Source organism: Diceros bicornis, unplaced genomic scaffold, assembly GCF_020826845.1.
Source record: "Diceros bicornis minor isolate mBicDic1 unplaced genomic scaffold, mDicBic1.mat.cur scaffold_265_ctg1, whole genome shotgun sequence".
Lineage (NCBI taxonomy): Eukaryota > Metazoa > Chordata > Mammalia > Perissodactyla > Rhinocerotidae > Diceros > Diceros bicornis.
The window spans coordinates 10,669-299,026 of NW_026691141.1; the positions used below are offsets into that span (position 1 = coordinate 10,669).

The following is a 288,358-nucleotide window of genomic DNA, read 5'->3' on the forward strand; positions in this document are numbered from 1 at the left end:
CCTTTTAATAGTGAGAAGCTTAGTGTTGGGTAAATTGCTGTACAATTACTGGAAATGCTGAGAGCCTTTTGGAAAAGTGTAGAACTCTAAATATAATGAAAAGTACATTTCTCCAATGTCAAGTCCTTTGAGTTTCTGTCTAGTTGTACTCTGAAGAGATGGAAGATTGGGTACCAGCACAGGACACAAGGGAATAGAACACCAACTTGAGGGCTTCCCACGGACCACAGAGTGCCTGGCAGATGCTTAGAGATTAAATCTGGGCTCTGTCCATGGGTGGGCACTGAGAGGAGGATTTTGCTTAAATGACCAGAGAATAGACAACCTTTTTGCTTGACAATAAGTAATATTTACCATGTAAATTTCTTTATAAATCTCTGAATAAAATAAAACAATATAACCCATATAGAAATCAACTCTTGCCGACAAACCCCACAGCCTTCTCTAGAGAGCTCAACAGAAAATGTCTCAGCTGACTGTCAATGGGTCTTCTCTGAAAGCCAGCCAGCCCTTCACTGATAGCCCTGGATAAGGAAGGTCAGATACAGTTCTTTGAAGATGTTTAGCTGAATTCAGAACCAAAAATCCTACCTCCAATTGGCTCCTCTGTGAGAATGGATGGCCGGCCTTATTTCACAGGCTGGGCAGTTGAGGTTTCAGATGAGCTTAATTGCTCTGTTCCCCAGGGATGGAAAAGGAGGTTTAGGGCTGAGATTTTGCAGATAAACATAAGGTCATAGAGGGGAATAAAGATTTCAGCAAATTGTTTTTTTGTTCTCTACAGTGGAAGTAGTTTAAGAAGCAGATAGTCTCTCACTCCAACTTCTCTTCCCTGTTCTCTATTTGTAATATAGCTGTAAAAATTCTCTTTATAAAAATTTCAGTCTTTTTTCTTTGCAATCTGTTTATTATCATCTTTATGAATTCTTTGACTTCAGCACCTTCTTGACACCACAACGCTAGCCATTGAGATATTATTATAGATTAAGTTTTGTAATTTCATCCTCTTATCTCTATTTCCTCTGCTATTTCTTAGTTTTAGTTCTTATTGTATCTTATGCTTGAAAACATTTGAATCTTACAGAGTATATCAGTTCCTTATTTTCTCATCTTTTTGTTATCTAAGTGCCCTCAACTATCACTTTTTTAAAAAAGAAGTGAAATACATAACCGAGCCATACACTGTAATAAACTGACCACTTATAAAATTAAGTTCAACCTGAAATCCCTCCCCACTTAACAGAGACCATCTTTTATAATTCACCATGATTTAGTTTGGGCAGGATCAGTTTATCAATGATTTTTGGATGTTTTAAACCACATGAGATAAGTACAGTGTAAGGTAAAATTGTTAATCTTGCAAAAGTTGTAGAATTTCCTGATGGCTAAGGAAGTTGATGGTGGAGAACCTGAATCATATGCAAAGTAGTTGATTAATTAGCACCTGACAGAGTTTGTTAATTTGGTAAAGACGTATATGTTGAAAAGATAACTTTGCATATCAGAGTATTGTCAGATGTCACTGGGAAAATTCATAATGTTCTCAAATACTACAAAAAATGACCATTTTTTGATAAAAGATGTCATACATGATGGCATCATATACTTCTGTCAGAAAATTTGCAATGAAGAAAATTAACACGAGTCATTTTAATTCTAACAATTTGTTTATGCGTACTATTAGGTTAAGAAAACTTTTTAGAAATAAAGTGATGTGATGTACTTGCTTAATTTTTAATTTTTTTTAGGAAAAAACTTTTTCACATTTTAGAAAAATATTTATTTGTATTTATTTTATGCTGAATTTATTCCTGGGCCCAAAGACTTTTTTTTTTAAATAACTAACACCAATTCTTTTCAAACTTTTTCAAAAAGTTGAAGAGGCGAGAATACTTCTAAAGTCATCCTATGGTGTTAGCATTACCCTGATATGAAAGCCAAAGACATTAAAAGAAAAGAAAACTACAGGTCAATATCTTTGGTGAATAGTGATACAAAAATGCTCAATGAAATAGTAACAAACCAAATTCAGCAACATATTGAAAGGATTATACATCATTTAAAAAAAATAATTTTGTTTATTTACTTATTTTTTCCCCCAAAGCCCCAGTAGATATTTGTATGTCATAGCTGCACATCCTTCGAGTTGCTCTATGTGGGATGCAGCCTCAGCATGGCCGGAGAAGCGGTGTGTCGGTGTGCGCCCGGGATCCAAACCCGGGCCGCCAGCAGCAGAGTGTGCGCACTTAACCACTAAGCCATGGGCCCGGCCCATTTTTAAGTGGGATTTATTCCTGGAATGCAAGGATGTTTCAATATATGAAAATGAATCAATGTAATAAACCACATTAACAGAATGAAGGAAAAAGACACATGATCATCTCAATGGATGCAGAAAAAGTGTTTGACAAAAGTAAACATGCTTTCATGTTAAAAACACTAAAAAACCCTCATAGTAAAAGGAAACTACTTCAACATAATAAAAGCCATATATAGAAATCCACAGAGAACATTGTATTCAAGTGTGAAAGAGTGAAAGCATTTCCTCTAAGATCAGGAACAAGGCAAGAAGGTCTACTTTCACCACTTCTATTCAACAGAGTATTAGAAGTTATAGACAAAGCAATTAGACAAGACAAAGAAAGAAATAGCATCTAAATTGGAAAGGAAGAAATAATATTGTATTTGTTCACACATAATATCTTATATGTTGAAACACTTAAAAATTCCACAAAAAAATTTTTAGAAGTAATAAATTCTGCAGACTAGTAGGACACAAAATCAACATGCAAAAATTAGTTGTTCTTCTATACATTAATAATAAGTAATCTGAAAAAGAAATTTAAAAACTTTACATTTTTATTTACAATAGCATCAAAAAGAGTAAAATACTTAAGAACCAACTTACTCAAGGAGGTAAAAATTCCAATGATGTTTTTTGCAAAAATAGAAAAATCTATCCTAAAATTCATATGAACTCTCAAGGGACCCTGAATAGCCAAAACAATCTAGAAAAAGAAGAACTAAGTTGGAGAATTCACACTTTCTCATTTCAAAACTTACTACAAAGTAAACAAAACAGTGCGGTACTGGCATAAATACACACAATATACTAATGAAATAGTATAGAGAGCCCAGAAATGAACCTTTGCATATATGGTCAAATGATTTTTGACAAGGGTGCAAAGACCATTCATTGGAGAAAGAATAAGTTTTTCAAAAAATGGTGCTGGTAAAACTGGATACCCACATGCAAAAGAATGAGGTTGGACTCTTACCCTATACCATATACAAAAATTAACTCAAAATGGATCAAAGATCTAAATGTTAGAGTTGAAGCTATAAAATCCTTAGCAGAAAACACAGTGTAAAAGCTGCATGTCATTGGGTCCAAATGTCATTGCCAACAATGATTTCTTTCATCTGACACCAAAGACGTAAGCAACGACAACAACAAAATAACAAATTGGACTTCATCAAAATGCAAAGGTTTTCTGTATCACAAGATACTATCAACAGAGTAAAAAGGCCACCCACAGAACAGTTGAACATATTTGCAAATCACATATCTGATAAGGGATTAATAGCTAGAATATACAAAGAACACTTACAACCCAACAATAAAAAAAAAACACAATTTAAAAATGCAAAAAGGACTTGAATAGACATTTCTCCAAAGAAGATATAAAATGGCCAGTAAACACCTGAAAAGATGCTCAACATCACTAAGTATCAGGAAAATGCAAAGTAAAACCACAATGAGATACCTCTTCACACCCATTAGGATAGTTACTATCAAAAATCAGAAAATAATAAGGATTGGCAAGGATGTTGAGAAATTGGAACCCTTGTGCTCTGATGGTGAAAATATAAAACTGTGGAAAACAGTATGACAGTTCCTTCAAAAATTAAAAATAGAATTACAATATGATCTAGCAATTCCAATTATGGGTTCTGAAATAATAGAAAATATATTTATTGGTCTCTGCCTCCAATTCCTGGCACAGAACTACTAAAACCCTTGTACTTTCCTAAACAATAATAACACTAGGAACATCTCTTGTTCTAATATTTGTCTTTGACCCCATCCCTGACAGAGCTCCTAAAACCCTTGTAATTTCCTAAGTGATAAGAATGCTAGGAGAATCATTTGTTCTATTGAGGCAACTCTGGGTGGGCTCCTGGATGGCTCCTGGATGGGTGCTGGTCACCAGCAGACCAAGCCCTGATTAAAAGGTTGAAATTTTTAGTCTTACCCCTTATCCACCAGAGAGGGGAGAGGGGCTGGAAACTGAGTTAATAATTGATCATGCCTATGTGAAGCAGCCTTCATAAAAATCCCAATAGAAGGAGGTTCAGAGAGCTTCCAGGTTGGCCGTGACAAGGAGTGACTGGAGAGTGGTGCACCTGGAGATGGCATGAAAGCTCTCTGCCCCTTCTCACATACCTTTCCCTATGCGCCACTTCCATCAGGCTGTTTTTGAGTTATATCCTTTTATAATAAACTCGTGACCTAGTAAATGTTTCTCTAAGTTTTGTGGGCCACTCTAGCAGACTAATCAAACCCAAGGAGGAGGTTGTGGGAACCTCTGGTTTATAGACAGTTAGTCAGAAGTACAGGTAACAGCCTGGGCTTGTAACTGGCACCTGAAGTGAGGTTGGGTGGGTGTGCAGTCTTATAGGACTGAGCCCTCAACCTGTGGAATCGGATGTATCTCTGGGTTGACAGCATCAAATTGAGCTGAATTATATGATGACCAGCTGGCATTCCAAGAATTGCTTGTTGGAGGTGTGCAGAACCCTCCCACATGTGAAAAAAATGAATCTCAGAACACCATTTTTGGGTATACACCCAAAAGAATTTAACAGAGAGGTAGAAAGACATACATGTACACCCGTGTTCTTGACAGCATTATTCAAAACAACCAAAAGCTGGAAGCAAGCCAGGTGTCCAGCAATGGATGAATTGACAAAAAAAAATGTGGTGTAAAACACAGTGGAGTACCATTCACCCTTAAAAAGGAAGGAATTCTGACACATGCTATGACATGGATGAACCTTGAGGACTTTATGCTAAGTGAAATAAATCCAGCCACAAAAGGAAAAATATTGTGATTCCACTCATATAAGGTACTTAGAGTAGTCAAATTTATAGGAATAGAATGGAGACTGGTGGTTCCCAGGAGCAAGAGGGAGGGACAACAAGAAGTTGTTGCTTAATGGGCACAGAGTTTCAGTGCAAGGTGAAAATAGTTCTGTGGATGGTTGGAGGTTATGGCTACACAATAATGTGAATGTACTGAATGTCACTGAACTGTACACTTAAAAATGGTTAAAATGGTCAATTTTATGTTATGCATAATTTATGACCATTAAAAATATTAATTATTTCCAGAAATGAACAAACACTAGCTACATGCAATAGCATGGATGAATATCACAGCCATAATGCTGCATAAAAGAAATTATATTCAAAAGGATATATTTTATAATTCCATTTATATAAAATCCAAAAAAGAAACAAAATTGAGGTCTAGCTTCCAGTAGTGGTGGAGTAGCTTGTTGAACTAACACTCTCACAGATAACAATGATAAAATCTGCATAAAATATTATATGTATTTATATAGAATCATGTATCTGTATGTAATACAGATACAATAAATGTGTATATGTGTGTATGTATAAATCTCTTCCAAAAGCAAGCAGAACTGAGATGGAGTCTTCCCTTGAATGATGAGAATTGCACCAGGAGATATTTGAAAGCTTGAGTCTTTTTCCTCAAAGCATTCCAAAATCTGTACGTGGCCCAGACAGGGGAAAAACTACAGTCTTACTTATAATGTTAGAGGATGTATTTTGGGGCTGGCAGAGTAGCTGGAAAGTTAGGGGAGAAATTCTGGAAGGGAGCGAGCCACAAAGAGGAAAATCTCAAAATATGTGTGTAAGTCTCACACACACACACATCAAATTGGCAGATCTTTGAACAACACACATGCAGAGTAGGCCCCAGATGGCCTAGTGTAAAAACAGCAGATGGAAGATGAAAGAATTGAATGAGAATTTCAGCTATGCCCATTGTAAAGGAGATAGGAATGGAGTTTCAGTCCAGCCGGCTTAACTCCCTGCTAGAAAAATAACAACATTCTTCAAAGGGATACAATAGAATCCAGAGTCTCTATAACTATCATTCATGGTTTCCAGTACACAATTTAAAAAATCATGAGATTTGAAGTAATAGGAAAATGTAATCCATATATGACCAAAAACAGGCAGTAGAAACTATCCCAAAGGTGTTGCAATTAGCAGACAAGGATAAGAAAGCAGCTATTATAAAGATGATCATGGTGGTAAAGAAAAATATTCTCATAATGAATGAACAGATGTGGAAACTCAGCAGAGAAATGGAAATTATAAAAACGAACCAAACAGGAAGAAGAAATAAAAAAATACTTTTGAGTTTACTGGTAGATTAGAAACAGTAGAAGAAACATGAAGATAGACCAATAGAAATTATCTAGCCTGAAGAAAAGAATGTAAAAATTTTGAAGAAAAATAAAGAAAGCCTTACGACCTGTGAGATGATTGCCTCTCCAGCAGAGGGGGGAGAGACAGAAAAATTAAATGAGGCAGAAAGACAAATCAACAAGTAATAGCATAAAACTTACAAAATTTGGTGGAAAATCTAAAATTTTAAATCGAAGAAAGTCAGCAAACCCACAAAATAAAATACAAAATAAAACCATACATAAGCTCATGATAGTCCAGCTGCTAAAATCCAAAGATAAAAAGAAAAACTTGAAAGCAGTCAGGGAAATACAGGGGAAGACATTACATACAGGGAGAAATAATGTGAATGATGAATGATATATTATCAAAAACAAAAGATACAAATCAAGAACAAAATGACATCTTTCAAGTGCAGAAAGAAAACCCAAAAGTCAACACAGGATTCTATATTTAGCAGAACTCACTTTCAAAAAGGAAGCAGAAGCCACAATAATATACTGCACAACTATTAGGTAGCTAAAATAAAAAATAAAATTGCAAATACCAATGAAATTGCAAATAGCAAGTGCTGGTGAGGACTACGAGCAACTAGAACTGGGAATGCAACATAGTTGCATTCGGAAAACAGTTTAGTAGGTTCTTATAATTAAACAAACACTTATTATGTGACTCAGATATCTCACTCCTAGGGATTTATTGAAGCAAATTGAAAACTAATGTTTAAACAAAAATCTTTGTGTGAGGGCCGGCCCGGTGGCGCAAGCGGTTAAGTGCGCGCGCTCCGCTGCGGCGGCCCGGGGTTCGCTGGTTCGGATCCCGGGCGCGCACCGAAGTACTGCTTGGTAAGCCATGCTGTGGCGGCGTCCCATATAAAGTGGAGGAAGATAGGCACCGATGTTAGCCCAGGGCCGTCTTCCTCAGCAAAAAAAGAGGAGGATTGGCGGATGTTAGCTCAGGGCTGATCTCCTCACAAAAAAAAAAAAAAAAATCTTTGTGTGAATCTTCATAGCCATTTTATTCATAATTGCCGAAAGCTGGAAATAAACTAAATGTCCTTCATCAGGTGAATGGAGAAAGAAACTGTGGTGCATCCGGACATTAGAATACAAATTGGCAATAAAAAGGATAGACTCTTGATTCACACAACAAGATGGATGAATCTTGGATGCATTTCTCTAAGTGAAGGAAGCCAGATTCAAAAGGCTATATACTATTATTCCATTTATATGACTTTCTAGAAAAGGTAGAATTACAGGGATGGAAAATGATCAATGGTTGTCAAGGGATGGAGTAGGGGAAGGGGTTGACTATGAAGAGACAGTATGAGAGAATTTTGGGGGTGAATAAAACAGCTCTGTATGGTACTGTGAAGGTGGATATATGACCATAAAGTTGTCCAAACCTGTAGAACTGTACACCACAAAGAGTGAATTTTACTCTGCAAATTTTACAAATCGATCAGGATGCTGGGGAACTCAGATGGAATGCAGTGACAAATGAATCTCACTGTATTACAAGCACGTGACATAACCACACAGAAGGGGTGGGGATGAAATGTCCTGACCTAAGTAACTTTGTTGATGGGATACTGTAAAACTAAAGTACTGGACACAAACACTGTACTCTAGGTGGTAAATTTGTTTTTCATAAGGGTATGGATTAGCAATTCTGAAACTAGTTGACACATTAGTAAATATATTGTAGAATACTGAAGTTAAGTTTCTCACTGTTGGTGAAAGAAGTGACAAATAAACAAAAGGACAATGCTAGAATAAAATCTGTGGTGCTGGATTGGAGTTGGAAGTATCAGTATGAATCCACATCTCTTTTAATCTATCTATCCAGATAGATAGATAGATTGAAAGATCTATAGATAGATGTGTATACCTGAGTTTATATTCATACATACATTTCCAAGCTCTGCTGAGAGGGTCTAGAAGCAGTGACACTCTAGTATCAATGAGCATACCTAGCTCCCTGATCTTGGTTTCTAAATATCGTTCTCCAATAAAAAGAACCAGGTTTTCTTGGAGGAATGGCTGATTCTAGGGCTGGAGATGGAAAATACAAGGTGAGCCTGCAGCATCTTGTAGTGCCAGAGAGTAGGCAAGTGCTTTAAAAAAACACAGAAAATGATGAGATGTGTCAAAAGGAATCAATCTGAAAGACATCCCAGTGGCTCAAGCTGGAAAACTGTGAGCAACAAAAGAAATAACGATAGCATTGGATTATTACCCAGAGAATAAAATAAATATCCATGAGTCTATACTGATATAAAAAAGATTAAATGAGAAAGGAAGGAAAGGAAGAAAGAAAGAAAAAAAGGGGAAAAAAAGAATGAGAGAAAGAGAGAAAGAAAGGAAGAAGGAAGGGAGAGGGAGGGGGGGAATCTTCCTCACAGAATTCCAAATAATAAATGTGGCTGGATAGCAGGAAATAGAAAATCGCCACTAGAACACCACAGTAATAATTACTGTGGGCAAGACTGACTGATGAATGCAAAAACTGTGGGTGAAACTTAAGAAGAAACAGTACCTTTGCAGAGCCTCAAAGCATCTCCCTCCAAATACTTAACTTTTTTCTCTTAATTTCTTTAAAAGACTTATGACTATTTAAAGCAAAAATTATAACACTGTACTGTGGGATTTATAACATGGGTAGATGTAAAATTTATGACACCAATAGCACAAAGGACAGACAGAGGTAAATGGAACTGTTCTGTAGCAAGGCTTCCATATTTTACATTGATTAAACTGGTGCACAATTAATTCTAGGTAGGCTGTGATATGTTAAGGATGCATATTATAATCTTGATCAACGACTAAAAACTGCAAAGGTGTGTCACTTAAATGCTAATAAAGGAATCAAACAGCATACAAAAAGTGTTTATACAAGAACGTTCACAGGAGATGACCCGCACATCCCCAGGAGGAAGATGAGAGCACTGCGGGGCATCCATAGAGCAGAAACGCCCTCAGCCGTGCCGAGGAGCAAACGCTGACACACACATGCTGGGTGAGTCTCATCAACCTCGTGCAGAGGGAGGCAAGCTGGACAGAAAACAATACACGTGGGAGGATTTCAGCCAAGATGAACCTATGGTGAAAAAACCAGAACAGTGGTTGCCTCGAGGGAAGGAAAAAATTGCCTGGGAAGGAACAGGAAGGAGTTTTCTGGGGGTTATGGAAATATTCTATTGTTAAAGGGGTGAAGGTTACATGAGCATGTTAATTTGCCAAAACTGTACGGTTAATATTTCTGCCTTTCAGTGTGCATACATCTTACCCTACACACACACAGACAAAGGGCTAAAAGAATAACAAAGTGAGGTGGGAATGGGATGGAGCATGGAGAAACAAAAATGGCAGATGATTAGCAGTTGTTGAAGCTGGGTGACGGGCCTACTATGCTATTTTGTTTATTTTTGTATATTGTTTAAATTGTTCTGTAATAAAACCCTTGTGTAAGAAGACAAACTTGACTTACAGTGTTGACTGGTAAGATACTGGTTATCTTTGGGGAGGAAGGAGGGAGAAAGGGATTGTCAGGGTGTGATGAAGCTGGTGCTAGTTCTTAGGAGCTGCAGGACTACAACTCCCAGGATGCTCTGGGCATGGGGCGGTGCCAAGCCCTGGGTGGGAGGAACAGTGTGGTGTGCGCTTGGCCAAGGGCCAAACCGCCATTGGCTGCGAACACTTGTCCTGCACCCGCTGCACGTGGACTGAGTCCCGGAGGGATGTGACAGAACGAGCGGGACCAGGGAGTTAGGAGGGTGTGGCTGCTGCATGGGCAGCTGAGGGCCTGCAGCGTGCAACTGCTTTTGTCCAAAACTGAAGCTGGACTCGCCCCTCTTCCATACCGCCTCCCTCCGTGGCTTGATTCCTCCTCCCACCTGCATGCCTGTGGGTCTTTCCACAGCCTCCTACCTAGTCCAGGGCCAGGTTCTTCTCTAAAATGCTTATGAGAACTTGTTTGACATCCCAGAAGCTTTCCTCTTTGCCTGCTGCCCTCTGCCTTCTCCAGCCAAAGTGCCATCATTTCATCAGCTTTTGGGAGAAATTCCCCCTTGTGGCGGCTCTTGCAAGCACAATTTAAGAGCTTTGCAGGGTGGTAACAGTGGCTGTTGCTTGCCTTTTTTGCAGATGTGGAAGTTGAGGCATCCTTGAGGTTAATCATTGGTTTCCCCAGGATCTGCTAAGAGTGGAGGAGAGCAACCCAATTCCCAGGCAGTATCTAGTAGGCCGCTTTCACCAACACATTCCAGTGCAGAGGCCTCTGAAACAGCATCCTTAAGATGAGACTAGCTTAAGCATTTTGCCTCTTAGATTGATCGCCTAATCTCAGCTCAGGCCTGAGTGGCCAGTCTCTCAGGGACACAGGTGACCACTCTGATCCCTCAGGAAGAGACTGGTGGTCCACCTTTGGGAGAGGGATGTGTAAGGTAGACAGCACTTGAGCAGCATTTGAAATCCGTCAGCCTTAACATCTCTGCTTTGGATTCCGGCAAAGGTCCCGGATAAAACATGCCCAGGGATAGTCAGGTGTACCGTATTCTTTAAAAATTGATTAGAATAGTGAAAGGAACAGAGCATAAAATATCCTGCTTCTTTGCAAAAGATGAAATGCAAGCAAGATCTTCTTGTTAATTTTGTTCTGCTCATTCTCTTGGCTGTACTATACGCTTGAATGCAGAAACAAAAAATTTGAATTGCCAAATTCTCTTTTACTGAGATTGGTAAATTAACTTAAAAGTTTTATTGAAACCTGTGGGGGAAGGGTTAGCAACTTTCATGACTTATGTCCTCCCTAAAAATCTAGGCATTGATCTACATGAAAAAAAGTCCTTGTTTATATTACACATCCCAATAGGTTATATTTCCGATTCCTGAATGTGGGGTACTATCAAAACAATTGAAAAACCTAGTCATGGAAATGGACCCTGACACTTTGTCAAGAATTTGCCTCTTTATGAATTAATGACACATGAATTCTTTAACATTTTTGTAAAGAATGGACAAGAATCTCTGTGGTGACTCTGAATGTGGCAAGACAGGGAATTCTCATTAGATCACATCCTTGGGTTCTTCTCTCGTGTTGAATAGGCCTGGGTGCTAGTCCGTGTGGTCAGGTGCAGCGCTGCTCCCCCATCCCCCGGTGTTCCATCCTACTGTGTCCTGTGCCCTCTTCAGGGGATTTTGATGACACTCGTCCACAAGGGTTGGAAGGAAACATTGTAACATGAGGATATTCATCATCTTAAAACAAGAATTAATGGAGAGGAAAGTTTCGGGGTCTGTGTGTTCTGACGCACTGCTGTTGTGGTGTGGCTGCAGTGACCACTGTGCTCCCAGCAGTCCCCACAATGGCTTTCTCAGATGTTTGATCTCCTGGCGCAACCACAGCAGCTGTTGACAGAGCTGGCCTCTTGTCGTGGTTCAATGTCTTCCATCAGATTTTGTGGCTCTGACCCTCCTCTGCTCGCCCCTTTCCCATTCCTATCTGCTGTGTTGATTGCTTTGTAGTTGTTTCCTGGGAGCCACTGTGTGTAACTGTATTTCACAGTGTCTTTAGGGACACACCCTTACTACACGAGTCACTGTACAACAGCGACTTATCCTGGGGTATCCCCTGTTCGTCCTCTCGAGTGGAGCTGTGAAGAACCCTGCTTAGTCAGAGCTCCTCTCATTCTCATGCTGATGCGGCTGCTTACGAAGGTGGGCATCTCGTCGTTGGTCTCATCAACATTATTCTTTTCATCGATTATTTTGAAGTCAGATACGACTTTGTTAATAAAGTGCCTGGCTGTCACAGGCACTTTTATGTATCTTCCCCAACAGCTCTGTGAAGTAGGCCTGTGATCCCCATTTTCAGGGGGGAACCACTGAGGCTCAGATAGGTTGAGTACCTTCCTTCACTTCACAAAATTTCTTGGTACATTTTGAGTCTCCACCTGGAACTCCGCCTCTCAGGTGTGTGCACTTAGCTGGTGTTCCACTTGTGCCGCTCTGCCAGCCTCACCAAAGGCACACGCCCCATTCTGAGTCCATTATCTGCTTGATGGCAGTCACTCTGCACAAACAGACCTCTGGCAGGGAGTGGACTAGTGGGGCTTGGTCCTCTTGCTTACCCTGGGATCGTTCTAGGTTTATTGCGAGAGCTGGAGCAGTAGATACTGACCATCACTCACCTGGAAAGTTTGTAATGTAGAAATACTGCACTGACTTTTTGCAGGTGTCGTGTCTTCTTTGTCTTCATTGCTCCTCTGGGCTTTCTCCTACAGTCCATGCTGTGCAGTAACATACAGTACAGAGACTGGTGAACATAATACTGTTGGCCTGCACCAAATGGTCACATCACTCATTTTTCTAATTATGAAAGAAATACATACTGTTAAAAATGTGAAATTACACAGATCTGTATAAAGTGAAACCCTCCCCTTGCATCCCCTTCCCTGAAAACTCACTCCCCTACTCAGAGGCGACTGTTGTTAACAGGGTGGGGTTTATTCTTCTGGACATTTCCTATGAATTTATAAATACACATAAAGTTTTTTAACATAAATTACATAACTACATCGTTTTGCAATTTGCTGTTTCCCAAACCATATATCATAGACCTCTCCCCTTATCAGTGCACATCATTCTAACTTACCATTTTAGATGTTTTAGAGGTATTCCAAAGAACAGGAATACCATAATCTGTTTACTTCTTCTTTGATAGAAATGGGATTACATCCAGTTTCACTATTATACATAACGCTGCAGTAAGATCCTTGTATGGAATTTATTACACTGCTATTCAACTGCTCAATTTGCTTTGTGTCCTTTTAGTGAGAGACTATGATATATTTTTATGGGAATTATTTTATAGGGAAATTAATTTTATCACTGAATAAAGACATTTATGGGGAAACTGGCCTTCGAGGTCATCCATCTCAGTATTCTGGAGAAAAATCTTGAAACTTAGAAGGTATTATGCTTGCTCCATCACATTCTAACGAGTCATGTTAACAATTTAAAGTTGAATGTTTGAATACCCTCAACTCTCTCTGTTCAGAAGGATGACTTTTTCTTGTCTTTAAAACGTCTGACTCCAGGGGCTCTCCGTTGGACTTCAGAGAGGATAAGATATATTGGTGTCGTATCTGTTTCTCTTCAGCTGTAGGCTGAATGGTCCAAAGATCATAGAAATGAACATGGTCCAATCGATATATATGATTTGGGTCAAAAATTCAAAGTAATGAACCCAAGATAGGAATCTATAACTTTGGTTCTTAATAAAGAATTTCCTTTGAGTGCCTGCCCGGTGGTGCAAGCGGTTAAGTGCGCGCACTCCACTGTGGCGGCACAGGGTTTGCCGGTTCGTGTCCCAGGCACACACCGATGCACTGCTTGTTAAGCCATGCTGTGGCAGCGTCCCATATAAAGTAGAGGAGGATGGGCACGGATGTTAGCCCAGAGCCGGTCTTCCTCAGTAAAAAAGGTGGGGATTGACATTGGATGTTAGCTCAGGGCGGGTCCCCCTCACAAAAAACAAACAAACAAACAGAATTTCCTTTGATATTCTTAAGTCTCTGTGATTACTAGTAAAAACTCACCTATGGGTAAAGAGATGTGTTTCTGCTGGCAATGTTTGGCTTGAACATCCATTGTTAAGCCTGCCATATCCGTAGGTAGATTAGACTTGACCTCTTGATGACCTCTGCCCTTGGTCTTTGACCTGGGAAAAATAAGAATTTTAAAAAGCTGCTGTTATTAACACTCAATGCTAGAAATGCCCATTAAAGAGTGAGTTTGATTTGGTAACCCAAAGGGAATATAAGCAAAACAAAGTCTTTAATATCTATAAAATTTCAAAAAATTTTAATTTTTTAAAATGAACTCTGTTTTTGCCACAGTGGAAACTGTGTATATAGGAATGAAATATCCCTCTGTCCATTTCTTAAGTTGTTTCCATTGACTTGATGGATTTATCCTCTAATCCGGATTCCAAGTGTGAAAGAAAATCTTGGTCATTCAAAGAAAAGCAGCCATTTAAATTTGATTTTCTTTTAGCTCGGCATCCTACAAGTTTGAGGAATAAATGATCATGTAATGATACAATGATTTTGAAACCTAATTGTTAATTAGAGGGGTGTAAGGGATGATTGAATGGTGGTTCATCCGCATGGTCAGGGGTATTATACACATAGACATGTAAACACGATTCAGGAAGCTGCTTCAGCCCCGTGACATCCCTGAGAACCACAGTTCAGGGAGGATCTAGGCACACAGTTGTCTGCCTCGATCTCCTGGGTAACATGTAGATCCAGCTGTCTTGAGAGTGGCTTCAGAGCAGCTATCTATTTCTCCCCTTCCTTCTCTCCAGCTTATCTCAAACAGTCTTGACTATCATATTTTAAAGTAAGACCAATTATAGTTATTTACATGAGTTTCTTGTTCATTATTGCAGAGTAATAATCAGGCATACCATTAATTATCATTTAATTGACCTAATTAAATTTGTTGTACCTTATAATTGTTTAGAACACTGTTTAGTTTAGAGTTTGATATTCACCAAACGTGTTAATCTGCTTACAACTGCCATGTGCCTCACTCCTCTTAGAAGTGTATCTTTGGCCCATCACAAGATTTTAATGAATCAAATCATCATAAATTAAGATAATGTACTGTCTTTTGGATGATCGGTAGGCATATGAGTCCATTTTGGAAATATGCCCATCTGTCTTTTCTCTCCATGGGAAGTTTCTGGTCACTAGGTCTCCAGGTGGCTTGCACAAGCCCTAGGTCTGTAATAGCTTGGTGCCTCTCCTTATACTTGGAGTAGAAATAAAAGAGGTCAGAGAGAATTATTAAAGTTTTGTTTACATGAAGTTTTCTATGAAGACCATCCATGCATATTCTTCTGGTTAGCTTTCTGTTCCTAAGACTACTAGTTACTTAAAGGGCTTGTGAGGAACTATGAAAGGTCTGATATTTTACCTTACCTGCAAGCTAATAAGTCAGCCTACCATAGTCTTATAGATGTTGTCAAAAGACATGAGACCCATGGGTCAGAGACAAAGGACTTAATAACACAGCAATGGCGGTGGCCAGAGTATCAGCATTTGCACCATTTCACTAAATCCCACTTCCTACAAGGTGATACACAGTGGGCCAGGTGACATGCAGAGGGTTGCAAGAACTCAGAGCTTAAGGAACTCAAATCTTTGATAATGGGCGGGAAGTCTGCTGACATTTGCCCCAGGGAGGGGTGTTATTTTTATTTTACTGGGCAGTAAGCAAGCCTGCCCTTTGCACCAGAGGAGGTCACTATTTCTGTCTTCCAAGGCTGACAGCTCTACACACATCCTTGAAAAGATAACCTGGTTTTACTGGCTTTCAAAGATAAGCTTGAATGAGAATCGATCATCATACAGTTCTTCTCTTTCCTTTATTGAGATTGTGCAAATATGCTCTTTTCTCTGTAAAGTTCACTAACTTTATTCATACATAGGGATGCTTTTGGTTTTATTTATTAAGTTGAAATTGTCTTATTAGAGCAAATGATGAGACTATTATGGGTTGGATCTGAAAGTATGCTTTTCCAGGAAAAATGTGAAAGATCAGTGCTCACAAAACTTTGCCACAAGGAGCTGATAGCAACTTAAATGATTTTAATTTGATTACTGTTTTGTACAACTTTCTTCCATCTTACTTCATCCTCTCTGCTTCCTGTAACTCTCATATGGGAATGGGGCAGTTTCAGGGATTCACTTAACCCATTTAAAATATTCAAATGGTTTTCTCTGTTATATTTTTTTTATTGAGGTAAAGTTGACATACAACATTATATTAGTTTCAGCGGTACACCATAATGATTCAATGTTTGTATATATGTTGAAATGATCACCACGATAAGTCCAGTTAACATCCGTCCCCATACATAGTTACAAATTTTTTATCTTGTGATGAGGACAAGGTGTATTTCAAGATGCAGAAGAATCAACGATTATATCATACTTTTCCATATACAGCTTGATGAATTTGGACATAAGCATATACCCTTGAGACTGTCACCACCATCAAGGCCAAAAACATATACATCACCTCCCAAAGTTTTCTCTCACTTCCTTTATTACTATTATTCTGTGGTAAGAACTCTTAATGTCTACTCTATTAGCAAATGTGACGTATGCAATACAGTCTTGTTAGCTGTAGGCACTATGCTTGTCCTACATCTCCAGGACTTATTTATCTTGATAACTGAAATTTTGTATCATTTGACCATCAGCTATTCATTTCTCCATCCCCCCAGCCCCTGGTAAGCACCATTCTAATCTCTGCTTCTATGAGTTTGACTATTTTAGATTCCACATATAAGTGAGTATTTGTCTTTTTCTGTCTGCCTTATTTCACTTAACATCATGTCTTCTAGGTCCATCCATGTTGTCAAAAATGGCAGGAATTCCTTCTTTTTTCAAGGTTGACTAATATTCCATTTCTTTATGCTTCATCCATCAGTGATATTTAGGTTAGTTCTGTATCTTGGTTATTGTGAATTAGCTTCAATGAACATTAGAGTGCAGGTATGTCTTTGAGACCCTGATTTCAATTCCTGTTGGTATATACCAGAAATGGCATTGCTGGATCACATGCAAGTTTTAACTTTTGGAGGAAGCTCCATACTGTTTTCCATAATGGCTATACTAGTTTACATTCCCACAAGGGTTCCTTTTCTCCACATCCTCAGCAACATTTGCCATCTTCAGTTTTTTGATAATCGCCATCTTAACAGGTGTGAAGTGATAGCTCATTGTGGTTTTGATTTGCATTCCCTGATTTGTGATGCCAAACACCTTTTCATACACCTCTTGGCCACTAGTATGTCCTCATTGGAAAAAATCTATTCTGGTCCCTTGCCCATTTTTTAAATTGATTTGTCTTTTTGTTATTGAGCAAACACAAAAAAAGAGAACAAAATTTTCAGGCATTATGGGTGCTTCCCAGTTGATGCAGATGGTTTTGTATTTACAGTGGTACCAAAAGATCATGTTTCGTGCTTTTTCTTGAGCTTGTTATAAGACCAGCAGTAGCTACGGCGTGGCAGATAATTAGGATCATCTTGGTTTGGAGTTTTACAACATAAATGAGTGGTAGAGAATTTTTTATTATTCCAAGGAAATTATTGAGATCATAGTCCATGGAATCCAGGATTGATAGGTGTAGGAGGAAATTAAGGTGAGGATCGGTGATCTGGCATTACTTCTGAACTTGAAAGACAGGTATCTACTGTATAAGTGTTTGAATAAAAATATTAGAGATCAGGAATTTGTGTGGGTGAATGTTTCCTGAATTATTTACTTTTGAATATCACCATTTGGATTATGTGAACATCTGAGATATGGGAGTAAGTCACTAACAGGGGCTGGTTGATAATGTCACTATTGATTTAACTTCTAAAGGAGCTATGAACACCAAGTGGTCAATGGATTAAGCAAATGAGTAGTCAGAAAACATAGAAATGGTAGGATTTGGGATTTAGTAAAAGACTGGGGACCGACAGTCCTGAGAGGGATTGCCAGGACTTGTGCGGTTGAGAGTGACAAGGACAAGAAGAGAATAGAATCACACTCAAAAAAGGAGGGGGTGTTATCAGGATGGAGGGGGAGAAATGATCTGGAGTAGCCTTGAGTTTTGACCTTGAGCTTTCTGTTCTTGATGCAAATCTGCCTGATGATGTCCCAGGACACAGGTCAGATCTATCCCCAGAGGATAGAGGGAGGGTGGAAGTACAAAACAGCCAGGATAATTGTCCTAAAAAGGCAGGCTTCCTTTATCATTTGACTCAATTTCATGATTTATTTTTATAGGGCAAGAGGAAAAGGATAATAGTCACGTCTTCACAGAGGAAGCAGTGTGACTGTGGGAACCAGTCCAAACCAAAGCCTGGTTTAAGCATCTTCATCCCTTTGAGGATGTCCAGTGACATATTCAAGAGGCAGGTTACTAGAATCCCATCCCATCTTGGCAATGGCAGGTCTCTGGGAGGACATCTTGGACCAGCCCCACCAGGTCTGCTGGCCTGAGAGACCACAAGGACTCCAGGCCTGCAGCAGTGCAGGACAACTAGTAAGTCCTTTCAATCTTGCCAAAGCGTTGCAAAAACTTGCACCTAGTCACACAGGTGAATCCCTGCCAGGTGTGCTCGCAGGTGGTCTGCACTCCAGGTCCCATGCCCACTCCTGCCAGTCTTCAGATTTGGCAAGGATGACTCCAGGAGCTGATCTGGGCATTCCACAGCTCCACTGCCAACAATTTCTGGTGACTGAGGAAGGTATCAGGAAGGAGGAAATGGTAGTGAAGAGCACAGGAGAGAGACTGGTGATAGCACTGATGGTGGACAGACTTGCTAGCGAGGCAGAGAAAGTGAGGGGTCAAGAAGGACGTCCTGACAGCAGATGAAATGGAGCAGACACCTCAGTGAAGTCTCTTGACAGCGTCCCTAATGTTTCCTTGCTTTAAGCTCTTGAAACTTTAAAACATACCAATACGTTTCTTTTGTTAAACTCTGCTGCGTGACATAGAAAATATAGACAGTGGTTTCTTTCTGAGGTGAGAGGTTGAGTTTCAGGTGAGGAGAGAAAGATCTTCCTTTTTCATGCTGTTCTCTCATTTTCTTTTACTACATACATTATTTATTTCTACTTTCAAGTCAGCAGCGAGTTATAAACGTCACGGGATGATTCAGTTTTTCCCCTCACAGTCACAGTAAAATCTACTTAAAGTGGATTATTCTTTTTGTGTAATATTCCAATAGATTCCAAAATATTATTTCAAAAGCACTTTGATGTCTATGTTCTCAAATTAGATATTTACTTCTAAGTCTCCACTTTTATGTTATTTGTTGCATGCTAATTCAGAGTTGCATCTAAGGAAATACCAGATTTCCCTCAGGTTTTAGATCCATATGTGTTGGAAATTTGATTCATGTAGATGAACATGGCAGTTGGGGGATCATGCTATTATCAAAAGAGGCCTTTTCAGCATCAGTAATCTGACAAGAACCCACTGCCTGTTGGGATTTAATTGTCTATTTGAGGGATCAAGCTTTTGCTGTTGGCACTTCTCTTTCTCTTTGGAGGGAAAGTACGGCCTTCCCATTCTTTCCATTGCCAAATCACTTTCCTGGGTGGCTCTGCCATGTCAGGAAGGGCCTGGGATGCTGGGAACCAGGATTCATCCTCAGCTTCTGACTGTCCTGAGAAGGCTTCCTTGGCAGAGTTCAGCTTCTGTGTCTGGGTGACACTTGCAGCCATCAGAAAGGAGGGGATAACTCACAAGTGCCAAGCAATTCCTCTGGCGCTTGTCTTACAGGGTGTTTTGGAGGGATGAGGTTCAAAATGCGACTTAGTAACCCTTTGAAAGCTTCTAGTCATGGGGAGGTTTCTTGGTGTGGGCTCAGAGCAGTTTCTGTTCACAACCAGATGGGAAGCATTTCAGCATTTTAATTGGTAAGGCTGTGTTCATGCACGTCCATGGATCATCATTTCCGTGGCATTCCCTGCTGGACACCCCCACACCCCTGTCATGCCTCATCTTTCAAAGCTCCAAACAGGGTTCACACCCCAGCAGGTGGTTGTAATGTAACCACAGCACAAGACTGGGGAAAAAAACACAACCATTCAGGGGCGACACACTTTAAAGTTTTGGGCCAAATTGCCCAATTTGGACGAGTTGGTAACACCAACACTGAGTGTGTAAACTGGAGGATGGTCCAAGACCATGGACCTCAGAATGACACGGCCTCAGAAGTCACCCTGGACAGCAAGGGACAGTGTGGGGTCACTGACTGGCCAGGATTATGGTCCCTTATCCTGGCAAAGCAGAGCTCACTCGGGATCCATCAGGCCAAGCCAGGGAGGAGGCTGGGGGCCTTCTAGGGGATTTCTGCCCTAAAGGGAATTGCATAAGGAAGGCAGGGGTGCTGAGAATCCTAGTTCACAGGGAGCAGTCATGTTTATGGAACGAGGCCCAGCTGTAGCCTTAAAAGCTGCGTCAAAAACTCTCCCCTTGGATACAAAACAAGCAGGAAAAGGAATTCAGAGTCCTGGACAAGGTTCCCAGCAGGATTCAAATCTAGGTCAGAGGTGAACACGGAGCCCCTAGAGGGGCCTCAGGAGGGAAAATCTTGCCTGCCTTTAGTTCATTTGTAAATGAACTTCCTCGAGCCTTGTCCTTTCCACATACATGTTTTGATCTTTTTACATTGTTTTCCTCACTTACAGCTGATGCAATTCCAGAGATTGAACTAGAAAACTACAAGTTCCTAAAATTTGGTCAGAATAAACCTCAACAAGAGAAGTAGGATACAGTCCCTGTTCCTCCAGAACGTAGAATGGCAGCCCCTGCCTGTGGCACGACATGGTCCTGGCTAGTGCTGTTTTAAACACACCCACATTTCAGTGGTTGTTGCTCTGCCTGTGAAAGTACCTTCAACCTTTAAATCCCAAGAGAATGGGCAGGGAGTCGTGTCTGCTCCTGGAGGAAATGAATGATACTGAAATGAACTTGTCCTCTGAGTTAGGGGGACTTGGGTGTGTCCCAACTAGTCAGGGAAGGGGCTGGCCCTTCTCCCTTCTCCACATACAATAAGCTGATGACCCAGAAGAGTTCTTGATTCAAGGAGAAATGTGAGATTCTGTGTCTCTCTCACATGCCTACAGAAAGCGACAGAACCACACCACAACTCCCAGGCTGTAAAGGGAACAGGACTTGAATATAATATTCAAATATGGCATTTATTATTTACAACAAATAACTACTGTCCCTCCCCAATGGGTGAATAGGTGCTGGGGTAGAGATGTCAGGGAGCTGGGGTGGGGTCATCCCCTCTCTCTTGGACTCCAGGGGGCCCCAGGAATCAGCTTACAATACTCCCCTTCCTGTCGTGTGTGAGGAGCTGGCCCTGTGCATCGCAAGCCTCCCAGCTGTGTCCCCGCTGCTGAGGATGGGGCTGTGATCGGCCACTGGTATGGGGCTCGGTGTTGGGGCCTGGGGTCTGAGTAGAAGAGTCAGGTTATCTTGGGGGGCCTCCTTCAGAATCATGGCCCCCCACCTTGTCCCCACTGCACTGGGTGCTCCAGACCCTGTGCTCAGTGCTGTCAGCCACCAGTACCCCATTCGTCCCTGCCACGAGAGTGATCATTTAGTATCACCTATTTCACAGAGGAGGAAACGGAGTCTCAGGAAGCTGAAGAGAGTCACCCCAGTCACAGGACTGCTCAGTAGTGGAGCTGAGATCCCAGTGCCAGCTGTCCGACTCCCCAAGGCCACGTTTAGCCTGAAAGCCTTACTGAACCCCTAGGAGTCAGTCACCCCGGCCCAGACACTCACTCACCCCTGACCTTGATGACAGCCGGTTCTTCTTGGCCTTGAGTATTCTGCTGGCCAACTAGGCCTGGGGCCTTAGCTGGCAGGACAGGCTGTAGCTACAGGACAGAGAGGCATCTGTGAGCCTACCAGGATCCACACCTCTGGTGTCCCCCCACTGACTGCCCAGCAGCTGGATTCTGGATGTCCCACAAGTCGCCACGCAATAAGGCCTAGGGCTGACTGGGGGGCCACTGAAACAGGCTCTCTAGACTGGCCAACAGGGAGAATCCACCCCTGCCCTCACACAACTCCTGCCCACCCTCACCTATCATTCTCATTGAGCAGCTCCATGTCCTGGAACCAGGCCCCAAATCGGTCCTCGGGCTCTGGTTGTAATTCTTTGCAGCCACCTGGAGCAGCAGGATCTCCCTCATGACTCGGTGTTCCTGGGACCAGAGGGAAGGAGAGGATGGAGACAGGGACTGTGTGGGGGATGCTGCAGGGGCCTTGTGGGGGGTGAGGAGTGGGGCAGGGGACCAGTCCTGGAAACCCTCCTTCCCTCCAGTTCCACCCAGGCTCTACTTGTTCTCAGAATGGGAATAATCAGCCCCTCCTCCAGGAAGTTTTCCTTGAGGCCGTCCTCCCCTCAACCCACCCGCCAATTGGATGGGTCTCCCACTTCTCTGTTATCAAAATCTTCCACTCAATGTAAGATACAGGGGGTGGAGCCAGGGACTGTTCTGCCCAGAAGGTCTCTGATTTCCACCTCCTTCCCCTCCCCTGCAGGGAGAGCCACAGCCGCTCACCTCAGTACTTTTCTCAAGGTTGATCTCATTCCCCTGGAAGGCAGAGAGCCAGAGTCCATCAGACAGAGCCCCCTAAGCCTGACTAGGCCCCTATGCCCACCCCTTCTCATGTTGCACTACTGCCAGGTCCCCAGAGGGGGTGGGGCATGCAGAGAAAAGAGGACTTGGACCTAGGCCAGGCTCTGGGCTCCAGAGAAGGAGGACATGGGGGTGAGGCTGAGGGACCTGGCAGCACAACCCTCTCTGATGACAGACTTTGAGGCTGAGGCCTCAGGCAGAGGGGACTGCTCAGCCACTTATGTGCTGTCTGACTTGGAGGGGCCCAACTTCTCTCACCTTCCATGGGCAGCATGGGAGGGAGAGGATGAGTCCAGCTCAGATAAAACCTCATGCAGCTGTGCCATCAGGCAGCTCTGAGCTTCCCCAGCCTGAGTAACCAGAATGGGTGTCTCAGGCGGAGCCTCTGTTCACTCATCCCTAAGATGGGCCTGATGCCCCAGCTCCCAGGGGCAGCTGCGAGGCTCTCATGAGAGGAGATGTGCCAAGTGCTGAGAGCTCAGAGCTCAGTGCGGGGTATCCCGCATCCCAAGACTCAGGAACCTAGTCCCCTGCCTGGTCCTCAGGTTCACCCACCTGGAGATAATCACCCATCGCCAGACACAGCATCAACAGGTCACCAAGGAATGTGCCAAGATAGGGGACGTCACCCTGTGACACCGGGGTACACGTGGGATGAGCCCTTGCTCTCAAGTCAGCTCCCTGCAGACCCTCCCCTGAAAAATCCTCACCCTCAGCCTCCTGGCCCACACCAGGGATCCCACGAGGAGCAGCCTAGGACCCTTAACAGCCTCCCCTCAATTCTTCCTCCCTTCACACCCCAAGAACACCACACTCCTCCTCCTCACCTCCCAGGGCCGGCTTCTGGCAAATCACAGGGTATGTGGTCCCTGGCCCTCCCCACAACAAACCCATCCTGCACCAGCTCTTCCAGGCCCTCCTTCTGGTCACTTCTACTGGGGGATTCAGGCACTGTGGCACCAAGAGGAAGGGTCCCTCTCTCTTGATTTGAGGCCTCCAGCTGGGAGCGCAGAGCCCCTCCCCCACAGGCACACTCACCTGCTGCTGCTGCTGCTGCTTCTCCTGCACTCTCTGGGGGTTGCTCTCCTGGAGGCAAACGTGGAGGGCCCCTCCTGCCAGAGTCGAGGACAGTGTCACCGGGCCATACTCCCCTTGCCCCATTTCTCTCCAGCACCACTGGCCTCTGACTCTGGACATCTGATTCGAGTCAACTGGTACCAATGCCACTCCACCCTCCAAAGTCTTGTGATTCCAGAACAAGCCCAGCTCCAACTCTTACTCTGGGTGTGAGCTTGGGCTTTTGGTCTGGCCTCCCCGAGCCTGTCTCCTCATCTGGAATGTGTGAGAACTCCAGCTACCTCACAGTTCTCCTGAGGACTCAATGTCACATGACTGTCACCATTTTTCTCACCCTCACCCCTCCAGGTGGAGCAGGCAGAAAGCTCCCACATTCCTTTCCTCCCTCTTGCCTCATTACCACCCTGTGAGGCCTGCACCACATGATGACCCTCCATTTCCCTGATGAGGAGACAGAGGCCCAAACAGGGGCAGTGAGTTGCTCAGGGGCCCACAGAGGAGAGGCCACTTGCCCCTACCAGCCACAGGCCTTGCTCCAACATCCTCACCTAACCCCCATCCTCACCACTGACAAGTGTCCTTTCCCCTGAGCTCTCAAATATGGGTCCTGGTCCGAGCCATGGATGGAGAGGATGGGGCGTTTTTGGAGTCTGGTTGAGTGGCTCCTGTCTAGTCCCGTGGAGTGTCTGGCCCCCAGGCTGGGACAGAGGCCATGCCAAAGGCTTCTCCTCGCCAAAGTACCACTCAGGATATTCCCCTGCACTGAACTCTTTCTTTATCCACTCGGGAACTGGACCCGCAAGGTGTCACCTCTGATCCACAAGTAAGGAGGTGACAGGACGCTTTGCTCCCTCGTTTACATGAAGCTCTTAACGTCCTTTCAGCAGGATCCATTAAGAATCCATCAGTTGCCTAGACGCTTCTCATAAGCCACCTGGGGCCTATGTCATTGCCAACCAGGCACTCAGGTGAGACTCCTGTGGTTGACTTGAGTGACTGCTCTAGGCGTCCAGTGGGGAGTCCCACAATGCACACACATCTGTCTCTGGTGCAGCCACTCAGACCCAAGGCTGAGCAGCCTGTTTGTCCACTTGGGCCAGGGGAATCCCCTGCTGTGCCCGTCCCTGGGGCAGGCAGTGTACCCACCCCTGGAGACATGGTGAAGACAGAAGGAGCTGCTGGTGCCTGGCTTCCTGTCCTCAGGAAGGCTGAGGGCTAACCCCCCCAACCACCCAACAGCCTGGAAGAAGCTACATCCATCAAGATGAACGTGCATGGAAGCCAGAGACCTGCTGATGGCAACAGCTCGGCAACATATTCTGGAACAACCCAGCTAACACCACTGTGTCCCGTGACCAGGGCCTCCTGCGCAAAAACAGCACCCCACCGGCCCATGGGCCAAACAGATCCCTCTGCTTGTTAACCTGGACAAGATAGACGGGAATGTCTCAGAGAAAGTTCAAGTCAGAAACTATCAAAACCACAGCCTGCTCAGTCCCTCTCCCCCTACTCCTCCTCTCTTTCCAGTCCCCTAGCCTCCACTTTACCTTGGTCATCAGTTCTCTGCTCAAGGACTTGTCTTGGCTATAGCGCTCCTTAAGTTTTTCAGGGATCTCCCTGAGGGGAGGGGAAAGAGGGAAAGATAAATGTAGGGATAATGTGAGGGGTCTGAATGCAAATCCCTTTTCTTTGACAACCCGAGAGATTCAACCTCCCTGGAAGAGTGTTCTCACTGGGATCCACTGAGCGCTAAGGTCTCGTGGGACTGGGAGGGGACTCTCCTGTTGGTCATTGGGGTCTCCACTCCCCAGCTCTACAGAGCAGCTCTCTTTTGACCACTTTGAGTTTCAACTGGGAGTCGAGTTCTGTAGCTATGAACACTTGAAAATCTCTAATGTGGCTCAACCCAGTACCTGACATTTAGAGAAACCAAGTCCTGAAACAGAACTGGTGCACTAAGGACACCAGGAGGCTTAGAGACTGCCTGCCGAGGCCCAGGCCTTGTCCCCAGCATTTGCTGCCTCCCAGGAGTTCCTAGCTGACTGAGGGGCCAATGGCAGACATACAGGAGATCCCCCATCCACCCTGATCCTCCTATGGAGAGGGGCACTACCCACCAGGAAACTTCCGCTGTGTGTTCTTCAGGTGGTTTGTGGAGGTTTTCTGCAGAGCAGAGATGACAGTGCAGGGCGAGGAGAAGTTCTTCAGGATCTTGCACTCCTGGGGAAGGGAAGAGAGTGAGCTGTGAGGTGGGGCGCTGCAGTTCCGCTTGCTCTAGCTTCGGTCCCCTTCTATTTAAATCTCCTCTCCTGGATGAGACAGATGCTCAGGGAGCCCCAGAAGGGCACATTTAGGACCCAAAGAGTAACACTCACAGGGAGGAGGACTTTAGCTGAACCCAGGGAAGGAGTCAGGTAGGAAGTGAGCATCCTCCCACTGGGACCTGGAGTCAAGATCAGTGGGCCCCTGGCAGGAAGGGCCTAGAGACTGTGCAGGGGCTTAGACCACACTTCAATCCTGGGAGCTGATAAAGGTGGAGAGTCAGTTCCCAAGGCTCCAGAGAGGGGCTCCACTAGGCCACCCACAGCATACCTGGGCCACCTGGATCCAGTGCTCCACCACCCTAGCCCTGTCTGGCACACTCATGCTCGGGTCCCCGAGGCAGGGGGTGATGACGAGACTGGCCACCCTTCTGATGTGGTCGAGGGTGGCCTGGAGAGTGGGTGCCAGGTGCTCATTGCTGGGATTGTTCCTCTTGCCCCAGGTGGAACCCAGGCACTGAGAGGGCAACACCTTCCGGAAAAGCTCCTGGGGAACAAGGGGAGTGTCACCCAGCCCTACCACATGCCAGTTCTGTGCCCACAGCCCCCAAAGTCCCACACTGGGTCACAGTTTAGAGCTGGAGCTCAGGAAGCTCAGGATGTGGCCTGAGCCTTACGAGAATCCCTAGGTTTTCTTCCCTGTCCACCGAGGACACCCAGCACAGGATGACCCAGGACTCAATACTGGCAGGGAAGGGAGAGGGTCATTTGCACCCACCCTGTCCTGGATAACTCCAAGCTCCAGACGGTGGCTCAACTCGGCTCATCCCAAGGGGGCATCTTCCACCACCGGGATACCCCCTCTGGTCCCACTCCCCATTCTGATGCACATTCCCCCATGGCAGCTACAACCACTATCCTTGTCTGTCTCCCTTGTAGTGAAGTACGCATCAGGTCCTGAGTCTCTTGAGCCTCCTGAGCAGACAGTTGGGCCACCAGGGATCTGGCTGCACACAGTGAGTTCCCCTCCTTACTGATAGACCAGGCCCTGCCCAGCTTTCCATCTCTTCTACCTCATGGAGTTGGCACAGCCACTCCTTGTGGCTGGAGCTCTGTAGCTGGCGCTGGAGCTGGATAAAGAGAAAGGTTCACCCATATAGCTAACTTTCCATGTGTCCTTCTAAACACAGAAATGATCCCACTTCCCTTCCAGGGGCACCCAGGCTGCGGTCCCCTTTACACTCTGACTCTGTCTCAGTGGCCTCCAGAAGCTCACACTGAGCAAGGGTAAGAGGGTCATGGCAGCTCAGCTCCGAATCAGGCAAGGTGACCTGCATGTACATCCCCTTTAGCTTGAAAAAGGGACAGCCCCAGTCTGGTCCTCCCCAAGTTCTGGTCCAACCCCATCATCCCAAGGTCCTGAGTGCGGAGACCCTCTGCTCCTGCTCTCACCTCAGAGCAGCACTAGATGGTGTTTGTGGCCTCATGCACCTGCCCCTTGTCTAGTGAGTTGGAGTTGAAACCATTGGGCATCTCCTCGATGACCTCCTGAGTGGAGTTTTGCAAAGACTGCCCGGGAGCTGGGCCAGAAGGAATCAGGGGCTGGCTGCACACTGCCACTGGGGCCGACACCCAAGAGAAAGTCTGCTCCTCTGTTCAGTCACAGAGGGACATCCCTGCAAAGAACTGTGGTCAGGAAGGGAAGGAGATCAAACCTCCATGGCTCGGTAACATATGAGTGGAGGAGCTCACATTCTCATGCTGCCAGCCACGACCTGGGGTATGAACATGACAGACCCACCAGTCTTCCGACACCTAACCACCAGCTCCTGCCCAGGAATGACCTACCCCTCATGCCCTGCCTTCCCCCCTCTTCAAAGACACACAGACACACACACACGATGAGGGGCAAGGGGTGTGGTGATGCTCAGGTGGGATCACAATTGTGTCCTGGCCGGCACTGCCTCCTGCCAGATGCCCAGAGGCATCGGGGATGACGGCTGTGCCAACGTCGGAAATGTCAAAAAGATTCTCTTTCTGGCCTATTTTGAGTCCAGATTCTCCAAAAGTTGGGATACAACAACAAAATATTTTTGCCCGTTGACTGTCTCCAATCAAGTGAGCTGGATGGGGGCCTGTGGGTGCCTGGTTACCAGAGTTCTAAGATCTGTCGGGGTCTATGACCAAGGAAGTAGATCATTTTTCAAGATTCCTTTACCTGGGCCCCGTCCCTCAATCAAACTTGTCCAGAGCTGCCCCTGGGCCCGGGCCGCTCAGCCTCCTCCCCCATATCATCTCCTGAACTGTACACAAGGAGCATACACAGCCATAGCCACAGCTCTCTGGAAACCTAAGTCGGGTTGTAGCTTTGAGGAGACAGGGATGAATGCAGACCTTCTTTTTCTTACCAGTTCTGCATCCTGGGAAAGTCCTTGTGCCACTCAGGTCCTCCCCAGTCTCCAAACCTGCACCATGAGGATCAAGCTAGAGTCTACTTCCTAGGGACGTTACCCGGTGTATATAACATAATATCTATTACCCCTGTGGGCTAGTGTCACATGTACCTAAACTTAGAGATGGAATAATAATAAGAAGGGGTGATATGTAGCACAGAACACCACTCAAAACAGGCCTGGGTTCTAGCAATATGATATTGGAACAGTCGCTTCCAACCTGGCCTCATATTCAGGTTAGCATGATGAGGGGGTTGAAGCTAATGGAAATTTAGATACTGCCATCCTGCGGCATAAAACCATTCAATTGTTTACTGTTTTGTGGAGAATGAGACCCAAGTGCCTCATCTTGGCCTATGAAGTGGGCAACCTCTACAGTGGTACCCAGTAAGCCCCACTCATGGTATAGCCATCCCCGTGGAACCACTAAGTAGTTAGTAACTGGCTTCTGAACATAATAACAGCCAAAGTGATGAGATGTCTAGTCTAAATTTTAACTAACAAAGTCTCTCACTTCCTCTTACTCCTTCTTTCATGTTCCATCTCTCTCTCTCACACACACTCTATCGATTCCCTGTAACTGAGGAATCAAATACCAGTGTTTGGGGCTGCACAATGTGGAGGCCTATACAGGAGAGAAGCACGGGGGTGCCCAGGCCAACAGACAGAAAGAAACTCAGGCTCTCAGTCCAAACTGAACCCTGAAGGCTGAGAGTGAACTTGGGGGCGAGTCCTCCCCCAGTTGAGCCTCAGTTGAGGCCACAGCACCAACCTGTTAAACTCACTGAAGCAGAGGCACCCAGCTAAAATATGCCGGATTGCTGATCCACACAAATTGTGAGATAGTCAACATTTGTAGTTTTGAAATGCAAGGTTAGGGGCAATGAAGTCAGAGAGGGAAAGGTAACTGACACAGCCTACCAGGCCTTGGCTCTACCTTCCACCCCAGCTCCTGTTCTCTCCTCCCAGCCTCCCTCCAGCCACACTGGCCACCTTTCTAACCTCCTCTGGCCAAACTCACTTCTGCCTGTGAGACTCAGGACCAGTGGTGCCATCTCCCTGACACACTGCTGTCAGAGTCGTGCAGGTCTGGTTCCCTCTTGTCATTCTGGTCCCAGCAAATGCCACCCCAGTGAGGCCTTTCAGACCCTCCTACCCAGTGACGCCCAGCCCTCCCTCACAGCCTCCTGCTGTGTTTCTCTACAGCACTTGCTCTTTTCTTTCTCATGTCTTTGCTTTTGTCCATTTCCCCTCTAGGCTGTGAGCTCCTGGCAGGCAGGGACCACTTGGTCATTTTCATCCTGCACTTTGGCCCACCAGGGCACCTAGCACAGGGTGAGTGCTCAGTGCACAGCTGCTGAATGAGTACATGGGAAGATCTTGCACCCCTCCCCCTGCTTCTGACCAACTTTGATTGTGGAGATGAACACTAGTAATAGGAGGTACAAGTTGTTTCTGAGGCAAGGGGACAGCCAGAAAGACCTCTGCTTGACTCTTCACTGCTCCAGGAGTCAAGTAAAGTTCAGTGGGCACCATGTAAATTCCAGGTTTACAGCAGCAGGACTCGATGTATATATATATTATGTAATTTGTATGTAATATGTAATATATGTTATGTAATAACCATGTAATTGTTACCAAAATAAGTTCATTTAACGTCAATCACCAAACAAAAATAAAAGGTTTTTTCCTGGTAATGAGAAGTTTTAGAATCTACTCTCTTAGCAACTTTCAAATATACCACAAAGCAATGTTAACTTGCAGAGTGCTGTATATCAAGTATATCTCAATACAACTGAAAAAAAATAAAAACAAAAACTCACTGGCCACCACTAACACAAGTGGCTGCTCGTCCCCTGGTGGCAAGCACTAGCACTGCAGCCCTTGCCAAAATGCCATCAAACAGAAAAGAACCTTTATTCAGGTGTCTTCAAGACAGAGGATGCCCAGACTCCTAGGGGTAAAAGAGCAGGACCTGTCACCTTCGAGGGAGTTGGAGGAATCTCGGGAGCCTACCTTTTCCCCCATCTTGCTTTCCCCCACCAGGTGTCTTCTTCATTCCTGAGACATCCAACCTCAACCAGGACAATGACCCTGCTGCCAGATGAGGACCTCTGGACCTGCAGATGAGAACAAGGACTGGTCTTCTCTCTCGTCTCTAGACTTGGTGTCTAGTGCTCTGTCATCTTCTTCCTTATCCCAACTTCTCATCCGCCCAAGCCCCCAAGCCTAAATGATCTCAAGTGTGTGGAAAGCATTTTCTCAGCGTTTCAGAGCATAGTAGGTCATCAACAGAGAACCTAGTCCAACAGACACGTTGCGAGTGAATGGAACCCTTGGAATCACCGGCTGGATGCACTCCACTTTATACAGGAGGACCCTCACTGAGATCTTCTCTTCTGTTACCAATGCCTACACAAGAGGAGGATGTGCTCATCACAGTTCTGGGTACCCACAGAGGTGGACTGCAGGACTCCAGTCTTGTGCTCGCCAAGTTGGGCCAGAGATGGGTCTGGAACAGGTAGAAACTTAGGAACCATAGGGATTCCTCTGCCCATCTATGGGGCCCTGGGCATATATCTAGGAGAACGGATGCTATGGCCCCGTGAGAGAGCTGCCTCCAACCTCTCTCCCTCCTGCCTCTTATCATTTCCCCGGTGTCGGCTCTTACTTGACTGCACCTCCATGGCCCCCACATGAGAAATCAGTGTGAGTGGCTGTGCCTGTGCACATGCGATGATGAGGAGAGGAATATGACCCCATATGGACAGGAGTGGGCAGCAACCCCCTAGGATCTTAATACCTCTCATTACCAAAGGAAACTTGAGGGAAGGGGCAGAGCCTTGGCCAAGGAAGCTGGAGCTCTGTCTAGTCTTCGGGACTCTGACTACCTCCTGTGGTCTGGGCCAGTTTCCCAACTGTACAGTGAGGGGTAAGATGTGCAATAGCACAAGCACGTGCTCAGCCAGGACAAGTTATCAGGCCCCATCGATACATTAAGTATGCTTTAAGTGTATTGAAGACATTAATATTGCTGTGCAATTATCACCATGATCCATCTTCAGAACTCTTCTCATCTTGCAAAACTGAAACTCTATACCCATTCATGAATACCCCCCATTCCTTCTCCTCCCAGATCTTGGCAAACACCGTTCTACTTTCTGTCTCTATGCATCTGGCGATTTCAGGAAACTCATAGAAGGGAAATCACACAAGGTTGTATTTTTGTGACTGGCTTATTTCATTTAGAGCAATATCCTGAAGGTTCACCCATGGTGTGCCATATCTTAGAATTTCCTTCCTTTGTTAAGGATGAATAATATGATATTGTATGTATATTCCACATTTTGCATATCCATACATCCCTGCACAGATACCATAGCCAGGGCCAAAACCAAGTCCAAAATCAAATGGGGCCCCAACCAGATTTTTATCAATGGTCCCTTGGAGACTACTTTCTTAAGCCACATTCCATATGATATTTACTAAGGATCTAGTCTTGGGCCATGAGTTGTTTTTCAGAAACTCCGTTTTTTCTCCTTGAGCAAGTTTCAACTGGTTTGAGCCAGTAAACCACAAGACGGCTGGCAAGACTCAAACTGTGGCTGCACAAGTGACTGGAGGATGACCTGGGAGACCAAGAACTCCTCTGCCGATCATGTTAAGGACACTGCCTTTTGAATGTGGGGTGTATTACAGAATATGAAAATCTTCTTGTGCAAAATGCCTAGGACTGCCCCCAACATTCCCGCACCCACTCTTTTGCCCTTAAAAAGCCCTTTTCAACAGCCCATTGGGGAGAAGGATTTAACCTTTGTCTCCTGTCACCCTGCTGTTTTCTTCTAAGGGTATTATAGTTTTAGCTCTTACATTTAGGTCTTTGATTTACTGGGAATTAAGCTTTGTATGTGGTGTTAGGTAAGGGTCCAAGTTGATTTTTTGCAAGTAGATATCCACTTTTTCCAAGACAACTTGTCGAGAAGACTTTTCCTCATTGAATAATCTTGGCACCCTTGTCAAACATCATTTGATCACGCGGGTGAGGGTTAATTTCTGGGCTCTCAATTCTGTTTCCATTGGTCAATATGGCTGTCTTTACACCATTTCAATGCTGTTTTGGTACTGTAGATTTGCAGTAAGTTTTCAACAAGGAAGAATCAGTCCTCCAACTTAGTATCTCCTTTCAAGATTATTTTTGGTATCTGGGCTTACTTGAGATACCATAAGAATTTTAGGATTTTTTTTTTCTATTTCAGCACAAAACGTCCTTGGGATTTTGATAAGGACTGCACTGGATTTGTTGATCTCTTGGGATAATGCTGACATCGTCACAATAAGGAGTCTTCCAATCCATGGTGATGGGATGTCTTTCATTTCTAGTAGTGCTGGGTGGCTGTTCAGGTTGAGGGGGCGGCACTCCTCAAGATAGTCATGCAGATATCCACAATTCCTCTTCACTGTGCTTCACCATTTCCTTAGAACCTATCTACAGTCAACAGAGGGCAAAATGTATGTAAAATGTACGTGGGAAGTTTTCAAAGACTGGGTGTGCATGGAGAACACATTTCTTCCACTCCTCTCCATTACCAAAAACTACAGACTGAACCAGCAGACCCTAACACATGGAGACTGCAGACTCAACCAGCAGACCCCAACAAATAGGGACTGTTGACTAAGCAAGGGCCAGGGAATCAGGATCCTGGTAGAATCATCTGCCAACTCAAGCTGACCTGCTAAGCCTTTGTCTGGCACAGCGGACTAGCTAAGGGCTAATACTGATGCTCTGATAGAGCATCTTGTCAATTGAGACTGACCCATTGACCTTAGACTGGAAAGCCAGTTAGATCGGGAGCTCAACGCAAAGACAGTGGATCTCAGATCCGAGAGGAACTTACCCACGGCCCTCAGAAACAGCAAAAAGGATGGAGAACTCAAAGGTTTTGCAGGTACCAATGCCTGTGTTTCTCATCCCCTAAGCCATCAGATGTCTCCTTTGGATCCCACTGCTGCCACCAAACTGGTACAAAACAAAATAAAAGTGAGCAAATTTTAAACATCTTGTTGGCTTTATACAACAGTTCATGATTCAGGCAGCATCCAGTCTAGCAGAGAGAAAGGAGCTCCAAGAAGCTGTACAAAATGAAAGACTTTTATAGGCAGAAGGGATCAGGAACAAGGAAGTTACACTAGACAAAAAAGATGGTTAGTTACTGCAAGGTTACCTTCCTTTAGGGGATGGCAGGGCTCTATCAGGAAGATGAGCTACCTGCTGCGCATCAGGCGATTCCCCATTGACTGGTTTAAGATTCCATTCCTGGGAGGGCCAAAAGTCTAATTAAGTCTCAGCTTGTTGACGTGGGGCTTAGCCTAAGCGGCTCCATTTGGGCCTGGTGTCTTGTTTAAACACGTGACTTCTGCTGGTCTCTGATTTCCCCAGTTCACCCTGACTGTCCCTTCACTGACCATTGTTGGTCACACACCCACTGCACCTGCCTCCAGTCCTTCCCTTTCAACACCGTAATCTCACACACAGCTCCTCCCGACACTATCATGACATCTCCCACCACATGTCCCATATAGCTTCCACACTGCCAGCAAGATGCTTCAGAAACACCACCACCATTTATGTCCAATGGGCTGAGAGGGCTGCGCATATACTGGGAATCAGGAGTCACAGGGTCTGTCACTTGGCCTCCAATCACCTATTATACCCCAGCTGAAGGGCTCACCCTGCGGAGAGACTCAGTTGTAGCCAACTCCATCGAACAACACCATCTTTGCCCCAGGCTTCCTTCAAAATGCTCTCCCCACTTTCTGCCCCAACTGCTCCTTGAGGGGTCATTTTGGGGTAGCCTTCGAGGCCACCTTGGGGATTTTGTGCCCAGGCCCAAACAGCTCTTGGCCCACAAACACTTTAACCATACCCCCTGAAATCATATAGCACAAGTAACCAGTCAATGGGTGCAAATTACTGATTTTACCTCCAAGACTCCTAATGAATATTTTACACCAGGAGCATCCACTTTTAGGTTGCACTGTGGGCTGATATCACAAGGCTCTCACCCAGTGAGCGTCTCTCTTCCCCAGCCCTCTGAGCAGCTTTCTCCAGACTATATTCTGCAATGCATCGTTGTCTCTCTTTCAACCTGCTTCTTTCAGGTCGCAGGTCCTCTGAGTTTCCTGCCCTGACTGGCTACCACCAACCCATAGAGACATTGTCAGTCCTATAGCACTGAGTGTTCAGTTCTACTAGGATTGACTAACTGGACTGGGCACAGGTGCGGTGGCCCTACCCACACATAATCAGCAAACTGAGGCAACCAAGAAGTATCGACAACCTTAACACAACATGGACAACAACTCCATAGGAACCTATCCTAGCCCTTGTACAACAGTCTCATGAGTCTCTTGCCTAAATGGTTTTATAAAATGGCCTCGCCCTAGACTGTCTATACTGGCCAAGGAAAGAAGGCATCGTGCCTTTCCTAGAACCACTTGCTTAATGTACGTCAACACACAAGTTCAAACCTACCTCCACCAGATGGCCCAAGAGGTTAAAATAGTGCATAATATTACCCAAATCTTTGAACAGATACCCAAGGCCCCCGAGATCACTGACCTATTTTCATGGCTGGTCTCTCCAAGCTGGGAACAATGGCAATGGACTGGATTTTAGACTGTTGCTTGTATAATCATAGGATTTGTTACTGCAGCCCTCATCAGATGTTTACTCTCTTGGCTACAACCTGCCCTACCCCTAATAACTCTATTAATTACCCTTATTAAATACCCCAACCAACTTAAAATTAACCAATGCTCTAATTAATTTAAAAAATTCAAAATTTTTATGGGAGAAAATCTGCTTAGCGTAGAAGACTCCGTTGTAAGCATTTTAAAGTATACAGTTCAGTGGCTTTTAGTACAATGATTAAGTCATGTGGCTATCACCACTAACTAATTCCAGAACATTTTCAACACCCCCAAACAAACCCATACTCATTCACACTTTATTTTCTCCTAACCCAAGCCCATGGAAACAACTCATCTGTTTTCTCCCCCTATGGATTTGCCTATTCTGGACAGTTCATTCAAATGGTTTCATGCTATCTGTGGCCTTTGTGGATGGCTTCAATGAGCACACATGTTTCTAGGTTCATCCATGGCCTAGCATGTAGCAGTAGCTTATTCCTTTTCATGGCTCTATAATATCCTATAGTATGAATAGGCCACATTTTGTTTATGCAGCCATAACTGGATAGAAATTTGGGTTTGTTCCACTTTTCGATCATTGTGAACAATGCCGCTTTGAATGTCCATGGGCAAGTTTGCTCTTTTAGACATATACCATGGGCCTGTCCAGGTCAATGGTTATTCTAGCTTTAAGATTTTTAAAAATGCCAAGCTGTTTTCTCCAGTGGCTGCATCATTTTAATTTCCTACCGGTAATGTATGTAGGTTTCCCTTTCTCCACATCTTTACCAACACTTGTCATTTTCCATTATGTTGAATATAGCCTTCATTTTGAGCATGAAATAGTATCACACTGTGCTTTGAATTTGCATTTTCCTAATTATTAATGATACTGAGCATCTATCTTGTACTTATTGGCCATCTATGTATTTTCTGGACACACGTCTATCCCAGTTGGTTACCCCTTTTCATTGACTTGTCTTTTGTAATTGAATTCTAAGAGATCTTTATAATATTCTCAATATTAGAGTCTTCTCAGTTATATAAGTTGCAAATAGTAGGAGACTTCAATACCTCACTTTTAACAATGGATGGAGTATCCAGACAGAAAATCAGGAAATAGCAGACATGAAAACATTAAATACTAAATGGACCTATGAGACATACACAGAATATTTTACTGGACAGCAACAAAATGCACACCCTTCTCAAGAGCACATGGGCTATTTTAAAGAACAGATCACGTGTTAGGTCACAAAACAACTCTTAACAAGAAAGATTAAGAAAACTGAAATAATACCAAGTATCTTTTCCAAACACAATGGCATGAAACCAGAAGTCAATAACAGAAGGAAAACGGGAACATTCATAATACGTGGAAGTTCAACAACAAAACTCTTAAACTTAAAAGTATATCAAAGAATAAATCAAAAAGGAAATTAGAAAATATCTCAAGACATACAAAAAGAAACAATAAACACACCAAAACTTATAGGATGCACCAAAGTAGTACTAAGAGAAAAGTTTATAGTGATAAACTTGTACATTATAAGAGAAGATGTCAAAGAAACAACCTGACTTACAACACACAGCATTAGAAAAGGAAAAAATGAAACCCAAAGTGAGCAGAAGGATGGAAGGCACCAAGAGGAGAGTGGAAAAAAATGAGAGTATGAAAGATCAATAAAAGTAAAAGTTGATTTTTTGAAACAATATAATTGATAAAACCTTAGATAAAATATTTAGAAAAAAAGAGAGATGACTCAAATAAACTAAATCAGAAATGAAAGAAGAGGCAGTACAACTGAGGCTTCAGAAAGAAAAAGATCAGAAGAGACTATTCTGAACTAGTGTACACTCATAAATTGGATAACCTAGACAAAATAGATATATTCCTAGAAACAACTTATGAAAGCTAAATCATGAAGAAATAGAATTCTTGAACAGACCCGTAACAAATAATCAGACTGAATCATTAATCAAATACCTCCCAACAAGAAGAGACTTCTCCACTCTGCCTGACTTCACCACAGACCCCTGAGCCAGCCTGCCCCAGCCCCAGGCTGACTCCCGTGGACCTAGCTGGCTCCCTGCAGGCTTCTGCAAATCCAGGCCCCTGGCTCACCCTGGAGCATGCCAGCTCTGGTGGCCTCAAGCAGCATCCTTGACACTAGGCTCACACCAGCTTCTGGGAACCCAGGCCCCCATCTCAGCCTACAGGCTGCTATCTTCAGCAGCCCAAGGTGGTTCCTGTGACCCCAAGTGGTGTTCTTGGCACCAGGCTCCTGGTGGGCTCTGGTGAATCCAGACTCTGGCTCACCCAAGTTCCTGCCTACTCCAGGCAGCCACAGGCAGCACCCACAGCCACAGGCAGCTTCTGTACCAGGGCACCCAGTGGGCTCCCACAAACCCAGGACCCAAGGTCACTCCAGCACTTGCTGGCTCCAGCAACTCCAGGTAGATTCCGTGGCACCAGGCTCCTCGGGGGCTGCTGGGAACTCAGGCCCCTGGCTCACTACACCACCTGCCAGTTCTAGCAGCCATAGACAGCTCTCACAGAACCATGCTCCTGGCAGGATCCCACAAAACCAGACCCTCAGCTCACCCAGGTGCTTGATGACTCAGGTGGCCACAGACATCTCCCATTGAACCAGGCACCAGCAGGTTCCCATGAACCAAGGCTTCCATCTTGACCCAATGCCTGCTGGTTCCTGCAGCCTCAGGCAGCTCTTGTCACCCCAGGACCCCAGCAGGCTCCCAGGAATCCAGACTTCTGGCCTACCCCAGCACAAGCTGTCTCTCATGACATCAGGCTCCTGGCAGGCTCCCGTGAACCAAGGATCTCAGATCATCCCAGCACTGGCCAACTCCCATGGCCTTGGATGACTCCTGTGGCTGGAGGCTCTCAATGAGGACCTGCCAAACCAGGCTCCAGTGGGACTACTCATGAACTCAGGGTCCCAGCTGTGCCCAGGGCCAGACACAATACCATAGACCCAATCTTTCCACTCACTCCTGTACCAGGCTGCCCAAGGACTCCAGCAGCAAGCCTGCCCCTGGACACCACCAGATGGCCTACCCAGGACCCCTAGATGGGCTGACTGTGAAGGCTTTGGTTTGCTAAAGCCAGTCTGTAAAGAGTGGAAGAGGTACCTACTTCCTCAAATTTGCAGACACCAATGGAGGCCACAAGGATCATGAATACTCAAAGACCCATGACACCACCAAAGAAAAAGAATAAAACTCCAATGACCGACGAAGAAATGGAGATATAGGAACTATGTGACAAAGGCTTCAGAACAACCCTCTTTGAGAAATTCATAAAACTATAAGGAAACACAGATAGACTACTAAATGAAATAAGGAAAGAGTGCATGAACAAGTGAGAAGTTCATCATAGAAACAGAAATCATTAAGGAAAAACAAACGGAAATCCTAGAGTTGAAGAACACAATGACTGAACTGAAGAATTCAATAGAGAGCTTCGAAATCAGATTCAACCATGTACAGGAAATAATTAGTGAACTAGAAGATGTGTCATTTGAAATCATCCAGTCAAAGAAGCAAAAAGAAAAAAAGGAATGGATTGGAACAGGGAAAGGCAGTGTGAGTTATGGAATACCATGAAAAGAAATAGATAAGCATTATTAAAGTATCAGAGGAGAAAACAGGGAGAAAGGAAAAGAAATTTGACTTAAAAAAAAACAGCAGCTGACACCTTCTTAAATCTGGGGAGAGATTTAGACATCCAAGGTCCTGAAGCCGATCTGTCAACCTAAAATTTCAAACTAAAACTTTCTTCTCCAGGACACATTATAAAACTACCTAAACTCAAAAAAAGGATCAAACAACATGATCAAGTTCAACATGATGCAAATCAATGAATGTGAAACACTGCATTGATAGAATGAAAGATAAAAATCATAAAATAATCTCAATCAATGCAGAACAAGCAGTTTGACAAAATTCAACACCCCTTCATGATAAAAACCCTCAATAAAGTGTTATATAATGAACATACCTGAATATAGTAAAATGTTTACATGACAAAACGCACAGCTAACATCATATTGAACAGTGAAAGGTTGAAAGCTTTCTTGCTAAGACAAAGAACAAGACAAGGGTGCCCAGTCTCAACACCACTCTTCAACATACTGCTGCAAGTCTTAACCAGAGACATTTGGCAAGAAAAAGAAATAAAATTCATCCAAATTGGAAATGAAGAAACAAAGTGGTCTCTGTTTGCAGACGATATGATTTTATATAGAGAAATACTTAAAGACTGCCCCCGAAACTGTTAGGACTAATAAACAAATTCACTTAAGCTGCAGGAGACAAAATCAACATATAGAAATCTATTGCCTTTCTGTACACTAACAATGAACTATCTAAAAAAGATATAAAGAAAATAATCAGATTTACAATAGCATCAAGAACAGTAAAATACTCATAAATAAATTTAACCAAGAAGGTGAAAGATCTGGACACTGACAACTATAAGACATTGAGGAAAGAAATCAAAGACACAAAGAAATGAAAAGATATCTTATGTTCATGGATCAGAAGAATTAATATTGTTAAAATGTCCATGCTACCCAATGCCATCTCAAGATTCAATGCAATTTCTAGTAAAATTCCCATGACATTTTTCACAGAAATAGGACAAACAATCCTAATATTCATATGGATCCACAAAAGACCTCAAATAACCAAAGCAACCCTGAGAAAGAAAAAGTTGAAGGCATCACAATTCCTGATTTCAAACTTTATTACAAATCTATAGTAATAAAAACGGTATGATACAGGTATAAAAAGAGACACATAGACCAATAGAACAGAATCAAGGGCCCAGAAATAGAACCACACACATACACTTTGCTAACATTTGATGAGTCAGCCAAGAAAACTCCATGGGGAACGACTAGTTTCTACAATAAATGTTGTTGGGAAAACTGGATAACCACATGCAGAAAACTGAAATTGGACCCCTATTTTACACCACTCTAAAAAAGATCCCAAATTGAATTAAAGACTTAAATGTAAGACACCAAATATAAAACAACTAGAAGAAAATATAGAGAAAACAGCCCCATGAAACTGGTCTTGACAACGATTTTTTTGGATATAACATCAAAAGTGCAAGCAACAAATGTAAAACTTAACAAGTGGGGTGACATCAATCTAAAAAGCTGGTGCACAGCAGATGAACAATCGACAAACTAAAGGGGTTCACATCCACAATATATAAGAAACTCTTACAACTCAACAGCAAAGAAACCAACAAAACAATATGAAAATGGTCAAAGGACCTGAATAGATACTTTTCCAAAGAAGACATAAAAATGGTCAACATGTACATGAGAAGATGCTCGTAATCACTCATCATCAGGGAAATGAAATCAAAACTACAATGAGATATCACCTCACACCTGCTAGAATGGTTATTCTTAAAGAGACAACACACAACAAATTATGGCGAAGCTGGGTAGAAAAGAGAATCCTGTACACTTTTGGTATGAATGTAAATTACTATAGTCACTATGGAAAAAATATGGAATTTTCTCAAAAACATAAAAATAGAAATACTATACAAATGAGCAATTCCACTTCTGGTTGTATACCCAAAGGAATTGAAGTCACTATTCTGAAGAGATATCTGCACCCCCATGTTCATTTCAGCATTATTCACAAACTGAGGACATGGACACAATCCATGTGTCCATCAATGGATAAATAGATAAAGAAAATGTCAGACATATGTACATATACATGAAATATATAATGGAACATTATTTAGCCATGCAAGAGAATGAAATCCTGCATTTTGTAACAACACAGAGGGAACTTGAGGCATTACGCTAAGTGATATAAGTCAGACAGACAAAGACAAATACTATATATTCTCACCCATATGTGAAATCTAAAAAAGCCCAACTCAAAGGAATAGAGACTAGAATGGGGTTTGCCAGGACTTTGGGGGTGGGGGAAAGGGAGAGATGTGAGTCAAAGTGCACACATTTCTAGCTGTAAAATGAATAATTTCTGGGAATCTAATGTACAGCATGGTGACCATAATTAACAATAATATATTATAGACTTGAAATTTGTTAAGAGAGTATATCTTAAAAGTGATCATTAGAAAAAACAAGTTAATTATGTGAGGGAATGGAGGTGTTAACTCAACATTTTGTGGTAATCCTTTCACAAATCATCATCTTGAACACCTAAAACTTACATACATTATATGTCACTAATATTTCAAGAAATGTAAAAAAAAAAATCTCTCAACAAAGTAAAACCCAGGACCATATGACTGCACTGGTGCATTCTATCAAACATATAAAGAAGTTTTAAAAACAAGCCTTCTTACACTCTGTCAAATATTGAAAAAGAGGGAACACTTTCAAACACATTTTACGATGCCAGCGTTACCCTGATACCAACACTAGACAAGGACACTAAAAGAAAATAAAATTACAGGCCATTACCCCTGATGAACATAGATGCAAAAATCCTCAACAAAATACTAGCAAACTAAGTTCAACAGCGTATTAAAAGAATTATACACTATCACCAAATAAAATTTATTCCTGATATACAAGTGTAGTTCAACATAAAAAAATCTATCAATGTAATATGCAACATCAAGAAAATGAAGGGGAAAAAACAGAATCATCTCAGTTGATGCAGAAAAACCATTTGACAAAATTCAACACCCTTTCATGATAAAACACTCAATAAACAAAGAATAGGAGGAAAAACACACAGCAAACATAAGACTCAGTGATGGAAGACTGAAAGCTTTTCCTGAAAACATTAAGATCAGGAACAAGGCAAGGATGCCCACTTTCACCACTTCTATTCAACACAGCTGAAAGTTCAAGCCAGAACCATGAGGCAATAAAAATAAATAAATAAAAGAAATCCAAATTAGACAGAAAGAAGTAAAATGGTCTCTGTTTGAAGATGATATCATCTCATATGTAGAAAATCCGAAAGACTCCATAAAAAATGCCGTTTGATCTAACAGATGAATTCAGGAAAGTAGCAGGATACAATGTCTATACACAAAAATCAGTTGAATTTCTATACACAAACCAGGAGCTCTCTGAAAAGGAAATTACAGAAACAATTCATTTATATCAGAAAGAATAACATGCTTAGGAATTAACTTAACCAAGGAGGTGAAAGGCTTGTACCATAAAAACTACAAAACATTTCAGAAAGAAATTAAAGAAGACATACATAAATGGACACACATCCCATATTCATGGATTGGAAGGTTTACTATTGTTAAAGTGTCGATATTACCCAAAGCAGTCTACAGATTCAATGTAATCCCTAACCAAATCCTAATGATGTTTTTTGCAGAAATAGAAAAACCCGTCCTAAAATTCACATGGAATCTCAAGGGACTCAGAATAGCCAAAACAATCCTGGAAAAGAAGAACAAAACTTGAGGAAAAACTTAATACAAAGCCACAGTAATCAACAGTATGGTACTGCCATAAAAATAGACATAGAGACCAATGGCATAGAATAGCGAGCCCAGAAATAAACCCTCACATATATGGTCAAGTGATTTTTGACAAGAGTGCCAAGACAATGCAATGGAGAAAGGTTTCTTTTCCACAAATGGTGCTGGGAAAACTGGATATCTGCATGCAAAAGAATGAACTTGGACCATCATCCAATACCACATGCAAAAATTAACTCAAGGACATAAATGTAAGACCTAAAATAAGAAAACTCTTAGAAGAAAACATAGGACGAAATCTTGATGACATCAGACTTGGCGGTGATTTCTTGGATATGACACCAAAGACACAGGTAACGAAAGAAAAACAATGGACAAATTGGACTCCATGAAAATTTTGTAAGTTAGTACATCAAGAGGCCCTGTCCATAGACTAAAAATGCAACCCACAGAGTGGGACAAAATATTTGCAAATCATATTTCTGACAAGAGACTGATATCCAGAATATACAGAGAAGTCCTAAAACTAAACAACTAAAAAACAAGCTGATTCAAATATGGGCAAAGTACTTGAAGAGACAGTTCTCCAAAGACTTATGAATGACATATAAACACATGAAAAGATGCTCAACACCACTAATCATTAGGGAAATGTAAATCAAAACCACAATGAGACACCACCTCACACCCACTACGAAGAGTGCTACGGGAAAGACAGAAAACAAGTGTTGGCCAGGATGCGGTGGAATGGGAACCTGTGTACACTGTTGATAGGAATGTAAAATGGTGCAGCCGCTATGGAAAACAGTATGAATGTTCCTCAAAAAATTGAACATAGAATTATCACATGATCCAGCAATTCCACTTCTGGATATACACCCAAAAGATCTGAAAGCAGAGCCTTGAAGAGATATTTGTACACCCATGTTCATAGCAGTATTATTCACAATAGCTAAAACGTGGATGCAACCCCAGTGTCCATTGACGCATGAATGGATACACAAAATGCAGTATATCCATGCAACAGAATATTATTCAGCATTACAAAGGAAGCAAATTCTGCAATATGCTACACATGGATTAACCTTGGGGACATTATGCTAACAGAAATAAGCCAATCACAAAAAGATAAATACTGTATGATTCCACTAACATGAGGAACTGAGAGTAGTCAAAATCATAGAGATGGAAAGCCAAGGACTGGGGGAGGGGAGAAGGGAGAGTTATTGTTTAATAGGTATAGAGTTTCAGATTTACAAGAGTTATGGGGATGAATGGTGGTGATGACTGTACAACAGCATAAATGTATTTAACGCCACTGAAGTATACACTTAAAAATGATTAAGACGTCACACTTTTTGTTATGTATATTTTAACTCAATATACAAAAAGGAAAAAAACACAGAAATTAGTTATCAAGCCACAAAAAGACATAGTGAACTCTGAAATACATATTGCTAAGTGAAAGAACCCAACAGGAAAAGGCTATATACTCTGTTCTATAGTTTTCATATATTCCAATTACACGTCATTGTAGACAAGGCAAAATCATAGAAACAGTATAAAGATCAGTGTTGCCAGGAGTTGGAAGGCAAGGGATGATGAGGCAGAGCACAGGGAATTTAGGGCAATCCAACTCTTAGGATACCATCATGGTGGATACATGAGATTATGCATTTGTCAAAATCCAAGTACATGACAACAAGAGAGTGAACCTTAATGTAAACTACGGACTTGGTTACGAACACTATAGCAGCATCAGCTCCTCACTTGTAAGGAATGAACCGCACTAACACAGGTTGGTCATGCAAGATGTTAACAGTAGGGGAAACTGTGGGGGAGGAGGGAGAAACGCTCTGCACTATCTGCTGAATTTCTCTGTCCATCTAAAACTTTCCTAAAAAACAATCTATTAATTAAAAAGTAATCAATGGAAGGTAGGGAGTGGGTAGAAATATGGAGGAAACAAGAATATCACAATATTGATAAACGTTGATGCTGAGTAATAGAGACATGGGGGGCTATCACACATTTCTGTTTAATTTGTGTATGTTCAAGGTTTTCCACAATAAAACATTTTTAAAGGTCCAGATTAAATCTAGATTATATGTACAAGGAATCAAAGAATGTGAAGAAAACAGATATTTTTGAAGCAAGTACTCAAGGGGCACACTGAGGGAACGTGTAATCACACTGGATAGAAAGTGAACGTCCTGGTTCCACCAGGAAGGTTCAGAGCTCAGTGAGCAAGGCAGGCGACAGCACAGTTAGGGAAGTGACAGATAATGATCACAGAAAAGTGTTCACCCTCACTGGTCACAGAGATGTCAACGATGGGCCCGGAGAGGACTGCCCCAGGATTTACAATGTCTTGACACCCACAGTTAGAGCAGGCTCAGGGACAGAGCACCACGTCCTGTGAGAATGCCAATCAGCACCGGCTTTCTGGAGGGCAAACCTCCCGAACCCTGGAAGCTGCAGGCCACTGGCATGGCTCCTCTGTTGTACGGAATCTGTCCAAAAGCAAAGGGACTGGATAAAGATGATGGACTGAATCAACACAGGTAGAGCCCCTTTGACATAAATCCCTAAAAAATGACCCAAAGATTCCTTCATTGACGAATAAATTCATAATATCCCTGGGAACCATCAAGAGAGCCAAAATTTGAGGAAGACATCAAAGAGAGACAGCAGCTGGTGCCCGGGGATCCCAATGGGGAGCTCCGTGTTGGCCATGGAGACCAAGCCAGGGTGACCTCTCTCCCTCCCCCTCCTCCCCCTGCTTCTCACCTAACACCTTCTGCATCGCCCCTCCTTTCCCAGCCACTGCCCACCTCACGCTCCAGGATTACAGGAGCAGAGGCACAGGGCGCCCTTTCCACCAGCACATCTGTCCTCTTGCTCTCTGTGCCTCCCCAGGGTGCAGAGCCCAGCTCTGCACCTCCTCAGGGCCCAGCACGCTCCTCCTGGGCCCCCAGGCTCCTCTTCTCCATCTGGTCCTACCTGCAGCACCTGCTAGCTCATCTCCACCTTATATACAAAACTCTCCCTTGGACCCATGTTCCCTTTGGGCTACTGTCCACTTTCCCAACTCCCTTTCATGGCTAAACCTCTTTAAGTAAGGTGCCTCATCCTTATTTCCCTCCCATGGCCCCCTTCCGCCACTCTAGACCCAGCTTCATTCTCATCCTCTCAAGGAGACTGAGGTCACCAGTGATCCCACGTGGCCGAGTCCAACCATCTTTTCTCCTTTCTGATCAGAGCTGTACCCGAACCAGTTGAGCACCCCTCCTTTCTACAAAGCCCTTTTCCCCTCATGACTCCTGCGACTCCATGCTCCACCGTTTCAGTCCCCTTTCCTGGACCCTCTTCAGCTGCACCTCTGCAAACACTGCCTGTTCCTAGGCTGGGCCCTGGTCCCTTCTACAGCTACAGTGACTCCAGGAAACCTCATTCAATTGCATGGTTTTAAACATGTCTGACCTCATCCTGACTCTGCAGACACACAGATGCAACTTAAGAGGTTAGGTGCTAACTCCCCAGTGTCAGCATCTAAGGAGTATCTCAGATTTGATTCCTCTCCAAATTTTACTGTCATATGAGTTCCAAAATAGCATCAAATATTTCCAAAAAGGAGGAAAAATTTGGATACAATGAATAGTGGTGAACAAAGTAACCAATAAAATGTATACATATATCCAATCATGGCTGCTTGATGGGGAAAATAAGAACACAGAACAAATATCAGACAGTCTCGAGCCAGGGAGTGGAAGGTGATGAGTTGGGAGTGTAGAACACAGGCACTGATCAACTCTAAGCATTTACAGAAAGAGAGGCAGAAATGATTGTTCCTAAAAGCTGAAAGACACCCACTAGAAGAATAGAAAAATCATGAGAAAGCATAACAAATTAAAAATTAAATTGAATGGTAGACTCAAATTCCAATTTATTAATAATCACAATTGTAAATGGATCAAATTGCTCTACAAAAAGATGAAGGCTCTCAAGTTGAGTTAAAATATGGTTATAAAATAAAGGGATATAATGTGGTTGAAAATAAGGAGACAAAGAAATAAGACTTTAAATGGGACAAAAAGGGGTTTTCTGAGTTGATAACTGTCACGAACACTTATGCACCTCACAATATGGTCTTGAAACATAAAGCAAAACTGGACAAACAAGAAGACACAGGCAGCTCCAGAATCACAGGGAATCCTACCTTACCTCTCTTAGAAATCCACAGGTCAAGTGATACAGTAAGTTAGGAAACAGATCTGTTGACAAACACAAAAAAGCTAGATCTAGCCACAGCCTGAGGGACAACAACATAAGCAACTAGTGGAGAGGATACATTCTCCTCAAACCACAATGAAACAGTCACCACAATGGACTGTGTGCTAAGCCACAATGAAATCTCTAAAGAGTCCAAAAAGCAGAAATCTATGTGACCATATTACGGGAACTTAAAGCAATAAAAGTAAAAAATAATCACAAAATATTGGCTCCCCTACCCCAACTTATCCACTTGAAAATCTGTCCACACCCTTCTAAATCTCTCAGGTTAAAGAGTGGATCTAGACAGACAGGACAAACTCTTTAGAAATGAACAGCAGTGAGAGCAGCATGAGGCAAATCCATGGTGTGGGGACTAAGGGACAGAAGAAGGGACATAGCCTCCACTGCAGGTATCAGGGAATATCAACTGTACACGAAGAAGCTGAGCACTTCCCTCCAGGAGCCAGAACAACACCACAATAAAACCAACAACAGCAGAATGAAGTGAGGATTCACGAGGCGGGAACAACAACGTAGACCTGAGCAATAGAGTCAAAGGCTGGCTCTCCCGAAAGACCTGTAACAGTGAGAAACCTTGTACAGTCTGACCAAAAGGAACAGACAAAGGCACCAAACTGTACCATCAAGTACAACAAACTATGGAAACAGCTTTAACGTGATAGGAGAACATAGTGGATATCTCTGACCAAGACATCAATAGTCCTCAGCTGGAGCTGTCCTTCCCCCAGGATGCATCTGGAAACACGCAGGATAGGTTTTGTTTCTTGTTTTGTGTTGTCCTAATGGTTGTTGCCCTAGGGGTCCCGCAGGTCCTGAACAGCCTGTCACATAAAGCCGTTTCCCACCTGAAGTGTTACTGACATCTGAGAAGACAAGCACTGATCCAGATTAAATGAACAACGTGGTAGGGAAATGTCTTCCATGGCTGTATAACAGGGAAAAGATGGTACCCTCAGCATGTAAGGAATATCGAGAAACCAATGTTTACAAGTACTAAATTGTAAAAGAGCTGGAAAATCATAAACATAGCCAATGAACACACCAAAAATATATCCAACCTATTGGTACAGGTGGAGAAATATGCATGTAAAGCACAGGGAACAGTGGAGGAGATTACACACCAAATTTTACTACTGACAAGGAATAAAAGTTGGGAGGTAGGTGAGAAATAGGAGTTTTTACCACTTCTTAGCTTATATATTTCTGTAGTGTTTTAATTTTTACAAAAGAGAATGTATTCTACTCAAAAAGATGTTTAAAATTTTAAAGAAATTGTTAAAATATTAAAAATGACTTCAGTTCAAAGATATTCATTAAAACATGAATGGAAAGAACGTCCTCATGACTTTAAGAGTCTCCTATAACTTTTCTAATAGTTTACTATGTCCACTTTATTTAACATTTAGATCCTAACTCACTGGAATTTACATCTGTGTGAGGGATGCAACAGAAGCTGATTTTCTACTGTTCAAGTGGAAAACCAACGATCCAGACACCGTTCATTGCGTAGGTCTGGCTTTCCCAGCTGACCTGCAATGCCTCCTTCCCCACCTGCTAAACCCTGACAACTACCGCTGCCTGTCGAGCGCCCTAAAGAGAGCGAGGTGAGCTCTGCAGCCTGGGCTCCCCGTCTGCAAGGGGCAGCTACCAGCAGAGCCTTCTCCCAAGACAGCAGCAGGTAGGCTGCACACACAAGTGCTCAGGGGCCGTCTGCTGTGGAACAGGAAACCCCTCATGATGAGCAGGCAGTGGGAGAGCCCCAAGCACCGGGACTGACCTCGGCTGGGGGCAGCAGGCTGCTCAGTCAGGAAGCACCCTTCCTTCAGCTCGTCCAGCTCCTCCTGCAGCGTGTGCACCAGGCTGTTGGCGGCTGCCCCTCTTCAGCTCGCCGTTCTTCTCCACCTGCTCCCGCAGGTGGCACCCGTGCTCCTGTTCCCCCGGGAGCAGAAGCAGTAAGAGTGCAGTGAGTCGAGGAGTTCTTGGGTCGCTTTCTGAGGGACGTGGGGCCAGTGTTGCTGTGCTCGCCCTGCACAGCTTCTGTGGCTGGCTTCAAGGTGACATCTGTTGGAGGGTGGAGGGGCTCTGGGAGGCTTTGTGAGGCATCATTGTGAATGATGAACTTGGGGGTTCTGGGCCAAGCTCTCATCAGGCCCCAGGCTGGTCCCGCTGCAGCTGGGCTCCACATCTCTCTTCAGCCTCTTTCAGTCAACAGCCTCTCAAGGGACAGATGGCCTCTCTCATGTGTGCTCTGAGAAGAAACTGCAAGAAGGAAGCCAGCCAATAAATCTGCATATCCCAGATTCTGAGGGATAAGAAATGCCACTCTTAGCTAGCAGGCCCTGGCAGGGAAGAGGGAGTCTCATCACCAGCATCTACAGCAGAAGTGTTTGCATCTCCCTGGCTGCCTGACGCTGTGGAGACCACACTGTCTCCTGGAGTTCCTTCCAGAGACTCTGCACTCAATCCTGACTGGCGGCTTCCTGGGCAGCACTGGGTGTGGGTTGACCCTGCAGAGCAGCTCGTTTCAACTTGCGCAACCCCGGCTGGGCCCTCAGGTTTTCCCTCAAGGACGACGATGAACCTGCAGCTCCTTTCCCATTTGCTTCACTCGCATGTTCCTCAGGTCCCCGGCGGCCTTCCTGGTGTCCTTTCTCCTGGGGTGGCCGTGGCCTTCAGCCCTCCCTTCTCAGTTGGGTGGAAGATTGAGGGCACGGCCATGGCTTGAGCACGTAGTACTGACCCTCCAGCCTTTCCAAGAGCTTTTTTTGGTGAAATGTTCACTACAGATGAAAGAATGCTTAGTGGGTTCCAGTCATCCCTGTGAACAGCTTTTAACCACTGAATCAGACGTTTTGAGCCCTTTATGTGGAGCCTGCAAGAATAAATGAAAAAGTAATTAGAAAGAATTAAATGTGTCCCCCTAAAATAATCAACTATAAAAGCAAAATAAGTGTTTTTGTGAACATCCACACCTGTAGCCACTTTGCCCATTTAAACCTTTAGTAAAGATTTAAGGAACACCTTCTGCTTGCAAGTTATTACTGGAATAGAAAGATGAAACACCCACTGTCTACCTTAAGGAGCTGACCATCTGTAGGGCAGAGAAGGAATGAAGGTGAGGACCTCTTCCCAGGCTGTGGTAAGTGCCCTGTAGGGACACAGACGCTTGAGCAGATAACACAGGATGGCATCAAGACAACAGGAAAGGCTTCAAGAAGTCTCAGAAATAGTTCTTAGAAGCTCATGGCTGCCCAAACCCTCTGCTGTCCCTGGGATGCAGGACTTGGGGTGCTAAAATGGGGAGGGTTGGTCCTCCTATTTCAAAGCCAGGCCAAGTGTCGGCCAGCAGAGCCTCCCAGGCACCCAGCAGTGCACCTGGCCCTAGCTCTGCTCAAGCAGCTGAGGATGCGAGACTGCTGCCAAGAGGTCAGCCCCAAGAGCTTCAGATCTATGTTCCTCCTGTCCTCCCACTACCAGGAGGAAAGCGGCTCCCTGTGCAGAGCAACCAGGCTCTGCAAGGTACTGACCAAGACACTTCATAATCTCTTCTCCTCATTAAGGTAAAATCTCTATTTAGACCAAACTGTGCACGTGGGGGGTTGGGGTCGTCTCTCCCGAGGGTTTTCTGCTCCACCTGAGGTCATCTAACCCCCTGAGGCTGCTGTGGACCAGACCAGGTGGATACTAGGTCCTCAGGGAGTTCCAAGCAACATGTCCTTCTAACCCTCCTCAATGCTTTGTGACTAGTTACCAAAGGACCTCCACCTCCTTTGCCCCCAGACCACGTTAGACCATGACACATGCCAAGAGCAACCTTCTCTGCAATGCTTGGCCTCATTTTCAAAAACAGTAACATAACTTTTGGGGCATAGGCTCTGAAAGTTCTGTCAAGAAAGCATGGCGGCTGACCTCTGAAACAAGCTCATGTTACTAGTTCTTTGGATAGATTGTAACGACTTCCGACTTAGAACAAACCACTGTAAACCTTCAATAAGACTACAGACAAGTGGCATTCAGGTCTTTCAAAATTCATCAAGAACCTGCAATGCAAAACAGAAGGATCTGCCAGGAGGTTTTCAAAGTAGAATGTGTTCAGTGCACTGTTCTGGGACCTCCAGTGCGGAGTCCGCAGGAAAGGACTGGCTGAACTGGCTGAATTCCAGAAGCCCTCATGAAGGGAGCCAGGCCAGGGGAAAGGCAAACGCCTCACCATGCTATGGGATCCCAAGGAAGAAGTGAAGAGAGGAGCCCCTTCCCCGAGTCCCTGGGGTAAGCCTCCCAATGAGGAGGGGCCGCACCCTCCTCCACCGAGGATGCTGTCAGATACAGAGTGCATAGTCCACTGTCAGATTCCTTTCCAGGACTCATCTTCAGTGCAGAGCCAACTTTCCCTCCACTGCCAGGACTCTTCTAGCAACTAGCATCTGGGAGGCACGTCCATCCTGGAGGTACAAGCTCCATTTGCTCAGCCACATTCCTGATCACAGAGATCAAGGCAGGCTCCCTGCCATCAAAAGAGCAGAAAAGTCACAGCAAGTGCAAGAGGATAGTAACCCTAAGGAAGAGAGTTTCCAGAATGCCCCGTTTCTCGACATTGTTGGCCTCAGCCCGAATCAGTGGAGGACAGGGTGGTCATGGGGTGGGAGTGAGAAGGTGGTGGAGGCCATAAGGTGGGCGCTGGTGGCCATGGGGGGGCCGCGGTGACCCGAGGCGCCCGGAGCAGAGATGGTGGCACAGACCAAGGCCACACAGTGCCTGGCGCTGACTCACTCACTGGACCGGCCCTGAGGCCCCGAGCACAGAGTGCCACCTGCCTCAGGCTGGACCGCGACAGGGGCTGACCAGGCGGCAATGGCCAATTACCTGTGGAAGGCGACAGCCGTTTCTCCTCATTGCCCGGCAGTGGGAGCAGTTCACGGCAGTGCAGCGATCACCATCTTGGGCCTCAGGTTGTTGAGCTGCCAGGCTTTTCCCCACTTCTCACTGCCCCGCAGCAGGACTGCCACAAGGATAAGGGCTTGCAGCAACACTATGAAGCACATGGGAGCTGCTCCCCACACCCCGCAGGACTGCAAGATGGTGGCATGCACCCGTCCGTCCTCCGTAAAACAAGATGACCATGACTGTGGGCCTAGGCAAAATGCCGACTGACGCGCCCACCCCAGGGTCGCGCTGCCCAAACTCGTCTGTTCTGCTGCCCCAATGGGTCGCTGCTGCAGTGTTCAGAGTGAAGGAAGCAAACCGTGGTGGAGCGAAAGTGTGGCTGGCCCTCCACAAGGGGACCCGCCATACACCCACATGGCAAATGATGCACTTCCGCCCACACTTCCAGCCCTGCCTGCATCGCTCAGCCGGATTGGCCACAGCGGCTGCTCATCGCGTTGCACTCATTCTCCAGGGCAGTGGGAAGAGGGACATGGGTGAGGGCATGCTCGCGCCAGGAGGCCTGGGAAGCTGCGCTCGCCTGGGCCATTGGCCGTTGGACTGGCAGGCGCAGTTTGGGGTGGGACTGCTGGGTGGAGCGGGTCTTCGTGCAGAGTGGGCGGTGGTGGCTCCTGTAGTGAGACTTGCATGTCTGACAGCCCGATCCCTGCAGCTCTGGACACTCTTTCCCTCCACCCTTGGCACTCGGGCACCGGCCTGACAGGCCTACGGCCGAGGGGCAGTGGGGGGTCGGGGAAGGAAAGGGTGGTGCTGGGTGGGGCTGGGGCGCCAGCCTGACAGACTCAAGGCTGCTGAGGTGGGAGGGGCAGTGGGGCATCAGGGAGGGTAGGTGGGGCCTTGGGTGGGGCTAGAGAGCTGGTTCTTGGGAGGCTTTTTTCTTCCCCTCCAAGAGTTAAGAAGTCGAAGCTCTCCAACTCCTTTGAAGTTATGTTGTAGGCTGGAGGGGAGGAAACTACTCCAATGCTCACAACACAAGAATGATTTTGTTGACTGATAGATCATTCCAACTTCTTTTTCTATGATGAGAAAGAGAAACAATGCATCTCATTGGGCCTTAACTTATTGGGGTCCGAATACAATGTGTTGGGGGGCAGGGGTGGGGTATTGGTGCTTTGGTCAATGCTAGTGTTGGGCAGGAGGGAGAATCCTCCGCTGCCCTTTCACTTAAAGTTCTTATGGCTGTCCAAGTAATTAAAAGACAGGCTAGCAGGAGAAAATAATACCAACTTTAATAACATGTATACATGGGAGAAACTCGTCATTCTGTCGAAGCTGCTTGCTTAAGTATTGTATTGTAGCTAAAGGTGTGGAAGGTGTTCGAGGGGTAGTGGTTTGGGATTTCAGAGGGGAAGAAGACAATTCACATGGAGATAGAAATGCAAATGTTTGTACAACTCTTTTCAGGGCAGGCTATAGAGAATGTGGCCAGGGAGAGACAGAAATTTTGATAAAATGGTCTTGTTGGTGCCTTTCCTAGTGTAACATCTATTTTATATTATATTACAGCCATCATATGATATTGGCTCCTTCCTGAAACAGGTCTTCTGTTAAATTCTTTAGGCAGTTTGGGAGGGGAAACTCCTTCTAGTTGCTATATATGGGATGCGACCTCAGCATGGCTGGAGAAGCGGTGCGTTGTTGTGTGCCCGGGATCTGAACCCAGGCCTCCAGTAGCAGAGTGCGTGCACTTAATTGCTAAGCCACAGGGTTGGCCCCCATGTTTAACTTTCTGAATGTGGCTTTCCTTCTGTCCTGTGGGAAGAAGGCTGCTTATCTGTGCTGATCCCAGTATTTGTGTTTCTTTCCTTTGGATTCCTGTATCGATTGAACACTGCAGTCCTGTGCTTCTGATTTCTCTTAGTTCTTTGTAATTTTATTTCCTGTATGAGAAATAACATTTTGAATTTCTTGGGCTTAAAAATGTGAATTGATTGAGAGATATAATGTCAGCAAGGTAAGAAAATTTTTGAACTAAATAGAAGTTTTATTCTTTTTAGGCAAGAGAATCTCAAGATGTGAAATGAATGTGTTAAAGTTTTCAGGTGCATGTTTCATTTTTACATCAGTGTTTGCATGTGCATGTCCCTAGAGAACATTGAGATTTAAAAAGCTAAAACAATGGAATTTCTATTTTAATTGATGTGAAGAAAATTAATCAAACTAATCCTACTATGTTTAAGGAGCTAAACCCAAACCCCATATTGCATTATAATGTGCCACTGATTCCTGAAAATCCTGCCTGTGTGAGATACAGTGGAAGGACAAACTAGGATGCAGCTTGTCCTTTTAGTTAGTGAGAGATATAAAAATTTGATTTCGTATGCTTACTCTTTTGTAACCGTTAGTGTGCTAAAGGAATTAAATCTTAGAATGGTTTCCTATGTACAGAAGTTAAAATTAAAGAAAAGCTATTAAATGGGAAAACATGGTATGTGTAAATTTCTGTTTATATTAGATAAATCTGTAAGATAGAAAAGTCTAACCTCAGAAGAGTCACTGCCAACATTTCTGGGTCCCCTCCAGCACTGTTACTCCAGCCACCCCCAGTACACAGTTCTGATCATTCTTGAGCTTCCTGTTGGTGTTTCTTTATATGAAAACAAGCCATTGTGAATGCATATTTTTCTACGCATGTTCGTCCTTGCAATGAGTGGTCAGACTCCGCATTTTTGATGTGTGCTGACAGCTTATGCCTCTCCTCTCCCTCTTCCCCTCGTGTCCACACCTGGACAAGCTGAGGAGGATGTCCAGAGGCTCCCTTCTCTGGCATTGGCTTCGGATCCAATGACACAAGTCCTTGTCTGTGTGCAGAAGTCTTGCCCTGGTCTCAGCCCTGGCAAAGATTTCTTGCTTTGACCAAACTTTAGTCAGGCCCCTGAACCTTGTTGTATGCCTGTCTGTGCAATTCCTTGTAAAATCTAGTTCTAGCAAGAACATTGCTAAGTCAGTTTAAGCAGAACCCACACCTGTGTGTCTGATCACACTTGAGATTTGTTCAGGCTCCTCCTCCTCCTCCACCATCCCTCAGGTGGTGTCTGATCATTCTGGCCTGTCTTTGGTAAGAATCCTGTTAGGTCAGGTTAGCAAGAAACCCCAACACTTGAGTTTTTCTTAGTAATTTTCCATCCCCTGACCCCCACCATGCTGCCTGGCCATGAATTCCCACTTGCCCATGCTGCATTCAGAGTCGAGCCAAACCTCATTTCTCCCCCACTGTGAATCCCATGACGGTGGTCTCTGCGTATCATAGTGTTGCTGAATAAAATATGCCTTACAATCTTGGACAAATGTCATTGAATATTTTTTGTTTAAAACTCCCAACCACAATAAAAACCCAGGCCAGGCTCCTTTCCTTGCTCCCTCAAACCATTTCAGAGCTGCTTGAGTTTCTGGGCCTGCTCTCCTCGGAGACTTCTATTATGTGAGTCATAAGACTTTTCCTAACTTCTGTGTGTGTGTGGAGGGGGGCACACATCAGTCCCTGCATGGGAATCACAGCACTTGCCAGTAAGGAGTCAGATTTTGAAAGGAATCTCTTTCTCTGAGTGGTAGGTCTCAACAGTGGACTCAAAATATTCAGTGAACCATGTTGTAAACAGATGTGCTGTCATCTAGGCTTTGTTGTTCCATTTGAGCATTGACTTTAACTTAAAGTCACTAGATGCATTCCCCTTAACAAGAGAGTGAGCCTGTACAAAGGCCCGGGGGGTGGATTGGAGGGGGAGGGGAGAGAACAGGATCGGTTAGAGGAACTAGAGGTCAGAGTGTGAGAGAGGAGTTGGAGAAGGGGCCAGAGCAGTCGGTAACAGCACAGCAGCCAGGTCAAGGCCCTGTGCACCATGTCTGGGAGTCAGGATCTTCTAATTGCAGTCAGTGGGGGAGCCCCACTTCTGCTTGGATCTCTGGGGGACAAGAAGACAGTGTCTTACCACGTCTGTCTGTCCACATCTACCAGACCCTGGCCAGGGAGTGTGAAGCACTGATGCAGAAGTACCTGCACTTGCTGCAGATTGTGGAGATGAGAAGACAGTGGCCAAGCAGCTACGGAAGCAGATCGAGGATGGGGAGATCCATATTGAGTGATTGAAGGCAGAGGTGACTGCTGGCTAAGGGTGCAGAGGAGGCTGGCCAGGGGGCCCAAGGCACAGGGCCAACACCTCACATTCCGGGCTCCTGCAGGGAGCACCAGGGGGCACATAATGGGCAGGGGGACCAGCTTCCAGCCACAGCGAGGCCAGCCTCCAAACTTAAATTTAGTGATGCTGGCAGAGTCGGAAGGGCCTTAGTCAGATCTGAGTTCAGATCCTATCTCTGCCACTTGACAGTTGCAACCTGGAGTACGACCCCCCATCCTCTGTGCCTCCATTCCTTCATCTATACAACAGCCTTTCTTTACTTGCCTGACAAGAGTGTGAGGATTGAGTGAGGTTATTTGTGAGTGAGTTTTTAGTTACTCTGCTGATGACCACGTTGACTAAGCATTCCCACATTATCAGCTGAAGAGTCCGGCGACACAGAGTCCCTGGTAGGTCATCACAGTGTGAGCTCCTGGGTCAGTTCCAAGCAGTCGTGCCCTCTGCCTGTCATAAAAGCTCCTACTGGGGCTCACTGCGCATCGGTCTGGAGGTCACGCTGTTGCTAGGTTAAGCCTTCTAGAACTTAACTACTCAAAATGTGGTCCATGAAGCAAGAGCATGTTAGAAATCCAGAATCTCAGGCCCTGCCCAGACCTCCGGAATCAGAATCTGCACTTTCAGAACATCCTAGTTGATTGCCATTTACATTAAAGCTTGGGAGGTGCTGGCTCTCTGTCCCTTAGATGCCCATCTAAGGGACAATGATCTGATCAAATGATCTGATTTCCTCTCCCCCCTCATCTCACCAGTGCTCACCAGATGCTCAGAGCCATTTGGCCACGTCACACGAGGACCGTGGACTCTGAGCTGAAGACGGGAAAATGGAAACATAGATTCTAACCAGGGTCAGCTACATGATTTGTAGGGCCTGATGCAAGGGAAAAATGCAAGGCCCTAGGTGGAGTTGGGAAAGTCGACCTCCCCTTCTCACAGCCCACCCATGGCAGACAGGCGACCCCTCCATTTCAACATCCGACCTCCTCTAACCTCTGTGCCAGGATACACTTGGTACCTAGATGAGGAGTGGGCAAGATGCCCCTGCTGAGTCACCCGTCTAGTGCCCAGGTATTGTCTCCTTGCCATGCCCTGAGACACCATCGGGAGTGCACTGCACCCACCCTTTCTGCACCTACACCGAGGTCCCTGCAGAGGGTGGAGGGTGACTCATGGTGGGATGTGAATCTTCCTGGCTGACTCAATCCATTTGCTCCCAGACAGAGCATAGACGAGGTCATGGGTTCTGGGGTGCTGGCGTGTTGGGAGCCAACAGCTGAGAAACCATCCCAGGGAGGCAGCAGGAGGCAGGAACACATGGGGGATGAGGCTCCACGCCCCTGGGGTGTGCTCCATTGTTCCATCAGATGTTATTCGTGAAACACAAATTCAAAGAGAAATGATTAAGAACTTCAGGGTGGCAACTGCAGAACTTTAAGCTCCAAGCATGGGGTCTTGGGAGCATAGGACCCCATCACATGTCCTTGAAGCCAGCTCTGCCTGGAACGTTCAAAGATCTGAAGTTGCCAATTCCACCTTACGGTGCCGTTGCCAAACTCTGAACTAACGGTCACATCAGCTTGGAACTTGAGGTTGAACAAAAATTTCAGATTCCACACACCTCCTCTATCCTGCACCAGGCACTGTCAGACATGCTTCATTAGTCAGTCCCCATAACCACCCTCATAGGATCGAATGAGGAAGCAGGCTCAGAGAACTCAAGTCACCTGCCCAAGCTCACACATCTGGGAGATGGCAGAACCAGGACTAGAACTCGGTCTGAGTGTCTACTTGCCAGGCTTGCCACTAGTAGCCTCTTCTCACGTGGCTCCTGGGATGGGGGCTTGTCCCGTGTCTAAACCATCTGGTTCATTCTGAGATCTATCCTAGCCCTACACATATCCCTGAAACCAAGCTGAGTCCTTGCTATGGGCCAGGGAATAGGTCTAGGGACCAGAACCAGATTAGTGGCTTCATGATCCAGGGTGTGATTCACTCACTTGTTCACTAACTGCCTAAGATCAGCTGAACACTGCCTCATCCTCTTCCCCAGGCTCCTCTTCCCCCTATCATATGGGGCTCCAGCCAGTGCTCCCTGGTCAAGATCTGTGCACCTCCTGGCCTTCTGTTTGGAGTACCCCTGCCACCCCCACGCTTCCCTGCCTGGTGGAATCCTACCAAACTCCAATGTCTCCTCCTGGGGACTCTCATCCAAGAATGTGCTCCATGCCCCCTGCTCCCACAGCTTTCTCACCCTCAGCATACCACATCAGAGCCGACTCCTCAAGTCTGTACCCACCTGACCTGGTGGGACCTCCTTGAAGGCAGTGGTATCCTTTATCACTCTGTCCTTTCTGCCTCACACATAGTAGTTACTCTGTAAGGGCTTGATGAATGAATGAACATCAGGCTCTCGGGTAGGCAGTAAAGAGATGGAAGTTTCTACCCTTAAGGTCTGATTGTGGTAGAGTGTGACTGGCACCATAATAGAGCTTGCGGTGTGAACTCAGGTAGAAAATGAGTCATTTTATTGCCAAGAGGGGGTGGGTTCATCTCGCATATGGCCTTCAAAGATTTTGGGGGTTGATAGGCCAGAGAAGGGGTGGGTGCAAATGGCAGGGCCCTCTCTGGTGCTGGAGTGCACCAAACTGGTCGGTTTGGAGTGAAAGTATTTGTGTGTGTCTGTGTGTGTGTGTGTGTGTCAGTGTGGCAGCATAGGCCATTTTGGTGGGAACTTGGAGCAACGTTTCCAACTGAGTGCATTACTCTCCAGGGCAAATGGTTTTTTTAAAGAAGATTTTGAAAGATCAGCTTGGTAAAGCTTTCTGGTTGTAGTTTCTAGCTTGCTCGCTCTCTCTCTTTCTCTCTCTCTCTCACTCAGTCTCTCTCACACACACACATCCTGCAGGGCAGAGGGCAGCTGTGTGCTCTGGAGGGGCTCCAGGAAAGTGAAACAGAGTCCATTTCCCAGGAAATAGGCCATCAGGTAGGCAGGAGGAGCTGAGGAGCCAAGTAAGTGATCAGTGACGCACTTGAAAAAGACAGAGGGTCTTAGAACATCAGAGCTGGGAGGGATCTGAGAACTCAAAGGTCCACAGAAGAGGAAGGGACTTAACTAAGGTCACTCCAAGGTCACTGCCAGCGCTGGAATTCAGGCTTAACCTTGGGTCTCCTGGCTGTAGATGCTTGGCATGTGCCTGCCCCACAACTTATTCCTTCCTTGCTGGAGAGACGAGCCAGATAAAAGGTGCATGTTTGGGAACCACTGTGTCACCTGGATGGCCTCAAGCTCTCATGGTCCACCTGATAGCCAGAAAAATTCCTCAAACCCCATCCCACATACTCCTGAGGATTTTCAGGGTCTTCCATTTTCCCGGCCACATCTGATTTCCAATTCTGCTCTCCTGACTTCTTGTATCACTTCTCACAGTGCCTGTCTTCACTCAGTCTTGACTGCTCCTTACCCCGTGTGGTCGCTCCATGTGTCCGTCATGTGGAGCTAGATTCTGCTGCAATTACAAACAGCCTCCGAATCTCAGTGGCTTAAAACAACAAAGATTGCTTTCTCTCTCACACTGTGTGTCCATTGTGGGTTCTGCTCCACAACATTCTCACTCAGAGACAGGGACACAGGCTGATGGGGCTCCACCATCAGGAAATTCACCAGTCCCATGGCAGGGGATGGATCATGGCAAATGGTGCCTGACAGATCTGCTCACGTTTCATTGGACAAAGTGAGTCACATGACCACACCGGCCTTCAGGGTCCTGGGCAGTACAGTCCTGCCCTGTCCCAGGAGGAGAACCAGAGTATCCAGGAAAGCCCTAATGACACCCAACTGGCTCCTCCTTCACTCCCCAAGCCCCCAACACCAGCCAAGTATGGACCAGGCTTTCTGAAATGCTTAGATACAGTCGAGGGGGTTTGCACTACTGCAGCAGAAAACAGCTTAAAGGTGAATAGAAGACATCCTTGCCCTCCTGTCACTCAGCCTTTCCTGCTATAGGGACTTCTTGCTCACCTCCTCTCCTCACACTGGCCTCTCTCCACATGCTCCCAACTGCCATTTTGTTGGTGGTGTGGGTGTTCATAATCCCTTTATCTGCCAAGACCCTCACCCTCGTCCAGTGATATGCTGGAGCTGGCTCATACCAACTTGCAAGTCAGTTATGAAATTTTCAAAAATCTTGAAAGATTGTTATTCACACTTTGGTAACTTAAAATGGGCCAAGGTAGGAATGTTTTCACCATGGAAATCAGCCAGTGCTACCAGTCAGAGTTTTTCTTTCAGAGAGCTGGTCGTTAATCCTTTACTAATATACACTTGTCTACACATTTTTTCAGGACCAGCTAAATACTTTGCTGGGCCCAGTGCAAAATAAAATTGCAGGGCTCTTAAGAATTTCAAGGCAGCAACAGCAGAGCCTTAAACCAGGCATTAGGCCCTTCTAAGTGGGCTGTGCACAGGTAACATTTCGAGGACACCGGCCCTGTCTCTACTCCCTGTATACTCTCTACTCCCGGAGGCTCCACCCACAGCCATGTCTCCCTAGAGGTAATGGGAGATGACATCTAAACAAAAGTCTACACAAAATTTATTAAGCAAAACTATCCAGCTCTGCTCACTCTCTTCTCTCCCATCTAAACAGCCCTCTTGGGCCTCATCTTTTGTAACCAAAAAGCTCCAAGGACCATCTAAAACAAAGGGAGCATCCTCCTCTGAGAAGAATCCTCCCCTCCTATAGAATCCTCAGTTTGGCACCATTTCATTGGTTTAATAGCTATTTTTCTCCCATTTATGATTGGAAGTAAGTTGGAACGGCTCAGGCAGCCCTAAAGGGCAGAGTAAGAATTTAGAGATGGTCGTGGTATTTTCCTGGCTTGGGAGCACTCAGAATCCTGGAAGGCTGACTCTGCAAGAAACTGCAGAGATATTTACTTCAGGGTTTAAGGTAAAACTGTAGCCATGGAATCAGGTTTGCAAACCAACTTTGACATTTAGAGGGCCGCCTTGACCCCTCCACAGTCAGCCCCTCTGTAGGGCCCACTCTGTGCCTTGAGTCCTGTTTCCCATGTTCCTCCTGCCATCCACACCCCTGCTGTCCTGCACTCAACACCCTGTCGAACTCTGCATCTTTGTTCACACCATCCCCTCTGCTCCAATTTCTTCCATCCTATAGCACAACTGTTGGGCTCCTTTTTATTTTTATTTCGTGAGGAAGATCAGCCCTGAGCTAACATCCATGCGAATCCTCCTCTTTTTGTTGAGGAAGACTGGCTGTGGGTTAATATCTGTGCCAATTTTCCTCCACTTTTATATGGGACGTCACCACAGCACTCCGGGTCAAGCGGTGCATCAGTGCGCACCCGGGATCCGAACCTGGGCCTCCAGAAGCAGAGCGCATGCGCTTAACTGCTACACCACGGGGCCAGCCCAATTGGGCTCCCCTTTTGTCCTGCAAAACCTCTGGGTAGAGCTTGTGGCTTGCACAGTGAGACCCTCCCACTGCAGTAGGGGCCCACCTCTGTTCTGGCCTCACTTTGTTGGAGTATAAGTTACCTCTGTGGGTATCTGACACCCTTCTTAGGCTGGAAGCTCCTCCAGGGAAGGGATCTGACTTATCCATCTCCAGCTGTGTCTCACCCGTGCCCAGCATGGTGCCCACCACAGAGACACCATCAGGACATGCTGACAGCATTGGCACAAAGGGAGACAGAGATAGGCATCTCTTAGGCTTGGAAGAGGCCAGAGGGAATGGAGAAGGAAGGAGAGAGAACTGAGTTGTGTGGCAGCTGTTGGAAAAGCAAGAAGTACAGAGATCTTTAGCAAAACCTTGACTGCTAACAAAAGAGAGAAAACCATGGACTAATTCCTCCATCAATGACTGCACTGACTAAATGCATTCTGGATTAAAGACACTGTCTCCAGACAGGGGAGTTGGTTGGGGCAGGAGCCAATGACCAGTGCCCCTAAGGGGTGCGGCAAGCGAGGGATTGCCTGTAATGGGCCAAGAAGGCCAGACTGTGGGGTGGCAAGTGGGCAGGGCTCAGCTGAGATGCCAGGCATTGAGCCAGGTTGGGCAGCCAGAGCTGGACTCTAGCCGGAGAGTTGGGGTATAAGCCAAAATCCCAACTCACCATTGCCATCGTTGACAAGGGTCAACTGAGCAGGCTTGGACGTTAGCCAAGCCAACCCAGATCCAAAGCAAATGCATCCCCAGAAGGGACCTGCAGGGTAAGGGAAAGGCAGCGTCTGCGAACTCAGTGGGGCTGGGGCTCCTGCCGCCATCCTGACACTGGTTTGTAGCAGGGTTGGGCCATGGCCCAAGGCTTCTGAAGGGTTCCCAGGCTCACAGCTTTCCAGAGCTTTGCCCACTCGGCCCAATCCTTAAATCAGGCTCCCAGACTGCCGGTGCTGCCTGTGCAGGGAGCAGAGCGCCTGACCTGACTGCATCTGGTTTTTGCTCTGGTCCCTGGGGAGTAGATGTCCTGTAGATGTCTCTGAGAAGAGCGCCATCAGTTTAACATACAGACTACTCTTACACACACACACACACACACACACACACCGCCATCCTAAAGAGAAAAGGATAACACGTGCAGATACCAGAACTGGCAAAGACAGCAGACTGGCATGGGGGTGATGACATCAGGGCAGTGAGGGTGCTGATTGGGCATCCACGTGTCTCTGAGCTCTCCACGAGCCTCTGTGTGAATCCCTTAGCTCTTTAGAGTTCAGATCCAAGAACAGCCATTTTTTCAAGTGCTAAGGTTCTCAGAGAATCGAAAAAATAGAAAAGCCTGCATTGGCAATGAATATTTCTCCAATAGATATTTTCAGCCGCTCTTCAAGCACAGGCCGGGGTAGTTTTAGCAACCCGGAAGTGGAGAGGGGATAACTGTCCCATTTTGCTTTCAAAGTGCTCCATTCCTTCAATTGTCAGAGCTCATTCTTCCTGTGGTTCAGCAAGTGGGCTTGAGGAGACAAAGCCACGTGCCCTGAAAAGGGAGCAGAGCTGGCTCTGTGGCATGTTTGTGATTTCCTGAGCTACTATCTTTGGACTTGTGCCACACAGTTCAGGGATGTCTCTGCGCCCACTCAGCACCTTCTATCCCCTGTTCTTATGTACTGAGAGAGTGAGACCCCAGGGTGGGGGTTTGCCCTCAGGGCACAAACTGCTGGGAGAGGGGACAGCCCCCTGTGACAGCTCCCCGAGAAGGACAACACCAGGGGCCTCCAACAGCCAAAGTACTGGGTCATCACAGATGGAGGGAGCAGAGAGTACACGTGGAGAATGGGACCAGGGAGGGGCATCTGATGTGGCAGAGAAAGACAGAGACAACTGCAGGGAGAGGGGGACAGGCTTTTAGGCTGGGGCTGCCCTGACTCCCGGTGGTTTCACACTTTCTCTCTGAGCTTGTTTTCCTGTCCACAAATGGGGTGCACGACAGAGTCCCTTTAGCTTGCCCTCTGTTGTTCAGCTCAAACCCCAGACACATTGGGGTGGTTCCCAGGTCTCCAGGGTTTTAGGAGCTGGGGGTGATGAGCAGGGGCAGAGGAGGAACAGTTGGGAGGGGAGGGGGCTGCAGGAAGTAGCAGAAGTCTCTCTGGTATCCTTACAGCTCATCCTGGGAGAGGAGACCCGAGCTGTGTTCTGGAGCTGGCTGGCTGGGGAACATGGGCGCGTAAGAGGGTGCTGGGAGGGGAGCCATGGAAAATGTGGCTGCGAGGGGTGCTCAGAGGCCCATTAAGCAGCCTGGTGCTAAGCTGCCAGTGAGAAGGCATGTTCCTCAGGGCTCTTTAGGTGGTGACAGGGCAGGTGCTTGGGAGAATCTGGGTGTTTTGCTTTTCTAAGTTTTCCCCCAAAAGGGGGTGGTGGAGAGCTAGCATTTACTGAGCACCTCCTCTGCACCAGGCCCTCAAATTGTCCTATTACTTGCAAGAGGTCATCATATTTTACGGGAAAGACCTGAGGTTCAGAGATGTTAGGCATCTTGTTGAAGGTCAAACAACTGAGAAGCAGCATAAGGCGGATTTGAGCCTGCTCTGTGTGGGTCTCAAGCCCTAGCTCTTTTCACATCATCAGTGGCATTTCTTCTGAATTCTCTAGAGCCCTGAGTTCCTCTAAGATCCCTTAGGGTCACCGCAGCAGGTGGGCACTGAAGGTGCCAGGAAGGCTGGCAGCGAGAGCAGCTCCCATCCTCTGACAGCTTCTGGGGTGTGTGATGCATTTACAAAAGTCTATGTTTGGTTTAGTGCTCTGCTGTCACCATCTTGAAATTTTATCATTTTTTAACAAGGGATCCTGCATATTTTCTCTGCACTGGGCCACAAGTTACATAGTCCATCCCGCTGATGGGGTTTTCACATAAGGTGTCACTTGAGAAAGGCATTTGCTGCTAGAGTCCCACCGGTGGTGGCAGCCCCTGCCCTCTCCCTGGGCCCCTCAGCTCTGCTGGACTGGGGGGCAGGGCTTTGGAGGGGCGGGAACTCCGTGGCCGGAGCTTACCCTGTGGCTCCTCTGTCAGTGAGGCCATCGTGTGTTTGCACCAGATCTTTGCCAAGGCCTGAAGGTCTGCATCTCCAGCTGGTCCGTTGGGGCCTGGGTGAGCAGGCAGTCCTGGCAGAGGCCCCCTGCCCCACCTTTCCCTGCCTCCACCTGAGAAGTCCCTCTCCAAGGCCCTCTCCTCCAGGCTGGCGGCACTTCTATCCTCCTGGGGTGTGACAGCAGCCCCTTAAAACCCGCAAAATCCCTCAGAGGGAGCAGAAGAGGAAAGACAAGTTTGCAGAAGCTGTTTTTCTAGGAGGAAGTGATATATTTTTAGTTTCTTATCTACATTTCCCTTTTAAAAATAATATATATGAACCCATTTGAGAAAATTTGACAATCTAGAGAAGCAGAAAAATTTAAAAGCTATATCAACCATAGTTCTACATCCCAAATATAACCACTGTAAGCATTTTGTTGTGTTTTCTTCAAATTTTTTTTCTATGCACAGATCTTGGGTTTTTCCCCCCTTTTTATTTACATAATGTCACACATATGAATATTGAATTTCAATCTTGATGTTTTTTGTTTTTTACTTAAGATTGTAGCACAACTGTTTTCTCATGCTGAAAGTATGATTTTGATGGCTGTATGATTCTCTAGTACCTGTGAGCATGCCATCATCCCTGCAGCCATCTCCCATCATTGGCTCTTAAATTTGTTGCAACTTTTTGTTACTAGAAACACTCATCTCTGCATCTGAAATGTTCATATGGGAGAGCGTCTCCTTAGGACAGGTTTCCAAAAGTAGAATGACAAACAAAAAGTAGAAGCAGGGTCAAGGCTCCCACTCTGTCCACCTTGCATCACTGCTCTCCGAGCTGGCTACACCACCCTGATGGCCCCGAGGGCTGCACAGCAGGACCCCTGCATCGTGCCTCTCCCACACTGAGTGTGACATTTTGTTGTTCACTTTCCTAAGTCAGAGAGCCCCACTTTTCCCCAAGGTCACAATGGGAAGCGGGCCTAGAAAGACGAGGTCTGCACTTCCTGTGGTTGCGTGGTTGAAGGTGCCGTCCCTTCGGTAGTGGAATGCCCTGTGTAAGCTCCCACTTGGAGTTTATCGCAAAGGAGGCACATTTTTCTTTTTTAATGGAGTTTATAAGCAGAGGTTTCAGAGGGCCTATCCCTGCCAATCAAGTATTGAAGGGCAGGTTTGGGGAGATTGGCTGGAATTTTGGGGGCTGGAAGGCAGGATATCGTATATCTAGGAGGTTGGGGCAGAGCGGGCCAGCAGCAGACACACCTTGCTGAACCTGGGAAGGTGTGGAAGGACAGGGACACATGGATAAAGGGACAGACAGCTGAAGGGATGTGACTCGGGAGGGCATGTCATATGGGGGAAGCCCTGGAATGGTGGACTCAGGAGACCTGGTTCCAGACCAGCTACTGACTCACCTTATGACCTCGGATGGGTCACTTCCGTCACTGGTGGGGCACTATGGGAGGGAGGCCTCTTGTGGGAGCCAGGGCTGAGGGGGATGTGGAGCTGCAATTCAGTTACCACAGAGGTCTCAGCCAACCCCCCCAAAGCTCCGGAGCACGTGGCCCTTCAGACCCTTCAGGCGGCGAGGCACACCACAGCACCCACAACAGCCCTCTCCGACATTCCGATACACAGATGTCAGACTAGACAGGGCCCCATCTCTATAAAGATCTGTGACTCTGTTGTCCTGAAGCCTGGGGCCACCTATCTGGCCCTGGATAGGGCAGTGGTGCCAGAGTCATCCCCAAAGGCAAGGGTGTCTTTGGGTGGGAGGTCTGAGCCTGGCCCTGACCTCTGTGGGTAGGGCTGGGTGACCGAGGGTTTGTGGGGTATCCCACCGAGCAGACCTGTTGGCCATCCTGCTGCCCATGGTCAATTTCTATCAGGAGTTGGTCTCCAGCCACAAGTACAGCCTGCAGATCCTGGCCCACTGCAAGCAGAACAGTGACTTTAACAAGCTGCTGAATCACTATGAGGCCAAACTGACTGCAAGGAGAGGGTGCTGGAGGCCTTCCTCACTGACCCCATGTTCCACCTGGCACCTAGCCCTGTCCTTGAGGGCGCATGCCTGGGAAGCCTGCTGGGGGGCCACGGCAGTGAGGGCCCCAGCAGGGAGGAAGCCACAGCTTGGGACAGAAGGGGGCAGCGGGGGGCCATGGCCGGGAGGGCCCAGGCCATAACAGACCCCAGCTCTGGGCTGCCTGGAGAATGGGGTTAGAGCCAGACCCTGACCCAGCTGACTGTAGGCCTGTCCAGCTCCACAGAGCAGGCAGTGTGGGAAGGTGAGTGGGAGCTCCTGGTCCTGAGCCCACCTCCAGGCCCTTCCTCCTGCCGGCTTAGAGCCTCAAGCTCTGGGCTCTTGGCCCAGACAAGACCCTGGAAGAGCCTCCACGTTAGAGTCTGAGATCAGAAGTGCTGTGAGTGTCCATCTTCAACCCTGCTGGTGGGAGTGCTGGGAGCTGCGAGAACCATTCTCCATCCACTTTGTCTCTCTCTCCCTCTCTACATTACTGCTTTCTCTCTGACTTGCTTCATCACTGTCTCTCCTTGCATCTGTCTCCCTGTCCTTCCCCATCCTTTCCTCTGTCCCTGTCCCCCTGCCTCTGCCTGCTGCAGATTCCCAGGCACACTCTGACACTGCACGAGCTCCTGGCCCACTTTTCACGAGCACATCAAGCCAACAGCCTGGACGACGCCAGGGCTAAACTGGGGGTGCTGTTTGTGTGAGCCCGGCACTTGGGTGCCCCCACCAGTGGAAAGACCAGGGCTGAGGATGCTCCCCAGAGAGAGTTTGTTGGGCCCCAGATGGTAAAATCTCATGTTCAGGTTAAGATCTCAAGGGGTGGGGGTTGGGGGACCCCAGCTTGCCTCACCTGGAAGCAGGTTCCTCAGAGGAATCTGAGTTCACAGCTCAAGCCCAGGGGGCAGTTGGTGGGATGGTGTGGGTGGTGTGCTGTCCCTGGCACAGTTGTGGTTCGAGGAAGGGTCCTGGGCACTCACATAAGGCCCATCTGCCAGGACAGGGATCTGCCAGGGGACTCGCAGGCACTCTGCCAACTTCCTCTGTTCTCCAGTGTCAGTGTCTCACAACCTGTGGTATAGGAGCCCCAGACGGTGTCCTGGGTGATGGGCCTTCATGTGTCTTAGGCTGCAGTCAACAGCAGGCATCGTCATGGGTGGAGAATCCCATGATTTGTCCAGTGTCAGAGGCCCCAGCCCTCTGGTCAAGGCCCCTCCATTGCCCCTCTTTCAGTCCTCAAAGTCAAGGGGGAACCTTCCTCTGCCGGGGCAGAAGCAGAGGGACCAGGGAGGAGGCGCCTACAACAGCCCAGGCAGCAGCTGACGGTGGCCAGCACCAGGTGGTGACAGTGGAGGTGAGGAGGAGGTTCAGATTCGGGGTGTGTTTTGAAGATGGAACCAACAGGAGTTTCTGATGCATTAGATGTGAGGAGAGAGAAGATAGGAGTCAAGGGTGATTCCAGAGTTTTTGGCTGAGCAAGCAGAAGGTTGGAGTTGCTGCTAACCGAGATAGAGAAAGGTACAGGAGGGGCAGGTGTGGAGGGGGAGTCTTTCTTGTTTCATTGGAGCTTGACTGGGGGCATGTTGAGCTTGAGATGGACAACAGTGGTGGAGAGGACAAGAAGGGAGGAGGACGTTTGAGTCTGGAGTGTAAGGGAGCGAGCCATTTAGGAGCCATCAGCTCGGAGATGGTATTTAAAGTCACAAGACTGGTGAGATCACCAAGGGAGTGAGTTTAGGCAGGAACGAGATGCACACCAAGAGCTGAGCCCTGGGGTCGGCACGTTATGGAGGCCAAGAGATGATGAGCAGCCTGGTACTCAGTGATAGGCTGCCAGAAGCTGCAAAGGTCAGTCTGCAGCATGTGGGGTCCAGTCTCCAGCCCTGCTCAGTGCCCTAAATGGCTTCCTGAGTCCACCAAAAGGCAGCCAGTAGGGACACGGTTCCCAGGTGGGCAGAGGGAGGACCAGGCTGGACCAGGGCAGGGCACAGGCCCCGGAGTGGAGGGTCATTCAGGGAGCAGATGTAATCAGAGCGTGATTGCAGACTAACAAAAACCATTGTGGGGTGGAGACCCCAGTCCTCTTGTGCCCCAAGGAGCCAAATCCTGCACACTTCCCCAAGGAGAAGACTTGGGACTCCAATGAGGCTCCTCGTCACTGCGGGATGGCTTGTCCCGGTGCAGGCAGGGGCGAGGAAGTCACATGGGTGCCAAGGCATTTTTCCCAAGACCCTGATCCCCTTTCCCAAAGCCTACTCATCCTTTGTCCTACCTGATCTCCTGCACCTGGCCTGAGCACAGCCCTAGTGGCACAGAAGACGGTTTTCCTATCGCCCTGACAGCAGCCCTTTCATCCTCCTCTCTCTCTCCCTTGGGGGACTGAGGAAAGCTCCCAGCCCGGCAGGAAGCCATCAGATAACCTATCCTCCCTGGCTGTGCTCAGAAACACTCCTCCCCTGGGGCTGGCTCTTTCCTACCTCTGGCCTTCGTCCCACTTTTTCTCCTGAACCACATCTCTTGGGCTCAATGTAACCCAGGTGGTCACTTCCAGTTCCCCCGGGAACCTGCGGCCCAGGGAACTCCTCCCCAGCTGCGTGGACGGTGTGGCTCTCAGCACAAACCCCAGCCGGGGCTGGCAGGAGTCCTGAGCAGCTGCAGCTGGCACTTGTCTAACAGTGAAACTAGTGTTGCTACTCTGGGATCGCCCCCTTGTTTGTAGCAAATACAGCCCTCCTCAGCAAAATCCCCACCCTCGTCAAAAGAAATGGTTCTGCTTACCTTTGCTAACTTCCAAAAATGAATCCCTATCCAGGGAACTAGCATATCCTTGAAAAGTGCCTCCCTGTGCCCGATCCCTTCCAAAAGAGGGCTAGGGACTGGGCTGCTGAGAAGAGCATTGCTGGGAAGGAGGGACTGAGGCTCCTAAGGAAGCGACCCCGTCTCCATGCCACAGTCTGATAGCCAGAAAACAACGGGTAATAATAGTTGGATAATAACACCCTTGCAACCAGTGATACTAGCAACAGTGGTCACAGCCCTTTACTCAAGCACCTGCCGTGTGCTGGGCCTGAGGTCAGCACATGAAATGCATTCTCTTCCATCCTCACTCCGACATTCTACAGGTGAGCAAACTGATGGTCAGAGGGGCCCAGTAATTTGCTCATCGCTGAGTTCGTTAATCACCGATCCAGCTCCACCAGTATCATCTCTCTTTGCTGGGAGGGTTAAATTGGACAGTGTCTACTAGAGAACTTTGGAAGCCATGCATATTAAGCAGCCCTCTTGGTGATCTGGTCATGGTTGTAGAATTTGAGGCATCAGCAGACAAATAAGAGGTTTGTGCTTTTCTTGGAGTAAGTGGGGTACTTTCTCCAGATGCTCCTCCCCACAAAATTACTATCTTCCTAAGACTCCTGAAAACCCACCAAGGCTCTTAGCAAAGTTGGCAACTCACAGATCTCTTTTCCCACCAATGCTATTTTTTTTGTGTGAGGAAGATCAGCCCTGAGCTAACATCCACGCTAATCCTTTTTTTTTTTTTTTTTGGCTGAGGAAGACAGGCTCTGAGATAACATTTATTGCCAATCCTCCTTTTTTTCCCCAAAACCCCAGTAGATAGTTGTATGTCATAGTTGCACATCCTTGTAGTTGCTGTAAGTGGGACGTGGCCTCAGCATGGCCGGAAAAGCGACGTGTCAGTGCGCGCCCGGGATCCAAACCCAGGCCGCCAGTAGCGGAGCGTGCGCATTTAACTGCTAAGCCACGGGGCCACCAATGCTATTTTTAAAAAGCAGTTAAATGGCGCCACCTCCTGGAGGAGGGGTGTTGCGGCAGTCATAACAGGACAAATAGGAGAGTTGTCCTTATTCTCAGATTAAGGGGCAAGGTGTGTCTTGCTCCCACCAGATGTGCTGGAGCCTACTGGAGTCAGACTTTCCCTGAGCCAGCTGGATTGCCAGGTGCTCCAAAACTAAGCCATTCCAGGACCTGAACATTAAGGAAGCAACTGTATAACGTGCATTGGGGGAGGGGTGGAGACAGTAAGTGCAAAGGCCCTGAGGCAGGATGGGTGGGTGGAGTTATATGGATGGAGATAAGGCCAGTAGTGGTGTGGGGGGCAGAGTAATGAAGAAAGGTTGTTTCCTGTCCTCCTGTCCTTCCAGTTTTGCCATCTCTGTTCCACGTGGTTCAGACTTTTAAATCAGACCTGCTTTCTACCTATTAATCTCCATTTCCATTTCCAACACCTGTCTCCTTGGGCTGTCAGAAGGATGATGTGAGATCATGCCCATAGAGTGCCCAGCAGAGTGGGCATTCAGTATGAATGTTCTCTCCCCATTTGTGACCACAGGCTCCACCTGAGAATGCTGGGTGCCAGGCCTTCTTCCTAGGTCTGGCCAGAGGCCTGGCATTCCCTTCTCCCTGAGAGATGGGGGCAGCCTGTCTCTGACATTTTCTGTCCTGATAGGATAATGCACAATGAAGTAAAGGAGACAGAGAGCATCCAGGAAAACATAGCCATGGAGGGCATGATTGTCAAAGGCTGTGAGACCCTCCTGGACACCAGCCAGACTTTGTGAAATGGGGCATGGCACCCTGCCTCCCCCCAATATCAAGGTAGGCCCCAGCAGTGGTGGCACTTGGGGACATCACCAGTTGGTTTGGCTACCATGTGCCAAAAGCTGCCAACATGATTGTGGAGTATTCCAGGGCTGCTGGAGGAATGTGACAGCTGTATGTAGATGTCGGTATCTGCACACATGGATGCAGATATTACTGGATTTCACAGTTCCCTTCTCTCCAGATGTACACATGACTCTTCCCAGATGCCCTTGATGTGTCTGTGGATGTCATAGTAAACACTGACATGACCTTTTGGGGAGACAGGAGTGGAGGAGGAGGACAGATACTGATTGGCCCCATGAATCACAAGCATGTTCAGCATCCGAGGGGAAGTCGTGTGGGTCAATCCCTCTGTCCCTTGCTCATCATTCTTAGCCCCTTGCAGGAGGCTGTGATCACAGCGGTTCTCATGGGTAGGAGTTTCCCTTCAGCCTCAGCCTCCACTCTCCTTGGGAGCGGTGTTTGAGAGGCACAGCCCTGTGAGGGGGCAGCTAGAGGCTGTGACTGAGGGGACTGACTTCCAACTCAGAGACGTTAGAACCGCAAGGAGTTTGAGGGTCACCTCTTCAGATTCCACTTGTTTGGGACCCTCAGCTTTTGCTTGCATGCCCCCGAGGTGACCTCCACCTCAGATGGGCCTCCTGAGTTCCTTCTATCCAGCCCTGGGACTCTCTGAGCAGATGAAAAGCTCGCCAGCACGTCCTGCGGCCTGTGCAGCTGCCTTTGGCCCCTGCTGCCCTTAGCAAGGGTATCGTCGACTTGGACTTTTGTCCCGAGTCTCTGTGTGTGGGCCCCTGTGCCTTTTCCCAGGCCCACCCTGTGATCTGCTGAGCCCAGAACCAGCCTCCCTGTGTCCTGGCTCCAGCGGAGATGCAATGGGCCAAAGCTGGAAGAGGCCCAAAGAATGACCTCTGCTGAGATGGGCAGTGTCACCACAGTCCAGGAGTCTGCTCCATTGCCCTGAGGCTAAAAATTTCCTTCCCACCTGATGGGCTGGGGTACACGTGAAGACCAGATAACCGGGCCCAGCAAGGTTCCATGCAGTGACAGACATGGACAGAAGGCAGAGTGGTGGCCCAGAGCAGGCCTGGGGAGATGGAGTGTCAGGGAGGGCTTCCTGAGGAGGCATCACTGGAATCGAGTCTTGAAGCGTAAGTAGGAGTGCACAGGGTGGATGGGGTAAAGGAAGGGCCCTTCCAGGCCAAGAAGCAGCACTCAGGAGCCACAGGTAACTTGCCCTTGAACTAGAGTGGGAGCAGAGAGGGGAGGCGGTGGTAAGGAAGGAGAAGTGCTGGAGCAGCCTGCTGGCGGGCCTTGAAGGCCTGAGTCCCGAGGACAGTGAGGAGCTGGTGGAGTAAGTGGGGAAAGGAGGCCTGGAGCAAGTCTTAGGGGAGCGGGGATGGCAAATGGGTTCATCACAGTCCCCTGCTCTGCCCAGGAGTGGCTTTGGAGTGCACATTGTTGAGGACTGGGGGCTCTCTGGGCTCTGCAGCCCAGCATGTCGTGACTGATGGGTGATGTCTGCTGCGGCTGTGTGTGGCAGGAGGTGCCCTGTGTCTCTTGCTCATCCCTCTGGGCCAGAGCCAGGTCCACACTTGTTCAGACTCCTGCCTTCCCCAGACCCAACTCTAAAGAGATACAGCCTTTTAGATACAGGATACAACCTTCCTTAGAGAAGGAGTACAAACAATACCCTAGTTGGCCTAAATTCAGCTACCAATTAAGAAAGCTTTTAGGTTCAACAATATACTTCTCTTAATTTCAATCACAGAAACTAACTCCTAATCTAATGCTGCATTAATCTATTAATTCATAAAAGTACTACAGTTACTATGAGGAACAAGAATTATTTCTCCTTGCACAATCTTAGAACAGATAATCACCGAAAGTTAACAATAAAATAAATTCAACCCAACGATTATTTATTACATTAATTGTTAACCCAACACAGGTAGGTATTCAAGGAAAGATTTAAAAAAGTAAAAGAAACTCGGCAAACACAGCCCCCACCTGTTTACCAAAAGCATCTCCTCTGGCATTTCTGGTGTTACAGGCACTGCTTGCCCAGTGACACAGTGTAAAGGCCACAGTGACTGGACCCTGCAAAGACAGCATCATCATTTGTTGTCTAAATGAGGACTTGTATGAACGGACTCGAGGGTTTTACTCTCTGTTACTTTTAATCAGTGAAATTGACCTTTCCCTGAAGAGGCAGGAATGACAAAATAAGATGAGAAGACCCTGTGAAGCTTCAATTAATTCAAAAAAAAAAGGTAAGCCAAATGAAGGGATAACAAAACTTAAATGGACTAACAATTTTGGTTGGGGTGACCTCAGAGAAGAAAATAACCTCTGAGTGATTAAAATCTAGACCAGCTAGTCAGAACATTTTGTCACATATTGATCCAAAATATTGATCAACAGAACAAGTTAGCCTCGGGATAACAGCACAGTCCTATTCTACAGTCCATATCCACAATAGGGTGCATGATTGTGATGTTGGATCAGGAGATCCCAGTAGTGTAGCCGCCATTAATCACTCATTTGTTGAATGATTCAAGCCCTACGCGATCTGAGTTCAGATCAGAGTAATCCGGTAAGTTTCTAGCTATTCCATATTTCTCCCAGTACGAAAGGGCAAGAGAAACAAGGCACACTTTACAAAAGAACATTCAAACTAATAGATGATATATTCTTAATCTAATATATATATATATATAGACCTGCCTATAAACGGGGTTTGTTAGGGTGACTGATTAATTGAATAAAAAGTAAACCTTTATACCTAGAGGTTCATTTTTTCTCCCTAATAGCATGTTCATAATCAATCGTCTTTTATTAATTGTCCCCAATCTACTTTCCATAGCATTCCTTACACTAATTGAATGAAAAGTATTAGGTTATATATGACTCCGTAAAGGACCACACATCATTGGCCCCATGATCTGTGGAGACACCAGTATTTATATCAGTGTCACAAGGCCATCAGCTGGAGTTCACATTGGAAAACGTACCCGGGAAGACACCTTACGAAGGACCCATTAGCACACAACTGAACAAGTAATGTGGACTTTTGTTGATGACCATGTGAAAACGTACCTGGGAAGACACCCTACAAAGCATCCACTTGCACACAACTGAACGAGTAATGTGGACTTTTGTCGATGGCTAGTATTTAATATGGTAGGATAGGGCCGGCCCCGTCGCTGAGTGGTTAAGTGGGCGCGTTCAGCTGCTGGCGGCCTGGGTTCGAATCCCAGGCACGCACCGACGCACTGCTTCTCCAGCCATGCTGAGGCCGTGTCCCACATACAGCAACTAGAAGGATGTGCAGCTATGACATACAACTATCTACTGGGGCTTTGGGGGAAAATAAATAAAAATTATAATAAAAAATTAAAATAAAAAAATAAAATGGTAGGATAAAGATGCAGGATTCTAAAGTGTTCATGGAAATGCTGAATGCACAATTCGGAAACAAGGAATAATCGACAAGGTAAACCAACTCCACTAGAATTATAATTGCTTACATGTACACAGTAAGAGTTTTTGCTGAACAATTAAGTATTCATGTATTTGTCTTGATGAAAACATGAAACTTTCTGTTGAATAAAAATGGGCCATTTTCCTGTATTAGTACATTACTACTCATCATTTAGTCAATTTCTATAGTTAATGGAGTTATAAACATAATTACAAAGGCATGCATCCATCAGAAAATAACTATGAGTGAATCTGGAAATTGTAGGGCCAAAAATAATGTTTTCAATATTATGTATTAGAACATGTATATACATAACAAGAATGAGAGAAAACTATGATTAAAGGAGATTAAAATGTAATCTAATCTTAAAAGAATAAAAAGAGTGTCAGTCCTGGGAGACTGGGGATAGGCAGTAAAATTTCACAGAATTCTGAGACTAGAAATGGGCCATTCCCTACTTTCATTCTTTTATTGTCATTGCCAAGGGAATTTTTCCACCAAGAACAGAGAGATGGTAGGGAAAGAGGACATGGAAGGATATTACAGACGTGAGAAGGGTTCCATTTTCAGGACACCTTAGAGCAGCCAGGTGTCCATATTCTAGGTCATGTAACCACAAAGAATTTCCCCTGGGAGACGCCTTCTGTAGCTCTTCCCTCCAAATTTCCACTCATTCCTCCTGGTGAGATCATCCTAAATGAGAACAGGCTGGGAGAAACACAGAGCTGCCTGGAGGAAAGCCCATCTTGTAAATTGACCCTGCCCTGGAGCTGACTGGGCAGAGGACAGGAGCTGCACGATAGATACCGACTCCTTTTCAGTCCAGGGACTTTCCTTTATTGCCCTTTGGGGAATACACTGACTGTAACACTGAGGTTCACTGAAGGCCAATGGGATCAGGTGTGAGACTAAGGTGTCAAAAAAGCACTTGATGCATGTTTTCATGTGTATCAATATGTGCATATCTAGGGAGAAGGGCCTTAACATCTTTATGATCCTTAAGGGAAATTTGACTCACACCAATTTAGGAATCATTGGCAATAACGTATCATGTAGAAGAAGGATCGTCAATCTAAATGAACTTATTCACACAGTCAGTGTCCTAGTCAGTATGGGATGCTGTAACAAAAATATCATAGACTGGGCACTTTATTTATTTATATTTTTGCTGAGGAAGATTCACCATGAGCTAACATCCGTGCCAGTCTTCCTCTATTTTGTGTGTGGGTCATGCCCACAGCATGGCTGCTGATGAGTGGTATAGGTCTGTGTCCAGGAACCGAACCCAGGCCACCAAAGAGGAGCTCACTGAACTTAAACACTAGGCCATGGGGCAGACCCCTAGACTGGGCATTTTTGGGTTTTGTGTGTGTGTGTGCGTGAGGAAGATCAGCCCTGAGCTAACATCTGATGCCAATCCTCCTCTTTTTTGCTGAGGAAGATTGGCCCTGGGCTAACGTCTGTGCCCACCTTCCTCTACTTTTTATATGGGATGCCGGCACAGCATGGTTTGAGAAGAAGTACATCGGTGCGTGACCGGGATCTGAACCTGTGAACCCTGGGGCCACCGAAGCGGAGCACCCACACTTAGCCACTGCACCACCGTGCCATCCATAGACTGGACATTCTTAACAACAGAAGTGCATTCCTCACAGTTCTGAAGACTGGGATGTTCAAGATCTAGGTTCAAGCTGACTTGCTTTTGGTGACAGCTCTCTTCCTGTTTTGCAGAAGGACAGCAGCTTGCTCTACCCTCATCTGGCAGAGAGAGCTCTAGCCCTCCATCTCCTTGTAAGGGCACTAATCCCATCATGGGGGCTTCACACTCATGGCCTCATCTAAGCTAATTAAATCCCAAAGGCCCCAATTCCAAATACCTTCACGTCGGGGATTAGGATTTGAACATATGAAATTGGATTACATAGACATTCAGTCCATAGCATTCATGAAAGCAACAATTAACAAATATTTATAGAATTCATACAGCCCAAACTGAAGAATGTTCTGGAGATCACGTGGCAGATGATACAATGTCTTTCCTTTCATAGAGTCTCCTAGTGGAGGCAGTAAAAATTAACAGCCAAACAAAACTTGTAATATTTGAAAGCTAACATAGATCAATTATGATAGACTGTACTTACAATTGTCTTCTGGTAAGACAGGTCGGATTATCAGAGTCCCGATTAAGCAAATTCCCCTGGGTGAGAACCTGTGTGGCAATCTCACCTAAAAAGACTCTTTCCTTTTTGAAATTTTATTTCATCTAGTCCTGTTTGCTTCCACATCCCTTTGGTATTATTTCAAACATACAGTATTTATTAAATCAATGTTTAATTGTTGCTCTGCCTTTACCACATCTGACTTGAAGCAGAAGTTACTGGAATTAGGGACAGCCCCGTGACTTTGCGGTTAAGTGTGCACACTCCACTGCTGGCGGCCTGGGTTCGGATCCGGGAGGGGAACCGACGCACTGCTTCTCCGTCCATGCTGAGGCCTCGACCCACATAGAGCAACTAGAAAGATGTACAGCTATGACATACAACTATCTACTGGGGCTTTGGGGGGAAAATAAATAAATAAATAAAATCTTAAAAAAAAAAAAGAAGTTACTGGACTTGGCTGGAACCAAATTTCAGTTCATTTTTCCTCCTCTTTCTGCTCAGACTCTCTTCTTTCACTGTTGAAATAGCAAATGCCTTAGGGAAGAAGCCACATGGAGTTGGTGCTCACAATCTTGTGCTTCCCTCGTCTCAGAGATTATAGACCCTCAAGTCCTGTCTGCACAGGATTTTCTACAACCCTTCAAACAGCCGTTCTGTGTGCTTTGTTCAGCTTTTATAGCTGTCCAGGAAAAGCTACTCAATAAAAGTGGAACCTGCAGTCATTTTATCCTGAAATGTTTTAAATATTTTAAACCAATGAATATTTGTCATTTTTCAAGGTGCATTTCTATAATTTTATAAGAAACATTTAAATAGGAATTTTAACAGCAATAATGGCTGTTCCTTGGCCAGAATTCCATGTCATTCATTGTTTAGAATTATATCTAAGCTTTGCTGCACTCTCTTCAGTGCCTCTTTTTTTTTTTTTTTTAAGATTTTATTTATTTTCCCCCCAAAGCCCCAGTAGATAGCTGTATGTCATAGCTGCACATCCTTCTAGTTGCTGTATGTGGGACGCAGCCTCCGCATGGCCAGAGAAGCAGTGCCTCGCGGGCCCAGGATCCGAACCCGGGCCGCCAGCAGCGGAGCGCGCGCACTCAACCGCCAAGCCACGGGGCCGGCCCCTCTTCAGTGTCTCTTAAAATATCACTGTTCTTTACATTTAAATATCTTGTGATGGGTTTGTATCAGTCACCTCCTTTGTACCATTTCAGATTCTCTTGGGTCCTCATACCCTTGAGTCGTATGTCATTTAGCAACCAGCTTTGCAGGTATCATATTTGCTTTATGCAAGTGCCTCCTGACTGCTCCCCACATTTTTTCCCTGTGCCCTCTGCCTCTCCCTCTTGCCCCGGGGTGTCCATGTTGATGCTGAGGTGTGAAAAAACTCCTGATCAAGCCCACTCGTGCACGACCACGTTCCTTGTGTGGATGTGTGTGTGTTCAGCAATTCTGTATGGTCACAGGGTGCATGGCTATTATGGCATCTATGTGAAAGTGTGTTTTGCTGATGTCTGTGTGTGTTTAGAGAGTTCAAGTCACTGTGGTCTCTGAGACAGTGAGTGGTCTGTATGTGTCTGTGTTTGTGTGTGTCTTCTGAGTATCAGTGTTCATTATCGTGTAGTTTACAGTCTGAATGCTGCTGGTCATTTGCAAATAGTGTGTATGTGGTGTGGGTGTGTGTTGTCAGCATTTCCACATGTTCAGAGGATGTCTGTCATTGTGGGAATGTGTGGAATAAGTACGTTGTTAGAGATCAGTGTGGGCACCAACATTGTTTGCCTGTTACTAGTTCAACACTCAACACCCCTGAAGAAACATTGAGTCCAGACGTTCACAGGCTCCATCAGGCCCGCAGAGATCCTACTCAGCTGTTTTCTTCCCATCACAAACATACGAACAGGTAGCCAAGGACCACTTGATATTTGAGGAATTTCTCTAGCATGAAAGATGGAGCAAAAAACACATACACTGAAGTGAGGGACTAAAGGAGCAGCAAGGAAATCCAGAGATCATAGTGAAACTTCAACTGCATATCTAGTAACATCTTCAAAACAATTAGAGATGGGCCAGTCCCATGGCCTAGTGGTTAAGTTCAGAGAACTCCACTTCAGAAGTTCTGTCTCTCTGGCCACATTCTCTAGATGACCCTGCCTCTGCGAGGAGTTGCCAGACAATCATTTACATTTATAAGGGAAATCTCCATTTGTAAAGATATCTCTTCCCCCGACATAAGATTTACTTGATTTTTTAACAAAGATAAAATGATGAATGGCTTTTTATATTTTTGCCTGTGTCGGGGGAAGAGGGAGAATCTCCCTCTGCTCTTTTCCTTAAGGTTCTTATGGCTCGCCAAATAATTAACAAGACAGGTTAGCAGGAGAAAATAATACCAAGTTTAATAACATGTATACATGGGAGAAAGCAGGGACACTGCGTTTCTCAACACAATAGCAGAAATTCTCGTCTTAAATATCATTTTCAGCCAATGACAAAGGAGGATTTTAGGGGTGGGGGGAGTCAGTTACAGGAGATTACCACTAAAGCACAGTAAACAAGAGTAAGGTTTATTATGTAGCTCAAGGCCTCACCTTCCACAGTGATAAGTCACTAGAAATGAGCTCATCCCCCAAACAGAGAGGGAGATACCTTCACAAATGGAGATTTCCTGTATAAATGTAAATGATTCTTCATCCAGAGAATGTGGCCAGAGAGACAGAACTTCTGATAAGAGGGGCTTGTTGGTGCCTTTCCTATTGTAACATTTACCCTACGTTATCTTTACAGCCATCATGATAGATCTGTTCCAGGAAGGAGCCACCACGTCAAATTCTTTAGGCAGTTAGTGGGGGAGGTCAAATGTCCCTAGAGAAAACAACCAAGGTAAAGAGATAGATTTCAGGGTGGCCAAATCTTGATCTCCCACAGTCCCGCCTTTGAAACTACAAGTTTCACAGTCCTTTTGAAACTTAAAGAAGTTTCATAGTACAGAAGCTGAGTTGGTAGATTGTTTCATCTCACTGAACACATTTCTTAGTCCTGATAATAGATCAGTTCAATTAAGTTCATTTTGGAAGGTGGTGATGCAGGTGGGCTCTCAAGGTTACGCCTATACTATGGAAGCAAGCAATCAAGTATTTAATAGAAGCATTTCCATGTAAGCAAAAGAAAAACAAGGTTAATGGTTGGAGCAAGTTGTAAAGCAGTTTTTGAGTTCAGAGGACAGCCAGTGAAGAAGAATTTTAGATGTCAGCGTCAAAGCATCTTTTGCAGTTTAAAATGTCTCTGATGATGTCATCAAGTAATCTCTTAAGTTTGTATCAAGTCCATCAGCTTCAGTTTGTAAGGCTTCAGGCAAAAGGGCAGGTTCAGTTTTCAGTGATTTCAAATGAAAATGATGGAAAAAATCAAAAAAGGTTGTTTGGACATCTGTAGCCAGATATTTCAGGAGACTAGAAGAAATCAGGATCTAGTCCCGTCAACAGATATAAAACAAAAACCTCAAAAGACAATTAACAAAACTAGGATCTAATATCCGCAAATTTATACTGAAATAGTTTTTACTGAAATATAATTTTTTTCTCTCTAAAATCACCCTCATTTTCATTAAGATAGCCAAATTAAAACTAACTAGTTTGCAAAATAAGTCTAGTTCTAATAGAGTTGGCCCAATTATTTACATAAGTACGGCAAGAATAGCAATTGATTACATAGGCTCTTTTAAATCTGCTTTGCTGGAACTTTTTATATAAGGAATCTCAGATTGAACTTCAAAAGCCTCTCGAGGCCAGGAAAGCCAAGCCAAGGATTTTGTCATCAGACTTTGTCTGCAATACCTACAGATTTGGGTGAATTCCTCTCTTCCGAGGTTCCCCCAAATATTTCGAGTTTCCTTGTACCTGCCAGATAAGTGACATTCTTTACTTATCCTAGTAAGTGCTGCTTGGAACATAAAGGTACTAGGCCAATATTTCCACGTGGCTTTATTCCATAAAGTCCAATCTTCATTCCTCAAAAGCTGTATGGTTATATTGCAAATATGATGTTCCAGTCACAACCTTGGTAATAGACCCAGTGTTTCCAATTGTGTCCTGTTATAAGGAGAATAGATTCTTATTGAACTTATGCAAATAACTATATTGCCATGAAAACAACAATACTCACTTACTAAGAGTTTTTAAATTCGAGGGATCAGGTAGAGAGAATAAGATAAATATTTCAATTTTACTTACAAAAGTATCATTTACCAAATTGCTATAAGTCATAGCTAGCTCAGGAGAAAAGAGAAAAAGTTTTCCTTAAATCTGAAAAAAACAAAACATTAAAAATTCAGCAATACTTCAAACGAAAAATCATAAAAATTATAATCATCCTTATCAGTTCATTCAGTCCTGTATAATCCATTTTTGATCCCAATCTTTTTGTTAGTAGCTTCATGAAGTCAGTTTCTCCATCAGATTTCTGTAATTTTTTTTTACCAAGTTCAGTTTTATGATCAGAAAGTTTGTCAGAAACCTGTATTCCAGTGTAAATATCAGAGTCCTTTGCATGAATTTTTCTGAAGTTGAAACATATTTTGCAAAAGCATTATAGCAAAGAAATAAGTCTGTAAACAACAAGACCTCAAAATGGCAATTGACAAGGAAATTTGGTTAATTTTGTGACATACAACACTTTAAAATAATAATAACCAGAATTATGACTGATAACCAGGACAGATCAGAATTTCAGTAATGTTATACAATTTTAAAACACCTATGTCAATAACATTTGCCCACATAATCGCACCTAAGCAGGCTTATCATCACTTGTCTGACAATGCTTTCCATGTAATTGAACATAGTGAATAAGCCTAATAAGTTTAGTATCTTTCCCCTTATAGGAAGAGAGCAAATTTCTTTGAGAAGTTCCAAGGCCCTTTGAAAATTCTCAAAGAAATAAAAGTTAAAAAAAAGACTTTAAGATATGAATTTTGGGGGAGCTTGTCAAAAATATAAACAGTCAAAGCAAACATAGCATTAACAGTCCAAAAAGCCTTAACAGAGAGACCTCAGTCTTTTGAACGTAGGAAATTATTTTAACAGGTTTTTTTTTTTTCTCTGTCTTTTAGGTAGACTTACTCAAAGGGAAAGAAAAATCTTTTATAACCTCTTTATCAAGTTTAAGCAAATTATCCTTTTACGAGAAATTTCAATTTTGCACCAGCTTACTTCTGCTATTAAAACTCATTTACTTAATTAAATTCATTTCAATTTAGCCAACTTGACCATGCAAAAACTCCTTTTCCAGAATTGCTCTTCCACAAACCTTCTATAACTTTCTTTTTACATTCAGAATTTGTCCCATGTCTTTCTTTTCCCTTCTAGTACTTGAGGACAAATTTATCTTTCTTAACCAAACAAAATATTTCCATTCTTTGTACCTTTATACATCTTACTTTCCTTGTACACAGACATATTTTTCTTAATTTTTTTAGTAGCTTCAATCACATATATTAATTAGAAATTTTAACCCTTAGAAACCTTAATTTGTAAGTAAAAACTAAGTAAACAATTATAAACTTTCTTTTACATTAGTATCTTGTGGCTTGGAAAATTTATAAATACTTCATAACTTCTAGAAACACATTACTTTATAGTACAATCTTTTAATAAAACACATGTTTACCAATAGACCCAAAACACCTTTTAGTTTTCCTGTAATGAAAAGCCAAAAGTAGACAAATGTACATTTAGCAATCAATGTCTAATATCTTATCTTATTTGGAAATGATGATACTCAGAGAATTTTTATCATAAAATTCAGCAAAACTCTAAAGTTTTAGGTCACCAAAAAGAGTTTGGAAGCTGTAACCACCATAACACATAATTATTGTTTAAAGTTCATCCAACATTTATCTTTTTCACAACTATTTACTTGTTCCCAATAATTATTTAGATTGCCTGTAAGACTTCATAAGACATTAGATAAAATTAGCCATCATTTAAATTACTATTTTTGTTAACCAGTTCTGTAATAGAAATAACATCAGTTTTTTTCTACAAAATTTTATGTAAATTTCATCACCTCTTATACCTTTAAACATAGTTATCATTAAAATTTTTATCAATAGGTCTTGGTCTTATAATTTTGGACAAGGGAAGCATTCCCAGTCAGACATTTTAAAACATACTCAGGCAAAGTTAATGTAACCTCTATATAAAATTAGCTCAAACATGCCAACCTTTATAATCTTATCAACACTTACGCTTTTACATGTTCTCAATTCAATTGTAACCTGAGTCAAGGTCTTAAGGCTAGTCAAATTTTTTCCTTCCTTTTTTTTGGCCTTTTTTCTTAGGTACCAATTAAACAATTATGTGAGAGCTCTCAAAAAAAATTTTTTCCCCCAATTTAGAAGTTTTTTCAATTCAAAGGATCCGTTGTCTGCCCATTGACGAGTAGGATCTTCATTTGTATATTTATTCCAATAGTGACTCGAACCAATAAGCCTTTTTAAGGAAAGACCCGGAGGTAACTTTCCACGCTTAGAATAAATCTACCATGGACGCAAGAGGCGTCCCTGGTGAGGGTGCAGATGATGTAGCCCCCATGATCCACAGAATTCACTCCCAAAGATATTCAGAGACAGTAAAGACCTTCGTTGCACAGGCGGTAAGGATGGTGTAGTGAAAACGGTGTCTCCGGTCTCCCACAATAGTGTGGGACGCCTCCAGTCACAGACCCGCTAATCTGTGACACTGGGCAGGCGATACTGGAATGGGATTTTTCCAGCACTAACAAGCAACGAAGGTTAAGACGACAAAAGCCCTTATGGACTGGGCCCTTTATGACAAACTCCCCTAAGAGCTTGGCACAGCCGGACAAAGAGACAGTTCGGAACCCCAGTCTACTCGACTGGCCACCAAGGTGCACCCCGGTAAATGCACCTTCCGTATGGTGGAGACCAAGGAGAATATTCTCACTGGTCACAAAGCCAAGTTTTCTCAGGACACAGAACAAGACAGAAGGAAAAACCTCATCCTGTTTTTTTTTTTTTTTCTGTGCACAATGACAGCTTTAGCGACGCCTTAGGTCTCTTGGAGCCAGAATAATACCTAGAGGGGGAGGTGCCGCGGGGTTGGAGACTGTGTGCTTTACAGAGTACCTCGTCATTGCACGGACATTTTCTTGCAGTTGGCAGGGGACCTGTGTCATCTACTCCATTCCGTGACCCAACTTATCCTGACACGGGAGTCTTTTGAAAGTGGCGAGCGCCCTAATGGCTCTTAACTGCTCGACCCGCGCCCACCAAATTTGCGGCCTTTTTGGCTTCCAAGATGCCCTTGGCAATGACCTTCACTTCATGTGCATAATAACCCACAGCAAAGTTTGTAGACGCCGGTCTGGTGAGACCCGCAAACTCACCAGTCTGTGGGGCCGGCCCGGACAGTAGGCTTATAGGGCCTATGCCTGCGTCCTACCCTATGGTATTTCCTTCTTATGACAAAAGACACAGACAAAAGAGAAAAACAGAGACTACCTCTGGGAGGAAAAGGGATCAAGATCAAAACCAAGAGTACTCTACCAAATTTAAACCAAGAGTCACTAAAAGCCCAAGAAACTAGTTTCTCAAATATTTTCTCCTGCCAATCTAAATTTAGAAAGAGAAAAAATTCTCACCATTTCCTTCCGCCGGACTCCGCAGATAGAGATTCCGGGAGGCTGACATGGTAAGAAGTCTTACTTTTTGCCGGCTTTCGTCAGGCGTTCCCGTATCTCATCATCTGCAGTAGTCTAGGGAGAAGGCAGGTCTTCCAGCCAGAGAAGGCAACTTGCCAGCCAGTGTGGCTCCTGGCGACTACGCCAAAACTGTCGGGGGAAGAGGGAGAATCACCCTCTGCCCTTTTCCTTAAGGTTCTTCTGGCTGGCCAAATAATCAACAAGACAGGTTAGCAGGAGAAAATAATACCAAGTTTAATAACATGTATACATGGGAGAAACTCAGAAATGAGCAACTGTTCCCTCTGTCTAAGCTGCTTGCTTAAGTATTGCAGCTAAAGGTGAAGGAACGTGTTAGGGGTGGGTAGTGGCCTGGGACTTCAGAGGGCAGAAGGACAATTCTTTTCAGGGTCATCTATTGATAATTTGGTCAGGGAGAGATAGAGTTTTTTGATAAAAGGGGCTTGGTGCCCCTCCCATTGCAACATCTATTTTACATTATCTTTATAGCCATCATGATAGAAGATCTGTTCCAGGAATGAGCCACCATGCCAGATTCTCTAGGCAGTTAGTGGGGGAGGTCAAATATCCTTATTGTCTTCAGCTCGCAATAATCCGCATACCAGAGTGGTGCTTCCTGGGGCAGCTTGCCCTGAGCACCATCATGACTCTTGTGGGAGATCAAGATTTGGCCACCCTGAAATCTATCTCTTTACCTTGGTTGCTTTCTCTAGGGACATTTGACCTCCCCCACTAACTGCCTAAAGAATTTGACATAGTAACTCCTTCCTGGAACAGATCTATCATGATGGCTGTAAAGATAATGTAGGATAGAGGTTACAATAGAAAAGGTACCAACAAGCCCCTCTTATCAGAAGTTCTGTCTCTCTGGCCACATTCTCTGGATGACCCTTCGAGGAGTTGGCAAACAATCATTTACATTTATAAGGGAAATCTCCATTTGTAAAGGTATCTCCCTCTCTGTTTTGAGAAGAGAGGGGGATGGCCTCATTTCTAGAGGCTTATCAATGTGGAAGGTGAGGCCTTAAAGCTGTATAATAACCTTACTCTTGTTTACTGTGCTTTAGTGGTAATCTCCTGTAACTGACTCCCCCCACACCCCACATCCTCCTTTGTCATTGGCTGAACATGGTATTTAAGATGAGAATTTCTGCTATTGTGTTGAGAAACGCAGTGTCCCTGCTTTCTCCCGTGTATACATGTTATTAAACTTGGTATTGTTTTCTCTTGCTAACCTGTCTTGTTAATTATTTGGCCAGCCATAAGAACCTTAAGGGAAAGGGCAGAGGGAGATTCTCCCTCTTCTCCCGACACTCTCCTAAGGGTTGCCCAATTCCTTTGTTTGCTTCCGTCGACCCCTACTGGCTAGGAAAGAACATTAAAAACAAAGCCAGCTTTGATTATTTAATCCTCAGTCAATTAAGACATTTTTGAGTAAGATTTTTTTGACAGAATAGCCAACTTTCTTTTATCTACACTATTGGAAATGAATTATTAGTGATAACAATGGTTATTTACTGAGGACTTAATATGTCTTAAGCCCTTTACAGACTTTTATTGCTCTGCTTCTCAGAACCCTATGGCATCCCGGGTGTGTTTATTGTTTCTCCACCACTCCTCAAATGAACCCCCAAGAGCACACTCACATTGGACCTCACCATGCCTTCTCTCATTTAATTTAGCATTAGATTAAAATTACAGAAGAAACTTGAAGGGGCCTTGAGCCCCAGCAGGAGAAGGTCTAAAGTCTATCCAGGACAAATGGCTTAATGTTTGTTTCTGAGAAGTATCCAGGGACAAAAACTCCACAACCTTCAGAAACCAGTTCTGTTGATTATGAATATCTCTAATCAATGATATACATTAATTAATTGGTTTTTTATTGATTGGTTGATTGTCTGCTATATTACTTTGCCATATAATAAAATTTTTCTTTGTGTTCAGTTAAATAATTTCGACTTTATATCCACTTTTTAAATTTAGCCTTCGGGCCGGCCCCGTGGCTTAGCGGTTAAGTGCACGCACTCCACTGCTGGGGGCCCAGGTTCGGATCCCGGGTGCGCACTGACGCACCACTTCTCGGGCCATGCTGAGGCTGCATCCCACATACAGCAACTAGAAAGATGTGCAACTATGACATACAACTATCTACTGGGGCTTTGGGGGAAAATAAATAGATTAAATTATTAAATAAATAAATAAATAAATTTAGCCTTCTATGGACTTCTTCATACATTAAAGATGGTAATTGTCACCTATTAGTATTTTCCTCTTCAGTTTAGATAACCTCAGTTTCTTTACTGCATTAAAAATATTTAATAAGTGTTGTGCTTTTTTCCTCCAGTTCTTCTCTAGGTTCAATTTATTTGGTAGTATAGTGGAAAGATGACTTCAGAGGTCTTGTGTGGTAAAGAATCATCTTTGTACTGTATTCAATGTGAATAAAATCTCTATTAGCTTTGTGTTCAGTCTTATCTGGAAGCTGAACCTTTCCTTCCTTCCTCTCTCTATTGTCTGGAATAGTTAATAATCCCAGACCTAGAGTTTTGTTTCTGGAAAGTGTTTGTTGTTTTTGTTGGTTAGTTGGCTTGACGTTTTAACAAATCAATTTATTTAGTAGATATGTGAGTTTTCCTATTTTATGTTATTTTTTTGTGTTAGTTTCAGTATATTGGTTTTTTATAAAGTGAATTTTGACCTTTGTTGTCTAATTCGTAGTCCTAAGTATTTCACAAAATGCTGTATCTCGTTAAGATCTAAGCACTCTGTAGAGAATACTTCTTGTTTGATTTCTGATACCGGTCATTTGTCTTTCATTTCTTTTTCTTTTCCTTAATCAGTTTTGCTAGTGGTTTATTAACTTAATTAACACAAATAAAACTTTTAGCCTGATTTGTTTCCTTGGTATTTTTCTATTTCATTGATTCTTATCTTTATTATTGTTTCCATTCTGTATTTTTCCAGTGTGATTCTCTTTTAATTCTTGAGACAGAAGCTGAGATTGTGGATTTCCTGTCTTTCTTCCATACTCATACATTCATTTAAGGCCACACACCATTGCCTTCTAAGCACAGATGTAGCTGGTATCTCTTGTCTTCTCTAGCATATTTCTAAACTCTGTGCTGCAAGCCATGTCTGCCCCATAGTGTCTCCAGCCCATGAGTCTGCCACCATGCCAACATTTGTGTGTCTCCATCCCTCTACCTGAAGCTCATATCTTCTGTCCAGTGTCACCATCTCATATAACTGCAGCCCATGTCTGCCCTTTTGTATTGTCAACATTTTATCTCCCCTCAGTCTATATCATCTCTCAAAAGTCTCCATTCTTTGTTCCTGTAGCCCAGGCCAACCCATAGAGTCTCCATCTGCTCTCTCTAAAACCCATGTCAGACAACTAATGTCATTCTCTCACTTACCTGCAGCATGTATCTTTCCTCGAGTGTCTCTATCTCCTGTGCCCACATTTGATGCCAGACCTCACGTCTCTTTCACTCCATGTGTCTGCATCCCTTTCCATCCCTGAGTGTGCCTGTCCGCTGTGCTTCAGTCCATGCCAGCTTGTGTTTGTCTACATTATCTGTGCCTCCAGCCCATCTAGACAACCAGTGTTTTCATTTACTCTTCCTCTAGCCCCTGTCTGCACTCCTGTGTTCCCTTATCCTGTGCCTGTAGCCCATGTTTGCCTCAAGTGTCTTCACCCAGTTTCACACTCTTGGGTGTCATTCACCTGTTAAAGGACATCTTTATTCCTTCTAGGTTTTGGCCATTGTGAATAAAGCTGCTTTTTAGGTGTTCTTAGTGGCCTGTGTGTGGATGTGTATTTTCACGGTAGTTGGAGAAATACACTGGTGCACAATTGGTGCACCATATGGTGGTACTAAGCCTCAGAAGAATTAGCAAGGTGTCTTCTTAAGAGGTTGTACTGTGCGTATTCCTATCAGCAATGAATGAGCTTTGCTATTGTCCCACATCTTCACCATTAATTGCTTTTGTCAGTTTTTGGTTTTTAGCTATTCTACTGGAAGAGTAGAGTATCTCATTGATGTTTTAATTTGCTTTTTCTTAATGCACAATGTATTTTATTTTCCAAAAATTTCTTGTTGTTGAGCAATTTATATTTGCTTATTTCCCATGTATATATATTTTATTGGTAACTTGTCTATTCATATTTTGGTCTATTTATTTTAATTTGGGGAGTTTCTTTTCTTGTTGCAGAGTTTGACTGGTTCTTTGAATATTTTGCATGCAAGTCTTTCTTCAGATATGTGTTTTACAAATGTATTCTCCTAGTCAGGAGCTTGCCTTTCCACTCTGTGAATGTTGTCTTTCCCAGATTGGACAGTTTAAATTTAACCAAGTCCAGATGATCAATTGTTTTCTTCATGGATTGTGCTTTTTGTGTTGTATATGAAAACTAATCATCAAACTATAAATAATGAAGATTTTCTCCTATGTTTCCCAGTATGATTTTTACAGTTTTGCATTTTATATTTAAGTTGATGAGTGATTTTGAATAAATTTATGTCTAAGGGGCAAAGTTTGTGTCTTTGTTCACTTATTTCCATAGGGTCGTCCTTTTGTATCATCACCACTGGTTGATGATGACTAGAGACTAAAAGACTAAAGACTAAAAGACAATTTTTTTTATGTTGGAGTGCATTTATTGTCTTGACAAAGGTCAAGTTGTCTGTATTTGCAGAGGTCTATGTGTGGACTTTCCATGCTTTTTCATTTACCTCTGTGTCTATTCATTTTAAAATATCGCAGTCTCTTGATTATTGTAGTATTGAAAAAATCACAGTCTCTTAACTTTGTAATTAATCTTGAAATTGAGAAGTGTGAGTTCATCAATTTGTTCTTCATCAGGATTGTCTAGACTACTCAAGGTTTCAAATGAATTGGTCAATATCTACAAAATAGCTTGGTGAGATTTTTATTGGAATTGCACTGGATCTTTAGATCAATTTAAGAAGAATTGACATCTAAATAATATTGTGACTTTTGATCATGAGCAAGGAATATATCTCAATTGATTTATTTTTTCCTTTATTGTTTCTAAGAGTGTCTCATATTTTTTTCCACAGATATCTGTAAATATTTTATTGGATTTACACTTGAGGATTTCTTTGTGCGTGTGTGTGTATTGTTAATGGTATTGTTTCATATTCCAATTATTTGTTGGTATATAGAAAATCAACTGAATTTTGTATAATGAATTTGCATTTTGCTTCATGATAGCTCTATAAATTCCCATCTGGCCACAGAACACGGGGCTCCATTTCTGTTTGAACATCCCAAATCATGACATTGAATAATCTGAACACTGAATTTCAGCCATTCACCAGAACTATCAAGGCACACAGCCACCACTAATACTGCAGTTACAAGCCTTTGCTGAGAGGCATGTCCTCGGATTCATTAAAGAACGCCCATTTTCCACTTGGCCTGGCAGTGGCAGTTTGGCAGGAAGACTGCAGAGCACTTACAGGCTTGCTCCTAGAGCTGAGCCAAACTATTCCTGTCTTCCATTGTTGAAACTGAGTCTGTACAGAACCTGCCTCAGCTCTAGGTCTTAAGGCTCTCTCGCACATAACTTCCATGATGCACTGAACTTACAAGCCTGGTCCGAGAGTCATGACCTCAGATTTACTAAAGAACACCAGTTCTTTACTCTGCTGGTCAGTGGCAGTTTGGCAAGAAACAGCAGAGCCTTTAGAGGTTTGTCCGTAGAGCTGAGCCAAACTATCATTGTCTTCCATTTCTGGATCTGAGACTGTGGAGAACCTCCCTCAGCTCTAGGAATTAAGGCTCTCTCACACATATATTCCAAGGCACACTGCAGTTACAAGCCTGTTCCGAGAGGCAAGCCCTCAGATTCACTATGGAATGACCTTTCTGTACTCGGCCTTCCAGTGGCAGTTTGGCAAGAGGACTGCAGAGCCCTTCGAGGCTTGTCCCTAGAGCCGAAGCAAACTACCCTTCTCTTCCACTCTGGAAACTGAGACGGTGCAGAACCTCCCTCAGCTCTATGTGTTAAGGCTCTCTCACACATCACCTCCAAAAACACAGTGTAGCGACAAGCCTTTCCAAGAGGCATGCCCTCGGATTCAATAAAGAGCACCCATTCTCTACTCGGCCTGCCAGTGGCAGTTTGGCAAGAAACTGCAGAGCCCTTAGAGGCTTGTACCTAGAGCCGAGCCAAACTATCCCTGTCTTCCATTCCTGGAACTGAGACTGTGCTGAACCTCTCTCAGCTCTAGGAATTAAGGCTCTCTCACACATAAATTCCAAGACACACTGCAGTTACAAGCCTGTTCCGAAAGTCACTCCCTCGGATTCACTAAAGACAGCCAGTACTCAACTCGGCCTGCCAGTGGCAGTTTGGCAAGAAACTGCAGAGCCAGATTGTATGTATAACTGAGATCAAATGGTATTTGTCTTTCTCTGTCTCAGTTATTTCACTTAGCATAATGACCTCAAGGTCCATCCATGACATTACAAATGGCAAGAATATTTTTTTTTAAGATTTTATTTATATTTTCCCCCCAAAGCCCCAGTAGATAGTTGTATGTCATAGTCACACATCCTTCCAGCTGCTGCATGTGGGACACAGCCTCAGCATGGCCGGAGAAGCGGTGCGTCGGTGCGTGCCCGGTATCCGAACCCAGGCTGCCAGCAGCGGAACGCACGCACTCAAACGCTAAGCCACGGGGCCGGCCCAAGATTTTTCTTTTTTATGGCTGAATAACATTCCATTGTGTATATATATATATATATATACCAAATTTTCTTTCCATTTTTTGTGTGTGAGCAAGATCAACCCTGAGCTAACATGTGCCAATCCTCCTCCTTTTGCTGAGGAAGACTGGCTCTGGGCTAACATCCGTGCCCATCTTCCTCCACTTTATATGAGACTCTGCTACAACGTGGCTTGACAAGTGGTGCATCGGTGCGCGTCTGGGATCCGAACCTTGGGCCACCACGGCAGAGCGCAAGCACTTAACCACTATGCCACCCAGCTGGCCTATGCCACATTTTCTTTACCCACTCATCTATTGATGCACATTTAGGTTGTTTCCATATCTTGGCTATTATAAATGATGCTGCAATGATCATAGGGGTGCATATATCTTTTCAAGTTAGTCTTTTCATTTTCTTTGGATAAATACACAGAAGTGTACCTATTTTTAATTTTTTCAGGAACCTCCACTGTCTTTTCCATAGTGGCTACACCAATTTAAATTCCCATGAACAGCACACAAGGGTTCCCTTTTTTCACATCCTTGCCAACATTTATTATCTCTTGTCTCTTTGATGATCACCATACTTGTAGATGTGAGGTGATAGCTCTTTGTGGTTTTGATTTGCATTTCCCTGATGATTAGTGACATTGAGCTCCTTCTCATGTACGTGTTGGCCATTTGGATGTCTACTTTGGACAAATGTTTACTTCGTCCTTTGCCCATTTTTCAATTGGATTGCTATTATGTTATTGGGTTGTATGAGTTCTTTATAAATTTTGTTATGGGTTGTATGAGTTCTTTATAAATTTTGGATATTTAACCCCTTATGTGATACATGGTTTGTAAAATTTTCTCCCAGCCTTCTGATTTTGTTGGTTGTTTCTTTTGCTGGGCAGAAGCTTTTAAGTTTGATGTAGTCCCATTTGTTGATTTTTTCTTTTGTTGTTTGCAGTTTTGGTGGGATATCCACAAAATCATTGCCAAGACCAATGTCGAGGAGCCTCTTCCCTATGTTTTCTTCTAGCAGTTTTACAGCTTCAGGTCTTATGTTTAAGTCTTTGATCCATTTGGAGTTAATTTTTGTGAGTGGTATAAGATAGGGTTTTAATTGTATTCTTCTGCATGCGGTTAATCAGTTTTCCCAGTACCATTTGTTAAAGAAACTATCCTTTTCCCACTGGACATTTCTAGCTCCCTTATCAAATATTAGTTGACCATGTTTGGGCATTGAATTCTGGGTTCTCTATTCTGTTCCATTGGTCTATGTGTCTATTTTTATGGCAATATCATAAAAGTATTATTTTTTTTAATTTTATTTATTTATTTATTTTTCCCCCAAAGCCCCAGTAGATAGTTGTACGTCATAGTTCCACATCCTTCTAGTTGCTGTATGTGGGACGCAGCCTCAGCATGGCCGGAGAAGCGGTGCGTCGGTGCGCACCCGGGACCCGAACCCGGGCCGCCAGCAGCGGAGCGTGAGCATTTAACCGCTAAGCCACGGGGCCGGCCCGTAAAAGTATTATTTTTTAAGCATCTTTAAAAGTTTATTTTGTGTTTGCTGATGGAGAAATACAGCTGATTTTTGTACATTGATTTTTTTATTCAACAACCATGCAAAATTTATTATTTCTAGTAATCTGTACATTTATTTGAAATTTTTATGTATACCATCATGTCATTATGAGTGGCAGTTTTATTTCTTTTCCAATCTCTTGTTTCTTTTGTTTATTCAAGAACTTCTAGACTGACTAGGAATAATTGTTAAGTAGAAGACAAAGTGGTGATAGTGGCACTGTTTTCTCATTCCCAAACTTACAAGGACACACCTTCAACATTTCACCATTTTATCAGATTGAGCATGTTTTCTTTCTTTCATTCTTACTTTCCTGAGAGTTTCTGTCATGAATAGGTGATATATTTTATCAAATACTTTTCTGATTATCTCCAATAAGAATATTTTTTCTCCTTTATTCTGTTAATATGGAATATTACATGGGTTTAATTTCAAAGTTTAAGCCTACTTTATTTTCCTGGAATCAACTCAACTTGCTTGTGATATATCATTCTTTTAATAATCTGCTGATTTCAGTTTGCTAGTATTATGTTTGAGATTTTTTCTTCCACATTCAGGAAGGTGCTTGTCTCATAATTTTCCTGTCTCATAAGGTCCATTCCAGATTTTGGTCCCTCTGTTATGTTGGTCTAATAAAATAAGTTGGGGAGTGTTTCCTTTTCTTCTGTTCTTTGGAAGAATTGGTGTAAGATTTGTGTTAAAACTTCCTTAAGGGTTTAGGGAGAATTTGTCTATCTAGCCTCCTGAATCTGGAATGTTGTTTGTGAGACAGTTTTTAGTTTTGAATTTAATTTCAGTTATAGGACTATTCATATTTTTCTATTTGTTTGTCAATTAGTTGCATTTTTTTTTAGAGAATTCATCCATTTTATCTAGTATTTTAAAATGTTTGGTATAAAGTTATTTTAATATCTTACTATTTTTTAATATCTGTAGGATCTGTATAATGTTTCCTTTTTCATTTCTGACATGGGTTAATTGTATGTCTACTTAACAATACTTGTTAGAGGTTTTCGATTTTGTTAGCTTTTTAGAGGATTTCTTTTGAGGTTATTTTATTAGTACTTTTATCTATTTCCTTCCTTCTCTCTTCTTTGGACTAAACTGCTGGGGGATTTCTCCCTTTAAATTCTTGAGAAGGATATTTAACTTGTTGATTTATCAGGCTTTTATCTTTTTAATATATGCATTTAAACCTAAAAATTGCTCCCTAAACATTACTAACTCCATCCCAATAGTTATGATGTATAGTGTTTTCCTTACCATTCACTTCAAAAATATTTTCTAATTTTTATTCTATTGTCTTCTTTAAATAATTGGTGATTTAGAATTGTATTGCTTAATTTCAAAACCTAAGGAGATTTTCATTTATTTTTTATTATTGATTTTTAATTTCTTTGCATTGTGTTAAGAGAACATACTCTTCATATTTCAGTATGTTGCTATCTGTTGAGATTTACGTAGAGCCCAAGAAGTTGTCAATATTCGTAAATGTGCTGTGTGTGCTTGAAAAGAATGATTTGGGTTAAATGATCTACATAAGTCCATTAGGTAAGCTTGCTGACCGTGATTTTCATATCCTTACTGAGTTTATTCCTTTCACTCCAGCAGCTGTGGAAAGTTATCTCCACTCCACTTGTGAGTGTGTCCTTTTCCCCGGAACTCTGCCTCGTTTGCTCTCTGTACTTTGAGGCCATGTTGTTGTCATACACTTTAGAATTATATATTTTCCTTACGAGTTAAAGTTTTATCAGTAATGTTTCTTCTTTATTTCTTCAGATGCTTTTTTGCCTTAAAGCTTTCTTATTTGATGTTCATATAGCTATGCTTGCTTTATTTAGTTAACATTAACAAGTTATATCATTTTCCTTCCTAGTAATCATAACCTTTTATATAGCCTTATTTTTAATATTTTGTCTCTTATAAAAAGCATACATTTGGAGTTCATTTTTTACCCAGTCCAACAGTCTTTTATTTTTTATTGAAATATTAAGTCCATTTACATTTAATACAATTGTTTCAATGGTCAGAATTAAATACTACTTTATTATGTACTTCTTGTTTCATCTGTTCTATATTCCTTTTTCTTCTGTTTCTTTTGGGTTCATCAAGTATTTTTTACTATTACATTTTTCCCTCTAGTAGTTTGAAAATTATATATGTTTACCATTCTTTTAGTGACTGACTATCTTTAAAAACAACACTCATTTTTGCTCTATTTTGGTACTTTTACCTGTTTCCAGACAAATCAAGCAAATTTTTTAACTTAATTTATTCCACCCCTGAGTGTCATGTTGTTCTTTTATATTAATTCTCTCTCTCTATTAAACCTCATAAGATATTAATATTATTGTTTATACTATCAGTCTTTATGAAATCATTTTTCTTTGCTTCCTTTCCTTTTTTCCTGTAACTCTAGGTTTCTATTTGGGATTATTTTCTTTCTGCCTGAAGAGCACTTTTTTGTGTTTCCTTTAAGTAAAGGTCTGCTAGTTGACAAATTATTTAGTCTTTTCTGTCTTAAAATAGATTTCTTTCATTTTCCTTCTTGAAAGATATTTTTACAGGGTGTAGAATTCTAGTGAGTTGTTTTCAGCATTTAAAAAAGATCATTCCACTATCTTCTAGATTCCATTGAGACTGACTTCTTAATAAAAATAGTCTATTTATTTCTTCTATGATGGTGATGTATTTTTTGTGGCTGCTTTTAAGATTTTCTTTTTAACTTTTTTTTCTTAAAAGTATTACTACATGCACCTATGTATTGTTTTCTTTATATTTATTCTTCTAGGTTTCATAGGGCTTCTGAAATCAGTGGCTTGATGCCTTCTCTCATTTTCCATCATCAGCCATGCCCTCTCTTCAAACGATGCTTCTATGTTACTCCTTCTCTGTTCTCCTCTCCTTCTGGCACTCCAGTTATACATAGGTTAGATTTCCTCACTGTATCCTTTATGTCTCTTTTTCTGTCTGCAATTTTTCCCATCCTTTTGACTCTGTGCCTCTAGACAGTTTCTTTTGATCTCCCTTCCAATGCACTAATTCTCTATTCAGCTGCTTTTAATCTACCATTAGACACATCTATTGAGTATTTTAATTTTGGTTGTTTTATTTATCAGTTCGAGAATTTTTCAGTTTTTTTTTTTTTTACAGTTTTGTATTGAAATTCTGTATTTTATCTTTTATCTTCTTGAGGAGATTAAACATAATTATTTTAAAGTGAGTCTAGTAATATCAATATCTAAGGCACCTGTGAGTCTTGTTTGTTGTCTATTGTTCTATTGATTTTCTTTTATTTTTGATTTGTGTCTCCATGTTTCTATTTATTTTTTATTTTATGCTGTGCAGATGCCTATATTGATGGAATCTTTTTCCAGATAGGATTTATGTTTGCTTTTGCCAGGACCTGGGGCACTAACATTCCAGGATTAACTTGAAGTACATTCAGGGATTTACATGATTTGGAGTTGAATTCCAGCCCTGAGAAGGCCTATCTACTTCTAGTTTACCTTTAGTCCTAGAGTGATTGTCCTTTGGTTCCTAACGCAAAGCCTAAGGTGTCACTAAGGCTACGCCCCTTTAGAGGGCACCACCCTCCAATCATCCCCTGATAAAGTGCACTCAGACTCTCACAGGAACCTCAGGAGAGAAAGTGACCCATGAGCTTCTGCTCCCTTGATGTATATCCTCCAATGGATTCTGGCTTGACAATTTTTCCTTAATTTACTAGTCCCCTTTCCTTGGCCTTTAAGAAGATTATATGTATATAATATATATTATATTATAGATAGATAATTATATATATAATATAGATATATACCGATAACTATATTTATATTCATTCCATCTTTTTTAGCCTCCAGCAGAAGGGTTGGTTCTAACGACCTCTTCTGTCATTACCTTGTGAATGATTTTAACAACGTACAGTTTATAGCCAGTTACTTTCACCTTCAAAATATGAACAGAATTTTACAGGTAATTTGATGTGATATGATTTAAAAGCTCCTGGTTACTTGCACATAGTATAATTTTTCTTCATATTGCTATTTTTGGAAATTCTGCTTTTTTCTTTATTTTAAACATAAATAACACTGGAATAAATGTATTCTAGTATATGAATATTTTTGCATATCACTGATTTATTTTCCTTTTAGGGAAAACTTCTATAAATAGAATTGCTGGTTCCAAAGAGATCAGTTTTTATATTCTTTTGATATTCAATTTCCCTCCAAAAGTTTTGCACCAATTTGTAATCTCACTGCTAGTAATGTCACTGCTTCTTTTGAACATAGTTAAGAAAACGTTGCTTTATATTATCCTGGAACATTTCCAAAGACCTCAGCTCAGCTTTAGATTTAGTCTTCTTGATGTCACCCTTATTATCTTTTTGCATTTGTCATTTTTATATACCCTTCCAAGTTTATAACTTCTTATTGAATGTGAACCAGAGGTGCTTTGGGCACTCGCATTCACATGTTCTGTCTAGAGCCAATGAAATGGCTGTATAATAATGTTAATTGGGTCAAGATAATGACAGAAATATAAATTATAAGTGTGAAGATGGTGCAATGATTTAAAAAATATCTATCGTATGTCATTTACAAAAGCATGTGCACTGTGATTACAGCTACACAGAACATTCAAAGAAAGATCAGAAAATAATATACCCAGTGGGCACTGTTGTGGTTCTGATTAGTTGTTTTTATTATTTCACCTGTTTCAAAGCAGTTTGCATTGTGCTGCTGTTTTTTTATAGTTAAAAGATCAATGCAAACCCAAATATTGTGAGTACAGTTCAGTCTACTATCAATGGATCTACCTTTTAACCAACAAGTTATCTTATAAAAAGTTATGAGGGACTGGCCCAGTAGCATAGTGGTTAAGTTTGCATGCTCCACTTCTGCAGCCCAGGGTTCATGGGTTCAGATCCCAGGCATGGACCTGCACAGTGCTCATCAAGCCATGCAGTGGTGGCATTCCACATACAAAAAAAAAAAAAAAATAGAGCAAGATTGGCATAGATGTTAGCTCAGGGCCTATATTCTTCACCAAAAATAGTTTCAATAAATAAATAAATGGATTTTCCATCATTTTCCTAATACTAATTATGTGTTTATTGCCCCTTTATTCTAAAAAGTATTTACAAAATTAATAAGAACAGTAAGATACTATAAGATAAAAAAAATTAGCTATCAGTGAAAAGCAAAGAAAAGATAAAACAAAACTGGGGAGGAACATAAAATGGTGCCAGGAATGAGGCTAATCAAAAACATATATTCTGGAACCCAAAACATGTGGCAGGTGAGTGGTATACTTATTTCAAATTTTCTAATAGCCAAAAGGAAAAGTAAATCTGATCAACACAGTGGTCCATAAGATTAAAAAAACACAAATAAACTCTAAATATCATCCAGCTATTTAATTCTTCAGGTGAAGCTGTAACATTCTAAGATCAGAAATACATTTATCTTCAGAACCTCCTACAGCAGCTTTTGTGTGATGGGGCGGACACTGCAGCAGCCTCCTCCACTGGACCCAGCATTCTTTTCTTAGAGGTCACCCCCAAGCACAGTTGAGTTGAGGCCATTCTTGAGGCCAGTGTGATCAGGCCCAGGTGAAGAGCCCTCTGCTGGCCTGGGATAGATTTTATCTCTGTTTCTATGGGTAGATTGAGTAGATGTAAAGAAATTGAGGAGCTGTGTACTTTGGGGAAATTTTTACATTTTTTCCCCTCAGTTGAACTGTTGATATTTGGCGGGAGATTGCACTACCTAGAATGTGTGAGATACAGTTACTATACTGTGGGAGATCAAAATTGGCCATGCTGAAATACATCTCTTTACCTTGATTTTTTTCTCTGATGGACATTTGACCTCCCCCACTAACTGCCTAAAGAATTTAACATAGAAGTCCTGTTTCAGGAAGGAGTTATTATCACATGATGGCTACAATATAATGTAAATAGATTTCACAATAGGAAAGGCACCAACAAGCCCATTTTATCAAAAATTCTGTCTTCCAGGCCACATTCTCTAGGTGGCCATACAAAGAGTTGCTGGACAAATATTTACGTTTATAAAGGAAATCTCCATTTGTAAAGGTATCTCCCTCTCTGTATTGGGAAGAGGGGGGGTTGGTCTTATCTCTGGAAACTCTTATCAGTATGGAAGAAGAAGACTTAAATCTGCAAGCCCTTGATTACTATGATTTCTGTCTTCCTTCTGTCTCCCTCCCCAACCCCCACATCCTCCTTTGTCTTTACATGAAGATGGTATTTAAGATGAGAATCTCTGCCACTTTGTTGAGAAACTTAATTTCCCTGGTTTCTCCAATGTATACATGTTATTAAACTTAGTAACATTTTCTCCTGCTAACCTGTCTTTTAATTATTTGGCCACACATAATAACCTTAAGGGAAAGGGTGGAGGGGGATTCTGCCTCTTCCTCGATGATACTTTATCATTCAAATAGAGATTTTCTTGGCCTTGATGGACACTTGAGCAGGGGTGGTGCCAAGAGCTTCTTAAGAAGTGAGAAACCAGGGCCGGCCCAGTGGCTTGGTGGTTAAGTGCGCGCGCTCTGCTGCTGGTGGCCTGGGTTCGGATCCCGGGTGCGCACCGATGTACCACTTCTCTGGCCATGCTGAGGTCACGTCCCATGTACAGCAACTAAAAGGATGTGCATCTATGACATACAACTATTTAAAAAAAAAAAAGAAGAAGTGAGAAACCCAAACTAAGATTTATTCCCACATGTGTGGACATTCAGTCTCCCCTCACTGAGGAGTCATAGGAACATCAGTGGGAAGGGCAACAATCCTCTTAGAAAGTAACTTACATTCTGCTTTAATATACAGGCTAATGGGCAATGATGTTTTCTTGCATATAGTACTGTAAGAAAGAGGTTCACCTAAAATAGTGTGAAGTGACAACCAAAGCCTCATCGTGGTTAGAAAAATCTCCATGAAGCCCAATTAGAATGCCTAACTTTGAGCATTATTATTTTCTAGTGCACCCTCTAAAATGAACTATTTCTGGATTCTAGCTCTGAGTTATTTTGGGGATTATTATTTATAAGTCAGTTAAAAGATGGGGCAATATCTGCTAAAAGTAACACTTTTTCTTTTTTTTTTTTGTTTTGAGATTGCATGCCCATGGTCTGTTTATGCCACTTTTAGGTTGTGATTTTAAATCTTCTGATCTGTCTATGGTAGAAAGCTTGTATTTGTTTCATTAATAGGAATAAATGATTCAGTTCAACAGAAGTCAAAATATACCTTGAGAATTTAAGGAGGTGGGGTGGGGCTGTGGAACACATATTCCTGTTTTGACCCAGATATAAAACTATGATTTGCTTTGTTAAAGATACTTTTTATTGATCTTGACCTTGTAGCTCCTTAGTACTCATTGTGTGTCTGTTATGTATACAGAATATGTAATACCCTGGGGAAAACAGGGGTTATAGGATATGATGTCTGGAGGCAAGGAGCTTATAACCTTACTTGGAAAATAACTAAATTTCTGAAATGCTAAGCAGAAATATAGAAGAGAAAAATACGAGCCTCCATGGTCGAGGAAATGTCACAACAAAGTTATTAATTGAATGCAAAACAGCGACAATCAGCACAAATGCCAAGAAAGCTCTGGAGTCTCAAGTTTGCTCAACTAGCTTCTCACAATAAAGCAAAGATTCAGCACTGTTTCTGGAGAGACCTTGATGTGGACTTATGGTGATGACTTTGAATTCCTCTGAAGAGGATTTTTTTAAACACAGGAAATAATGTGTGATTATTCTAACTAAACATAGATTTCTAAAATGTCAAAATGAGTGGTAGTCCTGGTGTGTTATTTCTGAATAACAGCTGTCATCGTCTTAGCTCTTTCCTCATAGTGTTTGCTCCTGCCTCACACCAGCCCTATGAACAGGGCCAGGGCGGGTATTATTTCTGATTTCCTGATGAGACCGCTGAGGCCTTGTAAAGTTAGGAGATCTGTCTGGGCGCCAATATTGATGATATACTAGGAGTTTTGTCTACTTAGTATTTTTCTTTATTTTCCGTAATTGCCATTAGGTTTGGATATAAGAGATAAATTGCTACCTTGGTTTTTCAAACGAAACCCACAAAGATTGTCGGTATCTTTTGGTACCTTGTTAAGCAAATGAGGAAAATGAGATTACCAGCTACAGCTGCTGCTCATAGTGACAAGCCATCTCCTTTATTTTTCTACCTGACAAGCGTGTTCATTCAATAGACATTAAGTGGCTGTTATGCAGTCATCATGCCATTGTCAAGAGTGGGGGGATTGACAGGACAAGTGTGCACACTTCTCATGCTGAGGAGGCTTTCATTGCACTTGAGGGAAGATGAGATACACTCAGGAAAGTCTTAAGCCTCCACCCTTCCAGACAGCACAACATTATTGTCAGAACAAGGGGTACAGGTGTGCCGTGTCTGTGTGTTGATTCCAGAGGGGTCCAGGTGAGCTGGGGCTTCAACCCGACTTTAGTGATTGATGAGACTCTGTGAGGGGAGGACCAGGGAGGGCCTTCTAGTGGAGTGGAGCTTGACTCAGGAAACAGAGAGAGACGAATTTGGGGGGTGGACGGGAGACATGTAGAAAAATTTAAGTGATAGTTTGGTTGAAGGGATGGCATCTGTAGACACTAAAAAGCCATGAAAGAAATTGTGTTTTCCTTATTATCTGCTTCTGGAGGCATGCAGTGAAGAAGAGGTTTTGAGATTATATCACAGCACTGTAATGTGTGAGAGCCCTGGGGTGTGGCTGAAAGCCTGGAGGACCAACTGAACTTTCCATATATATATAGTTTATATGGGGTTGTATAGAGTGCTTATAGCATAATTTGTATTGGGGTGAACGTGGAATCCGAAGTGAAACCACTTATCCCTTCGGCTGTTGGTGCTGCCTGTTTTATATGGAGCCAGTGAAATCCAAGACTGAGTGGCATTCTATTAGGATGATGAAGCGCTATAGGCAAGAGTCTCTTCATCAGGGGATGTGCAGCTTGCTACCCGGATAGATGCCTGGCTACACCTTCCATGAAAGTTTCACATGATACAGATATGAAGGAGGCAGGATCCTGTGCCTAATGTCTGGCAACAGGCAGGGAGACATTATCCTAAACCAGCAGCTGGCGCAGCACTGTCAGGACATCATGCCTGACATCCTCCCTTGCCCGAGTCTTACCTTCTTCTTCTAAGTATGAGGATATTCTCTGATGTTTTGGCCAATCCACATATACGGAATCACTTCAGTTTCACCAAGGAGAGCTTATTTCTAAATTCATGTTAATTAAACGAACCACTCATTTCACCAATGAAAAGTTATTTCTGATATTCAGTAAGCTAAGTAGCAAAGCCTCTGGTGCTTATCAAGATATGACTAGCTTAAAGAGACGTGAATAGCTGAAACGCACAGCCAGGTCTGAAATGTGACACTTTCTGATACGAGACTAGCTGACCCCTGGAATCTGAATTCTCTATTAGGGTCAATGACTGTCCCTGAAGGTAAAGCTTGAACTAACTGATTTGTGCGTTGTATGTTACCATCAATGCTGAAGAATATTTTAAGAATTTATTAATTTGTTAAAAAAATTACAGAAGGAGCATCTCCCGTCCATCAATTAATTCAGTTTACTTTATAGTCTCAACATGATGACTACGGTATGTTTTTTGTTTTTAATTTGCTCTTTACCTCTGCCACACTCTTATTCTCTTCGCTTTGCTTTATAATCCACAAAGGTTTAGGGAAATATACATATAAATAAGGAAAATAACATGAGGAGAACCCAGGACATGCATATATTGAACACACACATCCTAAATATGTTGTTTTTCTGAAATCTTAATGAGTAGTTTTGCAAGGTGTTTATAGGCCTCAAAGTGGCCTCCTTTGTGAGATTTCCACTTTACTACCTGGTGCCAGGTGTAGTTATGAGCTTTCTCATTCTGTCCACATTCTATTGGTCTGTAGCTGGGAAAAGTTTTCTTTGCCAGCAGATCTCTGTCCAATTCTTTTATTCTTGTCTGGTTTATTTACTTTTTCACTATATTTCCCCAAAAAACTTCCCAACTTGGACACAAGATAAGTCAGTTTCCTGGACCTTTTGTTGTTGAAGGCAGAGAAGCTATTATCATCCTGTGGTGCCTAGTACAGCCTGTCTTTTGACTTTGCCACACGTATTTAAACAGATGTTAAAGGGACAGCATATTCGAATGTATTAAATATGCTAAAAAATTGCTTAAAAGATGCTTAAAGTTCAAGGAGTTCTCCGATTGAGTGTCTGGATTTTCTGATCTTATAATCTCTGCCCATATGCCATCTCTACCTCTAAAGAAAGAGACTTATCTTCTCAAAGAAACAACTCTTAGTTTCATTGAACGTTTCTATTCTTTTTCTAGCCTCTCTTTCATCTATTTCTGCTCTGATTTTTGTTATTTCTGTCCTTCTACTGACTTTAGGCTTTGTTTATTCTTCTTTTTCTTGTTCTTTTAGGTACAGTGTTATATTGTTTATTTTGAATTTTTCTCATTCCTTGAGGTAGGTGTATTGTTATAAATTTCACTCAGTACTACTTATGCTGCATCCCATAAGTTTTCATATGTTGTTTTTCATTTTCATTTGTCTCTAGGTATATTTTGATTTTTCCTTTGATTTATTCATTGATCCAATAGTTGTTCAGTAGCATGTTGTTTAGTGTCCAAATATTTGTGACTTCTCCAACTTATTCTTGTAGTTTATTTCTAGTTTCATACAATTGTGGTCAGAAAAATGTGTGATATGATTTCAGTCTTCTTAGAATTATTGAGGCTCACTTTGTTTCCCAACATATGTCTATCTTTGAGAATGTTCCCTGTGAACTTGGGAAGAATGTGTATTCTGCTGTTTTGGGATGAAATGTTCTATATATATCTATTAAGATCATCTGGTATGATGTTTCATTTAAAGCCACTGTTTCCTTGTTGACTTTCTGTGTGGATGATCAATCCATTGATGTGGGTTGGGTGTGGAAGTCCCCTACAATTATTGTGTTGCTGTCAATTTCTCCCTTTAAGTCTGTTAATAGTTGCTTTATATAGTTTGTTGCTCCTGTGTTAGGTGCATGTATATTAATGTATTATGTCTTCTTGGTGGAATGTCCCTTTTATCCTTATATAATGTCTGTCTTTGTCTCTTGTCAGGCAAGGGAAACAAAAGAAAAAATAAGCAAATGGGACTACATCAGACTAAAAAGTTTCTGCACAGCAAAAGAAACTGTCAACAAAATGAAAAGACAACCTACCAACTGGCAGAAAATATTTTCAAATCATATATCTGACAAGGGGTTAATTTCCAAAATATATAAAGAACTCATGCAACTCCACAACAAAAAAATGAACAAGCTGATCCAAACATGGGCAGAAGTTATGAAAAGACATTTTCCAAAGAAGTTATATTGATGGCCAACAGGCACATGAAAGATGTTCAACATCACTAATTATTAGGCAAACGGAAATCAAAACTACAACGAGATATCACCTCACACACATCAGAGTGGCTATTATTAAAAAGGCAAGAAATAATGTGTTGGATAGGATGTGGAGAAAAGGGAACCCTCATACATTGCTGGTGGGAACGCAAACTGCTGCAGCCACTATGGAAAAAAGGATGGAGATTACTCAAAAAATTAAAAATAAAAATACCATAAGATCCAGCTATTCTACCTCTGCATATTTATCCAAAGATTATGAAGTCAGTAATTCAAAAAAATATATGCATCCCTATGTTCTTCACAGCATTATTCACAATAGCCAACACTGGGAAGCAATTCAAGTACTTATCAATGGATGAATGAATAAAGATTTGATATATATACATATATACCATGGAATACTACTCAGCCATAAAGAAGACAACATCTTGCCAGTTGTGACAGTATGGATGGACATTGAGGGTATTATACTAAGTGAAACAAGTCAGATAGAGAAAGAAAAATACTGATTGATTTTACTTATATGTGGAAAATAAACAAACACATAGCTAAGGAGTACAGATTGTGGTTACCAGAGGGAAAGAGGGAAAGGTGTAAACGTTCACATATGTATGGTGACAGATAAAAACAAGACTATTGGTGGTGAACATGATCCAGTCTATACAGAACTGAAATATAGTAATGTACACCTGAAATTTACACAGTTATAAGCCATATGACCTCAATAAAATTAAAAAGAAATTTATTTTTAAATATAGCAAGACCAGCTTTACACCTGGGCTGCAGGCAGCCCACGCACTCACTGAATTACACAGAAGGGCAGTTTCCCAGGTGAGTCCTGTCTGTTTTGCCACCATCAGAACCTGCTGATGAAGAACACAGGCCCAAGGGTGCTGAAGTAGGTGGGACCCCTGGAGCAGGGAATGTTCTGAGAGTGTGTGACACAAAGTATCTGTGCAGTGCATACTGGGTAGTGAGTTTGTGCTTCTCTTCAATGTATGCCTTTGATCATAATCTGCAGATAACTCAAGGAAAATCACTGGTAGGCTTGTTAAATGGAAAATTCTCACGTCCCAACTTCAAATATGCTGAGTTTGAATTCCGGGGAAGGGGACAGTGGACTTGTCCAGTTATTATCGTGTAGACTGACGTTTGAGAAGCACTGCTGCTGGCGTCCAGCTGTAGCCACTGCCTGAGGTCAAAGCTCCACACCTTAATGCAAAGATCTTCAGAGATAAGGGTGTCCTAATGTGCCACCACCTGAAAATAATGCAAGAACATAAAAGCATATGTAGTTTTAAAAGGAAAAGTACACAACTAAAAGAATTGATCCCATTAAATACACTATTCTATTTGTTTATGCATCAAATCACTGATAGGAAATAGTCAAGTGTAGCGATAGTAGAATTGATCAATTTCATAGAGAATTCTTTTTGTTTGTTTTTTTTTTTGTTCTTACTGTTTTTTCATAGAGAATTCTTTTTAACAGTTGTTCATATCTTGTGTTTTACATCATTGATTAGGGTAATATTTTCATCTTTTCCTTTCCTAGTATCTTTATCTTTCTCAACTTTTCCAAGAGATATATTTATCCGCTAAAATTTTAGGGCAATTTAAAAAAAGTTATGAAACATTTTAAGTTATTGATTTTGCATAGGGGAGGAGCACTAGATTTCAAGTGAATTAGTGATCATTAGAGTTTTAGTTTGGTAAAAGATGGTAGTTGGAATTGATACCAGAATGTTTGTAACCTGTTTTTTTCTTCATTATTTGATGTAGTTTTCAAAATGACAGAGCAAGTAATTTTTAATATAATAACTTGTCTCATTTTAAAATATGTGTTCTTGGAGAGGATGATGGAGATAAGTAGAAAATAATTTAATGTAGTGACTTGTTTTTCTCCAGTTAACCTGTTATAAACCCAACAGCCATATAGTATCCTTTTGTCCAAATGACCTGATGTCACTTTCTTGAGTTTTCTTCCTGTGACTCTAGCAATCTGAGGTCACACCATCTTTTCCCTCCTAGTTATGTTTTCAGTTGTAAAAGAGTGACATTGTCAATAATATAGTGACAACTTTACACACAGTCTACTATTTACTAAAATATATATATCAATTGCAAACTGATAACATAAGTATTAAGTAATGAACTATTTGCAGTGCACTTAACAACTGTTTGCTACACGTGATTGTGTAGTGACCTCATGGTTAAAACCATTATTTGCAACATGTGGCCCCTTTCAATTTTATTTTAAAGGAAAGAGTTCAATGACTTTTTTCTTTTTGAAGAAGAAAGACTTGCATTTCCATCTTAGAAAATTGAGAACTTGTTTTTTGCCTTTTTTTTTTTGTCTTCAGCTCTTCTTTATATTGGTTACTAATTCACATGTCCAGTTACTTCAGATTCATGGTGCTACCTCTTCTGCCGTTATCATGGCTCTCACTTTAATTTTTCCATAATTCCTTCAGTGAAAAAAGTTTATCTCCACCTTCATATATTGAGGAAGGAACCGACCCTCCTTTATGTGAACTTGGAGACAGAGGCCAAGGTGAAGCCTCGGTGCCCCTCCCCACCAGTCAGCTGCAGAAGGGCTGCAGAGTCCTGTGAATCTTTTGCTCCCCTCCTGGCTCCCTATATAGCTGGCATTGTCTGCACGGAGGAGCCCTGCTTGTTACAATCGAATTGTTGAAGTCTATAGAAGCCGGCTGAAGGATAAGACTGGCTAGAAACGACATCAGCAAGCAGTGTGCTCCAAAAGTTGGTGGCAGAAACATTCAGAAGAAGAAAACCTTTCTGTTTATCTTGTTTTCTCTTTATCTTCTCTCCCTTCATTTTCCTTTACTTAGATGGTGCAAAGCCTGTCCACCCCCCATGGTGGTTGTTTTTCTCCTCAGAGCCCCAATACAGAGCTGTATATCTTAGTTGTAGGTCAACCCATGGTGGTTCTTTTCCTGGAGTCCCACGGCAGTTTATTCATATCTCTTTCATTCAAATTAATTTTATTTATTTATTTATTTATTTATTTATTTATTTATTATCCCCCCAAAGCCCCAGCAGATAGTTGTATGTCATAGCTGCACATCCTTCTAGTTGCTGTATGTGGGATGTGGCCTCAGTACGGCTGGGAAAGCAGTGCCTCGGTGTACGCCTGGGATGTGAACCTGAGCTACCAGCAGTGGAGCACGCGCACTTAACCGCTAAGCCACGGGGCCGGCCATCTTTCATTCAAATTATTTCTCTATTGTAATTTACCTGTTTATACATATCTATCTTCGTTGCAGACCCCCAACATTTCAAGACCTTTGGGCACGTAGTATATACTTAAGTGTTTGAGTGAATCAATGAAGGTCTTTTGTTGAATAAGATCTAAATAAAGAAAATACTTACTCAGCACATGAATGCAAGCATTTGAGAGAGAGTTTTCTGTCTGCTGAAGCAGCCTGTGGACCAGTTTAGAGGCTCAGTGCCAAGGTTACTCAATAGACTTAGACAAAATGAAAGAGATAATTAACTTTAGTTTTAAAATTTATGGAGAACAGGAGCAGGATATCTAGGTGTGAATCAGGACTTGATCATTCTTGTTGCATCTTTGGAAAATCCAGTCCTTTATCTTTCTATGGAAATGTGACTGGCCAAGACAGTGAACAGAGGACTGGCTTTTAGAAAGGCAATTTTGTCACAGGAAATCCTGGAGGAAAAAATATAGAAGGAGAGCTGGTAGAAACACAGCAGACACTTTTTGTGTAGAAACCCTAAAAATTGGGTTTACATGCTGTCTGAAAGAACTGTAACCCAACTTTTCTCCAATATAGATTTGAGCAGCTTTTAAATATCTAGGAATACAAAAGGATTACAAAGGAAAACAGATCAAACTGAAAGGAATTTAGGATGGAACAATGAAATGAAGCTGAAGTAAGCCAGTGCACTGAAATGTGTTTCAGAAGGACCTGCAGTTTTTAAAGGTAGTTGGAAATGTATCCCTCAGGTTTAAAGTAGAAAGGGAAATGGGAACAATTCTCTATCATCTCATGTCCATGAGATTAAAAGCAACAGTCTCTCAGAGAAGCAAAACTTTTCTGGCCTCTAATGTCCCAAAAAGTGTTTTGAATGGTGCCTAATGAAAGAGATTCTGTGTGACATAATGCAAATACAGTATCATTAACTCATTTCCAAGTTTAGTTCAAATACTTAGGACATGTTCAATTGAGGTAATGCATAATTCTATAAGGGGACAAGGAAGAGGCTGACAGCATTCTCTCTCAGCTTCTCACTTGACCAAGGGAGAAAATGGTCTTGAACAGATTGACCACATCTCCTAAAGACAATGCTCCATTTTCAATTTTCCTTTTTGAAAACTCAGCCCACATTTCCCCTTACATATGCAGGCTAAAGCCTGTGTGTAGACATCCTTCATTGACAATGAGGAGCAGATCCATACTATTAAGTAATCAAATAAGCAGAACATCTGGTTGGCCCTTTTAGGAAAATTACAGGTTTAACCCCACCTTCATTGGTGGAAGGACATGGTATACCAGAATTAAAATATCTGCCATTTATTATGCAGCTAATCATTAGTTATGCTATTTAAATGAAATTGAATGAATTCTTCTTCTATTATGTTGACTAGATTTTAGTCAAACTGATGTATAATTTTATATAGGTGCATTTTTACTTAAAATGTAATCCTCTTTAGAGACCACTTCATTCGGTTTTAGAGGCATATTTTGTACATTTTTGATTTTATTTGTTTTCCTTCATAGCAGAGAGGCACATCCTACTCTTTTTCTTGCTGCCCTTCTCTACAAGAGAAAACTCATCCAAGTTTATTTTGTTTTCTAAGGCATAGTCTTACGTTGTGATGATAAAGAGATCATTTCTGAAACATATTTGGAATAGTAGGGAGCCCAGAATTTTAGATTATGCTCAGAATTTTGTGAGGCAACTTCAAAAAACCTGGAACATTTAAAGTTCTGCCAGGAAAGTTTTCTCCTACTTTGATTCACAGTAATTAAAAAAAAAAAAAGTTTAGTTTCTTAATTCTTCAGCTGGGTGAGTGAAGGAGTTGGCAGAATTAAATGTACCCTTGAGAGATCTCTCTCTGAGTTACTCTTTCAAAACAACCATCCTGGGCCGGCCCCGTGGCTTAGCAGTTGGGTGCATGCGCTCCGCTGCTGGCTGCCCTGGTTCGGATCCCAGGCGCGCACGGTCGCACCACTTCTCTGGCCATGCTGAGGCCTCGTCCCACATACAGCAACTAGAAGGATGTGCAGCTATGTCATACAACTATCTACTGGTGCTTTGGGGGAAAAAATAAATAAATAAAATTTTTTAAAAAAGTAATTAAGAAAAAAGCTACCATTCTAGTTCATGAATATTTAATGGGGACTCTGTCAGTCCCAGAGTTGAGAAAGGCAGGTCCCAAAGCTCCAGCAGGTCCTGGGAGAGGACAGCGCTGGTAATCAGTGTCATCAGAGTTTGGATGAGGCGTGGTCATTCTCTGGATGTTAGAACTGAGTGGAGTTTTCAAACGCAGCCCAGTGACTCTAGACCTGAGCCCTGCTCAGAAGCCAGTTGACTTGTCATTCGCTCTGAGCATGGTGTCGTCCCTCTGCTCGTGCCCCTTTTTGCCATTTCTCATGCTTCTCCTGACTCTTTCTCTTTCCTATGCCTTCTTTCTTCTCTCTTGCTTACTTTTACTCTCTATTATATTCCTTCTCCTTAGCATTTTTTTCTTTCTTCTCTTATTGTTCTCATTCATTTTCTTTTTATTTTGTACAGTTACTCTGTACATCACGTTCATCTTAAAATCTTGACCCTCTACAACTCTTATACTTCAGCTACCTATTTTGAAGAAAGTGTTTTGATAAATTTCTCTTAGATATTATAACATGCTGATTCAAGGAGATAAAAACTATCACGAAAGGGATGGGGATGGAGAATGAATTCAGTTCAGGTAACCATGGAATTAGACAGAGGGAAACTGAGAGCTTAGGTGTGGGTGTTCAAAATATTTCCTGATACATCTTTGTAGTTCATTGTTGTGGTAAACTGCACATGGTCTTATTTACTGTTGGAGCCCAGAAATTTGCTCCTCTGGGCAGGTCAGCAGGTCTCGCTCGGCCTATAGAAAAGAAGCTAGGAAACACTGCCTGCGTTTCTAATGTAAAGAACTGTTCATGTTCCACCAGGAGACCTTTGGTCTCTTCCTTGCACTATCTGAATAGAAAAAGAGGAAGAGAAGCTTTTCTCCATCTGCACAAAGCCGGGGCCTTATCTTGAGTTTGAAAGGGTTTGCATGTGACTGAAAACAAAAGTGTTCCTGAGTTTGGATTTGCTTTAACAAGATCTATTGGCTGGCTTTGATGTTAAAGGTCTTTATTCAAAATTGGCTACCTCTAGTGCTAAGTTCAGAGTGGAGATTTGTCAGTATAAGAGAGAAGAGTCCCTTTTGGATTAGCTCAGTGAAATACAATATTTGGGAAAATGGTTATATTTGAAGGCCACTTGTTAATATTCTGTTGCCACAGTGATGTCTGTTGGTAAGTGACTACTTCATGCTAGTCTCGATGATTTCTGTTTGAAAGACACAACCTGAGCTTGATAAATAAATAGCAAGCAATAGGATATATTGAGGCATATGAGGAAGCCATTTCGGGTAAATCTAATTCTGCCTGAGTTTGTTTTTCCACAAGGGCCTGTCGCCTGCATTGTGTATCTGCTTTGCCATGTCTCAAAGAGAAGAGTAAATGCCCTTAAGATAAGGATGCAGCTTCCCCATAATTGGCATTGCCTTAAGGATAAACCTTTCTCCCTAGGTTGGGATTTGACTGCTGCAGTCATCCTGTGACCCCCCCAGCTCCAGACAACAGACCTGACACCAGCCACGCCCATGGAGACAGCAGACCTGCTCCCTGCTGTGTCCATCAATAGCTATTCTGGCAGGGCAACCTGGCAGGGCGATCTTGTGGCTATTGTAAAAGAGACATTACAATCCTCTGTGATACATGCTCTTTGAAAGTATATAACTGCTCTGTATACCCCACTTCTTCGGTGCCCTTCTTTCCTTAGGGAAGGAAGGCCCTGGCCATGATCCTCAAAAGTTGGCTCATAATAAACTCACCCCAATTTTGATATAGATTGGTTATGGATTATTTACATAGACATTTCTTGGTGTAGTTCTGGCAGGATTTCAGAGAAACCCACCAGAGACCACCTGGAATCTACACTGAACTGGCTTTGGGTACCCATAGGGGCCCGTTGTGCCCCCCAGATCACTGCATTCTTCAGGAGACCCCAGTGAGTTCTCCTGAAAGCTGACCTTCTTATTTTAAGTCAATGGGCCAGAGTTTATTTGAGCTGTTTTCAAGGCTTAAGGCTAGGTGTCTTAAGGGGGTACTGCTACAATCCCTAGGTCAGAGGAACCTAGAGAGGAATTCCTAGGAAAGAGAAATGTAGAGGGAATTTTCTAGGCCAGGGGAGCCTAGGGAGAACTTTTGGAGTGAATGGGGCAGGGTGACTTTTTAATATGGCTTAAAATTGGGAAGAATTATGTTTATAAGGTCTGAACAAAACTGCTTGATAGAGAAATGAGAGACTGAATCTGTTCAGCTCTGAAGACAAGGGACATTGCTCTTCCCGACATTTCGGGAATTCTCATGCAACTGAGAATCTCATCGGGGGTGTCAGATACAAACCCAACCACGTGTAACAGTCCTTCCTATAGGGAGCTCCACTATCATTCACATTAATTAATCACAGGTTCTTCCAGGGACGAGCGGGGGGGGGGGTTGGTCACCCGCACTCCAAACCTCCACGGCAGTACCTAGACTGCGGGCGGAAGAGACTGAGGCACGTAAGAGAGTGATTACGACCTTTCTTTAGCGAGTAAACTCACAAGCAGCACACTCCTGACCCACTACACAGTCCCTAGAAATTGTTCAGACTTTGTAGCAAAAGAAAAGAAAAGCAGGAAATTGAGTTTGCTCGACCATTCCCAGCTGGGCAGTCTGGCCTCTGAACCCAGGAGACTTGCACAAGTGTTAAGACAGCAGGGGGCCTAAGACTGAAAGAAAAAAAAATGGGAAAGGAGCTTTCTGCAGATGGAAACTGCTAAATTTTCTAAAACAGCGGCTATAAAATCTTTGTTGCATCTGTCTGTTCTTTACGTGTGTGTCTCTACATGTATGTTATATGTGCAAGGTATTTTACCTCCGGAGGGTCGGGTCAAAATCAAGAGCTCTATTCAATTAACTTGAAGTAAGCACTTACAAAAATTATTTCTAAATCCAAATGTTTTTCCAGTTAACGTGATATGAAATAATCTTTGGTAAATAAAAGCTTATTTAAGCTCTTTAGTTTTCAGCATTGGATATAATGCCGATGTGCAGCCTTTATTCGTCAGATAAACTGATGTTATTTCTATTACAAAACTGGTCTCAAAAACAATAAGTGATGGCTAATATTATCTAATGTCTCATAAAGTCTTGTAGGCAATCTAAATAATTATTGAGAACAGGTAACTATATAGATGTGAAAAAACTGAGTATTAAGTGAACTTTAGACAATAATCATATGTTATAGTGTATATAGCTTCTAAACTCTTTTTGGTGACTTAAAATTTTAGGGTTTTGCTAAATTTTATGATAAAAATTCATTGAGTATCTAGATCACTTCCAAATAAGATAAGATATTAGACATTGATTGCTAAATATAGGTTTATCTACATTTGGCTTATTACAGAAAAACTAAAAGGTGTTTTGGGTCTATTGGTAAACATGTGTTTTATTTAAAAGATTGTACTAATAAAGTAACATGTTTCCAAAAATTATAAAAAGTGTCCATAGGGGCCGGCCCCTTGGCTTAGTGGTTAAGTGCACGCGCTCCGCTCCTGGCGGCCCGGGTTCGGATCCCGGGCGCGCACCGACACACCGCTTCTCCGGCCATGCTGAGGCCGTGTCCCACATACAGCAACTAGAAGGATGTGCAGCTATGACATACAACTATCTACTGGGGCTTAGGGGGGAAAAATAAATAAATAAAAATTAAAAAAAAAAAAGTGTCCATATAAATTTGTCAAGCCACGAAATGTTAATGTAAAAGAAACTCTATAATTGCTTACTTAGTTTTTACTTAAAAATTAAGGTTTCTAAGGGTTAAAAATTTCTAATATGTGATTAAGCTACTAAAAACTTAAGAAACATATGTTTGTATTCAAGGAGAGTAAGATGTATGTTATCATTAAGAAGATATGAAAAATGGAAGTATTTTTATTTGGTTAAGAAAGGTAAATTTGCCCTAAAAAGTACTAGAAGGAAAAAAAAGGAAGGCATCGCACAAATTCTGAATGTAAACAAAAAGTTATAGAAGGTTTGTTGAAGAGAAACCCTGAGGAGTTTTATATGTCATCAAGGTGGCTAAGATTAAACTAAATCCAATTAAGTAAATGATATTTAATATCAAAAGTAGGCTAGGACAAAATTTAAATTTGGTCTTCTTCCTTTTAAAAGGATAATTTTATCCTAGTCTTAATCTACTCTTGATAGAGGTTATTATGTAAAAAGGTTTTTCTTTACCTTTGAGTTCAGTTTATCTCAAGAACAGAGATCTGTTTTGTTAAGGTAATTTCCTATGTTCAAAAGACTGAGGTCTCTCTATTAAGGTCTTTTTGACTGTTTAAATGCTGTTTGTTAACAAAGCGTGTTTCACTGCGACAAGAGCAGCAACTCATTGATCTTGTCTGACCAAGGGTTTAAAACTCTTCTATATTTTTGACAATCTCCCCAAAATTCATATCCTAAATAAAGTCTTTCTTATAACTTTTTCCTTTGAGAATTTGCAAAGGGCCCTGGCAATTCTCAAGCAAATTTTATCTCTTCCTATAAAGAGAGAGATACTAAACTAAGTAGGTTTGGTATGCTAAATTGCATGGGAAGCATTGTCAAGTGAATGATAAAACTTCTTAGGTTATACTGCGTAGGTAATATTACTCACTATTTTAACCCTGCTATCTTGCTTCCTATATTATAAGAGGAAGGACCACGACTGCATTCTATTTAATTTGGTTTACAGATGGGTCTTACTTAAATGATAAGCAAGATATTACCAAGCTGGATATGCTGTCCAGCCTCGAGAATGCCTGTGTGGGGGAAGAGGGAGAATCCCCCTCTGCCCTTTCCCTTAAGGTTCTTATGGCTGGCCAAATAATTAACAAGACATGTTAGCAGGAGAAAATAATACCAAGTATAATAACATGTATACATGGGAGAAACCAGGGACACTGCATTTCTCAACACAATAGCAGAAATTCTGATCTTAAATACCGTCTTTACATAAAGACAGAGGAGGATGTTGGGGGTGGGGGGTGTCAGTTAACAGATCACCACTAAAGTTCTGTAAAAAAGAGTAAGGTTATTATGCAGATTTAAGGCCTCACCTTCCACATTGATAAGTTTCTAGAAATGAGGTCATACCCCCTCTTCCCAATACAGAGAGAGAGATACCTTTACAAATGGAGATTTCCCTTATAAATGTAAATGTTTGTCTGGCAACTCCTTGGCAGGGCCATCCAGACAATGTGGCCAGAGAGACAGAACTTCTGATAAGATGGGCTTGTTGGTGTCTTTCCTATTGTAACATCTATTTTACATTATATTACAGCCATCAGATGGAAGATCTGTTGCAGGAAGGAGTTACTATGTCAAATTCTTTAGGCAGTTGGGGGGGGGGTCAAATGTCCGTCAGAGAAAACAATCGAAGTAAAGAGATATATTTCAGGGTGGCCAAATCTTGATCTCCCACACCTGCTAATTCCTATTAACTGCTAACCCAATAAAAGACTTCTTTCCACAGGCTTGAAAGAAATCACCACCCAAGAAGAGAAACAGATATAGCAGTCAAAAGGGGGAGTTTTTGACAGCCCCTCACAGATGTGGTTTGCACCCAGTAAAAAAACCCATAGTACCTATTGGAGCACAATTGCCACTGCTCCAGCATATACACCAATTAACCCATTGAGCACCTGAAAAGATAATTTTGTGGGAAGAGCAAGGCTTTTAAAAACCTTCTCCCACAGTGGCTCATAAAGCTATACTGATTGTGTTATATGCCCAAAATATAATCTAGGGAAACTACTCAATGAATCACAAGGCCACTTTCCCTTTACTAAGGGACCCTTTGAGGTATGGCAATCGGACTTTGTCCAAATGCGACCATCTCAAGGATAAATATATCTTGTAATGACTGCGTGTTCTCACATTGGGTTGAGGCCTTTCCTTGCAGAAGAGCAATGGCTCTAATAGTAGGTAAATTACTCTTAGAGAGAATAATTCCTGTTTGGGGAATTCCTGCTGAGTTACATAGTGACCAGGGAACACATTTCACTGGACAAATAACTAGTCTATTTGTAATATTGGGCCAATGAGACAGCATTTCCACTGCGCTTAACATTCCCAATCCTCAGGATTGGTGGAAAGAACTAACGGCACATTCAAAACTCAATTGGCAAAGCTTTCAGGAACATTTCATCTCATGGCTGAAAGCTCTTCCACTACTGTTCCTCAATCTTACATCTACGCCCTTTGCTAAACATCGGCTGTCTCCTTTTGAGATAATAACTGTAAAGCCTATGCAATGAGATAAAGAAATGTATGGATCAACTTCACATAAAGAAAATATCTTAATTACTGCCAAGGTCTCATTGAGACACTTAAAAATATATATACATGAGAAGTTGGTAGCCAATTCTTTTTACAGAGCGCTCTCAGACCTTAAGGATTATAACCTAGAAAATTTATTTGTCAGAAGAGACATCAAATAAAAGACTACAGCCCTATTGGAAAGGACCATACCAGGTACTTTTAACCAGTTTGTGCGCTGCAGAATCAAAAGACATAGACTCGTGGATTCACATTTCTCGTTTTAAAAAGAGGTCTTTCCACCTGAGTGTTTTTCAGTTCCTATTTCTGAATCCTGACTTCAACTGGCCAATAAGAATATCTCCAAACCAGGATGAGAAGAAGACAACATCAGTTGTAGACAGCTGTCCCAAGACTCCTGACCAAGCCTGTATTCCCAACCTTAAATCCACTCATTTAAACCTTCGTTATGCTTAAACTGTATACCTATTTTATAATTGTTACATTTAAGATTTTCAGAATACTATCATACTTAAGGAAGGTGCTTGATTTGGAACAGACTGGTCTTAATGTCCAGGCATTTATCGGGTGACTCCTAATATAACTTAATGGTTGTATAGAACAAATCTCTGGCCTTGACTACTGGCCTGATGGCTAAAACACTGCACCCGATCTTCCCTTAAATGCAGGGAAGGATTCACAGTGACAACTGCTACCAACCTTCCTCTGCTTAAGGCCAGGCAGGCTCATTCAGTGTTCCCCTGGTATGACCACCGAGCAGCTAGCTATATTTCTTCCTTTTTTAGGGCTAAAGGATGTCACATCACATACAGAAGCCCTTAATGACAGTCAAGCAGGAATTACCTTATTAAATACTAAAATGTCTTTAATAAAAAGACTGTCCTTCAAAATAGAATGGCCTTAGATATTTTAACTACATTCCAAGGTGGTACATGTACAATCATTCAAACTGAATGCTGTGTTTTCATACCTGACGAGTCTTCCAATGTGTCATCTCTGCTAAAGCAAATGAAAAAGCAGGTGAATGCCTTAAGCGATCCTGCGTTCAGTCTTGAGTTGTTTGGTTGGCTCCCTTCTGGTATTGGTTCCCTTTTTCCATCTGCATTGCAATTCCTATTTCTATTACTTCTTGGAATTCTTGTACTAGCCGTAATATTTAAACTAATTGCCGTTTTCTTTACTCAGTGCTGTAAGACTGTCCTGTAAGCTGGAGTAATGAAAGCTGAGGTGGTCGATTGATCTTATAACCTTGGACCAACTTCCTTTTTTGATAAGGACTATGCCTAAGAACTCATTTTACACTAATCTTTTCAAAGGTGTTAAATGATTATCATTGTTACTGTACTTGTTCTATAATTGTGCATAGCGTAAACACAAGGAGTCATAAAAAGCACATACACAGTGTTTGTGCAACAACCTAAAATTAATCCAAAACCCATGAAATGTTTCCTCTATTAATATATATATACATTTTGCTTGTCCACTATATCTAATTAATTCCCCCCAAGGTGGACAACTGGGCAAATAAATGAGATAAAAGCCTGGCACCGAGGGACATGAGGGACCCAGGGCAGGCAGCAACCACTCTGGGGCCGGGGGACAATATTTTGATCATTCAATGCTTTCTATCAAAAGATTATTAATCGAAAGTGAGAAAATGATAAATAAATGGCAAGCAATAGGATATATTGGAGCATATGAGGAAGTCATTTGGGGTAAAACAAATTTGGCCTGGGTTTGTTTTACCAGAAGGGCCTGTCACCTGCATTGTGTATCTGCTTTGCCATGTCCCAAAGAGAAGAATATAAGCCCTTAAGATAAGGATGTAACTTCCACCTCCTTGGCATTTCCTTAAGGATAAACATTTCTCCCTAGGCTGGGATTTGACTGCTGCACTGATCCTGTGACCACACAGCTGGAGACAACAGACCCGACACCAGCCACACCCTCCCCACTGTGTCCATCAATAGCTATTCTGGCAGGGCAAACTGGCAGGGCGATCTTGTGACTATTGTGAAAGAGACATTGCAATCTCATGTGATACATGCTCTTTGATGGTATATAACCGCTCTGTACACTCCACTTCTTTGGTGCCCTTCCTTCCTTAGGGAAGCAAGGCCCTGGACCATGGTCCTCAAAAGTTGGCTCATAATAAACTCACCCCAGTTTTGATTTATAGATTGATTATAGATTATTTATGTTGACATGTTTTACAAGTGATATATTGAAAGGAAAAAACAATAAAGCAGCAGCCCTGCATTACACATGAAAGTTGTGCTCCCCCCGGAGGGAAAATGAGGATACGACATTGGTCGCGTACTTGATTTTATAATCCACTAGGGCCTTTCAAAAATATAACTATTATTGTAAGAGTAAAGATATCCTTAAGAATAGTGCCACAAAACAGGTTTTCCCAGCTTCTTTTTGTCAGAGCTGAGACCGATATCAGGCTGGGGCACTTGATGAGGCATGGTGGACTCAGCTGAGGGTTATTTAATTACTGTGAGATAATTAGCCCATAGCGAATATGATGCAGAATGATTAAAAAGAGGTAAAGGGACATAAAGTTGGAAATAATTAAGAAAAATTTTGCCTTCAAAATATCCTCTCATTATTTTTATAGCATTTTTTTTGAGGCATGACTAGGATAGTATGTTAGATTTTTCTAAATCCTTATCTCCAAGGCATATGTTACTGAGTTCTTCATTATATATGATAATGCCAAAGAAAACCTGGACAAAAGTATTCTGTACTATCAACAAGGATAAAACGTACAACATTGCTCTATATATTAAAATTCCAGCTGTAATAGTCAAGAAATATATCCATGTGTGTAATATTATAATGATTTTCTATTTTTCTCGGGCTGTGAACCATGGTAAAATATATAGTAATAAGCAGAAAACCTGAGGAACTAGGTGATTTAAAACACCTGATGTTACAGCTTGGATATTCAAGGGTGAAATACATCAATTTAAATTTCACACCTTCTGCTTTCCTTGTAGCCAGCGAAGTGTCTGGAAGACCGAGAACACATAAAATTATTTGAGAGTTAACAGTATTTGGAAGCAGTTGAGGTTAAGCCCTCAACAATGGTAGCCCTTACTTCTGGAGCCATTGACTCTTTGTCATAAGTTTATGGTATAGACGACTTCTCTTCTTAGATGATTTGTGTATGTTTCATAGAAGAGAGACAGGGCAGGAGAATTAATTATCACTCTACACTCGTTCCTTTACTGTATTACCTCATGCAATTCTTACAGTAATCCTTTAAAGTAACTATTATAATTCATATTTAACTGATAAAGAAAACCATGTTTAGGGGCCTGCCCAGTGGTGCAAGCGGTTAAGTGCGTGCGCTCCGCTGTGGTGGCCTGGGGTTCGCAGGTTCGGATCCAGGGCGCGCGCCGACGCACGGCTTGGCAAGCCATGCTGTTGATGGTGTTCAGGGCAAGCTACCCCAGGAGGCACCACTCTGGTATGCGGATTATTTCGAGCTGAAGACAATAAGGACTCAGAGAACTCAGGAAGAATATTTGAGTTTCCCCTCCCAAACTGCCAAAAGAATTTAAAACAAAAGATCTGTTTCATGAAGGAGTTATTATCATGATGGCTGTAAAGATAAGGTAGGATAGAGGTTACAATAGGAAAGGCACCAAGACCCTTTTATCAAAAACTCTGTCTCTCCCTGACCACATTATCTATAGACGACCCTGAAAAGAATTGTCTTCCTGGCCTCTGAAGTCCCAGACCACTACCCACCCCCAACATGTTCCTCGCTTTCAGCTGCAATACTTAAGCAAGCAGCTTAGACAGAGGGACGAGTTGCTCACTTCTGAGTTTCTCCCATGTATACTTGTTATTAAACTTGGTATTATTTTCTCCTGCTAACCTGTCTTGTTAATTATTTGGCCAGCCATAAGAACCTTAAGGAAAAGGGCAGAGGGAGATTCTCCCTCTTCCCCCAACACTGTGATGGTGTCCTGTATAAAGTGGAGGAAGATGGGCACGGATGTTAGCCCAGGGCCAGTCTTCCTCAGCAAAAAATGATGAGGATTGGCAGATGTTAGCACAGGGCTGACCTTCCTCACAAAAATAAAATAAAAAAAGACCATGTTTGCAAAATTGATCAAATGTAAGAGGGAAGATCTGAACATCAGTATGTTGGGTTTTATGCCTCATATTCTCTCCACGGTGATAAAAATGGTACTTCAACATGGGTACTCACCATCTGGCTATTTAATATCAGCTCCTGCCAACATCATTGGATGAGATGAGATGAGAAGTTTATTTCCAAAATTATTCTACTGTACTTAAACTATACTCTTTACGAGTCAGATGTCAAGTCATGTTTTAGAGGCAGGTGATTACTTCACCTACACATTTTTCAGTTTTATTATAACTTTCGTGTGCCACATTGTGTCAACTTTACCAACTTCAGTGCTTCACTGTTCTTTTTTAAAAAAATCACAATTTCATTTTCCATGTAAAGCACCTTGCTATTTTCTTCTTAGTCACTAGATGGCAGTTCTGTATCTCTGTAAATTACCACTGCAGCAGGAAACAAGAGGTCTTAAGCCAGTTTGCTCTGTACAAATGATGGACATAGGAGGACTTCTGGTCCATCAAGGTTGCCTGTGTTATTCCGTGGCTGTAACGGGGATGTCCAGGACTGCTTAGTCAGAGGCAGGAAGCAGACTCAGAAAGCATCCTCTAAGTTCTTCTTCAGATGTGAGTTCAGGCACTTACCCTCTCACCTGAGCACACTGGAGTTTATTGAATGCATTCTGACTCTTACACTCTCCCTGTAGTTAATAAGTCTGGGAGCTCCATACCCCTAGAAAAAACACACAACTCATAAAGCCTTTTCTCAACTAAACGGAGTTGAGGGCTATGGTGTTGCCCGAGAGTCTGATGCTTAAAGCAAACGCAGCTGGTGCTCATGTGGAGGGAAAGAGCGTCAGCTACCCCTGGAGGGCTTTTACTGATGCTCCTATGGAATGAGCAAGTTTAAAATAAAACCACATTGCTTAAACATCACTAATTATTTTATTTTCAAGTAATATGCTCTGAAAATCTGCTATGTCTAAAAATCTATTTCATAAAACTGAAACAATTCTGTTTTTTATTCTCTGGTATTTGAAATACTATTAAAACTTAAATCTTTTAACATTCTACAATATACAAACAGGCAAATATCAATTATATTTTCTAAAAATGTTTGCTCCCATGTTAAAGATTAATATATGGTAGCAAAACGAGTTACCACCCAGTTTTTAACTAATTCTTTGCTTTTGAAATTACATATAAAATTTGTGTTTTGAAGTATTTTCCTAAAACTCAGCATCTTTCTGATATAAATGGACTAGTTGAAAGGTAACTAGAATTAAATTTGATCTTTAAAACTCTAGCTTTGTGTAAGAATTGATAATATCAGGCAATTGAAAGTTGGGTCTCTCCACATTATGATAATTATTAATTGTGAATAGCCACATCTATTACAAAGTGCTGAATAATAAAAAGAAATTAAACAATATCAGCACTCTCTTATCCCACATGTACAGTTTATACGCAAATAAACTCTCAAAGGTCAGAAAAATGCTTATGATTTCAGCTAACTGGTAAAATACTATCTCATTCCAGTTTTAACCTCATTTGAAATTGACTTAAAACTCTTCTCTTAGGATCCTGCTCTGATCGGTGTCCCCAGGTCCCCTCAATGTCTCATTTGATTGCAAACCTATCTGATGAATGGAATATTCTTTTCCATTTGTTCTCTTTAAGGTATCTGTGATAGTGCTTTTTATACAATGACCACTTGGTACAATTTATTATTAGTTTCAGAAACATCTTGGGCCGGCCTCGTGGCTTAGAGGTTAAGTGCGCTCAGCTACTGTCAGCCCGGGTTCGGATCCCAGGTGCGCACTGACATACTGCTTCTCTGGCCATGCTGAGGCCGCGTTCCACATACAGCACCTAGAAGGATGTGCAACTATGACATACAACTATCTACTGGGGCTTTGGGGGAAAAAAAAGAAGGAGGATTGGCAATAGATGTTAGCTCAAAGCCAGTCATCCTCAGCAAAAAAAGAAAAGGAGGATTAGCATGGATGTTAGCTCAGTGCTCATCTTCCTCACCAAAAAAGAAAAAAGAAACATCTTTATATAGGAACAAATCAAGGAAACAGATGTGAGGAATGTGGCGTTGCCTAGTTGATGGTGCTTGAGGGATTCCTCACGTGAGTCTTCGCATAGAAAAGTTTAAAGAGTAAGGCAGCATTGGTCAGATCAAAAGTGTGGAGTGAACATAATTCTGAAGGAATAATGATGGAGACATAAAAACAAGAAGCCACTTGAATTGCATTGGAAGGTATTAGACACATCAAGCGCTGGGAAAAAAACCTTGTTTAATGTAAGTTCTTTCTAAACTCTAAGGCAAAACATAATATGAATTTACATGGTAATTATAAACCACAAAACAACAGTTCACAAGACAAGTAAATAACTAAAAGTAGAAACCAGAGTAAGAAAAATAGAGGTTAAAGGAGAGATGGAGAGAGATGGTTGGGGTCAGAAAACATGGCTTAGTCATCCTTGAAGTCTCCCTCAGATTCTGATCATTCTTAGTGCTCAGTAAACACTTTGACCCCATGAGCCTGGGGAGGGGCACAGTGAGAGGTGGTTGGGAGGGGAGACAATGCAAGGATACCCTTGTGGAGGCACTGACATTGAAAATCAGTGACATTTTGCCAAGGTGTTTACCATAATATATTAAGGATGATTCTGGAAACTTAAGGACTTTTCTGGAATGTACATTTTCATTTTATGGAAACTCCACCTAGCCCAGAGACTGATTTAGACATTTCAGCTTTAGAAATAAAGAGAGGGGCCAGCCCTGTGGCACAGCAGTTAAGTGCACGTGCTATGCTGCGGCTGCCCCAAGTTCACATGTTCAGATCCTGGCTCGCACCAACGTACCACTTGTCAAGCCATGCTGTAGTAACATCCAATATAAAGTAGAGGAAGATGGGCACAGATGTTAATCCAGGGCTAATCATCCTCAGCATAAAGAGGAAGATTGGCATCGGATGTGAGCTCATGGCTGATCTTCCTCACAAAAAGAAAAGAAAAGGAAATAATGAGAAACTTTTCTGTCAGTTTTAAGAATGAAAAGCAGATAGCATCTGGAAAACAGTTGCAATTTGAGATGAGAATGTGGAGAAAAAAATTAGATGTCACACGTTGTTTTTGCTTTTCTCTGGGGCAGTAAGGCTTGCAGGGAGAATGAAGTCCCATCTTTGCTCTATTGAGTTTGAGAAGGTGTAAAGTTCATTTGTTCTGGGCAACACTGTTGACCTATGGAGAAAGACAAATGGTTCAAGCAGCTGATCTAAAGGAATAACTGAGCTCACAAAAGTTTTTAGCTAATAAAGGGTGCTTCTTCTTTACTGAACTTTACTGGACGTCTATTGACCTATATGTGCAAGGTATTTGTAGTAGGCATTGAAGGAAATACAAAGAATTATAAGCTCTCCACATACATGAAATTGTTTTCAAGATGTAATTAGATTCTGCCAAGGTATTAGTGTATGTTGTATTATAGAACTTAAAAAAATGGTAATGTCATCGGAGAAATTGTAATTAAGGACAGCTTCTAGGAGAGGTGAACTAGATCAAGTCCTCAAAGGGACCACTGCTTCCCACCCCCTGGCCTCCTCCACCTGCAGACCCCATGCCTGAGCCAAGGCCTATCTTATCTGGATCGCTGCCTAGTCTCCCAACAGATCCCTTTAGTTCCAGTCTTAATTTCTTCTAATCTTTCCTCCCCAATGCCTCCAGAGTTACCTTCTAGAATCCAAATTTGCTTAAATCTGACATCTGCTTAGACTCCTTGAATGACTGCTCAGAGCATCTGAGAGATCATTCAGACTCCTGAGCTGGACACGCAGGCTTTGTCTTGCTGTCCTCATCTTGAACCTCATCACCCACTGTCTCCTACATGTTCACTTTGTTCCAGCCTTAAAAATACCATTTTCCAAAATCTTCAGCATCTTTTATATCTGTATTTTGATATGTGTTTCTTCTGTCCTCCTACCCACTTTTCTGATCAGCTTAATTCCTATTTCTTAATCTAAACTCATGTCAAATGTTTCTTCCTCTTGGACACTTTTCCTGAGAGATCTCCATCCAGAGACCCCTTTTGATGTTCCCACTCTGGAACCCTGTACTTATCTACTTTTCCATAACTGTTGTTTTCTTCATGTCTCATAGACAGTGAGCTCCTTAATGCTGAGACTATCCTTCTTCTTGATAAATAAATGGCGAGCAACAGGATACCTTGGAGCACATGAGGAAGCCATTTGGTGTAAAACTAATTGGGCCTCACCTTGTTTGTTTTTTTCCAAAAGGGGCCTGTAGCCTCTGTTCATCCATTGTATATCCGCGTTAAGCAATTAACATGTCCCAAAGACAACAACAATGCCCTTAAGATGTAAATGCAATTTCCCCCACATTGGCATTTCCTTAAGGATAAGCATTTCTCCCTAGGCTAGGATTTGATTGCTGCACCCATCCTGGGACCAGCCAACTCAAGACAACAGCCACATCCATGGAGACAGCAGACCTGATACCCACTGTGTCCATCAATCGACCTGCCAACAGGTCGATGTTGTGGCTATTGTAAAAGGGACATTGCAAACACATGTGGTACATGCTCTTTGATGGTATGGAACCACTCTGTACGCCCCACGTCTTTGGAGTGCTCCATTTCTTCGTGAAAGGACTCTCCCGGGCTATATGGTCCTCAGAGGTTGGCTCATAATAAACTCACTGCAATTTTGATTTATAGATTGGTTATGGATTATTTGCGTCGACATTCTATTTGTCCCTCCAGTATCTAAACACAGTACTTAACACCTTAGGGGCACTTCTGCTGGAGCAGAAGGGGCATTTCAGGGAGTGGTAGAAAATTCGCTCACATTCCTACCATAGTAGTTGAGGCTGTGGGCTTTAGACCAGTGTGTCTGGGCACCAATCCCTGTTACTCCACTTTTAACTGGGGAATCTGTGCAAAGTATTTACTCTCCGAGCCTTAGTTTCCTCATCTATAAAATGCGGCTACTGATAACTCCTGTCTCATAGGGTTTTAGTGAGATTTAAATGCATTAACTTATTTAAAGTGCTTAGAAGAGCTGCTGGCACATAGTAGGCACTAAAATGTTAGCTGTTATGTTATCATTATTGCTCTTATATCTGAACAATACTCTGGTTTTGGAAAGATGTCTTCATAATATAGTTGATCCTCATTATTTGTGGATTCCGTGTTTGCACACTTGCACACTAGCTAAAATGTACTGGCAGCCCCCAAATCAACATTCACAGGGCTTTCATGTCCATTTGCAGATATGCACAAAGTGGTGAAAAATTTGAACGTGCACTGGACATTTCACTGGACGTGCACGTTCCCAGCTGAGGGGGTGACGTTCTGCCCTTGTTTCAGCCCATACTGTAAACAAGTGTCCTTCTTGCAGTCTATTTAGTGCTTCATGTTTTATCTTTTTGTGCCTTGTGTTGGTGATGGTGACTTTGCTGTTTAATATGTCCCCCATGTGTAGTGCTGCAATGCTGCCTGGTGTTCCTCAGGGCAAGAGGCTGTGACGTGCCTTTACGGAGAAAGTGTGTGTGTTTGACAAGCTTCTTTCAGACACGAGGTACAGTGTTGTTGGTGTGAGTTCAATGTTAACATATCAATAATATATATTAAATAATGTGACTTTAAAGAGAAACAGAGAACAAAGTCATGTTTTGATCCATTGAAGAAAATGTGACTAAGGCTTGCATGACCCTAACCCTGCATTTCTCATAGGAGCAGTAGGTCATATTCACCGATTCAGTGTTCACAGTGACTTTATAGAATGTCACACTGTGCATAACGAGCATCACTGTGCGTATCTTGTGTAATCCTCACATACTCCTTTATAGTAGGCAGGGTAGGGAACAGGGTGTCCACATTCTACAGGCTATTACAGACCTTATGAGCCAAGTAGAGAATTTAAAATGCCTTGTGCTCAGCATAAGAGCCATGAGTTTTTGAACGAGGAAGATCTATGATGAACTGATGTTTAAATAAGAATTACCTGGTAAGAGATTGTAGTATCAAGAGGAAGAGGGAGAACTGAGCCGGGAAGGAGGACCAGCTTATAAACTCTCCAAGTATTCCCATTGCTAAGTGAGGAGATTCAGAGCTAAGGTGCTGATGTGATAAAGAAAATGTAGGAGCCAAATGATGAAATAATGGATTTGGTAACCATACATAGGGTGTAAGTTAGGCTGTGGTTCTCAAAGTGAGTTCCCTGGACCAGCAGCATCAGCATCACCTGGGAACTGGGTAGAGATGCAAATTCTCAGGTTCTGCTGCAGATCTGCTGAACTGGAAACTCTGGGGTGGGGCCCGGCAATCTGGGTTTCAACAAGGCCACCAGGTGCTTCTGGTGTCCATCAAGTTCAAGAGCCAATGAATTAGAAAATGATTCCCACACATCACCATGCCCAGGTAAGCTGCAAGGCAGGGAGGTGGTATTTGTTTGGAGGATAAGATGCATTTTAAATTTTAGGAAATGGGCCGGCCCCGTGGCTTAGCGGTTAAGTGTGGGCACTCTGCTACTGGCGGCCAGGGTTCGGATCTGGGCGCTCACCGACACACCGCTTCTCCGGCCATGCTGAGACTGCATCTCACATACAGCAACTAGAAGGATGTGCAACTATGACATACAACTATCTACAGGGGCAAAAAAGAAAAAAGGAGGAGGATTGGCAATAGATGTTAGCTCAGAGCCGGTCTTCCTCAGCAAAAAGAGGAGGATTAGCATGGATGTTAGCCCAGGGCTGATCTTCCTCACACACACACACACAAAAAAATTTTAGGAAAAAGTAGTTCAGTGTCTGTATCATCGTAAGGATTCCAGAGATGCCATTTTAGCTCTCTGCGTGTGAAGCTCTTTTGTCCACAATATGATCTCCTTTACAGAGCGCTTGGTAAGTTAATTACCATTTACCACATGTTCTGAGAGTCCCTTCTTTCTTGAAATCCCCTTTCAGACGTGAAAATGTACTTTATTTTTGTGCACAGTCTCCTCTATTTTAAATCTGGATTTCTCTTCCTATAGGATCATGTATGGCACATACAACCTTACTGTAAATTTGGAATGCCATTGGTTTGTTCCAAAACCTTAGAAAGTTTTAGAATTTAGAGCCTGCTGATTAGAGAATTTATATGCTTCTGTGTAGGACTCATATTTTTCAGATGTCTAGAGGTATCCCAACTTCCAATTAATGTGGCCTTAGATTTAGCAGAACTTGAAAATATGAATATAGTAGAAAATGAATTATGTCTCTCATATTAACATTTACAAAATAAATGATCACAATGTTAACTTACTAATAAGCACTTTCTATATTCTAGGCTCGGAAAGTATCTCGCTTACATAATAAACATGATAAAGTTTCAAAGAGGAGCCAATTAACTTTTCAACAAAAGCTTTACTTGAGTGTATCTTGCCTTCCTTTTTGACAGTTTTAGCTTTAATGTTACAGTAATGTTTTCTTTTCCTGGGAATGAGATAATCTTGTATTTGGTGAACATTTTAATTTTTAATGGCTACTTGTATTTTGTGACATACACGTGTTCAAATAATCTATGAGAACTGACAATTACCACCCATATATAAGATTATACAGGAATGGAGGAATTTTGGCTGACTTACTGTATATAATTGTTCAGCCAAAGCAGATGGCAGACTCTACCACTTACAATGATTTAGGGGTTTGAAGCAGTATTTTTAAATACAAATAGTCTCAAAATTGGTAATATATAAAGTATATTACTTGCTGTGTTAACTAACCAAAATAGTTAAATTTGTTATCTTTCCTCCATTTATAAGGATGCATCCATTATATAGATTCTGTACAAAATTGCAAAGATCACTTTTTTCCTTTTCAAAATTTATTTATTTTAATAGAGTGAGAACTTTGATGTTGGGTAAACTGCTACACAATTACTGGAAATGTTGAGAGTCTTTTGGAAAAGTGTAGAAGTCTAAAGATAATGCAAAGTACATTTATCCAATGTCAAGTCCTTTGAGTCTCTGTCTAGTTGTACCCTGAAGAGATGGAAGATTAAGTACCAGCACAGGACACAAGGGGACACGTTGCCAACTTGAGGGCTTCCCATGGACCACAGAGTGCCTGGCAGATTCTTGGAGATTAAATCTGAGCTTTGTCCATGGGTGGGGCCTGAGAGGAGGATTTTGCCTAAATGACTAGAGAATAGACAACCTTTATTCTTGATAATAAGTAATACTTACTATGTAAATTTCTTTATAAATCTATGAATAAAATAAAAAAATTATAACCCATATAGAAATCAACTCTTACTGACAAGCCCCACAGCCTTCACTAGAGAGCTCAACAGAAAATGTCTCAGCTGACTGTGAATTGGTCTTCTCTGAAAGCCAGCCAGCCCTTCACTGATAGCCCTGGATAAGGAAGGCCAGATACAATTCTTTGAAGATGTTTAACGGAATTCAGAACTAAAAATCCTACCTCCAGTTGGCTCCTCTGTGAGAATGGATGGCTGGTCTTATTTCACAGGCTGGGCAGTTGAGGTTTCAGATGAGTTTATTTGCCCTATTCCCCAGGGATGGAAAAGGAGGACTGTGACATTGATTCAGGGCTGAGAGTTTGCAGGTAAAGATAGGGTCATAGAGAGGAATAAAGATTTCAGAAAATTGTTTATTTGTTCTCTACAGTGGAAGTAATTTAAGAAACAAATAGTCTCTCACTCCAACTTATCTTCCCTGTTCTCTATCTGTACTATCGCTGTAAAAATTCCCTCTACAAAAATTTCAGTCTTTTTTCTTTGCAGTCTATTATCATCTTTATGAATTCTTTGACTTCACCACCTTCTTGGCACCACAACGCTAGCCATTGAGATATTACTATAGATTCAGTTTTGCAATTTCATCCTCTTATCTCTATTTCCTCTGCCATTTCTTAGTTTTAGTTCTTATTGTATCTTATGCTTGAAAACATTTGAAGCTTACAGAGTATATCAGTTCCTTATCTTCTCAACGTTTTATTATTTAAGTGCCCTCAACTATCACTTTTTTTAAAAAAGAAGTGAAATACATAATAGAACAATACACTGTAATAAATTGACCACTTATAAAATTAAGTTCAATCTGAAATCCCTCCCTAGTTAACAGAGACCATCTCTTAAAATTCAACAGGCTTTAGTTTCGGCAGGGTCAGTTTATCAATGATTTCTGGATGTTTTAAACCACATGAGATAAATATAGTGTAAGGTAAAATTGTTAATCTTGCAGAAGTTATAGAATTTCCTGATGGTTGTGGAAGTTGATGGCATAATAAATGTGTATATGTGTGTATGTATAAATCTCTTCCAAAGGAAGCAGAACTGAGAGGGAGTCTTCCCTTGAATGATGGGAATTGCACCAGGAGATATATGCAAGCTTGAGTTTTTTGCCTTAAAGCATTCCAAAATTTGTGCATAGCCCATACAGGGGAAAAACTACAGTCTTACTTGTAATGTTAGAGGATGTATTTTGGAGCTGGCAGAGTAGTTGGAAAATTAGGGAAGAAATTCTGCAAGGGAGGGAGCCACAACCAGAAAATGTTAAAATATGTATGAAAGTCTGTCCCACACAAACACCAAATTGGCAGATCTTTGAAGAACACACATGCAGTGTAGGCCCCAGGGGGCCTAGTGTAAAAACAGCAGTTGGAATATGAAAGAACTGAATGAGGATTTCAGCTATGCCCACTGTAAAGGAGAGAGGATTGGAGTTGCAGTCCAGCCAAGTTAAATCCCTGTTAGCAAAATAACAACACTCTTCAAAGGAATACAATAGAATCCAGAGTCTCTATATCTATCATCCATGGTTTCCAGTACATAATTTAAAAAATCATGAGATTTGAAGAAATAGGAAAATATAATCCATACATGACAAAAAGCAGGCAGTAGAAACTATCTCCAAGGTGTTGCAATTAGCAGACAAAGATAAGAAAGCAGCTTTTATAAAGAAAAATATTCTCATAATGAATGAACAGATCTGGAAACTCAGCAGAGAAATGGAAATTACAGAAAAGAACCAAATAGGAAGATGAAATAAAAAAATACTTTTGAGTTTACCAATAGATTAGAAACAGTAGAAGAAACATGAATATAGAGCAATAGAAATTATCCAGTCTGAAGAAAAGAAAGTAAAAATTTTGAAGAAAAACGAAGAGATCCTTACAACCTGTGAGATGATTGAGTCCCCAGCCGAGAGAGGAGAGACAGAAAATTAAATGAGGCAGAAAGGCAAATCAATAAGTAATAGCACAAAACTTCCAAAATTTGGTGGAAAATCTAAAATTTTAGATCCAAGAAAGTCAGGAAATCCACAAAATAAAATACAAAATAAAACCATACCCAGGCACATGATAGTCAAGCTGCTAAAATCCAAAGATAAAATGAAAATTTTGAAAGCAGTCAGGGAAATACATATATACAGGGGAAGACATTACATACAGGGAGAAATAATGTGACTGATGGATGATATATTATCAAAAACAAAAGAGACAAATCAACAACAAAATGACATCTTTCAAGTGCAGAAATAAAACCCAAAAGTCAAAACAGAAATCTATATTTAGCAGAACTCACTTTCAAAAACAAAACAGAAGCCAAAATAAGAGACTGCCCACCTATTAGGTGGCTAAAATAAAAAATAAAATTGCAAACACCAAGTGCTGTTGAGGACTAGGAGCAACTAGAACTGGGAACGCAACATGATAGTTGCATTTGGAAAACAGTTTAGCAGGTTCTTATAAATTTAAGCATACACTTATTATATGACTCAGATATCCCACTCCTACATATTTTCTGAAGCAAATTGAAAACTAATGTTTAAACAAAAATCTTTGTGTGAATCTTCATAGCCATTTTATTCATAATTGCCAAAAGCTGGAAATAAACTAAATGTCCTTCATCAGGTGAATGGAGAAAGAAACTGTGGTGCATCAGTACATTAGAATACTACTTGGCAATAAAAAGGATAAACTCTTGATTCACACAACAACATGGATGAATCTTGGATGCATATCTCTAAATGAAGGAAGCCAGATTCAACAGGCTATATAGTATATGATTCCATTTATATGACTTTCTAGAAAAGGCAGAATTTCAGGGATTGAAAATGATCAGTGGTTGCCAAGGGATGGAGTGGGGGAAGGGGTTGACTACAATGAGACAGTATGAGAGAATTTTGGGGGTGAAAGAAACAGCTTTGTGTGGCACTGTGGACTTGGAGACATGGTCATAAAATTTTCAAAACCCATAGAACTGTACACCTCAAAGAGTGAATTTTACTCTGCAAATTTTAAAAATCAATCAGCATGCTGGGGAACTCAGATGGAATGCAGTGACAATTGAACGTCACTGTATTACAAACATGTGACATAACCACACAGAAGGGGTGGGGATGAAAAGTCCTGACCTAAGTAACTTTGGAAGACAGTGTTTTGATGGGATACTGTAAAACTAAAGTACTGGACACAAACACTGTACTCTAGGTGGTAAATTTGTTTTTCATAAGGGTATGGATTAGCGATTCTGAAACTAGTTGACACATTAGTAAATATATTGTAGCTAACTGGAGTTAAGTTTCTCACTGTTGGTGAAAAAAGTTACAAATAAACAAAAGGAGAATGCTAGAATAAACTCTGTGGTGCTGTATTGGAGTTGGAAGTATCAGTATGAATCCATATCTCTTTTCATATATCTATCCAGATAGATAGATAGATTGATAGATAGAGTTTATATTCATATATACAGTTCCAAGCTCTGCTGAGAGGGTCTAGAAGCAGTGACACCCTAGTATCAATGAGCACATCTAGCTCCCAGATCTTGGTTTCTAAATATCATTCTCCAACAAAAAGAACCAGGTTTTCTTGGAGAAATGGCTAATACTAGGGCTGGGGATGGAAAATACAAGATGAGCCTGGAGCATCTTGTAGTGCCAGAAAGTAGGAAAGTTCTTTTAAGAAAAAACACAGAAAGTGATGAGATGTGTCAAAAGGAATCAATCTGAAAGACTTCCCAATGGCTCAAGTTGGAAAACTGTGAGCAACAAAATAAATAATGGTAGCATTGGATTATTACCCAGAGAATAAAATAAATATCCATGAGTCTATACTGATATAAAAAAGACTCCATAAGAAAGGAAGAAAAGAAGAAAAAAAGGGGGAAAATAGAATGAGAGAAAGAGAGAAAGAAAGGAAGAAGGGGTGGGGGATCTTCCTCACAGAATTCCAAATAATAAATGCGGCTGGATAGCATGAAATAGAAAATCGCCACTAGAACACCACAGTAACAATTACTGTGGGCAAGACTGACTGATGAATGCAAAAACTGTGAGTGAAACTTAAAGAAGAAACAGTACATCTGCAGATCCTCAAAGCATCTCCCTCCAAATACTTAACTTTTTTCTCTTAATTTCTTTAAAAGACCTATGACTATTTAAAGCAAAAATTATAACACTGTATTGTGGGATTTATAACATGGGTAGATGTAAAATTTATGACAATAGCACAAAGGACAGACAAAGGTAAATGCAACTGTTCTGTAGCAAGGCTTCTATATTTTACATTGATTAAACTGGTGCACTATTGAGTCTAGGTAGGCTGTGCTATGTTAAAGATGCATACTGTAATCTGGACCTACCACTAAAAACTGCAAAGGTGTGTCACTTAAATGCTAATAAAGGAATTAAACAGCATACAAAAAGGGTTTGTATAAGAATGTTTGCAGGAGATGACCTGCACACCCCCAGGAGAAAGACGAGCGCACTGCGGGGCATCCACAGAGCAGAAAGCCCTCAGCCGTGCAGAGGAGCAAACGCTGACACACACATGCTGGGTGAGTCTCTTCCACCTCGTGCCGAGGGAGGCAAGCTGGACAGAAAACAATACACGTGGGATGATTTCAGCCAAGATGAACCTATGGTGAAAAAACCAGAACAGTGGTTGCCTCGGGGGAAGGATAAAATTGCCTGGGAAGGAACAGGAAGGAGTTTTCTGGGGGTGATGGAAATAATCTATTCTTAAAGGGGTGAAGGTTATATGGGCATGTTTATTTACCAAAACTTTATGATTGAGACTTGTGCCTTTCAGTGTGCGTACATCTTACCCCACCACACACACAAAAAGGACTAAAAGAATAATAAAGTCAGGTGGGAATGGGAAGGAGTGTGGATGAAACAAAAATGGCAGACGATAAGTAGTTGTTGAAGCTGGGTGATGGGCCTACTATGCTATTTTGTTTATTTTGTATACTGTTTAAATTTTTCCGTAATAAAACACTTGTATAAGAAGACAAACTCAATATACAGTGTTCGCTGGTAAGATATCGGTTACCTTTGGGGAGGAAGGAGGGAACAAGGGATTGTTGTGGCCTGAGTGAAGCTGGTGCTAGTTCTTGGTCACAGGAGTGTGTTCACTTTGTAATAATTCTTTGAGGTTTACATGGATGACTTCTGCATATATTTCTGTACTCATGTTATACATCAACAAATATTTTAAATCCTGCATATTTGCACAAAGATACTAACTCAATATCTCAGAATAACAGCAGTGTTTTGTTTTAAAGTGGAACACATTCACTCATGACGTTATCAGATGGATTTTAATATTCCCAAGTATATATTAATGCCCTCACCCTTGCGTGGCGCCCTGGGTCTTTCCATTTTTGCCTCAATTTGGCAAGTGGTGTGGCTTTGAGTTTTTATGATGCAATCTTTTCCCAGCAAGGTCCACCCCCACGATGATGCTCACCAAGGCCTTGACACCTAGCACAGTGCCTTGTTCACAGCATGCACTCAAGACCTGTGGGACTGGGTTGAATGAGGAACAAAACGAGGAGCAACGATGTTCGTAACTCATATCTAGGTGCCATATCGTGACTTAGGAAATTGGTAGGATTTTTCGATAGACTTGCTATGCCTTCTAATTTTTCCTATTTAAAACAATGGGAAATAGAGTCTCAGAGTTCTTTCTCAGAGAAAGTCTGACATTTCAAGCACAGATTACTGACAACTATTAATGGCATATGACTTTCCCACCTCATATTAGTTTTAAGTTTTTAATTCCTTACCTTGGAAATGACATAACTTTGCTTCTTCCAAATCTTGTGGTAATACTGATGCTTCAGAAGTTGGACCACGGATATTCTGCTGTTGTGCGTCCTCTCTGCAAACTAGTGGAGCTGTGCATCCCAGTCTGAGAAGGGTGTGGTCCTGTAATATTTAGAGTCAATCAGAGAAGCTAAATGGAAAAATGACTTAGGAGAATTATCACCATAACGCCCAAGAGCAACAAATTATTTTTCTTAATTATTTTGTGATTCTGAGGGTATATTTAAAAAGGGATATTAAAACTGGTTCCCAAGGAGCCAGCCCTATAGTAGAGCAGAAATTGCATATTACCTTCCTACACAAACTTGCCTAACGTTGTGGGAAGGACCAACGGGAAGTTTCGGTGTTGTTGCCTGTGTTAACGAGAACAAGAGGTCCACACTTGGATAAGGAAGTCCAGTGAACAAGCCTGCGTGCATCGTCGGAGAAGGGACATGCGTGTGGTCCCCTGAAGTGGCTTAGGGGTCACTTACAAGTGCACCTGAGTTTCCTGTCTGTATAATGCAGGAATTGGGGCTGCCCACTGTGATGTTTTCTCCTTTTTATAACATGGCTCAGGGCAGTCCTTCTAAGATGCCTGACCAAGGTATGGGCCCTTCTTGCAGGCGAGTTCCAAAGAGGATCTCTGCAGCGACCCTGACCATGGAGTCCAGAGGGAGGATCACGGCAGCCTGGAGGGATGGAGGGGATGATAGGACAGGTGGCCTTGAAAAGGCAAATTCCAGGATCCCAGTCACCCTGTATTTCCATTTTAGATATTGAATTTACATTTCAAATACCGGCCAGGGAGCTTCCACGAGGGCTGCAAGCATCGTCAGCAAGAGCCAGGCTGGTGAGCCCCACCCCTACCTGAGTACTGTCTCAAGGGATGCGGCCCAACCACCCTGCACATACTCTGGGTGGTGGACAGGGCATGGAGGGTGGGCATGGTATAGAGAAGAGGCAGGGTAGAGGGTGGGGTGGAGAAGCAGAGTGGGGCCCAGTGGTGGAGGGACAATGAGGGAGTTGGGCCCCCTAGCTGTGCATGCTGGGAGCTTTTGTCTCTTAACCGCTCCCAGCCAGCAGCCTGCAGGGCTGCAGGACTACAACTCCCAGGATGCTCTGGGCATGGGGCGGTGCTTAGCCCTGGGGAGAGGAGGAGGGCAGTGTGCTCTTTGCCAAGGGCCAAACTGCCCTGGGCTTAGGACTCTGGTTCTTCACCTGCTCCACGTGGACTGAGTCTCAGAGGGATGTGATGGGACGAGCGGGACCAGTGAGTTAGGAAGCTGTGGTGGCTGCATGGGCAGCCTCGGGCCTGCAGAGTGCAACTGCTTTTGTCCAAAATAGAAGCTGGACTCGTGCCTCTTCTCCACCGCCTCACTCCTCTGCTTGATTCCTCCTCCCACCTGCATGCCTGTGGGTCTTTCCACAGCCTCCTACCTAGTCCAGGGCCAGGTGCTTCTCTAAATTGCTTATGGGAACTGGTTTGACATCCCAGAAACTTTCCACTTTGCCTGCTGCCCTCTGCCTTCTCCAGCAAAAGTGCAATCATTTCATCAGCTTTTGAGAGAAATTCGCTCCTGTGGCCCCTCTTGCAAGCACAACTTAAGAACTGTGCAGGGTGGTAACATTGGTTGTTGCTTGCCTTTTTTGCAGATGTGGAAGTTGAGGCATCCATGAGGTTAATCATTGGTTTCCCCAGGAGCCTCTGAGAGCAGAGGAGAACAACCCATTTCCCAGGCAAGTATCCAGTAGAACGTTTTCATCAACACATTCTAGTGCAGAGGCCTCTGAAACAGCATCCTTAAAATGAGAATAGCTTAAGCATTTTGCCCTTTTGATTGATCACCTAATCTCAGCCCAGGCATGAGTGGCCAGTCTCTCAGGGACACGGGTGATGACTCTCATCCCTCAGGAAGAGACCGGTGGTCCAGCTTTGGGAGAGGGATGTTCAAGGTAGACAGCACTTGGGCAGCATTTGAAACCCGTCAGCTTTAACATCTCTGCTTTGGATTCTGGCAAGGTTCCAGGATAAACATGCTTAGGGATAGTCAGATGTACCGTATTCTTTAAAAATTGATTAGATTGGTGAAAGGAACAGAGCATAAAGTATCCTGCTTATTTGCAAAAGATGAAATGCAACCAAGACCTTCTTGTTAATTTTTTTCTGCTCATTCTCTTGACTGTACTGTATGCTTGAATGCAGAAACAAAAAACTTGAATTGCCAAATTCTCTTTTCCTGATATTGGTAAATTAACTTAAAAGTTTTAGTGAAAGGTGTGGAGGAGTGGTTAGCAGCTTTCATGATTTACGTCCTCCCTAAAAATCTGGGCGTTGATCTGCATGAAAAAAGTCCTTGTTTATATTACACAGCCCAATGGGTTACATTTCCGATTCCTGAATGTGGCATATTATCAAAACAACTGAAGGGGCCGGCCCGGTGGCGCAAGCGGTTAAGTGCGCGCGCTCCGCTGCGGCGGCCCGGGGTTCGCTGGTTCGGATCCCGGGCGCGCACCGAAGTACTGCTTGGCAAGCCATGCTGTGGCGGCGTCCCATATAAAGTGGAGGAAGATAGGCACCGATGTTAGCCCAGGGCCGTCTTCCTCAGCAAAAAAAAAAAAAAAAAGAGGAGGATTGGCGGATGTTAGCTCAGGGCTGATCTCCTCACAAAAAAAAAAAAAAAAAAAAACAACTGAAAAACCTGGTCATGGAAACTGGACCCTGTCACTTTGTCAAGAATTGCCTCTTTATGAATTAGTGACAAGTGAATTCTTTAACATTTTTGTAAAGAACGGAAGAGAAACTCTGTAGTGTCTCTGAATGTGGCAAGGCGGGGAATTCTCGTTAGACCACATCCTCGGGTTCTTCTCTCATGTTCAATAGGCCCAACTGATAGTCCATGTGGTCAGGTGTAGTGCCACTCCCCTAGTCCCCAGTGTTCCATCCCACACTGGCCTGTGCCCTCTTCAGGGGGTTCTGATGACACTCTTACACAAATGTTGGAAAGAGACATTGTAAGATGAGGATATGCATCATCTTGAAACAAGGATTAATGTTGAGGAAAGTCTCAGGGTCTGTGTGCTCCGATGCACTGCTGTTGGGGTGTGGCTGCAGTGACCACTGTGCTCCCAGCAGTCCCCACAATTGTTGTCTCAGACGTTTGATATCCTGGCACAACCACAGCAGCTGTTGACAGAGCTGGGCGCTCATCATGGTGCAGTGTCTTCGGTCATATTTTATGGCTCTGACCCTCCTCTGCTTGCCTCCTTCCCATTCCTATCTGCTGTGTTGATTGCTTTGTAGTTGTTTCCTAGGAGCCACTGTGTGTAACTGTATTCCACAGCGTCTTTAGGGATCCACCCTCACTACATGAGTCCCTGTACAACAGCCCCTTATCCTGGTGTAGCCTGTGTTCATCGTCTCTAGTGGCGCTGTGAAGAACCCTGCTTACTTGGAGCTCCTCTCATTCTCACGCTGCTGGGGCTGCTTACGAAGCTGGGCATCTCGTCTTTGGTCTCATCAAGATTATTCTTTTCATCGATTATTTTGAATTCGGATACGACTTTGTTAATAATGTGGACACTGGCTGTCACAGGCACTTTTATGTATCTTCCCCAACAGCTCTGTGAAGTAGGTCTGTGATCCACATATTACAGGGGGGGACACTGAGGCTCAGAGACGTCAAGTAGCTTCCTTCACTTCACACAGTTTCTTGGTACATTTTGAGTCTCCTCCTGGAACTCTGCCTCTCAGGAGTGTGCACTTAGCTGGTGTTCCACTTTGTGCCTCTCTGCCAGACCCCCTCAAGGCACACGCCCCATCCTGAGTCCATTGTCTGCTTGATGGCAGTCACCCTGCACAAACAGGCTCTGGGAAGGGAGTGGACTAGCGGTGCGTGGTCCTCAGGCTTACCCTGGGCAGGTTCTAGGTTCATTGCGAGAGCTGGAGCAGTGGAAGATACTGACTGTCATTCACCAGGAAGGTTTGTTATGTAGAAATACTCCACCGACTTTTTGCAGGTGTCATGTCTTCTTTGTCTTCATTGCTCCTCTGGGCTTCTCCTACAGTCCCTGCCGTGCAATAACATACATTACAGAGACTAGTGAACATAATACAGTTGCCCTGCACCAATGGTCACATCACTCATTTTTGTAATTGTGAAAGAAATATATTCTGTAAAAAAAGTCAAATTACACAGATCTTTGTTGAGTAAAGTGAAGCCTTCCCCTTCCATCCCCTTCCCTGCAAACTGGCTCCCCTACTCAGAAGGAACTATTGTTAAGAGGTTGGAGTTTATCCTTCTGGACATTTCCTATGAATTTATAAATACACATAAAGATTTTTTTAACATAAATTACATAACTGCATCTTTTTGCAATTTGCTGTTTCCCAAACCATATATCATAGACGTCTCTCCTTATCCGTGCACGTCACTCTAACTTAGCTTTTTAGACGTTTTAGAGGTATTCAAAGAACAGGAATACCATGATCTGTTTATTTCTTCTTCGATAGAGATGGGATGATATCCAGTTTCACTATTATACATAATGCTGCAGTAAGATCCTTGTATGGAATTTATTACACTGCTATTCAACCGCTCAATTTGCTTTGTTTCCTTTTAGTCGGAGACTATGATATATTTTTAACATTTTTATGGGAATTATTTTATAGGGAAATTAATTTTATCACTGAATAAAGACTTTTATGGAAAAACTGCACTTCAAGGTCATCCATCTCAGTATTCTGGAGAAAAATCATGAAACTTAGAAGGTATTCTGCTTGCTCCATCACATTCTAACAAGTCATGTTAACAATTTAAAGTTGAGTCTTTGAATAGCCTCTACTTTCTCTGTTCAGAAGAAGGATGACTTTTTCGTGTCTTGAAAACTTTTGACTCCAGGGGCTCTCAGTTGGGCTTCAGAGAGGATAAGATATTGGTGTCGTATCTGTTTCCTTCAGCTGTAGGCTGCATCTTCTAAAGATCATAGAATTGAATATGGTCCAATAGATATATATGATTTGGGTCAAAAATTCAAAGTAATGAACCCAAGATAGGAATCTATAACTTTGGTTCTTAATAAAGAATTTCTTTTGATAGCCTCAAGTCTCTGTGATTACTAGTAAAAACTCACCTATGGGTGAAGAGATGTGGTTCTGCTGACAATGTCTGCCTTGAATACCCATAGCTAAGTCTGCCACATCCATAGCTAAGTCTGCCACATCCATAGGTAGATTAGACTTGACTTCTGGAAGACCTCTGCCCTTGGTCTTTGACCTGGGAAAAATAAGAATTTTAAAAAGCTGCTGTTATTAGCACTCAATGCTAGAAATGCCCATTAAAGAGTGATTTTGATTTGGTAAACCAAAGGGAGTATAAGCAGAACAAAGTCTTTAATATCTACAAATTTCAAAAAATTCTAATTTTTTTAAAATATAACTCTATTTTTGCCACAGTTCACACTGTCTATATATGAATGAAATATCCCTCTGCCCATTTCTTAAGTTGTTTCCATTGATTTGATGGATTTATCCTCTAATCCGGATTCCAAGTGTGAAAGAACATCTTGGTCCTTCAAAGAAAATAAGCCATTGAAATTTGATTTTCTTTTAGCTCGGCCTCCTACAGGTTTGAGGAATAAATTATCATGTAATGATACAATGATTTTGAAATCTAATTGTTAATTACAGGGGTGTAAGGGATGATTGAATGGTGGTTCATCCCCATGGTCAGGGGTATTGTACACATGGATGTGTAAACACGATTCAGGAAGCTGCTTCAGCCCCGTGACATCCCTGAGAACCACAGTGCAGGAGGATCTAGGCACACAGCCATCTGCCTCGATCTCCTGGGTTACATGTAGATCCAGGGGTCTAGAGAGTGGCTTCAGAGCAGCTACCTTTTATATTTCTCCCCTTCCTTCTCTCCAGCTTATCTCAAACAGTCTTGACTATCATTTTTGTGTGTGTGTGTGAGGAAGATCAGCCCTGTGCTAACATCCATGCTAATCCTCCTCTTTTTGCTGAGGAAGACTGGCTCTGAACTAACATCTATTGCCAATCTTCCTCCTTTTTTTCCCCAAAGTCCTAGTAGATAGTTGTATGTCATAGTTGCACATCCTTCTAGTTGCTGTATGTGGGACGCGGCCTCAGCGTGGCCGGAGAAGCGGTGGGTCTGTGTGCGCCAGGATCCGAACCTGGGCCGCCAGTAGTGGAGTGCGTGCACTTAACCGCTAAGCTACGATGCAGGCCCCTGACTATCATATTTTAAAGTAAGACCAATTATAGTTATTTACATGAGCTGTTTGTTCATTATTGCAGAGTAATAATCAGGCATACCATTAAATATCATTTAATCTACCTAAGTAAATTTATTGTACCTTATAATTGATTAGAACACTAAATTTAGTTCAGAGTTTGATATTCACCAAATGTGTTAATCTGCTTACAACTGCCATGTGCCTCACTCCTCTTAGAAGTGTATCTTTGACCCATCACAAAAATTTAATGAATCAAATCATCATAAATTAAGATTATGTACTAGCTTTTGGATGATCGGGAGGCACATGGGTCCATTTTGGAAATATGCCCATCTGTCTTTGCTCCCCATGGGAAGTTTCTGTTCACTAGGTCTCCAGGTGTCTTGCACAAGCCCTAGGTCTGTAATAGCTTGGTGCCTCTGCTTCTACTTGGGGTAGAAATAAAAGAAGTCAGAGAGACTTACTGAAGTTTTGGAGACTTATGACGTCTACTATGAAGACCATCCATGCATATTGTTCTGGATAAGCTCTCTGTTCCTAAGACTACTAGTTACTTTAAGGGCTTGTCAGGAACTGTGGAAGGTCTGATATTTTACCTTACCTGCAAACCAATAAGTTAGCCTACCATGGTCTTACAGATGCTGGCAAAAGACACGAGACCCATGGGTCAGAGACAGAGGACTTGATGACACAGCAATAGCAGTGGCCAGAGTATCAGAATTTGCACCATTTCACTAAATCCCACTTCCTACAGGGTGATACACAGTGGGCCAGGTGACATGCAGAAGGTTGCACAATCTCAGAGCTCAAGGAACTAACTCAAATCTTTGATAATGGGCAGGAGGTCTGCTGATCTTTGGCCTGGGGGTTGTTATTTTTATTATACTGGGCAGTAAGCGAGCCTGCCCTTTGCTCCAGAGGAGGCCACTCTCTCTATCTTCCAAAGCTGATAGCTCTACACACATCCTTGAAAAGATAACCTGGTTTCACTGGCATTCAAAGAGAAGCTTGGATGAGTCTCGATCATCATTCTTCTGTTTCCTTTATTGAGATTGTGCAAATATGCTCTTTTCTCTGTGAAGTTCACTAACTTTATTCATACATAAGGGATGCTTTTGGTTTTATTTATTAAGTTGAAAGTGTCTTATTAGAGCAAATGATGAAACTATTATGGGTTGGATCTGAAAGTATGCTTTTCCAGGAAAAATGTGAAAGAAGACCAGTGCTCACAGAACTCTGCCACAAGGAGCTGATAGCAACTTAAATGATTTTAATTTGAATACTGTTTTGTACAACTTTCTTCCATCTTCCTTCATCCTCTCTGCTTCCTGTAACTCCCATATGGGAATGGGGCAGTCTCAGGGATTCACTGAACTCATTTACAAAATCCAAATGGTTTTGTCTGTTGTGTTTTTTTATTGAGGTAAAGTTGACATACATCATTAAATTAGTTTCAGGGGTACAACATAATGATTCAATGTTTGAGTATATGTTGAAATGATCAGCACAATAAATCCAGTTAACATCCGTCCCCATACATAGTTACAATTTTTTTTCTCTTGTGATGAGGACATGGCGTATTTCAAGGTGAAGAAGAATCAATGATGATGTCATACTTTTCCATATACAACTTGATGAATTTGGACGTAAGTGTACACCCTTGAGACTGTCACCACCATCAAGGCCACAAACATATCCATCACCTCCCAAAGTTTTCTCTCACCTCCTTTATTACTATTATTCTGTGGTAAGAACTCTTAACATAATATCTACTCTATTAGCAAATGTGACATATGCAATACAGTCTTGTTAGTTGTAGGCACTATGCCATATCCTACATCTCCAGAACTTATTTATCTTGATAACTGAAACTTTGTAAACTTTTACCATCAGCTCTCCATTTCTCTATCCCCCCAACTCCTGGCAATCACCATTCTAACGTCTGCTTCTATGAGTTTGACTATTTTAGATTTCACATAGAAATATTTGCCATTCTCTGTCTGCCTTATTTCACTTAGCATAATGTCTTCTAGGTCCATCCATGTTGTCAAAAATGGCAGGAATTCCTTCTTTTTTCAAGGTTGACGAATATTCCATTTCTTTATCCATTTCATCCATCAGTGACATTTAGGTTACTTCCGTATCTTGGCTATTGTGAATTAGCTGCAATGAACATTAGAGTGCAGGTATCTCTTCTAGACCTTGATTTCAATTCCTGTGGGTATACACCAGAAGTGGGATTGCTGGGTCATATTCTAGTTTTAATTTTTGGAGGAACCTCCATACTGTTTTCCATAATGGCTGTACTAGTTTAAATTCCCACAAGGGTTCCTTTCTCTACATCCTCACCACCATTTGTCATCTTTAGTTTTTTTGATAATCGCCATCTTAACAGGTGTGAAGTGATAGCTCATTGTGGTTTTGATTTGCTTTCTCTGATGATTAGTGATGCTGAACATCTTTTCATACACCTGTTGGCCATTTGTATGTCTTCATTGGAAAAAGTCTATTCTGTTCCCTTGCCGATTTTTTTAATTGATTTGTCTTTTTCCTATTGAGCCAACACAAAAAAAGAGAACAAAATTTCCAGGCATTATGGGTGCTTCCCAGTTGATGCAGATGGTTTTGTATTTACAGGGGTACCAAAAGATCATGTTTCGTGCTTTTTCTTCAGCTTGTTATAAGGCCAGCAGTAGCTACGGCATGGCAGATAATCGGGATCTTCTGGGTTTGGAGGTTTACAACATAAATTAGTGGTAAGGAATTTTTTATTATTCCAAGGAAATTATTGAGATCATAGTCCATGGAATCCAGGATTGATAGGTGTAGGAGGAAATTAAGGTGAGGATTGGTGATCTGGCATTACTTCTGATCTTGAGGGACAGGTATCTACTGCATGAGTGTTTGAATAAAAATGTTAGAGATCAGTAATTTGTGGTGGGTGAATATGTTTTCTGAATTATTTACTTTTGAACATAACCATTTGGATTATGTGAACATCTGGGACATGGGAGTAAGTCGCTGAAAAGAGGTGGTTGATAATGTCACTGTTGATTTAACTTCTATGAACACCAAGTGGTCAATGGATTAAGCAAATGAGTAGTCAGAAAACACAGAAATGGTAGGATTTGGGATTTAGTAAAAGACTGAGGACCGACTGTCCTGAGAGGGAGTGCCAAGACTTGTGCAGTTGAGATTGACAAAGACAAGAAGAGAATAGAATAACACTCAAACAAGGAGGGGGTATTAACAGAATGGAGGGGGAGAAATGATCTGGAGTAGCCTTGAGTTTTGACCTTGAGCGTTCTGTTCTTGATGCAAATCTGCCTGATGACATCCCGGGACACAGGTCAGATCTATCCCCAGAGGATAGAGGGAGGGTGGAAGTACAAAACAGTCAGGATAATTGTCCTAAAAAGGCAGGCTTCCTTTATCATTTGACCCACTTTCATGATTTATTTTTGTAGAATAAGAGGAAAAGAAGGATGATAGTCACTGATGATAGTCTTCACAGAGGAAGCAGCGTGACTGTGGGAACCAGTCTAAACCAAAGCCTGGTTTAAGCATCTCCATCCCTTTGAGGCTGTCCAGTGACATATTCGAGAGGCCGGTTACTAGAATCCTATCCCATCCTGGCAATGACAGATCTCTGGGAGGACACCTTGGACCAGCCCCACCAGGTCTGCTGGCCCGAGAGACCACAAGGACTCCAGGCCTGCAGCAGTGCAAGACAACTGGTAAGTCCTTTCAATCTTGCCAAAGCGTTGCAAAAACTTGCACCTAGTCACACAGGTGAATCCCTGCCAGGTGTGCTCATAGATGGTCTGCACTCCAGGTCCCATGCCCACTCCTGCCGGTCTTCAGATTTGGCAGAGATGATTCCAGGAGCTGATCTGGGCATTCCACAGCTCCACTGCCAACAATTTCTGGTGACTGAGGAAGGTATCAAGAAGGAGCAGAGGGCAGTGAAGAGCACAGGAGAGAGACTGGTGATAGCACTGATGACAGACAGACTTGCTAGCGAGGCAGAGAAAGTGAGGGGCCAAGGAGGACGTCCAGAGAGCAGATGAAATGAAGCAGGCATCTCAGTGAGGTCTCTTGGCAGCTTCCCTAATGTTTCCTTGCTTTGAGCTCTTGAAATTTTAACATATACCAATACTTTTATTAAACTCCACTGCGTGACACAGAAAATATTGACAGCGGTTTCTTTCTGAGGTGAGAGGTTGGGTTTCAGGTGAGGAGAGCAAGATCTTCCTTTTTCATGCTGTTCTCTCCTCTTCCTTTACTATTTACGTTATTTATTTGTACTTGAAAGTCAGCAGCGAGTTATCAACGTCAGGGGATTATTCAGTTTTTCCCCTCACAGTCACAGTAAAACCTACTTAAAGTAGATTATTCTTTTTGTGTAATATTCCAATAGATTACAAAATATTATTTCAAAATTGCTTTTATGTCTATGTCCTCAAATTAGATATTTACTTCTAGGTCTCCATTTTTATGTTCTTTGTTGCATGTTAATTCAGAGTTGCATCTAAGGAAATACCAGATTTCCCTCAGGTTTTTAGATCCATATGTGTTGGAAATTTGATTCATGAAGATGGACATGGCAGTTGGGGGATCGAGCTGTCATCAAAAGAGACCTTTTCAGCATCAGTAATCTGTGAAGAACCCACTGCTTGTTGGGATTTAATTTTCTATGTGAGGGATCAAGCTTTCACTATTGGCTCTTCTCTTTCTCTTTGGAGGGAATTACAGCCTTCCCAGTCTTTCTGTTACCAAAAGACTTTACTAGATGGCTGTGCCATGTCAGGAAGGGTCTGGGATGCTGGGAACCAGGATTCAGCCTCAGCTTCTGGCTGTCCTGAGAAGCTTCCTGGAGGAATCCAGCCTGTGTGTCTAGGTGACACTTGTAGGCATCAGAAAGGAGAGGATAACTCACAAGTGCCAAGCAATTCATCTGGCCCTTGTCTTCAGGGTGTTCCTAAGGGATGAGGTTCAAAATGCCACGTGGTAACCCTTTGAAAGTTCCTAGTCATGGGGTGGGTTCTCGGTGTGAGCTCAGAGCAGTGTCTGTTCAACACTAGATGGGAAACATTTCAGTATTTTAATTGATAAGGCTGTTCATGCATGTCCATGGATCATCAGTGCTGTGGCATTCCCTGCTGGACACCCCACACCCCTCTCATGCTTCATCTTTCAAAGCTCCCAACAGAAATCACACCCCAACAGGTGGTTGTGATGTAACCACAGCACGAGTGGGGAAAAAAACAGAGCAACCCAGGGATGACACACTTCAAGGGCTCGGACCCAATTGCCCCTTTTGGACGAGATGGTAACACCAACACTGAGTGCATAAACTGGAAGATTGTCTGAGACCATGGACCTCAGAATGACATGGGATCAGAAGTCACCCTGGACAGCAAGAGAGAGTGTAGGGTCACTCACAGTCCAGGATTGTGGTCCCTTATCCTGTCAAAGCAGAGCTCACCCATGACCATCAGGCCAAGCCAGGGAGGAGGAGCCAGGATGAACCTGAGAGAGAGGCTGGAGACCTTCTGGGGAATTTCTGCCCTAAAGGGTATTGCATAAGGAAGGCAAGGGTGCTGAAAATCCTAGTTCACAGAAAGCAGTCATGTGAATGGAATAAGGCCCTGCGGTAGCCTTAAAAGCTGTGTCGCAAATCTTTCCCTATGGATTCAAAACGAGCAGGAAAAGGAATTCACAGTCCTGGACAAGGATGCCAGCAGGATTCAAACCTAGGTCAGTGGTGAACACGGAGACCCTAGAGAGGCCTGAGGAGGGAGAGTCCTGCCTGCTTTTAGACCATTTGCAAATGACCTTCCTCGGACCTTGTCCTCTCCCTGTGCAAGTTTTGATCTTTTTACATTGTTTTCCCCACTTACAGCTGATGCAATTCCAGAGATTGAACTAGAAAACTACAAGTTCCTAAATTTGCTCAAAAGAAACCTCCACAAGAGAAGCAGAAACTATTCCCTCTTCCTCCAGAATGTAGAAAGGCAGCCCCTGCCTGTGACATGACATGGTCCTGGGTAGTGCTGTTTTAAAGACACCCACATTTCAGTGGTTGTTGCTCTGCCTGTGAAAGTACCTTCAACATTTAAATCCCAAGAGAACGGGCAGCGGGCTGTGTCTGCTCTGGGAGCAGCTGAATGATACTGAAATGAACTTGTCCTCTGGGTTAGGGGCACTTGGGAGTGTCCCCACTAGCCAGGGAAGGGCCTGGCCCTTCTCCCTTCTCCCACGTACAATAAGCTGATGACCCGGAAGAGTTCTTGATTCAAGGAGAAATGTGAGTTTCTGTGTCTCCCTTACATGCCTACAGAAAGCAATGGAACCACACCACAACTCCCAGGCTGTAAAGGGAACAGGACTTTAATACAATATTCAAATATGGCATTTATTATTTACAACACATAACTACTGTCCCTCCCCAATGGGTGATGAGGTGCTGAGGTAGAGATATCAGGGAACTGGGGTGGGTTCGTCCCCACTCTCTTGGGCCTCAGGAGGCCCCAGGAATCAGCTTACAATTCTCCCCTTCCCGTTAGGTGGGAGGAGCTGGCCCGGTGCATCGCAAGCGTCCCAGCTGTGTCCATGCTGATGAGGATGGGGCTGTGATCGGCCACGGGTACAGGGCTCGGTGTTGGGGCCTGGGGGCTGAGTAGAAGAGTCGGGTTATCTTCGAAGGGCGTCCCTCAGAATCATGGCCCTGCAACCTGTCCCCACTGCATTGGGTGCTCCAGTCCCTGTGCTCAGTGCTGTCAGCCACCAGTACCCCATTTGTCCCTGTCACATGAGCGATCATTTAGTATCATCTATTTCACAGAAGAGGAAACGGAGTCTCAGGAAGCTGAAGAGAGTCACCCCAGTCACAGGACTGCTCAGTAGTGGAGCTGGGATCTCAGTGCCAGCTGTCCAACTTCCCAAGGCCACGCTTAGCTCACTTTACTGAAACCCTAGGAGTAGTCCCCCCAGCCCAGACACTCACTCACCCCTGACCTTGATGGTGGCCGGTTCTTCTGAGCCTTGAGTATTCTGCAGGCCAACTAGGCCTGGGGGTCCAGCTGGCAGGACAGGCTGTAGCTACAGGAGAGAGAGGGACCTGTGAGTCTACCAGGAGCCACACCTCAGGTGTCCCCCCACTGCCTGCCCAGCAGTTGGAGTCTGGGTGTCCCAGAGGTTGCAACACAATAAGACCTGGGGCTGACCAGGGAGCCATAGACACATGCTATCTGGACTGGCCAACAGGGAGAGTCCACTCCTGCCCTCACCCAACTCCTGCCCTACCTCACCTTTCACTCTCGTTGAGCAGCTTCATGTCCTGGGACCAGGCCCCAAATCGATCCTCGGGCTCTAGGTTGTAATTCTTTGAAGCCACCTGGAGCAACAGGATCTCCCTCATGACTCGGTATTCCTGGGGCCAGAGGGAAGGAGAGGATGCAGACAGGGCCTGCGTGGGGGATGCTGCAGGGGCCTTGTGGGGGGTGAGAAGTGGGGCAGGGAACCAGTCCTGGGAACCATCCTTCCCTCCAGTCCCATCCAGGCTCTACCTGTTCTCAGAATGGGAATAATCAGCCCCTCCTCCAGGATGTTGTCCTTGAAGCCATCCTCCCCTCAACCCACCCGACAATTGGATGGGTCTCCCACTTCTCCCTTATCAAACTCTTCCACTCAATGTAAGATACAGGGGGTGGAGCCAGGGGCTGTTCTGCCCAGAGGGTCTCTGATTTCCACCTCCTTCCCTTCCCCTGCAGGGAGTGCCACAGTTGCTTACTTCAGTCCTTTACTCAAGGTTGATCTCATTCCCCTGGAAGGCAGACAGCCAGAGTCCATCAGACAGAGCCCACTAGCTTAAGTAGCCCCCTATGCCCACCTCTTATCATGTTGTACTACTGCCAGGTCCCAAGAGGGAGCCGGGGATCCAGAGAAAACAGGACTTGGACCTAGGCTGGGCTCTGGGCTCCAGAGGAGGAGGACAGGGGCGTGACACTGAGGGACCTGGCAGCACAACCCTCTCTGATGACAGAGTTGGAGGCTGAGGCCTCAGGCAGAGGGGACTGCTCAGCCACTTATGTGCTGCCTGACTTGGGGGGACCCGACATCTCTCTCACCATGGGCAGCATGGGACGGAGAGGCTGAGTCCAGCTCAGATAAAACCTCACGCAGCTCTGCCATCAGGCAACTCTGATCTTCCCCAGCCTGGGGAACCAGAATGGGTGTCTCAGACGGAGCCTCTGTTCACTCATCCCTAAGATGGGCCTGATGCCCCAGCTCCCAGGGGCAGCTGCAAGGCTCTCGTGAGAGAAGTGCCCATTGCTGAGAGCTCAGAGCTCAGTTCGGGGGCTCCTGCATCCCCAGGCTCAGGATCCTGCTCCTCCCTGCCTGGTCCCCATGTTCACCCACCTCGAGATAATCACCCATCGCCAGGTGCAGCATCAGCAGGTCACCGAGGAAAGTGCCAAGATAGGGGACGACACCCTGTCACATGGGGGTTCGGGTGAGATGAGCCTTTGCTGTCAAGTCGACCCTCTGCAGACCCTCCCTTGAAAAGTTCTCACCCTCAGTCTCCTGGCCCACCCCAGGGTTCCCACGGGGAGCAGCCTAGGACCCTCAGCAGCCTCCCCTCAATTCCTCCTCCCTTCACAGCCCAATAAAACCAGACTCCTGCTCCTAACCTCCCAGCGCCAGCTTCTGGCAAATCACAGGGTATGCGGTCCCCGATCCTCCCCACAACAACCCATCCTGCACCAGCTCTTCCAGGCCCCCCTCCTGGTCACTTCTACTGGGGGACTCAGGCACTGTGGCACCAGGAGGAAGGGCCCTCCTCTCTTGATTTGAGGCCTCCAGCTGGGAGGGAAGAGCCCCTCCCCCACAGGCACACTCACCTGCTGCTGCTGCTGCTGCTGCTTCTCCTGCACTCTCTGGGGGATGATCTCCGGGGGGGCAAACGTGGAGGGCCCCTCCTGCCAGGGTCGAGGACAGTGTCAGCGGGCCATACTCCCCTCACCCTATTTCTCTCCAGCACCACTGGCCTCCGACCCTGGACATCTGACTCGAGTCAACTGGTAGCAATGCCACTCCATCCTCCAAGGTGTTGTGATTCTAGAACAAGCCCAGCTCGAACTCTCACTCTGAGTGTGAGCTTGGGCTTGTGGCCTGGCCTCCCCAATCCTCTTTCCTCATCTGGAAGGTCTGAGAACTCCAGCTACCCTACAGGTTCTCCTGAGGACTCAGTGGCATATGACTGTCATCGTTGTCTTCGCCCTCACCCCTCCGTGTGGAGCAGGCGGAAAGCTCCCACATTCCTTTTCTCCCTCTTATCTCATCACCACCCTATGAGGCCTGCACCACACAATCAACATCCCTCCCTTCCCTGATGAGGAGGCAGAGGCCCAAACAGGGGCAGTGAGTAGCTCAGGGGCCCACAGAGGAGAGGCCGCTTGCCCCTCCCAGCCAGAGGCCCTGTTCCAACATCCTCACCTAACCCCCGCCCCACCACTGACCACAGTACTGTCCCCTGAGCTCTCAAAGCGTGATCCAGGGCCAAGCCGTGGATGGAGATGAAGAGGTGTCTTGGGAGTCTGGTTGAGTGGCTCCTGCCTGCCCCAGTCCCATGGAGTGTCTGGCCCCCGCGGTGGAACAGAGGCCATGCCAACGCCTTCTCCTCCCCAAGGAACCCCTCAGGATATTCCCCTGCCCTGAACTCTTTCTTTATCCACTCGGGAACCGGACACCCAAGGTGCATACTCTGATCCACAGGGAGGGGAGTGACAGGAGGCTCTGTTTCCTCATTTACGTCAGATCCCAAGGTCCTTTCAGCAGTATCCACTAAGAATCCATCAGTTGCCTAGACTCTTCACATAAGCCACCTGTGGCATATGTCATTGCCAACTGGGCACTCAGGTGAGACTCCTGTGATTGACTCAAGTGACTGCTCTAGGGGTCCAATGGGGAGTCACAGAATGCACACACATCTTTCTCTGGTCCAGATGTTCAGACCCAAGGATGAGCAGACTGTTTGTCCACCTGGGCCATGGGAATCTCCTGTCGTTCCCAAACTTGGGGTAGGCAGGGTGCCCTCCACTTTGAGACTTGGTGAAGACAGAAGGAGCGGCAGGGAGCTGGCTTCTTGAGGACAGGTTTAGGCTGAGGGCTAAACCCACCCCAAACACCCAACAGCCTGGAAGAAGCTACATCCATCAGGATGGATGTGCATGGAAGCCAGAGACCTGCTGATGGCGCCAGCTCAGCAACTCCTCCTGGAACAGCCCAGCCAACACCACTGTGTCCCATGACCAGGGCCTCCTGCCCACAAACCACACCCCGCCCACCCATGGACCAAACAGATCCCTCTGTTTGTTAATCTGGACAAGATAGACATGAATGTTTCAGAGAACGTTCAAGCGGGAAACAATCAAAACCACAGAATTTCCAATCCCCCTCCTCCCACCTCCCTCCTCTCTTTCCAGACCCCGAGCCTCCACTCTAACTTGGTCATCAGTTTTCTGCTCAAAGACTTGTCTTGGCTATAGAGCTCCTTAAGTTTCTTAGAGCTCTCCCTGAGGGGAGGGGAAAGAAGGAAGGATAAATTTAGGAATGATGTGCGGAGTCTGAGTGCAAACTCTTTTTCTTTGCAAACCTGAGAGTTTCAAACAGACTGGAGGAGTGTTCTCACTGGGTTCCTCTGAGCGCTAAGGTCTCGTGGGATGGGGAGGGAACTCTCCTGTTGGTCATTGGGGTCTCCATTCCCCAGCTCTACAGAGCACCTCTGTTTTGACCACTTTGAGTTTCAACTGGGCGTAGATTTCGGTTGCCATAAACACTTGAAAATCTCCAATGTGGCTCAACCCTGGCATTTAGGAAAACTGAGTCCTGAAGCAGAACTGGTGCACTAAGGACCCAGGGAGGCTTAGAGACCCCCCACCGAGGCCCAGGCCCTGTCCCCAGCATTTGCTGCCTCCCAGGAGTTCCCACGTGACTGAGGGGGCAATGGCAGACATACGAGAGATCCCCCATCCACCCTGATCCTCCTATGGAGAGGGGCCTACCCACCGGGAAACATCCGCCCACGTGTTCTTCAGGTGGCTTATGGAGGTTTTCTGCAGAGCAGAGATGACAGCACGGAGCGAGGAGAAGTTCTTCAGGATCTCGCACTCCTGGGGAAGGGAAGAGAATGAGCTGTGAGGTGGGGCGCTGGAGACCCGCTTGCTCTAGCTTCAGTCCCCTTCTATTTAAAACTCCCCTCCTGGATGAGACAGATGCTCAGGGAGCCCCAGAAGGGCACATTTAGGACCCAGAGAGTAACACTCACAGGGAGGAGGATTTTAGCTCAACCCAGGGAAGGAGCCAGGGAGGAAGTGAGCATCCTCCCGCTGGGACCTGGAGTCAAGGTCAGCGGGCCCCTGGCAGGAAGGGCCTAGGGACTGTGCAGGGGCTTAGACCACACACTGCAATCCTGGGAGCTGATAAAGGTGGAGAGGCGGTTCCCAAGGCTCCAGAGAAGGGCTCCACTGGGCCTCCCGCAGCACACCTGGGCCACCTAGATCCAGTGCTCCACCACCCTCGCCCTGTCCTGGGCTGTCATGTTCGGGTCCCCGAGGCAGGTGGTGACGACGAGGCTGACCACCCTTCTGAAGTGGTCGACGGTGGCCTGGACGGTGGGTGCCAGGTGCTCATTGCCGGGCTTGTTCCTCTTGCCCCAGGTGGAGCCCAGGCACTGAGAGGGCACCACCTTCCGGAAGAGCTCCTGGGGAACAGGGGGAGTGTCATCCAGCCCTGCCACACCCCAGCTCCGTGTCTACCACCCCCAAAGTGCCGCACAGGGGTCACGGTTTAGAGCTGGAGCTCAGGAAGCTCAGGATGTGGTCTGAGCCTTGTGAGAGTCCCTGGGTTTTCTTCTCTGTCCACTGTGGGCACCCAGCACAGGATGACCCAGAACCCAATACTGGCAGGGAAGGGAGGGGGCATTTGCACCCAGCCCGTCCTGGCTAACTCCAAGCTCCAGACGGTGGCTCAACTAGGCTCATCCCAAGGGGGCATCTTCCACCACCCTGATGCCCGCTCTGGTCCCACTCCGATTCTGATGCACATTCCCCTGCGGCAGCTACAACCACAGGCTCTGTCTGTCTCCCTTGTAGTGAAGTACACATCAGGTCTCTAATAAATGCTGAGGCTGTTGAGCCTCCTGAGCAGCCGGTTGGGCCACCAGGGACCTGGCTGCACACAGTGAGTTCCCCTCCCCCACTGATGGGCCAGGCCCCACGCAGCTTTCCGTCTCTTCTACCTCATGGAGCCGGCACAGCCACTCTGTGCAGCAGGTCCTGTTAGTGTCCATCTCTACCCTCTGCAGGTGGACAGCAAAGCCTTGGGGGTTCAGAAAGTTGCCCAGGTCGTACGGTTGGTAAGGGGGAGCGCCAGGATTTGGGCCCAGGTCATAGGAGTCCGGATCAGGTCTGGGGCACTAATGGCAGAGGGAAGGCCTGCCCCTCCGCCCTGAGAGCCCAGCTGCTCACCGCATCCATCACGGTCAACTGCTCCGCCACCAGCTTAGGAGGGAAGGCCGTGAGGTTAGGCTTCTTCTCACCCTCCTTAATGGCCACAGGTGGAGATGGACTTCCCACTAGAAGTGATGGTCCAGGTGACTCCAGCTCAGCAGCTCCCACTCCTGCTGCAGCCGACGTGGGCCCTTGCTCCAGCTCCAACACTGCTGAGGGAGGGGACGCTGGCTCCAGCGCTAGAGGGGGTGGTATTGACGGAGCTGGAGCCAGCTCTACCTCCACCACTGTCCACTGCCCTGCTTCTGCCGCCGGCTGGAGCTCTGCAGCTGGCGCTGCAGCGGGATAAAGGGAAAGGTTCACCCACATAGCTGACTTTCCACGTGTCCTTCCAAACACAGGAAAGATCCCACTTCCCTTCCGGGAATACCCAGCCTGCAGGCCGCCTTACCCTCTGGCTCTGCCTCAGTGGCCTCCAGAAGCTCACACCGGGCAAGGGAAAGAGGGTCACGGCAGCTCAGCTCCGAACCAGGCAAGGTGACCTGCATGTACATCCCCTTTAGCTTGAAAAAGTGACAGCCCCAGCCTGGTCCCGCCCTAGTTCTGGTCCCAGCCCGGCGTCTCAAGGTCCTGAGTGTGGAGACCCTCTGCTCCTGCTCTCATCTCAGAGCAGCACTGGATGGTGCGGGTGGGCTCGTGCACCTGCCCCTTGTCTAGTGAGTTGGTGGAGTCGAAACCATTGGGCAGCTCCTCGACCACCTCCTGAGAGGAGTTCTGCAAAGCCCGGGAGCTTGGCCAGAAGGAATCAGGGGCTGCCTGCACACTGCCACTGGGGCTGACCCCCAAGAGAAAGTCTGCTCCTCAGTTCAGGCACAGAGGGGCATCCCTGCAAAGAACTGTGGTCAGGGAGGGAAAGAGATGAAACCTCTAGGGCTCCGTAACATATGAGTAGAAGAGCTCACCTTCTCACACTGCCAGCCATGACCCTGTATGAACATGACAGACCCACCAGGCTTCCGACACCTAACTACCAGCTCCTGCCTAGGAATGACCCACCCCTCATGCCCTGCCTTCCCCCCTCCACACAGACACATGCACACACACACACACGCACACACACACAAAGAGGGGCAAGGAGTGTGGGGCTGATCAGGTGGGATCACAGTTGTGTCCTGGCCTGCACTAGCCTTTCCTGGGCTGCCCCGTTGTTACCTTTTGCTGCCTCCTGCCAGATGCCCAGAGGTATCGGGGATGAGGGCTGAGCCAACGTCGGCAATGACGAAAAAGATTCTCTTTCTGGGCTTTTTTGAGCCCAGCTCCTCCAAAAGTTCGGATACAACAACAAAACATCTTTGTCTGTTGACTGTCTCCAGTCAAGTGGGCTGGATGGGGGTCTGTGGGTGCCTGGTTATCAGAGTTCTAAGATCTGTTGAGGTCTATGACCAAGGAAGTGAGGTCATTTTTCAAGATTCCATTACCTGGGCCACTTCCCTCAATCAGACTTGTCCAGAGCTGCCCCCTGCCCCCAGTCTGCTCACCCTCCTCCCCCATGTCATCTCCTGAACTGTACACAAGAAGCCCACACAGCCCTAGCCACAGCTCCCTGGAAACCTCACTAGGGTCCTAGCTTTAAGGAGACAGAGATGAATGCAGATCTCCTTTTTCTTACCAGTTCTGCATCCTGGGAAAGTCACTGTGTCTCTCAGGTCCTCCTGAGTCTCCAAATCGGCACCATGGGGATCAGGCAAAATCTATTTCCTAGGGGCGTCACCCAGTGTATATGAGATAATATCTGTTACCCCTTTGGGCTGGTGTCACATGTACCTAAGGCCCAAACTTAGAGATGGAAGAATAACAAGGAGGGGCGGGAGATAGCACAGAACACCACTCAAAATAGGCCTGGGTTCCAGGAATGTGATATTGGGACAGTGACTTCCAGCTTGGCCTCATTTTCAGGTCAGCATCATGAGGGGTTTAATACTAATGGAAATTCAGATATTGCCATACTGTGGCATAAAACCATTCAATCGTTTGCTGCTTTACGTAGAATGAGAGCCAAGTGCCTCATCTTGGCTTATGAGTTGGGCAGCCTCCACAGTGGTACCCAGTAAGCCCCACCTATGATATAGCCATCCCTGTGGAACCACTAGGTGGTTAGTAACTGGCTTCTGAACATAATAACAACCAAAGTGATGGGATGTTTCATCTAAATTTTAACTAAAAATGTCTCTCACTTCCTTTTACTCCCTCTCTCATGTTCCATCTCTCTCTCTCTCTCACTCTTTCGAATCCCTGGAAGTGAGGAATCAAATACTGGTGTTTTGGTGCTGCCCAATGTGGAGGTCTATAGAGGGGAGAAGCAAGGGAGTGCCCAGGCCAACAGACAGAAAGAAACTCAGGCTCTCAGTCCAAACTGAACCCTGAAGGCTGAGAGTGACCTTGGGGGCCAGTCTTCCTCTAGTCAAGCCTCAGTTGAGGCCACTGCCCCAACCTGTTAAACTCATTGAAGCAGAGGCGCGCAGCTAAAATGCCTGATTGCTGATCCACACAAATTGTGAGATAGTCAACATTTGTAGTTTTGAAATGCAAGGTTAGGGGCAATAAAGTCAGAAAGAGAAAGGTAACTGACACAGCCTACCAGGACCTGGCCCTACCTTCCACCCCAGCTCCTGTTCTCTCCTCTCAGCCTCCCTCCAGCCGCACTGGCCATCTTTCTAACTTCTTCTGGCCAAACTCACTTCTGCCTGTGAGACTTAGGACCAGTGGTGCCATCTCCGTGACACACTGCTCCCAGACTCATGCAGAGCTGGCTCCCTCTTGTCATTCTTGTCCCATCATATGTCACCCCAGTGAGGCCTTTCAGATCCTCCTACCCAGTGACCCCCAGCCATCCCTCACAGCCCCCTGCTGTGTTTCTCTACAGCACTTGCTCTTTTCTTTCTCATGTCTTTGTTTTTGTCCCTTTCCCCTCTAGACTGTGAGCTCTTGGCAGGCAGGGACCACTTGGTCATTTTCATCTTACACTTCACCCCACCAGGGCACCTGGCACAGGGTGACTGTTCAGTGCACAGCTGCTGAATGAGTACATGGGAACATCTTGCACCCCTCCCCCTGCTTATGACCAACTTTGATTGTGGAGATGAACACTAGTAAGAGGAGGTACAAGTTGTTTCTGAGGCAGGGGAACAGCCAGAAAGACTTCTGTTTGACTCATCACTGCTCCAGGAGCTCTAGCAAAGTTCAGTGGACACCGTGTAAATTCCAGGTTTACAGCAGAAGGACTTGATGTATATATATTATGCAATGGTTACCAAAATAAGTTTAGTTCACATCAATCACCAAACAGAAATAAAACATTTTTTCTTGGGGATGAGAAGTTTTAGCATCTATTCTTTTAGCAACTTTCAAATATACCACACAGCAGTGTTAACTTGCACAGTGCTGTATATCAAGTATATCTCAATACAACTGGAAAAGAAAAAAATCAAAAAACTCACTGGCCACCACTGACACAAGAGGCTGCCCACCCCCTGGTGTCCAGCACTACCACTGCAACCCAGGGAGGAACTCCACCAAACAGAAAGGAACCTTTCTTCAGGTATCCTCAAAGCAGAGGCTCTCCAGGGTCCCAGGGTTAAAGGAGCAGGACCTGTTGGCTTCGAGAGAGTGGGAGCAATCTCGGGATCCTACTTTCCCCCACTCTTGCTGTCCCCCACCAGGTGTCCTCTTCACTCCTGAGGCATCCTAACCTCCCCCAGGACAATGATTCCCCCTACCTCCAGATGAGGACCCTGAGGTTCCCACAAGAATTACTCTTCTCCCTGGACTCTGGACTTGGTGTCCAGTGCTCTGGCATCTTCTTCCTTATCCCCAGTTCTCATGTATCCAAGCCCCCAAGCCGCCTCAGTTCTAAAGGATCTCCAGGGGCTGGAAAGCATTTACTCAGGGTTTCAGAGCACAGTAGGTCATCGACAGAGAACCCAGTCCAACAGACATGTTGTGAGTGCATGGAACACTTGGAGTCACCCACTGGATGCACTCCACTTTATACAGGAGGACCCTCACTGAGGTCTTCTCTCCTCTTCCCAATGCCTACACAAGGGGGAGGATGGGCTCATCACAGTTCTGGGTGACCACAGAGGTGGACTGCAGGACCCCAGTCCTGTGCTCCCCAGGCTGGGCCAGGGATGGGTCTGGAACAGGTAGACACCTAGGAACCTTAGGGATTCCTCTGCCCATCTCTGGGCCCCTGCACACGAATCTAGGAGAACAGATGTTACTGCCCCGTGGGAGAGTTGCCTGCAACTTCTCTCCCTCCTGCCTCTTGTCACTTCCCCGGTGTTGGCTCTTTCTTGACTGCACCTCCGTGGTCCCCACATGAGAAGTCAGTGAGAGTGGGTGTGCTTGTGCACATTCGATGATGAGGAGAGGAAAATGACCCCATATGGAGAGGGGTGGGCAGCAATCCCCTAGGATCTTAATGCCTCTCATTGCCAAAGGAAACCTGAGGGAAGGGGTGGAGCCTTGGCCAAGGAAGCTGGAGATCTCTCTAGTCTTCAGGACTCTGACCACCTCCTGTGGTCTGGGACAGTACTTGCCTCTTTCTGGGCCAGTTTGCCAACTGTACAGTGAAGGGTAAAATGTGCAACAGTACAAGCATGTGCTTGGCCACGACAAGTCATCAGGCCCCATAGATACATTAAGTACGTTTTAAGTGTATTGAAGACATTAATATTGCTGTGCAATCATCACCACGATCCATCTTCAGAACTCTTCTCATCTTGCAAAACTGAAACTCTACACTCATTCATGAAAAACTCCCCATTCCGCCTCGCCCCAGCCTCTGACAAACACCATTCTACTTTCTGTCTCTCTGAATCTGGCAATTTCAGGAATCTCATAGAAGGGAAATCACACAAGGTTGTATTTTTGTGACTGGCTTATTTCATTTAGAGTAATATCATGAAGGTTCATCTACGGTGTGCCATATCTTAGAATTTCCTTCCTTTGTTAATAATGAATAATATGCCATTGTATGTATATTCCACATTTTGCTCATCCATACATGCCTGGACTGATACCATAGCCAGGCTCAAAACCAAGCCCAAAATAAAATGGGGCCCCAGCCAGATTTTTATCAACGGTCTCCTGGAGACTACTTTCTTAAACCATGTCCCATGTGATATTTACTAAGGATCTAATCTTGGGCCGTGAGTTGTTTTTCAGAAACTCCGTTTTTCCTCCTTGAGCAAATTTCAACAGCTCTGAGCCAGTGAGACTACAAGACAGCTGGCAAGACTCAAACCGCTACTGCACAAGTGACTGGCGGATAACCTGGGAGACCAAGAACTCCCCTGCCGATCATGTTAAGAACACCACCTTTTGAACATAGGATGTATGACAGAACATTAAAATCTTCTGCACTTGCACAAAATGCCTAGGACTGCCCCCAACCTTCACGCACCCGCTCCTTTTTCCTTAAAAAGACCTTTTCAACAGCCCATCGGGGAGAACGATTTAACCTTTGTCTCCTGTCTCCTTGCTGGCCAACTTCTTAATAAAGATTTTTCCCTTTATTACAAAGAGTGGGTAGCCCATGGTTGGCTTAAGGGGTGTTTGGGCAGTGAGCCCTTCGTCAGTTACAATACTTGTGTGGTTTCCATGTTTTAGCTATTATGAATAATGATGTTATGAACATGAGTGTTGAACTACGCCTTTGAGAACATGCTTTCTACTCTTTGGGGGGTATATACCCAGAATTGGAATTGCTTGATCCTATATAATTATATTTTAAATTTTTTTTTTAGGAATTGTTATATTGATTTCTACATCAACTATATATTATATATTCCCTCCACAGTGCACAAGGGTTCCTTTTTGTCCACATCTTGGCCAACATTGGTCCTAGTATTTTTCTTCTTCTTTTTTTTTTGGATAAATGCCATCCTAATGAAGGTGAGGTGGTCTCTCGCTATGTTTCTGATTTGCATGTCCCTAATGATTACTGATGTTGAGTGTCTTTTCATATGCTTATTGGTCATTTGCAGATCTTCTTTGAGGAAATGTCTATTCATGTACTTTGTTCAATTTTTATTTAGATTGTTGTTTGTTGTTGAGTTTAGGAGTTCTCTATCTATTCTGGATATTAAGCCCTTGTCAGATACATGGTTTGCAAATATGGTCTCCCATCCTGTGGGCTGTGCTTTTACTCTGTTGATAATGACTTTTGAGGCACAAAACTTTTTAATATCCATGAAGTCCAGCATGTGTATTTTCTTATTTTATTGCCTGCTCCTTGGGTGTCATATCCATGAAATCATTACCAAGTCCTATCTTGTAATGTTTTGTCTTATGTTTTCTTCTAAGGGTATTATAGTGTTAGCTCTTACCTTTAGGTCTTTGATTCACTGGGAATAAAGTTTTGTATACAGTGTTAGGTAAGGGTCCAAGTTGATTCTTTTGCATGTAGATATCCACTTTTTCCAGTACAACTTGTTGAAAAGACTTTTCCCCATTGAATAATCTTGTCACCCTTGTCAAACATAATTTGATCGCATGGGTGAGGGTTAATGTCTGGGCTCTCAATTCTGTTTCCATTGGTCAATATGTCTGTCTTTATGCCATGACAATGCTGTTTTGATACAGTAGATTTGTAGTAAGTTTTCAATTAGGAAGAATCAGTCCTCCAACTTACTACCTCCTTTCAAGATTATTTTTGGTATCTGGGCTTACTTGAGATTCCATAAGAATCTTAGGATGGGTTTTTTTCTATTTTAGCACAAAATGTCCTTGGGATTTTGATAAGGACTGCACTGGATTTGTTGATCTCTTTGGATAATGTTGACATCGTCAGAATAAGGAGTCCTCCAATCCATGGTGAAGGGATGTCTTTCATTTCTAGTAGTGCCAGGTGGCTGTTCAGGTTGAGGGGGCGGCACTCCTTGAGGTAGTAGTGCAGAAACCCACAATGAATGAATGCATGTATCTTTACACATTAGTTTTTTCATGTTCTTTGGATAAATACGCAGCAGTGGAAGAGCTGGATTGTATGGTAGTTCTAGTCTTAATTTTTCGAACAATCTCCATACTGTTTTCCATAGTGGCTGCACTAATTTGCACTCCCACCAGCCGTGTACGAGAGTTCCCTTCTCTTAACATCCTCTCCAACACTTGTTTCCTGTGTTGTTAATTATAGCCATTCTGATAGGTGTGAGGTGATATTTCATTGTAGTTTTGATTTGCATTTCCCTGACAGTTATTGATGTTGAACATCTTTTCATGTGCCTGTTGGCTATCTGTATAACTAAATTTAAGTCCACAATTCCATCAGTCAATGCCCCTTGCTTAAAGTTATTTTCTGTTGACATACTATTAATACATTATTATGAACTACAGTCCCTAGTTTAAGGACTCTTTGTATTGTACAGTTCCATGGGTTTTGACACACATATAGTGACATGTAGCCACTATTACGTGCAGAACAGTCTCACTACGCTAAAAATCCTCTGAGCATCAGATTAGCTCTTAACAGCTTTTTAAAATATTAACAATTGTCAGAATAACTTAAATTTTTACGTTGAAAAGTGTTCCACAGGTGCTAAGTTGTGTTAGTCTCACTATTATGATCACTATTAGAAATAATGAAAAAAATGAACCCCTACATAAATAGCAAAAACCATAGAATTTTAAAGATAAAAAGGATCTTGAAGATTAGGAAATCTCATATTCCTCAAGACCCTGCCCTCCAGTCTCTCAGCTTTCTGTGTCATTTATCTGCTGACTCTGCTGAGGAGAAAGAAATTGATAAAGAAAAACAAAGCCAAAAACAAATATTGGTTCTAAGTATTCCTCTTGAGCCCAATTTAATCAAGCACGGCTTCTTTTTTATTGCCTATTTGCATCAGGAACATAATTACTAGCTAGAGCCTAATTTGAGACTATTCATTACGAATGAAAGATGTCATATCTAAGAACAGAATGGAATTCACTGAGGCTTTATTCTTGGGACATTTGTAGGATTAAGTCAGGACACACTGTGAGAGTAATAAATAAGTTCTGTATATTTTTCTTCTCCAAGACCATGGATTTCAGCCACACTTTATACCCATGTACTTTGCAACAACGAAAAACAATTAAACACTGACCTTGAATATTTTGCCCTCAGATTCATTAGTCTTTAAAACATAAATTGAGCAATTTAAATGTAGATGACTAAAAGACTATGGAGACTTCTAGAATATCACATTAGGTCCTTTAGAAGTGAAGAATTGACTTTATAAAGCATTTCTATTCCTTCTCATACCTTGACAATAGTGCTACTGTGACTCTGTTTTAAAGAGGATAATGGCGGGCATTACTTTAATTTGTACTTTTTCTTTTTAAAGTACATTTACTTAATATTTCTCAGTCTCTTGAAAACTTTTATCATTAAGCTCAACCTTCATTTAAATCAGCAGACCTATTAGGTGAAGGCGACATGAACATTTACTTGCAAACTCCTCAGAAAATTACTAATTTAACCTTTACTTTGGACGATCCATTGTAGAACTCAAACTGGATGTATTCGTCAGCCACCTCAAAATGGCTCTTAACTATGTGTTTGTACCTTTACCTGGGAAGATATTATCTGAGGGTAATTGTTCTTCCCAAACACTTTCTTTACCTCAAACAGCAATACTTCCAAAATTTTAAGGAAAATGTGGGCAATTTGGTGAAAACTAAATGACTTAAGTTTGTTTTAGCATGCCAATGAAATTAAGAAAATAAGTATTTTGATTATTATTGAATTTAAAAATCAGAAATGAAGAAAACAAACTTTGTCCAAAGACATTTCTGCAAGTGAAATCCTCTGAGAAACTGACAGCTAGCCTCCCGTTTTAACCACTAAACCATAAGAAATGTAATACCATGGGCAAACACTTGAGAGTCATCACCTACACGCACCCCCAACACCATCAGGGCCACAGATCAGGGGAAGGAGTCAGGGTAGGGGAGACAGCTGCGCACTCAGCATCCTTCCTTCCCGGGTCAGAACTTGGTCCCAGCTGCTCGCTGTCTAGTCTTCTGGGGAAGCAGAGAATTCTTCTGGGGACACAACACACATCGGGTGTTAAGGATGTCATTGTCCTTTTTTAAACAAATTTTAGATCACGTGACGTGCTTCTCAGGACAGGAGGAGCCGCCTCAAGGGAAGACAGATCTTCTCCAGGAGCTGAAGTTCATCCAAGGAGAGCAGAGTCTAGGGCTGCAGAGCGCCACTGCTCTCCATCTCAGGGACAAGTCGGTCTCCAACCCCTCTCCCCCTGCCGGCTGGCCCCCAGCGGTTCCCATTGTATCCTCGGAGGCCCGCGCATGCGCAGGACCGGCGCTCATAGCAGCAGAGGCGCCAGCGAGCTGGAGAGCCCCAGGCGCGCGCACTGGAGGCGGGGTCCCTGGTGGGGAGGTGGTGCTGCAGGGGTTTGTGTGGTGGGAATTGGCGGTTTCTGGATCCTTTCTCCAGGATTTTCAGCGCTGGGGAGCTCTCCTTTCTACAGTGTGGAGGAGCGCTGGGCAGGAGGCAGCGCTGAGGTAGGTGGTGGACGGCGGGCTCGGTTTGGAGATCTCCGCCGCTGACGGCGGGAGCGCGGTGTCGGGGGCGGGCCACGGGGCTCCTGGCAGGCTGCCCCAGGCGGTGGGAGCCCAACTCTGGCTCAGGCTATTGGGCTCCTCATTGCCTTCATTAAACAAATAAACGTTCCTACTTCCTTGGGACCACTTTTATAGAAAAGCCTAATGGCATTAATGGTTTCTGATAATTGACTCTATATTTGCAAGGCGAACTTTGAAGCCTGTGAATTGTTGTAAACTGCATTTAATGAAAGAAGCTTTAAACAATCTTTGGTGCAAATTATGTAACTTCCTAATAACTCACCTTCTGTTAACATAGACTGATGACTGATCAATTGATGATTGACATAATGTGTACGGAATTTTGGTTTCAGTCAAAAGGATTTTCTAGGCAGTTGGTGCTAAAATTAAAATCGGATCAGGAGGAGGATTTTAGAAGTAGTGTGTAGTGTGTGTTTTGTCTCCGTAGTCATTTAGATGTAAGAATTTAGATTTGGAAAGCCCAAGGAAAAAGAATTTTGAAATTTTGATTTGACTGACAAGGTGAAAGTCAAAAGGTCAAATACGGAAGGCTATCATTTATATGATAGTCTAGACAAGATAAACCATAGGGAAAGACAACAGATTGTTAGTTGTCATTAGTTTTAATATTTAGTTAATCATTTAGTTTAATAGTTTAATCATTAGTTTTAATATTTCTGATTTAAAAAATACATTTTAATGATACCATCCTAATTATGCTTTTGGATGATACCAGAAGTTAATAACCTATTAAATTCTGCAGTAGGAAGAAATGACATGTTGGTTATTGGTGTCTTTGAAGTGTAAGTATTGGCAGTAATGAAATTTTTAAATAAGCTTTTTTGTATTCTGAACTACTGATTTTTTTTACTAGATCCTGTTGGACATGGCATATTACAAGTTTCAAAAGGCTCTTTAAATTATTGTAGCAGGCTGAAGCTATTAAATTATAATGTAAGATCTTTATAGATGAAACAGGCAAAAATACAAAAAGCCCTTCATCATTTTATCTTTGTTAATATCTTACCATATACATGAATGACTTTTGGCTAGACAGACCTGAACTTGACAAGATAGACTCATTAGTATGCTGAATTTGTTTTGGAATGTTAAAGTGGGAGAGGATATATAAGTTTTACCTGAGGGTGACCCAAGTCAATATGGTGGGTTTAGCTGTTTATACGCTCTTTCTGAGTTACGATCTTGATTAAAACGCTCATCATAGACATACCAAGAAATTTGGACCATTTTATGTATCAATATATTAAGATGTCCTATTTCTCTGATAGTTTCTGATTTCAGGGTGTCTGGGAAAAACAGTTTCTCAACATAGGTACTTTGGAATATAATTTTTGATTGTTGACTTATTGAATCATAGAATTGTTGAGTTGGAAATAATTTTAGTGGTTGTAGAGTCTAAACTCTTCATTTTCCAGGAAATGGAAAGTGAGGTTTCTCGAGTTAAGTTGTCCATAGTCTGAATGCTATGTAGTGGCAGAGTTGGAACTAAATGCTCAGATGCTTGTCTCAGGATTCCTAGTACAATGTTGTCTGTGCTATATACTATTAAGGAGACAAAGCAGTGAGTTACCTTCTCAAATCATATATGTAGCCAGCAGGGTTGATTCTTTCCCATATGTGTTTTTTCCTTTCTTTTTTAAATAACTACTAACCACAATTAATTGATTCCCCTAGCATATTTAATGACTATCCTTGTGCGTGTCTCCTCAAGCACACGTGTGGAGGACTCCCTAGAATGGACACCTGCCTCTGAGTGGATTGCTGGGCCAGAGGCTGACGTGCATCTGAAACTTGACGAGCTGCAGCCAAATCATCCTCTGAAGTTTTAACAATTTCCATTCCCGCCAACAGTGTCTGAGTCATCCTTGCCCTGGGAATTGTCAGGTCAGCATTGTCAGATTTTTAAAGTTTTGCCAATCTGATGAGTGAGAAATGATGTATTTGTTTTCCTCTTTGTACAACTGTTTTGACAAATTCATAGAGCTGTGCAACTACCAAAATTGAGATACAGAACAGTTCCAGCACCCAGAACTCCCTTCAGCTGCTCTTTTGTAGTCATCTCTTCCCCCACCCTTAACCCCTGGTGACTAATGATCTGTTGTCTTTCCCTATGGTTTGTCTTTTGTAGAATATCATATAAATGGAATCCTACAGTATTTGGCCTTTTGAGTCTGGATTCTTTCATTTAGCACAATACATTGATTTGAGTGTTCATCCATGTTGTTGCCTGTATCAGCAGTTCCTTCTGTTTTATTGCTGAATGTAGTATCTATTGTGTGACTGTACCACAGTTTATCCACCCAGCAGTTGAAGGACATTTGAGTTATTTTCAGTTTTGTCTTTTTTGACTATGAATAAAGCTGCTATAAATCTTTGCAAACAAGTTTTTGTGTAAACATAGGTCTTCCTGTCTTGAGTAAGCACCTAGAAGTGGAATTGCTGGGTCACATGGTATGTGTATGTTTAACTTTATTTTAAAAACTGTTTGTGGTAGCAAAGTCATGGCCCACAACGATGTCTTAATCCCTGGAACCTGGGAATACATTAGTTTACTTGGCAAAGGTGAATTAAATTTGCAGATGAAATTAAGGTTGCTAATCAACTGACTTTAAAATAGGGAGATTATCCTGGATTATCCAAGGGGCCCAGTGCATCACAAAGCACATTAAAAGGGAAAGAGAAGCAGTAGAGTAGAAAAAAGATGCAACAAGGGAAGCAGGGCCAGAGAGATGTCGAGTTCTTGGTTTTGAGGGTAGAGGAGGGGGGCCACAGCCTAAGGAATGTGGTGGTCTCTAGAAGCTTGAAAAGTCTAGGAAATGGATTAACCTTTAGAGTCCCCCCAAAAGAACCTAGCTCTGCCAACACCTTGATTTTAGCTGAAGGAGACCCATGTCAGACTGCTAACCTACAGAACTGTAAAACAATAAATCTGAGTTGTTTTAAGCCATGAAATTTGTGCTAATTTGTTAGCAGCATAACAAACTACACTTTAAAACTGTTTTCCAAAGAGGCTGAACCACTTTGTGTTCCCACCAGCAATGTAGGAGTGTTCCAGTTACTTTCCACCCTCATTAACACTTGGTATGGTCATCCTCTTTAATTCTAGTCATTCCAATAGGTACGTAGCAGTATCTCAATGTGGTTTTTATGTACATTTTTCTCAAGATTAATGATGTTGAGCATCTTTACATGTGCTTATTTGCCATCTGTGTATCTTCTTTGGTGAAGTATCCAAATCTGTGCCCATTTTAAACTTGGAGTTTCTTATGCTGAGTTTTGAGAGTTCTTTATAGTTCTGTCAGATATATGATTTGCAAAGGTCTTCTCCCAGTCTGTGGCTTGCCTTCTCCATCCTCTCACCAGTGTCTTTGGAAGGTCTGTGTAATGTAACTCGAGAGGCTCCACATGACCTTGTCTTCCTTCGTTGAGAAACAGAGTGAGGTTGGAGCACCTGAGTCCAATCAGACCTTGATCAGAGTTGGGGCCGGGTCTCACTTTTAGTAAACCCAGCCCTTCCGCTTTCCCCCTGTTCCTGTTTGCTGGGCTCCCTTCCCCCGCACAGGTGTCTGGTTCTAAGTCTGGTAGATCTCTGTCTCCTCAAGTTTAGGAGCCCACAGAAAATTCAGCTACGCCCTTCAGATATCTCAGCGCAGCTCTCCAGCCTCCTACCTTAATATGGCCAATTCCCTGAAGGTCAGACTAGCAGTATGTTTGACTTAGGCCACTTCCACCACTTCTGGACGTTTCACTTTGCTTTGTGGAAGCTTTTGGCCTAGTTCCCCAGATTCCTGTGTGGCACCAAAACGTAGCACAGGTGCTGTGAGGAAGAGCAGCTGTGTGTCTGAAAGCCCTCAGGTTTCCTCTGCCACACCAGTCCTGCTGAATCACTACAAGTTTGGTTAGTTTCTCTTTTCCCTAGCCGAGGCTCTGACTGAGCAAGCCAGATCCTTGGCAAGCACCCAGAATTAGAAAACGCCTGCAGGGGAAAGAAAGATAAAAACTCTTGCTCACATAAAAGAGTTTTTCTTCTTTCTGGAATTTTAGTTGGTTGATTCTGAAGTTCTCTGATGCTCTAAACATATAATTTATCTGTCTTTGTCCAGTTGTGCAGAAAGAGTGCTTTCCTGTCCTCGTCTCCTCTAAAACAGAAGTTCCCTTGTCATTAGTTTTTAACTCCATCAGTTATACATTGTCAATATTATTATTATTTGGTAAAGTCATGCTTTCAATGATTTATTCAGATGTTTACCCTTTTTTATCCTCACAATCCATTTTTACATCTTAGCATTTTTTCTTCTATCAATTTTTTTCTATTTAAAGTACATTCTTTTTTACTTTTTAAGTTTTTTCCTCAAAGAATATTAGCCCTGGGCTAACTTCTGTGCCAGTCTTCCTCTATTTTGTATGTGGGTCACCACCATGGCATGGCTGATGAGTGGTGTAGGTCCACGCCTGGGATCCAAACCCACAAACCCAGGCGTCTGAAGTGGAATGTGCTGAACTTAAACCACTACACCAGGTGGCTGGCCCCCTTAAAGTACATTCTTCAGAAGATCCTTAATGAACATTTGTTGGTGGTAATACTCTTAGTAAATGTTTGCATAAAAATATCTTTAATTCACCCCAGATCTTGAGATATGGTTTGATTGGGTATACACTGAAAGTTATTTTCTCTCTGTACCTCGAAGATTTAATCCAACACTCTCTTGCCTTCCATTGTTAAGAAATGTATCATACTCTAAATGTAAGTCTCCATAAGTGTTCTGTTCCTCTGTGGGGCTTTGAATATCTTCTTTTGTATTTAGTGTTCTTTGCTTTCCCTGTATGGATCTGGCTCTAGATTGTTTTTTTAATTGTGCTTGAGATGTATTCAGCTGCCTGAATCCAGAATAGGATTCTTTTATTAATTCTGGAAATTTCTGTTATTATGTCTGAATATTCCTTAAATCATATATATATTTATATTATTTAATTCAAATATATATACACATACTTATGTTATTTGTACACATTCAATATATATTCATTACATATATATTTATATTATTTAATTCAATATATTATATTACTCAATATAAAGATTTATATTATTCAAAAAATATACATATCTTATTTATATATATGATCCTGTACTTGACCAAACTCAAGCCAGGCTCCTTTGAGCCCTCTTCTTGACTAGGCCTCAATCTTGGCCTATAATAACTACGACCTCTCAGCACAAATGATTTCACCACACATACACATTATAAGACTTAAACACTGACATAGTCTCTAACACCTCAAATCCACATCCCTAGGATGACCCCTGCCGCCTTAAAGTGCCTGCCTGAGAATGCTCAAGGCAGCAAAAAGAATTGACTGTTCTGGCCAACACTTGATCATTGGCCCCTGCCATCCCTTTCTTAAAGCATTTACCCAAAAGTGCTTACAACTGTGAATCTTTCCTCTCTCCTTTCGAGTTGTATATGTGTCTCCTATAACTGCATTTCTCAAGGTCCTGAAAGCCATTCCTTGAGAAGAGGACAGGGTGTCTGTCTCCCAGACTCAGTGAGAGGAGAGAAGTGAAACTTTGATCATTTCCAACTAGCAGACACAACTGGCCAGATCACACTGCACTGACCAACACTCTGTAACTTTTCCCTCCCTGGCTCTTCTGAGCCCATGCTCACCCCCTGCCTGCTCCCTCACTCTCCCTTTCAAATGCTCAGTCACCTCTGTACAACAAAATTGAGTTCAGTTCACCCTGTTCCCTCTTCCCTATTGCAGTGGTATATTACTGACTAAAATCTGTCCTGACCACTTTAACTACAGTCTGGCTTTGTGTATACTCTACAGTTAACACATATACAGATAATGTCATGCATATGCATATATACGCATATACCAACGTAACCATGGGCCCTCCAGGACGAGTTCAACTGACCTCATCTTATAAACAGAGTAGTTAAGAGTTTTCTTTCAGGAACTGAGATCCCTCATCCAGTTCAGGCCCGTTGAGACCACCAACCTATCAACTGGGCCTGCACAAATGCTTGATAAGTGACCTCTTTAACATCAGGGAGCTAAAAACTCCATCCTCAGATCATGGTAACGCTATCAATTTGTGAACACTTATCCAATGAAGAGCCATGAACCTTGACTATGCTTGCACAGATCATCAATTACCTCACTTCTGGTATCACACTCTCTGATTTCAAAATATACTACAAAGCTATAGTAACCAAAACAGCATGGTACTGGCACAAAAACAGACACATTGATTAATGGAATAGAATCGAAAACCCAGAAATAAACCCACACATCTATGGACAGCTAATCTTCAACAAAGGAGCCAAGAACATACAATGGAGAAAAGAAAGTCTCTTCAACAAATGGTGTTGGGAAAACTGGACAGCCACATGCAAAAAAATGAAAGTAGACCATTACCTTACACTGTACACAAAAATTAACTCAAAATGGATTAAAGACTTAAATGTAAGACCTGAAACTATGAAACTTCTAGAAGAAAACATAGGCAGTACGTTCTTTGACATCAGTCTTAGCAACATATTTTCAAGCACCATGTCTGACGGGGCAAGAGAAACAATAGAAAAAATAAACAAATGGGACTACATCAAACTAAAAAGCTTCTGCACAGCAAAGGAAAGCATCAACAAAACGAAAAGACAACCTAAAAATTGAGAGAAGATATTTGCAAACCATACATCTGATAAGGGGTTAATCTCCAAAATATATAAAGAACTCATGCATCGCAACAACAAAAAAACTAACAACCCAATTAAAAAATGGGCAAAAGACCTGAACAGACATTTCTCCAAAGAAGATATACAGATGGCCAACAGGCACATGAAAACATGTTCAACATCATTAACTACCAGGGAAATGCAAATCAAAACTACAATGAGATATCACCTCACTCCCGTCAGAATGGTTATAATTAACAAGACAGGAAACAACATGTGTTGGAGAGGATGTGGAGAGAAGGGAACTCTCATACACTGCTGGCGGGAGTGCAAAGTGATGCGGCCACTATGGAAAACAGTGTGGAGATTCCTCAAAAAGTTAAGGATAGAACTACCATATGATCCAGCTATTCCACTGCTGGGTATTTATCCAAAGAACTTGAAAACACCAATGCGTAAAGATACATGCACCCTTGTGTTCACTGAAGCATTATTCACAATAGCCAAGACTTGGAAGCAACCTAAGTGCCCATCAAGGGATGAATGGATAAAGATGTGGTATATATACACAATGGAATACTACTGAGCCATGAGAAAAGATGAAATCCAGCCATTTGTGACAACATGGATGGACATTGAGGGTATTATGCAAAGTGAAATAAGTCAGAGGGCAAAAGTCAAATACCGTGTGATCTCACTCATTAAGTAGTAGATAATAACAACAAACAAACACATAGAGACAGAGATTGGATTGGTGGTTACCAGAGGGGAAAGGGGAGGAGGGAGGGCTAAAGGGATAATTCGGCACATGTGTGTGGTGATGGGTTGTAATTAGTATTTGGGTGGTGAACATGATGTAATCTATGCAGACATAGAAGTATAATGATGTACACCTGAAATTTATACAATGTTATAAACCAATGTTGCTGAAATAAACAAAAAATTAAAAAAACAAACAAAAAAATACCTTCACCCCTAAGCCAATATCTTAATATTTGATTAAACTGCTTTATAATAAATCTTAATACATTGTAAAAAAAGAAAATCAATTACCTCACTTCTCCTTACTTCCAATCATCTACCTCCACATGTCAGATCACCCTGCCCTTCATCCCATAAATTGTGCCCCAAGCCCTGGATCGGGGAGACAGATCTGAGACAGACACATGCCCCCTGTTTCCTTACAGATCAATCTCACAAAATAAAACTACAATTCTTTTCCCAAAAGCTGATGCCAGAATAATTGGCTATTTTAATGTGCATTGGGCAAGAGAACCTCGATATTGTGTGGTAACATCAATACATATATATACACTTAATGGATGTTTTATCTTTTTTTTTTTCTTTGTTGAGGAGGAGTCACCCTGAGCTAACATCTGTTGCCAAGCTGCTTCTTTTTGCTAAGGAAGATTCACCTTGAGCTAACATCTGTGTCAGTCTTCCTCTACTTTGTATGTGGGTTGCCGGCACAGCCTGGCCACTGATGAGTGGTGTAGGTCCATGCCCAGGAACTGAACCTGGGCTGCTGAAGTGGAGTTCTCTGAACTTAACCACTAGGCCATGGGACTGGTCCATCTCTAATTGTTTTGAAGATGTTACTAGATATGCAGTTGAAGTTTCACTATGATCTCTGGATTTCCTTGCTGCTCTTTTAGTCCCTCACTTCAGTGTATGTGTTTCTTGCTCCATCTTTCATGCTAGAGGAATTCCTCAAATATCAAGTGGTCCTTGGCTACCCATTCATATTTCTGTGATGGGGAGGAAAACAGCTGAGTAGGATCTCTGTGGGCCTGATGGGGCCTGTGTCTGTCTGGATTCAGTGTTTCCTCAGTGGTGTAGAGTGTTGAACTATTAACAGGCAAACAGTGTTGGAGCCCACACTGATCTCTAAAAACATACTTATTCCACACATTCCCACAATGACAGACATCCTCTGAACACGTGGAAATGCTGATAACACACACCCACACCCACATACACACTATTCGCAAATGACCAGCAGCATTCAGACTGTAAACTACACCTGATAATGCACACTGATACTCAGAACATATACACAAACACACACACATACAGACCACTCACTGTCTCAGAGCCCACAGTGACTTGAACTCTCTAAACACACACAGACATCAACAAAACACACCTTCACATGGACGTCATAATAGACATGCACCCTGTGACCATACAGAATTGCTGAACACACACACATCCACACAACAAGGAACGTGGCTGTGCACGTATGGGCTTGATCAGGAGGTTTTTCACACCTCAGCATCAACATGGACACCCCGGGGCGAGATGGAGAGGCAGAGGGTACAGGGACAAAATGTGGGGAGCAGTCAAGAGACAACTGCCTAAAGCAAATATGATAACTGTAAAGCTGGTTGCTAAATGACGTGTGACTCAAGGCTATGAGGACCCAAGAGGATCTGAAATGGTACAAAGGAGGTGACTGATACAAACCCATCACAAGATATTTAAATGTAAGGAACAGTGATATTTTAAAAGGCACTGAGGAGAGTCCATCAAAGCTTAGATATAATTCCAAACAATGAATGACATGGAATTCTGGCCAAAGAACAGCCATACTGCTGTTAAAATTCCTATTTAAATGTTTCTTATAAAATTATAGAAATACTCATTGAAAAATGACAAATATTCATTGGTTTAAAACATTTAAAACATTTCAGGGTAAAATAACTGCAGGTTCCACTTTTACTGAGTAGCTTTCCTTGGGCAGCTAGAAAAGCAGGACAAAGCACACAGAACAGCTGTGTGAAGGGTCAGAGAACATCCTGTGCAGACAGGACTTGGGGGTCTATAATCTCTGAGACGAGGGAAGCACAAGATTGTGAGCACCAGCTCCATGCAGCTTCTCCCCTAAGGCATTTGCTATTTCCACAGCGAGAGAAGAGAGTCTGAGAAGAAAAAGGAGGAAAAATGAATTGAAATTTGGTTCCAGCCAAGTCCAGTAACTTCTGCTTCCAGTCAGATGTGGTAAAGGCAGAGCAACAGTTAAACATTGATTTAATAAATACTGTATGTTTGAAAACACCAAAGGGATGTGGAAGCAAACAGGACTATATGAAATAAAATTTCAAAAAGGGAAGAGCCTTTTTAGGTGAGATTGCCACACATGCCCTCACCCAGGGGAATTTGCTTAATCTGGACTCTGATAATGAAACCTGTCTTCCCAGAAAAACAATTAAAAGTATAATCTGTCATAATTGATCTATGTTAGCTTTTTAATGTCACAAGCTTTGTTTGGATGTTAATTTTTATTGCCTCCACTAGAAGACTCTGTGAAGGGAAGGCCATTGTATCATTTGCCACATGATCTCCAGAACATTCTTCAGTTGGGGCTGTATGACTTCTATAAATATTTGTTAATTGTTGGTTTCATGAATGCTATGGACTGAATGTCTATGTAACCCAATTTCATACGTTAAAATCCTAATCCTCGATGTGAGGGTATTTGGAATTGGGGCCTTTGGGAGTTAATTAGCTTAGATGAGGCCATGAGTGTGAAGCCCCCATGATGGGATTAGTGCCCTTACAAGGAGATGGAGGGCCAGAGCTCTCTCTGCCAGATGAGGGTAGAGCAAGAAGCTGTCCTTCTGCAAAAAAGGAAGAAAGCTCTCGCCAAAAACAAATCAGCTTGAACCTAGATCTTGAACATTCCAGTCTTCAGAATTGTGAGGAATGCATTTCTGTTGTTAAAAATGCCCAGTCTAGGGACGGCCCCGTGGCTCAGTGGCTAAGTGTGCATGCTCCACTTTGGCAGCCAGAGGGTTCACAGGTTTGGATTCCGGATGCACACTGACGCACCGCTTGTCAAGCCATGCTGTGGTGGAATCCCATATAAAAAGTAGAGGAAAATGGGCACAGATGTTAGCCCAGGGCCAATCTTCCTTAGCAAAAGGAGGAGGATTGGCATCGGATCTTAGCTCAGGGCTGAGCTTCCTCACAAAAAAAAAAGAAAAACCCCAAAAGTGCCCAGTCTAGGGGCCTGCCCCACTGCCTAGTGGTTAAGTTCAGTGAGCTCCTCTTCGGTAGCCTGGGTTTGGTTCCTGGACACAGACCTACACCAACATCAGCAGCCATGCTGTGGGGGTGACTCACATACAAAATAGAGGAAGACTGGCACAGATGTTAGCTCATGGTGAATCTTCCTCAGCAAAAAAAATAAAGTACCCAGTCTATGGTATTTTTGTTACAGCATCTCATACTGACTAGGACACTGAGTGTGTGGATAAGTTCATTTAGATTGACGATCCTTCTTCTACATGACGCATTATTGCCAATGATTCCTGAATGGGTGTGAGTCAGATTTCACTTAAGGATCATGAAGACATTAGGGCCCTTCTTTGTAGTTATGCACATATTGATACACATGAAAACATGTTGCATCAAGTGATTTATTGACACCTTAGTCTCACACCTCATCCCATTAGCCTTCAGTGAACCTCAGTGTTAACAGCCAGTGCTTTGGGCAATAAAGGAAAGTCCCTGAACTGAAGAGGGGCCGGTATCCATCATGCAGCTCCTGTCCTCTGCCCAGCCAGCTCCAGAGCAGGGTCAATTTACAAGATGGGCTTTCCTCCAGGCAGCTCTGTCTTCCTCCCAGCCTGTTCTCATTTAGGATGATCTCACCAAGAGCAATGAGTGGAAATTGGGAGGGAAGAACTACAGACGGCACCTCCCAGGGGAAATTCTTTGTGGTTACATGACCTAGAATATGGATAACCTGGGCCGGCCTCCTGGCTTAGTGGTTACGTGCACGCTCCACTATCAGCAGCCAGGGTTCAGGTCCCGGGCGCGCACCAACACACCACTTCTCTGGCCATGCTGAGGCCGCGTCCCACATACAGCAACTAGAAGGATGTGCAACTATGACATACAACTATCCACTGGGGCTTTGCGGGAAAAAAAGGAGGAGGATTGGCCATAAATGTTAGCTCAGAGCTGGTCTTCCTCAGCAAAAAGAGGAGAATTAGCATGGATGTTAGGTCAGGGCTGATCTTCCTCACAAAAATAGATAGATAGATAGATAGATAGATAGATAGATAGATAGATAGATAGATAAAGAAAGAAAAGAAAGAAAAGAAAGAAAGAGAGAGAGAGAGAGAGAGAAAGAGAGAGAGAGAAAGAGAGAGAGAGAGAAAGAAAGAGAGAGAGAAAGAGAGAAAGAAAGAAAGAGAAAGAGAGAGAGAAAGAGAGAGAGAAAGAGAGAGAGAAAGAGAGAAAGAAAGAAAGAGAGAAAGAAAGAAAGAGAGAAAGAAAGAAAGAAAGAAAAGAAAAGAGAAGAGAAGAGAAGAAAAGAAAAGAAAGAAAGAAAGAAAGAATGAATATGGACAGCCGGCTGCTCTAAGGTGTCCTGAAAATGGAATCCTTCCCATGTCTGCAATATCCTTCCATGTCCTCTTTCCCCTCCATCTCTCTGTTCTTGGTGGAAAAATTCCCTTGGCAATGACAACAAAAAAATGAAAGTAGGGAATAGCCCATTTCCAGTCTCAGAATTCTATGAAATTTTACTGCCTATCCCCAGTCTCCCAGGACTGAGACCCTTTTTACTCTTTTAAGATTAGATTACATTTTAATCTGCTTTAATCAAAGTTTTCTCTCATCCTTGTTATGTATATACATATTCTAATACATAATATTGAAAACATTATTTTTGGCCCTACAATTTCCAGATAGATACATGCCTTTGTAATTATGTTTATAACTCCATTAACTATAGCAATTGGCTAAGTGATGAGTGGTAATGTACTAATACAGGAAAATGGCCCATTTTTATTCAACATAAAGTTTCACGTTTTCATCAAGACAAATTCCTGAATACTTAATTGTTCAGCAAAATCTCTTACTGTGTACATGTAAGCAATTATAAATCTATTGTAGTTGGTTTGCCTTGTTGATTATTCTTTGTTTCTGAATTGTGCATTCAGCATTTCCATGAACACTTTAGAGTCCTGCATCTTTATCCTACCATTTTAAATACTAGGTCATCGACAAAAGTCCACATGACTTGTTCAGTTGTGTGCTAGTGGGTCCTTTGTAGGGTGTCTTCCTAGGTACATTTTCACATGGTCATCAACAAAAGTACACATTACTCGTTAAGTTGTGTGCTAGTGGGTCCTTTGTAGGGTGCCTTCCCGGGTACGTTTTCACATGCTCATTGACAAAAGTCCACATTACTTGTTCTGTTGTGTGCTAGTGGGTCCTTTGTAGGGTGTCTTCCTGGGTACATTTTCCAATGTGAACTCCAGCTGATGGCCTTGTGACACTGATGTAAATACTGGTGTCTCCACAGATCATGGGGCCAATGATGTGGTCCTTTACAGAGTCATATATAAACTAATACTTTTCATTCAATTAGTGTAAGGAATGCTATGGAAAGTAGATTGGGGACAATTAATAAAAGAAGATTGATTCTGAACATGTTCTTAGGGAGAAATATTGAACCTCTGGCTATAAAGGTTTACATTTTATGCAATTAATCAGGCACCCTAACAAACCCCATTCATAGGCAGGGCTATATACACATAAAGGCTATAAAGGTTTACGTTTTATGCAATTAATCAACCACCCTAACAAACCCCGTTCATAGGCAGGGCTATATACACATATATATTAGATTAAGATTACATCATCTATTAGTTTGAATGTGCTTTTTAAAAGTACGCCTTGTTTCTCTTGCACTTTCGTACTGGGAGAAATATGGAATAGATAGAAACCGACTGGATTACTCTGGTCTGAATTCAGATCACGTAGGGCTTGAATCGTTCAACAAATGAGCGAGTAATAGTGGCTACACCACTGGGATTTCCTGATGCAACATCGCGGTCATACACCCTATTGTGGATATGGACTCTAGAATAGGATTGTTCTGTTATCCCGAGGGTAACTTGTTCTGTTGATCAACATTTTGGAACAATAAGTGATAAAATATTTTGATTAGCTCGTCTAGATTTTAATGGCTCAGAGGTTATTTTCTTCTCTGAGGTCACCCCAACCAAAATTGTTAGTCCATTTAAGTTTTGTTATCCCTTGATTTGGCTTACCTTTTTTTTTTTTTTTAATTAATTGAAGCTCCATAGGGTCTTCTCTTCTTATTTTCTCATTCCCGCCTCTTCAGGGAAAGGTCAATATCACTGATTAAAAGTAAGAGAGAGTAAAACCCTCGAGTGGCCGTTCATACAAGCCCTCATTTAGACAACAAATGATGATGCTGCCTTTGCAGGGTCCAGTCACTGCGGCCTTTACACCGTGTCACTGGGCAAGCAGTGCCTGTAACACCAGAAATGCCAGAGGAGATGCTTTTGGTAAACAGGTGGGGGCTGTGTTTGCCGAATTTCTCTTACTTTTTGAAATCTTTCCTTGAATGCCTACCTGTGTTGGGTTAACGATTAATGTAATAAATAATTATTGGGTTGAATTTATTTTATTGTCAACTTTCGGTGATTATCTGTTCTGATATAAGATTATGCAAGGAGAAATAATTCTTGTTCCTCATAGTAACAGTACTACTTCTATGAATTAATAGATTAATGCAGCATTAGATTAGGAGTTAGTTTCTGTGATTGAAATTAAGATAAGTATATTGTTGAACCTGAAGGCTTTCTTAATTTGTAGCTGAATTTAGGCCAACTAGGGTATTGTTTGTACTCCCTCTCTAAGGAAGGTTGTATCCTGTATCTAAAAGGCTGTACCTCTTTAGGGCTGGGTCGGGGTGAGCAGGAGGCTGAACAAGTGTGGACCTGGCTCTGTCCCAGAGGGATGAGCAAGAGACACAGGGCACCTGTTGCCACACACAGACGCAGCAGACATCACCAATCAGTCACGACGTGCTGGGCTGCAGAGCCCCCAGTCCTCGACAATGTGCACTCCGAAGCCACTCGCGGGCAGAGCAGGGGACTGTGATGAACCCATTTGCCGGCCCAGCTTCCCTAAGACGTGCTCCAGGCCTCCTCTCCCCACTTACTCTGCCAGCTCCTCACTGTCCTTGGGACTCAGGCCTTCAAGCCGCCAGCAGGCTGCTCCAGCACTTCTCCTTCCTTACCATTGCCTCCCCTCTCTGCTTCCACTCTAGTTCCAGGGCAAGTTACCTGTGGCTCCTGAGTGCTGCTCTTTGGCCTGGAAGGGCCCTTCCTTCACCCCATCCACCCTGTGCACTCCTACTTACCTTTCAAGACTCGACTCCAGTGATGCCTCCTCGGGAAGCCCTCCCTGACGCTCCATCTCCCCAGGCCTGCTCTGAGCCACCACTCTGCCTTCTGCCCACGTCCATCACTGCCTGGCACCTTGTGGGCTCCCTTGTCTGTTATCCACATCCAGCCCAGCCCATCAGGAGGGGAGGAAATGCTTAGGTTCAGGGCAATGGAGCAGATTCCTAGACTGTGGTGACACTGCCCACCCCAGGAGAGGTCATTCTTTGGTCACATCCAGCTTAGGCCCAATGCAGCTCAGGGAGAGCCAGGACACAGGGAGGCTGGCTCTGGGCCCAGCAGGTCACAGGGTCGGCCTAGGGAAAAGGCACAGGGGGCCACACACAGGGGTTCAGGACAAAACTTCAAGTCGACGATACCCTTGCTAAGGGCAGCAGGGGCCAAAGGCAGCTGCACAGCCTTTGAGCCTTTCATCTGCTCAGAGAGTCCCAGGGCTGGATAGAAGGAACTCAGGAGGCCCATCTGAGGTGGTCACCTCGGGGGCATGCAAGCAGAAGCTGAGGGTCCCACAGCAAGTGGAATCTGAAGAGGTGACCCTCAAATGTCTTGCAGCTCTAACGTCTCCGAGTTGGAAGTCAGTCCCCTCAGTCACAGCCTCTAGCTGCCCCCTCACAGGGATGTGCCTCTCAAACACCGCTCCCAAGGAGAGTGGAGGCTGAGGGTGAAGGCAACCTCCTACCCGTGAGAACCGCTGTGATCACAGCCTCCTGCAAGGGGCCAAGGATGATGTGCAAGGGACAGAGGGACTGACCCACACGACTTCCCCTCAGATGCTGAACATGCTTGTGATTCATGGGGCCAATTAGTATCTGTCTTCATCCTCCACTCCTCTCTCCCCAAAAGGACATGTCAGTGTTTACTATGACATCCACAGACACAGCAAGGGCATCTGGGAAGAATCATGTGTACATCTGGAGAGAAGGGAACTGTGAAAACCAGTAATATCTGCATCCATGTGTGCAGATACCGACATCTACATACAGCTGTCACGTTCCTCCAGCAGCCCCGGAATACTCCATAATCACGCTGGCAGGTTTTGGCACATGGGAGCCAAACCAACTGGTGGTGTCCCCGAATGCCACCACTGCTGGGGCCTACCTTGATGTTCGGGGGAGGCAGGGTGCCATGCCCCATCTCACAAAAGTCTGGCCAGTGTCCAGGAGGGTCTCACAGTCTTCGACAATCATGCCCTCCATGGCTATGTTTTCCTGGATGCTCTCTGTCTCCTTTACTTCATTGTGCATTATCCTGTGGGGACAGAAAATAAGTCAGAGACAGGCTGCCCCCGTCTCTCAGGGAGAAGGGAATGCCGGGCCTCTGGCCAGACCTAGGAAGAAGGCCTGGCACCCAGGATTCTCAGGTGGAGCCTGTGGGCACGAAGAGGGAGAGAGAATGCATATTGAATGCCCACTGTGCTGGGCACTCTATGGGCATGAGCTCACATCATCCTTCTGACAGCCCAAAGAGAAAGGTGTTCTTATTTCAGAGTGAAGGAAATGGAGATTAATAGCTAGAAAACAGGTCTGATTTAAAAGTCTAAACCACGTGGAACAGAGATGGAAAAACTAGGAGGAGGACCGGAGTAGAGGAAAGAACCTTTTTTCACTATTCTGCCCCCCACACCACTACTGGCCTTATCTCCATCCATAGAACTCCACCCACCCATCCTGCCTCAGGGCCTTTGCACTTACTGTCTCCATCCCTCCCCCAATGCACTTTATACAGTTGCTTCCTTAATGTTCAGGCCCTGGAATGGCTTAGTTTTGGAACACCTGGCAATCCCACTGGCTCACAGAAAGACTGACTCCAGTAGGCTCCAGCACGTCTGGGGGGAGGAGGACACACCTTGCCCCTCAATCTGAGAATAATGACAACACTCTTATTTGTCATCTTCTGACTGCCACAACACCCCTCCTCCAGAAGGTGGCGCCATTTAACTGCTTTTTAAAACTAGCATTGCTGGGAAAAGAGGCGTTTGAGTTGCCAACTTTGCTAAGAGCCTTGATGGGTTTTCAGGAGTCTTAGGAAGTTAGTAACTTTGGTGGGAGGAGCGTCTGGAAAAAGTACTCCACCTACTCCAAGAAAAGTACAAAACCCCTTATTTGTCTACTGATGCCTCAAATTCTACAACCACGACCAGATCACCAAGAGGGCTGGTTAATATGCGTGGCTTACGAAGTTCTCTAGTAGACACTGTCCAACTTAACTCTCCCAGCAATGAGAGATGACACTGGTCGAGCTGGATCTGTGATTAACGAACTCAGCGTGATGAGCAAATGACTGGGCCCTTCTGACCCTCAGTTTGCTCATCTGTAGAAGGTCGGAGTGAGGATGGAAGAGAATGCATTTCACGTGCTGACCTCAGGCCCAGCATATGGCAGGTGCTTGAGTAAAGGGCAGTGATCACTGTTTCTAGTATCACTGGTTGCAAAGGTGTCATTATAACACTACTATTATCGTTGTTTTCTGGTTATCAGACTGAAGCATGGAGATGGGGTCTCTTTCTTAGGAGCCTCAGTCCCTCCATCCCAGCAATTCTCTTCTCAGCAGCCCAGGCCCTAGCCCTCTTCTGGAAGGGACAGGGTACAGGGAGCCACCTTTCAAGGATATGCTAGTTCCCTGGATATGGACTCATTTTTGCAGGTTAGCAAAGGTAAGCAGAACCATTTCTTTTGACAAGGGTGGGGATTTTGCTGAGGAGGGCTGTATTTGCTACAAACAAGGGGGCGATCCCACAGTAGCAACACGAGTTTCACTGTTAGACAAGTGCCAGATGTAGCTGCTCAGGACTGCTGCCAGCCCCGGCTGGGGTTTGTGCTGAGAGCCACACTGTTACCGCAGCTGGGGAGGAGTGCCCAGGGCCGCAGTCTGCCGGCGGAGCTGGAATTGACGACCTGGGTTACAGTGAGCCCAAGAGATGAGGTTCAGGAGAAAAAGCGGGACAAAGGACAGAGGTAGGAGAGAGTCAGCCCCAGAGGAGGAGTGTTTCTGAGCAGAGCCAGGGAGGGTTTGTTATCTGATGGCTTCCTGCTGGGCTGGGAGCTTTCCTAAGTCCCCCAAGGGAGGGAGAGAGGAGGATGAAAGGGCTGCTGTCAGGGCGACAGGAAAACCCCCTTCTGTGCCACTAGGGCTGTGTTCAGGCCAGGTGCAGGTGATCAGGTGGGACAAAAGACGAGTAGGCTTCTGGAAAGGGGATCAGGGTCTTGGGACAAACGTCTTGGCACCCATGTGCCTTCTTCACCACTGCCCACACCGGGATAGGGCATCCCGCAGGGACAAGGAGCCTCGTTGGAGCCCCAAGTCTTCTCCTTGGGGAAGTGTACAGGATTTGGCTCCTTGGGGCACGAGAGGACTGGGGTCCCCACCCCACAATGCTTTTTTTAGTCTGCAATCACGCTCTGATTACATCTGCTCCCTGAATGAACCTCCACTCTGGGGCCTGTGCCCTGCCCTGGTCCAGCCTGGTCCTCCCTCTGCCCAGCTGGGAGATGTGGCCCTACTGGCTGCCTTTTGCTGGACTCAGGAAGCCATTTAGGGCACTGAGTGGTTGGCAAGGCTGGGGACTAGACCCCACATGCTGCAGACCGACCCTCCTTTGCAGCTTCTGGCAGCCCATCACTGACTACAAGGTTGCTCATCATCTCTTGGCTTGCACAAAGTGGAGACCCCAGGGCTCAGCTCTTGGTACACATCTCAATCCTGCCTAAACTCACTCCTCTGGTGATCTCACCAGTCTTATGACTTTAAATACCATCTCCGAGCTGATGGCTCCCAAATGGCTCGCTCCCTTACACTCCAGACTCAAACACCCTCCTCCCTTCTTGTCCTCTCCAGCACTGTTGTCCATCTCAAGTTCAACATGCCCCCAGTCAAGCTCCAGTGAAGCAAGAAAGACTCCCCCTCCACACCTGCCCATCCTGCCAGTTTTTCCATCTCGGTTAGCAGCAACTCCAACCTTCTACTTGCTCAGCCAAAAACTCTGGAATCACCCTTGAGTCCCATCTTCTCTCTCCTCACATCTAATGCATCAGAAACTCCTGTTGGTTCCATCTTCAAAACACACCCAGAATCTGAACCTCCTCCTCACCTCCACTGCCACCACCTGGTGCAGGCCACCGTCAGCTGCTGCCTGGGCTGTTGTAGGCCCCTCCTCCCTGGTCCCTCTATTTCTGCCCTGGCAGAGGAAGGTTCCCCCTGGGCTTTGGAAACAGAAAGAGGGGCAGCAGAGGGGCCTTGACCAGAGGGCTGGGGCCTCTGACACTGGACAAGTCATTGGCTTGTCCACCCATGACACTGCATGCTGTTGACTGCAGCCTTGGCTACATGAAGGCCCATCACCCAGGCCCCCCTCTGGGGCTCCTATACCACACGTTGTGACACACTGACACTGGAGAACAGGGGAAGTTGGCAGAGTGCCTGCGAGTCACTGGGCGGATCCCTGTCCTGGCAGATGGGCCCACGTGAGTGCCCAGGGCCCTTCCTCGAACCCCATCTGTGCCAGGGACAGCACACCACCCACACCATCCCACCAACTTTCCCCTGGGCTTGAGCTGTGAACTCCTCAGATTGCTCCAGGGGCCCTGCTTCCAGGTGGGGCAGGCTGGGGGTCCCCCAACCACCACCCCTTGGGATCCTAACCTGAACATGAGATTTTTACCACCTGGGGCTCAGCAAACTCCCACTGGGGAGCATCCTCAGTCCTGGCCTGTCCACTGGTGGGGGCACCTGGGAGCCGGGCTCACCCAGACAGCCCCCCCAGTTTAGCCCTGGCGTCGTCCAGGCTGTTGGCTCGATGTGCTTGTGAAAAGTGGGCCAGGAGCTCGTGCAGTGTCAGAATGTGTTGGGAATCTGCAGCAGGGAGAGGCAGGGGTCAGGGACAGAGGCAAGGATGGGGAAGGACAGAGGGACAGGGAGACAGAGGCAAGGAGAGAGACAGTGATGAAGCAAGTGAGAGACAGAGCAGCAACGTAGCGAGGGAGAGAGAGACAAAGGAGACAGAGAATGGTTCTCTCAGCTCCCAGCACTCCCACCAGCAGGGCTGAGGATAGACACCCACAGCATTTTTGATCTCAGACTCTAACGTGGAGCCTCTTCCAGGGTCTTGTCTGGGCCAAGAGCCCAGAGCTTGAGGCTCTAAGATAGCAGTAGGAAGGGCCTGGAAGTGGGCTCAGGACCAGGAGCTCCCCCTCACCTTCCCACACTGCCTGCTCTGTGGAGCTGGACAGGCCTGCCATCCGCTGGGTCAGGGTCTGGCTCTAACCTCATTCTCCAGGCAGCCCAGAGCTGGGGCCTGTTAGGGCCTGGGCTGTCCCGGCCATGGCCCCCTGGTGCCCCCAGGTGTGGCTTCCTCCCAGCTGGGGCCCTCACTGCCATGGTCCCCAGTAGGCTCCCCAGGCATGCGCCCTCAAGGACAGGGCTAGGTGCCAGCTGGAACATGGGGTCAGTGAGGAAGGCCTCCAGCACCCTCTCCTTGCAGTCAGTTTGGCGTCATAGTGCTTCAGCAGCTTGTCAAAGTCACTGTTCTGCTTGCAGTGGGTCAGGATCTGCAGGCTGTACTGGTGGCTGGAGACCAACTCCTGATAGAAATTGACCATCGGCAGCAGGATGGCCAACGGGCCTGCTCGGGAGATGCCCCACAAGCCCTCGGTCACCCAGCCCCACCCACGGAGGTCAGGTCCAGGTTCAGAGCTCCCACCCAGAGACACCCTTGCCTTTGTGGATGACTCTGGCACCACTGCCCTATCCAAGGCCAGATAGGTGGCCCCAGGCATCAGGACAACATCAGAGTCACAGATCTTTATAGAGATGGGGCCCTGTCTAGTCCAACACCTGTGTATTGGAAGGTCAGAGAGGGCTGTTGTGGGTGCTGTGGTGTGCCTCGCCGCCTGAGGGTCTGAAGGGCCACCCAGCTCTGGAGCTTTGGGGGTTCGGCTGAGGCCTCTGTGGTAACTGAATTGCAGCTCCACATCCCCCTCGGCCCTGGCTCTCCCAAGAGGCCTCCCTCCCAGAGTGCCCCACCAGTGACAGAAGTGACCCATCCGTGGTCATAAGGCGAGTCAGTAGCTGGTCTGGAACCAGGTCTCCTGAGTCCGCCATTCCAGGGCTTCCCCCATATGACATGCCCTCCCGAGTCACGTCCCTTCAGCTGTCTGTCCCTTTATCCATGTGTCCCTGTCCTTCCATGCCTCCCCAGGTTCAGCAACTTGGGTCTGCTGCTGGCCTGCTCTGTCCCAATCTCCTGGATACACAACACCCTGCCTTCCAGCCCCTGAAACACCAGCCAATCTCCCCAAACCTGCCCTTCAGTATTTGATTGACAGGGATGGACCCACTGAAACCTCTGCTTATAAACTCCATTAAAAAAGAAAAATGTGCTTTCTTTGCGATGAACTCTAAGTGGGAGCTTACATAGGGCATTCCACTACCCAAGGGACAGCACCTTCAACCACGCAACTACAGGAAGTGCAGACCTCGTCTTTCTAGGGCCTCTTCTCATTGTGACCTTGGGGAAAAGCGGGGCTCTCTGACTTAGGGAAGTGAACAACAAAATGTCACACTCAGTATGGGAGAGGCGCGATGCAGGGGTCCTGCTGTGCAGCCCTCGGGGCTGTCATGGCGGTACAGCCAGCTCGGAGAGCAGTGACACAGGGTGGACGGAGTGGGAGCCTTGACTGTGCTTCTACCTTTTGTTTCAGTCATTCTACTTTTGGAAACCTGTCCCAAGGAGATGCTCTCTCATATGAACATTTCAGATGCAGAGATGAGTGTTTCTAGTAGCAAGAAGTTGCAACAACGTTAAGAGCCAATGATGGGAGATGGCTGCATGGATGAGGGCATGCTCACAGGTACTGGAGCATCATACAGCCATCAAAAAGCATACTTTCAGCATGAGAAAACATTTGTGCTATAATGTTAAGTAAAAAAAAACACATCAAGATTCAAATTCAATATTCATGTGTGACATTATTATTATTTTTTTGTGTGTGTGAGGAAGATCAGCCCTGAGCTATCATCTGCCAATCCTCTTTTTTTTTTCTTTTTTTGCTGAGGAAGACTGGCCCTGGGGTAACATCCATGCCCATCTTCCTCCACTTTATATGGGATGCCGCCACAGCATGGCTCGACAAGCGGTGAGTCGGTGCGCACCCGTGATCCGAACCAGCGAACCCCAGGCCACCGCAGCAGAGTGCATGCACTTAACCACTTGCGCCACCGGGCCGGCCCCTGTGACATTATGTAAATAAAATGGGGGTAAAAACCCCAAGACCTGTGCACAGAAAAAATTTTGAAGAAAACACACCAAAGTCTTTACAGTGGTTATCTTTGGGAAGCAGAACTATGGCTGTTATAGCTTTTAACATTTTCTGCTTTTCTAGATTGTCAAATTTTCTCAAATGGCTTCATATATATAATTTTTAAAAGGGGAAAAGTAGATAAGAAACTAAAAATATCTCGCTTCGTCCTAGAAAAACAGCTTGCCAACTTGTCTTTTCTCTTCTGCTCCCTCTGAGGGATTCTGTGTGTTTTTAAGGGGCCGCTGTTACACCCCTGGAGGATGGAAGTGCCGCCAGCCTGGAGGAGTGGGCCCTGGAGAGGGACTTCTCAGGTGGATTTGGGTGCAGGTGGGGCTGGGGACCTCTGCCAAGGCTTCCTGCTCACCCAGGCCCCAGTGGGCCAGCTGGAGATGCAGGCCTTCAGGCCTTGGTAGAGATCTGGTGCAAACACACGATGGCCTCACTGACAGAGGAGGCACAGGGTAAGCTCCGGCCATGGAGTTCCTGCCCCTCCAAGGGTCCCCCTCCCCCAAGTCCAGCAGAGCTGAGGGGCCCAGGGAGAGGGCAGGGGTTGCCACCACCCGTGGGACTCTAGCAGCAAATGTCTTTCTCATGTGACACCTTATGTGAAAACTCCATCAGCGGGATACACTATGTAACTTGTGGGGTCCAGTGCAGAGCAAATAAGCAGGACCCCTTTTTAAAAAATGACAAAATTTCAAGATGGTGACAGCAGAGCACTAAACCAAACACAAGCTTTTCTAAACATGGTCACACGCCCCAGAAGCTGGCAGAGGACAGGAGCTGCTCTCACTGCCAGCCTTCCTGGCACCCTCAGTGCCCACCTGCTAGGGTGACCCTGAGGGATCTTAGAGGAACTCAGGGCTCTGGAGAATTCAGAGTAAATGCCACTGATGATGTGAAAAGAGCTAGGGCTTGAGACCCACACAGAGCAGGCTCAAATCTGCCCTATGCTGCTTCTGCTTCTGCAGCTGCTTCTCAGCTGTGTGACCTCTAGCAAGATGCCTAACATGTCTAAACCTCAGAAAACCTCTTTTCTGTAAAATATGAAAGTGAAATGAGGTCACTCCTGCAAGTAATGGGACAATTTGAGGGCCTGTCTTGACATGAGTGCAGCCATGTTTGGCCGCTCCATTGACCTACAGCCACCAGCACACAAAGAAATATAAAGCTGCTTTCTGTGTGGTGGGAACTGGCCTTTCTCCCACGGAGATAGTTGCAATTTGTAACATCTCAAGGTCCTTTGGGCATTGTAGCCTGGGACAGACTGGCCATCTGTGCTGGGCTGGGACCATAACCAGGGAAAAATGCACGTGCACAACTGCCAGGCTGGGACAATAACCAGGAGGCTCAGTGCACATATGCCACTGATAACCATTTGTGCATGGGAACACTGAATGCTTGCTCTGTAAACTCTGTAACTGTTTACTCTGAAAACTACTGACGCTATATAAACCGCTGGAGACTGAGGCCTGGTGAGAGTCTCACCTGTGAAGGGGACACCTGGCCCAGGACCTTTGATGATTGGATTCCCGCCCAGCCATGTCAATTGAAGGCACTCTCCCAGCAGTGGGGCGTGGATGTTGTGAGTAACCAATCTGATGTGTACTCTTTTCAGTCAACCTGGTGTCTGAATTTCTGATTGATTTGTGTCATTTCCCTTCAGTCGATGTCGATGTTTCCCTTTCCAATTGAGCTAGTGTTTTTCCCTCTTATTATTTGACCTATTCGGATCTGTTTGCGGACTATCGCCTTTACTCTCTTCTGTATAATAAAATATACCTTCAGTGCATTTGTTTGGAGTGACAAGTTTCTTTTACATCTCCAATCGAATCCCCTGAACCTCTCAAAACAGGGCCTGGTGCAGAGGAGGTGCTCGGTAAATGCTAGCTCTCCACCACTCCCTTTTGGGGGGAAACTTAGAAAAGCAAAAACACCCGGATTCTCCCAAGCACCTGCTCTGTCACCACCTAAAGAGCCCTGGGGAACATGCCTTCTCACTGTCAGTTTAGCACCAGGCTGGGTAAGGGGCCCCTGAGCACCCCTGGCAGCCACATTTGCCATGGCTCCCCTCCCAGCATCCTCTTCCCCGCCCATACTCCCCAGCCAGCCAGCTCCAGAACACAGCCCGAGTCTCCTCTCCCAGGATGAGCTGTAAGGATGCCAGAGAGACTTCTGCTACTTCCTGCAGCCCCTTCCCCTCCCAACTGTTCCTCCTCTGCCCCTGCTCATCACTCCCAGCTCCTACCACCCTGGAGACCTGGGAACCTCCCCAATGTGTCTGGGGTTTGAGCTGAATGACAGAGGGGAAGCCAAAGGGACTCTGTCATGCACTCCATTTGTGGACAGGAAAACAGGCCCAGAGAGAAAGAGTGAACCCCTCCAGGAGTCAGGGTAGCCCCAGCCTAGGAGCCTGTCCCCATCTCCCTGCAGTGGTCTCTGTCTTTCTCTGCCACATCAGATGCCCCTCCCTGGTCCCATTCTCCATGTGTGCTCTCTGTTCCATCTCTCTGTGATAACTCAGCACTTTGGCTGTTGGAGGCCCCTAGTGTTGTCCTCCAAGGGGAGCTGTCACAGGGGGCTGTGCCCTCTCCCAGCAGTTTGTGCCCTGAGGGCAAACCCCCACCTTGGGGTCTCACTCGCTCAGTACAACAAGAGCAGGGGGTGGAAAGTGCTGAGTGGGCGCAGAGACACCTCTGAGCTAAGTGGCACACATCCAAAGATAGTAGCTCAGGAAATCACAAATGTGCCACAGAGCCAGCTCTGCTCCCTTTTCAGGGCATGTGGCTTTGTCTCCTCAAGGCCACTTGCTGAACCGCAGGATGAATGGGCTCTGACAATTGAGCGAATGGAGCACTTTAAAAGCAAAATGGGACAGTTACCCGCTCTCCACTTCCGGGTTGCTAAAACTACCCCAGCCTGTGCTTGAAGAGCGGCTGAAAATATTTAATGGAGAAATATTCAGGGCCGATGCAGGCTTTTCTATTTTTTCGATTCTCTGAGAACCTTGGCACATGAAATAATGGCTGTTGTTGGATCTGACCTCTAAAGAGCTAAGAGACTTACACACACAGGCTTGTGCAGAGCTCAGAGACATGTGGATGCCCAGTCAGCACCCTCACTGCCCTGATGTCATCACCCCCATGCCAGTCTGCTCTCTTTGCCAGTTCTGGGATTTGCACGTGGTATCCTTTTCTCTTTAGGTGGGGTGTGTGTGTGTGTGTGGGTAAAAGTAGTCTGTATGTAAAACTGATGGCGCTCTTCTCAGAGACATCTACAGGACATCTACTCCCCAGGGACCAGAGCAAAAACCAGACACAGTCAGGTCAGGCGCTCTGCTCCCTGCACAGGCAACACCAGTAGTCTGGGAGTTGGATTTAAAGATCGGGCCAGGTGGGCAAAGCTCTGGAGAGCTGTGAGCCTGGGGACCCTGCAGAAGCCTTGGGCCACAGCCCATCCCTGCTATGAACCAGTGTCAGGATGGAGGCAAGAGCCCCAGCCCTGCTGGGCTCGCAGGGGCTGCCTTTCTCTTACCCTGCAGGTCCCTTCTGGGGATGCATTTGCTTTGGATCCGGGTTGGCTTGGCTGACGTCCAAGGCCGGTTCAGTTGACCCTTGTCAACGATGGCGATGGAGAGTTGGGACTCGGGCTTACACCCCAACTCGCCTGCTAGAGTCCAGCTCTGGCTACCCAACCTGGCTCAATGCCTGGCATCTCAGCTGAGCCCTGCCCACTTACCATCCAACAGTCTGGCCTTCTTGGCCCATCAGAGGCAAATCCTCGTTTGCCACACCCATTAGCAGCACTGCTCATTGGCTCCTGCCACACCCCAGTCCCCTCTCTGGAGACAGTGTCTTTAATCCAGAATGCATTTAGTCAGTGCAGTCATTGATGGGGGAATTAGTCCAGGGTTTTCTCTTGTTTGTTAGCAGTCAAGGTTTTGCTAAAGATCTCTGTACTTCTTGCTTTTCCAACAGCTGCCACACAACTCAGTTCTCTCTCCTTCATTCTCCATTCCCTCTGGCCTCTTCCAAGCCTAAGAGATGCCCATCTCTGTCTCCCTTTGTGTCAATCCTGTCAGCATGTCCTGATGGAGTCTCTGTGGTGGGCACCATGTTGGGCATGGGTGAGACACAGCCGGAGGTGGATGTCAGATCCCTTCCCTGGAGGAGCTTCCAGCCTAAGAAGGGTGTCAGATACCCACAGAGGTAACTTATACTCCAACAAGGTGAGGCCAGAATAGAGGTGTGCTCCTACTGCAGTGGGAGGGTCTCACCATGGAAGCCACAAGCGCTACCCAGAGGTTTTGCAGGACAAAAAAGGAGCCCAACTGGGCTGGACCCGTGGTGTAGAAGTTAAGTGCACACGCTCCGCTGCTGGCGGCCCAGGTTTGGATCCCGGGCCTGCACCGATGCACCGCTTGTCGGGCCATGCTGTGGTGGCGTCCCATATAAAGTGGAGGAAGATGGGCACAGATGTTAGCCCAGGGCCAGTCTTCCTCAGCAAAAAGAGGAGGATTGGCATGGATGTTAGCTCAGGGCTGATCTTCCTCACAAAAAAAAAAAAAGGTGCCCAATAGGTGTGCTATAGGATGGAAGGAATTGGAGCAGAGGGGATGGTGTGAACAAAGATGCAGGGTATGACAGGGTGTTGAGTGCAGGGCAGCAGGGGTGTGGATGGCAGGAGGAACATGGGAAACAGGACTCAAGGCATAGAGTGGGCCCTGCAGAGGGGCTGCCTCGGAAGGGGTCAAGGCGGACCTCTCTATGTCAAAGTTGGTTTGCAACCCTGATTCCATGGCTACAGTTTTACCTTAAACCATGAATTAAGATCTCTGCAGTTTATTGCAGAGTCAGCCTTCCAGGATTCTGAGTGCTCCCAAGCCAGGAAAATACCACGACCGTCTCTAAACTCCTACCCTGCCCTTTAGGGCTGCCTAAGCCATCCCAACTTACTTCCAATCATAAATGGGAGAAAAATAGCTATTAAAACAATGAAATGGTGGCAAACTGAGGATTCTAGAGAAGCGGAGGAGTCTTCCTAGAGGAGGATGCTCCCGTTGTTTTAGATGGTCCTTGGAGCTTTTTGATTACCAAGGATGGGGCCCAAGAGGGCTGTTTAGATGGGAGAGAAGAGACTGAACAGAGCTGGATAGTTTTGCTTAATAAATTTTGTGCAGACTTTTGTTTGGGTGTGATCTCCCGTTACCTCTAGGGAGAGATGGCTGCGGGTGGGGGCTCTGGAGGTGGAGAGTATAGAAGGAGTAGAGACAGGGCCAGTGTCCTCGATGGGTGACCTGTGCACAGCCTGCTTAGAAGGGCCTAATGCCTGGTTTAGGGCTCTGCTGTTGTTGCCTTGAAATTCTTAAGAGCCCTGCATTTTCATTTTGCACTGGGCCCAGCAAAGTATTTAGTTGGTCCTGAAAAAAGGTGTAGACAAGGGTATATTGGTAAAGGATTAAGGACCAGCTCTCTGAAAGAAAAACTCTGACTGGTAGCACTGGCCAATTTCCATGGTGTAAACATTCTTACCTTGGCCCATTTTAAGCTACCAAAGGGTGAATAACAAGCTTGCAAGATTCTTGAAAACTTCACAACCAACTTGCAAGTTGGTATGAGCCAGCTCTGGCACATCACTGGATGGGGGCGAGGGTCTTGGCAGATAAAGGGATTATGAACACCCCCACCACCAATAAAATGGCAGTTGGAAGCATGTGGAGAGAGGCCAGTGTGAGGAGAGGAGGTCAGCAAGAAATCCCTGTAGCAGGAAAGGCTGAGTGACACAGGAGGGCAAGGATGACTTCTATTCACCTGTAAGCCATTTTCTGTTTCAGTACTGGAAACCCCCTCTACTGTATCTAAGCCTTTCAGAGAGTCTGGTCCATACTTGCCAGTGTCGGGGTCTTGGGGACTGAAGGAGGAGCCAGTCGGATGTCATTAGGGCTTTCGTGGATACTCTGGTTCTCCTCCTGGGACAGGGCAGGACTGTACTGCCCAGGACCCTGAAGTCGGGTGTGGTCATGTGACTCGCTTTGTCCAATGAAATGTGAGCAGAGCTGTCAGGCACCATTTGCCACATTGCTTCCCCTGCCATGGGATTAGTGAATTTCCTGATGGTGGAGCCCCGTCAGCCTGTGTCCCTGTCTCTGAGAATGTTGTGGAGCAGAACCCACAATGAACACAGTGTGAGAGAGAAAGCAATCTTTGTTGTTTTAAACCACTGAGACTTGGGGGTTGTTTGTAATTGCAGTAGAATCTAGCTCCACCTGACGGACACATGGAGTGACCACACGGGGGTAAGGAGCAGTCAAGACTGAGAGAAGACAGCCATTGTGAGAAGTGATACAAGAAGTCAGGAGAGTAGAATTGGAAGCCAGATGTGGCCAGGAAAATGGAAGACCCTAGAAAATCCTCAGGAATATGTGGGATGGTGCCTGAGGAATTTTTCTGGCTATCAGAGGAAATGTGGCCCAAGAGAGATTGAAGCCATCCAGGTGACACAGTGGTTCCCGAACATGCACCTTTTATCTGGCCCGTCTCCCCAGCAAGAAAGGAATAAGTTGTGGGTCAGCCACAGGCCAAGGATCTACACCAGGAGACCCAAGGTTAAGCCTGGATTCCAGTGCTGGAAGTGACCTTAGAGTGACCTTACATAAGTCCCTTCCTCTTCTGTGGACCTCAGAGTTCTCAGATCCCTCCCAGCTCTGACGTTCTAAGACCCTCTGTCTTTGTCACGGGCATCACTCCTCACTTACTTGGCTCATCAGCGCCTCCTGACTACCTGATGGCCTACTTCCTGGCAAATGGGCTCTGTTTCACCATCCTGGAGCCCCTCCAGAGCACACAGGTGCCCTCTGCCCTGCAGGATATGTCTCTGTGTGTGTGTGTGAGAGAGAGACAGAGAGACAAAGAGAGAAAAGGAGGGAAGGAGGGAGGGAGAGACAGACTACAGCCAGAAAGCTTTACCAAGCTGATCTTTCAAAGTCTTCTTTAAAAAATTTATTTGCCCTGGAGAGTAATGCACTTAGTTGGAAACATTGCTCCAAATTCCCACCAAACAGGCCTCTGCTGCCACACTGACAAACACACACACACGCACACACACACTTTCAGTCAAAACTGACCAGTTTTGTGCTCCCCAGCACCAGAGAGGGCCCTGCCCTTTGCACCCACCCCTTCTCTGGCCTACCAACCCCCAAAATCTTTCAAGGCCATACGCGACATGAACCCATACCCTCTTTGGCCATAAAATGACTCATTATCTACCTGGATTCACACCTCAAGCTCTAATATGTCACCAAGCACACTCTACCACAATCAGACCTTAAGGGTAGAAACTTCCATCTCTTTACTGTCTACCACAGAGCCTGATGTCCATTCATTCATCAAGCCCTTACAGAGTACCCACTATGTGCGAGGCAGAAGGAACAGAGTGATAAATGACTCTGCCTTCATGGAGGTCCCACCATGCCTGGTGGGGTACAGAAACCCAAGGAGCTGGCTTTGATGTGGCATGCTTAGAGTGGGAAAGCCATTGGAGCAGGGGGCATGGAGCACATTCTGGGATGAGAGTCCCCAGGAGGAGGCATTCGAGCTTGGTAGGATTCCACTAGGCAGGGAAGCCTAGGGATGGCAGGGGCACTCCAAACAGAAGCCCCACCATATGCAAAGGCCAAGAGGTGCTCAGCTCATGACCAGGGATCACTGGCTGGAGCCCCGAGTGATGAGGGAAGAGGAGCCTGGGGAACAGGATTAGGCAGTGGTCAGCTGATCTTAGGCAGTTAGTGAACAAGTGAGTGAGTGAATAACACCCTTGATCATGAAGCCACTAACTTGATACTGGTCCCTAGACCTATTCCCTGGTCCCTAGCAAGGACTCAGCTTGGTTTCAGGGATATGTGTAGGGCTAGGCTAGATCTCAGAATGAACCAGATGGTTTAGACATGGGACAAGCCCCCATCCCAGGAGCCATGTGGGAAGAGGCTACAAGTAGAGTGGGAAGACTGGCAAGTAGACACGCAGACCTGGGTTCTAGTCCTGCCTCTGCCACCTCCCAGCTGTGTGAGCTTGGGCAGGTGACTTGAGTTCTCTGAGCCTGCTTCCTCGTTCGATCCTATGAGGATGGTTGTGGGGACTGACTAAGGAAGTATGTCTGACAGAGCCTGGTGCAGAGTAGAAGAGGTGTGTGCAATCTGAAACTATTGTTCAACCTCAAGTTCCAAGCTAATGTGACCATAGTTCAGAGCTTGGCAGCGGCACCATAAGGTGGAATTGGCAATTTCAGATCTTCGAACATTCCAGGCAGAGCTGGCTTCAAGGGCGTGTGATGGGGTCCTATGCTCAGAAGGCCCCATGCTTGGGGCTTCAAGTTCTGCGGTTGCCACCTTGAAGTTCTTAACCATTTCTCTTTGAATTTGTTTCAGGAGTAACATCTGATGGAACAATTGAGCACGCCCCAGGGTAGTGGGACTCAGCCTTCATGTGTTCCTGCCTCCTGCTGCCTCCCTGGGATTGTTTCTCAGCTGCTCGCTCCCCACATGCTGGCACCCCAGAACCCATGACCTCCTCTACCCTCTGTCTGGGAGCAAATGGGTTGAGTCAGCCAGGAAGACTCACATCCCACCGTGAGTCACCCTCCACCCTCTGCAGGGGCCTCGGGGTAGGTGCAGAAAGGGTGGGTGCAGTGCACACCCAATGCTGTCTCAGAGCAGGGGGAGGAGACAATACCTGGGCACTAGGTGGGTGACTCAGCATGGGCATCTTGCCCACCCCTCATCTAGGTACCAAGTGTATCATGGCACAGAGGTTAGAGGAGGTTGGAGGTTGATATTGGGGGGTCGCCTGTCTGCCATGGGTGGGTTGGTGGGCTGTGAGAAGGGGAGGTCGACTTCCCTGACTCCACCCAGGGCCTTGCATTTTTCCCTTGCCTCAGGCCCTACAAATCATGCAGCTGAACCTGGTTAAAATCTATGTTTCCATTTTCCCGTCCTCAGCTCAGCATCCACGGTCCTCGTGTGACATGGCCAAATGGCTCTGAGCATCTGGTGAGCATGGTGAGATGAGGCGGGAGAGGCAATCAGATCATTCGGTGCTGGGGTAGACAGCTGGTGAGGGGCGTCTAAGGGACAGAGAGCCAGCACCTCCCAAGCTTTAATGTAAATGGCAATCAACTGGGATGTTGTGAAAGTGCAGATTCTGATTCTGGAGGTCTGGGCAGGGCCTGAGATTCTGCATTTCTAACATGCCCTTGCTTCATGGGCCACATTTTGAGTAGTGAAGTTCTAGAAGGCTTAACCTAGCAACAGTGTGGCCTCCAGACTGATGTCCGGGGAGCCCTTGTAGGAGCTCTTACAACAGGCAGAGGGAACGACTGCTTGGAACTGAGCCAGGAGCCCACATTATGATGACCTACCAGGACCCTGTGTCCTCGGACACTTCAGCTGATAATGTGGGAATGCTTAGTCAATGTGGTCATCAGCAGAGTAACTAAAAGCTCGCCCATAAATAACCTCACTCAATCCTCATACTCTTGTCAGGCAAGCAGAGAAAGGCTGTTTTATAGATGAAGGAATGGAGGCACAGAGGATGGGGGGACCTACTCCAGGTTGCAACTGTCAAGTGGCAGAGGTAGGATCTGAACTCAGATCTGACTAAGGCCCTTCCCACTCTGCCAGCATCACTAACTTTAAGTTTGGAGGCTGGCCTAGCTGTGACTGGAAGCTGGTCCCACTGCCTGTCATGTGCCCCCCCCGATCCTGCAGGAGCCTGGAGTGCGAGGTGTTGGGCCTGTGCCCTGGGCCCCCTGGCCAGCCTCCTCTGCACCCCTAGCCAGCAGTCACCTCTGCCTTCAGCCGCTTGATATTGATCTCCCCATCCTCCATCTGCTGCCGTAGCTGCTTGGCCACTGTCTTCTCCGTCTCCACAATGTGCAGCAGGTGCAGGTACTTCTGCATCAGTGCTTCATGCTCCCTGGCCAGGGTCTGGGAGCTGTGGACAGACAGACGTGGTAAGACACTGCCTTCTTGTCCCCCAGGGATCCAACCAGAAATGGGGCTCCCCCACTGACTGCAATTAGGAGATGGTCCTGACTCCCAGACATGGTGCACAGGGCCTTGACCTGGCTGCTGTGCTGTTACCGACTGCTCTGGCCCCTTCTCCAACTCCTGTCTCACATTCTGACCTCTGGTCCTCTAACTGATCCTGTTCTCTCCCCTCCCCCTCCAATCCACCCCCTACCCCCACCCCGGGCCTTTCTACAGGCTTATTCTCTTGTTAGGTGTGATGCATCTGATGACTTTAAGTTAAAGTCAATGCTCAAATGGAACAACAAAGCCTGGATGACAGGACATCTGTTTATAACATGGTTCACTGAATACTTTGAGCCCACTGTTGAGACCTACCACTCAGAGAAAGAGCTTCCTTTCAAAATATGACTGCTCACTGGCAAGTGCTGTGGTTCCCATGTAGAGACTGATGCTGGTGTGCGCCCCCCTCCACACACACAGAAGTTAGGAAACGTCTTATGACTCACATAATAGAGGTCTCCGAGGAGAGCAGGTCCAGAATCTCAAGCAGCTCTGAAATGGCTTGAGGGAGCAAGGAAAGGAGCCTGGCCTGGGTTTTTATTGTGGTTGGGGGTTTTAAAGAAAAATATTCAATGACATTTGTCAAAGATGGTAAGGCATATTTTATTCAGAACCACTGTGATACGTAGAGACCACCATGATGGGATTTACAGTGGGGGAGAAACGAGATTGGGCTCGACTCTGAATGCAGCATGGGCGAGTGGGAATTCACGGCGGAGGCAGCATGGTGGGGGTCAGAGGATGGAAAATTACTAAGAGAAAAAACAAGTGTTGGGTTACTGGCTAACCTGACCTAACAGGATTCTTACCAAAGAGAGGCCAGAGTGATCAGACACCACCTGAGGGATGGTGGAGATGGAGGAGGAGCCTGAGCAGATCTCGATGGTGATCAGACATACGGGTGGGTGTTCTGGTTAAACTGACTTAGCAAGGTTCTTGCTAAAACTGGATTTTACAAGGAAGTGCACAGACAGGCCTACAAGAAGGTTCAGGAGCCTGACTAAAGTTTGGTCAAAGCAAGAAATCTTTGCCAGGGGTGAGACCAGGGCAAGAGTTCTGCACACAGACAGGGGATTGTGTGGTTGGATCCAAAGCCAATGCCAGAGAAGGGAGCCTCTGGACTTTCTCCTCAGCTTGTCCAGGTGTGGACACGAGGGGAAGAGGGAGAGGAGAGGCGTAAGCTGTCAGCACACATCAAAACGTGTGGAGTCTGACCGCTCATTACAAGGACTAACATGCGTACAAAAATATGCATTCTCAATGGCTTGTTTTTATATAAACATTTTTTTTGGTTTTCATATAAGCATTCACAATGGCTTGTTTTTATATAAAGAAACACCAACAGGAAGCTCAAGAATGATCAGAACTGTGTACTGGGGGTGGCTGGAGTAACAGTGCTGGAGGGGACCCAGAAGTATTGGCAGTGACTCTTCTGAAGTTAGACTTTTCTATCTTACAGATTTATCTAATATAAACAGAAATTTACACATACCATGTTTTCCCATTTAATAGTTTTTCTTTAATTTTAACTTTTGTACATAGGAAACCATTCTAAGATTTAATTCCTTTAGCACACTAACGGTTACAAAAGAGTAAACCAGAGGAAATGAAATTTCATATCGCTTGCTAACTAAAAGGGCAAGGTGCATCCTAGTTTGTCCTTCCACTGTATCTCACACAGGCAGTATTTTCAGGAATCAGTGGCATATTATAACGCAACAGGGGTTTGGGTTTAGCTCCTTAAACATAGTAGGATTAGTTTGATTAGTTTTCTTCACATCAATTAAAATACAAATTCCATTGCTTTAGCTTTTTAAATCTCAGTGTTCTCTAGGGACATGCACACGCAAACACTGATGTAAAGATGAGAACTGCACCTGAAAACTTCAACACATTCATTTCACATCTTGAGAGTCTCTTGCCTAAAAGGGACAAAAATTCTATTTAGTTCCACAATTTTCTTGCCTTACTGACGTTAGATCTCTCCATCAATTCACATTTTTAAGCCCAAGAAACTCGAAATGTTATTTGTTATACAGGAAATAAAATTACAAGGTGCTAAGGGAAACCAGAGGCACAGGGCTGCACTGTTCAATCGATACAGGAATCGAAAGCAAAGAAACACAAATATTGGAATCAGCACAGATAAGCAGCCTGCTTCCCAGGGACAGAAGGAAAGCCACATTCAGAAAGTTAAACACATTCTAAACTCTCCTGGTGGGGACAGAAGCCCTGAGTCGGTCAGTTCCTGGTGCAGGAGGGTGGGGAAACCTGAGCAGCCACAGGAATGGACTCTGGGAGCTCACACACCCTCCTCTGCCGGGGGAGGAAGAGAAGGGCTCCCTCTCTCAGCTTCCACTCTCACAAGTGAGGAGACTCTCGGCAGGATGCAGTTAAGGTCGTGACCCAAATGAACCCTAAATTCATAAACCCTAATCCAGACACAGAACTCCTGATTTCACAGACTTTCCCAATGTGCATAAATTACCCTCTGCAGGCACCTGCACTGTGGGTGCAAAACTCCACCCTACGTGTAGACACAGGCCCAAGGGGAGCACAGGGACAACCTCACGAAGGGCAGCAACTCCCTCCCCCTGTGCAGGTGCCTTCCCAGCTTTCCAGGGCTCTGCAGCTTCTCTCAGCAGAAAGGCTCCTTCTGCAGTGGGTATGACCAAGGAGGACACCCAGGAAGAACGAGTGGGCCCTCAAGTACTTCCCTGTGCAGGCTCAAAGGGGCTTAGCTTAGAGACCCTGACCCCAGGCTTCTGCTCCCAGTCACGTCGCTTTGGACCACAGTGATCTTGTAAATGGCACAACCCAGTGTTTGAAGAATCCAGCAAAGTCACACAAACCCAGTTTATGTGGAAAGGAGGGAAGAAAGTTATAAAGCATTTTTCTGGTACAATGAGAAAAACCACATGTAATTATTACTTTCAGAAAATAATATTAATTAATTGTTATTTCCATGGCAAAACACTGTTTTATAAACAATTAATCATACTTAACACTTTTGCTGTTCAAATGTAAGCTCTGGAATTCCATTTGGAACACCCCATCCCAAAGAAAAGAACTGACCTCAGAACAGGACTACACACTCTCAAGGGGGAAACAAGAATTTTTAACACATTCAATGTAATATTAGAATCTTTTTTTCTGAAGTACCTATTTCTTGCCTCTGGAAATATTTTATACTGCTTTTCAAGGCCACTGATTATATAAACTTTAACTTTTGAAAACCTGAGGCTCCACTAAGTGAGTAAATCTTTTCAAGGTGACAAACCCAGGGAGGGGCAGTGCTGACAGGCCAGAACACCCAAGAAAGATTGCACAGAGGAACCTCCACTCCAAGGCCTTCCATAGGATGTCTGTGCCAGAAGAGAACCTGGGAGGGGCTCAGGGATTTCATACGAAGGATTCCAGGCAGCCATTCTCTGCTCTCTTCTTGCGGAAAAGAGCCACAGACTCCCCAACAGCCCGCTGCCCCCCGCCGCCCCCCAAGCCCCAGGGGCCTTGGCCTGTCAGGCCGGCGCCCCAGCCCCGCCAGCGCACCCCCTCCCCTCCCCAACGCCCCCCTGCCCCCGCCCCCCCCACGCCCCAGCTGCCTTGGCCTGTCAGGCCGGCGCCCCACCTCCCGCCAGCGCACCCCCTCCCCTCCCCTCCCCAACGCCCCACTGCCCCCTGCTCCAGTGGCCAGCGCCCCAGCCCCGCCAGCGCACCCCTCCGCTCCCCTCCCCAATGCCCCGCTGCCCCCGCCCCCACCACGCGCCAGCGGCCTTGGCCTGTCAGACCGACGCCCCACCCCCGCCAGCGCACCCCCTCCCCTCCCCAACGCCCCGCTGCCCTCTGCCCCAGCGGCCTTGGCCTGTCAGGCCGGCGCCCCAGCCCCGTCAGCGCACCCCTCCCCTCCCCTCCCCAACGCCCCGCTGCCCCCGCCCCAGCCCCGCCGGCGCACCCCCTCCCCTCCCCAACGCCCCGCTGCCCCCGCCCCCCCCCCCACGCCCCAGCGGCCTTGGCCTGTCAGGCCGGCGCCCCAGCCCCACCGGCGCACCCCCTCCCCTCCGCTGCCCTCCCCAACGCCCCGCTGCCCCCCGCCGCCCCCCACGCCCCAGCGGCCTTGGCCTGTCAGGCCGGCGCCCGAGCACAGCGAGCGGAGCGGAAGAGCGTCCAGACCCGCAGGGAGCGAGCTGTCAGAGGCGCCGGTCTCACCACAGGCGCCGCCACCCTCTCCGCTCGAGGACCATGCTCCGCCCCGCGGCCCTGCCCCAAACCGCGCCGGCCAGTCCTGGCGGCCGAGGGCCCAGGCGAGCGCAGCCTCCCAGGCCGCCCCGCCCAGGCACGCCCTCACCCGCGTTCTTCTTTCCGCTGCCCGGGAGAATGAGCGCCACGCGACGGGCAGCCGCTGGGGCCAATCCGGCCGAGCAACGCGGGCCAGGCCGGAAGTGCAGGCAGAAGTGCGTGGGTCGCCATCTTGGCGTACGGCGGGTCCCTGCGCAGAGGGCCTGCCCGCACAGTCAGCTCCCCCGCGGTCTGGGTCGTTCGCTCCGATCACCGCAGCAGCGACCCATCGGGGCAGCGGAACAGACGCGTTTGGGCAGCGCGACCCTGGGCGGGCGCGTCGGCCGGCATTTTGCCTAGGCTCATGGGCGCAGCCATCTTGCTTTGCGGCCGACGGGCAGGCGCGCGCCGCCATCTTGCCGTCCTGCAGGCCGCGGGGATCAGCTCCACGTCCCACAGAGTGTCGCCGGGAGCCCTTACCCTTGTGGCGGTCCCGCTGTGGGGTGGCGAGGAGGGGGCCGGAGCATGGCGGCGCGATAGTCTGAGGCCCGGGATGGTGATCGCTGCGCGGCCGCGAACTGCTCCCATCGCCGGGCAGCAGGAGAAACCGCCGTCTCCTTCCACAGGTAACCCGCAGCTGCCGCCCAGTCAGCACCGCCGCGCGGTCCAGCTCGAGGCGTGCGGCACTTTGTCCTCGGGCCGGTCCAGCGCGTGAGTCAGCGCCGGGCGCTGTGTGGCCTTGTCTGTGCCACCATCTCTAGTCCGGGCGCCTCGGGCCACCACGGCCACTGGCGCCCACTTTATGGCCTCCACCACCCTCTCACCCCTACCCCGCGGCCACCCTGGTCTCCACTGATTCGGGCTGGGGCCAACAATGTCGAGAAACAGGGTGTTCTGGAAACGTTCTTCCTTAGGTCACTATCTTTTTGCATTTGCTGTGACTTTTCTGCTCTTCTGATGGCATGGAGCCTGCCTTGATCTCTGCGATCAGGAATGCGGCTGAGCAAATGCAGCTTGTGCCTCTTTGATGGACGTGCCTCCCAGACGCTCTGTTGCTAGAAGGGTCCTGGCAGTGCAGGGAAAGGTGACTCTGTGCTGGAGGTGAGTCCTGGAGAGGCATCTGACAGCATCCTGGGTGGAGCAGGGCGCAGCCCACTCCTCAAGGGGAGGCTGACCCTGCTGGCCAGGCTGACCCTGTGGACTGGGACTCTGCATGTGACAGCATCCTGGGTGGAGGAGGGCACTGCCCACTCCTCACGGGAAGGCTGACCCTGCAGGCCAGGCTGACCCTGTGGACTCGGACTCTGCATGTGACAGCATCCTGGGTGGAGCAGGGCGCAGCCCACTCCTCGCGGGGAGGCTGACCATGCGGACTCGGACTCAGCGTCTGACAGCATCCTGGGTGGAGGAGGGCGCGGCCCACTCCTTACGGGGAGGCTGACCCTGCAGACTGGGCATCTGACAGCATCCTGGGTAGAGCCGGGCGCAGCCCACTCCTCACAGGGAGACTTACCCTGGGGGCTCAGGGAAGGGGCTTCTCTCTCCACTGTCTTCCTTGGGCTCCCACAGCGGGGTGAGGGGTTTGCCTTCCCCCTGGCCTGACTCCCTTCAGGAGGGCTTCTGGAATTCAGCCAGTTCAGCGAGTCCTTTGGACTCCACACTGGAGGTCCCAGAACAGTGCACTGAAGACATTCTACTTTGAAAACCTCCTGGCAGATCCTTTTGTTTCGTGTTGCAGGTTGTTATTGAAGTTTGAAAGACTTGAATGGCACTTGTTGTCTGTAATCTTATTGAAAGTTTACAGTGGTTTGTTCTAAGTCGGAAGTTGTTACAATCTATCCAAAGAACTAGTAACATGAGCTTGTTTCAGAGGTCAGCCACCATGCTTTCTTGACAGTTTCCTTCAGAGCCTGTGTCCCAAAAGTTTTGTTACTGTTTTTGAGAATGAGGCAAAGCACTGCAGAGAAGGCTGCTCTTGGCACGTGTGGTGGTCTAACGTGGTCTGGGGGCAAAGGAGGTGGGGGTCCTTTGGTAACTAGTCACAAAGCATTGAGAAAGGTTAGAAGGTCATGTTGCTTGAAACTCCCTGAGGACCTAGTATCCACCTGGTCTGGTCCACAGCGGCCTCAGGGGGCTAGATGACCTCAGGTGGAGCAGACAGCCCTCGGGAGAGACCCCCTCCACCCTCCCCCGCCCCCGCCCATGTGCACAGTTTGGTCTAAATAGAGATTTTACCTTAATGAGAAGAGATGATGAAGTGTCTTGGTCGGTGTCTTGCAGGGGCTGCTTGCTTTGTACAGGGAGCAGCTTTTCTCCTGGTAGTGGAAGGACAGGAGGAACACGGAACTGCAGCTCTTGGGGCTGACCTCCTCTTGGTGGCGGTCTTGCATCCTCAGCTGCTTGCGCAGAGCTGGGGCCAGGCGCCCTGCTGAGTGCCTGGGAGGCTCTGCTGGCCAACACCTGGCCTGGCTTTGAAATGGGGGGACCAACCGTCTCTGTTTTAACACCCCAAGTCCTGCATCCCAGGGACAGCAGGAGGGTTGGGCAGCCATGAGCTTCTGGGAACTATGTCCGGGGCTTCCTGAAGCCTTTCCTGTTGTCTTGATGCCATCCTGTGCTCTCTGCCCGAGCGTCTGTGTCCCTACAGGGCACTTACCACAGCCTGGGAGGAGGTCCTCCCCTTCCTTTCTTCTCTGCCCTACAGACGGTGAGCTCCTTAAGGTAGACAGTAGGTCTTTCATCTTTCTATTCCAGTAATAACTTGCAAGCAGAAGGTGCCTTAATCTTTACTAAAGATTCCTTAAATCTTTACTAAAGGTTTAATGGGCAAAGTTGCTACAGGTTTGGGTGTCCGCAGAAACACTTGTTTTGCTTTTATAGTTGATCATTTTAGGGCGAGACATTTAATTCTTTCTTTCTAATTACTTTTCCTTTATCCTTGCAGGCTTTGCATAAAGAGCTCAAAATGTGTGGTCCAGTGGTTAAAAGCTGTTCACAGGGATGACTGGACCCCACTAAGCATTCTTTCATCTGTAGTGAACATTTCACCAAAAAAAAGCTCTCGGAAAGGCTGGAGGATCAGTACTACGTGCTCAAACCCGCGGCCGTGCCCTCCATCTTCCACCTGACTGAGAAGAGGGGGCTGAAGGCCCTGGCCGCCCCAAGAGGAAGGACACCAGGAAGGCCGCCGGGGACCTGAGGGAACATGCGAGTGAGGCAGATGGGAAAAGAGCTGCAGGTTCATCGTTGTCCTCGAGGGAAAACCTGAGGGCCTAGCCGGGGTCCCGCAAGTTGAAGCGAGCCCCTCTGCAGGGTGAACCCGCAGCCAGGGCTGCCCAGGAAGCCGCCAGTCAGGATTGGGCGCAGAGTCTCTGGAAGGAACCCCAGGAGACAGTGTGGCCTCCACAGCATCAGGCAGCCAGGGAGATGCAAACACGTCTGCTGTAGATGCTGGCGATGAAACACCCTCTTCCCAGCGAGGGGCTGCTGGGTAAGAGTGGCATTTCCGTGGGTGACTTTACCCCCAGGATCTGGGGCGTGCAGATTTATTGGCTGGTTTCCTTCTTACAGTTTCTCCTCAGTGTACACTCGAGAGAGGCCATCTGTCCCCCAGAGCTTGTCAAGCGAAGGAGGCTGAAGAGAGATGTGGAGCCCAGCTGCAGTGGGACCAGCCTGAGGCCTGACGAGGGCTTGGCCCAGAGCCCCCAAGTTCATCATTCACAATGATGCCTCAGAAACCCTCCCAGAGCCCCTCCACTCCAACAGACGTCACCCCGAAGCCAGCTGCAGAAGCTGTGCAGGGCGAGCACAGCGACACCGGCCCCACGTCCCTCAGCGGGCTCATCCTGTCAGCACTGGGGGCCCAAGATCTCCTCGACTCGCTGCACTCCTACTGCTTCTGCTCCCGGGGGAACAGGAGCACGGGTGCCACCTGCAGGAGCAGGTGGAGAAGGACAGCGAGCTGAAGAGGGGCAGCCGCCGACAGCCAGGTGCACACGCTGCAGGAGGAGCTGGACGAGCTGAAGGGAGGGGGCTCCCTGCCTTAGCAGCCTGCTGCCCCCAGCCAAGGTCAGTCCCAGGGCTCGGGGCTCCCCCACTGCCTGCTCATCATGAGGGGTTTCCTGCTCCGCAGCAGACGGCCCCTGAGCACTTGTGTGTGCAGCATGCCTGCTGCTGTCTTGGGAGAAGGCTCTGCTGGTAGCCGCCCCTCGCAGACAGGGAGCCCAGGTTGCAGAGCTCACCCGGCTCGCTCTAGGGCACTCGAGAGGCAGCGGTAGCTGTCGGGGTTTAGCAGGTGAGGAAGGAGGCATTGCAGGTCAGCTGTGAAAGCCAGACCTACCCAATGAATGGTGCCTGGATGGTTGGTTTTCCACTTGAACAGGAGGAAGTCAGCTTCTGTTGCATCTCTCACGCAAATGTAAATTCCAGTGAGTTAGGATCTAAATGTGAAATAATATCGACATAATAAACTATTAGAAAAGTTATAGGAGACTCTTAAAGTGATGGGGAGGTTCTTTCCATTCATGTTTTTAATTAATTAATTTATTTTATTGATGTTTTAATAGTTTATAACATTGTGAAGTTTGGGGTTGTACATTTTTGTTTGTCCATCACCATATATATGTCTCCCTTCACCCCTTGTGCCCACCCCCCCACCCCCATTGCCCCTGGTAACACAATAAACCATGTGTTGGTTTATATTCCACATATGAGTGAGATCATACAGTGTTTGTCTTTCTCTTTCTGGCTTATTTCACTTAACATAATACCTTCCAGGTCCATCCATGTTGTTGCAAATGGGACGGTTTTGTCTTTTTTTATGGCTGAGTAGTATTCCGTTGTATATATATACCACATTTTCTTAATCCAATCGACAGTCGAGGGACACTTAGGTTGCTTCCACTTCTTGGCTATGGTGAATAATGCTGCAGTGAACATAGGGGTGCATAAGCCTCTTTGGATTGTTGATTTCAGGTTCGTTGGATAGATTCCCAGTAGTGGGATGGCTGGGTCATAGGGCACCTCTATTTTTAATTCTTTGAGGAATCTCCATACCGTTTTCCATAGAGGCTGCACCAGTTTGCATTCCCGCCAGCTGTGTATGAGGGTTCCTGTTTCTCCACATCCTCTCCAACATTTGTTGTTTTTGTCTTGGTGATTATAGCCATTCTAACGGGTGTGAGGTGATATCTTAGTGTTGTTCTGATTTGCATTTCCCTGATGATTAGTGATGTTGAACATCTTTTCATGTGCCTGTTGGCCATCTGTATATCGTCTTTGGAGAAGTGTCTGTTCATTTCCTCTGCCCATTTTTTGATCGGGTTGTTTGTTTTTTTGGTGTTCAGTTGTGTGAGTTCTTTATATATTATGGAGATCAACCCCTTGTCAGATGTATGTTTTGCAAATATTCTCTCCCAGCTGGTGGGTTGTCTGTTCATCTTGATTCTGGTTTCGTTTGTCTTGTAGAAGCTCTTTAATCTGATCAAGTCCCACTTGTTTATTTTTTCTTTAGTTTCCCTAGTCTGGGTAGGCATGTCATCCAAAAAGATTCCTCTATGACCAATGTCAAATAGTGTGTTCCCTATATTTTCTTCTGCGAGTTTTATAGTTTCAGGTCTCACCTTCAGGTCTTTGATCCATTTTGAGTTAATTTTTGTGAATGGCAATAGCAGATGGTCCACTTTCATTCTTTTGCATGTGGCTGTCCAGTTTTCCCAACACCATTTATTGAAGAGACTTTCCTTTCTACATTGTATGTTCTTAGCTCCTTTGTCGAAAATTAGCTGTCCATATATGTGTGGTTTTATTTCTGTGCTTTCAATTCTGTTCCATTGATCTGTGTGTCTGTTTTTGTACCAGTACCATGCTGTTTTGATTACTATTGCTTTGTAGTATATTTTGAAGTCAGGGATTGTGATGGCTCCAGCTTTGTTCTTTTTTCTTAGGATTGCTTTAGCTATTCGCGTCTTTTGTTGCCCCATATGAATTTTAGTATTCTTTTTTCTATTTCCGTGAAGAATGTCATTGGGATTCTGATTGGGATTGCATTGAATTTGTGGATTGCTTTAGGTAATATAGACATTTTAACTATGTCTATTCTTCCAGTCCACGTGCATGGGATATCTTTCCATTTCTTTATGTCGTTATCGATTTCTTTCAATAATGTCTTGTAGTTCTCATTGTATAGGTCTTTCACCTCGTTGGTAAGATTTATTCCTAGGTATTTTATTCTTTTTGATGCAATTGTAAATGGTATCATCTTTTTGAATTCTCTTTCTGTTAGTTCATTATTAGCATACAGAAATGCAACAGATTTTTGTAGATTGATTTTGTACCCTGCAACTTTGCTGTAGTTGTTGATTATTTCTAATAGTTTTCCAATGGATTCTTTAGGGTTTTCTATATATAAAATCATGTCATCTGCAAGTAGTGAGAGTTTCACTTCTTTGTAACCTATTTGGATTCCTTTTATTCCTTTTTCTTGCCTAATTTCTCTGGCCAAAACCTCCAGTACGATGTTGAATAGGAGTGGTGAGAGTGGGCAGCCCTGCCTCAGTCCTGTTCTCAGAGGAACGGCTTTCAGTCTTTCCCCATTGAGTATGATGTTGACTGTGGGTTTGTCATAAATAGACTTTATTATGTTGAGGTACTTTCCTTCTACACCCATTTTGTTGCGAGTTTTTATCATAAATGGATGTTTTATCTTGTCAAATGCCTTCTCTGCGTCTATTGAGATGACCATGTGGTTTTTATTCTTTGTTTTGTTGATGTGATGTATCACGTTGATTGATTTGTGGTTGTTGAACCATCCCTGCGTCCCTGGTATAAATCCTACTTGATCATGGTGTATGATCTTTTCAATGTATTGCTGTATTCTGTTTGCCAATATTTTGTTGAGGATTTTTGCGTCTATGTTCATCAGCGATATTGGCCTGTAATTTTCCTTCTTTGTATTGTCTTTGTCTGGCTTTGGTATCAGGGTGATGTTGGCCTCGTAGAATGATTTAGGAAGTGTTCCATCTTCCTCTATTTTTTGGAGTAGTTTGAGAAGGATGGGTATTAAATCTTCTTTGAATGTTTGGTAAAATTCACCGGAGAAGCCATCTGGTCCTGGACTTTTATTTTTTGGGAGGTTTTTGATTACTATTTCAGTCTCTTTACTTGTGATTGGTCTATTCAGATTCTCCATTTCTTCTTGGTTCAGTTTTGGGAGGTTGTATGAGTCTAAGAATTTATCCATTTCTTCTGGATTGTCCAATTTGTTGGCATATAATTTCTCATAGTATTCTCTTATAATCCTCTGTATTTCCGTGGTATCCATTGTAATTTCTCCTCTTTCATTTCTAATTTTATTTACTTGAGCCCTTTCTCTTTTTTTCTTAGTAAGCCTGGCTAAGGGTTTGTCGATTTTGTTTATCTTCTCAAAGAACCAACTCTTTGTTTCATTAATCCTTTCTACTGTTTTTTTGGTCTCAATTTCATTTATTTCTGCTCTGATTTTTATTATTTCTCTCCTTCTGCTGACTTTGGGCTTTGTTCTTTTTCTAGTTCAATTTAAGGTTGCTTATTTGGGCTTTTTCTTGTTTGTTAAGGTGGGCTTGTATCGCTATGAGTTTCCCTCTCAGGACCGCTTTTGCTGCATCCCATATGGTTTGGTATGGCATATTTTCATTTTCCTTTGTTTCCAGATATTTTTTGATTTCTCCTTTAGTTTCATCAATGATCCATTGGTTGTTCAGTAGCATGTTGTTTAATCTCCACATTTTTGTCACTTTCCCAGTTTTTTTTTCATGGTTGATTTCCAGTTTCATAGCATTATTGTCTGAAAAGATGCTTGTTATGATTTCAATCTTCTTAAATTTATTGAGGCTTGCTTTGTTTCCCAACATATGGTCTATCCTTGAGAATGTTCCATGCGCGCTTGAGAAGAATGTGTAGTCAGCTGTTTTTGGATGGAGTGCTCTGTATATGTCTACTAGGTCCATCTCATCCAGTTTTTCATTTAAGTCTACTATTTCTTTATTGACTTTTTGTCTGGATGATCTATCCATTGATGTAAGTGGGGTATTAAGATCCCCTCCTATTATTGTGTTGTTGTTAGTGTCTCCTTTTGGGTTTGTTAATAGTTGCTTTATGTACATTGGTGCTCCTATGTTGGGTGCATATATATTTATAAGTGATATGTCTTCTTGGTGGAGTGTCCCTTTTATCATTATATATTTCCCTTCTTTGTCTCTCTTAACCTGTTTTATCTTGAAGTCTACTTTCTCTGATATGAGTATGGCAACACCTGCTTTCGTTTGTCATTAGCTTGGATTATTGTCTTCCATCCTTTCACTCTGAGCCTGTGCTTGTCTTTAGAGCTGAGATGTGTTTCCTGGAGGCAGCATATTGTTGGGTCTTGCTTTTTAAACCATCCTGCCACTCTGTATCTTTTGATTGGAGAGTTCAGTCTATTTACATTTAGAGTAATTATTGATATATGAGGGCTTAGTGTTGCTGTTTTGTCACTTATTCTCTGGTTCTTTTGCATTTCCTTTGTTTCTTGTCCCATTTGTTTCGGACTGCCAATTCAGTTTGGTTCTTCTGTCTTATGACTCTTCTAGTTTTCTCATTGTTTATCATATGTGATTTTGTGTTGATTATTTGTTTAGTGGTTACCTTGAGGTTTGTATAAAAAATCTTGTGTATGAGATAGTCCATTATCTGATAGCCTCCTATTTCCTTATACTAAGTCAATTCAATCACTTTCCTCTTTGCCTTCTAAGTCGTTCTTGTTATACCTTATTCTATCTTGTGTTGTGGGTGTGTGTTTACAGTGATAAGGTTAAATTTATTTTTGGTGAATTCCTTCCTTTGATCTTTGATTTTGGTGTTTAAGTGGTTGCTAACCTATTCCGGTAAAGATCTACTATTTTTCTGAGTTTGTCTACCTATTTTTCTCCTTGCTCCAAGCTTTGTATTCCCTTTCTCTTTTTTTTTTCAGGCCTGAGGGCCTTCTTGAGTATTTCTTGTAGTGGGGGGGTCTCGTGGCCATGAACTCCCTTAGCTTTTGTTTATCTGGGAAAGTTACTATTTCTCCATCATATTTGAAGGATATTTTTGCTGGATAAGAGTATTCTTGGCTGAAAGTATTTGTTTTTCAGTATTTTGAATATATCATTCCAGTCTCTCCTAGCCTGTAAAGTTTCTGTTGAGAAATCTGCTGAGAGCCTGATGGGAGTTCCTTTGTACGTTATCTTTTGTTTTTGTCTAGCTGCCCTTAATATTGTTTCTTTGTCATTGACTCTGGCTAGCCTTACCACTAGATATCGTGGAGTGGGCCTTTGCCTGTTGACGTATTTAGGTAATCTGTTGGCTTCGCTTACTGGTATTTCGTGCTTCTTCCCCAGATTTGGGAAGTTCTCAGCTATTATTTCCTTGAATAGGCTCTCTTCCTCTTTCCCTCTCTTCTCCCTCAGGAATGCCTATAATTTTTATGTTACATTTCCTAATAGAGTCAGATATTCCTCGGAGACTTTCTTCATTTCTTTTTAGTCTTAGTTCTCTCTCCTCTTCCATCTGGAGCATATCTGTATTCCTATCCTCTATAATGCTAATTCTTTCCTCCATGTTGTCAGCTCTGTTCTTTAAAGATTCCAGGTTCTCCTTTATCTCCTCCATTGTGTTCTTCATCTCCATCAGCACTGATTGGTTTTTCTTTATTATTTCAATCTCTCTTGTGAAGAAACTCCTAATCTTATTGAATTGTTTGTGCTGTCTTGTATTTCATTGAGTTTTTTAATGATAGCTATTTTGAAATCTCTGTCGTTTAGGTTATGGATTTCTGTGTCTTCAGCGTTGGTTTCTGGGTGCTTGTCATTTTCCTTCTGGTCTGGTGATTTCATGTACCATTGCATTGTGGTTCCTGTATTGGCTTTGTTTTTCCTCATCCTGGAAATATCTGGTTGCAATTTCCACCCGCCGCCACTGTGTGGGGGTAAAGGGCTGTGTAATCTGTGCCCCCTGCACTCTGCCCTAGCTGTTTGCTGTGATCCGCAGGGTCCGGCTTGTGGGCGGGGGAGGTGCTCTCTCTTTTGCCCGCTGGGTCCGTGGCGTGGGGGGCTTCTCGTTCGCCCCTCGGTATCCGCTCTCCTGGGGTGCTCAGATGTTGATGGTACCCCGTAGCAGTTCTGAGTGCTCTGTGTGGGAGTTTCCCATTGGTGGAGAGAGCCGGAAGGGCTATGGTTTCCCCGCAGAGGGCCGCCCCTACCCCCTCACTGGCAGCCATGTGGACTGGGATCGCTGATCTGATGGGGAGGGAGAGGAGTTCTCCTTACCTCTCCTCACTTCCTCGGGGGGCCTAGCACGTTCCTCTCTCAGATGTGCAGCAGTGGATCTTTCTGATCTTGCTTTTCATTGTCTAGGATTCTGTTGTTGGTCTGTGACTGTTCCTTTTGTTGTATCTTATCGGGGGAAGAGTTTATGGGAAAGCTCACTCTGCCGTGACGCTGACGTCACTCCTCCCATTCATGTTTTAATGAATATCCTTGAACTGAAGTCATTTTGAATATTTTAATAATTTCTTTAAAATTTTAAATATCTGTTTGAGTAGAATACGTTCACTTTTGTAAAAATTAAAACTACAGAAATATATAAACTATGAAGTGTAAAAACTCCTATTTCTCACCTATCTCCCAACTTTTGTCCTTGTCCATGGTAAAATTTGGTGTGTCATCTCCTAGACTGTTTCCTGTGCTTTACATACATATTTCTCCACCTGTACAAATAGGTTGGATATATTTTTGGTGTATTTATTGGCTATGTTTCTGATTTTCCAGCTCTTTTACAGTTTAGTAGTTGTAAACATTGGTTTCTCGATATTCCTTACATACTGAGGGTACCATCTTTTGCCTGTTATACATCCATGGAAAACATTTCCCTACCACATTGTTTATTTATTTATTCATTTGTTTGTTTCTTTCTTTCTTTGTTTTTTTGCTAACATCTGTCAATCCTCCTCTTTTTGCTGAGGAAGACTGGCCCTGGGCAAACATCCATGCCCATGTTCCTCCACTTTATATGGGATGCCACCACAGCATGGCTTGATAAGCAGTGCGTCGGTGCGCGCCCGGGATCCGAACCCCAGGCCACCACAGCAGAGTGCGTGCACTTAACCCCTACGCCACTGGGCCGCTCAGCCACATTGTTCATTTAATCTGGATCAGTGCTTGTCTTTCCAGATGTCAGTAACACTTCAGGTGGGAAATGGCTCTATGTGACAGGTTGTTCAGGACCTCCTGGACCCCCGGGGCAACAACCATTAAGACAAGACAAAGCAAGAAACAAAACCCATCCCGCGTGTTTCCAGATGCATCCTGGGGTAAGGACAGCTCCAGCTGAGGACCGCTGATGTCCTGGTCAGAGTTATCTGCTATGGTCTCCTATCACGTTAAAGCTGTTTCTGTAATTTGTCGTACCTGATGGTACAGTTTGGTGCCTTTGTCTGTTCCTCTTGGTCAGACTGTGAAGGTTTCTCAGTGTTACAGGTCTTTCCAGACAGCCAGCCCTTGACTCCATTGCTCAGGTCTACGTTGTTGTTCCTGCCTCGTGAATCCTCGCTTCGTTCTTCTGTCTTTGGTTTTATTGTGGTGTTGTTCTGGCTCCTGGAGGGAACTGCTGAGCTTCTTTGTGTACAGGTGATATTCCCTGATACCTGCAGTGGAGGCTGTGTCCCTTCGTCTGTCCCTTTGTCCCCACACCATGGATTTGCCTCATGCTGCTCTCCTTGCTGTTCATTTCTAAAGAGTTTGTCTGTCTGCGTGGATCCCCCCTTTAACCTGAGAGATTTAGAAGAGTGTGGACAGATTTTCAAGTGGATAGGTTGGGGGAGGGGAGCCAATATTTTGTGATTATTTTTTACTTTTATTGCTTGAAGGTCCAGTAATATGGTCACTTATAGATTTCTGCTTTGTGGACAATTTAGAGATTTCATTGTGGCTTAGCACACAGTCCATTGTGGTGATTGTTTCATTGTGGTTTGAGGAGAATGCATCCTCTCCACTAGTTGCTTACGTTGTTGTCCCTCGGGCTGAGGCCAGATCTAGCTTTTTTGTGTTCATCAGCAGATCTGTTTCCTAACTTACTGTATCACTTGACCTGTGGATTTCTTTTTTTTTTTTAATTTTATTTATTTCTTTTTCCCCCAAAGCCCCAGTAGATAGTTGTATGTCATAGCTGCACATCCTTCTAGTTGCTGCATGTGGGACATGGCCTCAGCATGGCCGGAGAAGCGGTGCGTCGGTGCGCGCCCGGGATCCGAACCTGGGCCGCCAGCAGCGGAGCGCGCGCACTTAACCGCTAAGCCATGGGGCCGCCCCATGACCTGTGGATTTCTAAGAGAGGTAAGGTAGGTTTCCCTGTGATTCTGGAGGTGCCTGTGTCTTCTTGTTTGTCCAGTTTTGCTTTATGTTTCAAGACCATATTGTTAGGTGCATAAGTGTTCCTGACAGTTATCAACACAGAAAACCCCTTTTTGTCTGTTTAAAGTCTTATTTCTTTATCTCCTCATTTTCAACCACATTATATCCCTTTATTTTATAACTATATTTCAACTCAACTTGAGAGCCTTCGTCTTTTTATAGAGCAATTTCATCCATTCACAATTGTGATTATTGATAAATTGGAAGTTGAGTCTACCATTTAATTTAGTTTTTAATTTGTTAGGCTTTCTCATGGTTTTTCTATTCTTCTAGTGGGTGTCTTTCAGCTTTTAGGAACAACAGTTTCTGCCTTTCTTTCTGGAAATGCTTAGAGTTGATCAGTTCCTGTGTTCTACACTCTCAGCTCCTCACCTTCCACTCCCCAGCTTGAGACTGTCTGATCTCAGTTCTGTGTTCTTATTTTCCCCATCAAGCAACCACGATTGGATGTAAGTATACGTTTTATCGGTTACTTTGTTCACCACTATTTATTGTATGCAAATTTTTCCTCCGTTTTGGAAATATTTGATGCTATTTTGGAACTCATATGACAGTGAAATTTTGAGAGGAATCGAGTCTGAGATACTTCTTAGGTGCCGATGCTGGGGAGCTAGCACCTAAGCTCTTAAAGTTGCATCGGTGTGTCTGCAGAGTGAGGATAAGGTCAGAGATGTTTAAAAACGTGGAATTGAATGAGGTTTCCTGGAGACACTGCATCTGTGGAAGGGCCCCTGGCCCAGCCTAGGAGCAGGCAGTGTTTGCAGAGGTGTAGCTGAAGAGGGTCCAGGAAAGGGGACTGAAATGGTGGAGCATGAGGTTGCAGGAGCCACGAGGGGAAAAGGGTATTGCAGAAAGGAGGGGTGCTCAGCTGGGTGGGATACAGCTCCGATCAGAATGGAGAGAAGATGGCTGGACTCGGCCACGTGGGATCACTGGTGACCTCAGTCTCCTTGAGAGGGTGGGAATGAAGCTGGGTCTGGAGTGGGGGAAGGGGAGCCATGGGAGGGCAGTAGGGATGAGGCACTTTACTTAAGAGGTTTCGCCATGAAGGGGAGTCGGGCAAGTGGACAGTAGCCAAAAGGGAGCATGGGTCCAAGGGAGAGTTTGTTTGTAAGGTGGAGATGATCTAGCAGGTGCTGCAGGGAGGACCAGATGGAGAGGAGGAGGCTGAGGGCCCGGGAGGAGCGTGCTGGGCCCTGAGGAGGTGCAGGGCTGGGCTCCGCTGCCTGGGGAGGCGCAGAGAGCAAGAGGACAGCTGTGCTGGTGGAAAGGGCGCCCTGCGCCTCTGCTCCTGTATTACTGGAGCGTGAGGTGGGCAGTGGCTGGGAGTGGAGGAGCGATGCAGGAAGTGTTAGGTGAGCGGCAGGGGGAAGAGGGGGAGGAAGAGAGGGCGCCCTGGCTGGGTCTCCATGGCCCACCCGGAGCCCCCCACTGGCGTCCCCGGTCACCAGCTGTTGTCTCTCTTTGATGTCTTCCTCAAAATGTCGGCTCTCTTGATGGTTCCCAGGGCTATTATGAATTTGTTCATCAATGAAGGAATCTTTGGGTCATTTTTTAGGGATTTTATGTCAAAGGGGCTCTACATATGTTTATTCAGTCCATCATCTTTACCCAATCACTTTGTTTTTGGACAGAGTCCGTACAACAGAGCAGCCGGGCCAGTGGCCTGCGGGTTCCAGGGTTCGGGGGGTTTGCCCTCCAGAAAGCCGGTGCTGATTGGCATTCTCACAGGACGTGGTGCTCTGTCCCTGAGCCCGCTCTAACTCTGGGTGTCTCGACGTTGTAAATCCTGGGGCAGTTCTGTCAGGGCCCATCGTTGGCATTTCTGTGACCAGTGAGGGCGAACATTTTCCGTGTTCATTATCAGTCACTTCCCTGACTGTGCTGTCGCCTGCCTTGCTCACTGAGCTCCAAACCTTCCTGGTGGAACCAGGACATTCACTCTCTATCCAGTGTGATTGCACGTTCCCTCAGTGTACCCCTTGAATACTTGCTTCAAAAATATCTGCTTTCTTCACATTCTTTGATTCCTTGTATATATAATCTAGATTTAATCTGGAGCTTTAAAAATGTTTTATTGTGAGCAGGAGGCATCACAATCCCTGACTTCAAAACATGCTACAAAGCAATAGTAATCAAAACAGCATGGTACTGGTACAAAAACAGACACACAGATCAATGGAACAGAATTGAAAGCACAGAAATAAAACCACACATATATGGACAGCTAATTTTCGACAAAGGAGCTAAGAACATACAATGTAGAAAGGAAAGTCTCTTCAATAAATGGTGTTGGGAAAACTGGACAGCCACATGCAAAAGAATGAAAGTGGACCATCTGCTATTGCCATTCACAAAAATTAACTCAAAATGGATCAAAGACCTGAAGGTGAGACCTGAAACTATAAAACTCGCAGAAGAAAATATAGGGAACACACTATTTGACATTGGTCATAGAGGAATCTTTTTGGATGACATGCCTACCCAGACTAGGGAAACTAAAGAAAAAATAAACAAGTGGGACTTGATCAGATTAAAGAGCTTCTACAAGACAAACGAAACCAGAATCAAGATGAACAGACAACCCACCAGCTGGGAGAGAATATTTGCAAAACATACATCTGACAAGGGGTTGATCTCCATAATATATAAAGAACTCACACAACTGAACACCAAAAAAACAAACAACCCGATCAAAAAATGGGCAGAGGAAATGAACAGACACTTCTCCAAAGACGATATACAGATGGCCAACAGGCACATGAAAAGATGTTCAACATCACTAATCATCAGGGAAATGCAAATCAGAACAACACTAAGATATCACCTCACACCCGTTAGAATGGCTATAATCACCAAGACAAAAACAACAAATGTTGGAGAGGATGTGGAGAAACAGGAACCCTCATACACAGCTGGCGGGAATGCAAACTGGTGCAGCCTCTATGGAAAACGGTATGGAGATTCCTCAAAGAATTAAAAATAGAGGTGCCCTATGACCCAGCCATCCCACTACTGGGAATCTATCCAATGCACCTGAAATCAACAATCCAAAGAGGCTTATGCACCCCTATGTTCATTGCAGCATTATTCACCATAGCCAAGAAGTGGAAGCAACCTAAGTGTCCCTCGACTGTCGATTGGATTAAGAAAATGTGGTATACATATACAATGGAATACTACTCAGCCATAAAAAAAGACAAAACCGTCCCATTTGCAACAACATGGATGGACCTGGAAGGTATTACGTTAAGTGAAATAAGCCAGAAAGAGAAAGACAAACACTGTATGATCTCACTCATATGTGGAATATAAACCAACACATGGACAGAGAAAACTGGACTGTGGTTACCTGGGCAGTGGGGGTGGGGGGCGGGCACAAGGGGTGAAGGGAGTCATATATGTGGTGATGGACAAACAAAAATGTACAACCTAAAATTTCACAATGTTAGAAACCATTAAAACATCAATAAAAAAAAATGTTTTATTGTGGAAAACCTTGAACATTCACAAATTAAACAGAAAAGTGTGATAGCCCCCCATGTCCCTATTACCCAGCTTCAACATTTGTCAATATTCAGATATTCTTGTTTCATCCCTATTTCTACCCACTCCGTACTTTCCATTGATTAATTTTTAATTAATAGATTGTTTTTTAGGAAAGTTTTAGATGGACAGAGAAATTCAGCAGATAGTGCAGAGCATTTCTCCCTCCTCCCCCGCAGTTTCCCCTACTGTTAACATCTTGCATGACCACCTGTGGTAGTGCGGTTCATTGCTCACAGGTGAGGAGCTGATGCTGCTACAGTGTTTGTAACCAAGTCCGTAGTTTACGTTAAGGTTCGCTGTCTCGCTGTCATGTACTTGGATTTTGACAAATGCATAATCTCATGTGTCCACCACGACAGTATCCTACAGAAGAGTTGGATTGCCCTAAAAATCCCTGTGCTCTACCTTTTCGTCCCTTGCCTCCCAACTCCTGGCAACACTGATCTTTATAGTGTTTCCATACTTTTGCCTTTTCTAGAATGTCGTGTAATTGGAATACATGAAAACTATGGAACAGAGTATATATCCTTTTCAGGTTGGCTTCTTTCACTTATCAATATGTATTTAAGGGTCCACTATGTCTTTTTGTGGCCCAATAGCTCATTTCTTTTTTTTTTTCCCCTTTTTGTATATTGAGTTAAAATATACATAACAAAAAAGTGTGCCATCTTAACCATTTTTAAGTGTACACTTCAGTGGCGTTAAATACATTTACACTATTGTACAGTCATCACCACCATTCATCCCCATAACTCTTATAAATCTTATAAAACTCTATACCTATTAAACAATAACTCTCCCTTCTCCCCTCCCCCCAGCCCTTGGCAGCCACCATTCCACTTTGCATCTCTTATGATTTTGACTACTCTCAGTTCCTCGTGTAAGTGGAATCATACAGTATTTGTCTTTTTGTGACTGGCTTATTTCTGTTAGCATAATGTCCCCAAGGTTAATCCATGTGTGGGATATTGCAGAATTTGCTTCCTTTTTAAGGCTGAATAATATTCCATTGTGTGGATATACTACATTTTGTGTATCCATTCATGCGTCAGTGGACACTTGGGTTGCTTCCACGTTTTCTATTGTGAACAATACTGCTATGAACATGGATGTACAAATATCTCTTCAAGGCTGTGCTTTCAGATCTTTTGGATGTATCTCCAGAAGTGGAATTGCTGGATCACGTGATAATTCTATGTTCAATTTTTTGAGGAACGTCCATATTGTTTTCCATAGCGGCTGCACCATTTTAGGTTCCTGTCAACAGTGTACCAGGTTTCCAATTTTGCCGCACCCTGGCCAACACTTGTTGTTTTCTGTCTTTTCCATAGCACTCATCTTAGTGGGTGTGAGGTGGTGTCTCATTGTGGTTTTGATTTTCATTTCCCTAATAATTAGTGGTGTTGAGCATCTTTTCATGTGCTTATATGCCATTTGTAAGTCTTCTTTGGAGAAATGTCTCTTCAAGTCCTTTGCCCATATTTGAATTGGCTTGTTTTTTAGTTGTTTAGTTTTAGGACTTCTCTGTATATTCTGGATATCAGTCTCTTGTCAGAAACATGATTTGCAAATATTTTCTCCCTCTCTTGGGTTGCCTTTTTACTCTGTGGACAGTGCCTCTTGATGTACCAACTTATAAAATTTTCATGGAGTCCAATTTGTCCATTGTTTTTCTTTCGTTACCTGTGCCTTTGGTGTCATATCCAAGAAATCATTGCCAAGTCCGGTGTCGTGAAGATTTTGTCCTATGTGTTCTTCTAAGAGTTTTCGTGTTTGAGGTCTTACATTTATGTCCTTGATCCATTTTCAGTTAATTTTTGTATATGGTGTTGGATGGGGTCCAGCTTCAATCTTTTGCATGCAGATATCCAGTTTTCCCAGCACCATTTGTTGAAAAGAAACCTTTCTCTGTTGCGTGGTCTTGGCACCCTTGTGAAAAATCACTTGACCGTATATGTGAGGCTTTGTTGCTCGGCTCCCTATTCTATGCCATTGGTCTCTATGTCTGTCTTTACGCCAATACCATACTGTTGATTACTGTAGCTTTGTAGTAAGTTTTGAAATCAGGAAGTGTGAGTCCTCCAGTTTTGTTCTTTTTCAGGATTGTTTTGGCTATTATGAGTCCCTTGAGATTTCATGTGAATTTTAGGATGGGTTTTTCTATTTCTGCAAAATACATCATTAGGATTTGGATAGGGATTACATTGAATCTGTAGATTGCTTTGGGTAATATTGACACTTTACCAATAGTAAGCCTTCCAATCCATGAACATGGGATATGTGTCCATTTATGTATGTCTTCTTTAATTTCTTTCTGAAATGTTTTGTAGTTTCTATGGTGCAAGCCTTTCACCTCCTTGGTTAAGTTAATTCCTAAGCATGTTATTCTTTCTGATACTATTATAAATGAATTGTTTTTGTAATTTCCTTTTCAGAGAGCTCATGGTTCGTGTATAGAAATGCAACTGATTTTTGTGTTGACTTTGTATCCTGCTACTTTCCTGAATTCGTGTTAGGTCAAACGGCTTTTTTGTGGAGTCTTTCGTGTTTTCTACATATGAGATGATATCGTCTTCCAACAGAGACCATTTTACTTTTTTCTTTCCAATTTGGAAGCCTTTTATTTATTTATTTTTATTGCCTCATGGTTCTGGCTTGAACTTTCAGTACTGTGTTGAATAGAAATGGTGAAAGTGGGCATCCTTGCCTTGTTCCTGATCTTAGAGGAAAAGCTTTCAGCCTTCCGTCATTGAGTATTATGTTTGCTGTGTGTTTTTCATATATGGCTTTTATTATGGTGAGGCACTTTTCTCCTTTTCTAGTTTGTTGAGTGTTTTATCATGAAAGGGTGTTGAATTATGTCAAATGGTTTTTCTGCATCCATTGAGATGGTCATGTTTTTTTCCCCTTCATTTTATTGATGTGGCATATTACACTGATCAATTTTTGTATGTTGAACTCCCGTTGTATACCAGGAATAAATTTCACTTGGTCGTAGTGTATAATTCTTTTAATACGCGGTTCCATTCAGTTTGCTAGTACTTTGTTGAGGATTTTTGCATCTATATTCATTGGGTGTAATGGTCTGTAATTTTATTTTCTTTTAGTGTCCTTGTCTAGTGTTGGTATCAGGGTAATGCTGGCATCGTAAAATGAGTTTGGAAGTGTTCCCTCTTTTTCAACATTTGACAGAGCGTAAGAAGGCTTGTTTTTAATACTTCTTTATATGTTTGGTAGAATTCACCAGTGCAGTCATCTGGTCCTGGGTTGTACTTTGTTGAGAGATTTTTTTTTAGATTTCTTGAAATATTAGTGACATATAACATATGTAAGTTTTCGTGTTCAAGATGATGATTTGTGAAAGGATTACCACAGTACGGTGAGTTAGCACCTCCATTCCCTCCCATAATTAACTTCTTTCTTCTAGTCATCCCTTTTTTTCTTTTTGGTTTTTTTTCCCCTTTTCTCCCCAAAGCCCCAGTAGATAGTTGTACATCATAGTTGCACATCCCTCTAGTTGCTGTATGTGGGACGCCGCCTCAGCATGGCCAGACTAGCGGTGCGTCGTGCGCGCCTGGGATCAGAACCCGGGCTGCCAGTAGCGGAGCACATGCACTTACTCGCCAGGCGACGGGGCTGGCCCCCGTCTAGTCATTACTTTTAAGATCTACTCTCTTAACAACTCTTGAGTATATAATATAGTCTTGTTAATTATGGTCATCATGCTATACATTAGATCCCCAGAACTTATTCATTTCACAGTTAGAAATTTGCACACTTTGACTCACATCTCCCCATTTTCCCCACCCGCGAGGCCCTGGCAAACACCATTCTAGTCTCTATTCCTTTTTTTTTTTTTTTTTGTGAGGAGGACTAGCCCTGAGCTAACATCCGATGCCAATCCTCCCCTTTTTTCTTGAGGAAGACTGGCCCTGGGCTAACATCCGTGCCCATCTTCCTCTACTTTATATGGGACGCCGCCACAGCATGCCTTAACAAGCGGCGCGTCGGTGCATGCCCGGAATCCGAACCTGCAAACCCCGGGCCGCCGCAGCAGAGCGCGTGCAGTTAACCGCTGTGCCACCGGGCGGCCCCGAGTCTCTATTCCTTTGAGTTGGGCTTTTTTAGATTTCACATATGTGTGAGAACATATAGTATTTATCTTTCTCTGTCTAACTTATATTACTTAGCATAATGCCTCAAGGTCCATCTATGTTGTCGCAAAATGCAGGATTTCATTCTCTCGCGTGGCTAAATAATGTTCCATTATATATTTCGTGTATATATACATATATCTCACATTTTCTTTATCTGTTTATCCATTGATGGACACATGGATTGTTTCTATGTCCTCAGTTTGTGAATAATGCTGAAATGAACATGGGGGTGCAGATATCTCTTCAGAATAGTGATTTCAATTCCTTTGGATATACAACCAGAAGTGGAATTGCTCATTTATGTAGTATTTCTGTTTTTATTTTTTTGAGAAAATTCCATATTTTTTCCATAGTGACTGTAGCAATTTACATTCATACCAAAAGTGCACAGGGTTCTCTTTTCTACACAGCCTCGCCAACACTTGTTGTCTGTTGTCTCTTTGAGAATACCCATTCTAGCAGGTGTGAGGTGATATCTCATTGTAGTTTTGATTTTGTTTCCCTGATGATGAGTGATTACGAGCATCTTCTCATGTACCTCTTGACCAGTTTTATGTCTTCTTTGGAAAAGTATCTATTCAGGTCTTTGACCATTTTCGCATTGTTTCCTTGGTTTCTTTGCTTTTGAGTTGTAAGAGTTTCTTATATATTGTGGATATTAACCCCTTTAGTTTGCCGATTGTTTCTTTTGCTGTGCAGAAGCTTTTTAGATTGATGTCATCCCACTTGTTAAGTTTTGCACTTGTTGCTTGCACTTTTGATGTTACATCCAAAAAAATCATTGTCAAGACCGGTTTCATGGGGTTTTTTTCTCTATATTTTCTTTTAGTTGTTTCATATTTGCTGTCTTACATTTAAGTCTTTTATTCAATTTGGTATCATTTTTAGAGTGGTGTAAAATAGGGATCCAATTTCATTTGTCTGCATGTGGTTATCCAGTTTTCCCAACAACATTTATTGTAGAAACTATCCATTCCCCATGGAATCTTCTTAGCTGACTCGTCAATTGTTAGCAAACTGTATGTGTGTGGTTTTATTTCTGGGCCCTTGATTCTGTTCTCTTGGTCTATGTGTCTCTTTTTATACCTGTATCATACCGTTTTTATTACTATAGATTTGTAATAAAGTTTGAAATGCAATTGTGATGCCTTCAGCTTTTTCTTTCTCAGCGTTGCATTGGTTATTTGAGGTCTTTTGTGGATCCATATGAATGTTAGCATTGTTTGTCCTATTTCTGTGAAAAAAGCCATGGGAATTTTAATAGGAATTGCATTGAATCTTGAGATGGCATTGGGTAGCATGGACATTTTAACAGTATTAATTCTTCTGATCCACGAACATAAGATATCTTTTCATTTCTTTGTGCCTTTGGTTTCTTTCATCAATGTCTTATAGTTATCAGTGTGTAGACCTTTCACCTTCTTGGTTAAATTTATTTATGAGTATTTTACTGTTTTTGACGCTATTGTAAATAGGATTTTTTTCTTTATATCTTTTTTAAATAGTTCATTGTTAGTGTACAGAAAGGCAACAGATTTCTATATGTTGATTTTGTCTCCTGCAGCTTGAGTGAATTTGTTTATTAGTCCTAACAGTTTGGGGGAGAGTCCTTAGGTATTTCTCTATATAAAATCATATCATCTGCAAACAGAGACCACTTTGTTTCTCCCTTTCCAATTTGGATGCATTATATTTCTTTCTCTGGCCAAATGTCTCTGGTTAAGACTTGTAGGAGTATGTTGAAGAGTGGTATTGAGACTGGGCACTCTTGTCTTGTTCTTTGTCTTAGCAAGAAAGCTTTCAGCCTTTCACTGTTCAATATGATGTTAGCTGTGGGTTTGTCATGTAAACCTTTTATTATGTTCCTTCTGTAACCCTTGATTGAGAGTTTTTATCATGAAGGGGTGTTGAATTTTGTCAAACTGCTTTTTCTGCATCGACTGAGATTATTTTATGATTTTTATCTTTCATTCTATTAATGCGGTGTGTCACATTCATTGATTTGCATCATGTTGAACTTGATCGTGTTGTTTGACCCTTTTTTTGAGTTTAGATAGTTTTGTTATAATGTGTCTTGGAGAAGAAAGTTTTAGTTTGAAATTTTAGGGTGACAGATCGACTTCAGGACCTTGGATGTCTAAATCTCTCTCCAGATTTGAGAAGATGTCAGCTGCTATTTTTTTTTGTTTGTTTTAGATCTTTTTTTTTTTTTTTTTTGTGAGGAAGATCAGCCCTGAGCTAACATCCGGGCTAATCCTACTCTTTTTTTGCTGAGGAAGACTGGCTCTGAGCTAACATCTATTGCCAATCCTCCTCCTTTTTTTCCCCAATGCCCCAGTAGATAGTTGCATGTCATAATTGCACATCCTTCTAGTTGCTGTATGTGGGACGCGGCCTCAGCATGGCCGGACAAACGGTGTGTCGATGCGCACCCGGGATCCGAACCTGGGCCACCGGTAGCAGAGCACACGCATTTAACCGCTAAGCCCTGGGGCCGGCCCAGCTGCTATTTTTTTAAGTAAACTTTCTTTTCCTTTCTCCCTGTCTTCTCCTCTGGTACTTTAATAATGCTTATCTGTTTCTTTTCACGGTATCCCGTAATTCACACTGCCTTTCCCCGTTCCCATCCATTCCTTTTTTACTTTTTGCTTCTTTGACTGGATGATTTCAAATGACACATCTTCTAGTTCACTAATTATTTCTTGTACGTGGTTGAATCTGATTTCGAAGCTTGCTATTGAATTTTTCAGTTCAGTCATTGTGTTCTTCAACTCTAGAATTTCTGTTTGTTTTTCCTTAAAGATTTCTGTTTCTGTGTTGAACTTCTCACTTGCTCATGCACTGTTTCCTTATTTCATTTAGTAGTCTATCTGTGTTTCCTTATAGTTTTATGAATTTCTCAAAGAGGGTTGTTCTGAAGCCTTTGTCACATAGTTCCTATATCTCCATTTCTTGGTCGGTCATTGGAGTTTTATTCTTTTTCTTTGGTGGTGTCATGGGTCTTTGAGTATTCATGATCCTTGTGGCCTCCATTGGTGTCTGCAAATTTGAAGAAGTAGGCATCTCTTCCACTCTTTACAGACTGGCTTTAGCAAACCAAAGCCTTCACAGTCAGCCCATCTAGGGGTCCTGGGTAGGCCATCTGGTGGTGTCCAGGGGCAGGCTTGCTGCTGGAGTCCTTGGGCAGCCTGGTACTGGGGTGAGCGGAGAGCTTGGGTCCACGGTATTGTGTCTGGCCCTGGGCACAGCTGGGACCCTGAGTTCATGAGTAGCTCCACTGGCGCCTGGTTTGGCAGGTCCTGATTGAGAGCCTGCAGCCACAGGAGTCATCCAGGGCCATGGGAGTTGGCCAGTGCTGGGATGAGCTAAGAGCCTTGGTTCACGGGAGCCTGCCAGGACCCTGGCGCCATGAGAGACAGCTTGTGCTGAGGTAGGCCAGAAGTCTGGATTCCTGGGAGCCTGCTGGGGGCCTGGGGCCACAGGAGCTGCCTGAGGCTGCAGGAGCCAGCAGGTGCTGGGTCAAGATGGAAGCCTGGGTTCATGGGAGCCTGCTGGTGCCTGGTGCCATGGGAGCTGCCTAGGGCTGCCTGAGTCAGCAAGCACCTGGGTGAGCGGGGGGCCTGGTTTTGTGGGAGCCTGCCAGGAGCCTGGTTCCATGAGAGCTGTCTACAGCTGCTGGAACTGGCAGGTGGTGTGGTGAGCCATGGGCCTGAGTTTCCAGTAGCCCCGAGAGAGCCTGATGCCATGGAATCTACCTGGGTTGCTGGAGCCGGTAAGTGCTGCAGTGACCTGGGGTCCTGGGTTTGTGGGAGCCCACTGCGTGCCCTGTTGCGGAAGCTGCCTCTGGCTGTGGGTGCTGCCTGTGGCTGCCTGGAGTAGGCAGGACCTTGGGTGAGCCAGGGTCTGGATTCACCAGAGCCCACCAGGAGCCTGGTGCCAAGGACACCACTTGAGGTCACAGGAACCACCTTGGGCTGCTGAAGATGGCAGCCCCTAGGCTGAGATGGGGCCTGGGTTCCCAGGAGCCTGGTGGGAGCCTGGTGTCAGGGATGCTGCTTGGGGCCGCCAGAGCTGGCATGCTCCAGGGTGAGCCAGGGGCCTGGATTTGCAGAAGCCTGCAGGGAGCCAGCTAGGTCCATGGGAGTCAGCCTGGGGCTGGGGCAGGCTGGCTCAGGGGTCTGTGGTGAAGTCAGGCATTCACTTTACACTCCTCTCGTTGGGAGGTGTTTGATTACTGATTCAGTCTGCTTGTTTGTTACTGGTCTGTTCAAGATTTCTGTTTCTCCTTGATTTAGCCTTCATAGGTTGTTTCTAGGAATTTATCTATTTTGTCTAGGTTACCCAATTTGTGAATGTACAGTAGTTCAGAATAGTCTCTTCTGATCTTTTTCTTTCTGAAGCATCAGTTGTAATGCCTCCTCTTTCATTTCTGATTTACTTTATTTGAGTCATCTCTCTTCTTTTTCCTCGATATTCTATCTAAGGGTTTGTCAATTTTATTTTTTTTTCAAAAAATCAACTCTTACTTTTATTGATCTTTCATACTCTCTTTCATTTTTTCCCTCTCTCTTCTTCGTGACTTCCATCCTTCTGCTAACTTTGGCTTTCATTTTTTCTTTGTCTAATGCTGTGCGTTGTAAGTCAGGTTGTTTCTTTGACATCTTTCTTCTCTTGTAATGTACAAGATTATCACTACAAACTTGGCTCTTAGTACTACTTTTGCTGCATCCTGTAAGTTTTGGTGTTTTTATTTTTTCTTTTTGTATGTCTGGAGCTATTTTCTAATGTCCCTTTTGATTTCTTCTTTGATCTAGTGGCTGTTTAAGAGTTTGTTGTTGAATTTCCATGCATTATGAATATTCCAGTTTTCCTTCTGTTACTGACTTCTAGTTTCATGCCATTGTATTTGGAAAAGTTACTCGGTATGGTTTCAGTCTTCTTAATTTTGTTAAGACTTGTTTTGTGACCTAACACTTGATCTGTTCTGGAAAATAGTCCGTGTGCCCTTGAGAAGAGAGTGCATTTTGTTGCTGTTCAGTAAAATGTTCTGTGTATGTCTGATAGGTCCATTAGTGTTTTCATGTCTGCTGTTTCCTGATTTTCTGTCTGGATATTCTATCCATTGTTAAAAGTGGAGTACTGATGTGTCCTCTATTTGCAAGTTATGTAACTGAGAAGGCTCTAATATTGAGACTATATAAAGATCTCTTAGAACTCAATTATAAGAAACAAAGAAGCCAATGAAAATGGGTAACCAACTGGAATAGACATGTCTCTAGGAGATACACAGATGGCCCATAAGCACTAGGTAGATGTTCAGTATCATAAATTATTAGGAAAACGCAAATTCAAAGCATAGTATGATACTATTTCACACTCAAAATGAAGGCTATACTCAACATAGTGGAAAATAACAAGTGTTGATAAAGATGTGGAGAAAGGGAAACCCACATAACATTACTGGTGGGAAAGTAAAATGATGCAGCCACTGCAGAAAACAGCTTGGCATTTTTTAAAATCTTAAACCTAGAATTACCATTAACCTGGAGAGTCACATGGTAGGTATGTCCAAAAGAGCATTGGAAACATATGTTCAAAGAAAAACTTGTCCATGGACATTCAAAGCAACATTATTCACAATGGTCCAAAGGTGAAACAAACCCAAATTTCTATCCAGTTATGACTGCATAAACCAAATGTGGCCTATTCATAATATAGGATATTATAGAGCCATAGAAAGGAATAAGGTACTGCTACATGCTCAGCCATGGATGAACCTTGAAACGTGTGCTCACTGAAGCCATCCACAAAGGCCACAGATAGCATGATGCCATTTGAATGCACTGTCCAGAATAGGCAAATCCATAGGGGGAGAAAACAGATGAGTTGTTTCCATGGGCTTGGGTTAGGAGAAAATAGTGCGAATGAGTATGGGTTTGTTTGGGGGTGTTGAAAATGTTCTGGATTTAGATAGTGGGGATAGCCACATGACATAATCATTGTACTAAAAGCCACTGAACTGTATACTTTAAAATGCTCTCGACGGTGTATTCTGTGTTAAGCAGATTTTCCTCGATAAAAATTTTAAAGTTTTTAAATTAATCAGGGTATTGATTAATTTTAATTTAGTTAATTTTAAGTTGGTTGGGATATTTAATAAGGGTAATTAATGGAGTTATTAGGGGTAGGGCATCTTGTAGCCAAGAGAGTAAACATCCCATGAGGGCTATAGAAACAAGTCCTATAATTGTACAAGCAACAGTCTAAAATCCAGTCCGTTTCCATTGTCCCCAACTTGGAGAGACCAGCCATGAAAGTAGGTCAGTGATCTCAGGGGCCTTGGGTATCTGTTCAAGATGTGGGTAATATTATGCAATATTTTAACCTCTTGGGCCATCTGGTGGTGGTAGGTTTGGACTTGTGTATTGATGTACATTCAGCAAGTGGTTCCAGGAAAGGCACAAACCCCTCCTTCCTTAGCTGGTATAGACACTCTAGAGCCAGGCCGTTTTCTAAAACCATTTAGGCAAGAGACTCATGAGACTGTTGTACAAGGGCTAGGATAGGGTCTTACGGAGTTGTTGTCCATGTTGGGTTAAGGTTGTCGATACTTCTTGGTTGCCTCAGTTACCTGATTTTGTGTGGGTAGGGCCACCGCACCTGTGCCCAGTCCAGTCAGTCAGTCCTAGTAGAACTGAACACCCAGTGCTATAGGACTGACAGTGTCTATATGGGTTGGTGGTAGCCAGTCAGGGCAGGAAACTCAGGGGAAGTTTCCTGCGACCTGAGGGAAGCAGGTTGAAAGAGAGACAGTGATGCATTGCAGAATACAGCCTGGAGCAAGCTGCTCAGAGGGCTGGGGAAGAGAGACGCTCACTGAGTGAGAGCCTTGTGATATCAGCCCACAGTGAAACCCAAAAGTGGATGCTCCTGGTGTCAAATATTCATTAGCGGTCTTGGAGGTAAAACCAGTAATTTGCGTCCATTGACTGGTTACCTGTGCTATATGATTTCAGGGGGTATGGTTAAAGTGTTTGTGGGCCGAGGGATGTTTGTGCCTGGGCACAAAATCCCCAAGGTGGCCTCGAAGGCTACCCCAAAATGACCCCTCAAGGAGCAGTTGGGGCAGAAAGTGGGTGGAGCATTTTGAAGAAAGCCTGGGGCAAAGATGATGTTGTTCGATGGAGTTGGCTACAACTGAGTCTCTCCGCAGGGTAAGCCCTTCAGCTGGGGTACAATAGGTGATTGGAGGCCAAGTGACAGACCCTGCGACTCCTGATTCCCAGTGCACGGGCAGCCCTCTCAGCCCATTGGACATAAATGGTGGTGGTGTTTCTGAAGCATCTTGCTGGCAGTGTGGAAGGTATAGGGGACGTGTCGTGGGAGACGTCATAATACTGTCGGGAGGAGCTGTGTGTGAGATTACGGTGTTGAGGGGGAAGGACTGGAGGCAGGTGCAGTGGGTGTGTGACCAACAATGGTCAGTGAGGGGACAGCCAGGGGGTAACTGGGGAAAGCAGGGACCAGCAGAAGTCATGTGTTTAAAACAAGACACCAGGCCCAAATGGAGCCGCTTAGGCTAAGCCCCATGTCAACAAGCTGAGACTTAATTAGACTTTTGGCCCTCCCAGGAATGGAATCTTAAACCAGTCAGTGGGGAATCGCCTGATGAGCAGCAGGTAGGTCATCTTCCTGATGGAGCCCTGCCATCCCCTAAAGGAAGGTAACCTTGCAGTAACCAACCCGCTGTTGTGTCTAGTGTAACTTCCTTGTTCCTGCTCCCTTCTGCCTATAAAAGTCTTTCATGTTGTCCACCTCCTTGGCGCTCCTTTCTCTCTGCTAGACTGGATGCTGCCTGATTCATGAATTGTTGAATAAAGCCAATAAGATGTTTAAAATTTACTCAAATTTTGTTTTGTAACAGTTTGGTGGCAGCAGTGGGATTCAAAGGACTCATCTGATGGCTTCGGAGATGAGAAACACAGGCATTGGTACCCACAAAACCTTTGAGTTCTCCATCTTTTTCGCTGTTTCTGAGGGCCGTGAGTAAGTTCTTCTCGGATCTGAGATCCACTGTCTTTGTGTTGAGCTCCCGATCTAACTGGCTTTCCAGTCCAGGGTCAATGGGTCAGTCTAGACTGACAAGATGCTCTAAGAGAGCATCAGTCTTAGCCCTTGGTTAGTCCACAGTCCCCATTTGTTGGGGTCTGCTGGTTGAGTCTGCTGGCCCCTTGTGTTAGGGTCTGCTAGTTCAGTCCGTGGTTCTTGCTAATGGAGAGGAGTGGAAGAAATGTGTGCTCCATGCACACCCAGTCCTTGAAAACTTCCCACGTGCATTTTACATGCATTTTGCCTTCTGTTGACTGTCGATGGGTTCTAAGGAAATGGTGGAATTGTGGGTTTCTGCATGACTACCTCGAGCACTCGTCAACCTGAACAACCGCCCGGCACTACCAGAACTGAAAGACATCCCATCACCATGGATTGGAAGACTCCTTATTGTGATGGTGTCAACATTATCCAGAGAGATCAACAAGTGCAGTGCAGTCCTTATCAAAATCTCAAGGACATTTTGTGCTGAAATAGAAAAAAACCCATCCAAAAATTCTTATGGAATCTCAAGTAAGTCCAGATACCCAAAACAATCTTGAAAGGAGGTACTAAGTTGGAGGACTCATTCTTTCCTGATTGAAAACTTACTACAAATCTACAATATCGAAACAACATTGTCATGGCATAAAGACAGACATGTTGACCAATGGAAACAGAATTGAGAGCCCAGAAATTAACCCTCACCCATATGACCAAATGATGTTTGACAAGGGTGCGAAGATTATTCAATGGGGAAAAGACAGTCTTTTCAACAACTTGTGCTGGAAAAAGTGGATATCTACATGCAAAAGAATCAACTTGGACCCTTATCTAACACCATATACAAAGCTTAATTCCCAGTGGATCAAAGACCTAAATGTAAGACTATAATAGCCTTAGAAGAAAACATAAGACAAAACTTGACAAAATAGGATTTGGCAATGATTTCATGGATATGACACCCAAGGAGCAGGCAATAAAATAAGAAGATACACATGCTGGACTTCATGAATATTAAAATGTTTTGTGCCTCAAAAGACATTATCAACAGAGTAAAAGCACAAGCCACAGGATGGGAGACCATATTTGCAAACCATGTATCTGACAAGGGCTTACTATCCAGAATAAATAGGGAACTCCTAAACTCAACAATAAAAAACAAACAACACAAATCAGAAATGAACAAAGTACTTGAATAGACATTTCCTCAAAGAAGATCTGCAAGTGACCGATAAGCATATGAAAAGATGCCCAACATCAGTAATCATTAGGGAAATGCAAAGCAGAAACACAGTGAGAGACCACCTCACATTCATTAGGATGATATCTATCAAAAAAAGAAGAAAAAGAGTAGAACCAGTGTTGGCCAAGATGTGGAGAAGTTGGAACCCTTGTGCACTGTGGTAGGAATATAAAATATATAGTTGCAGTAAAAATCAGTATAACAATTCCTAAAAAAAATTAAAAATATATAGGATCCAGCAATTCCACTTGTGGGCATATACCCCCGCCCAAAACAGTTGAAAGCATGTTCTCAAGGACATATTTCAGCACCCATGTTCATAGCATCATTATTCACAACAGCTAAAACATGGAAGCCACCCAAGTATTGTAACCGAAGAAGGGCTCGCTGCACAATGCACCCCTTAAGCCAAACATGGGATACCCACTCTTGTAGAAGGGAAAAAGCTTTATTACGTGGTTGGCCAGCAAGGAGACAGGAGACAAAGGTTAAATCTTTCTCCCCGATGGGCTGTTGAAAAGGGCTTTTTAAGGGCAAAGCAGCAGGTGCAGGAAGGTTGGGGGCAGTCCTAGGCATTTTCTGCAAGCGCAGAAGATTTTCATGTTCTGTCACACATCCCCCGTTCAAAAGGTGGTGTCCTTAACATCATCAACAGGGGAGTTCTTGGTCCCCCAGGTCATTCTCCAGTCACTTGTACACTCGTGGTTTGAGTCTTGCCAGCCATCTTGTGGTCTCATTGGCTCAAACCAGTTGAAACTTGCTCAAGGAGCAAAAACAGAGTTTCTGAAAAACAACTCACGGCCCAAGATTAGATCCTTAGTAAACATCATATGAGACGTGGCTTAAGAAAGGAGTCTCCAGGGGACAGTTGATAAAAATCTGGCTGGGGCCCCATTTTATTTTGGGCTTGCTTTTGGGCCCAGTTATGGTTTCTGTCCAGGGTTGTATGGATAAGCAAAATGTGGAATATACATACAATGGCATATTATTCATCCTTAAAAAAGGAAGGAAATTCTAAGATACAGCACACGGTGGATGAACCTTCATGATATTACTCTAAATGAAATAAGCCATTCACAAAAATACAACCTTGTGTGATTTCCCTTCTATGAGGTTCCTGAAATCGCTAGATTCAGAGAGACAGAAAGTAGAATGGTGTTTGCCAGGGGCTGGGAGGGGGAGGAATGGGGGGTTATTCATGAATGGGTATAGAGTTTCAGTTTTGCAAGATGAGAAGAGTTCTGAAGATGGATCATGGTGATGATTGCACAGCAATATTAATGTCTTCAATACACTTAAAGCATACTTAATGTATCTATGGGGCCTGATGACTTGTCCTGGCCGAGCACATGCTTGTGCTGTTGCACATCTTACCCCTCACTGTACAGTTGGTAAACTGGCCCAGGAAGAGGCAGGTACTGGCCCAGACCACAGGAGGTGGTCAGGGTCCCGAAGACTATAGAGAGCTCCAGCTTCCTTGGCCAAGGCTCCACCCCTTCCCTCAGGTTTCCTTTGGCAATGAGAGGCATTAAGATTCTAGGGGATTGCTGCCCACCCCCTCCATATCGGGTCATTTTCCCCTCATCATCGCATGTGCACTGGCACACCCACTCTCACTGACTTCTCATGTGGGGACCACGGAGGTGCAGTCAAGAAAGAGCCGACACCAGGGAAGTGACAAGAGGCAGGAGGGAGAGAGGTTGCAGGCAGCTCTCCCACGGGGCAGTAACATCCGTTCTCCTAGATACGTGTCCAGGGGCGCAGAGATGGGCAGAGGAATCCCTAAGGTTCCTAGGTGTCTACCTGTTCCAGACCCATCCCTGGCCCAGCCTGGGGAGCACAGGACTGGGGTCCTGCAGTCCACCTCTGTGGGCACCGAGAACTGTGATGAGCCCATCCTCCCCTAGTGTAGGCAGTGGGAGCAGGAGAGAAGACCTCAGTGAGGGTCCTTCTATATAAAGTGGAGTGCATCCAGCAGGTGACTCCAAGCGTTCCATGTGCTTGCAACATGTCTGTTGGACTGGGTTCTCTGTCGATGACCTACTGTCATCAATGCTGAGAAAATGCTTTCCACCCCCTGGAGATCCTTTAGAACTGAGGAGGCTTGGGGGCTTGGGTGGATGAGAACTGGGTATAAGGAAGAAGATGCTAGAGCACTGGACACCAAGTCCAGAGTCCAGGGAGAAGACCAGTCCTTGTTGGACCGTCGGGGCCCTCATCTGGAGGGAGGGGAGATTCATTGTCCTGGTTGAGGTTGGATGCCTCAGGAGTGAAGAGGACACCTGGTGCAGGACAGCAAGATGGGGGGAAAGGTAGGCTTCCGAGATTGCTCCCACTCCCTCGAAGCCAACAGGTCCTGCTCCTTTACCCCTGGGACCCTGGAGAGCCTCTGCCTTGAGGACACCTGAAGAAAAGTTCGTTTCTGTTGGGTGGAGTTTTGGCAAGGGCTGCAGCACTAGTGCTGGCCACCAGGGGGCGGGCAGCCTCTTGTGTCAGTGGTTGCCAGTGAGTTTTTGTTTTTATGTTTTTTCAGGTCTACTGAGACATACTTGATATACAGCACTGTGCAAGTTAACACTGCTGTGTGGTATATTTGAAAGTTGCCAAGAGAGTAGATCCTAAAATTTCTCATCACCAGGATAAAAGCTTTTATTTCTGTGTCGTGATGGATGTTAACTAACCTTATTTTGGTAACCATTACATAATATATATATCAAGTCATTCTGCTGTAAACCTGGAATTTACACAGTGTCCACTGAACTTTTCTTGAGCACCTGGAGCAGCGAAGAGTCAAGCAGAGGTCTTTCTGGCTGTCCCCCTGCCTCAGAAACAACTTGTACCTCCTCTTACTAGTGTTCATCTCCACAATCAAAGTTGGTCATAAGCAGGGGGAGGGGTGCAAGAGCTTCCCATGTACTCATTCAGCAGCTGTGCACTGAGCCCTCACCCTGTGCCGGGTGCCCTGGTGGGCCGAAGTGCAGGATGAAAATGACCAAGTGGTCCCTGCCCGCCAGGAGCTCACAATCTAGAGGGGAAAGAGACAAAAGCAAAGACATGAGAAAGAAAAGAGCAAGTGCTGTAGAGAAACACAGCAGGGGGTTGTGAGGGAGGGCTGGGGGTCACTGGTAGGAGGGTCTGAAAGGCCTCACTGGGGTGACATTTGCTGGGACCAGAATGACAGGGGGGAGCCAGCCCTGCACGAGCCTGGTAGCAGTGTGTCAGGGAGAAGGTGCGACTGATGCAGAGTCTTGCAGGCAAGAGTGAGTTTGGCCGGAAGAGGTTAGAAAGGTGGCCAGTGTGGCTGGAGGGAGGCTGGGAGGAGAGAACAGGAGCTGGGGTGGAAGGTAGGGCCAGGGCCTGGTGGGCTGTGTCAGTTACCTTTCCCTCTCTGACTTCATTGCCCCAACCTTGCATTTCAAAACTACAAACGTTGACTATCTCACAATTTGTGTGGATCAGCAATCAGGCACGTTTTAGCTGGGCGCCTCTGCCTCAATGAGTTTAACAGGTTGGGGCTGTGGCCTCAACTGAGGCTCAACGGGGGAAGGACTGGCCCCCAAGTTCACTCTCAGCCTTCAGGGTTCAGTTTGGACTGAGAGCCTGAGTTCCCTTCTGTCTGTTGGCCTGGGCACTCCCTTGTTTCTCTCCTCGATGGGCCTCCACATTGGGCAGCCCCAAAACACCAGTATTTGATTCCTCAGTTCCAGGGATTCGACAGAGTGAGAGAGAGACACGGAGTAAGAGGAAGTGAGAGACTTTTTTAGTTAAAATCTAGACAAGACATCCTGTCACCTTGGCTGTTATTATGTTCAGAAGCCAGTGACTAACCACTTAGTGGTTCCACGGGGAGGTGTATAACATGGGTGGGGCTTACTGGGTACCCCTGTGGAGGCTATCCACCTCATAGGCCAAGATGAGGCACTTGGGTCTGATTCTACATAAAGCAGCAAACAATTGAATGGTTTTATGCCACAGTATGGCAATATCTGAATTTCCATTAGTTTCAACCCCCTCATGATGCTGACCTGAAAATGAGGCCAAGTTGGATGTGACTGTCCCAAAATCACATTCCTGGAACCCAGGCCTGTTTTGAGTGGTGTTCTGTGCTGCGTGTCACCCCTCATTATTATTCTTCCATCTCTAAGTTTGGGCCTTAGGTACATGTGACACCAGCCCACAGGGGTAATAGATATTATCTCATATACACTGGGTGACGTCCCTAGGAAGTAGATTCTAGCCTGATCCCCATGGTACAGGTTTGGAGACTGGGGAGGACCTGAGAGGCACAGTGACTTTCCCAGGATGCAGAACTGGTAAGAAAAAGAAGGTCTGCATTCATCTCTGTCTCCTCAAAGCTAGGACCCTAGTGAGGTTTCCAGGGAGCTGTGGCTAGGGCTGTGTGGGCTCCTTGTGTACAGTTCAGGAGATGACATGGGGGAGGAGGGTGAGCAGCCCAGGGGCAGGGAGCAGCTCTGGGCAAGTCTGATTGAGGGAAGGGACCCAGGTAATGGAATCTTGAAAAATGACCTCACTTCTTTGGTCATAGACCTCAACAGATCTTAGAACTCTGGTAACCAGGCACCCACAGACCCCCATCCAGCTCACTTGACTGGCGACGGTCAACAGACAAAGATGTTTAGTTGTTGTGTCCCGATTTTTGGAAGATCTGGGCTCAAGAAAGCCCAGAAAGAGAATCTTTTTCGTCATTGCCGACGTTGGCTCAGCCCTCATCCCCGATGCCTCTGGGCATCTGGCAGGAGGCAGCGAAAGGTAACAACGGGGCAGCCCAGGAAAGGCTAGTGCAGGCCAGGACACAACTGTGATCCCACCTGATCAGCCCCACACTCCTTGCCCCTCTTCGTGTGTGTGTGTGTGTGTGTGTGTGTGTGCGCGCGCATGTGTCTGTGTGGAGGGGGGAAGGCAGGGCATGAGGGGTGAGTCATTCCTAGGCAGGAGCTGGTAGTTAGGTGTCGGAAGCCTGGTGGGTCTGTCATGTTCATACAGGGTCATGGCTGGCAGCGTGAGAAGGTGAGCTCCTCTACTCATATGTTACGGAGCCCTAGAGGTTTCATCTCTTTCCCTCCTTGACCACAGTTCTTTGCAGGGATGCCCCTCTGTGCCTGAACTGAGGAGCAGACTTTCTCTTGGGCGTCGGCCCCAGTGGCAGTGTGCAGGCAGCCCCTGATTCCTTCTGGCCCAGCTCCCGGGCAGTCTTTGCAGAACTCCTCTCAGGAGGTGGTCGAGGAGCTGCCCAATGGTTTCGACTCCACCAACTCACTAGACAAGGGGCAGGTGCACGAGCCCACCCGCACCATCCAGTGCTGCTCTGAGATGAGAGCAGGAGCAGAGGGTCTCCACACTCAGGACCTTGAGACGCCGGGCTGGGACCAGAACTAGGGCGGGACCAGGCTGGGGCTGTCCCTTTTTCAAGCTAAAGGGGATGTACATGCAGGTCACCTTGCCTGGTTCGGAGCTGAGCTGCCGTGACCCTCTTTCCCTTGCCCGGTGTGAGCTTCTGGAGGCCACTGAGGCAGAGCCAGAGGGTAAGGCGGCCTGCAGGCTGGGTATTCCCGGAAGGGAAGTGGGATCTTTCCTGTGTTTGGAAGGACACGTGGAAAGTCAGCTATGTGGGTGAACCTTTCCCTTTATCCCGCTGCAGCGCCAGCTGCAGAGCTCCAGCCGGCGGCAGAAGCAGGGCAGTGGACAGTGGTGGAGGTAGAGCTGGCTCCAGCTCTGTCAATACCACCCCCTCTAGCGCTGGAGCCAGCGTCCCCTCCCTCAGCAGTGTTGGAGCTGGAGCAAGGGCCCACGTCGGCTGCAGCAGGAGTGGGAGCTGCTGAGCTGGAGTCACCTGGACCATCACTTCTAGTGGGAAGTCCATCTCCACCTGTGGCCATTAAGGAGGGTGAGAAGAAGCCTAACCTCACGGCCTTCCCTCCTAAGCTGGTGGCGGAGCAGTTGACCGTGATGGATGCGGTGAGCAGCTGGGCTCTCAGGGCGGAGGGGCAGGCCTTCCCTCTGCCATCAGTGCCCCAGACCTGATCCGGACTCCTATGACCTGGGCCCAAATCCTGGCGCTCCCCCTTACCAACCGTACGACCTGGGCAACTTTCTGAACCCCCAAGGCTTTGCTGTCCACCTGCAGAGGGTAGAGGTGGACACTAACAGGACCTGCTGCACAGAGTGGCTGTGCCGGCTCCATGAGGTAGAAGAGACAGAAAGCTGCGTGGGGCCTGGCCCATCAGTGGGGGAGGGGAACTCACTGTGTGCAGCCAGGTCCCTGGTGGCCCAACCGACTGCTCAGGAGGCTCAACAGCCTCAGCATTTATTAGAGACCTGATGTGTACTTCACTACAAGGGAGACAGACAGAGCCTGTGGTTGTAGCTGCCACAGGGGAATGTGCATCAGAATCGGAGTGGGACCAGAGCGGGCATCAGGGTGGTGGAAGATGCCCCCTTGGGATAAGCCTAGTTGAGCCACCATCTGGAGCTTGGAGTTAGCCAGGACGGGCTGGGTGCAAATGCCCCCTCCCTTCCCTGCCAGTATTGGGTTCTGGGTCATCCTGTGCTGGGTGTCCGCAGTGGACAGAGAAGAAAACCCAGGGACTCTCACAAGGCTCAGACCACATCCTGAGCTTCCTGAGCTCCAGCTCTAAACCGTGACCCCTGTGCGGCACTTTGGGGGCAGTAGACACGGAGCTGGGGTGTGGCAGGGCTGGGTGACACTCCCCCTGTTCCCCAGGAGCTCTTCCGGAAAGTGGTGCCCTCTCAGTGCCTGGGCTCCACCTGGGGCAAGAGGAACAAGCCCGGCAATGAGCACCTGGCACCCACCGTCCAGGCCACTGTCGACCACTTCAGAAGGGTGGTCAGCCTCGTCGTCACCACCTGCCTCGGGGACCCGAGCATGGCAGCCCAGGACAGGGCGAGGGTGGTGGAGCACTGGATCCAGGTGGCCCAGGTGTGCTGCGGGAGGCCCAGTGGAGCCCCTCTCTGGAGCCTTGGGAACCGCCTCTCCACCTTTATCAGCTCCCAGGATTGCAGTGTGTAGTCTAAGCCCCTGCACAGTCCCTAGGCCCTTCCTGCCAGGGGCCCGCTGACCTTGACTCCAGGTCCCAGTGGGAGGATGCTCACTTCCTCCCTGGCTCCTTCCCTGGGTTGAGCTAAAATCCTCCTCCCTGTGAGTGTTATTCTCTGGGTCCTAAATGTGCCCTTCTGGGGCTCCCTGAGCATCTGTCTCATCCAGGAGGGAAGATTTAAATAGAAGGGGACTGAAGCTAGAGCAAGCGGGTCTCCAGTGCCCCACCTCACAGCTCATTCTCTTCCCTTCCCCAGGAGTGCGAGATCCTGAAGAACTTCTCCTCGCTCCGTGCTGTCATCTCTGCTCTGCAGAAAACCTCCATAAGCCACCTGAAGAACACGTGGGCGGATGTTTCCTGGTGGGTAGGCCCCTCTCCATAGGAGGATCAAGGTGGATGGGGGATCTCTCGTATGTCTGCCGTTGCTCCCTCAGTCACGTGGGAACTCCTGGGAGGCAGCAAATGCTGGGGACAGGGCCTGGGCCTCGGTGGGGGGTCTCTAAGCCTCCCTGGGTCCTTAGTGCACCAGTTCTGCTTCAGGACTCAGTTTCCCTAAATGCCAGGGTTGAGCCACATTGGAGATTTTCAAATGTTTATGGCAACAGAAATCTACACCCAGTTGAAACTCAAAGTGGTCAAAACAGAGGTGCTCTGTAGAGCTGGGGAATGGAGACCCCAGTGACCAACAGGAGAGCCCCCGCCCAGTCCCACGAGACCTTAGCGCTCAGAGGAGTCCAGTGAGAACACTCCTCCAGGCAGGTTGCATCTCTTGGGTTTGCAAAGAAAAGGGATTTGCACTCAGACCCCTCACTTTATCCCCCAATTTATCCTTCCTTCTTTCCACTCCCCTCAGGGAGAGCTCAGAAAAACTTAAGGAGCTCTGTAGCCATGACAAGTCCTTGAGAAGAGAATTGATGACCAAGGTAGAGTGGAGGCTGGGGGTCTGGAAAGAGAGGAGGGGCGAGGGGGAAAGGGGGACTGGGCAGGCTGTGGTTTTGATAGTTTCTCACTTGAACGTTCTCTGAAACATTCCCGTCTGTCTTGTCCAGATTAACAAGCAGAGGGATCTGTTTCCTCCACGGGCGGGTGGGGTGCCGTTTGTGGGCATGAGGCCGTGCTCCTGGGACTCGGTGGTGTTGGCTGGGCTGTTCCAGGAGGAGTTGCCGAGCTGGCACCATCAGCAGGTCTCTGGCTTCCAAGCACGTCCATCCTGCTGGATGTAGCTTCTTCCAGGCTGTTGGGTGGTTGGGGTGGGTTTAGCCCTCAGCCTAAACCTGTCCTCAAGAAGCCAGGCCCCTGCCGCTCCTTCTGTCTTCACCATGTCTCCAAGGGGAGGCCACCCTGCCTGCCCCAGGTTCGGGCATGGCAGGGGATTCCCGTGGCCCAGGTGGACCAACAGGCTGCTCAGCCTTGGTTCTGAACGTCTGGACCAGAGACAGATGTGTGTGCATTCTGGGACCCCCCCCCGAACCCCTAGAGCAGTCACTGGAGCCAACCACAGGAGTCTCACCTGAGTGCCCGGTTGGCAATGACATATGCCCCAGGTGGCTTATGTGAAGCGTCTAGGCAACTGACGGATTCTTAGTGGATCTTTCTGAAAGGACCTTGGAAGCTTCATGTAAACGAGGAAGCAAAGCATCCTGTCACCCCCTTCCTTGTTGATTGGAGGTGGCACCTTGGCGGTCCAGTTCCTGAGTGGATAAAGAAAGAGTTCATTGCAGGGGAATGTCCTGAGGGCTTCCTTGGGGAGGAGTAGGCTTTGGCACGGCCTCTGTCCCAACCTGGGGGCCAGACACTCCATGGGACTGGGGCAGGCAAGAGCCACTCAACCGGACTCCCAAGACACCTCGTCTTCTCCATCCACAGCTCGGCCCAGGACCATGCTTTGAGAGCTCAGGGGACAGTACTGTGGTCAGTGGTGGGGCGGGGGTTAGGTGAGGACATTGGAACAGGGCCTCTGGCTGGGAGGGGCAAGTGGCCTCTCCTCTGTGGGCCCCTGAGCAACTCACTGCCCCTGTTTGGGCCTCTGCCTCCTCATCACGGAAGTGGAGGGATGGTGATTGTGTGGTGCAGGCCTCATACGGTGGTGATGAGATAAGAGGGAGGAAAGGAATGTGGGAGCTTTCTGCCTGCTCCACACGGAGGGGTGAGGGCGAGGACAACGATGACAGTCATATGTCACTGAGTCCTCAGGAGAACCTCTGACGTAGCTGGAGTTCTCACACTTTCCAGATGAGGAAACAGGCTCGAGGAGGCCAGGCCACAGGCCCAAGCTCACACCTAGAGTGTGAGTTGGAGCTGGGTTTGTTCTAGAATCACAAGACCTTGGAGGATGGAGTGGCAATTGTACCAGTTGACTCGAGTCAGATGTCCAGGGTCAGAGGCCAGTGGTGCTGGAGAGAAATGGGGTGAGGGGAGTATGGCCCGCTGACACTGTCATCGACCCTGGCAGGAGGGGCCCTCCACGTTTGCCCCCCCGGAGATCATCCCCCAGAGAGTGCAGGAGAAGCAGCAGCAGCAGCAGCAGCAGCAGCAGCAGCAGGTGAGTGTGCCTGTGCGGGAGGGGCTCTGCCCTCCCAGCTGGAGGCCTCAAATCAAGAGAGGAGGGCCCTTCCTCCTGGTGCCACAGTGCTTGAGTCCCCCAGTAGAAGTGACCAGGAGGGGGCCCTGGAAGAGCTGGTGCAGGATGGGTTGTGGGGAGGGCCAGGGACCGCACACCCTGTGATTTGCCAGAAGCCAGCCCTGGGAGGTGAGGAGGAGGAGTGTGGGTGTTCTTGCGGTGTGAAGGGAGGAGGAATTGAGGGTCCTAGGCTGCTCCCCGTGGGAACCCTGGGGTGGGCCAGGAGGCTGAGGTTGAGGACTTTTCAGGGGAGGGTCTGCACAGGGACGACTTGAGAGCAAGGGCTCATCTCACCCAAACCCCCACGTGACAGGGTGTCGTCCCCTATCTTGGCACTTTCCTCGGTGACCTGCTGATGCTGCACCTGGCGATGGGTGATTATCTCGAGGTGGGTGAACATGGGGACCAGGCAGGGAAGACCAGGATCCTGAGCCTGGGGATGCAGGAGCCCCCGAACTAACCTCTGAGCTCTCAGCACTTGGCACATCTCTCATGAGAGCCTCGCAGCCGCCCCTGGGAGCTGGGGCAGCAGGCCCATCTTAGGGATGAGTGAACACAGGCTCCGCCTGAGACACTCATTCTGGTTCCCCAGGCTGGGGAAGCTCAGAGCTGCCTGATGGCACAGCTGCGTGAAGTTTTATCTGAGCTGGATTCAGCCTCTAACTCCCATGCTGCCCATGGAGGGAGAGAGGAGTCGGGTCCCCCCAAGTCAGGCAGCACATAAGTGGCTGAGCAGTTCCCTCTGCCTGAGGCCTCAGCCTCCAAGTCTGTCATCAGAGAGGGTTGTGCTGCCAGGTCCCTCAGCCTCACCCCCCTGTCCTCCTCCTCTGGAGCCCAGAGCCCAGCCTAGGTCCAAGTCCTGTTTTCTCTGCATGCCCGGCCCCTCTGGGGACCTGGCAGTCGTGCACCATGAGAAGGGGTGGGCATAGAGGGCTAGTCAGGCTGGGGGGGCTCTGTCTGATGGACTCTGGCTGTCTGCCTTCCAGGGGAATGAGATCAACCTTCAGAAAAGGACTGAGGTGAGCAGCTGTGGCACTCCCTGCAGGGGAGGGGAAGGAGGTGGAAATCAGAGACCCTCTGGGCAGAACAGTCCCTGGCTCCACCCCCCTGTATCTTAGATTGAGAGGAAGAGTTTGATAACAGAGAAAAGGGAGAGCCATCCAATTGGCGGGTGGGTTGAGGGGAGGATGGCGTCAAGGAAAACTTCCTGGAGGAGGGGCTGATTATTCCCATTCTGAGAACAGGTAGAGCCTGGATGCGACTGGAGGGAAGGAGGGTTCCCAGGACTGGTCCCCTGCCCCACTTCTCACCCCCGACAAGGCCGCTGCAGCATCCCCCACAGGCCCTGTCTGCATCCTCTCCTTCCCTCTGGCCCCAGGAATACCGAGTCATGAGGGAGATCCTGCTGCTCCAGGTGGCTGCAAAGAATTACAACCTAGAGCCCGAGGAGCGATTTGGGGCCTGGTTCCAGGACATGGAGCTGCTCAATGAGAATGATAGGTGAGGCCGGGCAGGAGTTGGCTGAGGGCAGAGGTGGACCCTCCCTCCAGAGAGCCTGTCTCCGTGGCCCCCTGGTCAGCCCCAGGCCTTATCGTGTTGCAACCTCTGGGACACCCAGACTCCAGCTGCTGGGCAGGCAGTGGGGGGTCACCTGTGGTGTGGCTCCTGGTAGGCTCACAGGTGCTTCTGTGTCCTGTAGCTACAGCCTGTCCTGCCAGCTATGGCCCCAGGCCTAATTGGCCAGCAGAATACTCAAGGCCAAGAAGAACCGGCTATCATCAAGGTCAGGGGTGAGTGAGTGTCTGGGCCGGGGTGACTGACTCCTAGGGGTTCAGTAAAGCTTCGGGCTAAGCGTGGCCTTTGGGAGTCGGACAGCTGGCACTGGGATCCCAGCTCCACTACTGAGCAGTCCTGTGACTGGGGTGACTCTCTCCAGCTTCCTGAGACTCTGTTTCCTCCTCTATAAAATAGGTGATACTAAATGATCGCTCATGTGACAGGGACAAATGGGGTACTGGTGGCTGACAGCACTGAGCACAGGGACTGGAGCACCCAGTGCAGTGGGGACAGGGTGTGGCGCCATGGTTCTGAGGGAGGACCCCAAGATAACCCGACTCTTCTACTCAGCCCCCAGGCCCCAACACCGAGCCCCGTACCAGTAGCCAATCACAGCCGCATCCTCAGCAGCGAGGACACAGCTGGGACGCTTGCGATGCACCGGGCCGGCTCCTCCCACCTGATGGGTAGGGGAGCATTGCAAGCTGATTCCTGGGGCCCCGTGAAGCCCAAGAGAGCGGGGACGACCCCCCCCCCAGCTCCCTGACATGTCTACCCCAGCATCTAGTCACCCATTGGGGAGGGACAGTAGTTATATGTTGTAAATAATAAATGCCATATTTGAATATTATATTAAAGTCCTGTTCCCTTTAATAGCCTGGGAGTTGTGGTGTGGTTCTGTCGCTTTCTGTAGGCATGTAAGGGAGGCATAGAATCTCACATTTCTCCTTGAATCAAGAACTCTTCTGGGTCATCAGCTTATTGTATGTGGGAGAAGGACCAGCCCCTTCCCTGGCCAGTGGGGACACTCCCAAGTCCCCCTAAGTCAGAGGACAAGTTCATTTCAGTATCATTGAGCTGCTCCAGGAGCAGACACGGCCCGCTGCCCATTCTCTTGGGATTTAAAGGTTGAAGGTACTTTCATAGGCAGAGCAACAACCACTGAAATGTGGGTGTCTTTAAAACAGCACTACCCAGGACCATGTCGTGCCACAGGCAGGGGCTGCCTTTCTACATTCTGGAGGAAGAGGGAATAGTTTCTGATTCTCTTGTGAGGTTTCTTTTGATCATATTTTAGGAACTTGTAGTTTTCTAGTTCAACCTCTGGAATTGCATCAGCTGTAAGTGGGGAAAACGATGTAAAAATATCAAAACGTTGTTATGAGAGGTTCGGGGATTCGATCAGAGATGTAAAAGACATTTTCCACTCCAAACAAATGGACTGAAGGTATATTTTATTATATGGAGGATAGCAAAGGCGATAGTCCGCAAACAGATCCCAATAGGTCAAATAATAAGAGGGAAAAAACACCAGCTCGACTGGAAAGGGAAAACATCCACATCGGCTGAGATAGCAGCAGATCTGAATAGGTCATATAATAAGAGGGGAAAACATCAGATCGATCGGAAAGGGAAACACCAGATCGACTGAAGGGAAATGACACAAATCAACCGGAAAGAGAAACACCAGATTGACCGAAAAGAGAACACATCAAATCAGTTACTTCACAGTAAATCAATTACTCACAACATCCACACCCCACTGCCGGGAGAGTCCTGTCAATCGACACGGCTGGGCAAGGATCACACATCCTGGGCAAGGCGTCCCTTCCACAAGTGGAACGCTCACCAGGTCTCAGCTTCCAGCAGTTTATATAAGCAGTTACAGAGTTTACAGAGCAAGCATCTAGTGTTCCCCTGCACAAATGGTTATCAGTGGCATATGTGCACTGAGCCCCTTGGCTAACATCCCAGCCCAGTAGTTGTGTACGTGCGTTGTTTTCTTTGGTTATCATCTTAGCCCGGCACAGATGGCCAGTCCATCCCGTGCTACAACGCTCCAAGAGCCTTGAACTGTTACAACTTGCAACTCCCTCCATGGGAGAAAGGCCAGTTCCCGGGAAAAGGCCAGTTCCCACCACACAGAAAGCAGCTTTGTATTTTTTTGTGTGCTGGTGGCTGTAGGTCAATTGAGCGGCCAAACATGGCTGTACTCATGTCAAGATATATTCGGCCGTGGCCGTCTCCATTAACCATAAGACACCATATGCACAGACAATGAACTTTGTACACAAGCACATAAGGCACATCCAAGAATCCAAAATCCAATGACTACAACAATTATAAAACTATCTCGCAATAAAGGACCCAAACCCCAAGGTAGCCAATCAAATAACCCCTTAGAATATGAAATGTTATTAACTTGATCTTGCAAATCATATACAGCATCAAAGATAACATTAGATAAGGTAACACTTAGGCATAACAAACTAGCTTGCAGAAGTCCAGACCAGCCCCCATCACGGAGGGTAACAGAAGGCAGGGTAATAGAGAAATTATAACTAGTTTTGTGTGACTGATCAGATATAGGCTTGTACCGAGAGATTGTTTGATGTTTCTGAGACCAAATTTCTCGGCCATTCATAGTCCAGGTTATAGGTCCCACTGGTGTAGAGCAGTTGGTCTAACAGTAGAGGGTCAAAGGTTGTCCTACAGAGGCATTAGTTGGTGTGTAGGTCTGCAGCAGACATGGAGGTGCAGCACAGCATAGTGAACACAGCAGGAATATCTATTTACGCAAAGAAACAGAATCTTTAGGAACATGATATAACTGTTCATTTCCTGGATACATAACTATGAGTGTTGCAGTGGGCCCTTGGGCCACTACTTCTGCGGCATGGGGAGCCACATTGGGTGGATGTGTCACCCACACCTTTGCTCCAGATTTCCATCCATCTGTAGACCCAAATCCTTGCATTCCTCTTTTAGTTAATTCACTTGGAGGCTGTCCTTGTGACACATTTGGAGTCAAGAGGGGAAGCACCAATAATTGTCCCACTCGTTCCCCAGACTCTACAGTTAGTACTGTGTCACTACCATTATATAATATAAATTTTATTTCTCCTTGGTAATCTGGATCAATGACTCCTCCCAGTACATCAATACCTTTTGCTGCCAGTCCAGAGCGTCCTTTTAACAAACCAAAGGTATTTTTGGGAAATTGTACCCCTATCCCAGTAGGGACTATAGACTGCTTCTTAGGGGGCAATTGAATAGAATGAACAGTAGATAAATCCAATCCAGCCGCTTCGGCCGTGGCACGAAAAGGCGGTTTAGCAGACTGCGTCAGGGGCCAATAGGTTAAGGTCATAAGCTCATGGGTGGCGGCTGCCACTTCTGTAATCTTTGCTGGTAACAACCTTGACAGAGGAGTCTCATTAGGGCCTAGTGGCCTGTTATTTAACATATTTAGAGCAGTACTTAGATGGTTGTGCCACCCCTTTAATGAGCCATGACCAAGTTTCCTCAATTGTTGTTTAAGCAATCCATTCATTCGTTTTATGAGGCCTGCAGCTTGGGGGTAATAAGGTATATGATAAATCCATTCTATATAATTTTCCTTGGTATAGGTTTGAATCAACTTACCTGTAAAGTGGGAACCATTGTCACTCTGAATTTGCCTTGGTGTTTCATAATATAACTTAATTGTATCTAATAATTTTATGGCACTCTGTTGGGTGGCCACTTTAGCTGGCATAGCCAATAAATAACCAGAATATGTATCAACAGCAGTGCAGACATAAGTATATCCACAAGAATTTGGCAATGGTCCAATAAAATCTATTTGCCAGGTATGGGCGGGAAATAATCCCTTTTGGATATGACCTTGGTAGGGATGTGGAACTCCCTGTTTTTTTAATTGTTGGCATAACTGACATTGTTGTACTGCAGTGGCAATATCATCATGGGTGACAAGGATTCCCCTTTGTTGTGCCCACCTGTATGAAGCTTGTTCTCCCAATTGTCCACTCTTTTCGTGGACCCATTGTGCTAAGCCTGGGTTGTGCGTTGCACGAATCTGCACCAGCTCATCAGCATGAGAATTATGCTTTCGTTCTGCAGAAATTAAAGAACTGTGAGCATCAACATGAAATACAGTAACAATTGTGTTTTGACACCATAACCATATGTCTTCCCATAATTTCTTTCCCCATATTTCTTTATCATTAATTTTCCCATCATATTTTTTCCATTGTGGCATCCACGTTGCCAAACCTTGTGCCACTGCCCATGAATCAGTATATATATGACATTGTTGGCCCTGTTCTTGTTGAAGTGCCTGATACACAGCATAAAGTTCAGCATATTGGCTACTCATATTATCTCCGGTGGTGACAATTGTTTGTTGGGTGGATGGGTTATAGGCAACTGCTTTCCATTTCCGTGAGCCCGATATCATTTTGGCAGAACCATCCATAAACCAGGTATGTTTTTGTTGTTTTTCAGTCAATTGGTCATATGAGACACCCCATTTAACAGGAGATTCTGTTATATCAGTAATCAAATCAGGGACGGCCGCTTGAATAGCCGGAGTCACTTTGTTTAGCTCTCTGTAATCTACAGTCATTCTCCATGTCCCATCACCTTTTTTAACAGGCCAGATAGGATTATTCCAGGCTGTAGTTACTCTGCGAAGGACTTTTACAGCCAAATAATCTTCTGTGGTCTCAGATATTTCTTGTTGTCCTCCAGGGATGCGATATTGTCTTTGATTGACCACTTGCGTGGCAGGTGGAATTTCTACTTCATGATGCAAACATCCCACAATTACAGCATTAATATGAAAAGACAAAGCTCTAATAGCAAATTGGTATTGTCCATCAGCCAAATTTAATGTCAATCCTTTCAGAATATCAATCCCAATTACATATTCTGGTATTGGCACAATCATAACTAGATATGTGCGCCGGGGTAGTTGCCCAATTTGCATAGAAAGATTAGTGGTAACTGCCTGGATTTCTTTTCCTCTCAATCCAGTTATCAGAATTGATGTATCTTGAAACTTAGTTGGATTCCCATAGATAAGGGTGGCCTCCGCCCCTGTATCTATAAGTGCCTGCACACTAGTTGTAGATCCATTCTTCCAAAATATTTTAATTGGTACATGTGGTCTAATATCTTTTCTTATAGTGGCACTAATCGATACAGAGGTTTGGCCTTCCCCTCAATCACATAAGTCAGCAAAAAGAGGATCCGAGGGAGGAGGCAGTGCACTAGGTGCAGCAGGCACTGGGTTGGAAGCATTCTTTATACTGTCCCCTCTGTTCACTTGTTTTACATTCAGCCCTTTTTCTTTATATAGTTTCCATAATTCTTTAGTGTCAACTCCATCAATCTGGTCTTTGGGTACTCCTGCCCGGAGTAGGGCCAAAAACATATCACCTCAAGTCATTTTATCCTTTTTAAAGAATGTTTTCCTTTTTTCCCTTCCTGGAGAGTTTTCAGTTGTCTGCCAGTCTCCCAAGTCTGCTAGCTGCATAATCTTATCTGCTAGTGTTGCTATAGGGTTTTCAGTTTCATTTATGAGAAGGGTTGTAAGTATTTGCTTGTATGCCGGAGGTGCAGTTTTTATTAACTTGTGTCGCACCTGGACACTTAAAGTCATTTCATTTAAAGCTTCACCACACCCCAGAAACACAGCCCGTTTCATGGTTTCTTCTCTCATCTTTTGGACACAATATTTTAAAGTATACCACGATCTATTAGTGTCTGGCCACATATCCTCCGTGGGGTATTTATCTTGAGCTCCTTTTACTGCAAGAGCCAATAAAGTTGTACCATCAGTGCCTTGTCCACGATCATTTGGGGAGTGAGCATTCATGCTCCAATCTCTGGAAGCTCCCCGTATTACTGGATCATTGGACAAAATTACAAATTTAAAAGCATCTCCTGCATCCAGATTAATTCCTGTAGCGCCCATATCATATAGGCGAACAAGCCAGGTTATAATGGCTTCTCCAGGCTTTTGTGTAGCCCGGGCTAAAATATCAGAAATTTCTTGTTGGTTAAAATCCTCAATCACATCTTTCCTTACAGAATGATTACCATCCATTTCCATCCGCCGACGGCGAAGAGGACGTGCCTCTGTGCGTTTGGGCGGTTTTTCCTCTTCCTCATAATCAGTTTCAGAATCATCATCCCAGATATCACCATCCCATGTGTCCGGGTCCCACTTAGGACCGGCCGATGCTATGGCCATATGAACTTTTCGTTCATTTACCTTTCCTCTCCTCTTTCTATATTTATATTTGGCAACTCTTACAGCAGCCTTTTCTGCTATAGCTTGGTAGTTACGAGCCTGATCTCCCAGTGCATGATATTGACATTGAATCATAGCCAAGCAAAACTGCAAATCTGAATTTTCTTTTTCCAAGAGTGCCTTCTCTTTCTGTATCTTATCCCTATCTTCTATAGCCCGACGATAAGCAGTCAGCAAACACCAACCTCGCCGTGCCAAAAAAGAAACATCATCTTTCTTTTTCCTTTCCACCATCTGCAAAGCTTTGGTCACATCCAACGGTTCAAATCGTCTCAGACGAGCATCCCAAGCTTCACATAACCCTGACCTGCGAGCCCACTCCCCAGCCAGAGTGCAAAAGGGAGGGTCCTCCCATCCTGGAATTTCTTCCACCTTGGCTTCAGTTACCTTTCGTTTGAATAGGAAAGGCATCTCCTTAATCGAATCCTGCTCACAGCGCCAATTATGTTATGAGAGGTTCGGGGATTAGATCGGAGACGTAAAAGACACTTTCCACTCCAAACAAATGGACTGAAGGTATATTTTATTATATAGAGGATAGTAAAGGCGATAGTCCGCAAACAGATCCCAATAGGTCAAATAATAAGAGGGAAAAAACACCAGCTCGACTGGAAAGGGAAAACATCCACATCGGCTGAGATAGCAGCAGATCCGAATAGGTCATATAATAAGAGGGAAAAACATCAGATCGATCGGAAAGGGAAACACCAGATCGACTGAAGGGAAATGACACAAATCAACCGGAAAGAGAAACACCAGGTTGACCGAAAAGAGAACACATCAAATCAGTTACTTCACAGTAAATCAATTACTCACAACATCCACGCCCCACTGCCGGGAGAGTCCTGTCAATCGACACGGCTGGGCAAGGATCACACATCCTGGGCAAGGCGTCCCTTCCACAGGTGGAACGCTCACCAGGTCTCAGCTTCCAGCAGTTTATATAAGCAGTTACAGAGTTTACAGAGCAAGCATCTAGTGTTCCCATGCACAAAACAGTTATCAGTGGCGTACGTGCACTGAGCCCCTTGGCTAACGTCCCAGCCCAGTGGTTGTGTACGTGCATTGTTTTCTTTGGTTATCGTCTTAGCCCGGCACAGATGGCCAGTCCCTCCCGTGCTACGACGCTCCAAGAGCCTTGAACTGTTACAACTTGCAACTCCCTCCGTGGGAGAAAGGCCAGTTCCCGGGAAAAGGCCAGTTCCCACCGCACAGAAAGCAGCTTTGTATTTCTTTGTGTGCTGGTGGCTATAGATCAATGGAGCGGCCAAACATGGCTGTACTCATGTCAAGACAAACGTGCACGGGGAGAGGACAAGACCCGAGGAAGGTCACTTGTAAATGGTCTAAAGGCAGGCAGGACATTCCCTCCTCAGGCCCCTCTAGGGGCTCCGTGTTCACCCCTGACCTAGATTTGAATCCTCCTGGGATCCTTGTCCAGGTCTCTGACTTCCTTTTCCTGCTTGTTTTCTATCCACAGGCGAAGATTTGTGATGCAGCTTTTAAGGCTACATCTGGGCCTCCTTCCATCATGTCTATGCTGCCTACACACTAGGCTCTCCAGTATCCCTGCACGTACTTATGTAATGCTGTTTCAGGAGGAAATGTCCTGGAGGCCCCAGCCTCTGTCAGGTACATTGTGGCCACTCTTCCCTGAGGGAGTTGATCTGGTGGATCAGGGACGGGTTTTCATTTCCCAGGCTATGGGTCCCTCTATTTGGCCACAGAAAACTGCCACCCTCTCCGTTGCATGCCAAGGTGACTTCTGGGTTTGTGTGGTTCTGAAGTCCATGGTCTCTGACATTCGCCAGTTTACACACTCAGTCATGATTTTACTGACGTGTCCTAAAGGGCTAGATGGGCCTGAACCCATAGATTTTGTAGCCCCCTGGGATGGCTGTGTTATTTTCCACAGCCTTGTGCTGTGGTTATGTGTCATGGGGGCTGTGAACCTTTCCTGTTGGGAGCTTTGAAAGATGAGGCATGAGAGGGGAGGGTGTAGGCAGGTCCATTGAGGGAATGCCACCACACTGATGATCCATGGCCATGAATGGACACAGTCTTACCAATCAAAATACTGAAGTGCTTCCCATCTGGTGGTGAACAGACACTGCTCTGAGCTCACCCTGAGAACCCACCCCATGACCAGGAACTAAAGGGTTCCCACGTGGCTTTTTGAACATCACGTCTGGAAACACCCTGTAAGACAAGGCCCAGATGAACTGCTTGGCAGTTCTGAGCTATCCTCCTCCATCAGAAGGCTGCAATTGTCCTTCAGACACACAGCAGGCTGGACTCTGCCAGGGAGGCCTTTACAGTGCAAGCTGGTGTTGAGCATACATCCTGGTTCCCAGCAGCCCAGGCCCTTCCTGACATGGCACAGCCATCCAGGAAAGTGATTTGCTAAAGGAAAGATAGGGAAGACTATACTTTACCTCCAAATAGAAAGAGAAGCGCCAGCTCCCATGTCTAATCAGGATGAGGAGGTAGTCAAGGGTGCCCGCAGGGTTTCTACTGCAGGACTATGAGGCTCCTGAGAACTGATCCTGCATGTAGCAACATTTAATAACCCTTGTGCCCAATGATATAGCAGAAGGGCGACAATTTATTGCACCTTTGGGCATCCATTTGTCAAAAGTGCACTTACAGTCATCCATAAGAGAATCAATCACGTTTGCACAATGGTACATATCACTCAATCTTTTACTGCTTTTTTAAACTTATGTAAATTTAACTAATGTACAAAATACACAAAAGTACTCAAACTTATTCATACCTGAATAAGGAAGAAATATAACAATCACTCCATGTTTTTGCAGGTAGTCACCCTTTCATAGCTGGTATTTATAACTACCTTCTTCCATTACCCACTTCATATTCCCTTTGCCTCAGCAAGCACCTCAGCTGGTTGTGGTTCTTTGCAAACCCTTTTCAATTTCAGTGGTAGAACCTGACCTTCATTCCTGAAGGGTCACAGCCATTCCTAGTCCTGCCTGGACTGGTTTCTTGTAGTTTTCCATTGACGTTAATCACAGGGCATGTGATACTAAGAAAACCCTAAGGAATCTCCTGTATTCCTTACCTCCATTGTGGAGCAGCAGTCCAGTTTCCTCTTGGTAATCAGGATCAATCACCGCGGCCTGCATGGAAACTCTCTTCCTTTTGCCTGTAGAGTCAGAGGCAAGGGGAGCCGTAAGGGGCTGGGTGGCAGTCTTAATTTCCAGTCCAATGAAATCAACGTGTTTTCTCCCTTTGGAATGAAGATCCCTAAACCAGTAGAGCATAAGGTCACATGAACATGAAAAAAAATTATGCTAGTGGATCATGAGGGGTAACAGTGGTAGTAGTGAACGGTGCCCCTCGCATTTCCACCCCTGATTGCTGGACTTGTGAATCCCGGCTATGAGAAAATCAGTGCTATATAATGGACGCTGATTTAGAGCATAAGCAGCTTCCTGGGGAACACCGCCCCAAACCTGCAAGATATTGCCACCTAGGTAGTAGTACTGTAACTCCGTCTTCCCACGCCTATTCTTCTCTCAAGTCAGCGGCTTCAGATGGTGGGGAACAGGAAAAGACCAGTGAATTCCATGAGCATGGGTCCACTGCTGCACTTCATTTATGGGCAGTGAGTTCCTTAATCAGAAGCCATGCTGAGTGGAATACCAAGGTGGTGGATAAGGCATTCTGTGAGTCTACAGATGGTAGTTAACAGGAACATTGTGTGAAGGGAAGGCAAATCTGTATCAGCGTAGGTGTCTAACACACTAAGAGCAAAACACTGCCCCTTCTATGGTAGAAGAGGTGCATTGTAATCACCTGCCAGCTGGTTGCTTTCTGATCACCCTGGGGAATAGTGCCCTATCAGGGACCCTGTTTTGGTCTAGGCTCCTGGCAGATTTGGCACTCAGCAGTGGCTGTGGACAGATCAGCCTCGATGAGTGGAAGTCCACGATGCTAAACCCATGCATAACCTCCATTCCTGCCTCTCAGCCACTTTGTTCATGGCCCCCTTGGGCGCCGACAGGAGTGGCTGGGAAGAGAAGCTGGGCAGTACCCACACAACAGGTCATCTTGTCCACTTGACTATTAGAATCCTCCTCTGCTGAGGTTACCCTTTGGTGCGCATTCTTATAGGAAACAAAGAAATTCACCTTTTTTGCCCATTCAGAGAAGTATAGGCACATGCCTCTTCTCCACACCTCCTTGCCACCAATGTTCCTCTCACATTCCTTCCAAGCTCTTGACCAGCCAGCCAAATCGTGCCTCTGTGAACTGAAATTGACTCGTTATCTCTGGCCATTTCTCCCTCCAAGCAAAATAAACCACCAGGTGCATTGCTTAAGTCTGGGCCCCCTGGGAGGATTGTAGCTTGTCACTTTCTTTCAGGGATGTCCCACACAGACACTGTAATGCTTCAGCTGTCCACTTTTGGGTGGTGCCTGCCTATCACATAGAACCATATATAAAGCAGACCTGAGTCTTCTCTTCCTCAGTCAACTTATTGTAGGTATTCTCCGTGAGGCCATAGATGTGGTCTGGGAGAGTGAAGGGAATGTGTCAGGGCTGGGGTCACGGACATTGGGTACACACACTCATGTGACTTGATTGTGCCTGAGGCCCTGCTCCAGCCTGACCTCGTAGACACCACTTCATGGGACGGTGGGGTGCTGCCTCACCTAGTTCATGACGGGCATCCCAGGTCACGGGGTAAGTTGGTGGCCCATGGTTATGCATTCAGTTCTCCTAGCGCTCAGCAGCAAGCCAAAAGCTGAGCAGTTGTCTTCAGTGGACAGTAGGGCTTTGCTCCAAAATCCTAAGGGTCTGTGCTGTGATTCATCTTAGGGGGCTGTTAAAGGCACCAAACAACATCTCCAAATGCCACCAACACTTCAATCACCATTGGATCTGCTGGATCACACGGCCCTATTGCCAGAGTAGCTTACATAGCAGCCTGCACCTGCCCCAGGGCCTTCTTTGCTCTGCGCCCTGTTCAAAACTAGCAGCTTTTTGGATCATGCGGTAAAAGAGCCGGAGTTGCCCACCAAAATAAGCAATATGTTGCCTCCAGAATACACAAAGGCGCACTAGGCAGTATGCCTCTTCTTCATTTGTAGGAAGGGCCAGATGCCGCAACTTATCTTTAACCCTAAAAGTGACACCTCAAAATGCCTGACACCACTAGACTCGCAGACGTGTCACAGAGGCGAGAGGCCCCTGATTCATTTCATTTATTTCCCACCTTCTGACATGCAAGTGTCTTCCAATAAAACAGCTGCTACTTTTGCTGACTAGGTTGAATGAGCATGATGTCAAAAATGTCACGGAACAGGGGCTGGCCTGGTGGTGGGTGGTTAAGTTCACGCACTCCGCTTTGCTGGCCTGGGGTTTGCGGGTTCGGATCCCGGATGTGGACCTACGCACTGGTCATCAAGCCATGCTGTGATGGCATCCCACATATAAAATAGAGGAAGATGAGCGCAGATGTTAGCTCAGGGCCAATATTCCTCACCAAAAAAGCTCCCAAAAAACAGAAAAGTAACAGAACAGTGTTATGCCTCATGGAAGAGAAAGGTGATCAAGGTCCCTGTAGACTAAGTTATGACATAGAGCTTGAGAGCTGCTACACCCTGAGGTGGGACATTGAAGGTTTATTGCTGGCCTTGACAGGCCAAAGCAAACTATTTCTAATGTCTTTCCTAACAGATAAAGAAAATACCATTTACCAGATCAAAAGCTGCATACGAGGTATCAGGACTCAAGTAATGAAAGTATATGTGGGAAAGCAGCTGTAGTTGTAGTCACCATCTGGTTAAGTTATGACAATCCTCCATCCTTCTCCAAGATTCATCTGTTTTATACACAAGCCATGAGATGACCTGAATGCAGATATAGTGGGATTCATCACCTCTGCGTCCTTCAGTCCTCGGTGGTGGTCCTAATCTCTGCAGCCCCTCCAGGAATGCGGTATTTCTCTTATTTTACTATTCTCCTAAGTAGAGGCAGTTCTAGTGGGTTCCATTTGGCCTTCCCTACCGTAATTGCCCTCACTCCACCGGTCAGGGAACCAGTCTCATGATTCTGCCATTTGCTGACTGTGTCAATTACCACTAAGCATTCTGAGACTGGGGGAAAAGCTATAGGATGGGCTCAGGGACCCACTGGACCCACTATGAGACAGATCTGGGTTAACCTACATTGATCACCTGATCCTATAAGCCCTACTCTGATTCATGGAGCACAGTGATGTTTTGGGTCTCCTGGAATTAGTGTGTCACTTCAGAACCTGTATTCAATAATCCCTATAATTCTGATTATTTCCTTTTCCCTAATGTATGGTCACCATCACAAAAGGCTGTACATCCTTTGGGGGAAGGTTGGGAAGAGATTAACCGTTTTAATTTTAAATAGTATATCTAGATCCTTACTCAAGGGAATCAGCCTCCCCTTCACACCAGGGATCCTGTATCTGTCAAGTGGCTCAGGGGTGGGAAATGATTGAAGGGCCATGACTGTTTCAGTGATTCAAGTTAGACTTCTGTTCACTTGATCTAGAACCATTCTTACACAGATCAAGAATTTCATCGACTGCCTTCTCTTTCCCTCTACAGACACTCAGATCAACTAGCTACCACCATAGGTTTCTGTGAGTCAAATGGATTCTCATTATTGCCTTGACTCCACTATCCATTACAGAAACCATAACCACCTTGTCTCTTGAGATTCAGTGCCTCTGCTTGGTCTCTGCTGCCCCGGGATCCAAGTGTCCTCACTGCATATCAAGATCCCAGGTCACTGGCAGCAGTTCCACTGTAATGTCTGCCCTAAAGAGGAGAGTGGCCACAGAGCTCTTCACGGACTCTGGGGCTGCCCTCATGAATTTATTTCCACAGTAGTAGTGCAAGTGTGTCCTCTGGACCCTGTTGGGGTGGGTAGGCATGTCTTACATGATAAATACACGCTAACGTTCCAATCACCTAAGCCTTGGATACCTTCTTCTATAGGAGACCAAGGAAGGTCAGCCTCACTTAGTGTATTCCCGGTAACCAATGACACTGCTGGAACTCTTTGTGCCCTCTCAAGACACAGCAAAGAGTAGAGAATCTCTGCTTAGTGGGCCCATATCAATAAATTAGACCGGATCCAACTTTATGTTCCTTCCACCATTATCCAAACCCCTTAATAGCCATTTGCACACCGTTTTCCTAGATTTGTTTCTGTATACACTGGGGAAAGGATGCAGCTATTTTGGAACGTAGCACAACTCCTCATGGGTCATATTTTACACTTCAGTCTCTGGGACATGCTGGGAATTGAGGCTACTAGGTCTAGTAGCAAATGGGGCTGGTGGGTGTAGGTCCTCAGGAGAATCAGCAGTACTTGCAACGCAGCTTCCCAGGGGAGACCATTACCGAGTCCTTAGGAAAAGCACAGTTCACCCCCTCACGCAGGGCTGGGAGGGCTTCTTTGTTGGCAAAGAAGACTGTACAATCTTATAATCATTTTTATTCCCATAGAGTCGGTAGTAATATCCAACTTTCATTTCTGGTTATAATAATTTTATCCATTTTCTTTTTTGCTGGTTAGTCTAGCTAAAAGTTTGCCAATTTTATTGCTTTTTTCCTAGAAAACACTTTTGATTTGACTGATTTTCCCTCTTGTTTTCCTGTTCTTTATTTCACCTCTGCTCTTATATTTATTATAAGCCTCTTTTTGCTGGTTTCAGGGTTGGTTTACTCTTCATTTTCTACTCTTCAAGGTGTAAAGTTAGGTTATGGTTTTGAGATCTTTCTTCTTCTAATGTAGGCATTTACAACTATAAATTTCCCGGTGAGCGTTTCTTTTTCTGCATCCCATGAGTTTGGTAGGTTGTATTTTCATTTTCATTTTATTCAAGGTGTTTTCTAGTGTCCCTCATATTTTCAACTTTCATCCACTGGGTGTTAATGCTGTATTGTTTAATTTTTATGTATTTATGATTTTTTCCAGTTTTCTTCCTGTTCTTGATTTCTAATTTCACCCCACTGTGATTAGAAATTATATTTTATTTGATTTCAATGTTTTAAAAATTTGCTAAGACTTGTTTGGGGGCCTAAAATATGGTCTATCCTGGGGAATGTTCCATATGCACTTGAGAAGAATACATATTCTGCTGTTTTGGGTGGAAGGTTAAGTCTAGTAGATTATGGTGTTGTTCAAGTTCTTTATTTCCTTAGTGATTTTCTGTCTGGTTGTAATATCCTTTTTTGAAAGTGGAGTATTGAAATCTCCATTATTGTTGGAGAACCGTCTATTTCTCCTTTCAATTCTGTCGATTTTGCTTCATATGTTTTGGGAGCTCTGCTGTTAGATATGTGTGTTTAAAATTGTGACATCGTCTTGATGGATTGTACCTTTTATCAATACATAATGCCATCATGAATGAGAGAGACCTGATCGCTTCCCTTGAGGAACTCACAAGCAGTCCAGGGAAGAGACTGAGAGACCATCACAGCAGGAGCTGCAAGAGAGGCCTGTGCCACGTGCTGCAGCAGGACCTCATCTCCTTAGGTGTCCTGTGTCCCTGGAATGGCAAATGCATGTAGCACGTGCTCAGTAAGCACTGGCTGGATGCAAGTGAGGAGCACTGACTGTGATGGCAGCACTAGTTCTCATTCAGGGAAACTGAGATTTGTGCTAGTGGCAGAGCTCAGACCAGAACCTCGTGTTCCTGATCTTCTTCTCGTTCTCACTTGTCCGTGATGCCAGTAGTGATTTCAGTATTGAATTCATGGCTGAAAGACTCATTCATCATAGCCTTGTTCTTTTACTCATTCCAAGATCTTACCACGTTACAGGCACGTACTTGGTAATGGTGAGTAAAACTGGAGAAGGCCTCTTTCTTCATGGATCTGGGAGAACAGTGAGAGGTGCGAAGACAGTCATCAGATCACCACAAAGTGTCACATTACAAAAAACAATAACTGATATTTATGGGGAGTGTAGGACATGTCACATACTAGATTGACAGTGTTTGAATGCATAAACTCGTTTTGTCCTCAGAAGAATTTTGGATGTGGTAGGTATCACTCCCTATTTATATATATGGTAAAAGGAGCACAGAAAGGCAAAGTAGTTTGGCGGATGTCACACAACTAGAAATTGGTGGTGTGGGGATCCCAACACTCTGAGTCCCAGTTTCCTCAGTTTCTGAAAGCAGAATGACAAAGCTTAGTTGTGCGGATTAAGTTAAAAGAGGAAAACACACCTAGCAACACGACTGAGTTTACAATAGGTGCTCACTAATGATTACTGAATTTCAGTGGCTGTGGGACTCACGAGGTGGACAGGACTTCCCTCATCGTGTTGGTGGGTCCTCATAGCTCTTGCGCAAGCTTTGTGAGTGACTTTGAATGGTCAGACATTGAACAGGTCCCAGGACATCACAGACCTTATGCTTGAAATGTGAAGAATTTGGGTAAGCCCTGGGCCTCCCAGCCTGGCATTCTGGCCTTCTCAGAATGGCCTAACCAGCCTCCAACACTCTTAAACTCAACACACCAGATGGATCACCCTCCTCAAACATGCCCAGGGCTTTCCTCCTCCCACACCTCTGCTCTTCTTGTCCCCCACATAGAATGCCTATCCACCCCATCTCTGCCTCCTCAGACAGGTGGATTTCCTAGGTGACTCCACCCTGTCAGAGAGAATCTGTGTGTCTTCCACGTGACCAAGGCCAGGTCACTTCTGATCCTTTCATCATCCCAATGGCAAAGGGAGAGAGAGCTCAGTGTATTCCTGCTTGCCCTACCAGATTGGAGGATGGGATCATAAATTATGTTCTATCCCATGCACTATAAGACATAGAAAGGAGGAAGCAATGGGAATCTTGTTGGGTTGAGGCCATACTTCTTCCAGAGAAAAATAGAGCCACACAGTTAAAAGGCCCTGATGTAGATAATTTATCACCTTCTTCAGTAAAACAAAGTTCTGCCATGTAGTCAAACTAAGTGCTTCTTAACATGCAACTCCCTGAGGCTGCTCCTACCCATGAATGGTGGAAATCATTGGGCAAAGTTTGATCAACAGAACTCTTCACTAGTACTGATCTTTTTGCCAAGGGAGTGAAATAGACCTAAGACTTGATCACTCAGCCCAGCTGAGCTCAGCTCGTGGCCAGCCCCGAGTAGTCAGTGCTGTATGCCATCTGCATGGACAGTGGTTGTGCCGTTCTATCACACTGCAGGGGACAACTTCTGGGTAGTCTGCATCTTCTCTAGGGGGCAGACATCCTGGAGTGGCCTTGGAGCAGATGCTGGAGGACAGTGTCAACTCTTGAACCATGTCTGCAGAATCTGGGTAAATTCACAGGAACCATGGCCTGGTTTTGATTTTCTGAGGATGACCAGTCTAGGGTTATGGATCAAAGTCTGCAGCAGGAGCCACCTCATCCTGGACCTAGCTGAGAGGCAGGAACCTAAGATAGAATCAGAGTAGATGGACCAGGGGAAGGGGCAGCTTGTCTCTGTTCTTCTCAGAGGCTGTTGGAAAAGCTTTCTGGGTGGTGTGACATGTGAAAGGAGAAGCTGGACCAGGACTCCCGGGGACATGAAGAAGGCTGGAGGGATCTGAGGTTGTCCCACAGAGCTGGGTATCTACAGTGTTAGGAACAGAAATGAGCTGAGTCCTGACTGGCACTGAATGTCCACAGATAAGACATGGCTATGGGCTTCCAAGGAGAAGTCAGAGCAGAGGAATAGGGGTGGAAGGGGTGGGAGTAGACAGTATAGAGCCTTGAGGGGGCAGGAGTTGGTGACCTAGAGAGCTTCTGGTGAGCAACAGGGCAGATTAGGCAAAACTGAGCCCCATCTTGGAGGGCAGCAGGCCTGCAGCCTGGAATATGGACAGAGACTCCAAGAAATGGGGGATGGAGGACTCAGCTAGCAGAGGTAGAGTTCATTTCCAGGAAAAAGAGAAGGGCCTATTTGGAAGGGCAAGGACACAAGGCTTCAGGGGTCCCATGGCCAGGCTGACAGGGGGCTAAGCCTCCTGATCTCCCAGGTAGAAGGGCTCCCAGGGCGTGGAGTGTGGAGAAAGGGGGCAGGGGAGGGGGAACCTGAAGCATCTCAGGGATACCAGGGAAGTCAGCGTGCTTGTGTCCTGGAGTTCAACCCCAGTGTGGATTCAAACAGCAGGCATTACTGCTGACTGATTTAGGCCCCAGTATTTGACAGCCTGTGGCCTGTGGTCAGGATGCGAGAAAAGCTGATGAGCATGGGTTGGTGTGATAATGGTCCACATAGAGCCCCCAAAATCCCAAAGGCAAGTCAAGCCAGGCAGTAGGTCACAGGCTGGCCCAGCATCAATTTGTTCCTAAATGGTGCCTGTGTCTTTGCTGAGAATCTAGAAAATGAGGTACAAAAAGCTGGAAGGGCTCATAGAGATCACATTCTAGTCCATCCATCTTGTGAGGAATTTGAATCTCAAAGGGGCTGGGAGCTGCTGTGGCTAATAGAGAGAAGGCATCAGTCACATGACAAATGGATGACTGCATGAATAGACGTGGGCCCGAAGTAGAAAAACTACCTTTTGCTGCACAGAAATGGCTGATTTTGAAGTATTTCAACTGAACAGACCATTTTTCTTGACTAAATAAGTTTCCAACTGACACCATTAAATCTAAGAGGCATTCTTTCTCAAAAATTTCTAAGCCATGCATCCATAAATTAAACTTCTAATTGTTCAGATAGAATCCCGCTACCTCTCTCTGCCCTCCATTACACTTCAAAGGTCTGTCAAAAGTGCTGGTTACTTAGTAGACTTAAACTCCCTTCTAACCACTGGGTTGAATGTTTTTCCCACTCAGCTTTATAGCCTCCACGGGAAGATAAGCTCTGAGCACAAGTGAAGAGTGTGAACTGTGAACTGCTGATACCTGACCTCCAGGCAGCTTCTACAAAGGTGCAAGACCAGCCCTCCCCAGACGTGTGGCCAGTTGGGATGGGCCACTTACCCACGTCTGCTCCCTCACAGCCATTCTGCATGATGGCCTTGTCTAGGCGGGCAGTCAGCCACGTGCCCTCGAGGCAGCTGCTGAGCAGCCTGGAGAGGCAGGCGCCCAGGCCCAGCAGCACGCTGTAGAATGCGAAGTAGTTGCAGCTGTGGAACACTTTCCTGTGAAGGGGCAGCACCCTTTCTTATGAGAAGACGGCGAGGCAGGCCGGCTCAGGACCTCCCCAGACTAGTGCTCAAATCCTAACTGTCCCATATCCTAGCTGTGTGACCTCGTGCTCTAAGCAGGAGCTGATTGTCCCCACCTCACAGCACTGGTGTGAGGACCGACTCAGACACAGTGTAGAGGGTGCTAAGCAGGACAAATGTTAGCAGGGACTGTAACATATCTTGGGATCCTTGGGTTTTGAAGTTTCTTGTACAATAAGAAATCTCACGTGGTTACAGCTGGTTTTGTTGTTATAAAGACTGTGGCTTTCCCACTGTGTGTTGTAACAGTGACCTGCCCCCAGCTGGAACTGCTCAAGTCCTCCAGAGGAAACTTCCCAAATGACCACCTGATCACATGGTATCCTGTTGCCTATGGGATAAAAGCCCAAATTTTATCCTTAGTTTATGGGTCCTCTTACAGAGGGGCTGATCTGGCCTTGTTGCTTTGTGCCCACTCCCTGCCCCTGATCATCTAAGGCCACTACATGGCCACCATATTAGATCCCCTCTCTTCTTCTAACATGCCCTGCCTTCCTGTCTTCATCTGCACAGTGGGGGCTCTCTCCTCATCTCTAACTGTAGCAATCCTACCATCCTACTGACCTCAGCCCAAATGTCCCATCTGCAGTTGAGTTACCTCCTGCCTCTCATCCACCACCCTGCCTCTCCTTCCTCATTATTTGTGTTTCTCCTATAATCTTTTCACACCCTCTGGAGTCTACATGTCTGTGTCTGTGGCTCCAGTGACTGTGAGCTTGTCACAGCACGTCCTATGGAGACATCTCTTTATCCTCATATTGCTTGCTCAATGAGTGAATGGCTTTGAATGAATGAATCAGAAAGAATTACCATCTGCCAAGTAGTATTGTTTCCTCTTTGAAGTAGCACAATTATTTGCAAGGTTCCTAGATGATGAGTGAGTTTATGCATGGTCACAGTGCTCTAATGGGTGGGGCCGGGATTTGGAAGTCTGGCAGGCAGTCTGGCTCCAGAACCCACTCCTGAAGCTCTGTCCCACCCTCTCTCAGAGACCATAAATCACACCTAGGAACCTGCCAAGGATGAAGGGCCAGCACAGACAGACAGCTGAAGTGGAAACCCTACAATTCCACATTCCCTCCTTTGCCCCTAACTGTTAAAGAGAGCACAAGGCTTCTGCTTGTGAACTGTGTCCAGGTTTGGCTGCAGGAAAAAGCCCAATTAAAGTAATAAAATAAATCTCCAGAAACTGATCCTAAAGAAACAGGGATCTATGAATTGCCTGACCAAAAATTCAAAATAATTGCCTTAAAGAAGTTCAACATGCTACATCAGAACATAGAAAGACACAAATTAAATCAAGAAAATGATTCATGAACAAAATCAGAATATCCAACAAGTAAAGAAATAAAAAATTACCTCAAAAAATTCTTGTGTTGAACAATATAATAACTGAGTTGGACAATTCACAAGTGTGGTTGGACACCAGAGTTCATCAAGCAGAAGAAATAATCAGTGAACTTGAAGGTAAGTCATTTGAAATCCTTGAGTCACAGGAACAAAAAGAATAAAGAAAAATGAAGAAAGCATAAGGGATTTTTGCAACTTCATCAATCAGATCAATACACATATGGGAGTCCCAGAAAGAGAAAAGAGAGAGAAAGGGGAAGAGAGCTTCTTTGCAGAAATAATGGCTGAAATCTTCCCAAATCTGAAGAAGGAAATGAACATCCAAACTCAAGAAGCTTAAAAGGCTCCAGCTAAACAAGTTATAGTCAAACTGACAAAGGTCCCAGACGAGAGAGAATCTTGAAAGCAGCATGAAAGGGACCTATCAGATACAAGCGAAGACCTATAAAACTATCTGCAATTTCTCAGCAGGAGCATTACAGGCCTGCCAGAGGGGAGTGGGATGATATATTCAAAGTGCAGTCAGATTTTAAAAACCCTGCCAACCAAGCATACTATATCAAGCAGAACTGTCCTTCAAAAATGAAGGCTTGATAAAGACCTCCCCAGATAAACAAACCTGAGGAAGAGCATCACCAACAGAACTGCCTTACGAGAATTGTAAAAGAGTCCTTCATCTTGAAACACAAGGACACTAGAAACCAAAATGAAAACATGAAAATAGAAAGCTCTCTGGTAGGGTAAACATATAGACAAATACAGAATCCTGTGATAACGGTAACAAAAATCACTTAAAATTCTCGCATACCATTTAAAAGGTAAAAGCACAGAGGGTAACTATAACAATAAAACTATGTTAATAGATACAAAATATAAAAATATTTTTTTTTTATTTTTTGTCACTTTGAAAGTGATAACATAAAGTGTGTGGTGGAAATGTAAGGGAGTAATGTTTTTGTATGCAATTGAAGTTAAGTTGTTATCCATTTAGAATAGATTGTTATCAGTGTAAGATGTTTTATGTAATCCCCACAGTAACCGAAAGGATCATACCTATGGGGATGACAGCAAGACAGTGGATAGGACGTTTCCTCCTCTTGTCTCCCCATAGGAACAATAATTTGGCAGCCATCTACGGACAAAAGTGCCTTTTTGGGAGCTTCGAGATCCAAGTAGGCAGCTGTGAAACACTGGTGGAGCCCAAGACCGGGGAGGGACTTTTCTTTGAGAAGGCAACCCCACAGCCAGGTCTCAGGCTTGCTGACCATATCCCTGGCTGCAGCCATGTTAAAAGCCTCGTTTCCTTGTTGAATTGGCTACAGCCCCATTTGGCTTTGGTCCTGCCATCAGCACCAACCACCAAGAGACCCAGAGGGAGTTACGCCTCTCTGTGTCTTAGGTAACAGGCCTGTCTGCCTTGGTCCTTGCTGTGGACCCTGAAGTGGCCTATGACCAAGCTACAGCTTCTCTCAGCCACGTTCCAGGAGCAGACAAGTTTCTACAGAGACCCAGTGGGAGACACACACATCCATGTCCCCAGAGGATGGCCCACGGACATCATTCCAAAAGTGGATCTTGAATCAGCCCTGTAACCTGGCTCCCATCCATCCAAGCCACACTCCAGTAGCAGTTATGCCTGTCCAGGGACCTGCTGGGAGACACGCCCATCTGTGCCCCTGGAGGCAGGTCCACTAACCTAGGTCCAACCATGGGTTCTGAAGCAGTCCTGTAACGTGGCGCCAGCCCCTCTCAGCAGCAGTGAGGGAGCAGACATGCCCACCCAGGGACCTGGTAGGAGGCACCCCATCTGTGCCTTCTAAGGAGGACCTGCAGACCTCAATCTGGCTGCAGATCCGAAGGAGCCCTGTGACTTATTTAGAACACCTCTAAGCTGTGGCACTGGGCTAGTCCTGCCACCCAGGGATCCACCTAGTGTCCTGGTGGGGCCATCCCAGGAATCTGACAAGAGATTTACCATTTAACCATCCACACACCTGGAAACAGGTCCACCTTCTGCAGACTCAAATGTGAACCCTGAAGTGAACCTTTGTCCCAGCCAGCCCTATTGACCAAGGTCCTGGATGCAGTCCTATCCACTGAGGGGCCAGACAGGATTCAGCTTGCCCAAGCCCCTAGTAACAGGCCCACAAATCATGGACACCACTGTGGACCCAGCCACAACCACGTGACCCATCTCCAGTAGGCTTGACTGTGACCTTGGAGGCAAACTCATCAGACCACGGACCTGACAGGAGAAGAATTTTTACCAGTGGAACCCAGTCTGTAAGGCTTGAAGAAGTATTTGCTTCTTCACATGTACTAACAACAGTACAGAGCTACACAGATCATAAAGAATCAGGAAAACATGACACCATCAAAAGTAACAAAGTTCCAGTAACCTAACTCAAAGAAATGGAGATCTACAAACTGCCTGACAAAAAATTCAAAATAGTCATCTTAAAGAAGCTGAATAAGATGCAAGAGAACACAGACAGACAACTAAACAAATGCAGGAGAATAATGAATGAACAAAATGAGGTGATTAATAGAGAAATAGAAATCATAAACAAGAATCAAACAGAAATCCTAGTATAATGACAACACCAAAAATTCGAGAGAGCTTCAACAGCAGATTTTATCATGCAGAAGAAAAAATAAGCAAACTCAAAAACATCATTTGAAATCATCCAGTTAGGAGATCAAAAAGAAAAAATAATGAAAAAGAGTGAAAAAGTGTATGAGATCTATGGGACACCACCATGGGAAGGAATATGCATACTAGGAAGTCCCAGAGGGAGAAGAGAGAGAGCGAGATGGGCAGAAAGCTTATTTAAAGAAATAATGACTGAAAAGTTCCTAAATCTCGGGAGGGATATAGATATTCAGGTTCTTGAAGCTCAAAGGACCCCACCAAGTTCAATATGATGCATATTACCCCAAGACACATTATAATCAAATCGTCATAAGTCAAAAACAAAAAGAAAATTTTGAAATCAGCAAGAGAGAAGTGACTCATCACATTTAAAGGGGTTGTAGTTTTCCCAGCAGAAACCTTGCAGGCCAGGAGGGAGTGGGGTGACCTATCCCAAGTGCTGAAAGAAAAGCACTGCAAATCAAGAACACCTTATTCAGTAAAGCTGTCCTTCGGAAATGAAGATAAGATGAAGACATTCCCAGACCAACAAAAGCTGAGGGAATTCATCAATACAAGACCTGCCTTACAAGACATTCTCAAGGGAGTTCTTCAAGTTGAATGAAAAAACACTAAGTAGCAACATGAAAGCATATGAAAGTATAAATCTAACTGGTAAAGGTAACATATAGTTAAATTGAGAATATTCCAACACTGTAATGATGGTGCATAACACTTTTAACTATGGTATGAATGTTAAAAGCAAAAATATTAAAATAACTATAGCTATTGTTAGTGGATACACAATATAATAATATGTAAAATGTGACATCAATAGCATAAAATGTGAATGAGGGGAGAAATAAAAGTATACAGATTTGTATGCAATTAAAGTCAAGTTGTTATCACTTTAAGTTGGACTTCTATAGGTAGGAGATATTTTACATAAGCCTCATGGAAACCACAAAGAAAAATTCTCTAGTAGATACACAATAGATAATGAGAAAAGAATCAAATCATAGAACTACAAAAAAATCAACAAATCACAAGAGACGACAGCGAGAGGAAGAAAGAAACTACAAAACCACCAGAAAATCCAAAAAAGAGCAATAGTGGAGCTGGCCTGGTGGCGTAGTGGTTAAGTTCGTGTACTCTGCTTCTGGTGGCCCGGGGTTAGCAGGTTCAGATCCTGGGCGTGGACCTACACACTGCTCATCAAGCCACGCTGTGGCAGACATCCCACATAAAGTAGAGGAAGATGGCACGGATGTTAGCCCAGGGCCAATCTTCCTCAGTAAAAAAGAGGAGGATTGGCAGCAGGTGTCAACTCAGGGCTGATCTTCACACACACACACACAAAAGGGCAATAGTAAGTCCTAACCCGCCAATAACTACTTTAATGGTAAATGGATTAAATTCTCCAATCAAAGACACAGGATGGCTGAACAGACAAAATAAACAAGATATAACATTGTACTACATACGAAAGACTGATTTTAGCTTTTAGGACATACATAGAGTAATAATGAAGGAATTGAACTAAATAACATGCAAATGGTAACCAAAAGAGAGCAGGAGTGGCTATACTTATGTCAGACAAAATAATCTTTCAGTCAAAATCTGTTCACCAAAGACAAGGAGGTCACTATATATTGATACAGGGGCAGTTCATCAAGAGGACATAAAAACTGTAAATATACTGCACTCAACATCGGAGCACCTAACTATATAAAGTAAAAATTAACAGAAATGAGAGGAGAAATCGAGAGTAATAAAATAGTAGGAGGGGACTTCATTCCCCCACTATCAACAATGGATAGATCATTGAGACAGAAAATCAGTGAGGACACAGCAGAAGTGAAAAAACACTATTGACCAAAAGGAACCACAAGTCTTGTCTAGAACATCCCATCCAAGAGCAGCACAATACACATTTTTCTTTTCCTTCCTTACACATGGATGATTCTCCAGGATAGACAAAATGTTGGGCCACAAAACAAATCTTAACAAATTTTAAAAAACTGAAATCATCCCAGCTATCTTTTCCAAACACAAAGGTGTGAAACGAGAAAACAATAACAGGAGGAAAACTGGAAAATTCACAAATATGTGGAAATTACACAACATACTTCTGAACGATCAATAGTTTAAAGAAGATATCAAAAAATACCTTGAGTCAAAGAAAATGGAAACACAACATACAAAAACGTATGGGATGCAGCAAAAATAGTTCTAAGAGGGAAATATAAAGTGACAAATGGCTACACTAAGAAAAAAGAAATCTCAAACAACCTAGCTTTATGCCTCAAGAAGCTATAAAAACTAGAAAAAGGAGAACAAACGAACCCAAAGGTTAGCAGAAGGAAAGAAATAATAAAGATTAGAGCATAAATAAATGAAATAGAGCCTAGAAAGACAATAGAAAAGATCACCAAAAATACGAGTTGGTTTTTTGAAAAGATAAAATAGACAGACCTTTAGCTAGACTAACCAAGAAAAGAGACAAGACTCAAATAGGTAAAATTTAAACTAAAAAGGAGGCATTACAACTGATATCACAGAAATACACAGGATTATCAGAGACTGCTATGAACAATTACATGCCAGCAAATTGGATAATTTAGAAAAAAAGGAACCTAAGCAGAATGTAAGCCCCAAGAGGATGGAGATGGCTGTCTGTTTTGATCACTGCTGTATCCCTAGCACCCAACAGAGCACCTGGTTTACAGCAGTCACTCAATAAAAATTTACTGAGCAAATGAATCAGTGAGTGAATGTGCCAGGCATTGAGTTCAGCACTTTACATGGATGATCTCATTGAGTCCTCATAACACTCTATGCTTTAGCCAGTGTTAATACCATTGATACTTCAGCTAGTATGTCTGACCCAATGGACACTCCCAAGGACCTTGCTTTGAGCCTCAGGTCCAGCTGCTCTAACGCAGCACTGCCCAACTCCCTTGGTTTTCCCCAGGGTCCTCCCAAATGGACCTCTTGTACAACACATAGGCTATATTTTAAGTCAGGTCACCCCAAATATATCTCCCAATTTGGTGAAAATATGCCCATCCATTTTCCCATGATGTAGGAACAGAAGAAACTTAAATTTTTAGAAGGCTTTTGATTTTATTTTTATTATTCAAAAAAATCTCCATTTTTAAATCTAGCTTTCTGACTGTGCTTGTGCCGTCGACACTTTCACAATGATTTTCTGTTCCTCCTTTAGAAAAGCATACTTGATCCTGTCACAGACACATTTAGCAACCATGGAGGCACCACAGGCCCAGATGATAAGTTTTTTTGTTTTAGACAATCTCATAAGAACTTTAGGTCTCATGGCATGAACTCCTTGAAGCTGACCTGGGCACACGCGACATGTGGATTCTGGTGTTGTCCCTCCCTTCTTGGTATAAAGATAGACAATTCTAATACCAGGGGCTCAGGACAGCCTGGCATTGCTGGAAGCTGTATTGTAAGATAGCCTACAACAGTATGTCAAGTGCTGGACCATTTTGAATGCCTCTAGACACTATCCCCAGAAAAGGAAAAGAAAAAGAAACTTAATTGTATTTATAGAGATTAAAAAGAACTGTGTATTAAAAACATTAGCCCTAATCCTTTGTCATACATTTTGCCAATACCTTCCATTATTTTCATTTGCCTTTTAGTTTTATTTACTGTATTTTTTTTTTTTTTACTTGGAAATGTTTTCCCTTTTTTGTAGCAAAATCTATCAGTCTTTCCTTTATGGTTTTTTTCTTTGCTATTATATATAGAAAACTTTTATAGTTTAAGTAGACAAATAATCATACATAATAACCACTTCTCTGTGGAATTGTCTGGAGTTGGAATAAAAAACCCTTGGCTTTCCAATGTGAAATCAGGGTGGTGGTGCACAGAATCCCTCCATTTCCACATAATGGCACCAGATTAGCTTTGCAACAGCTCCAGGGTGATCTAAACCTCTCAGGGCCCTGGGGTGTCGAAGTTCTTGTCTCTGGAAGAGAAGATGGAACCATCAGTTCTGTTTCTTCTCCAGCTTCTATAGACTTGGCTCTCTGCAAAGCATCCATCATCACAAACACGACTTCAGTTCCTTGGGCTCAATAACTTTGGGCATTACCTAGCACCTAGGCAATAAGGGAGTATGTTTGCATTACTATGTGTATATTCATACGACTTTCCTCATTAAGCTTCAGAGGACTGAACAACAACAACAATTAAATAGTTTCAAAACAGTCCTCTACAGTAGTTGAAAGTTATATAAGGAAGGAAAAGAAAAAAAAAACTCAACCAAATGTAATACTATATGTTAAAACATGGAATTTTCTATGCACGTGAGTGAGAATTGGTTAGGATGAAGAAATTTGCACCATAAAATGAGTTAACTGGTAATGAGTAATGAATTCTAAGTATTCATTGAATTCCAATGAATCCCAAGTAAAGGGCCCTGCTTCCAGTGCCTTGCAAGAAAACCTGAAGACATATAACTTTCCCTATGAGACGGTGGGAAACATATAACAGGCTCACTGTGAGACACTGGTCTCCCAAATACACAAGCAGACCAACATTGTTTTGGCTCTACATTGAGTGCACTGGTTGTCTGGAGACAGTTATATCTTACAGAAATAATAGCAAAGGTAGTGTTGTTCTCTGTGTTATATAATTATCAAAAGCAGCTTCAGAACTTGTTGGAGCCTCCCTCTGTCTTATTTGAAGAAATAAAGTTACAGCAGCAACATGAGGGTTGTGTAATGACAGGGTGCAATGGTAATTAGTTGCTAATTAGAATTTTCTGAAATACTAGGGCGATCATCAGAGGAAAACCCTACTCAACATCACATGTAAGTTAAAAATGCCCCTGGGTAGCTATTAACTTCTGAATATAGTAGCAGGTATAAGCACTTCAGTTGAGGTTAATCAACAGTTCTATTACCTACTTAGCTTTTAGAGGTTACAACTTGATAATTTTTATGGAACTACATCAGTCTAGGTTTATACCCAGGCTTATGAATTTATACATTTAAAAATATATTTTATTTTATTGCAAGGCTGCTGCTAAAGAAAATTGGCTTTAATAAACATCCTTTTGATATTGGACTCAGTCCTCTTTCTTTTTCCCTTGAGATTTTTTTAGACTTTTCATCAGGAAGAGGTACTTAGGTAACTACCAACACGAAGACGTAAACAGATCTCAAAGACAAAGTCATATTGACCTCATACGGACCTTTCCCTCATGGTGATCCGTGTCAGATCTTTTAAACAAGGAGTCAAAGGAAACTTGGCAAAATGATTCTTTTTAACCTCCAATTACAATTGAAAATCTCATTGGAACCACAAAAAAATTAGAGGAACAGTCCAGAACACAGCCAAATAATGTAGTCTAGACTTTAACTAGCTACAGAATGCTGTAATTACTGTATCTTGATTTAAGATTTGTATTTAATAAGATACAATGCAGCTGCTATATATTCAGTCTATTTATTGATAAAAATAATACCCAATAGTTTCATCTATGGGGGAAAAGTTCATTTTCTTCACATTCAACACAGAAAATATTCAAACATGACAGAATCACATATGATATTTTAACAGATTTGTTTATCTGATCTTGTATGTATTTACCTATTTTTGGTCATTTGCACATAAGAACATAAATATTACCTTATTGTACTGATGGTGCTCAGGGCAAGCTGCCCCAGGAAGCACCACTCTGGTATGTGGATTATTTCGAGCTGAAGACAATAAGGACTCAGAGAGAGAGCTCAGGAAAAATATTTGAGTTTTCCCTCCCAAACTGCCTAAAGAATTTAAAACCAAAAATCTGTTTTAGGAAGGGGTTATTATCATGACTGCTATAAAAGATAATTTAGGATAGAGGTTACAATAGAAAAGGCACCAACAAGCCCATCTTATCGGGAGTCCTGTCTCTCTGGCCACATTCTTTGGATGGCCCTGCGAGGAGTTGTCAATCATTTACAAAGAAAGTCTCCATTTGTAAAGGTATCTCCCTCTCTGTATTGAGAAAAAGGGGGGGTGAGCTCATTTCTAGTAACTTATCAATGTGGAAGATGAGGCCTTGGGGCTGTATAATAAACCTTACTCTTGTTTACTGTGCTTTAGTGGTAATCTCCTGTAACTGACTCCCCCCACCCCCAAAATCCTCCTTTGTCATTGGCTGAAAATGATATTTAAGACGAGAATTTCTGCTATTGTGTTGAGAAACGCAGTGTCCCTGCTTTCTCCCATGTATACATGTTAATAAACTTGCTATTATTTTCTCCTGCTAACCTGTCTTGTTGATTATTTGGCCAGCCAGAAGAACCTTAAGGGAAAGGGCAGAGGGAGATTCTCCCTCTTCCCCCGACAGTTTTGGCGAGCCAGCCAGGAGAAGCACTGGCTGGTAAGTTGCCTTCTCTGGCTGGAAGACCTGCCTTCTCCCTGGACTACTGCAGATGATGAGATCCGGGAACGCCTGACGAAAGCCGGCAAAAGGTAAGACTTCTTACCACGTCAGCCTCCCGGAATCTCTATCTGCGGAGTCCGGCGGAAGGAAGTGGTGAGAATTTTTTCTCTTTCTAAATTTAGATTGGCAGGAGAAAATATTTGGGAAACTAGTATCTTGGGCTTTTAGTGACTCTTGGTTTAAATTTGGTAGAGTACTCTTGGTTTTTGATCTTGATTCCTTTTCCTCCCAGAGATAGTCTCTGTTTTTCTCTTTTGTCTGTGTCTTTTGTCATAAGAAGGAAATACCATAGGGTAGGACACAGGCATAGGCCCTATAAGCCTGCTGTCCGGGCCGGCCCCACAGACTGGTGAGTTTGCGGGTCTCACCAGACCTGCGTCTACAAACTTTGCTGTGGGTTATTATGCACATGAAGTGAAGGTCATTGCCAAGGGCATCTTGGAAGCCAAAAAGGCCGCAAATTTAAGTGGGCGCGGGTCGAGCAGTTAAGAGCCATTAGGGCGCTCGCCACTTTCAGAAGACTCCCGTGACAGGATAAGTTGGATCACGGAACGGGGTAGATGACACAGGTCCCCCGCCAACTGCAAGAAAATGTCCGTGCAACGACGAGGTACTCTGTAAAGCACACAGTCCCCAACCCTGCGGCACCTCCCCCCCAGGTATTATTCTGGCTCCAAAAGACCTAAGGCGTGACTAAAGCTGTCATTGTGCACATAAAAAAAAAAAAAAAAACCGGATGAAGTTTTTCCTTCTGTCTTGTCTGTGTCCTGAGAAAACTTGGCTTTGTGACCAGTGAGAATATTCTCCTTGGTCTCCACCATACGGAAGGTGCATTTACCGGGGTGCACCTTGGTGGCCAGTCGAGTAGACTGGGGTTCTGAACTATCTCTTTGTCCGGCTGTGCCAAGCTCTCAGGGGAGTTTGTCATAAAGGGCCCAGTCCATAAGGGCTTTTGTCGTCTTAACCTTTGTTGCTTGTTAGTGCTGGAAAAATCCCATTCCAGTATCGCCCGCCCGGTGTCACAGATTAGCGGGTCTGTGACTGGAGGCGTCCCACACTATTATGGGAGACCGGAGATCCTTACCGCCTGTGCAATGAAGGTCTTTACTTTCTCTGAATATCTTTGGGAGTGAATTCTGTGGATCATGGGGGCTACATCATCTGCGCCATCACCAGGGACGCCTCTTGCGTCCACGGTGAAGATTTATTCTAAGCGTGGAAAGTTACCTCCGGGTCTTTCCTTAAAAAGGCTTATTGGTTCGAGTCACTATTGGAATAAATATACAAGTGAAGATCCTACTCGTCAATGGCCAGACAACGGATCCTTTGAATTGGAAAAACTTCTAAATTGGGAAAAAAAAAAAAATGTTTTGAGAGCTCTCACATAATTATTTATTTGGTACCTAAAAAAAGACCAGAAAAAGGAAGGGAAAAATTTGACTAGCCTTAAGACCTTGACTCAGGTTACAATTGAAGTGAGAACATGTAAAAGTGTAAGTGTTAATAAGATTATAAAGGTTAGAATGTTTGAGCTAATTTTATATAAAGAGGTTACATCAACTTTGCCTGAGTATGTTTTAAAATGTCTGACTGGGAATGCTTCCCTTGTCCAAAATTAGAAGACCAAGACCTATTGATAAAAATTTTAATGATAACTATGTTTAAAGGTATAAGAGGTGATGAAATTTACATGAAATTTTGTAAGAAAAAAACTGATGTTATTTCTATTACAGAACTGGTTCACAAAAATAGTAATTTAAATGATGGCTAATTTTATCTGAAGTCTTATGAAGTCTTATAGGCAATCTAAATAGTTATTGGGAATAAGTAACTAAATAGTTGTAAAGAAGATGAATGTTGGATGAACTTTAAACAATAATTATGTGTTATGGTGGTTACAGCTTCCAAACTCTTTTTGGTGACTTAAAACTTGAGAGTTTTGATAAGTTTTGTGATAAAAATTCTCTGAGTATCATCATTTCCAAATAAGATAAGATATTAGACTTTGATTGCTAAATGTACATTTGTCTACTTTTGGCTTTTCATTACAGGAAAACTAAAAGGTGTTTTGGCTCTATTGGTAAACATGTGTTTTATTAAAAGATTGTACTATAAAGTAACATGTTTCTAGAAGTTATGAAGTGTTTATAAATTTTCCAAGCCACAAGATACTAATATAAAAGAAAGTTTATAATTGTTTAGTTTTTACTTACAAATTAAGGTTTCTAAGGGTTAAAATTTCTAATTAATATATGTGATTGAAGCTACTAAAAAAATTAAAAAAAATATGTCTGTGTACAAGGAAAGTAAGATGTATAAAGGTACAAAGAATGGAAATATTTTGTTTGGTTAAGAAAGATAAATTTGTCCTCAAGTACTAGGAGGGAAAAGAAAGACATGGGACAAATTCTGAATGTTAAAAGAAAGTTATAGAATGTTTGTGGAAGAGGAATTCTGGAAAAAAAGTTTTATGCATGGTCAAATTGGCTAAGATTGAAATGAATTTAATTAAGTAAATGAGTTTTAATAGCAGAAATAAGCTGGTGCAAAATTAAAATTTGGTCTTCTGTCTCTTAAAAGGATAATTTGCTTAAACTTGATAAAGAGGTTACAAAAGATTTTTCTTTACCTTTGAGTAAGTCTACCTAAAAGACAGAAAAAAAAAAAAACTGTTAAAATAATTTCCTACGTTCAAAAGACTGAGGTCTCTCTATTAAGACTTTTGGACTGTTAATGCTCTGTTTGCTTTGATTGTTCATATTTTTGACAAGCTCCCCCAAAATTCATATCTTAAAGTCTTTTTTTTAACTTTTATTTCTTTGGGAATTTTCAAAGGGCCCTGAAACTTCTCAAAGAAATTTGCTCTCTTCCTATAAGGGGAAAGATACTAAACTTATTAGGCTTATTCAATATGTTCAATTACATGGAAAGCATTGTCAGAACAGTGATGATAAGCCTGCTTAGGTGCTATTATGTGGGCAAATGTTATTGACATAGGTGTTTTAAAATTGTATAACATTACTGAAATTCTGATCTGTCCTGGTTATCAGTCATAATTCTGGTTATTATTATTTTAAAGTGTTGTATGTCACAAAATTAACCAAATTTCCTTGTCAATTGCCATTTTGAGGTCTTGTTGTTTACAGACTTATTTCTTTGCTCTAATGCTTTTGCAAAATGTTTCGACTTCAAAAAAATTCATGGAAAGGACTCTGACATTTACACTGGAACTGTACAGGTTTCTGACAAACTTTCTGATCATAAAACTGAACTGGGTAAAAAATTATAAAAATCTGATGGAGAGACTGATAACTTCATAAAGCTGCTAACAAAAAGATTGGGATCAAGAATGGATTACACAGGACTGAACCAACTGATAAGGATGATTATAATTTTTATGATTTTTCATTTGAAGTATTGCTGAATTTTTAATGTTTTGTTTTTTCAGATTTAAGGAAAACTTTTTCTCTTTTCTCCCGAGATAGCTATGACTTATAGCAATTTGGTAAATGATACTTTTGTAAGTAAAATGGAAATATTTATCTTTTTCTCTCTACCTGATCCCTCCAGGATTTGGAAACTCTTAGTAAGTGAGTATTGTTGTTTTCATGGCAATATAATTATTTGCATAAGTTCGGTAAAAATCTGTTCTCCTTATAACAGGACACAATTGAAAACACTGGTTATATTACCAAGGTTGTGACTGGAACATCATATTTGCCATATAACCATACAGCTTTTAAAAAATGAAGATTGGACTTTATGGAATAAAGCCACGTGGAAATATTGGCCTGGTACCTTATGTTCCAAGCAGCACTTACCAGGATAAGTAAAGAATGTCACTTATCTGGCAGGTACAAGGAACCTCGAAATATTTGGGGGGAACCTCGGAAGAGAGGGATTCACCCAAATCTGTAGGTATTACAGGCAAAGTCTGATGACAAAATCCTTGGCTTGGCTTTCCTGGCCTCGAGAGACCTTTAAAGTTCAATCTGAGATTCCTTATAAAAAGTTCCAGCAAAGCAGATTTAAAAGAGCCTATGTGATCAACTGCTATTCTTGCTGTACCTATGTAAATAATTGGGCCAACTCTATTGGAACTAGATTTATTTTGCAAACTAGTTTTAATTTTGCTATCTTAATAAAAATGAGGGTGATTTTAGAGAGAAAAATTATATTTCAGTAAAAACTATTTCAGTATAAGTTTGCAGATATTAGATCCTAGTTTTGTTGTCTTTTGAGGTTTTTGTTTTATATCTGTTGACTGGACTGGATCCTGATTTCTTCTAGTCTCCTAAAATATCTGGCTACAGATGTCCAAACTAACGTTTTTGATTTTTTCCATCATTTTCATTTAAAATCACTGAGAACTAAACCTGCCCTTTTTCCTGAAGCCTTACAAACTGAAGCTGATGAACTTGATATAAACTTAAGAGATGACCTGACGACACCATCAGAGACATTTTAAACTGCAAAAGATACTTTGACGCTGACATCTAAAATTCTTCTTCACTGGCTGTCCTCTGAACTCAAAAACTGGTTTACAATTTGCTCTAACCATTAATCTTGTTTTTCTTTCGTTTACACAAATATGCTTCTGGAGTCTGCCATGCTGTTGGCACAATTTGGAAATCCCGTGGATTCTTAACTTCTGCAGGAACTCCTATTGCTAATGGACACTTAATTGCAGCCTTATTACAAGCTATTCACCTTCCTTCAAAAATTGCCATTGTTCATTGTTCAGCCCATACTAAGGAGACTGATGTCATATCTTTAGGGAATGACAGGGCTGACAGAGCTGCTAAACATGCAGCTCACTATGGACCCCCTTATCCATTTTCCACCCAATTCTTAAACCTGCCTTTATCCCTGACTGATGTTATTAACTATCAGGCAAATGCCCCACAATCTGAAAAAGACAATTGGATACAAAAGGGTGCCAAACAATTATCAGATGGATTATACATTGGACCAAATGGACTTCCAGTAGCTCCTTTTCTTTTGACTTTTTGGCTTGCACTTATCTCCCACCAAATGGGACATATGTGCAAAAGGGGGATAGTTAAGGAACTAAAAGACAATTGGTTTTGCCCTGGCATCCATAAAATTTCTGACCAAATCCCCTCCCAGTGCACAACTTGCAAATCTTACCAAGTCTCTGGGAGAAATCAGTGTGATCCAGGAAGTCCTCCCAGGCCCACGCTGCCTTTTGCGGCACTCCAAATGGATTTTATAGACATGCCTTCAGCTTTAGGTTACTCTCACTGTTTGGTTATTGTCTGCATGTTTAGTGGATGGACTGAATGCTATCCGACCAGACATGCAGATGCCACAACAGTGGTAAAGAAATTAATAACTGAAGTTATTCCTCGCTTTGGCATTCCTTTATGGATTGAATCAGACCAAGGAACTCATTTTACAGCAGAGATAAACCACTTGCTTGCAAAAACTCTGGGGTATTCATTAAAATTTCATACCCCATATCACCCTCAGTCATCAGGGCAAGTGGAACGTAAAAATCTAGATATAAAAAGAACTCTAGGAAAAGTCTGTCAAGAAACTGGACTTAAATGGCCAGAGGCTCTGCCCTTGGCCCTTATGAAGATTCAAAATACTCCAAATAGAAGGCATGGTCTGACTCCTCTTGAAATAGTTTTTGGACGTCCGATGCCTACTGGCGTCTCTAAACCTTCAATTCCTGGAGTAAATGAATATTATGGGAACTTAAGTGAACAATTTGATGCTATGACTTGTTATATACAAAAATTAACTAGTATACTTGAAGCATATCGTCAACAGGTAAAAGAGGCCTGGCCACCACCTTCTGACAAGCCTTGCCATCCCTTTCGACCAGGAGACCTGGTGTACATCAAGGTCTTTAGAAGAAAACACGCACTGTCACCTCGCTGGGAAGGACCTTATGAAGTCTTACTGATGACCTGCACTGCCATCAAAATAAAGGAAAAATTTTCCTGGATCCATGCGAGCCACGCCAAAATAGACCCAGAACATCGCTCTCAAGACAACTGGGAGATAATCCCCACAGGAGACCTTAAACTAAGGATTTCCAGGGCCAAAACCCAGGCCCCAGAAGCAGCCGACATCACGAAGTAGACAGCTTTTCCCAAGATCACGGATCAAGAAAACCTACTTTGACCCATTTCCTCCCCCTTGCTTCAAAACTCCCTATATATATACACACTCACACACACAAACTATTAGTGGATATATATATATATATATATATATATATATATTTTTTTTTAATCATTTAATAGAAAGCTGACTGGAGAGTCCTGGTCTCTATCTGTCCCTCTTCCCCTCTCTAAGTCTCCGCTATGGGCTCTTTTCCAATCTGTGTCTTGCTTTTACTAACTCTCTCCTTTTCAACAGGCCAGGCACAGACCAAACACCCCCTTATGCCAGTTTACCAAGCCCTAGCCACGCTAACTAATCAATCTGACTGTTGGTTATGTCAACAGCTAGATAGTGCAAAAGAACCTGAACTAGTCTTTGTTCCTGCTGATATGAACACCTGGTAGACTAAGTATGGAAAATGGATAAATAACAGAGTATGGTATCCGCAACAAGGGAAACTTCACTCTGCTTCTTCTCCTGGTGAGTCACTTGGGCCCCAGAAAGATTACTTAGAATGTCAAGGACTGTCCCTTGCCCAAGCACAAACAATAAGTGAAAGTTTTTCCCTCTGCATTGAAAGTAAACATGGCACTGGACCTTTCCTGGGTGATATACCGAGACAATATTGCCGTCAAACGCTGTGGTTTGATTCTGCAGGTGGCATCTTCAGAACTCTCAAGGAAATTGTAAGTGACTCCCTCTGGCACAAACATTTGCCAAATCACCAAGTGCTCTGGATGGCTTACGAGCCACCCGTGTGCAACTTGGGGTATAGCAGCTATCCGCATGGTTAAGCTGCCCAATGCCACAGACTATATATGGGTGGATCAAAAATCTGGACTCACCTGGTCAGGTGACAAGACCAGGCTTTATAGCTGCCAAAATCAGACTGCAGGCCTCCTGTACCAGCTATTCCGCAATCTATTCTGTTCTCGCAGACTGACAGGAGCTCATGGGAAATGGAGATGTTTAGGTAGTAACAGTGCAAGTGGCACAGATCATGAAATAGTCCAGATCCTGGGAACTACAGACTCAATTCTAACCTTGTCTTTAAACTACACTGGTCTTTTCATTTTATGCGGCAACAAAGTGTATAAAGGATTCCCACCTAATTGGTCAGGACGACGCGGACTTGGATACCTGGCTCCTTCTGTCACCAAACACTCCACCTTAAATGCTAGCCAAATTACAAACTTGGGTTCGTTTGTTCATAAGATTGTGCCACATAAACGTGCCAGTCGAGAAATCGTGGAAAATCCACTTGTGTATCACAACTCCAAGTTCTTTTCAGCCTTGAGAGTCCTATTCCCCGGCTTTGGAGATTATGAGTTGGAAAAAGCAATATTAAATCTCTCTATGGTAATGGAACAAGAGTTCAACACCACCATGCAAACCTTAAACATACTCCAGTCAGAGATTAACAGCCTAGCATCTGTGGTGCTCCAAAATCGACGTGCTCTGGATGTACTCACTGCCCAGCAAGGAAGAGCATGTGCAATCATTGGAGAAAAATGTTGCTTTTATGTGAATCAAACAGGTCAAGTAATATCTAACTTAAATCTATTAAAAGAGAAGATTGACATTTTTCATCAGATAAACGAAGCTCACACATTTTATTGGACTGACTTATTTCCAGGATTGGGGGACTGGTTTAATGGAGTGTGGGGAAATGTCCTCCGATTTGTTCTTTTCTGCCTGTTCATCCTCATTCTAATCTATGTTCTTTTCTCTCTTTGCAGACTTCTTATCACCCGGGTACTAACACGATTTCTCTCTCCACAGTCACCAGCTCAACTTTTAATATGTGAAACTTCTAGGGAAGTTTCAGAGGAGGGAACTGATGGTGCTCAGGGCAAGCTGCCCCAGGAAGCACCACTCTGGTATGCGGATTATTTCGAGCTGAAGACAATAAGGACTCAGAGAGAGAGCTCAGGAAAAATATTTGAGTTTCCCCTCCCAAACTGCCTAAAGAATTTAAAACCAAAAAATCTGTTTTAGGAAGGGGTTATTATCATGACTGCTATAAAAGATAATTTAGGATAGAGGTTACAATAGAAAAGGCACCAACAAGCCCATCTTATCGGGAGTCCTGTCTCTCTGGCCACATTCTTTGGATGGCCCTGCGAGGAGTTGTCAGACAATCATTTACAAGGAAAGTCTCCATTTGTAAAGGTATCTCCCTCTCTGTATTGAGAAAAAGGGGGGGGGGTGAGCTCATTTCTAGTAACTTATCAATGTGGAAGATGAGGCCTTGGGGCTGTATAATAAACCTTACTCTTGTTTACTGTGCTTTAGTGGTAATCTCCTGTAACTGACTCCCCCCACCCCCAAAATCCTCCTTTGTCATTGGCTGAAAATGATATTTAAGACGAGAATTTCTGCTATTGTGTTGAGAAACGCAGTGTCCCTGCTTTCTCCCATGTATACATGTTATTAAACTTGGTATTATTTTCTCCTGCTAACCTGTCTTGTTGATTATTTGGCCAGCCAGAAGAACCTTAAGGGAAAGGGCAGAGGGAGATTCTCCCTCTTCCCCCGACAGTACCAACCCCAGTGTATTAGTTATTTATTGATGTTTAATGAATTGTCCCAAAGCTTAGTGGCTTATAATGATAAAAATGTATGATCTCTCAGTTTCTCTGGGTCAGGAATCTGGGGACAGCTTAGCTGGGTGCCTCTGGCTCCAATTCTCTCATGGGGCTGCAGTTGAGCTGTCAGCCAGGTCTGCAGTCTCATCTAAAGACTGGCGTGGGGGGGATCCACTTCCAAGCTCATAAACCTGGTTATTATCAGTCTCAGAAAGTCCACTTCCAAGCTCATTTAGCTGGGCCTCTGCATAGGACTGACTCACAGCATGGTAGCTGGCTGCCCCAGAGTGAACAATCCAAGAGAGAGCTAGAAAGAGGGCATCCAAGATGGAACCTGCAGTCTTTTTTTTTTTTTTTTTTTTTGCCAAGGAAGATTCACCCTGAGCTAATCTTCCTCTTTTTTCGCTTGAGGAAGATTGGCCCTGAGCTAACATCTGTGCCAATCTTCCTCTATTTTGTATCTGGGATGCTGCCACAGCATAGCTGACAAGTGGTGTAGGTCCACGCCTGGGATCCAAACCTGTGAACCCAGGCCACCAAAGCGGAGCACACTGAACTCAACCACTAGGCCATGGGGCTGGCCCCTGGAACGCCCAGTCTTTTATAACCGAATCTCAGAAGTGACGTTCCATGCTTCTACCACATTCTTTTCTTTAGAAGTGAGTCACTAAGGGCCGGCCCCGTGGCTTAGCGGTTGAGAGCGCGCGCTCCGCTGCTGGCGGCCCGGGTTCGGATCCCGGGAGTGCACTGACGCACCGCTTCTCCGGCCATGCTGAGGCCGCGTCCCACATACAGCAACTAGAAGGATGTGCAGTTATGACGTACAACTATCTACTGGGGCTTTGGGGGGGGGAATAAATAAATAAATAAAATCATTAAAAAAAAAAAAAGAAGTGAGTCACTAAATCCCCCACCTTGAAAGGGAGGGGATTATACAGGGGTGTGAATAGCAGGAGGCAGGAATGAGAGGGGGATTATCTTAGAGGCTCCTCCCCCAACCATAATCAGTCTATGATGACTTATAGAGAGGAAGCAGATAGTTGTTCTCTCTTACTTCTTGTCTGCCGACCATCTACTTGGGAAATGACTTCTTCCTCATTCTCAGTCTGTGGTTCTGGGAGGCTGACTGCTCCCCCTCGCCCTGGCTCTTCGGGTTGGCAGCTGTGCTGTCCCTGGCCTGGCCAGTAATGATACTTCAACTTTCTGGCCACAGTGAGTGGTTCAGGGCTGGGCCATTCACTGTCCTTTTTCAGGAATTGACGTGGGTGCTGGGAAAAAAAGGGTCACAGGTGCTGTGCAACACAGAAAACTGGAATTTTTTCCACCTTCCATACCCATATGTAAGCCGCCTTTACTCCCTGTGAAAAAACTCTTAGAATGAAACCCACATAGAATAACAGAGAGCTGAGAGTTGGAGAGCGAGGGAGCCACACCAGGCTCTCCTGACATCTCCTGCCTCTCCACACCCAGCTATGCCTGAAGTCAGGCTTACCTCTTTTTCAGTTGGTTTTGAATTGGGTTTTTGTCCCTTGCAACAAAAAATGGTCCTGATGTATAGAGATATTATGGATGCAGCCCCAAATATTCTAGCTTCCCTTAACAGAGCTAGCATATCAGTGCCTTTTAGGAATTATCTAAATATTTTGAGTATATTTACATTTTGCAACCTTAGCTTAACTCTTAGAAAACTAAGCTCCATGTGTTTCCTATTCTGTGAGCTACATCCTTTTATTCACCTTTAATTTACTTTTCTCAAGATTCAGAAATATCTTCTTGTTCCATTTAAGCTCTCTCACAGCAGGGAGAAACCCCTTCTCAATTATTTTCTCTCCAACTTGTAGCACAATATCTGGCCACATAGTGGATCCTCAATAACTGTGTAATGAATGAATGAGTAAAGAAACTTCTAAGTATACTTGAGATTATTTTTCCCTAAGTTCAATATTTTATTTTTGCCCCTATAAAGAACAATTCAATATTTTCTGCCTTCTCACATAGCCTCATACTAACATCAATTTATTCCCATATCCTTGGGCTTTTCATTGTGCCTTCTCTCCTGCAAATAAGTCATAAAAATACTAAACAAAGGTAGTCATAGGGGAATGCCCGTGTTCACGCTTCTTCCTCCAAGAAGTGCCCTTTTATCCTAAACCATTGTTTCTTGTCTCTAAGCAACCTCCCTGTGCACTGCACCAGTCTCCATCATACCAGGATAACTCCATTTTTAAAATGGCCTTTTGTGTGGAACTTTGTGAAAGGCTTTTTGGAAATCTAAATAGACACCATTGATGGGCTTTTGTCCATATGCATATATGCCTCCCAAAAGAGCTTTCATAGATTGATGAGGTCTGATTTCCTCTTATGGAAACCATACGCTCTCCTCCAGCTCCTTCCTTGCCTCCCCCAATCCTACTGGCATGCAATTGTTTTTCTGGTGAGAAGGGCTCAGCTCTTCTCTGTGGATCTGCTTTGATCGGATCCTTGTCAGGTATTGTAAATAATGTAGGGTTAAGATTGCCAAAGTCAAACTATCCTAAAGAGATGAATAACTATGGTTATCTTAGCACGTTGAGATGAGAAACGGAAATATAAACTCAAGTATGGTAAATATGGGCAGAAAAAAGGAAGTAAGCTTAGAAATATAGGAAGTTGGTGGTTGCCAATCAAAGCTTAGGAATGTCTTAGGTCCTTTAGGAATTTGACAATATTATCAATTTCCCTTTTCTTTAGATTCTGCCTTCTTTTGATTTCCTCAACTTTATGCTCTCATCCTACCTTGATAAATGTTCCTTCTCAGTCTTTCTCTGGATACACTTTTTGCCTCTTTAATGTGGCTGTTTTCCAGGTCCCATCCTTGGCTTTATTTTTGTTTTCCTCTATACCTTCTCCATTGTCAATTTCATATACTCCTACAGATTTAGGGAGTCTATTTATTCTATAGATGGATAGAATAAAAATGTAAATTTGGGGTGCATACTTGTTCTCTGAACTTCAGAGAGGTCTGTTCACCTGCCTATTGGACATTTCCATGTTGATATCCCATAAACACTCCCATCATGAGTCCAAAATCAAAAGCATCACCTCTATATAATTTAAGGCCTTTTTCATTATATGTGACAAAAAACCATATTTCATGGACTCTAAGAAGAAGCTGAACAGGACAGGGGTACAATTAAGCTCAGAAGCAACTGGAACCAGGACCTGGAAAACTCCATGATTCCTCCCTCCATATCACACCTCTACTTTCCTCTATATGTCTGTTTCTTTCCTCCCATTGTTATAGACTAACTTCTTCTGCTTCTCAGTCTACCTGGTGGGAAACAATGGAGATTTCTGTGTTCCTGCTTCAGTCACACAGAGTGACACTGGCTTGATTCTCTCTGGGTCCTAAATTCACAGTCCCAAGGAAGAAAGTCACGGGCCCAGCCATGGTCAAGGTGTCCACCTATAAATCAATCAGCTTTGGCCTCAGGTACAGGGTTACAGTGTAAGCAACTTGAAGTCCCATAGCTCACTGGCGCTCTGCTCATTTTGCTTTAAACTTTTGTTCTCTGTGTGTTTCATTTTGGATAGTTTCTACTGCTACACATTCAACTTTACTATTCTTTTCTTCTATTGTGTCTAATCTGCTGTTAATCCCATCCAGTATATTTTTCACCATAGATATTGTATTTTTTATGTCCACAAGTTCAGTTTGTTTATTAATATCTTCCATTTCTTTACTTAATATGCTCAATCTTTCCTTTAGATTCTTAAAGAAATGGAATATAGTTATAATAACTGTTTAATGTCTTTATCTACTAATTCTATCTTTGTCTAATTTAATGTCTGTGTCATTTCTGGGTATGTTTCTATTGACTGATTTTTCTCCTCATTATTCATCGTATTTTCCTGCGTGTTTGGACACCTTGTCATTTTTCACTGGATACCAGACATTGTGAATTTTACCGTCTTAGGTGCTGGATATTTTTCTATTCCTATAAATATTTTCTTGAGCTTTCTTCTGGGAAGCAGTTAAAAAAACTTGGAAACAGTGTCATCTTTTTGAAGCTTCTTTTAAGCTTTGATAGGCAGGATGAGAGTGGCCTTTATTCTAGAGCTAATTTTGCCACACTACTGAAGCAATGTTCTTTAAATACTCTATCTGATGCCCTGTGAATTACCAGGTTTTTCATTCAAGGACTATTCCCTCTGCTCCTATCCAACGGTTCTTTCTTGAGCCTCGGGTAGCTCCCCCACCCTCAGGTGATCAGTACTCCCCTGAAGACTCTGGGGGCCTCTGCGGGTCTCTGGAGCTCTCTCCCTGTGCAGCGCTCCCCTCCCTGCTTCTCTTCCTGAGAACTGAAGATGCCATGGCCTCCCCGGACACTCAGGCTCCACATGGGCTCCCACTCTCTAAGCTGCACCCTGGAGACTCTCTCTAGGCAGTGAGCTAGGATGACCACAGGGCTCCCCTCATTGGTTTCCCCTCTCTCAGGGGTCACTGTCCTCACTGCCTGGTGTGCAGGGTCTGAAAACAAGAGTTTTCTACATTGTGCCTGTTTTTTAAGTTGTTTCTGATGGGAGGGTAAACCCAGTCCATGTTACTCCATCTTGGCCAGAAGTGGAAGTACAATTCAATCTTTTGGAACTACTTGCCATTTTCTTGTGTGTGTGTGTGTGTGTGTGTGTGAGGAAGATTAGCCCTGAGGTAACATCCGATGCTAATCTTCCTCTTTTTTTGCTGAGGAAGATTGGCCCTGGGCTAACATTGGTGCCCATCTTCCTCTACTTTATATGGGACGCTGCCACAGCATGGCTTTACAAGCGGTGCATCGGTGCGTGCCTGGGATCCGAACCTGTGAACCCCGCGCCACCGAAATAGAGTGTGCTCACTTAACCACTACGCCACTGGCCAGCCCCTATTTGCAGATTTTTAGAACTCTGGGCTCTTGCATGTCTCTGTGCTTTTATGTCAGTTCGAAACTTCTTTCCTTTCCACCCTGTCTGTCTGGCAAGGCTCAGTTCCAGCATCATCTCCTCCCAAACCTTCCCAGCACCCCCATGCCCCCAGCATCCCTCCTCTGTGCTCCATGGCATCATACACACACCATACGGGCTGGTGCCCCTCACTGAACTCTAAGCCCTGTGTGCACAGATCATAGCTTATTCATCTTTCTAGCTTCAAACTTAGCACAGATGAAACACAGCGGGTATTCAACATATGCTTGGTGAAACAAATGGAAACATTGCACATAATCACACTGCAACAGAGAACAATCTTCACTGTTGATTTCAGAGTATTTTACAAGCTGTTAACCTGCAAACACTGGCTGTAACTTAAACACTTCTATATTCTGAAGTTCTGATATTGCATTTCTTTGAATCAACTATGTCATTAGCAGAATTCTCAGCCATTAGATGTGGTGGTTTAGTTAGAAGTGTGTCTGTCTGCAGCCTTCCTTTGAGGATGGTGGCAGACTGTTTGGCACAAGTCTGTGCATTTGGTTTGGTTGCTTATGTTGAGCATGAAATCTTGTCAGTGTGTCACAGATTTTGAAAAAGGGCTTGTGTCTTTACAGCTCACGCTGAGCAGAATGTAACTGTAAACTGCCAAGGAAATATTCTCATCCCTTCCCGACCCAAGACAAAGTCACACCGCGGTCTCCAGTGTGCGTTATATCCTGTGTAAGCTCAATGGCCTGCTCAGTGGAAACATGCTCAACTTCGACAGGAGCTGTGTCAAGAGTTAGATCTCTGCGATTCCATCCCAGGTCCTTCATGGACTGCACATGTTCTCGTGTGCCCAAATGTGCCCCACCCCCTCCAGATCTCCAGAACACTTTGTGTAGTTTGAGCTTAAACCTACCTGAGGACTCAGTGCTTTCTTTTTGACCTAAATAATTAACTTTATAAAAAACTGACATAAATAGGACACGTTAACTGGAAAAGAAACAAAATATGTGTGTGTGTGAACAAGTAAATAATAAAAATCCCCTACAATCACACCACTGAGAGTGTATTATATGTCACATATTATACACGAAGCGTATAATACGTATCTTACATTGTACCTGCTATTTTGTAAATTGTAATCTGCTTTTCTCCCCTCGGATTTTTCCAAGTTAGTATCTTTTCTAAATCCCCAAAGTAGGAAAATTTAAAATAAAATCTTTCACAAACTTTACTTTTTGTTATGTTCTCCCTCTTTTTCTCTCTGGAGTATCTGCATTTTAATACAAAACTCTTGAAGACATAATGCCTGCCCAAAGGAATTATTCTCAAGTGCTGCAATTTCAGGCATAATGGGGATAAATATTTTGAGTGCTTTTACGTGGCTATACTCATTTCATTCCTGCATAAAGTTAGCTCTGCCAGATTATGCATAACACTAACAGTGTCACTAAACAGGAAGAGTAGGACTAGAAGAGACCATTTTAAAAATTCCAAATGTCATTTTCACTATGTCCTAAGAGACAGCTCCTTTTAGTAAGAGCAATGGTATCTGTGAAACTTTACTCCCTAAAGGACAGAAGAAAAATCAGTGGTTTGGGCCTGCCCCGTGGCTTAGCGGTTAAGTGTGTGCACTCCGCTGCTGGCGGCCCGGGGTTCGGATCCCGGGCGTGCACAGATGTACCACTTCTGGCCGTGTCCCACATACAGCAACTAGATGAATGTGCAGCTATGACATACAACTATCTACTGGGACTTTGGGGGGAAAATAAATAAATAAATAAAATTAAAAAAAAAAAAGAAAGAAAGAAAAATCAGTGGTTTGACATCGCCAACACTTTCCATCAACTTACTCAAGCCAACAATGACCAGTTTCATTGATTCCATTTATTTTCATTTAATTTACTTTTATATTTCTATCTTGAGTTGAGAAAGTCAACAGCCAATTTCCTTTCTTCTTTTTTGGGAAAATATCATACTGTGAAATAGTCTAATCTAAGCTGATACAAAACTTAATGTTCAGGTCCCTTTAGAAGGATATACTAAGATTCATGCTGGCGGGAATGGTGTCTACCTCTAGTGTCTAGCATGGTGCCTGGCAAAGAAGAAGTGCTCAATACACATTTATAGAATCTTATCAAGTGACAGTTGTTTGGAAGTGATCAATTATAACTGAATGATAAAGAATAAACATTTGCATTTGATAACAAAGTACCATCTAAAAATTAATTTCTTTTTGTATCCCTATGTTTTAGAATGACATTGATAGACACACACACACACCAGGGTTTCTCAACCTTGATACTATTAACATTCTTTGCTTACTGTGCACTGTAGGAGGTTTAGCAGCATCTCTGGCCTCAACCCACTAAATGCCAGTAGCACCTCACTCTCCTCCAAGTTGTGATGATCAAAAATGTCTCCAGACACTGCCTGGTATTCCCTGGGTGAGGGGACTGTCCCCAGTTGAGAACAACACACACAAAGTTAAGACTCTTAAGAAACAATTACAGGGACTCTTACAAGAGATAGATCATATCATTCAAATGCTAAATTACTAGTAACACATCAATTCAAAGGAGAGACTAATTTAAGAAGTAGGACTATGTGCCTCAATTTCCAGAAAAATGGCTAGTTATCTTGACAATATTAACTGAGTTCTGGGGGGAAAAAACCATACCATGTAAAAAAAACACTCTTTGAAATAGTTCTGCATTAATTTTACACATACAGTTATTTATGTACTTGAACTTTAAGAAAAATATCATCTGATATCAAATTGGCACCAATATCCTAGTGATTCAAAGAGATTATATGTAAATTCCTTCAAATTAAGATTATATGATATTTAATGACATTCTTATTTTCTTCACCATGTAAAGTTAATTCTCAATGATACATGCGTGGATTATTCTGGTTCTGCCAATGACTAGTTGTATGATCTTGGACAAGTTGTTTACCCACTCAGGGCCTCAGTTTCTTCACCTCAGAATGGAGATAATACTAATATCTACTCCTGAATGTGTTGTCAGACTTGAAAGAGTAACTACAAGTGAAGTGCTTAGAGCAGTGACTGAACACCCAATGGATGTCAACAGTTATTAACATCTGCCAATTTGCAACCAGTGTTTCACACCATCTGACCCATCCACTTCCTTCCCTGCCACACATCGTGTTTGGCTAATCCATTCCACTGACCTATACTAAGCAAAGTAAACTAACTTCAAGATTAGCTTAAATAAAATATAATTGGGTATTCACAGATGCTTTACTATTCTATTTATACTATTATTCCTTCTGTTAATATGAATGGGAAACGAAGAATTCATGAGAAAAGAACAACAGTGGATTTCATAAATTCTCATTTTTTTTCTCGCCAAGTTAAAAATCAATTTTAAATTCATTTTCTCAGGTAATGATTTTTTTCTGTGTGAATCAAAACAATAGTAGGAACAACAATAACAAGTATTTGCCCTCTGTCAGGTACTTTTCTAAGCATATAATTTAATCCTCAACCCTATAAGGTAGGTAATTTTGTTCTTCCCTTTTTGTAGAGGAGGAAGCTGTGGCAGGAGAGATTACATGACCTGCTCAAGGACATTCAGCTAGTAAGTGGTAGAGCTTGGATAAAAGCCCAGGAAGTCTGACTATGGAGTCTGTGCTCACAGTCTAAATGACTGTAAAACAGCAGCAACAACAACAACACAGACATAGGACTATACGCTTTGTCCCCTTGGATTTTTCTTAGTGTATCTTTAGTATTAAGATAATGACTTTTCATGACCACTGTGAAGCTGAATGACAATATCCCAATTCAAACACTTATTTGCAATTGAAATGGTTAAGTAAATTTTCAGTTGCAGCAAAGTCAGAAAAATCAGTTCTCGGTTCAAAGGAGTATAGTGTATTACATTTAAAAATAGAGCTTTAGAGGGTGGGACATCAGCAAGATATCAGAATAGGAAGACCCAGGCCCTTGTTGCCCCATAGAGACACCAACTTAACAACATACAGACCAAATTGCCTTTGTCAGACTTCCAGAAACCAGTTAAGAGGCTGCAGCACCCAGGCTAATACAAAGCCAAGAGAGCCACATTGAAGCAGGTAGAAAAGCTTGTTGCATTTTGCCTGCTCTAGCTTTCCCCCCCATTCCCCGTAGCATGTCGCGGTTGGGAGAAAACTCCCAATGCCCAGCTTCTCCTGCAGGAAGAAAAGAGAAGAGTGGAACAAGTTTTTGTGGGGCTCCCTGAGGGAATATTCTGTCTCACTTGACTAAGAGTGCTGATGAGAACCGGTGGCATAGTTGCTTGCCAGGTTGGGGGCCACTGAGAACAAAGTGAGGCGTCAAGATGCTGCAGCAGCAGGGAGACTGCAGTATCTCAGACACCAGGGAAAGAGAGAGGACAGGCTCGTGAGAAGAAACGGGGGCAAGCCTATTTAACTGGGAAATCACATGCACAAGCCCAGAGAAGACACGTCCCAGAGAAATTCTGAGAGGTCCCAGAATCTCTAGTGGGCTGACTGGTGAAAGTCTTCCCCTACATGAAGCCAGTCTATAAAGACTAGAAGAGGTGGCTGTTTTTCAAATGGCAATGTCTCAACAAAAGATCACAAGGCATACAAAGAAATAGGGAAACATGGCCCAATCAAGAGACCAAAACAAATTTCCAGAAATTGACCCTAAAGAAACAGAGAACAAGGGATTACCTGACAAGGAATTCAAAATAACCATCTTAAAAATGATGAACAAGGTAAAAGAGAAGACAGACAACTAAGAAAATCAGGAAAATGATACATGAACAAAGTGAAAAATATCAAAAAGGAGATAAAAACTATAAAAAAGAACCAAACAGAAATTCTGGAACTGAAGAATATAATAATTGAATTGAAAAATTCACTAGAAGAGTTCCATGCTGAGGCCGCGTCCCACATACAGCAACTAGAAGGCTGTGCAACTACAACATACAACTATCTACTGGTGCTTTGGGGGAAAATAAATAAATAAATAAAAATTTATTAAAAAAAAAAGACAGGAGGACGGAATTAAGAATATTTGTTGTTATGAGGTATTTGCACTACCTGTCTAACATTATAGTGTTATTTGAACACGGACTTAGATTAGTTGTAAATGTATAAAGCAAACATTATAGCACCACTAACATGTTTAAAAAATATATATAATTGATATGCTAAGAAATAAGACAAAATGGAATCTCATAAAATGCTCAGTTAAAACCACAAGTCAGAAAAAGTGTCAAATATGAAAATAGGAACAAAATACAAGGGCAACAAATAGAAAATGGTAACAAATATGACAGGTATTAATCCAACCATATCAATAATCATTGTAAATGTCAATGGTCAAAATACACTAATTAAAAGACAGAGATTGTCAGAGTGGATCAAAAAACAAGACCCAGCTATATGTTGTCTACAAGAAACCCACTTTAAATATAAAGACACATATAGATTAAAAGTAAAGGTATAGAGAAAGATATACCATGCTAACACTAATCAAAGGAAAGTAGGAGTAGCTATATTAGTTTCAGACAGAGTAGACTCCAGAGCAAGGAAATCTATCAGGGATAAAGGGGAACATTATGTAATGATAAAGGGGTCCATGCTCAAAGAAGAC

General features: G+C 44.4%; 3 protein-coding genes, 4 long non-coding RNA genes and 1 pseudogene across 19 annotated transcripts; 3 read left to right on the plus strand and 5 right to left on the minus strand.

Annotated features, from left to right (window-relative positions):
* Positions 1–21,831: 21,831 nt before the first annotated feature.
* LOC131402785 (uncharacterized) lies at positions 21,832–23,322 on the minus strand. The gene is made up of 3 exons (XR_009218962.1): positions 23,301–23,322; positions 22,187–22,307; positions 21,832–21,977 (listed from the first exon to the last, which is right to left on the minus strand). It is a non-coding gene; the product is annotated as an uncharacterized LOC131402785 (long non-coding RNA).
* A 308-nt stretch (positions 23,323–23,630) lies between these two features.
* Positions 23,631–153,791, minus strand: LOC131402779 (ral guanine nucleotide dissociation stimulator-like). Of its 10 annotated transcripts, none has more exons than XM_058537324.1 (7): positions 153,537–153,790; positions 153,104–153,420; positions 151,644–151,747; positions 149,477–149,554; positions 147,884–148,005; positions 147,584–147,674; positions 139,518–139,588 (listed from the first exon to the last, which is right to left on the minus strand). In XM_058537324.1, exons 1-5 carry the CDS (start codon positions 153,637–153,639, stop codon positions 147,990–147,992), a joined length of 618 nt encoding a protein of 205 aa, XP_058393307.1. In that variant the 5' UTR covers positions 153,640–153,790; the 3' UTR covers positions 139,518–139,588; positions 147,584–147,674; positions 147,884–147,989. The 10 variants fall into 10 exon arrangements, with proteins under 10 accessions (XP_058393312.1, XP_058393310.1, XP_058393313.1 ...); XM_058537325.1 differs by having other exon boundaries at positions 139,537–139,588; positions 147,591–147,674; XM_058537323.1 differs by lacking the exon at positions 139,518–139,588 and adding an exon at positions 147,225–147,248.
* LOC131402786 (uncharacterized) lies at positions 51,374–68,514 on the minus strand. Its single transcript, XR_009218963.1, has 3 exons — positions 67,482–68,514; positions 51,863–51,998; positions 51,374–51,503 (listed from the first exon to the last, which is right to left on the minus strand). It is a non-coding gene; the product is annotated as an uncharacterized LOC131402786 (long non-coding RNA).
* LOC131402787 (uncharacterized) lies at positions 132,976–139,470 on the minus strand. The gene is made up of 3 exons (XR_009218964.1): positions 139,446–139,470; positions 134,294–134,435; positions 132,976–133,141 (listed from the first exon to the last, which is right to left on the minus strand). It is a non-coding gene; the product is annotated as an uncharacterized LOC131402787 (long non-coding RNA).
* An 8,682-nt stretch (positions 153,792–162,473) lies between the features above and the next one.
* On the plus strand, positions 162,474–164,947 carry LOC131402784 (uncharacterized). Its single transcript, XR_009218961.1, has 2 exons — positions 162,474–162,652; positions 164,445–164,947. It is a non-coding gene; the product is annotated as an uncharacterized LOC131402784 (long non-coding RNA).
* A 37,986-nt stretch (positions 164,948–202,933) lies between these two features.
* Positions 202,934–258,367, plus strand: LOC131402778 (ral guanine nucleotide dissociation stimulator-like). 3 transcript variants are annotated; one of them, XM_058537321.1, is made up of 9 exons: positions 202,934–203,372; positions 227,103–227,150; positions 227,396–227,517; positions 231,339–233,575; positions 234,561–234,781; positions 235,548–235,763; positions 236,138–236,241; positions 247,858–248,009; positions 258,223–258,367. In XM_058537321.1, the coding sequence occupies exons 4-9, from the start codon at positions 233,542–233,544 to the stop codon at positions 258,228–258,230; spliced, it is 735 nt and encodes a 244-aa protein (XP_058393304.1). In that variant the 5' UTR covers positions 202,934–203,372; positions 227,103–227,150; positions 227,396–227,517; positions 231,339–233,541; the 3' UTR covers positions 258,231–258,367. The 3 variants fall into 3 exon arrangements, 2 of the variants coding, with proteins under 2 accessions (XP_058393304.1, XP_058393303.1); XM_058537320.1 differs by lacking the exon at positions 258,223–258,367 and having other exon boundaries at positions 227,396–227,462; positions 247,858–249,038; XR_009218959.1 differs by lacking the exons at positions 234,561–234,781; positions 235,548–235,763; positions 236,138–236,241; positions 247,858–248,009; positions 258,223–258,367 and adding exons at positions 234,258–234,348; positions 234,465–234,548.
* LOC131402782 (ral guanine nucleotide dissociation stimulator-like) lies at positions 236,262–240,802 on the plus strand. 2 transcript variants are annotated; one of them, XR_009218960.1, is made up of 7 exons: positions 236,262–236,804; positions 238,334–238,423; positions 238,815–238,889; positions 239,488–239,520; positions 239,880–240,001; positions 240,201–240,291; positions 240,629–240,802. XR_009218960.1 is itself a non-coding variant. In XM_058537332.1 (6 exons), exons 1-6 carry the CDS (start codon positions 236,796–236,798, stop codon positions 240,235–240,237), a joined length of 366 nt encoding a protein of 121 aa, XP_058393315.1. In that variant the 5' UTR covers positions 236,262–236,795; the 3' UTR covers positions 240,238–240,592. The 2 variants fall into 2 exon arrangements, 1 of the variants encoding a protein (XP_058393315.1); XM_058537332.1 differs by lacking the exon at positions 240,629–240,802 and having other exon boundaries at positions 240,201–240,592.
* A 7,144-nt stretch (positions 258,368–265,511) lies between the features above and the next one.
* On the minus strand, positions 265,512–266,349 carry LOC131402783 (large ribosomal subunit protein eL34-like; annotated as a pseudogene).
* Between the last annotated feature and the right edge of the window lie 22,009 nt (positions 266,350–288,358).

What these genes read in the sequence shown, in the direction of transcription:
- LOC131402779 (XM_058537322.1), bottom strand. Translation starts at nt 153,639, where the DNA reads ATGTACATGCAGGTCACCTTGCCTGGTTCGGAGCTGAGCTGCCGTGAC. An exon ending in ACGTGGGCGGATGTTTCCCG is followed by an intron (nt 149,555 to 151,643) that starts GTGGGTAGGCCC and finishes CGACCCTGGCAG; the next exon opens with GAGGGGCCCTCCACGTTTGC. An exon ending in AGCAGCAGCAGCAGCAGCAG is followed by an intron (nt 149,070 to 149,476) that starts GTGAGTGTGCCT and finishes CCCATGTGACAG; the next exon opens with GGTGTCGTCCCCTATCTTGG.
- LOC131402778 (XM_058537320.1), top strand. Translation starts at nt 233,542, where the DNA reads ATGCCTCTGGGCATCTGGCAGGAGGCAGCGAAAG. An exon ending in CTGGCAGGAGGCAGCGAAAG is followed by an intron (nt 233,576 to 234,560) that starts GTAACAACGGGG and finishes CACCCCCTCTAG; the next exon opens with CGCTGGAGCCAGCGTCCCCT. An exon ending in ACGTGGGCGGATGTTTCCTG is followed by an intron (nt 236,242 to 247,857) that starts GTGGGTAGGCCC and finishes TTCTATCCACAG; the next exon opens with GCGAAGATTTGTGATGCAGC.
- LOC131402782 (XM_058537332.1), top strand. An exon ending in AGCAGCAGCAGCAGCAGCAG is followed by an intron (nt 238,424 to 238,814) that starts GTGAGTGTGCCT and finishes CCCACGTGACAG; the next exon opens with GGTGTCGTCCCCTATCTTGG. An exon ending in CGATGGGTGATTATCTCGAG is followed by an intron (nt 238,890 to 239,487) that starts GTGGGTGAACAT and finishes TCTGCCTTCCAG; the next exon opens with GGGAATGAGATCAACCTTCA.